The sequence below is a fragment of the Dasypus novemcinctus genome, chromosome 18, assembly GCF_030445035.2.
Source record: "Dasypus novemcinctus isolate mDasNov1 chromosome 18, mDasNov1.1.hap2, whole genome shotgun sequence".
NCBI classification, from domain to species: Eukaryota; Metazoa; Chordata; class Mammalia; order Cingulata; family Dasypodidae; genus Dasypus; species Dasypus novemcinctus.
The window spans coordinates 61,175,190-61,434,110 of NC_080690.1; the positions used below are offsets into that span (position 1 = coordinate 61,175,190).

The 258,921-nt window shown below is 49.3% G+C and overlaps 8 protein-coding genes and 2 long non-coding RNA genes across 18 annotated transcripts; 6 read left to right on the forward strand and 4 right to left on the reverse strand.

Moving 5' to 3' along the window:
- Nucleotides 1-1,717: 1,717 nt before the first annotated feature.
- LOC101439883 (cytochrome P450 2B4-like) lies at nt 1,718-10,241 on the reverse strand. The gene is given in 11 exon segments (XM_058280288.2): nt 1,718-2,064; nt 3,105-3,246; nt 4,514-4,701; nt 5,530-5,671; nt 6,484-6,660; nt 7,771-7,815; nt 7,817-7,888; nt 7,890-7,933; nt 8,916-9,065; nt 9,148-9,310; nt 9,847-10,241. Coding segments are annotated over 11 exon segments (1,422 nt in total). The 5' UTR covers nt 10,021-10,241; the 3' UTR covers nt 1,718-1,939.
- Nucleotides 10,242-11,758: 1,517 nt separating this feature from the next.
- LOC101434321 (cytochrome P450 2B11-like) lies at nt 11,759-23,592 on the reverse strand. The gene is made up of 9 exons (XM_004479912.5): nt 23,377-23,592; nt 21,436-21,598; nt 21,142-21,291; nt 19,412-19,572; nt 17,752-17,928; nt 17,351-17,492; nt 15,638-15,825; nt 15,330-15,471; nt 11,759-12,868 (listed from the first exon to the last, which is right to left on the reverse strand). The coding sequence occupies exons 1-9, from the start codon at nt 23,545-23,547 to the stop codon at nt 12,687-12,689; spliced, it is 1,476 nt and encodes a 491-aa protein (XP_004479969.2). The 5' UTR covers nt 23,548-23,592; the 3' UTR covers nt 11,759-12,686.
- On the forward strand, nt 22,302-129,046 carry LOC105744839 (uncharacterized). 2 transcript variants are annotated; one of them, XR_011646360.1, is made up of 6 exons: nt 22,302-23,206; nt 43,741-43,830; nt 123,240-124,006; nt 125,860-125,926; nt 127,774-128,361; nt 128,893-129,046. It is a non-coding gene; the product is annotated as an uncharacterized lncRNA (long non-coding RNA). The 2 variants fall into 2 exon arrangements; XR_011646359.1 differs by lacking the exons at nt 125,860-125,926; nt 127,774-128,361; nt 128,893-129,046 and having other exon boundaries at nt 22,409-22,961; nt 23,127-23,206; nt 123,240-124,154.
- On the forward strand, nt 65,276-67,995 carry LOC139436875 (uncharacterized). The gene is made up of 2 exons (XR_011646361.1): nt 65,276-65,909; nt 66,280-67,995. It is a non-coding gene; the product is annotated as an uncharacterized lncRNA (long non-coding RNA).
- Nucleotides 129,047-133,658: 4,612 nt separating the features above from the next.
- On the forward strand, nt 133,659-143,477 carry CYP2S1 (cytochrome P450 family 2 subfamily S member 1). The gene is made up of 9 exons (XM_058280289.2): nt 133,659-134,053; nt 135,059-135,224; nt 136,643-136,792; nt 137,064-137,224; nt 137,335-137,514; nt 138,873-139,014; nt 140,164-140,351; nt 141,974-142,115; nt 142,288-143,477. The coding sequence occupies exons 1-9, from the start codon at nt 133,868-133,870 to the stop codon at nt 142,467-142,469; spliced, it is 1,497 nt and encodes a 498-aa protein (XP_058136272.1). The 5' UTR covers nt 133,659-133,867; the 3' UTR covers nt 142,470-143,477.
- A 3,854-nt stretch (nt 143,478-147,331) lies between these two features.
- On the forward strand, nt 147,332-176,657 carry AXL (AXL receptor tyrosine kinase). 3 transcript variants are annotated; one of them, XM_004479907.4, is made up of 20 exons: nt 147,332-147,843; nt 148,788-149,010; nt 149,342-149,442; nt 149,899-150,075; nt 154,035-154,115; nt 154,227-154,342; nt 156,982-157,192; nt 157,506-157,645; nt 158,308-158,458; nt 158,675-158,701; nt 159,766-159,898; nt 160,190-160,281; nt 162,413-162,508; nt 162,641-162,718; nt 164,233-164,325; nt 164,665-164,786; nt 165,407-165,516; nt 172,607-172,766; nt 173,240-173,376; nt 174,956-176,657. In XM_004479907.4, exons 1-20 carry the CDS (start codon nt 147,387-147,389, stop codon nt 175,305-175,307), a joined length of 3,057 nt encoding a protein of 1,018 aa, XP_004479964.2. In that variant the 5' UTR covers nt 147,332-147,386; the 3' UTR covers nt 175,308-176,657. The 3 variants fall into 3 exon arrangements, with proteins under 3 accessions (XP_004479964.2, XP_058136273.1, XP_004479965.1); XM_058280290.1 differs by lacking the exon at nt 148,788-149,010 and having other exon boundaries at nt 147,561-147,843; XM_004479908.4 differs by lacking the exon at nt 158,675-158,701 and having other exon boundaries at nt 147,579-147,843.
- Nucleotides 176,658-177,251: 594 nt separating this feature from the next.
- Nucleotides 177,252-213,622, forward strand: HNRNPUL1 (heterogeneous nuclear ribonucleoprotein U like 1). 3 transcript variants are annotated; one of them, XM_058280292.2, is made up of 15 exons: nt 177,252-177,441; nt 182,529-182,654; nt 184,700-184,853; nt 187,148-187,221; nt 188,724-188,863; nt 190,488-190,587; nt 192,910-193,022; nt 198,506-198,772; nt 200,008-200,130; nt 200,228-200,356; nt 208,443-208,611; nt 209,301-209,633; nt 210,966-211,255; nt 212,412-212,603; nt 212,979-213,622. In XM_058280292.2, exons 1-15 carry the CDS (start codon nt 177,267-177,269, stop codon nt 213,093-213,095), a joined length of 2,502 nt encoding a protein of 833 aa, XP_058136275.1. In that variant the 5' UTR covers nt 177,252-177,266; the 3' UTR covers nt 213,096-213,622. The 3 variants fall into 3 exon arrangements, with proteins under 3 accessions (XP_058136275.1, XP_058136274.1, XP_058136276.1); XM_058280291.2 differs by lacking the exon at nt 177,252-177,441 and adding an exon at nt 178,760-179,351; XM_058280293.2 differs by lacking the exon at nt 177,252-177,441 and adding an exon at nt 178,987-179,245.
- Nucleotides 213,623-216,532: 2,910 nt separating this feature from the next.
- Nucleotides 216,533-226,022, forward strand: CCDC97 (coiled-coil domain containing 97). 3 transcript variants are annotated; one of them, XR_011646362.1, is made up of 5 exons: nt 216,533-216,670; nt 219,901-220,356; nt 221,573-221,851; nt 222,293-223,394; nt 223,944-226,022. XR_011646362.1 is itself a non-coding variant. In XM_004479906.5 (5 exons), the coding sequence occupies exons 1-5, from the start codon at nt 216,628-216,630 to the stop codon at nt 223,887-223,889; spliced, it is 972 nt and encodes a 323-aa protein (XP_004479963.1). In that variant the 5' UTR covers nt 216,533-216,627; the 3' UTR covers nt 223,890-226,022. The 3 variants fall into 3 exon arrangements, 2 of the variants coding, with proteins under 2 accessions (XP_004479963.1, XP_004479962.1); XM_004479906.5 differs by having other exon boundaries at nt 222,293-222,422; nt 223,826-226,022; XM_004479905.4 differs by having other exon boundaries at nt 222,293-222,422.
- Nucleotides 226,023-230,062: 4,040 nt separating this feature from the next.
- Nucleotides 230,063-244,048, reverse strand: TGFB1 (transforming growth factor beta 1). Of its 2 annotated transcripts, XM_071209278.1 has the most exons (8): nt 243,011-243,482; nt 239,523-239,683; nt 238,576-238,693; nt 237,548-237,625; nt 237,254-237,401; nt 233,204-233,286; nt 231,572-231,725; nt 230,063-231,112 (listed from the first exon to the last, which is right to left on the reverse strand). In XM_071209278.1, exons 1-7 carry the CDS (start codon nt 243,363-243,365, stop codon nt 231,589-231,591), a joined length of 1,080 nt encoding a protein of 359 aa, XP_071065379.1. In that variant the 5' UTR covers nt 243,366-243,482; the 3' UTR covers nt 230,063-231,112; nt 231,572-231,588. The 2 variants fall into 2 exon arrangements, with proteins under 2 accessions (XP_071065379.1, XP_004479972.4); XM_004479915.5 differs by lacking the exon at nt 233,204-233,286 and having other exon boundaries at nt 243,011-244,048.
- A 642-nt stretch (nt 244,049-244,690) lies between these two features.
- B9D2 (B9 domain containing 2) lies at nt 244,691-251,835 on the reverse strand. The gene is made up of 4 exons (XM_004479903.5): nt 251,672-251,835; nt 251,105-251,196; nt 248,412-248,537; nt 244,691-245,248 (listed from the first exon to the last, which is right to left on the reverse strand). Exons 2-4 carry the CDS (start codon nt 251,190-251,192, stop codon nt 244,935-244,937), a joined length of 528 nt encoding a protein of 175 aa, XP_004479960.1. The 5' UTR covers nt 251,193-251,196; nt 251,672-251,835; the 3' UTR covers nt 244,691-244,934.
- Nucleotides 251,836-258,921: the final 7,086 nt, after the last annotated feature.

The window sequence follows — 258,921 nt, forward strand, 5'->3', positions numbered from 1 at the left end:
CGCGGGCGATGCTCTCACCCAAACACAGGCGTTTCCCCTGCGGGAGGTGAGGGGAGGGGGTTGGAGAGAGAGGGTCGTTAGGGGGAGCCCTGGGAGAGGACTCCGAGTCCCACCCCGATGCTCCCAGGGCGCGACCTCCTCAGGCCACGGGTTTCCACGGAGGTACTCCTGGTCATATTGTCCTCCCTTCAAAGAACACGAGTCTGTCCTCCTCGCTCTGTCCTGCCTCAGCCTGTGACGTTCAAGCCCCCTTCTCTCTCTTTCGGTCCCTCTCTCCCATTCTCTGTGCAGCGGAGCCACTTGACGAGGCGAAAGCAGTGCCGGAGTCCCCGTCGACGCGCCCTGCTCTGAGGGACCGTGAGGGGGGCGCTGGAGGGAAGCGGGAACCCCCACTCCTGACCCGGGGGCCGCGAGCGCGCCCGGGGCTCCCGAACTTGAAGCCCTGAGCCCCTTCCGCGCGGGCGGCCACCGGGCGCTCCCCACCAGCCGCTCCCCCACAGGGCGCTCCCCCACCAGCCGCTCCCCCACAGGGCGCTCCCCACCAGCCGCTCCCCCCACAGGGCGCTCCCCCACCGGCCGCTCCCCCACAGGGCGCTCCCCCACCGGCCGCTCCCCCACAGGGCGCTCCCCCACCGGCCGCTCCCCCCACAGGGCGCTCCCCCACCGGCCGCTCCCCCACAGGGCGCTCCCCCACCGGCCGCTCCCCCACAGGGCGCTCCCCCACCGGCCGCTCCCCCCACAGGGCGCTCCCCCACCAGCCGCTCCCCCACCAGCCGCCCCCCTGCTAGCCGCCCCCCCCACCAGCCGCTCCCCCACAGGGCGCTCCCCACCAGCCGCTCCCCCACAGGGCGCTCCCCCACCAGCCGCTCCCCCACAGGGCGCTCCCCCACCGGCCGCTCCCCCACAGGGCGCTCCCCCACCAGCCGCTCCCCCCACCAGCCGCCCCCCTGCTAGCCGCCCCCCCCACCCAGCCGCTCCCCCCACAGGGCGCTCCCCACCAGCCGCTCCCCCACAGGGCGCTCCCCCACCAGCCGCTCCCCCACCAGCCGCTCCCCCACCAGCCGCCCCCCTGCTAGCCGCTCCCTCACCAGCCGCTCCCCCCACAGGGCGCTCCCCCCACCAGCCGCTCCCCCACAGGGCGCTCCCCCACCGGCCGCTCCCCCACAGGGCGCTCCCCCACCAGCCGCTCCCCCACCAGCCGCCCCCCTGCTAGCCGCCCCCCCACCAGCCGCTCCCCCACCGGCCGCCCCCCCACCAGCCGCTCCCCCACAGGGCGCTCCCCCACCAGCCGCCCCCCTGCTAGCCGCCCCCCCACCAGCCGCTCCCCCACCGGCCGCCCCCCCACCGGCCGCTCCCCCACAGGGCGCTCCCCCACCGGCCGCTCCCCCACCGGCCGCTCCCCCACAGGGCGCTCCCCCACCGGCCGCCCCCCTGCTAGCCGCCCCCCCCACCAGCCGCTCCCCCACAGGGCGCTCCCCCACCGGCCGCTCCCCCACAGGGCGCTCCCCCACCGGCCGCTCCCCCACAGGTCGCTCCCCCACCGGCCGCTCCCCCACAGGTCGCTCCCCCACCGGCCGCTCCCCCACCAGCCGCCCCCCTGCTAGCCGCCCCCCCACCAGCCGCTCCCCCACAGGGCGCTCCCCACCGGCCGCCCTGAGCTCCCTCGCCCTGCGCCAGGCGCGGCCGCGGGCGCCCAGACATTGGCCTATCCAGCCGCTGACCCTCGCCCCTAGGTTTCTTTTTTTTTTTCTTAAACAAGATTTAATGTACATTTATTCTTACTATGTGGAACATATAAAGATTTTATACAGAATAACTGATATTCATTAAGCCAGAGGAAAAGGAGGAATTTACATCAAGGTTTTTTTCCCTTTTCTTTTTTTTTTTAAACTACATTATCTTAATACACAAAGGTGGACTCTCATCACTGAAAAATCTTTCAAGTTGTAGTTCTTTGGTTGTATTTTTCTCTTTGGTCTGTACTGGGAACCATTTTCCAAATCAACGCATAGGCAACCATTTCCACACCCTGATTCATCAAGCAAACTGCCATTAGCCGCTCTCCTGAAAGAGAGCATGAATTTATACATACAGGAACCTGCACATTATCCTCTTTTTTGGTCTTTTTTGTTTGTTTGGTTTTTTTTTTTTGAGATATGGCCCTAATAAAAACGATATAAAATGAAAATTAAAAATTATTTAAATCTAACATCACTTCGTAGTTACCACACCATGAAAAAGAAACTAAAAATTTTGTAATAAAAGAAAGAAAAAAATTGATATATCCGACTTGTATCTTCCTGCCAGGCAGAATTAACCATTACAAAAGGGTCTCGCCTAGAGGGAGCGCTCAGGACGCACTGACTGTTGCCTTCAACACAGGGTTGAACTGCTGCGGCAAGAGCAAGGGTGATCAGCAAATGTGTCCCTGGGCTGGGCCACAGTTTAGGCTGCACCCTGTTGTAGGATTTAAAACAAGGGACTAACAAAAACTAAGTAAATGTTCCTTCTCTCCCCTTCCTTTCCCTTTCTTTCATTTATTTTCCTACCTACCAATTATCTATCTATCTCTCTCTCTCTCTATCTATCACCTACCTTTGTGTGTGCACACATTTAATTAAAAATTTGGAAAGATACACTCTGAAAAATTAACAGGTCTGTTTTTGTATTGATGAATTGCAGGTGATTTTTTGCTTTCAACTCTCTCTGGTTTGGATAAAACTTAGAAAAATAGAAAAAACAATAAAGTTATTTTTATTTTGAAAGGAAAAAAAAGAAAACACCTTTCCCCATTTCTTGGCACACAGCAGACAATCAGTAATGGATCCTTTACTTATCTGCTGTTTGTGCATGTGTGAGTGCCATTGTTTTTCATCTCCATCACAGACTTAGCCTCCATCTTTCTCCTTCCTCACCCCTCCTCTCTTTCCTTCCCCCTCACAACTTCTTTGTCTCTACAGACATGTTGCTTTCTCTTTCTTTCAGAATTCTCCTATTTTTCAAAAATGTTCACCCAGCTTTAGGGGTGGACAAAGAAAGAAAGTTGCAGGCAGAAGGGAAGGTGAGTCTGGGTCCCTCATGAGGCGGGGAAGGGGGCTGCTCACCCATGGAGAAGGGAATAAAGGCTTCCTGCTTCTTGAAGTTGCCCTCCGCATCCAGGAAGTGGCCAGGGTAGAAGGCGTCTGGTTTCTCAAAGTGGCGCGGGTCGTGGAGGACGGAGTTTATGACAGTGTACACAGTCGTGTCCTAAAAGGGGGTCAAAGCCAAGGGAACCCACAGAGCGTCAGCACGGGCACAGTCACGGGGCGTCCACAGTGGGTGATCAGCTGCACTCAGCATGGGATGCTACGGGGGCGGCTACCATCCTGAAATGCCTGCCCACTCGGTTAAGCATTGCTGCTCCCGTGCCTCCAGGCCCCCACCCACCACCCTGCACCCACTTCCCTGAGACTCTCTGGATTTCTCATGATCCATCAACTAAAAAGTTCCATCTAGCCCAGCAGAGGCCTCCAAGGCCAGCCCTAGGGTCAGAATCAAATTTGATCGGTTGGTGCCCAGGTGGGGGGAATGGATACTGTGCCTATCACCCCTAGGTACATCCATAGTCAGGAACACTCCAGAACATGAAAGAAGAGTGAATTGGAACCATAGATATGGACCTGAAGATATGTCCCCAATGTGCTGTTAAATTAATAAAAAAGGAAAGGCCTCCCCATGCACATACACACACACAGAGACAAATAGAAAAAGTGTGTTGTATGCACATAAAGACAGGTGTGGAAGGAGACATCGCACTATGAACTCAGATGCAAAGTGATGGATAGGGTAGCTCAAGTGGTTGTAGCTCAGGCTAGTGTAGTTCAAGTGGTTGAGCTCAAGTGGTTGAGCGCCTGCTTCCCATGTACAAGGCCCCAGGTTTGATCCCGAGTTCCTCCTAAAAACAAGAAGTGAGTTAAAAAAAAAACAACTGTCATTGGGGAGCTGGTGTAGTTTAGTGGTTGAGCGCCTGCTTCCCACACACAAGGTTCTATTCCTGGTACCTCCTAAAAAAGTGATGGCTATAGTATGAACTGATTTGGGGATATATGTGTATATACGCTGTGTGTGCCCATATGAATGTGAAGAAAGTGTGGAAGGAGGAACATCAAACAGTAAACACTCTCTCGAAGGAGGAAGGAAAGGACAGTGATGAAATAGCTTTAACAAAAGGGGTCTATTGTAAAACAGCTCTTAGTATGTGGTATTTTTCAGTGAAAGAAAACCTGATATCTAATAAAGTTTAAAACTGATTTCCTGTAAGTTTGAAATTATTTCAAATTTAAAAGCTTAAGATAAAAGAAGGCAGAGTAGAAGGGAGAGGATTTGGGTATATTTCCAAAATCTCACTCCCCCTTCACCATAGAAATCTGGAAATAAAAATTCTCATTGTATTCCAATAACAAGACACCTGAACTGTAGGACTATAGGCAGCTGGCACCCTCTGTCCGATATTTTTTGGCTCTGCTTGTCTCACCTTAGGGAGGAGATATCCTCGTAAATGGGTGTCCCTGATGACAGAGTGGGGGATCCCCAGGGGGCTTAGGTCACTGTATCTCTGGATCTCATGGATGACCGCATCTGTATAAGGCATTTCTGCCCTATCTTCAAGTGCTGGAAGGCGAAGTGGGCCGATCACCCTGTCAATTTCATCCTGGACTTTCTCTGAGGATGGACAGGGGCATCAATGAATGATCAGAACAGTGGGCTCAACCAAGGCACCCATGAAATGTCCTGTGGATGAGCTGGGGAGGCTCTTGTGAACTCTTGAAGGTAAAATTGGGTTATTGCTCCTTCTGAATGAAAACAGCATCTTTATGAGGAAGTCTTGTCTGAGATGTCCCCTCTACTTACTAGAAGGGTTCATGTTGGGTAAAGATGGCTGGGTAGAAATTCGTTATTCAACCCTTAAAGTCAATTTTTTTTTTTCCAACTAAGAATGAGTTGTGGCTGCGTCAGATCCTGTTCTCCCACCAACTTGCTGGGTGGTCTCCACTCAGGACCTTAAGTTCCTTACCCATAAAATAAAGCATTTGACTAGAGAGTTTCTTAAAGTCTGATCTGCAGACTTTTTAATTTGTTGTAAACCAGCACTATGCTCCAAATAGTTAAGTTCTTCGTCACCTTCAAAATGAGCTGTCCAGAGCCATGCGCTTTTGTCGACTGCAAACTGCTTTGCAATGGTAATGTCTTGTGATGTAAGCACGTTTTGTAAACTGGAAAGCACCTTGAAATGGTCACCAAAAAAGTACCTCCTAAATCACAAAATGCTTCAATGAACGAAAACTATTTTTATAAACTGTAAAGAGCCTTCTCACCTTCAAAGGGTTTTGCAGTGGCAAAGATTTATTATAACATACAAATCCCTACAGGGGTGGACTTTTACTATTTTTTGGACCAGCCAGGACAGTGCTGTCCATCTCACCCATCACCCAACAACCTTCCACCATGGCCACAGAGACCACTGCCCACTCCACCATAAGCCCAGCTAACCTGAGACATCCGGGTTCTTAAGAAGGAGTAAAAACCCGTAGTAAAGGGTGGTGCTGGAGGTCTCGGTGCCAGCGAAGAGCAATGAGAAGACGGTGTGGACAAGATTCTTCTGGTGGAACACACTCTCAGGAAGGTTGCGCTCCTGTGGGGCGGGGGTGGACAATCCTTAACGTCTCCCTTCGCAAAGATTTCCAGTTCCCGTGTCTTCTTTTCTACCTGCTCCCCCTCAAGTTATTCTATGCCACTTTTTCTTTTTCTTTAATTATCACTCCCCCCCCCCCATTCAAGGTCAACAGAGTGGCCAAAAGGGTGGACTCAGGAGCAAAACTGCCTGGGTTCAAACTCTTTGGGCAAGAAACTTAACCCTTCTGCTTCCATTTCCTCATTTGAGGTTGTTTTGATATTATGGAAAGGCTCGAGAAACATCAGTGACAGTACTGTCATCTTATTAGTACTACTATCCTTCTCTGTCTTTGCTCTTCTGATGGGCCCTTGTGGCTGTCTATCCCGGGGTGATAATATTTGAAAATATTTAATTAGTAGTATGGTACTTGCCAGATCAGTCAGAATAGACATGTGCCTCCGACAAATGAGAATAGACATAGGCCTCCAACCAATCTGAACAGACGTGGGAGTCTGACCAATCAGAATAGACATGGGCTTTCAACCAGTCAGAATGGGAGCAAGAGGGGAAAGCAGTCTCAGACATCCCCTGCTGGACCAGACATGAACTCTTTAGTTGCTATCTCTTAGCAGGTTTTCCTGGGAGAGGGGCTGGAGGCTGAGGGAGAGAGGAGGTGGGTGTGACGAGGCTTGGGCCAGTGGCTCTTTTCCCAGCTCCTAAGGGGAAGGATTTCAATATTTAAGCAAGAAGTATGCCGTCATTGTAACCAAACTAGCTCACTGTCGGTGTCAATCGTTCTCTTTCCCATCTGCCCCCAACCTGGCCCTTGCCTTGTCCATGCGGAGCAGGAAGGAATCAATGAAGTCCTGGGGGGTGCTGGGGTCCAGGGTTTTCCGGTGCCTCTCAATGTTCTCAGTGATCAAATCTTTCAGTTCTTGAACGCGGCTGAACAAACGTGTGTGGGTGCCAGGGAAGTGTTTCAAGATCCCAGAGAAGAACTCAAACACCTAGGGGAAGCAACGAAAGTCCTGGAGCCTGTTCTGCCCTCCCTGGGCCAGTGCTGGGGGTCCGGGGCTTCCACTGTGGGGTGCTGAGGTTGCACACTGTACAACGGAGCAACATCTAAGGGGCCTGTGCTCCCTGTAGCCTTAGGGAATGCGCCTCCCAGCTGAGCGCCCCACACCCTCACGCACACACGCAGGGGTGCTGGCACAGCTGCACCCTGTCCTAATCACACTCCCACATCTGCTGAGGGTCCTCCTGCCTCATCTTCTCACCTAGGAGGGTGTAGGGGGTGAAGTGTGAGCACAGCTGGTGGTGTGTGACCCTTAGGGGTCCAGGGAGGTGTATGTGAGTAACAAAAGTGTGGAGTATTGGGGAAGTGGATGTGGCTCAACTGATAGAGCATCCGCCTACCACACGGGAGGTCCAGGATTCAAACCCAGGGGCCTCCTGGCCCATGTGGTGAGCTGGCCCACGCGCAGTGCTGCCGCTTGCAAGGAGTGCCATGCCGTGCAGGGGTGTCCCCGCATAGGGGAGCCCCACGCGCTAGGAGTGCACCCCGCATTGAGCCACCCCACGCAAATAAAGCGCAGACCGCCCAGGAGTGGCACCGCACACACAGAGAGCTGACACAGCAAGGTGATGCAACAAAAAGAGACACAGATTCCCGGGGGTGCTGAGAATGCAAGCAGACACAGAAGAATACACAGCGAATGGACACAGAGAGCAGATGGGGGGTGGTGGGGTGGGGGGAGAGAAATAAATAAAATAAACCTTAAAAAAAAAAAAAACAAGTGTGAGTGTTTGTGTTCATGGAACCAGGACTTGGAAAGCTGCCCTGGACAGAACTCCTCAGGTCGTGCAGTGGTAAACTGAGATGTTTTTATTTCCCGAGGACGTGGTGCCATTTTCTAATTCCCACAAAGGCCCCACATAAGCTCCCAGCAGTCTTATGGATATTACTGTGCTTGGAAGCAGGGAAGAGATGAAGATAAGCTCCCCTCTTCCACAAACGGAATTCTTGAAGCTTTCTTGCTTCCACGCTCAGGACAGAAGCACCTTCCCAGGGTCAAACCATCCTTATGCCTGACCCACCATGGAAAGCTGGGCCTCACCTGGCAGTAGGAAGTGCTGAGGGTGACGAAGATTTGGTTCAGCAAAATCCAGCAGCCTTAAGAATTCGGGGTCCTGGTAGTGAAAGCGCTCCCCAAAGACGATGGAGCAGATGATGTTTGGCCGTGACCGAGTGAAGGAGGAGACTGGGGTCCAGATACTCCCCTGGGGGTGAGAGGTGTCATGGGGGCCTGGGGGCATGCAGTGTCCCTCGGGGTGACCGACCTGGCTGGGGCCAACTTACCTTGTGTGGTGGCATCTCTGGCTCCCAGCCAGCCCATCTTTCACACAGCCACGGGTGTCCGCTTTGCTTTCTAGGCATCGTTCTCCCCGTGACAGTTGGTCCCCGTCTCGGTCTGACTCCCTCCATGAGGTCGAGGCCTCTTTGCCTTTTTATTTCTTGGTCTTTCCCTTGAAGTGTCTGCTTCTAGAGCTACTTTAGCTGTGTCCTCCATGCTTTCTCCATTTCTTCGCTTCCTGTCTGCTCTGCTTCTCCTTCTTTCTCTGCCTCTCCCCTCAGCCTGTCTCTCTTTGCCTCATTCTTTCTCTCTTTTTCTTTTTTTTAAAGATTTATTTTATTTATTTATTTCTCTCCCCTTCTCCCCCCCCCCCCCCCCCCCCGCCCCAGTTATCTGTTCTCTGTGCCTATTTGCTAGGTCTTCTTCTTTGTCCGTTTCTGTTGTTGTCAGTGGCATGGGAATCTGTGTCTCTTTTTGTTGCGTCATCTTGTTGTGTCAGCTCTCCGTGTGTGCAGCACCAATCCTGGGCAGGCGGAACTTTCTTTCGCGCTGGGCGGCTCTCCTTATGGGGCGCACGCCTTGCGCGTGGGACTCCCCTACGCGGGGTCACCCTGCGTGGCAGGGCACTCCTTGTGCGCATCAGCACTGCACATGGCCAGCTGCACACGGGTCAAGGAGGCCCAGGGTTTGAACCGCGGACCTCCCATGTGGTAGACGGACGCCCTAACCACTGGGCCAAGTCTGCTTCCCACTTTCTCTCTTTTTCTGTCTACCTGTCCGTCTCTCTCTGCATCTCCCTGCTTCTGCCCTTGCGTCTCTCTGTGTCAGTCTCGTTCTCTCTCTCCTTCGTTCTGTCCCCGTCCCCCCAGCCACCTGCCCCAGTCCAGCCCCCTCCCAGGCAGGCTCACCCGGGGATTCCCGCAGCGCCTCCACCAGACAGCGAGCCTCCTCCTTGATCCGCTCCTCTATGCTCCGCTTCCCCATCCCCAGGTCCTTCAGGGTGGCCAGCGAGAATTGCCGGAGGACTTTCCAAGGCCTTCCAGTGGCGAAGGCCACACCTGGGCGGTGGGGGGAGGGGTGGGAGATGCACAGGACGTTCCCCCATGCTCCCCCCGGTGCCCGCCCCTGTCCCCCCCTCACCGGTGCCCTGAAAGATGTGGTCGATCATGGCGATGGACCCGCGGCCTGAGAACGCCTCGCCCTGATCCACCAGGGCCTCCCGCAGCGCCTCGTACCCGCACAGGACGACGGCCGGCTGCCGCCCCAGGTAGATGGTGAACACGTCGCCATACTTCCTCCTCAGCTGTGGAGCCAAGATCCAGGCGTCAGTCTCTAACTCAGGAGAAGAGTCGCCCGCCCTCAGGCCTGGATCACGCCCCTCAGTTCAGGCCCCCCCCCCCACCGCCACCGCCCCACCACCGCTGCGGCCCCATTGGGAAAGAAGGGGACATTGTGCTCCGCAGCCTCCACCCTCCGCCCAGAGCCCTTGACCCACGTCCTCGTCTTGCCCAAGAACTGCTCAACTTTCAATTTCAAAAAATGCAGAGCCCCCCCTCCCCGCCCCACCTCCAAATCCCATCTCTAGTACCTCTTCCCAGGACCCCAACTCAAAGCCTCAGGTCTATGGGAATTTCTCTTTCCATCGACCTTCCCCTCATCTTATCTCCTGGGAATTCCAGAGGCTTTACTAGCAGGCATAGGGCCGTGGAAGAGAACTCCCAAACCGGCATGCAAAGCCCCACCCAAGGCTGGGCCCAGGGCCCCCTGGCCACCACTGGTCCCAGGTTCCCACCCACTCACCTCCTGCCTTTCCATACCCTTTCCCCTGCCCCATCTTACGGTCTGGAAGGATCCAAGAAAGCTCTTGTGGTCTATTTGCAAAATGTTGCCCAGGAACGGCAGAGGCCAGGGCCCAGGAGGGAGGTGGCCCCGGGGGGCAGGGCGGCCCCAGACGCAGAGCAGCAAGAGGCCAGCGAGGGCCAAGAGGAGCAGCAGGGGGGCCGAGAGCATCATGGGCCCCGCTGTCCCCGCTTCCACTCTGCTGCCCTTTTTTAAAGGCAGGTTGCTCTGTGTAGGGTTTTGCTTCTGTGGTTAGTGGGAGAGGCTGCATTGGGAGGCTGTCTACCTTGGCAGAACTCCCAGGAACTTTACAGAAGCTACAGGCTGCCTGTCAAGCTGGCAGATATTGCGGAGGCTAGAAAACTGGTTTCTCCTTGGACGCTGTCTGCCTGGAGAGAGCCTAGTGAGCCGCACGTCTGAAAAGCCTGTACCTCCCTCAGGCAAGGCTTGCCAGACCGGTTGGTAGAAGGTGTGGGGGTGTGTTTGGGTGATACTCAGCCGGTTTTGTCAGAGGGTGCCGTTGCAGCACAAGGATCAAGAGTAGCCGGTGGGCAGATTTGGGGGCACCCGAAGAGAGTGAGATATGGAGAAGGAGACAAGTTCTGATGGGTTAGGTCTAGCTGCATTTTGGGTTGGGGGGAACTGATTTAGCCAATCACTCATTCCTCAGCAATTTTAAGATTTCCTTATTGCTACCCCCTCCCCTTGTTTTTTGTGCTCACTGTCTGCTCTCTGTATCCCTTCGCTGCATGTTCTTCTGTACCTGCTTGTCTTCTCTTTGGGTGGCACTGGGAACTGATCCTGGGACCTTCCAGAGTGGGAGAGAGGTGCTCAACCTTTTGCACCACCTCAGCACCATGGTCTGCTGTGTCTCTTATTGTCTGTCCTCTGTGTCTCTTTTTGTTGCATCATCTTGCTGTGCCACCTCTCTGTGCAGGCCAGCACTCCTGCACAGGTCAGCCTGCTGCGTGGGCCAGCTCTCCACTCAGGCCAGTTCGCCTTCACCAGGAGGCCCCGGGAATCAAACCCTGGGCCTCCCATGTGGTAGATGGGAGCCCAGTTGCTTGAGCCACATCTGCTTCCCACCAGCAAATATTTTGAACACCTGTCATATGTGCCACACACCCCTCCATGTGCTCAGATGAAGAAGACAATGGTTTGCCTCCACGAAGGTGGCACCAGATGAGTGAGAGGTTCTCAGGGGAAGAGCCCAAGGGACCTGATAATAAGTGGGTCCCATTTAAAAGGGTATAGATTTCAGGCCTGGGATGTAGGGCTTTGGGTACTAAAGGGCTTTTAGATTCTCAGGGCATTTAAGGGGAATATCAGAGGGGCAGAGCTCCAGTGTAGAGTCATACAGCTCAGGGGGCATGGGTTGAGAAGGCCCTTTCATAGAAGGATGAAGCAGGTGAGAGAGGGTGAAGGAGGAGGGAGGATCCTGTGGTGTGCAACGTGGATGCACCTCGGAAATCACGCTAAGTGAAAGAAACCAGGCACAAAAGAGCACATATAGTCCCTTAAATGAAACATCTCAAAACAGGGAAACCCATAGAGGCAAAAAGCCAGCTGGTGGTTGTCAGGACCTGGAGCAAGGAGAAATGGGGGGTGACTTAACCAGTATGGGTTGTTACTGTTTTTTTTTAATATATGTTTTTAATAATGTTTCTTTTTAACACCCCGCCCCCTTGTGGTTTGCTTGTTGTCTGTTCTCTGTGTCCTTTTCCTGCTCGCTTCTGTGTTTTCACTTGTCTCCCTTTTTGGTTGCGTCACCTTGCCGAGTCAGCTCTCCGCGACACTTGCGGGCCGGCGGCTCTCCGCAGTGTGTGGGCCAGCCTGCCTTCACAAGGAGGCCCCGGGACATGAACCCAGGGCCTCCCATATGGTAGATGGGAGCCGCAGCCACTTACTTCCCTTTATTATATATTTCAAATTTATTTTTAAAAGACACATAGATTACACAAAATGTTACATTAAAAAAATATAAGGAATTCCCATATGCCCCACCCCCACACACACCCCCTTTTCCCACATCAACAACTTCTTTCATTAGTGTGGTAGGTGTGGAGTTTTATTTGGGGTTGATAAAAATGTTTTGGGACTAGGTAGAGCTAGTGGTTGCACGACACTGTGAATGTGTTAAATGCTTCTGAATTATACACTTTCAAACATTTAATTTTGTTCTGTGAATTTCAACGCATTAAAAAAAAAAGTAAAAAGAAGCTGTGTGAAGAGTTTGGGTTCTAGAGTCAGTCAGAGTGTAAATCCTGCTTCTCCACTCACTAGTAATGAGACCTTGGTAATGAATGCCCCTGCCCGGCCTCTGTTTTACTCATCTGTAAAATGAGCGTGATCGTTGTGCCCACCACACAGGAAGGAGGATTCGAGTGGGAGCATGTATGCAGAGCCCTTTGGCACAGCTCTGGAGCAGAAGGAGTTGAAAAGTGAGGGTTGCGGTTGCTCTGTGCAAGGGGCGACATCACTCAGCATGAATTGTGGCCTGGGAAGCAAAACTGTAGAGAGACCCTGAGCCATATTTCCCCTCTTAGGCCCCAGTTTCTTTATCTACACCAAGGAAGGTGTTGGCCTGTGTTTGAGGTTGTTTCTAAATTCTGGAATTCTATTTCCAAGGGAAACGAAATGACCTCCTAGAATCTAAAAGCTGCGGCATGATGAAAGGAGGTGAGATTGCAGAAAGGAGGTGGCAACCAAGGAGGGGAAAGGATATGGCTTATAGCAGACCTCTCAGAAGCAGGAAGACTTGGAGGAATCAGGGGCCATTCTCTACAGAAGTGGAGACACTGGATGATGCTGGAAGCCTTGGGCCCCTTTCCTTGTCCTTCTCAGTGGGGCACGAAGCGGATCTGGTACACTGGGGGCACTTTGCCCACACCACACTCCCGGGGCGTGAGGTCGATGTCCTCAGGGGCCACAGGGGAGGCCAGAGAGAAGTTCTGGAGGATGGTGGTGAAGAAGAGGAACAATTCGCTGCGGGCAATGCCTTCGCCAAGACAGATGCGCTTCCCTGCAGACAGAGGAGGGAGGATCACCAAGGTGGGTGCGGGGCAGGTGCACCTTTTATACGGAATCCATCACCCTGTCACATCCCAAAGCCCCAACACCTGTATCCATTGCCACAGGTTTGCATGGACTTGGCTTTTAACCGGCAGTTTGCAGTGGGCTTTGAGGGGGTTCCTGAACCCTCCGAAACTGGGTGCAAATCTTTGGGTGGGTGTTCCACGTACATTTCCCAGGAAAGAATTTGTAGTTTCTATTAGTTTCCCAAGGGGGCCAGTGGCCCCCAGAGTGTAAAGAACCACTTCCGCTGGATGTGTGTGGATGTGTTGTGTGTGTGTCTCCCTGTGTAGAGGTGTGAGTTTGCTTCTGATTTAGCACCTAAGGTGCTAATCTGTGGAAGATGGTTCTACCTCATAGGGCTGTGCTGAGGTGAAAGGAGCAAATATTTGTGAAAAGTCTTAGAACAGGGCGAGGGTCCTATAAAGGCCCCTATAGGTGTAGCTTTCTGCTGGTCTCGGGCTTGTGGGCGTGTGTCCCCGGTGCTTTGCGTGTGCGCCTATCTTCTTGTCTTGGCCTGAGAATTCTGGGGAAAAAACCAACTTGTACATAAATCTGTGACTGGGGGTGACGCCCATGGAAACAGGACCCATAGCTTGCAAGGGGCTCTCAGAAGTGGAAGGAACTGCCAGTAGGTTCTAAACCGCAGACCTGGAGAGACGTGAGCACAAAGGGCGTCTGGAAATGAGACAGAGCCCTGCCCTGTGCTTCCGTGGTTCTTAATTTGCCAACTGAAGACCTTCTCAGAGCCATTTCAAGGATGGGTTTTCAGGAATTTCTGAGGCCTTTCAAGTTGGTACCTGCATGGAAGTTTCTGGAAGGGGGTTCACATCTTTTTGACAGATCCTTCGAAAAGTTAGGAGTCTAGAAGTCCTCAGGGCCCGTCTCTAAGGCTGGGTCTTCTTCTGTGACTGGTTCTGTGAACCTGCTCTCCCTGGATCAGCGAACGCCTCGGATGGCCCAGCATGCTCTCCCCATCTTGGAGGCTGTCCATTTGGCCGCCCTCTGGCATCCCTGCTTAGGTCTCTGATCCTCTCTCTCCCCATCTCTCAATTTCAGCTCCCTGTAAAAGGCCTCTTGTCTCATTCACTCTGTTTCTTTTTCTCTACTTATGTCGCTTTTGATCTCTTCTTCTTTCTCTCTTCTCTGTCCTTCTCTCCCATCTCTTCCCTCTTTCCTCCTCCTCCTCTCTCTTTCTACACTCGCCTCTCTCTCTCATTCTGCACCTCCCTGTCTCTTGTCTCACATGCACTGTCCTTTCCTAGCTGTCTCTGTCCGCCCTCACCTCGCCTCGCCCTGCGGTTCTCTGTGCGTGCCTCTTTGCTCTCTTTTCTCACTCTCCATATCCCTCTCTCCCTGGTCTGTCTGTCTCTATTCTTATTTCTCTACTCCTGTTTCTCTCTCAACTTAGGATAGGACTGTTGAGTGGAGAGCTCGGCCTCACCCCACCAGCCCACACGTACCCCAACGCTCACTGAATAGGAAATGAGAGAGGGCCCCTTCGCCCCGGGCGGGGCCAGGGCCCTGGGTCACTGTTGTCTCTGATGAAACTCAAGACTGGGGATTTGCTTCTCAGGGGTCTTCCTTTCTCCCACAGTTGAGGACTCTGGACTTTGGGGTTTTCTCCAGATGGGGCCAAAAAGTGGAGAATGGAGACAGAACCAAGCCAGAGAAGTAAAGCCCCCAGCCCCCGGCAGCCTGAGAGTGAGCCCAAACTCCTCCACCTTCAAAGCCCTGATCTCTTGCACCCCTCCCACTTATCCCCGCTGTGGTCCGCACTCCAAGCTGAAGGACATTCTGTCTCCTCCTCCAGGCTTCAGCCTTGCTGATCCCTCTGCCTAGAAGGCCCTTTCCAGAGGCTGTTTGACACTTGCCCCTGAGGTCTTTCTTGGAAGCCAGTTCCTCACATAAGCCTTTCCTCCCTGTCCCCCCGAGATTAGTCCGTACCTCCCGTTGGGTGCTCCTAAAGTCACCGTCCCTGCACTTTGCACAGTTACGACTAATTATAATAATAGTAACGATCGCCTCTGACGAGCACTTACCTTTTGCCAGACATTTCTAAGCTCTTCGCGGGTATTAATTCACTTAATTAAATAATTAGTTGGTGGCTCTGCTGAATGCCCATCACCCCTGCGGGGCTGTGTCTCTCCGTGACTTGTCTGACACATTCACTTCAGCCCCCACCAGAGCACTGGGCTGCGAGTAGTGCTCCACAGATATTTTTTTAGTAGGAAATACCCTGAGGTTGAGAGAGGTTAAAATACTTGCCCAAGGCCCAGGCGAGAGTTCTAGTGAAGAGCGAATGGGACAACCCGGACAAAGCAACCGGCACATACCAAGTGCTTGGACAAGAGGATGGGTGGATGGGTGTGCCCTCTGGTGCCGGGGAAGGGGCTGTGAGCCCAGCTTACCTATGGAGAAGGGGATGAAAGCTTCATTCTTCTTCAGTGCCCCGTTGGCATCCAGGAAGTGTTCAGGGTGGAAGGCATCCGGTTTTTCAAAGTACCGTGAGTCGTGGAGGGCAGAGCTCAGGATGGGGAACACTTCAGTGCCCTGGGGGAGGGCCACAAGAAAGAGATCAAATGATAGACCCCCACCCCCACTCCCCCCAAACACACACAAACCAAGGGGACCCTACGGCAAAACCAACAGAAGGGGGGCTGGGGCCCAGGAGGACCCGGGACGCGCGCCCAGGGATGTGGGACCTGGCTGATCTCACCTTGGGGATGATGTACCCTCGGAAGTGAGTGTCTTTGGTGACCACGTGGGGCACGCTCATGGGGAGGAGGTCTGCGAATCTCTGAATCTCGTGGATGACTGCGTCCGTGTACGGCATTTTGGCTCGGTCATCGAGGGCTGGAGCGCGATGTGGGCCAATCACCCGCTCGATCTCCTTGTGGACTTTCTCTGCACCGAGAGGAGGACCAGTGAACTCAGTCAGGAGGGGCAGGGCCTTCTGAGGGCCAGTGAACCAGGAAAAGACCTATCGTCAGAGGTCAGACCACCGACGTCCCTCAGAGCAGCTAGGGCAGTGGCAGAGGGGAAACAAGGATTCTCACCCTGGAAATCTAAGGAATGTTCTGGATTCTCTCCCCACGTGCACACACACACGGGCTACAGTTTTGCCTACTATTTCAGATTAAGAACTCCAGGCTATGAACTTTAGATTTAGAGGTAACTCATGTTTGACTTTCCCTTGTGAGTAAAACACTCCCAAGGATTCAAGATTATCTGTAGAATAGCTTCAAATTTTGCCAAAATGTTCCCTCTAAGATGAGGAGGATATAAACTAATATTGCATGTGTGTTTAATGTAAGGCACTGGGCCAGGTTCTCAGGAATATCACAGTGGAATAGGCCAATAGATTAATTCATAAACAACTGGATAAATAAGTGAATACATCAATCAATCAATCAACCAATGGATAAGTAATGAATGGAAAGACTGATGAATGAACAAATCAATGAATGGATTATGTATTCATGTATCAACTGGTAGATGGATCAATGAATGAATATTATTAATAAATGATCCACAGACAAATAAGTTGATGAACACAATGAGATGAATAAATATGTGGCTACATGATAGAGGACTAAATAAATGAATAAATTAGTGAATGAATGGGTAAATAAAAGAACGGATGAATGAATGCTGGATGAGTAAATCCATGAATTCATGAACAAGTAAATGAGTGAATTATTAAATGAATAACTGAAAGAATGGATGGATACATGAACAGATGGATGGAGGAGGAATTGAGAGAATGATTGAAGGATTAAGGAATAAAACCTCCACTGAATGGACCGGGAGAGAGTGTAAACTACAATGTAAACTCTAATCCATGTTGTGTAGCAGTGCTCCAAAATATATTCATCAAATGCAGTGAATGTGCCACACTGATGAAAGAGGTTGTTGATGTGGGAGGAGTGGGGGTATATGGGAACCTCTTATATTTTTAATGTAACATTTTGGGTGATCTATTTATCTTTAAAAAAAAAGATAATACTAAAAAAAGAAAAAAAAAGGAATAAAACCTAATTCATAGGTGGATGGATGAACGAATGAGCCAGTGAATCAACGACAAATTGTGCATTGTATCACTGTTACAAAGAATCAACAGGTGAATCAAAGGGTAGATCCTTGAGTGAATCATACATGAAGTATGTAGTGATTGTAAAAATTGATTAAAAGATGGATCGATCTTTGCACGGTGGGGGAAGACAACGGGATACAGAGCAACAGATTCTTCATTCGTCCATCCAATCAACAGGACTGGCCAAAGCCTGTTGGACGAGTCCAAAGCCTGCAGTGGCGGGGTGTCACACAGGCCTGGACCTCCTCTCTCACCCTCAGAGACCCCTAGCCCACTTCTGCAGCCCGAAAGGCGATCAGACGATCCCTCTCCAGTGGGCTGTCTGGGTCCGCCCACCTGTGACATGGGGGTACTTGAGCATGAGCAGGAAGCCGTAGCGGAGTGTGGTGCTGGTGGTCTCTGTGCCCGCGAAGAAGAGCGAGAGCCCGGTGAGGATGAGGTTGCGGTGGTGGAACTCGCTGCTGGGGTTGGACTTCTCCTGGTGCGCAGGGCCAGGGCCGCGTCAGGCAGGCGGCCGCGGGCCCACCACGTCCCTGCCGCCGCCGCGCGCCCGGCTGGGGCCCCTTTTCTCCCGGGGCTAGGTTTTTGTCCCTTGCCCCGTTTTTCCTCTCCGACCGCGCCTCCCCACGCCCCCGCCTGTCTCCCCCTTTCCTTCTCAGGCTCCCCCCTCCTTTTCCTTCCTCTCCCTCCCGCATCTCCTCCTCCCCTGCCCTCCCTTCCCCTCTCCCAGACCCCACTTTGTCCATGCGGAGCAGGTAGGTGTCGATCACGTCCCGCGGGGCGTTGGGGTCCAGGGTCTGGCGGTGTTCCTCCACCTTTTTGCCGATGAAGACGTTCATTTCCTGCAGCATTTGGTAGATTTGCCGGTGGGTGCCGGGGAAGTACTTCAAGAAGCCTGAGAAGAGCTCGAACACCTGGGGGAGGAGGGGCTTTGAGGTCCCCGCGGGAGGCCGCGGGTCCCTGGGGGCGCAGCGCCCTGAGCGCTCCTGCTCGGGGAGGGGCGGGGCGGGGGGCGGGGGCCCCTCCGCCTGACTCTCTCCATCTCTCCCATCCTGTCTCTTCTCTTTGATCCCGGTTCTTTGCGCCTGGGGTCCGTCTCTGTCTCTTTCTGTCCTTCTCTCTCGTTTTCTCTCTCCTTCGCAACGTCTGTGCACCTGTTCTTTTATCCGCCTGAGCCCCCCACTCTGTGCCTCTGCCTCTCCTCCCATCCCATAGGCTCGTGTGTTCCTCTTGCTGCATCTTCCTCCCTCATCCTGGCTTCTCTCTGTCTCAGTGCCACGACCCTGACTCCGCCCTTTCCTCTACCTCAGTTTCTTGTCGTCTCTCTGTGCCTCCAGCTCACAGGTAGGATCTGCTCCTTCTAGACTTCTCTCCCCTCCTCTCTACATCATTCTTCTGTGTCAGACACGAATGGAATGATACCTATGGGACATGAGCCTGCCCACGACTTGGAATTATTTATTTATTCTGGAGAATTTTCTATTACTTTGGCTGACGATAAATGTAATACCTAGCTTGTTACAAATCATTTTTAGTGTAGAAACATATAGAATAAGATATAAAAAGTCCTCCTTAATCCCTCCTTCTACAAATAACCCTCGTTAGCTGATGGGTGGGTCTCCTCCCAGACTTTTCCCTCTCTGTGGAACAGAACCTTGAAATCACCTGCTGTGCTTGCCAAGAGCACTTGCTCTGACCCAGACTTCCTGGGCCAGAATCCCCATGGGAAGCCCTGGGAATGTGTGCAGAGGGCAGTCCTCTATGTGAATCAGGCATCCGGCCCTGGTTGAAAGCTATGCCTGATGTTATACCATTTGATTTTTTCAATTTAACTTACAGTGGGAGTGTTCCCAGGTGAGCCAATAAAGAGAAACTTTATAATTTTGTTTTTTTTTTTAAAGATGAGCCTAATGATTTATAATCTGGGAGCATTAAAAAAAGAGAGAGAGAAGGAGAAATGGAAAGAATAAAGAAATGTGGATTCTTATGTGTATGTTTCCCTGAGTTTCTTCAGGTGAAGGGCTTTGCCCACTGCAGATTCAGAGGAAGAAGGGGTCAGAAAAGGAGAGACCCCGAAAGTCCACGTCTCTATCTCTCTCTCTCCTTTGTCTCTCAGGCTCTCTCTAGCGCTCCTCTTCTTTTTCTCGCTTTCTATCTTCCCTCTGTCTCCCAAGTCGTCGTCATCGTTGTCTCCTCTCCCTCTGCCTGTTTCTGCCCCCCACAGCCCCCTCTCACCTGGCCTCTTGCCTGTGGCCAGCCTCCCTCTCTGGGGGTCTTAGCCTCCCTGTCTCTCTGTATTGACCCGGCCCTTCTGCCAGCCCTAAGCTGCATTGCTGGGCCCTGAAAGCAGCCCTTTCCTTTCCCCTGCCCTGGATGTTCGCCCCATGTCCAGCTGACCTGGCTGGAGAAGGAGCTGATGAGTGCGAAGGACTGGTAGAATATGTCCAGCAGCCGCAGGAACTCTGGGTCTTTGTAGGCAAAGCGTTCTCCAAAGAGAATGGAGCAGATGATGTTGGCGGTGATGGCGTGGAAGAAGAAGGTGGGGTCCAGGAGAGCTCCTAGGGGGAGGAGGCAAGTCAGGGGACGGCCCAGAGGGCCTGGGAACATGCAGCTGCCGCCCTGCCTCGGGTGGCTGTCCTCCGTCACTCAGGCATGATAAAGAGGACAGTGACACTAACAGCCAACCCTCACTGGCTCTTACTATGTGCCAGGCCCTCTTCTAAGGACTTCACCTATTATTTTATTTAACCCTCACCTCATCCTGTAAGGTGTGGTTCTATTATAATCCCCACATCCAAATGAGCAAACAGAGAGGTGAAGCCATTTGACCAAAGCTACACAGCTACTAATGGCTGGGGCCAGGTCTGAGACTGGGCAGCTGTTGCGCTGGGTGACCTTCACCCTATGACGCCTCCTGGCGCTCAGCTCTGACTCGGTGAACAAGCCAGTCCCAGGGCGGGAGATGGGGCCCGGCAAGTGTTCTGTCGTTCGCTTGTGCAAATCCAAAGGCTCTCCTCTCTCTGTCCCATGTCACTCCAGCCTCACCTCTCCTCTCCACCTCTAGGGCTCTCTAGTCTTCCTGAAACCGTTCCGCATTTCTTTGTCGATGCCAATACCCTCCAGACTCTGCCCAGCCCAGCTGGAGGGAGGACGGGCTGGGCGCCCACGGGCGTCGCATCGATGCGGCCTCTCTCTCCAGGTCTCACCATGCCACCTTCCCTCGTCGCTCAGCAGACCTCTCCCAGGGCCCTGTCTGTCACTCGATTTCTCTGCCTCAGTTTCCCTCTGCCTTTTTTCCCTTTGGCCTCTCTGAGTCTCTTCCACTATCTCTCTGTCTCTGCATTTCTTTCTCTCTCTCTTTGTCTTGGGTCCCAAATTCTCGGTCTGTGTCATGCTGCTTGTTTCCCATCTTTCTGCCTTTGCCTGTCTGCCCGTCCCTCCCCACTGCTCCCTTGATCTCGGCTTCCCCTCTCTGGTCTCTGCCTCTCGCTTACCTTCCTGACCTCTATGTTTATGCTTCACAATCTCTTGAGACCTTCTGCTAAGGGAGATGGCAAAGACCTGGCACAAAGGAGGTGGAGGTGATAACCAAGGACCTGGTCACCTGTTTGTCCAGCTCAACACTCAAGCTCTGGAGAATCCACAGATGACTAACAGCAGACCCTGGTGACCCATCAGCTGTGCCAGGCCTCTTTGCTCACTGTTGAGTCATCTGCATCTCACCCAAGGGAAGCAGAACAGCTTGTTCTTTGCACAATGTCTGCACTTTCGACTGCTGTTCCCTTTTTTCTATATAAATCCCGTTGTTGCCTTTGAGAGAATTAACCCATGCATTGGTTTCCCTCCAGTATAAGAAGGCTGCACGTTAATAGCGAAGTATCTTTCACTGGTTATTCATGGACACTCTTCACCCTGCCCCATCTCCCCGCCTTTGTGTTTCTCACCTACCCCCTCTGTCCAGCTCACTTTCCCTATGTCCCTGTCTCTATCAGGTGGCCTCTGTGTCCCTGTCTTTATCTCTGTGGCTTCTTCTCTACCCACTGTACGTCTCTCTACTGCTCTGCCCTGCACATCTCTGTGCCTCATGGAGTTTCTTTCCTTCCCCTCTCTCTGTCTCTGGGGCTCACCCTGGGATTCCCGCAGCGCCTCCACCAGACACTGAGCCTCCTCCTGGATCCGCTCCTCCACAGTCCGCTTTCCCATCCCGAAGTCCCTCATGGTGGCCAGAGAGAATCTCCGAAGGGCCTTCCAGCGCTCACCATTGGCGAAGACCACCCCTGGGGGGCAGGAAAGGCGGGGGGTGCAGAGGAGGTTGGAAGGGGATTCTGGGTCCCTCTCCACCCCTCTCCTCCCTTCCCAGACTGACTCTCCCCGATTCCGCCCTCCACCCTGCCCACCCACCGTTCCCTTGTGGTCCTCACCATAGCCCTGGAAGACTGGGTCAACGACGGCAATTGGCCCCCGGCCGGAGAAGTCCTCAGCTTGGTCCACCAGGGCCTCCCGTATGGTGTCTGTCCCACACAGCATGACCACAGGCCTTGGCCCCAGGTACACCGTGAATACGGTCCCATATTTCTCTTGCATCTGCCAAGCATGCCCATGCACAGGGTTGCCCATTAGTCATTATGCACCTCTTGACCATACCGATAGTAAAGCCGTTAGACCTTACAGGTTAGTAATTATCCACTGCCCTTTTCCCCAGGCTGCCCTGCCCAGGACCCTAGAGCAAACAGGTTAACCCTTGGCCCAGCCAGGGTCTGATGTGATGGGTTGGTGCCCCAAGCAGTACCGATGGTTAAGTACTTCTCATATCACCCTTCCCTTACCCTTGAGTCTGGCCAGGTCCCCCTGGCCTCTCAACTAAAGACTCAACCTTCTGGTCACCAAGTTTGAACCTGCTATCTGCCTCCTGACCACCTGCCCAGAGATCTACCCTGAGAATCCACTCTGTAGATGTGAAAGAAAGCGATGGGCCTCTAATGGTTATCCTGAAATCTGAAAAATCAGAATATCAGGATAGCCACTTGGGGAACTGAAGCTGAACATATGCGAACTCTGTGGCCTAGCAATTTCCCTCCCGGCACCTATGTTCACCAAAAAGTAAAGGATTGTCATAGAGGCCTTATTAATAAAATGCTCATTGGGAAACAGATGTGGCTCAACCAATTGGACTCCCATCTACCATATAGGAGGTCCAGGGTTCGACGCCCTGGGCCTCCTGGGGAGGGCGAGCTGGCCCATGCAGCAAGCTGGTCCGCACAGAGTGCCAGCCCACGCTGGAATGCCACCCCTGCAGGAGTCACCCCTGCATAGGAATGCTGCCCAGCACAGGAAAGCCACCCTGCGCAGGAGTGCTGGCCAATGCCGAGGGCTGGCGCAGCAAGATGGCGCAACAAGAGACACAGAGAGAAAATAAGAAGACGTAGCAGAACAGGGAGCTGAGGTGGTGCAAGAGAGTAATCGCCTCTCTCCCACTCTGGAAGGTCCCAGGATCGGGTCCCAGAGTCACCTAATGAGAATACAAGCAGACACAGAAGAACACATAGCGAATGGACACAGAGAACAAACAACAGGGGGAATCCACGTAGGGGTATCCTCCGTGTAGGAGCCCCTCGTGTAAGGAGTGCACCCTGTAAGGAGAGCCACCCAGTGCGAAAGAAAGTGCAGCCTGCCCAGGAATGGTGCTGCACACACGGAGAGCTGACACAACAAGATGACACAACAAAAAGAAACACAGACTCCCATGCCGCTGACAACAACAGAAGCGGACAAAGAAGACACAGCAAATAGGCACAGAGAACAGACAACCGGGGTGGGGAGGGAGAAGGGGAGAGAAATGAATTAATAAATAAATCTTAAAAAAAAAAATAGAGAAACAGACGACTTAAGATGAGATCATGCGAGGCAAGCTGCGGCAGCGCCCGTGCCGGCGCGCCTGGGACTGTTGGTAAGTGCTCTCTGCCCTGGTCGGCCAACCGTCCCTTCCCTGCTGCTGCCGGTCCCTTCCTCACCGCCCTGGCACTGGCACAGGCCAGACTTTGCTCTCTGTTGTTGGCAGAGGAGAAATCTATCTGACTGGTTCTTCCTTCTCCTCCTCTTTTTCTCCTGCCAGTGGCAGACAAGCACCGGGGGACTCGGTGGCAACAGAGGGTGGCAAACGAGAGTGGAATTCTGCACCTGGCTTTACCCAAGGTCAGTGCCCACCCATCTCCAGGCAGCAGGCAGGCCTCCTGCCCCCCCCCACTCCCCAACCTCAGCTCCGGCCCCTTCTTCACCAGCCTCCTCAGCCTGGAAAGAGCCCCTCCTTCCAGTCGGGAGTCGGGGCCCAGCCCGCCCGCAGCCCCCACCCGCCAGGGGCACACCTTCAGGAAGGACCTGAGCAGACCTCTTCTGTCCATCTGCAGCAAATTCCCCAGGAAGGGCAGAGGACGGGGCCCCGGCGGGAGGCGGCCCTTGGCCTTGGGGTGGCCCCTGGCCAGGAGGAGCAGGAGGCCCGTGAGAAGAGCTAGGAGGAGCAGCGCGCTGAGCTCCATGGTCCCCACCTGGCGTCTCCCCACACCATGGCCTCGAGCACGGCCTTTTATGCCAGCCCGCCTCACCACGAGTTATGTAACTTCGTCCACTCCCCGCCTTCCCTCTCACCATTGTCCCCAAGGCAGCACTTAAAAGAGATGTGCTAGGGGACCCACACTTCCTGCTCAGGCGGCCAGGTCACCTGTGTCCCTTTACCACCTCCCTATGTGTTGGCAGAGATGCCGAAATCCATGTGACTGCATCTCGTGGGTGTGGCTGAGCGCGGCCTGGTCTGCTGCTCTGGGGCTGTGTTTGTGGGATTACCGTGACTGCTTGCTCGCATCCGTACGTGTTCCTGTGTGGTTTTTGTATACAAAGGGGCTCCGGTGCGAACGTGAAGGTGTTTCTGTGTGTGCGTGTGCTGGTGTGTACGCTGCTGCATGTGCTGCATGAGCTCTGCAGTGGTTGCGTGGGGGGGCGGTGTGTTGGCACCTGCGTGGTGGTGGGTCGGTCCTCCGGGAGAGCCCGGGCGTGCCTGAGTCTGTGTGTGCCGGCTTGCAGCTGTGTGGACGTGTGCACGGGAAGGAGCATGTGTACGTTCCCTTGTGCGGGTCTACAAGGGCTTGTTGGCTTCGTGCTCGTGTGTGTGCGCACCTCCCCGCCCCGGTTTTCGTACCCCCTGCAGATGCTCCGTGGGTCTTTCTCTGGGCCCCCTCCTTCCCTTCCCTCCTGCGGGAGCCTCCGGCAGGGTGAGGGCACGGAGGGAGGGAGTTGAGCGGCCCAGCGGTGTGGGGAGGGGGCCCCGGTCTCTCGCCCGCCTCTGGCTCTGTCTTATCAGAGCAGGACCGTTCCTGTGACCCTCTCTGTCACCCGTGTGTGTCTCCCCATCTGGTGCCTCCGCTTTCCCCCTCTGGACTCTAAACCCCAGGAAGAGCCAGCCCCGCCCGGCCCCCCGCAGGGCCTGGGCACGCTGCTGGCTGAGGGAACACCGTGTCCCAGGCGCCTGCTCCGCCTGGGCGTGCCTCCCGAGCCCCTCCGTTACTCCCTTAAAGGAATGGGGAGCGGCCCCTTCCCCGATGCACCATTAAGCAAACCCTTGCCGGCGCCAAGACACTGACCCAACACCGAGTCACCCCGCACTCCTTTGACCCGGTCGGAGGGCAATGAGCGCGTGACCCTTAAGGGGTGGAGCCTGCCCTCCCTGACCTTGGACAGGGGCCACCGCGGACTTTCCTGACTCCTGCCCTGTGAGCCGGGGCTGAGCTTCGGACCTTCCAGCCTGAGGAATCACGAAGGGGGGAGGCATGAAGCACTGACACGGAGCAACGTACTTCAGCCTCACCCTGGGAGCTAAGTGCTTCTGTTGAGAATGAGGCCCAGGGAGGTTGAGCGTTTTACCCAAGGTCACATAGCAAGTCAGAGCTGCACATCCAATGCAGCAGCCACTTGTCATACGAGGCTATCAAGCCATCAAACTGCAGCTAGAGGGAAAAATGACCTAAATGTTGACTCTCGTTTAATTGTTTTTTACTTTTTATTGTACTAACATATGTACAACTCAAAATTTCCCTTTTGACCACTCTTAATTCAGTGGCACTAATGATATTCACAGCAGTCTGCTGCCGTCACCCCCATCCATTCCTTGAACTTTTTCATCATCTCAAACGGAAACTGCCCATTTGGCCATAACGCCCCATCCCCCGCACCCTGGGAAGCTGTAATTTACTTTCGGTCTCTATGTATTTGCTTACTCCAGGTATTACATATCATTGAGATCATATCACATCTGTCTTTTTGTGCCTGGCTTATTTCACTTACCCTGTTGTCTTCCCAGTTCGTCCACATTGAGGGCATGTGCCAGAATTTCATTCCTTTTATGGCTCCTTTCATTTCATTTTAATTCATAGAGATATAAAAGTTGATAGTTCACTAGTGGAAACCCTTTAAGGATGTTTGGAGCAACTTGAGTATGTGAATCTATTTTTATGACTAAATTTTATGAAATCTATGTTCAAGTATTTCTGAGGAAAATTTAGTGTCCCGACTGAGAGGCATCCTGGATTTCAAAGACCTAGCATGAAGAAAAGAAAAAAAAGATACGATGCGAGGCAGATGCAGAAAAACAAGGAAATCCAGAGGTGGGGAGAGACCAAGAGAGAAACGAGGGGGTATAGAGACTGAGGCAGAGGTGGGGAAGGGGACGGGCAAGAGTCCCGGGAAGGAGAGAACGGGGGGCAAGAGAGCGAGGTGGGACCCAGAGGTGCAGGACGGAGGGGCTGGAGCAGCAGGTGCTCCCACCCTGTCCCTGCAGCCTTGGGGCCCAGGGAGGCCTGAGATCACGCACCTGCTCCTGCCCCCCACACCGCCACCCCACGCTCCCCTGGAAGGCGGCACAAGAGGTGCAGGTGGGCTGGCACCTGTGAAAGTGCTTGTTTTTATACATCAGGTGTGTTTGCATTATTGTTTGTGTTTACTCTGAACAGTTTTCCTGAGTTATAATCGGCATGCAGTCAACTGCCAGTCATCTGTAAAGTGGACAACAGTGTAAGTTTCCACATAAGACACACCCTAGAAACCATTACCACATCAAGACAACACACAGATCCATCACATCTTTCATGCCCTTTAGTAATTCCTCTCTTCCCGCATCCCCAGTCTCCTCCCCGGGAAACCACTGATCTGCTTTTGTCACGAGAGATTGGGTGGCATTTTCTTGGAATTCTACACAAATGTAATCATACAGGATGGACTCTTTCTTTTCCTGCTTTCTGTTACTCAGCATAATTATTATTTTTTAATTATTTATTTATTTTTTTAAATTACATTATGAAAAATATGAGGTCCCATTCAACCCCACCGCCCCCGCCCCCCACTCCCCCCACAGCAACACTCTCTCCCATCATCATGACACATCCATTGCACCTGGTAAGTTCGTCTCTGAGCATCACTGCACCCCATAGTCAATGGTCCACATCATAGCCCACACTCTCTCACGTTCCATCCAGTGGGCCCTGGGGGGATCTATAATGTCCCGTAATTGTCCGTGAAGCACTATCCAGGACAACTCCACGTCCAGAAAACGCCTCCACATCTCATCTCTTCCTCCCGTTCCCCACACCCAGCAGCCACCATGGCTACCGTTCCCACACCCATTCCACATTTTCTCTGTGGATATTGGATTGGTTGTGTCCTTTGCACATCTATGTCAAGTGAGGGCTTAGATTCCATATGGGTACTGGATGCACTCCTCCCGCTTCCAGTTGTAGACACTCTAGGCTCCATGTTGTGGTGGTTGACCTTCTTCAACTCCATGTTAGCTGAGTGGAGTAAGTCCAATAAATCAAAGTGTAGGAGCTGAAGTCTGTTGAGGCTCTGGGCCTGGGTGTCATATTATCAGTCCAGAGATTCAAATCCCCTACATATATCTTAAACCCAGCACCAACTACAATTCCAATAAAGTAGCATGCAAGTCTTGTGAAAAGAGATCCCCTCTGAGTCCAATTCCATCACGCAGAAACACCAGCTCCAAAGAAGGGCCATCTGTCATGGCAGTGAACCCCTTCTGCCATGACCATAGAACCCGTGGGTCTCTTTATCCCTCAAAAGAACCAATACCTGGGGTTGTATCTACCTTATCTGTCTCTTAGACTCTGTTCAGTTGTACATAGGGGTATTCCTTCTGACAACCTCCAGACTCTTTTTTAGAGACTCACAGCCTTATAATCTCAATTCTCCTTTCCATTTCCCCCTTACATTAGGTCAAACAGCTTCCCGAAGTCATGTTATTATATGTAGACAGGTATATTCTGCTGTTCCGCATTGAATCTTTAATTCAAGGTCATTTTCTAGTTGCTTCTTCAGCTGGTATGTGGTAGTGATCCCTCGGTGCCAGGGAGGCTCATCCCCGGGTGTCGTGTCCCACGCTGGGGGGAATGCATCGCATCTACACGCTGAGTTTGGCTGTGAGAGTGGCCACATTTGAGTAACATGAAGGCTGTCAGGAGGAAACCCCCAGGCACAATGCTACTCTAGGCCTTGTTCTTATTGCAGGTGTATAGGCTCAAAAGTGTAACCATTAGTATCAAGAGCCCACTGTTGGGCCCTCCTTCCTTCCTGGTTCTTGCCGTTGCACCTGGAGGATTGCCGCTGCTCTCCCAGGGCCCACAACAGTGACCCCCCGGCCAGGAGCCCAGTACCCCCCCAGCTGTTGTTTTTGTTTCCACTATGAGTATATATAGACATTACCATATACCCTGGGCATATGCCCTGTATAACTCCCTGTCAACCATATATATCCTGTCAATAACATCCCATATCAGTATTCCTCCACTGCCATTGTTGAACCACTCTGTGATCCAAAACTTCCCGTAAAGTGAATCCCAACATAATGTCAGCTTCAGAAGAGTCTTAGATCACCGAAATTCATATATACAATATACAGTATTTCCCCAGATCCACCATAAAACCTTTTCCCTTGCACAGCAATAATCTTTTAACTTATTCATATCATATTTCCTGAAACTGATGTACAGATTCCGAAACTATAGTTTTCAAACAAGGTGACATTTGTGCTTACTATGTGGTCCATACTTTAGGCTGTACAGTTTTCTAAATTTTTTAGTTATCCTATGTTTTGTCTTATGGTTTTCATTATTAGTCTGTCGTCCCCTATATGTTTTTGGTGTAATATTAGCTGTTTTATATTCATCCTCGTGTACTCTCACATAACTCCTCTTTTGCCCCCTTATTTACCTTTGTTCCATCCATTCCACATCCATTTTCCCCTCCCCTTAGGGCCCACAACGCCTGCCAATCTAATGCCCTGGGAGCCGTCCTTTCTCACGAGAGATACAGTTCTCTCTATTCGACGGCATTAGTCTTCCCCAGGATATGGGTCCACCCCACCCAATGGTAGAACCCACCTTGGCAAAATGAGCCTTCAGCTATTCCCTCCGGAGTCCGTCACGCATCAGACCATACCCCCTGAGCGTCCTAACCAGGTAATCCTCCTACTTATACTTTGATATGTTTTACTCAACATTTAGTTCTCAACGAACTTCTGACACTCTCCCATATTCGTATGTTGCCCCTCCCTCCCACCTATTTCTTGGACAATATTACCCCTCTTCCCATCCCCAGCCCCCCTCAAACCCAGAAAACCCCACCTGAAGGTAACCCCTTGCCCCCATTTTGTCCCTTCTTTGTGCTCATACTTACCGCCAGCTCATCACAGATTCCACCCCTGCAGACATTAACTCACATCCTTCCTCCACCCCCCGATTTCCTGTAAGCCACTTTTCCAGCCTCTAGCTCTCTGAGGCAGTTAACTTATTTCATATCATTGAGGTCATATAGTATTTGTCCTTCAATGCCTGGGTTGCTTCACTCAACATAAGATTCTCAAGGTTCATCCATGTTATCACGTGCGATTGTAGTGTATTGGTTCTTACAGCTGAGTAGTATTCCATTGTGTGTATATACCACATTTTATTGATCCACTCATCTGTTGATGGACATTTGGATTGATTCCAACTTTTGGCGATAGTGAACAATGCTGCTATGAACATTGGTGTACATATATAAGTTTGTGTCCTTGTTTTCAGATCTGATGGGTATATACCCAGCAGTGGTATTGCTGGGTCATATGGCAAATCTATGGATAATTTTTTGAGAAACCGCCAAACTGTCCTCCAGAATGGTTGGATCCTTCTGCATTCCCACCAGCAATGGATGAGTGTTCCCCTTTCTTCACATCCTCTCCAGCATTTGTATTCTACTGTTTTTTTCATGGCTGCCAATCTTATGGGAGTAAGTTGGTATCTCATTGTAGTTTTGATTTGCATTTCCCTGATAGCTAGAGATTTGGAGCATTTTTTCATGTGCTTTTTAGCCATTTGTATTTCTTCTTTGGAGAAGTGTCTGTTTAAGTCTTTTTCCCATTTTTTAAATGGGTTGTTTATCTTTTTGTTTTCAAGATATATGAGTTCTTTATATATGCAAGTTATAAGTCTCTTATCAGATATATGGTTGCCAAATATTTTCTCCCATTGTGTGGGTTCCCTTTTTACTTTCTTGACAAACTCCTTTGAGGTGCAGAAGGCTTTAATTTTGAGGTAGTCCCATTTATCTATTTGTTCTTTTGCTGCTCGTGCTTTTGGTGTGATATTCATGAAGCCATTTCCTATTACAAGGTCCTGTAGATGTTTCCCTACACTGCTTTCTAAGGTCTTTATGGTCTTGGCTCTTATATTTAGGTCTTTGATCCATCTATAGCATAATTATTTTGAGCTTCATCGTGTTGTTGCCTGTATCAGAAGCCCATTCCTTTACATTTCTAAGACTGTCCACCTGTTGTGTGGACTTTTGGGTTGTTTCCAGTTTGGCACTATTATTAATAAAGCTGCTATGAATATTTATGTACAAGTCTTTGTGTGGACACACGTTTTCATTTGTCTTGAACAAATACCTGGGAATGGAATGGCTGGGTCATGAGTTAGGTATACGTTTACCTTTACAAGAAACTGCCAAACTTTTTTGAAACAGTTCTACAGTTTTACGTTGTGAAAGTTCCAATTGCTCCTTATCCTCGCCAGTAGTTGGAATGCTCTGTCTTTTTAATTTTAGCCATCCTGATAGGTATATAGTGCTATCTCATTGTGGTTGATTTGCACTTCCATACCTACTAAGTATGCTGAACATCTCTTCACACACTTATTTTCCCTATGTATGTCTTCTTTGGTGAAGGGCCGGTTCAAATCTTTGGTCAAATTTTTTTTTAATTGCATTGTTCATTTTCTTATTATTGAGTTTTGAGAGTTCTTTCTATATACTGGCTACAAGACCTTTGCCATTCATGTGATTTGCAAACATTTTCTTCCAGTCTATTGTTTGTCTTTTTATTTTCTTAACACTGCCTTTAGAAGAGCAAACATCTTTGATTCTGATGTTCAAGATAATGTCTTTAAAATCTTTGCCCAACCCAAGGTCGCAAGAAGTTTTTTATTTTACGCTTTTACAGATGGGTGTATGACCCATTTTGAGTTAACTTTTGTATGAGGTGACAGGTTTGAATCAAAGTTCCTTTTTGGCATATGAATATCCAATTTTTCAAGTACTATTTGTTGAAAACGTTATTCACCACTGAATTGCCCTTGCACCTTTGTAAAAAATCAGTTGAACATATATGTCGGATGATTTCTTTTTTTTTTTTTTAAGATTTATTTATTTATTTATCTCTCCCACCTCCCCACCCCCGGTTGTCTGTTCTCTGTGTCCATTTTTGCTGTGTCTTCTTCTTTGTCTGCTTCTGTTACTGTCAGCGGCACGGGAATCTGTGTTGCTTTTTGTTGCGTCATCTTGATGTGTCAGCTCCTACGCGGGGGACACCCCTGCGTGGCAGGGCACTCCTTGCGTGCATCAGCACTGCGCGTGGGCCAGCTCTGCATCAGCACTGCGCATGGGCCAGCTCCACACGGGTCAAGGAGGCCCGGGGTTTGAACCACGGACCTCCCATGTGGTAGAAGGACGCCCTAACCACTGGGCCAAGTCCGCCGCTGATTTCTTGACTCTCTGTTCTGTTCTTTTAATCCATTTGTTCTTCTTGACCCCAATACCACTTTCATCTTTTCATCTTGATCACTGTAGATTTACAGTAACTCCTGAGATCAGATAGTGTTAGTCCTTCAACTTTGGTCTTTCGATGTTTTAGGGGTTATTTGAGAACTTTTGCACTTCTACATGAATTTTAGAATCAGTTTGTCAATTTCATCCCCCAAAAAAACCCTCCTGAAATTTTGACTAGGAGTGCATTGAATCCATAGAGAAGTGACATCTTACCAATATGCATCTTTTGGCCTAGAAAAATAATATCTCTACATTTATTTAGTCTTTGGTAAACAGAATAAAGACCCCCTAAAAATGTCCACACCCTAATCCCCAAACCCTGTGAATACATTAGGTTATGTGACAGAGGAGAATTAAGATTGCAGATAGAATTAAGTTTGCTGATCAGCACAATTTAAGACAGGGATTTTATCCTAGATTATCAGGATGGGCCTAATATGACTTAAAAGTGGAAGACGCAGGTAGAAGAGAAGCTCAAAGGGAGAGATAACTTGGGAAAAAATGGTCAGAGAGGTAAATGTTGCTGGTTTTGAAGGTAGAGGAAGAGGGCCACATGCCGAGGATCGTAGGCGACTTCTGAAAGCTGGAAAAGGAAAGGAAGCAGCTTCTCCCGTAGTGCCTTCTGAAAGAAATGTAGCCTTGCTAACACTTCGGGTTTAGCCCAGCAAGACCCATGTCAAACGTTAGACCTACAGAAATGTAAGATAACAAATTTGTTTTAAGTCCCAAATTTGTGGAAATGTGTTATGGCAGCAATAGAAAACTAGTACAGGAAAGTGGATGTGGCTCAAATGATTCAACTCCCGCCTACCACATGGGAGGTCTCTAGTTCAGTTCCTGGTGCCTCCTAAAGAAGAAAGCAAGCTGGCACGACGGGCAGGTGCAGCAAGCTGACACAAGGTGACACAACAAGAGACACAAGAAGAAAAACATAATGAGAGACATAACAAAGCATAACAAAGACATAACATAACAATGGCCAGGAAGCAGAGGTTCCTGGTGCCTCCTAAAGAGGACGATCAGGACAGTGAACTGGCATGACCAGCAGATGCAGTGAGCTGATGTGAGAAGATGATACAATAAGAGACACAAAGGAAAAATATAATGAGAGACACAACAAAGTAGGAAACAGAGGTGGCTTAAGTTATTAGGAGCCTCCTTCCCACATCGGAGGTCCTGGATTTCATTCCTGGTGCCTCCTAAATAAACAAAGAAGAACAGACTCAGCAAATGCAAACAATGAGGAGGTGGGGAGAGATAGATAAATAAAATAAATCTGAAAAAAAAAAACTAATACAGTCTTCCTTAATTCTCTCAGCAATGTTGTATAGTATTCAGTGTACAAGCCTTTCACACATTTTGTCAGCTTCATCCCTATTTGAAGATAAAGAAATTTTCTTTTTTTATTTCAATTGCTGATTTTTTATTATTTTTTTTTTATTTATTTCTCTCCCCTTCCACCCCACCCCCCATTGTCTGCTCTTTGTGTCCATCTGCTGTGTGTTCTTCCGTGTTTGCTTACATTCTTGTCAGGCAGCACTGGGAATCTGTGTCTCTTTTTGTAGCGTCATCTTGCTGTGTCAGCTCTCTATACGTGTGGTGCCATTCCTGGGCAGGCTATGCTTTCTTCACGTGGGGCAGCTCTCCTTGCAGGGTGCACTCCTAGCATATGGGGCATGGCGGTACTACGCGTGGGCCAGCTCATCACACGGGTCAGGAGGCCCTGGGTACCAAACCCTGGACCTCCCAGGTGGTAGGCAGACACTCTTATCAGTTGAACCACAACCACTTCCCTCAATTGCTGATTAATTACTGCTAGTTGTTTTAACTTTCCACGTTGCTATGACAGATAGCATACAATAGGTTGGTTTAAATAATGAGAATTAGAGAAGCAGATGTTCCTGAAGCAATTGGGCTCTGGTCTACCATATGGGGAGTCCTGGATTCAGTTCCCGGGGTCTCATGGTGAAGGTGAGGCTGGCCTGCACCACAGAGAGCTGGCCCGCACCATGGAGAGCTGGCCTGCACCACAAACTGATGCAACAAGATGACTCAACAAAAAAGAGGCACAGAGGAAAGACAATGAGAGATACAACAAACCAGGGAGCTGAGGTGGCTCAAGCGATTGAGTGTCTCTCTCCCACGTTGGAGTCCCAGGATTGGTTCCCAGTCACTCCCAAAGAGAAGACAAGAAGAGAAGATAAGCAGACACAGAAGAACGTGCAGCAAATGGAAACAGAGAGTAGACAGTGAGTACAAACAATGAGGATGGGACAAATCTCAAAAAAAAAAAGAGAATTTATTGTCCCTGGTTTCAGGGGATGGAAGGTTTTTTCCTTCCAGAATCTGTAGCATTCTGGCTGGCTGGCTGTCCTTGGGTTCCTTGACTTTCCCATCACACAGTGATTGGACCTCTCCTTTCTCTTCAGGGTCTGTTGACTTCCAGCTTCTCCCTGTGGCTCTGTCTCTATAAGGCCTCCAGTAAGGGAAAGAAGAGCCATCCTAATGAAATTGGGATGCCTGTGAGCACATGGATGAAGCTTAGATAAGCCAGACCCAAAAAGACAAATATCGTTTAGTGTCACTAACATGAACTAAATATGACAAGTAAACTCACAGAGGTAGACTCTAGAGTATAGGTTACTAGGAAATAATATGTGGGTTGAGAATAGAGCTGATGGTCAATGTATGTAGAATTTTTTAAAGATTATTTATTTATTTATTCCCTCCACACCCCATTGTTTTGTGCTTGTTGTCTGCTCTCTGTGTCCATTTGCTGTGTGCTCTCTCGTCTTCTCTTTGGGAGACACTGAGAACCAAACCTGGGACCTTCCATGTGAGAGAGACGTGCTCAATCACTTGGGCCACCTCAGCTCCCTGCTTTGCTGTGTCTCTCACTGCCTTTCCTCTTTGTGTCTCCTTGTTGCATCAGCTCGCTGCATCAACTTGCCATGCCTGCCCATCACGCCAGCTCACTGTTCCACTCATCCTCTTCAGGAGGCACCAGGAACCAAACCTGGACCTCCCATGTGGTAGGCAGGAGCTCAATGGCTTGAGCCACATCTGCTTCCCTGTAGAATGTTTAATAAGATTTATTGTGAAAGTGTGGAAATGAATAGAGTTGATGGAAACACATTACAGTGAGTAGAACTAACACTGCTGAATTCTAAATGAGATTGAGGCTGAAAGGGTAGCCTGTGGGTGCTCAGTGTCTATGTCCTTCACCTCTGCTTTGCTGTGCCAGCCATAGAGTGAGAGGTGATAGTCAGCGAGAGGGGAGGAGAAGGACAAAACTGGTGAGAAGCAGAGGCAGGGGTAGAACCGGTGGAGAAGGGCAGGGAGGCTGGGATCTGGGGACATTAAGACAGACGTGGAGAGGCCTTTCTCTCATGGACTCCTGGGCTTCCTCTGGCTGAGCTGGACAGTTCTCTCCCTCCCTCCCTCTTTATCCGTGACTGTCACTGTGTGGGTGTTTTTCTCTGACCCTCTGATCTCTGTGTCTCTATCTCGTTATCTCCCTCTTTCTCAGGGTCTCTGTCTCTCTAGACTCGGAGCTCCAGAAGCACAGAGACTCAGTCCAGTTGGATGGACGTTCGCCAGGCTCAGGCCTGTGTCCATCGTTGTGTGAGCCGGCACCTGCCCGGCCCCGACAGGGGCCCCCACGTTTACCAAATATGTGAAGGAATATGTCCCTGTTTGCCTGACTCTGTCTGGCTATCGGCCTCTCTCTTTCTTTCTCCTTTAAAATGGGGGGTCGGGAAGTGGATGTGGCTCAAGTGAGTGGGCTCTCATCTACCATATGGGAGATCCCAGGTTCGATACCGGGGGGCCCCCCTGGTGAAGGCGAGCTGCTCCGTGTGGTGAGCTGGCCTGCACAGAAGAGCTGCCCGGCACAGGAGTGCTGGCCCACGCGGAGAGCTGGTGCAGCAAGATGACGCAACAAAGAGAGACGCAGAGGAGAGACAATAAGAGATGTGGCAGACCAGGGAGCTGGGGTGAAGCAAGAGAATAATGGCCTCTCTCCCACTCTGGAAGGTCCCAGGATCAGTTCCTGGAGCCACAAAATGAGAGGACAAGCAGACACAGAAGAACACAAAGCGAATGGACAGAGAGAGCAGACAATGGAGGGAGGGGGTCGAAATAAATAAATTTTTTTTTTATTAAGGAAAAAAGTGGGGAGCCGGCATTCTGGCCAAGCTAAGCAAACCACTTGCCACCACTGAGGTGACCTCAGGCGTGGGCAGCTGAGTCACACCTGGTGCAGAAGAGTTGAGCAAAGGCAATGCTTTATCTGGGCCTAAAATTCAAAGCTGCAAGGCCCGGCCTTATCCCCAAATTCCTTTGACCCATGAGGAGGAAAGCAACATTCCTGATCTCACGAAGAGGTACAAGGGCACTTTCTAACTTTGGAGAGGTGCCACTATGCACTTTCCTGACCTCAGGCCCTGGCGCTGGCTGGGGCAGATCCTGCACAGGGCTTGGACTCTCATTCTGGCCTTTTCATTTCACATAGAGCAACTCACTTAATCCTCACTCTTTGAGGTAGGTATTGTTGTCATCCCCATTTTCATAGATGGGGAGAATGAAGCTCAGAGAGGCTGAGGCCTTGCCTCAGGCCACACAGCAGGCCAGAGGTAGAGTCAGGCTTTAAACCCAGACAGTCTAGTTCCAGAGGCTGCTCTCTTAATGACTTCATTATTCTACCTTTCTGGGAGAGACACTGAGACACAGAGAGAGACAGCAGAGGGTGAGAATCAGAGAGAAAACAGATGGAAAGGGTGAGAGACAGAGGAGGAGAGTAAGTCCTGGGGGAAAGGGTTCTATGGACAAATAAGCGGGAGAGAGTCTGGGTCAAACAAAGGCTTCTTTCCTGTAGGACTTCTCAGGACCTTTAGGTGTTAATGTGCATTGTAAATGCCTCTCCAGGAGGGGAGGGGAGGTGACAGCTGGCCCCCGGTCAGTCTGACTTTTCAAGGACTTGGCACAGCCATCACCACCAAGTGTGCTGAGAAGTGCTGGTGTGACAGATAAAAGCACTAATTGTTAGGGCTAGGCTTGGATTCAAACCCCAGCTTTCTCGTCTGTTTATTTGTCATGCCGGCCTGGGCAAGTGCCTGCTCCTCTTCGATCCTCCATTTTCCACACCTGGAAAGCTTGGGTACCTACTTTATTAGTTTCCCTTAGCTGATGTTAAAAACGACCAGAAACTTAGTGGCTAAAAACAACCCGGGTTTATGAGCTTCACGCTCTGGAGGTCAGAAGTCTGCAGTGAGTTGCACGAGCTCGAATCAAGCTGTCGGCAGAGCCGCGTCCCTTCTGGAGTCTCCGGGAGAATGGGTTTCCTTGCCTTCCCTGGTTCTAGAGACTTCCTGATTCCTTGGCTCACGGCCTCTTCTTCCACCTTCAAAGCCAGCCGGGTAGCGTCTTCTCTCCTCTCTGACCTCCACTTCCGTCCTGCCATCTCCTCTCTGACCCTGACCCTCCCGCTTCCCTCTTACCAGGACCCTTGTGATTAAACTGGACCCACCAGGATAATCTCCCCGTCTCAAAGCTCTTCCTTTACTGGCATCTGCGAGGCCCCTTTGCCACGGAAGGGAACATGCTCACAGGACCTGGGGGTGAGGCTGTGGACATCTTGGGGGGCCATGGTTGTGTCTACCACGCTTGCCCAATGGGGTCGTCGGGAGCGTAGAAATGAGAACCAGCGTGCAAAGGGCTTGCGCAGTTCTCAGGGAGAGACACAGAGACCAGAGGCGCCGAGCGAACCCCACCGAGGCAGAAGAGCCGACGGACCCAGGGGGCAGCTCGTGCCGCAGCCAAGAGAGCGCAGGAGAGCGGGAAAGCCTCCGTGATGGCAGCAGCCAGAATGCAGCAAGCCAGGCATTCCCTAAACATTTATTGAGCGCCTACTGTGTGCCAGACCCTATTCTAAGCTTTGGAGATCCAGAAGTGAACAAAACGGGTTAAAAACCTTGGACCTTGTGGAGCTGGCATTTGACACAAGAGACATTGAAACAAAGATAAACACAGTAACACGGTGACACGGCAAATTCAGGCTTTGCCCCAGTTTGGCCTTCCTGGTTGTTTTCTGCCAGTGTCTGTTTTGTTGGGTCAGTGCCCCTGCTTATTTTGAGTGTCATGCACTTTGGTGCCCTTGGAATGTGACTAAAAGTGCTATTATCAGGGTAGAAATCATGGAGATGGAAATTGAGACAGATACTTGAGGGTGTAAGAAGAACACGGAGGTAAACCGGCGGGTGGAGAGATGGCGGGAGAGATCAAGAGAAACACGGAAGCCCAGAGATTGCAGGACAGAAAGATAGACATGGACACATGGAGAGACAGAAAGAGACAGAGAGGGCGCTGAGGAAGCAAGAGACAGGCCGAGAGAAGGGCGGCTGGGGGTGGGGGGCGTCTGAGCCAGACTAAGGGCTGAGGGGAAAGCAGCAGGAGGGCTCAAAGCTAGACCTGGCCAGGCCTCTCCCTGCCTCTGGCAGCATAAATTACTGCTATTTCCTGCTTTTCCTGTCTGGGCTGGCCTCTCAGCCGGGACTCGTGGCTTCTTCCCAGCGCCTCTCCCTGTCCACCTTGCCCTCTGCGGCTGGGGTCCCCCTGCCGCACCCTGGCCTGCCCCCACGTCTGCTGTGCTTCTCAGGATGCCCACAAACTCCAGCAGCCAAGGAGAGAGGCTTCCTCCAGACTCTGCTGGGAGTCAGCCCTGAGGGGCAAAACTCAGGCCCCCTCCTTGGCCCCCTCCCCTCTCCTCGGATGGAGCTAAGGGAGAGGGCAAGGCAGCCGTGCAGAGAGCCGGGGAGGGCTCTGTTAGAGCAAAGGAGTGCTTGTGATCGATTAGCGATGCCTGCTGTGGGCAAAGAACAAGGAAGCAAACGCACGGAGCACATATTTGCCATCCCAGCTCTAGATGGCTTCCTTCAGCTTGCTCCAGAAGCCTCATTGCTGAAGCAAATACCATGCCATGGGTGGACCTCAGCAATGGGAATTTATTAGCTCCCGGTTGTGAGGCCAGGAGAAGCCCAGATCAAAGCGTCAACAAGGCGAGGCTTTCTTGCCGAAGCCTGATGCTCTGGGGCTGCCTGCGGGTGCTCCTAGGCCCTGGGCTCCCCTGCCACATGGCAAAGCACATGGGATCCTCTCCAGCCTCTCCCTTCTCTTCCAGGGTCTGTGGCCTTTCAGGCTCCAACTGCTTTCTCCGTGGCCTCTTTCTCTCTCTATGACCTTGCCTATAAGAATCTCAGTAGGCCGCCTAAGACCCAACCCGGGCCACTCCTTTTCTGAAATCATCTCATCCAAAGATTTTCTTTGCAAGGGTCCACACCCGCAGGAAGAGATGGAGCCTGAGAACTTGTTTTTCCCGGGTAGAGAGCTGCACACCACCACACAGCTCTTCCGTATTGCAGACCTTCTGTGTTCTTGTGAGTAGCAGCAAAGGAAGCTCCACCCAGAATCCAACCAGGAGAATCTGCTCAACTCCACTCACGACATATTATTTGGGGGCCGGGATAGAGACAACCAGAGCCCCACTCAGGTGTGGGCTCCTGATCCTCTGGAAGTCCCCCAGGCGTCAGCTTCAGCCCAGCCCTTCCCCTCCCTGACACTTCGAGCTGGACCCGAGTTGGCAGAGCCCAAGGACCAGCCACTCATAGCCCAGGGGGAGTGGGCGGCACCCATCTCAGGATGGAGGGTTCCTGCAGCTAATGCAATTCTGGGTTTGAAGTCTGGGAAGGCGAGGGCAGAGGCAGGTGCCCAGGGCAGTGAAACACCCAGTCGGGGCTTTCCTCTTGCCCTCCCTTTCTGGATGTAGCCGAATGCACACAACAGAGCGCTGCGGCCAGAGACACAGCCCTGCCCGGAGGCCAGGCAGGGGTTCACCGACGTTGTGCCCCTGGGCGCGTCCCATGCTGTCACCCAAGATGCCCAGTTCTGGGGGTACCGTATCCCCAAGGTACAGGCGGACTGTGGGCCCCTTTGGCTCAACTGCAGTGGCAAGGCCCTCGGGCAGAGCCGCAAGGCTGGGCCTCTCGGTATTAGGTTCCCGAGGCCTTCCAGAGCCGGATCCCCATCCCACTCCTTCAACCTCAGCCCAAGTAGGGCCAGGGTTCCTGGCTGCCTGCGGGAGCACCATGTGCAGTGTAAAGAGCCAGAACTCTGGAGTGGCTGGGAGTCCCAGCCCCCCACACACACACTTACCAGCTATGCGACCTTGGGCAAGTGACTCAACATCCCCGAGCCTGAGACTCATTTCTACCCAATGGGTGTAAGAGTACCAACACCATGTGGTTGCAATGATCCATTGTGGGTTGATGGTACACAGTAAAGGCTCAGAAAATGTAGCTATTTTGATTATTCTCATAACCAGATGTCTCTTCCTAATACCTGTGCCAGAGTGATCTTGCAAAACTTGTAAGTTCACATCCCTCCTCTGCTCTCAACTCCGCCATGGCTCCCGTCTTCCTCTGAGTAAAAGCCAAGGGGCCCACGAGGCCTGAATGATCTGCCCTCTGGGTCACCCCTCGGAGCTTGTCCCTTACACTCTCATCCTCATTCACGCCAGTCATACTTGAATATTCCTTGAATATTTTAGGGTTCCTCCCTCCTCAGGGCCCTTGCACTGGCTGTTCCCTCTGCCTCAGCTGCTCTCCCCTCCGATATCCTCATGGCTCCCCACTTCCCCTCCTTCAGAACTCGCTCAGAAGTCACCTTCTCAGGGAGGCCTTTCCCAGCCCCCAAATGAAAAACTGGTTGCGTGGTTTATGTAGCATCTGTCTAGTTTGTTTGTGTCAAGTGGGATATCTGTGCCTATTGGGAGCTGGCGGTGGGGGTGGGGGGGTGGAGAGGTAGGGTGTCACCACGCAGGAGAGAGCTGTGATAGCTCTTATCAACCAGGCAAGGCAGGTGGGGCTCAAGCAGACAGTCACCCAGACAGTCACAGACACACGCCCGGTGACTGTCGCCCCGCCCTCACCTAGCTGCCTGCTCCTGGGTTGTCCCCATTCCGCACCGTGGGGGAGACGTTAAGTCTAATGAGAAAGCTCGACCAAAGTCCGAACCCAGAACCTGGGAATCAGCAGCCCCGGATGCTAATCAAGGCTGGAATTCTCAGCTGCAGGGCTGTATAGATTTGTCCCTCTTCTGCACAAAGAGGGGCTTGCAGAGCTGCAGCCCACTGCCCCTGGCCCAGGAGACCGGCCCCCACGGGATCTCTTCCCCTGCTCTCTTGGACCCTGTGTGCCATGTAAGTAACAAAGCGGTCATTGACTGAGAGATTCTCTTGTGCCCTGAGCCTGTGTTCCCCCAACACACTGTGTAGCAACTCACTCCACAGGTTTTAGCATAGTGAGCAGGGTGAATTGGGAGCAAACGCAGGCACAAATATGAAAATACATGTATGTTTTGTAAAAATAATCTTATGTATTCCATTATGAATTCTTTTTTTTTTTTTTCATTTAACCTTCCGTCTCGGACATTGTTCCATTGCAATACATACAGTTCTAACTCATTCTTAGTGGCTGCATAGCGTTCTACGTTTGATATACTAGAGTTTTTCACCTACCCCTGTACCGATAGGCATTTAGATCATTTCCAGTGTTTCACTTTGCTCCAGAATACATTATTCTGCATAGGTCTTGGGCCAGACCTGGGAGCATTTCTGAAGGAGCAATCCCTAGAAGTAAGCTCCTGGGTCACATACATTCGTTTAAGAAGCTACTGCCTGATTTTGCAAGCTGTTATAGAAAGGCAGGTACTCAGAGATGATCCAAAATAGGGGCAGTCCACAGCTATCCCATCTGACCTCTCCGCGTATTTGCAACCTGGCTGATTCTGGGGTCTTTGAAAGCCACGACACCCCAACGTGGTCACTCTGGGGAGATGTCGGCAGTGCTGCAGCCACCGGCGGCCTCGCTTCTCTGACGGCACTGTCCCCTCGCTCCAAGATGATCGCGGTGGCCTGAACTGTTTAGCCCGGCTTGGACATGGCCTTGGTCTTGGTCTGCATTCAGGTGGCAGTAGATCCGTCGTAAAGAGGATCTCTTCAAGATACCACTTCAGGTAGGGTGTGGCCCAGCTGCTCAGGTCAGGTTTCAATCCAGAGCCCTGGAGTCCTCTATAAACAGCGTGAAAGTCAGGCAGAGGAGCCACGGGCTGTGGCCAGAAGCTGTAAGTAAACAGAAACCAGAGAAGCAAGAAGAAGATGCTGCCACGTGCACTGCCAGGTGACGGAAAAGCCAAGGGACCCTGAAGACTTGCCAGCCGGCCAGAAGCCGCCGACCCAGGCTGGAAGCAAGCCTCTCTGCCTCCAGAACCGCGAGCCGATAAATTCCTGTTGTTAAGCCACCCGGGTTGCGTGGTAGCGGTTGCGTGGTAGCTGCGTTAGCAACTGGGAAACTAAAACAATGACAGGCCATCAGGGATGGGCTCAGACCTTCCCCCCCGGATGGACCTTAGTGTATGGGGCTTTGCTTGTGGGACAATGAAAGTTTCTGTTTCGGGGGCTTTATTGAGGAAAATTTAGCTGAAACCACAGTCTTAAAACATCAGCAGCTCAGGCTGTGGCTCAGAAATCATTTCGCTCTTTCATTTCTTAATCCAGATTACTCCAGGTCAATATCTGAAGAAAGAGAGTTCCAGGTAGCGGGAAGAGCCAGTGCAAAGGCCCCAGGGCAGTCGTGTGCCCGGAGTTTCGGGCAGCGGCCAGGTCAGTGTGGCTGACCCAGGTGGAGTGAGGAGTGAGTTCTCAGAGAGGAGGACAGAGAGGTGTCGGGGAGGTCAGGGAGCTTTTACGCTGAGTCGAGATGGAACCCAGGGTAGGGTCTCCTGCGAAGGAGGGTCATGATCTGATTTGGTGAAAAGGAAACCTCAGGCTGTGCACCTGTCTTCCCACAGGCTGACTTCTCTGAGGCAGGTGCAGGCAGGATGGGACCCCAGAGATCATCTCCTCGGTCTCCCTGCCACCACCTGGGCCCCGCAGGAGCAGGGTGCAAAGGATGGCTTCCCACCCACGCTGTCGCCTCGGGGGAGTGGAATGTCTGAGAAGAAGGATCCCGGGCTTTCACTGGCCTTTTGCATAACTCTCTATCCTTGACAAAGGGCAGTTATGCAAAGGGAGCTGGCCCAGTGAGTGAGCCAGGGAGCCTCTTTTGTAACCCTCTTTTGTAACGTCCACTGAAGGGCTCCCTCAGCCGGTGAGTCACAGAGAGGGTTATGCCTGCGGGAATCCAGTAGACGCCTCCTGCCCTGACTTATTTGTTAAAAGTTCCCCTTTCGCTCTCAAAACAAGCCTGAGGCGGACTGAAAATTTTATGGACCCTAGTTTTCATGCACCTTGATTTTACAGCCCAGTAATCACAGAAAATGGATTTGGAAGCTTCGAACGGTGTGTGGTTAATGTCAAATAGTCTGAGTGTTAGAACATGGGCTTTTCAAACCACAAAAACGGCCGGCCTTTGTAAACTGCTTCCTCTGTGCCAGGCAGCGTTGTAAACACTGAACGGCTCTTAATTCATTTAATCCTTCCACTGCTTTCAGAGGTAGGTCCATTTTTCAGATGAGGAATCCAAGGCACCGAGACTGGCGGCTGGTGAGTGGGGAGCCTGGGATTTGCTGTGTCCTGTGTCACCGTGCTGTGCTCCATTCGGTCATAGACTTGTGACAATTTAGAGTTCCACACTATAATCCCAACAGCAGTGATTCGTAAATATTGAGTGTTCGCTGGGCTCTCATTGGGCCAAGAGCCCTTCATGCAGGATCTTATAGAGCCTTTACCACAAGCCTGTGGGGCGGTTATTACAATCCCCACTTCCGGTTTTCTCACTTGTTCTTTCACTCACTTGACAAATGTCACTGAGTGCCTGTTACAGATGCAGTACAATTGCTAATAAAACTGGCGAAAGACCCTGCCCTCAAGGTGCTTACCTGTCGCTGTGTTTGGAAAAGGCTTTGGTATACCAGATGGAGATAAGTGCTGTGGATGAAAATAAAGGGGGGCTGTATAGGAAATGCTGGGGGCAGGGAGGGGTTTTCATTTTAAAATAAAGCAATGAAGGAAGGCCTCTCGGAGAAGGTGATTATTTGAGCAAAGACCTAGAGGAGATGAGCGTGGGCACCATTTGGAGAGACTGGATATAGCAGATTTGGATGTACTGGGGGAAAGCATTCCAAGAGGACCGGACAGCCAGCGCAAAGGGCCTGCGGTGGGAGTGGGCCGGCAAGGGAGCTGGTGTGGCTGAATTTTGAATGAGTAAGAGGGAGAGAGGCCTGTAAGGGGAGCAAGACTCAGGCAAAGGGCCTGTCCCACAGTCGCACGGCCCATAGGCGGCAGACCCTGCGCATTGACAAGTCAGAGCTAAGCCCCTAACCATGGCCTCGTTTTCTCTCCCAACAATTCCCATCTGTCGACCATTCCCTCCGGGGCTACTCCTGAGCTTGGAGGTGACAGGCATTTTCTCCTTGAAGTATCACTTTATGTATCGTAAAACGGAGAGTCCAGGAGGCGAAGGAGCTGGCAGATCCAGAGCTGAAGGCCGGTTTGCCTGAGTTTTAAATCTGGGCTTTTACCTCCTATTGCTCCACAGAGTCCACAGAGCCAGAGAGCCCTTAAGGATGGAAGCCAGGGTTTTAGAATCTTGGAGACAAGCGACGGAATGCAAGAGTCTGGCTGCAAGGTCGGTAAACATTGACATACTTACCAGGCTGGCTGGGAAGGGGCCACCACCCTGGGGCTCTCCCGCAGTGCTCCGGGGCCGCACTGACCCAGCCCAGCACCCCCAAACCTCCCCGTGGTCCAGCAAGTAAAGCGTTAACACTTGGCTCGGCAAGGGGCCTCCCCACCCAGCTCCGCCTTGTATCCTTGTATCCGGTATCTGTTCTGATTGTACTGGTGTTAGACTTTGGTAATCCCACCCCTGGAAGGTGGTGGGAACTGCAGCTCAGAAAGGGACTGTCAAGTTCACCCAACAAGGGTGGAGAGAAAGGCACTAAAGCCAGGGGCCTCTTCTCAGTTCTTGACATTCCTGAGCCTGGGTCTCCTTTGAGGGCAAACACACACCCTGGACAACAAGCCCTTAATCTCCTGAGGAATTCCTGTGGGAGCTGGGAGCTCAGGTCAGACTACAGGCCCCACCCTCCCTGAACAGTACCTGGGGCCAGCTGTCTCCACCCGGTTGTCCTCTGCTGTGCTTGGGCTCTCAACCCATTCCTTCCAAGAGGAGCAAGGACCTGGTCCTGTCCTCTCCAGTCTGGCTGACCTTGCCCATCACACTCCCCTCCAAGTACCAGTTTCCCCTTCCGTGTGGTTGCAGCAGAGGTTGATGATAATCACCAGTATGTCACTTCTCTTCTTCCCAGCACAAAGCTGGACATTTCCCAGCCTCCCTTGCTGTCAGGTGTGGTTGTGCAGCTGAGTTCAGGCCAATGGACTATGAGCAAAGGTAGTGCTTGGCCATCTCAAGGCCTGGTGCGCACACACACACACATATACACATATTTCTGTCTCTTTACCCCAAATGGTATAAACTTTGTGAGTCTAGAAAAGGATGGAGCCATAAGATGGAAGGAGCCTCCATCTCTGTATGAACAAATTAAAATCCACTCACCAACTAGGTACACCTAATTAGACTTAACACAAAGGGAAATAACTTTCATGGAGTTAAGTTGTTAGGATTTGAGGGTCGGTTTGTTATAGTAACTAGTGTTACTTATCCTAACTGAATCAATAGTGTCATGAACTCTGGAATCAGCATCTTGGGAAAATCATATCATTTCTCTGAGTCTGGTTTCTTATCTATGAGATGGGTCACTGATACCCATGGGTATGTTGAGAGAATTAAAATTTCTGGGGCATAAATGTTTGAGCTCAATCCAGACTCACCTTACCCTTCCTTCTTCCTTCCTCTTCTAATATGCTTAGAAGAAAATCTACCAAAAGGAGGTAAATTTCTATGGAGGGAGGTCTCGTAAGAGTCTGGGAATGTAGTGCTCTCTGGATGAGCAGGAGGCTGTGGAGGCAGGGGCATGGCCCAAGTGACCTCTGGGGAACACCATACTTGATGCCCCAGAGGTCAGATTATCTCCCTTCAGTGAATGAGCTTTGAAATAGTCAATCTTCCAAGAGACTGGAAAATAAGCAGTCTTTCCCTGATGGGACATTCCAGGCAGAGGAAATAGCAGGAGCAAAGATTGGCTGGCATGAAAACGGTGGTGCATTTGGAGTCTGGTGAGGATCATGGGTTACATAGAAAAGAAACACCGTGTGGTGAAGATGGGGGGAGAAGGAGCTGGGGTCTGAAGCTGATGCTCTTCAATGCCAGGCTGGAGAGTGGATGTCATCCTAAGGACAATGGGGAAGCCACAGAAGGTTTTAAGCAGGCAGTGACCTGGCCATGTCCATGTTTTAGAAAATTCACTGTGATTGGGTTGATGGATGTTAATATACATGACTCCATCAGGAAGCAGAGACTCCACCCCAACCCTACCAGGGAACTTGGGGAGACAGAGAAGGACCAGGTAGGCGAAATTGGCTCTGTGAACACCTATCTCCCTTTCTCATTAGATATTCAAAGGCCAGGCTGAGAAGGAGGAAGAAGGTGTTGCCAAGGATGCAGGTTGGGCAATCTACTGTCATCATCTGAGCCAAGCAATTCCCCCCCATGCCCCTGGCAGGCTACCGCAGCTCCATGAGAGTCCTAATGCAGCTCACGGGGGCTCTGCATGGGCCCCCCAACTCTGGGAACAAGACAGAGTGTAGATGCATGATGAGTAGCAAGCAGCCTATTCCCAACTAGCCCGCCTAAGACCTGGAAGAACTAACTGGGAGATCCCATGAAATGTAGCTTTTCTTTGTAAGTAGGCAAAGGTTTATGGGGGTAAGAAATCTGGCAGGAGAGTATTGTGTGGGATGTCTTCCATTTGCCCCCCAGATCCCATCTCCAGCCTTTACCCACCCTCTGCCCCTAGAGACTTGGAGCTACCAGATGCCCCTGCCTTCTGTTTTCCAGTTAGGTTTGGTTAATGGTGAACCACAGCTTCAAATTAGAGGAAGGAAGGACAGAGACAAAGGGTGGGGTAATTATTTCCTCAGTTCTCTGTTTCTTCATTCCATGAAGGCCATAGCCCTGGTCAGTGACCTTCTTAATTCACGTCCTAGCTTCCTAGGGATGCTGTGACAAAGTACCGCAGACCATTTGGCTTAAACAACAGAAATTTTTTGTCTTGTGGTACTGGAGGCTGGAAGCCCAAAATCAGGGTGCCAGCAGTGCTTCCTCTGAGGTCTGTGGGATCCGGCAGTGGCTCGCTGGCAATCCCCGATGTTCCTTGGCTTGCCACATAACTCAGTCTCTGCCCCGTCTCATGGCCATTGCACGCTCTTGCTCCCTCTCTCCTTCTAGCTCACTCTCTTGCTCTGTCTCTTATTAAATTCAAATATCCTCCCTTATAAGGACGCTAGTCATATTGGTTTGAAACCCAGCCTAATCCAGTTTGACCTTCTCTTGACTAATAACATCTTGAAATATCCTATTTCCAAATAGGTTCACATTCATGGAACCAGGGCTTATGACACAAAAATATCTTTTTTTTTAACTTCATTTTGTACATTTAAAAATTAAAAATATAAACAATTAAAAACTAAAAAGAAAACACAGTTGAATAAAACATATATTTCTCTGTTAGTTGTACTGGATACATAGAAATTTTTTTTTTTAGATTTATTTATTTATTTATTCCTCCCCCACCCCGCCCCCCGCACCCCGGTTGTCTGTTCTCTGTGTCTATTTGCTGCGTCTTCTTCTTTGTCCGCTTCTGTTGTTGTCAGGGGCACGGGAATCTGTGTTTCTTTTTGTTGCGTCATCTTGCTGCGTCAGTTCTCCGTGTGTTCAGCGCCATTCCTGGGCAGGCTGCACTTTCTTTTGTGCTGGGCGGCTCTCCTTACAGGGCCCACGCCTTGCACGTGGGGCTCCCCTACGCAGGGGACACCCCTGCGTGGCAGGGCACTCCCTGCGTGCATCAGCACTGCGCGCATCAGCACTGAGCGTGGGCCAGCTGCACATGGGTCAAGGAGGCCCGGGGTTTGAACCGCGGACCTCCCATGTGGTAGATAGACGCCCTAACCACTGGGCCAAGTCCGCTTCCCTAGAAATTTTTTAAATCATACAATACGCTGCACAATATATTTGGTTCAAAGTAATGCAATCACAGAGTATTTGTCTTTTTGCGTCTGGCTTGCTTCACTCAACATAATGCCCTCCAGGTTCATCCATGTTGTCATATGCTTCAAGACTTCATTTCTTCTTACAGCTGCATCATATTCCAACGTGTGAATACACCACAGTTTGTTTATCCATTCATCTCTTGATAGACACCTGGGTTGTTTCCAACTTTTGGCAACTGTGAATAATGCTTCTACGAACATCGGTGTGCAGATGTCTGTTTGTGTCACTGCTCTCAGTTCTTCTGGAGTGGTACTGCAAGGTCACGTGGTAAGGCTTTCTTAAGCTTTTTTAGGAACTGCCAAATCATCCTCCACAGTAGCTGTACCATTCTGCATTCCCACCAACAGTGAGTAAGTATTCCTATCTCTCCACATCCTCTCCAACACTTGTAGTTCTGTCTTTTTTATATGGCCATTCTGACGGGTATGAAATGACATCTCATTATAGTTTTGATTTGCATTACCCTAATCATTAGTGATGTTGAGCATTTCGTCATGTCTTCATGTTGTTGTTTTTGGGTTTGTTTTTTTTTTGCCATTTGTATTTCTTCTTCAGACAAATGTCCATTCAAGTCTTTTGCCCATTTTTTAATTGAGTCATTTGTCTTTTTATTGTTGGGTTGTAACATCTCTTTATAGGTCATGGATATTAAACCCTTATTGGATAAAACATATATATTTTTTTAAGATTTATTTTATTTATTTCTCTCCCTCTCCCCCCCCCCCCATTATCTGCTCTTTGTGCCCATTCGCTGTGTGTTCTCCTGTGTCCACTTGCATTCTTTTAAGGCAGCATTGGGAATCTGTGTCTCTTTTTGTTGCATCATCTTGCTGTGTCAGCTCTCTGTGTGTGTGGCGCCACTCCCCGGCAGGCTGCACTTTTTTTTCACGTGGGGTAGCTCTCCTTGTGGGGCTCACTCCTTGCACATGGGACACGCCTATGCTGGGGACACCCCTGCATGGCACGGCACTCCTTGCATGCGGCAGCACTGAGCATTGGCCAGCTCATCACATTGGCCAGGGGGCCCTGGGTATCGAACCCTGGACCTTCCATATGGTAGGTGGACACTCTATCAGTTGAGCCATATCCACTTCCTCAACACATATCTTTTGAGGGACATAATTCAGTCCTCTCTCATTCCCTGCCCTTGTGCTTCTTTTAAACCCTGCTCTCACCTTCGTACTATTAAACTCCCCGCAAATACCTAGCTTGAGTGTGCTGTTTATTTCCCACCAGAACCCAATTGACCCAGACCCGCCTGCAGGCCAGGCCATTACGACAGGACGTCTCCCATCTGACCAAGCTCGGAGATCTAGAAACAAAGCAAACGACACAGAGACGGGGACAAGAGACACGAAGAATGGAGGCAAGACAGGATTCTGATCAAGCCTCGTTTATTGGGGGTAAAACACGGGGATAGAGAGAGAGGGAAGGGAACGTGTACATAGGTGATAGGCTGGTCTTGTGGGTGGCAGACGTCCAAGGAGGGGATTGGCCGACAGTTCACACCGGGTCTGTGGAGTTCCGCGCCTTGCGCATGCATATTGCTGTGGTCACCTGAGTAGTGGTGGGAGGGGGAGAACAAAGAAGCAGGGAGGAGAAGAATAAGGAAATGACAGGGCAGATTTGTGAACTCCGCCATGTTGTGGGAGGCTGTAGATAGGTCTCACAGCGGGTGGCTCCCTACAGGTCCCCCTTTTCTGTTTAATGAGTTATGAATTGAAGAAAGGAACAGCCGGCGATGGCTCATGATAGAGCAGGGCTTATTTTCAGTAGTGGCATGAGGCTGCAAGGTGCTCCCGTGCTGAAAGGGGGGCTGTGCCTGTCTTAGGTCAGGGCTGCACCCGGTAAGTGATTCGTCTTACCCGGCATGTGCTCAATCTTACCCATCATTGGGAATCGTGGTAGCAAAAGGCCACGTCCCTGTCTTAGGTTGACTGATGGGTCAGCCCAGTTGCCCGTCATTGGCTAACCAGTCCAGCGCCTCAGCGACAGATGGCTTGCAATAACAGCAAGCTATAATGGGGAGCCCTCATAGACCGTGTATAACAAGCATGATGTACTGAGATTGATGGGTGTGGTCACATCCACCCTGGTCTTATTTGGCCAAGGTGTGCATTGCTCCTTTGAGCCGCTGGATCTTTGCCAAAGCCGTGCAGTGATATAGATTAAACAGAGAAGGTTAAGCCATGATAAGGGAGGTGGTGACTGTAAGGAGAAAACAGGCAAAGAAATGCTATTAGGGTACAGGATAGCAAATGAGGCAACATAAGAAATTTGCATTTTCAAAGGTTGGTTGCTCGTATTTCGGTCCGGAGAGGTTGGTACTGACGAACAGCGGCAAGATACATCACTTAGGCCGAGATTTGCCTCATCCTTTCTTGGAGAAATTTAAGGAGGCAAGGTGCAAATGCACAGATTAATAGGAGAGTGATTATGGGGCTGAGGAGGGGACCCAGCCATGTTATGAGAGGGGAGATGAGCCAGGCCGATAGGGAGGAGGTTGTTTGGGAGGGCAGTATCCCTTCCCACAATTCTTGCAGTTTCTTAACATTTTGCTCAACAATATCAGATTCATTTATGTAGTAGCAGCATTCCTCCTGAAGGAAAAGGCAGATTCCCCCTTATTCAGCTGTAAGTCAAGGGCCCTGCGGTTTTGAAGGACTACTTGCGCGAGGGATGTTAGTTGCCGCTGCAGAGAGTCAAGAGACTGCGCACTGGATTCTAGGCTAATTTGTCGTTGTTGTTTAAAGTATTGCAAACTGATGAGGCCATGACCAAGAGCACCACCTGCTGTGGCAGCTGCAGCGGCTGAACCTGTGAGGCTAATTTTTTACCAATATAGGGAGGAAGGCGACTCTCTTTGACACAGATGGGGATAGTAAAATTTTTAGTTTGCCTTCTCCATGGTCTGTTAGTTGTGGGGTAATGGCTACTAGGATGCAAGGCCTCATTTTTATAGAATAGAGCATTTTTGGGTTATAGTTAATTTTCCAACCACAAACACATAAGGATCTCTTACACATGCCTGAAGATGAATTTGATTTAAATGCAGATATTGACCATTCTTACTATTATTCCCAATCCATTCTATAGTAGAAGCTATTCCTAGAAAAACTTTCCACAAATTCTTATGTTTATGTATAGATGTAATATTACACCATGGAGAAGGGATCCATTTCCCTTTCTGTTTCCAAATATAATTTTTAGTAAAAATTATTTTTTGTTATCCTTTACTATTTAGACCATGCTAAATAAATCTGTCATTATATTCAATGGGACTCCCCATAGGGGCACTTTCCCACACTATTCCATAGGAATCATTAAAAATGACAGATTCTCTTCCTATATGGCATTCTTGCCATCCTTCTTTATCCCTACTGTCTTTTCGTGGACAATCATAAGTAGGATTTTTAGTCATGATTAAATCGTAAGAGGGAAATGAAGTCACAATAAACTGAGTATTATTATTTTTAAAGATAATTATGGCCCGATTTTTAACATACATACAGGAAGGATGGTTACCAATGCATAAGGGTTGATAATCAAATGGCAACACAAGATTATCGATTCTTTGTTTTTCTTCATAGAGTTTAATTGGCAATCAATCATCAATTGGTCCAGGGAATATATGGGTTTTATTCAGATATATATGAAAGAATGAATCTTTCCAGGTTAACACTCTAAGTAATGGGGGGTTAGGTATATAGGCCTAATAAGTGTAATTACTGGCAGCTTCCTTATTACTTACGATCACCATCATCAGAAGTTGTAGAAGTCTCCATCTCTTCATTCTGGGGTTTAATCCTTTTTGCTGATAACTAAATTCGTTCTCCATTTTCTGAAATGATAAGAGCATAGCCTCACCCCCTTACTATAATCCTGCCCTTTTTTCCATTCATTGCTTAAAATATCTTTCCAGAATATTGGTTGATCTCCATTTCCTGTGTCCACTGTAGATATTTGACATTTTCTAAGTGACATTCCACAGGTGTTAATGAATTATAAACATTAAGAAAATTTAAAGTAAATAAAGCTTTTGCTAATTAATCTTTTGGTGTTATAATACCATCATTTCCCCCTTTTTGCTTTAAAAGCATAGTTTTTAGGGTATGATGGCTGCATTCAACTATGGCTTGACATATAGGATTATAAGGAATATTAGCAACATATTGAATACCATATTTTAAAACGAAAGATTCAAAGGATTTACTAATGTAAGAAGGTCCATTATCAGTTTTAATTTTCAGAGGGCATCTCCTTACAACAAAAGCAGACCAGAGGTGTGAGCGAACATGATGAAACCGTTCCCCACCTTGAGCAGTAGCCCACATAAAATGAGAATAAGTGTCAATACAAACATGAACATATTGTAATTTACCAAAGGATGGAATGTGAGTAACATCCATCTGTCATAACTGATTAGGAGCCAGGCCTCTGGGATTAGTCCCAGCCTGAAAAGGCGCCGTAGTTAAGGGTCCACTGGTGGGACAGGTACAAATAATTTTTGAGCTTGATGTTTTGTTAATTGAGGAAATTTATGTCTAAGTCCCTTAGTATTAATATGAGTTAATGTATGATATTTAATGGCATCCTGCAAACATCCTACTAATAAACCAGCCCTTGCATTATTTGCTGTCATAGGACCAGGCAAAGAGGTATGAGAGCGTATATGAGTAATGTAAATAGGATGCTGTTTTCACCTAATAAGATGTTGCAAGTCAGCGAAAAGTCGAGATAACTTATTAGTAGCAAAGATGTGAGCTGTTTCAATATGCTTGACAGTAAGACATACATATTCAGAGTCAGAGACAGTATTCAAGGGCTCTCAAAACGTTTGTAAAACCTTAATGATGGCTGAAAGCTCTGTGCGTTGAGCAGATGAATAAGGAGTTTGCCAAACCTGTTCTTTTTGAGAAATAACGTATGCTGCTTTTTTTATTACTATTACTATCAGTAAATACTGTACAAGATGGTTGAGCTATGCACATAGCCTTGAAAAGCACTGCAAAAGTTTATTGTTGGGTTTTTTTACAGATAGAGGAATGCAGCTGGCTTGATTTGTCTAAGAAGACACTAAAGAGAGTCTTAGCAAGTTTTAAAACAAAGTGATAGCAATACAGCTGGACTTTAACTTTTTGCAACAAACTAGCAGTGTTTGGGATTGCTGCATACTATGTTGTTACTTTAATCTATGATAAGAGGTTGTTTCTGTGACACATACTCTTCTATTATAATTAAAACCATAAATAACCACCCTGTACTTCTCTTTAATATTATGCTGAAATATTGGTAACTTTATACACTTTTTTTAAAATATTTATTTATTATTATTATTATTTTTTAATTACATTAAAAAAATATATATGAGGTCCCATTCAACCCCACCGCCCCCGCCCCCCACTCCCCCCACAGCAACACTCTCTCCCATCATCGTGATACATCCATTGCACCTGGTAAGTTCATCTCTGAGCATCACTGCACCCCATAGTCAATGGTCCACATCATAGCCCAGACTCTCTCACGTTCCATCCAGTGGGCCCTGGGGGGATCTACAGTGTCCCGTAATTGTCCGTGAAGCACTATCCAGGACAACTCCACGTCCCGAAAACGCCTCCACATCTCATCTCTTCCTCCCGTTCCCCACACCCAGCAGCCCCCATGGCTACCGTTCCCACACCCATTCCACATTTTCTCTGTGGACATTGGATTGGTTGTGTCCATTGCACATCTATGTCAAGTGAGGGCTTAGATTCCACATGGGTACTGGATGCACTCTTCCCGCTTCTAGTTGTAGACACTCTAGGCTCCATGTTGTGGTGGTTGACCTTCTTCAACTCCATGTTAGCTGAGTGGAGTAAGTCCAGTAAGTCAAAGTGTAGGAGCTGAAGTCTGTTGAGGCTCTGGGCCTGGGTGTCATATTATCAGTCCAGAGATTCAAATCCCCTACATATATCTTAAACCCAGCACCAACTACAATTCCAATAAAGTAGTATGCAAGTCTTGTGAAAAGAGATCCCCTCTGAATCCATTTCCATCACGCAGAAACACCAGCTCCAAAGAAGGGCCATCTGTCATGGCAGTGAATCCCTTCTGCCATGACCGTAGAACCTGTGGGTCTCTTTATCCCTCAAAAGAACCAATACCTGGGCTTGTATCTACCTTATCTGTCTCTTAGACTCTGTTCAGTTGTACATAGGGGTATTCCTTCTGACAACCTCCAGACTCTTTTTTAGAGACTCACAGCCTTATAATCTCATTTCTCCTTTCCATTTCCCCCTTACATTAGGTCAAACCGCTTCCCGAAGTCATGTTATTATATGTAGATAGGTATATTCTGCTGTTCCGCATTGAATCTTTAATTCAAGGTCATTTTCTAGTTGCTTCTTCAGCTGGTATGTGATAGTGATCCCTCGGTGCCAGGGAGGCTCATCCCCGGGTGTCGTGTCCCACGCTGGGGGGAATGCATCACATCTACACGCTGAGTTTGGCTGTGAGAGTGGCCACATTTGAGTAACATGAAGGCTGTCAGGAGGAAACCCCCAGGCACAATGCTACTCTAGGCCTTGTTCTTATTGCAGGTGCATAGGCTCAAAAGTGTAGCCATTAGTTTCAAGAGCCCACTGTTGGGCCCTCCTTCCTTCCTGGTTCTTGCCGTTGCACCTGGAGGATTGCCGCTGCTCTCCCAGGGCCCACAACAGTGACCCCCCGGCCAGGAGCCCAGTACCCCCCCAGCTGTTGTTTTTAATTGTTTCCACTATGAGTATATATAGACATTACCATATACCCTAGGCATATGCCCTGTATAACTCCCTGTCAATCATATATATCCTGTCAATAACATCCCATATCAGTATTCCTCCGCTGCCATTGTTGAACCACTCTGTGATCCAAAACTTCCCGTAAAGTGAATCCCAACATAATGTCAGCTTCAGAAGAGTCTTAGATCACCAAAATTCATATATACAATATACAGTATTTCCCCAGATCCACCATAAAACCTTTTCCCTTGCACAGCAATAATCTTTTAACTTATTCATATCATATTTCCTGAAACTGATGTACAGATTCCAAAACTATAGTTTTCAAACAAAGTAACATTTGTGCTTACTATGTGGTCCATACTTTAGGTTGTACAGTTTTCTAAATTTTTTAGTTATCCTATGTTTTGTCTTTTGGTTTTCATTATTAGTCTGTCGTCCCCTATATGTTTTTGGTGTAATATTAGCTGTTTTATATTCATCCTCGTGTACTCTCACATAACTCCTCTTTTGCCCCCTTATTTACCTTTGTTCCATCCATTGTACGTCCATTTTCCCCTCCCCTTAGGGCCCACAACGCCTGCCAATCTAATGCCCTGGGAGCCGTCCTTTCTCACGAGAGATACAGTTCTCTCTATTCGACGGCATTAGTCTTCCCCGGGATATGGGTCCACCCCACCCAATGGTAGAACCCACCTTGGCAAAATGAGCCTTCAGCTATTCCCTCCAGAGTCCTCCCGCATCAGACCATACCCCCTGAGCGTCCTAACCAGGTAACCCTCCTACTTATACTTTGAGACGTTTTACTCAACATTTAGTTCTCAATGAACTTCTGGCACTCTCCCATGTTTGTATGTTGCCCCTCCCTCCCACCTATTTCTTGGACCATATTACCCCTCTTCCCATCCCCAGCCCCCCTCAAACCCAGAAAACCCCACCCGAAGGTAACCCCTTGCCCCCATTTTGTCCCTTCTTTGTGCTCATACTTACCCCCAGCTCATCACAGATTCACCCCCTACAGACATTAACTCACATCCTTCCTCCACCCCCCGATTTCCAGTAAGCCAGTTTTCCAGACTCTAGCTCTCTGAGGCAGTTAACTTATTTCATATCATTGAGGTCATATAGTATTTGTCCTTCAATGCCTGGGTTGCTTCACTCAACATAAGATTCTCAAGGTTCATCCATGTTATCACGTGCGATTGTAGTGTATTGGTTCTTACAGCTGAGTAGTATTCCATTGTGTGTATATACCACATTTTATTGATCCACTCATCTGTTGATGGACTTTTGGATTGATTCCAACTTTTGGCGATGGTGAACAATGCTGCTATGAACATTGGTGTACATATATCAGTTTGTGTCCTTGTTTTCAGATCTGATGGGTATATACCCAGCAGTGGTATTGCTGGGTCATATGGCAAATCTATGGATAATTTTTTGAGAAACCGCCAAACTGTCCTCCAGAATGGTTGGATCCTTCTGCATTCCCACCAGCAATGGATGAGTGTTCCCCTTTCTTCACATCCTCTCCAGCATTTGTATTCTACTGTTTTTTTCATGGCTGCCAATCTTATGGGAGTAAGATGGTATCTCATTGTAGTTTTGATTTGCATTTCCCTGATAGCTAGGGATTTGGAGCATTTTTTCATGTGCTTTTTAGCCATTTGTATTTCTTCTTTGGAGAAGTGTCTGTCTAAATCTTTTTCCCATTTTTTAAATGGGTTGTTTATCTTTTTGTTTTCGAGATATATGAGTTCTTTATATATGCAAGTTATAAGTCTCTTATCAGATATATGGTTGCCAAATATTTTCTCCCATTGTGTGGGTTCCCTTTTTACTTTCTTGACAAACTCCTTTGAGGTGCAGAAGGCTTTAATTTTGAGGTAGTCCCATTTATCTATTTGTTCTTTTGCTGCTCGTGCTTTTGGTGTGATATTCATGAAGCCATTTCCTATTACAAGGTCCTGTAGATGTTTCCCTACACTGCTTTCTAAGGTCTTTATGGTCTTGGCTCTTATATTTAGGTCTTTGATCCATCTTGAGTTGATCTTTGTATAAGGTGTGAGATGGTAATCCTCTTTCATTCTTCTACATATAGCTATCCAGTTCTCCAGGCACCATTTGTTGAATAGGCCATTCTCTCCCAGTTGAGAGGGTTTGGTGGCTTTATCGAATATTATATGGCTATATACATGAGGTTCTATATCTGAACTTTCAATTCGATTCCATTGGTCTGTGTGTCTCTCCTTATGACAGTACCATGCTGTTTTCACTACTGTAGCTTTGTAGTATGTTTTGAAGTCAGGAAGTGTGATTCCTCCTATTTCGTTTTTCTTTTTCAATATGTCTTTGGCTATTCGGGGCCTCTTTTTATTCCAAATAAATTTCATAGTTAGTTTTTCTAGTTCCTTAAAGAAGGCTGTGTTGATTTTTATTGGGATTGCATTGAATGTGTAGATCAGTTTTGGTAGGATAGACATCTTAATAATATTCAGTCTTCCTATCCATGAACAGGGAATATTCTTCCATTTATTTAGGTCTTCTTTGATTTCCTTGAACAATCTTGTATAGTTCTCGATGTATAAGTTTTTTACCTCTTTAGTTAAATTTATTCCTAAGTATTTGATTTTTTTATTTACTATTGTGAATGGTATTTGTTTCTTGGTTTCCTCCTGATCTTGCTCATTATTGGTGTATAGAAATGCTACTGATTTTTGCGCATTGATCTTATAACCTGCGACTTTGCTAAACTCATTTATGAGTTCTAGGAGCTTTGTTGTAGATCTCTCAGGGTTTTCTATATATAGGATCATGTCATCTGCAAATAATGAAATTTTGACTTCTTCCCTTCCAATTTGAATGCCTTTTATATCTGGTTCTTGTCTCAGTGCTCAAGCCAGTACTTCCAAGACAATGTTAAATAGGAGCGGAGACAATGGGCATCCTTGTCTTGTTCCTGATTTTAGAGGGAAGGATTTCAGGATTTCGCCATTGTAAACAATGTTGGCTTTAGGTTTTTCATATATACTCTTTATCATGTTCAAAAAGTTTCCTTGTATTCCGATCTTTTGGAGTGTTTTTATCAGGAAGGGGTGCTGTATTTTGTCAAATGCCTTTTCTGCATCTATAGATATAATCATGTGGTTTTTTTCTCTCAATCTGTTTATATGGTGTATTACATTGATTGATTTTCTTATGTTGAACCATCCTTGCATACCTGGAATAAATCCCACTTGGTCATGGTGTATAATTCGTTTAATGTGTTGTTGAATACGATTAGCAAGTATTTTGTTAAGTATTTTTGCGTCTAGGTTCATTAGAGAAATTGGTCTGTAATTTTCCTTTCTTGTGGTGTCTTTGTTTGGCTTTGGTACTAGGGTAATGTTGGCATCATAGAAGGAATTAGGCAGTGTTCCTTCTGTTTCGATTTTTTGGAATAGTTTCAACAGGATTGGTGTTAGTTCTTTCTGGAATGTTTTGTAGAATTCACCTGTGAAGCCGTCTGGCCCTGGGCTCTTCTTAGTTGGGAGATTTTTAATGACTGATTCTATCTCTTTGCTTGTGATTGGTTTGTTAAGATCATCAATTTCTTCTTTCGTCAGTATGGGCTGCTTATGTATTTCTAGGAATTTGTCCATTTCCTCTAAATTGTCATTTTTGTTGGAATATAGTTTTTCAAAGTATCCTCTTATGATAGTCTTTATTTCTGTGGGGTCAGTGGTGATTTCACCTTTCTCATTTCTTATTTTGTGTATTTGCATCTTTTCTCTTTTTTTCTTTGTTAGTCTCGCTAAAGGTTTGTCAATTTTGTTGATCTTCTCAAAAAACCAGCTCTTGGTCTTGTTTATTTTTTCAAGTGCTTTCTTATTTTCTATTTCATTTAGTTCTGCTCTTATCTTTGTTATTTCCTTCCTTCTTCTTCCTGTTGGGTTGCTTTGTTGTTGTTTTTCTAATTCCTTCAAATGTGCAGTTAATTCTTCAATTTCTGCTCTTTCTTCTTTTTTGATATATGAATTTATGGCTATAAATTTCCCTCTCAGTACCGCTTTTGCTGCATCCCATAAATTTTGGTATGTTGTGTTATCATTATCATTTGTTTCAAGGTAGTCATTGATTTCTTTTGAGATTTCCTCTTTGACCCACTGTTTTTGTAAGAGTGTGCTGTTTAATTTCCAAATTGTCGTGTGAAGTCTGGGTCTCTGTCCCTTGCAAATTTCCAGCTTGACTCCACTGTGGTCAGAGATATTGTTTTGTATGATTTCGATCTTTCTGAATTCACTAAGCCTTTCTTTGTGGCCTAGCATATGGTCAATCTTGGAGAATGTTCCATGTGCGTTTGAGAAAAATGTATATCCTGCTGTGTTTGGGTGTAATGATCTATATAGGTCTATTAGATCCAGCTCTTCTAATATACTGTTCAAATGTTTTGTTTCTTTAGTGATTCTCTTTTGAGATGTTCTGTCCAGAGTTGATAGTGGTGTATTAAAATCCCCCACTATAATTGTAGATGCATCTATTCTTTCACTTAGTTTTTCCAGCGTTTGCCTCACATATTTAGAGGCACCCTTGTTAGGAGCATAAATATTTATGATTGTTCGATCTTCTTGATAAATTGTCCCTTTCACTAAAATATAGTATCCTTCTTTGTCTCTCACAATTGTTTCGCATTTAAAGTCTATTTTGTCTGATATTAATATAGCTACTCCTGCCTTTTTTTGGTTGTTGTTTGCTTGTATGATTGTTTTCCAGCCATTCACTTTCAACCTCCATGAGTCTCTGGGTCTAAGATGTGTCTCTTGTAGGCAGCATATAGATGGGTCGTATTTCCTTATCCAGTGTCCCAGTCTGAATCTTTTGATAGGTGAGTTTAATCCGTTGACATTCAGTGTTATTACGTTTAGAGAGTTATTTATGGTAGCCATATTTTGGTTGGATTTGTGTTTGTTATATTTTGTTTGTATTATTTTATTTTCCCCTTCTATTTTTGTCTTTCTTGTTGCTTTTACACTCTCCTCCATCTCTGACTGTCCTGTTTTTTCCTTTCTTCCTGCAGAACTCCCTTAAGAATTTCTTGAAGGGGAGGTTTCTTGTTGATATACTCTTTCAGTTTCTGTTTATCTGTGAATATTTTGAATTCTCCATCATTTTTGAATGCTAGTTTAGCTGGATAGAGTATTCTTAGTTGGAAATTTTTTTCCTTTAGTACCTTGACTATATCATACCACTGCCTTCTTGCCTCCATCGTTTCAGATGAGAAATCAGCACTTAATCTTATGGAGCTTCCCTTGTATGTGATGGTTTTCTTTTCTCTTGCTGCTTTTAGAATTTTTTCTTTGTCTTGAGCATTGGATAATTTGACAAGTATATGTCTTGGGGTGGGCCTGTTGGGGTTTATGACCAGTGGAGTGCGCTGTGCTTCTTGGATATGTACATCTGTCTCTTTCAGTAGATTTGGGAAGTTTTCATTCATTATTTCCTGCAACACTCCTTCTGACCCCTTTCCCTTCTCTTCTCCTTCTGGAATGCCTATAATACGTATGTTTGAGCGTTTTGCATTATCATTCAGGTCCCTAAGTCCTATCTGGATTTTTTCTACCTTTTTATTGACCACTTCTACTATCTGTTTGATTTCCAATGCACTGTCTTCCACATCACTAATTCTCTGCTCTGCCTCTTCTAGTCTGCTGATATTTGCTGCAAGTGTATTTTTGATTTCTGAATTGTGGTGTTCATTTCCATCATATCTGTTATTTTTTTGCGCATGTCTGCAATTTCCCCTCCAAGTGTTGTCTTCACACTGTTAACCTCTTTCATTACTTCATCAAATTTGTCGGTGATAAATGTTCTGAGATCTTTCATTGCTTGTGCGAAGTCCTGCCCCCCTTCCTGATTTTCAGTTTGTTGATTGGATTCAGCCATGTTTTCCTGATTACTGGTTTGGTTTGTAGATTTTTGTTGCTGTCTTGTCAACATTTTTTCTTGACGGGTTTAATCAGTTCCTTAGCTTCTTTGTCTAGTCTTGGAGATTAATTAGCTGTTGTTTTTGCGTAAGTGTTATATCTTCTCTTTGTCACTTTGTTCTTCTTATTCCAATTTCTTATTGCTAGTTAAGCTCACTTTAAAGGAAAGTATTAGTGCTGGGGAAAGTCAATTGTGTAAGGAAGGAAAAAGTGTGAAGTAGTATTGGTGATATATGTTTACAAAGCAACAATATGAGTTCTGGGAGGATGGAGGTTAGATCATGTAAATTGTGTAGAGTTATAGTAGTAGGAAAGTACCTATAATGAGGTAGACGACTGAATATGGGAGGAATGTGGTACGTACTAAGAGGCTATTGTTTTCGTGAGAGAGGGAAAGAGAAAAGAAAGGTAATAGTTTCAGGGACGAATACCAGATGGAAAACTAAACAAAGGTATTAGAAATTAAGAGTTAGACACTTTGTGGATCAAAGAAAGGGAGATGGAATATAGGAGAGATAGCAGATGGTGGAGGATATCAAGTTGTAGGGGAAAGGGGATAGTGTAGATAGGCTAAATCTATTCACAGAGAAATGAGGCAGTGGAGGGTGAGGAAACCCAGCAAATGTGAGGTATTTCCTGTAGGACTTATTGTATTGTTAAGGTAAAATAGTATAAGAAGAATATTGGGGACAAGAAAGAGTGGATTGAAAAAAAAAAAAAAAAAAAAAAGAACAAAGAACAACAAGAACAACAACAACAAAAAAAAAAAAACAAAAAAAAAACAAAGAACAGAAACCCCGCCGCCAGGCTCGGCTGGGCTCAGCTGGGCTCCGGTCCCCCGCCCGCCGCCCGCCGCCTGCCGCGGCTCGGCTGGGGTCGGCTGGGCTCGGCCCAGCTCGGCTTTCCCGCCCGCCGCCCGGAGCGGCGCAGCGCAACTCAGCTCTCCCGCTCGCGGCGCGGCGCGGCTGGGCTCAGCCGAGCTCAGCCGGGCTCCGCCCCCCCGCCCGCCACGGCTCAGCCGGGCTCGGCCGGACTCGGCTACCCTGGCCGCCGCCTGCCGGGGCTCCCCGCGGTGCTAGCTGCCTCGGCTCCGCCTACCCAAGGAGGGAATCCTCCACACATAGCTGGGATCTCCGTGTATATTTCACAGATGGATCCTCTCTGTTACCTTCCCTCCAAATCGATGTCCAGACACCTCTGGACCAGGAAAAATCCCGAAACAGCCGGTCCCAAAGAGTCTCCGACGCCTCCCAGCCGATTCCCACCAGGAGCTAGTAACCGGGAAGTTCACTCAGCCGCCATCTTGCCCACTTTATACACTTTTAAGCATTCATAGAAACCTTTTATCCATACGACTTTAATTAATAGAGGGCTTAAGAGAAGAAAAAGTTGTTAATTTTATAACACTGTAAAATACCTTTATTTAACTTATAACATATTAAATGAACTTAATTATTTTATTTAATTTTTCCTTTAAGGTAAAAGAACAAATCTCTTATAATTAGTTTGGAATAAAAGGCCACTGTTCAGGATTAGGTTTTGAGAAAGCAGTTTTGAACATTATGTTCCTTTAAAAGAGATAAAAGTTTCCTTCTTGGAACACCGAGGAAACGATAAGCACAAGAAGCAGAAGAAGCTATTTTAATAAGACAGACTTTCTTTGTATACTGACTATTGAGGATAAGAACTTTTACCAAAACAGATTAATGAGGGAAACGGACTTTGGCCCAGTGGTTAGGGTGTCCGTCTACCACATGGGAGGTCCGTGGTTCAAACCCTGGGCCCCCTTGACCCGTGTGGAGCTGGCCCATGCACAGTGCTGATGCATGCAAGGAGTGCTGTGCCACATAGGGGTGTCCCCCGTGTAGGGGAGCCCCACGCGCAAGGAGTGCACCCGTAAGGAGAGCCGCCCAGCGTGAAAGAAAGTGCAGCCTGCCCAGGAATGGCGCCGCCCACACTTCCCGTGCCGCTGACGACAACAGAAGCGGACAAAAAAAACAAGACGCAGCAAAAATACACAGAAAACAGACAACTGGGGGAGGGGAGGGGAATTAAATGAAAAAAAAAACAGATTAATGATGAGAGGCCTTGAGAAAGAATAAAAATTTTTAACTTTGCATCAGCATACTACTTGGTACTAAAGCCTTTGAAATTTTATAGATAGACCCATCAAATCTTATTCAACTTTAAGTATAAAAATTTCTTTTTCACAAACCTTTTGCACTTTTAGTGTTTACTTAGGTTTTGTCGCACACTCTACTCTTTCCAAAAATCAATCATTTTATCTTAGGACAAAAGTATCCCCTGTTTCCTTAATAATAGAAACACTTTCCATATAGCCTACATACAAAGTCATCAAGCAAACCTTTTATAACATAATATCGTGAACACTAAACAAGCTTGTTAAAATAATGAACTTTTCTTTAAATACTTAGTAGCATGCAATATCAGAAACAGTTTCCTAGAAGCAAGTTGGCAGGGGAGGCTGGTTGCTGCCAATCTTTCCTGTTATAAAATTACCTTTTATTATTATATTATTCTTATTATTATTAATTCAGGTTTGTTTAATAATGACCTTTTGGAATTAGCCACTTAAACACTTTAATGTAAACAATGCTTCGTAAGACCTTTTATAATTATTTATAACCATATAGACCATAATTATATCATTTTAAGACAAATTTTATCTTTTACAGAACACATTCCCTTACTTAAAGTTATCACAATACCTTCTACAACTTGCCACATGCAAATTAAGTTTCAAGAGTTTATGAAAATTAGCCATCCTACTTTTAGGACAAAATACGCCTTTTTGCAAAACTTATTAAATTTCAGTTAGCATTTTCACAAACTTTTAACCAAATATTCATTTAAGTTTTGCATCCTTCATATTATCCTGTGAAGAAAGATAAGTTATTCATTTCAATCTAGGCAAGAACAACCTTTTATGAAGACTTATAGGTAATTTTGTTAATCAAGACTTACAATTTTTATTATTGTAGATATCTTATTAACATTTAAACTAATGTATTAATATAATAACCTTAAGTATTAATATAAGCGCTTATTTAATTTTTGGCCATTTGAATAGAGCTCTTTTTAAAAATATCTACTAATTTATATTTACCATCCGGAGGTATCACAATATACACTGACATTGAATGAACAGACAGACAAACACAAAACAATTACAACACATTAACAGAAACATACAATGTATTTGCAATCGACTCACAATTCTTTACTTTCTTGGTATAGCTGCTTTTAAATCCTCTGTTATATAACACATCTTTAGATTGTACCTCTTACGATTTCTTCTGGAATTCATGTCGCCTGTAATATGCAAGTTTGTGCTTGGAAACATTATTAGTTATCAGCAATCAGTTAAAATAACTTGAGCAGCATAAATGTAGTTAAGTTTTTATTTTGCAGTTTAGACAGACCATTAACACATTTTTGGATTATTACTGTAAGACTATACTGAGACTTGAAGTTCTGGGGAAAACTATTGATTTAAAACTGAAAATTCCTTTTTCAACCTTGATAAAAATTTTATACTAATTTTAGTATCTTGGTTAAATAAGCCCAATCAGAATTAGCATGGAAACAAAACAAAACACAAATGCTGCCACATTTTTCTCTCATTCCTGGTTAAATAAGCCCAATCAGAATTAGCATGGAAACAAAACAAAACACAAATGTTGCCACATTTTTCTCTCATTCCAGTGGCTTAACTATATTAGCCTTCACTAGCCCAGAGCTATGTTATGTAGACAGCAGGGAGTTTGAAGAGTTGTGAAAGGAATTGACGTTTGCCGGAAGAAAGCTGATTGCCTCATAAGCTTGTTTTGGTTTCAGGGCCTGTGGCTGGCCCTGCCTCCGGTTTCCCTGATGGGGAGGGAGAGGTTGGCCCTGCATGTCGGCAACGAGGACAGACTCTAGGGGCACTACTAGGCTTTTTGTTAAATACCAGGGGTGGGACAGTCTCAGGCGAAATGGCCGGGATCACCGCACTTAAAACAAGCTCTTTTTTGCTGCAGCTGTAAAACCTCTTTCAAAGCGGCCGCCGTAGCAAGGCCTAGTTGGTAGGCAGGGCTAATTTCAGGACAAAGCCTGATGTAACCAGAGAAGTCCTCCTTCTTTCTATAAGGTCTAACCGTGGCCTGACAAGCCGCATTTGCATTATCAAAGGCAATTTGCTTTACATAGTCTGTTTCTGTGTTGGTATCGCCAAACAGTCTTTCTGCAGCTGTGCACAGTCTGCCTACAAAATTTGAAAAGGGTTACTCTGGCCACTGCTTAATAGGAGGCAGGGCGTTCTTTTGTAGGCAGCCTTTTCCAGGCTCTAAGGGCCGCGGTTTGAATTTGGGAGAAAAGGTTGGGTTAATATCTTGCTTGTTGCACAGTGCTTTCATAATCTCCCGAGCCTGTTACGGAGCAGTGGGCCCATAGGTGGAGGCGGCAGTTTTAAGCTCTTTTAAAGATTTAAAGGGGAAAGTGGAATGTACACGAAGTACCTTCACCTCACCATCTGCCTCATTATCTGCCTCATTGTTTTGCCCCTCGGTGACCGGTTATGCAAAAAGGGGGGCGGGGTTATCACCACAGGGGATGCATGCCTGGGTGGCCTTTGTAAGCAGGCGCAGGTGGGCAGGAAGTCGATAAAAGGGGTGTGGTTAACTGCCTTTCTGCATTTATGATGTTCTAATTCTTTTAGCTGCTGTAACTCCTTTATGAGTTGTAAATGCTCCCTCTGTAAGCGAATTTGCTCTTTTGTTTTCTCTATATTTGCTATGACTCCTTAGTTATCCTGACTTTCAAAATTGCCAGCACCGGTAGGGCGACTGGTCGGTGGCGCGGAGGGGGAGGGAGCATGTGGTGGCGGGTAGTCAATGGCAGTGAATTTCACTGACTCTGACTCAGGGTCAGAATCAAAGGTTTCAGAACTTGAGCTTGCGCCAGCTTTCTTTTTGCGCCTATTTTTATTTTTCCTACCTATTTTGAGTTTGGCCTCATTATTTTGAGATAGGGGTATCTTTTCCTTACTTTCTATCTTAATAGAAACTGAATCTGAATCAATAGGAGGCGGGCTAAGGGTGGTAGAAAGACTGGGTCTGGGGGGAGTCCGGCCCTGTGACAGAATCTCTTCGCCCTTTGTAATTACATTTGCCACGACTGCATCTCTATGGCAGACACAAACTATATCACTGATAAGATTCCAATAGCTGAAGGCAGTTATGGGGATTTTTTCAGGACCAGAAGTTTTATAGAAATCCTGTAGGGCGTCTCCTACTCTCCTCCACCATTGTTCATCTATGCTCCCTTCCTGTGGAAACCAGGGACACACTTCTTTTAGGAAATCAAAGAATTCTAGGAGCTGTTTAACTTTAACCTTTACTCCTCGTGCCTTTAAAGCCTCACGTAGACTTTCTACAAACACTTTATGCTCACTCATTGCTTGTCCTATACTTTCGCCGATCACTTACCGAGATCCTGACCGTGCAGCAGGCTCCTGTGCGGTGTCTCCGTTCACTCACAAAGCTCTGACCGTGGACTGACTCTACACGGTGTCTTCTTGGATTTCTTCTTTTGGGCCCATCAATCGGCGCTCTCTATGTCGTTGCTCGGTTCTGCCCCACGTTGGGTGCCAAAATGACCTGGACCCGCCTGCGGGCCAGGCCATTACGACAGGACGTCTCCCATCTGACCAAGCTCGGAGATCTAGAAACAAAGCAAAAGACACAGAGACGGGGACAAGAGACACGAAGAATGGAGGCAAGACAGGATTCTGATCAAGCCTCGTTTATTGGGGGTAAAACACGGGGATATATAGAGAGGGAAGGGAATGTGTACATAGGTGATAGGCTGGTCTTCTGGGTGGCAGACGTCCAAGGAGGGGACTGGCCGACAGTTCGCACCGGGTCTGTGGAGTTCCGCGCCTTGCGCATGCGTATTGCTGTGGTCACCTGAGTAGTGGCGGGAGGGGGAGAACAAAGAAGCAGGGAGGAGAAGAATAAGGAAATGACAGGGCAGATTTGTGAACTCCGCCATGTTGTGGGAGGCTGTAGATAGGTCTCACAGCGGGTGGCTCCCTACACCCAAAGAGACAAACACTCACCAAGGTTCTATTGCCATTCAATTTCTTCCTTTGTCTTTGGTCCTTCTCCCCTTTGGCCAATAAGGAGACCTGGTGACAGGACTTGAAGGTCGGCCCAACAGTGGCCTGTGGAGACAGAAGACTGTCCACAGTTTGGACTTTTATCCCAAGATCAGTGGAAGGTTTTGAGCAGAGAGCAGAGACACGAGCCTCCGGTCCTGTGCCCTCTCAGCTGATAAGGATATTTTGCCAGTTCTGCTTCAAGGAAGGGGTGGCACAGCAGAAACCAGGGAAAAGAAGAGTTATTTCTTTGCTTTTGACTTTTCAAAATCTAGCCCACAATGGGACCATAATAATTCAGGCAGGAACAAGAGATGTGGGTGAATACAGTCTACTGTACCCATAAATTGATAAAGATTTTCTGGATTCAAGGTGAGGAGAGAAAACGAGGAGCAGGAGAATGTTGCGTAGCCCTGAAAAAAGGAGGGCCTGTTACTCGCCCCACCTGCCCATGTACCATCTTGAACTTGACTGGTTCTGCTTCCAGCAGAATTGCTGGACCCTCCCTGGTCAGGATATGGGGCAGTCTTGGGGGTCTCTGGAGGAGCCCACTGGCAGCTTGGGTCAAGCCTCTTGCTGACGGGGCTATAGTTTGGCCCAGACGATGGAGAGTCTTTAAAACTCAGAGTGGTTTGGAAACTCTGATACAGAAGTACCGTGATTGTTAAGTAAAGTCTATTGACAATCACGAGGCCCCAAAGACGGCCCCTCAGAGCTCATCCGTGCAGTCCTTCGTTTCTTCAACAAATATTGATGTCCATTTCTTCCCCTCGCAGAGCTTGCATTATCACAGGAGATCCAGACAAGAAAAAACAAACCAATATAGGACCACTGTTGTATAAAGAACTGCAAGGACTAGAGAGAGATGGGGCTGCTGGTCCAGCTGGGCAGTCAGGGGGCTCAAATGTCAAGGGGGCGCCATTTGAGCCGAGGCCCGGAAAGCACTGAAGCTGTGAGTCGAAAGCACCTGGAGACTGGCACGAAGGGCCATCCAACAGCAGCCTGTGCAGGCAGAGGCCTGTCCACGGGTGGACTTTTATCCCAAGAGAAACGGAAAGTTTCAGCAGCCGTCAGGGACCTGGTCGAAGCTGCAAAACTTCGGTGAGCGGCTGTGGCTGCAGTGAGGACAGGGAGGGTTCCGGGGGCAAGTGGGAGACAGCACAGGACCCAGGCAAGGGGCCTGTGCCCCGGCAGAGGGGATGCCGGGAAATGGACACTGTCAAGAGGCGCTGAGGAGGGGAAATAGGCAGAACTCGCAGACGGCTGGCTTAGGGGCGGTGAAAAGGAAGGAGGTGTCAAGGATAAAGCAGGGGGAAGCAGACTTGGCCCAGTGGATAGGGCGTCAGTCTAACACATGGGAGGTCCGCAGTTCAAACCCCGGGCCTCCCTGACCCATGTGGAGCTGGCCCATGTGCAGTGCTGATGCGCGCAAGGAGTACCCTCCCACGCAGGGGTGTCCCCCGCATAGGGGAGCCCCACACTCAAGGAATGCGCCCCGTAAGGAGAGCTGCCCAGTGCGAAAGAAAGTGCAGCCTGCCTAAGAATGGCACCACACACACACGCAGAGCTGACACACAAGATGACGCAAAAAAGAAACACAGATTCCTGTGCCGCTGACAACAACAGGAGCGGACAAAGAAGAACACACAGCAAATGGACACAGAGAACAGACAATTGTGGGGGGGGGAAGGGGAGAGAGAAATAAATAAAAATAATAAATCTTTACAAAAAAAAAAAAAAGGATAAAGTGGGGGTGTGGCTGGGACCACGGGACAGATGAGAAATCCCCGAACATGCCCGGGGCTGGGGGTCGCTGGGTCTTGCTGCTGTAACAGGGCAGCTGAGGGCGTCCAGAGCAGGGGCTGCCCCTCTGAAAGGCTGGGATTTGTGGGAGGAACCCCGAGACAGATGGACTCAGAGCCTGAGCAAGTTCTTTTGGAGCTCCTTGAAACTCTGGAGTCTCTTAGATACTCTTAGAATCACAGCAGAGGAAGAAGTGACATGTATAGAGCCCTTCCTGGCCCCGGCGTTGCTCCGAGCAGGTTCCCTCTCTTACCCAGGGCAACCCTCCAGTGGCCTTCTAAGTCAGACGCCTCCTTTCTCCAGACACAGAGACAGAGACTCAGAGAAAGACCATTTCCGGACAAGGTCAGAACGTGGCTGAGACGGATTTGACCCCAAGTCTGCCTGACGCCAAAACCCTTACGCAACGAGATGCCCTGACACTGCTGCTGATATGGCTGCTTTGAACAAAAGCAGACATAGCAGCCACAAGAATGCCTCGTCACAGAGATTGCCGTGCATCAGCAACCCCCATTGCACAGACGAAGAAACCGAGGCTCAGAGAGGCTAAGCCACCTCTCCAAAATCATCCAGCAAATAGGTGGCAGAGGTATGGCTTGAACCCACATCTGTCTGCTTCCAAACCCATCTTGGAACTGTGGAAAGGACTGGCTCACCTACCCTGACATATGGAGATGGATGTTCTGTGGACCAGAGAAGGAAGGTTGTACAAGGCCCCCCAGCAGGCTGTGGCCCAGGAAAGGGCGACAGGGTGGGGGGAGGGGGAGGGTGGAAGGCTTGGATAAGAGTCCTGTGCTTATGGCCATTCCTGTGTACATCTGTCTCACACCCTTCTTGGGAAGGACATAAACTGTGGACAAAGCAGACTTGGACCCTTGACCTTCCAAGAAATTCTGGAACTGTGCTCCAATGTACCCAGCTCCAAATGCTCTACCTGCCCAGGCATATCCTCCATCCGGTGGCTGCTGAAATATCCCAGGTACTTCATTGAGCCTTCTAAAGAGGAAGACTGGTTTTGAGCCTAAGCTTTGTCTAAATGGTCCTGATCAAGCCCCTTCCACTATGTGCCTCAGTTTCCCCAGCTGTAAACTGAAAGCTTATGGGACCCATGCCAAAAAAAAGGAGTAGATCTGAAGTAACAGGTCTAAATTTGAGTTCTGCACCAGCCCCTTACAAGCTGTGTGAAGCTGGACAGATGTCGTGATCTCTCTATGCTTCATTTCCTTATTTACAAAATGGGGAGGATAAGCCTATCAGTCTCACGGGAGTTGCTTTGAAGATTCAGTGAGGAGGGAAACGGACTTTGGCCCAGTGGTTAGGGCGTCCGTCTACCATATGGGAGGTCCGCTGTTCAAACCCCGGGCCTCCTTGACCCGTGTGCAGCTGGCCCATGCGCAGCGCTGATGCGCGCAAGGAGTGCCGTGCCACGCAAGGGTGTCCCCCGCGTGGGGGAGCCCCACGCGCAAGGAGTGCGCCCGTGAGGAGAGCCGCCCAGCGTGAAAAGAAAGAGCAGCCTGCCCAGGAATGGCGCCGCCCACACTTCCCGTGCCGCTGACGACAACAGAAGCGGACAAAGAAACAAGACGCAGCAAAAAGACACCAAGAACAGACAACCAGGGGAGGGGGGGGAAATTAAATAAATAAATAAATAAATCTTTAAAAAAAAAAAAAAAGGTTCAGTGAGGACATGTGTCTACTAAGCCTGGCAGATAAGAGTTGCTCAAAAAAGTTTACCTCTCCCTGCTCCTCTTATACTAAACCAATGCATTTATGGGGGAATCAGAGCTACAGGGGTAGCTGGACAAGGAGGGGATCCCAAGGCTCCAAGGCTGGGCAAGGAACTGTCGTGGTCAAGTCTGACTGGGAGTCCCCGGATCCCAGATCTGAGACGCTCTCTGGTATCTGAACGGGCCAAAACAACAAATGATGAAAGGTCAGTCAATATTCTGAGAAAAGGAAAACTTGGCAATCTAAACCCCACACATTGCCTCAGCCTGAGCCTGGACCCCAGCTCTTGGCCACCTTCCAAGGAGCTACCTGAGCCACTGACCCTCCACTGATCCTAGACACAGCCTGAGCTGTGACAGGCTCCTCGGGGATAAGGACCAGCCACAGCAAAGGCCAGGAGACACGTTGGGTTACAAGGGAAAATGGAAGGAACGGCCCGCCAATTCCACTCTGGGATAAATACCCAAAGGACGAAAGACAGGGACTCAGATGCTTATTCATCACAGCGCTATTCACAAATGCCAAAAGATGGCAGCAACTGAAGTGTCTGTCAGCAGATGAATGGATACATCAAATGAGGTCTCTCAATACCAGGGAATATTATTCAGTCACAAAATGAAGTCCTGATACATGCTACAGCTTAGATGAACCTTGAAAACATTGTGCTGAATGAAACATGCCAAACATGAAAGGACAAATATTGCATACTGCCACTGATATGAAGTATCTAGAATAAACAAATTAATTCGCAGAGACAGAAAGTAGATTACAAGTTACCAGGGACTGTTCGGATAAGAGTCTGGTGGTGACTGAAGCTCACAGGTTCCTCCCATTTTGTGGCTCTTCTCTCTTGCAGATGGAAAGAGAGAGTATGGATGACTTTACCCTGGGAACTAATTACCTCGACCCAGAAGTACACATAATGCTTTTGTTTCCATAATTTTGTGAGAATGAGTCTCATGGTCTCATCTAATACAAGGGGAGCTAGGAAATGCAATATTCACCAGGCTTCTATCTCCCAAAGCAACTCTAATCTGTGGAAAGCAGAGTGTGAATCTTTGGTGGTCAGCTCACTGTCACTGCATACCAGGGCTCTGGTCAGAAGGATTCAATAGTCAGGATTTGTTCATGAATTCAACAAATATGTATTGAGCCCCTAATATGTGGCAGGCACTGTTGTAAATATTTAGAATTCAACCAGGAACCAAAATTCCTGCCCTCAGGGACCTTGCATTTTTGTGGAGGAGAGTGATAATGAACACATAAATGATATTTCTCTTATAGTTGAAAATGACAGCAAATCACTTCAAACCAGTTAAGCAAACAAAAAGAAAATGGGAGGGGAGGTGGGAGAGGGCAATATTATTGGCTCCCATAATTGGGTATTCCTTGCTGCATCTGGCTTCAGGAACGGTTCTAGTAATGTCATCAGTCTCCTTGCTCTCTCTTTTTTTTTTTTTTTTTTAAAGATTTATTTATTTATTTAATTCTTCCCCCCCCCCCCCAGTTGTCTGTTCTCTGTGTCTATTTGCTGCGTCTTGTTTCTTTGTCCCCTTCTGTTGTCGTCAGCAGCACGGGAAGCGTGGGTGGCACCATTCCTGGGCAGGCTGCACTTTCTTTTGCGCTGGGCGGCTCTCCTTACGGGGCTCACTCCTTGCGCATGGGGCTCCCCTACGCGGGGGACACCCCTGCGTGGCACAGCACTCCCTGCGAGCATCAGCACTGCGCATGGGCCAGCTCCACACGGGTCAAGGAGGCCTGGGGTTTGAACCGCGGACCTCCCATGTGGTAGACGGACGCCCTAACCACTAGGCCAAGTCCGTTTCCCCCTTCTTGCTCTCTTTCTCTGTCTTTTGTTTCTGCTCCTTTGTGTTATGGTTTAACTCTGCAACCACTCTTGCCTCTTTTGGTGGGAAATATGGTCATTGACAGTCCCAGGTTTGTTAACTTGGGCAAGTCAACTCAGGGAAGACTGATTAGCTCTGCCTCGGTCATATGCCTATCCTTGGTCCAGTCACTGAGTTTATGACGGTAGCGGCCAGAGTCATTTGTTCAGCCTTGAGAAAAGTGGGAGGGGCAGGACAGTATGATTTAGAGCCCAAATAGGAACTCGTTTTGTAGAAGTGCTACCCAAATCAGGCGGTTACCAGGATAGGGAGGAGGAAACATTTGCCTGATAAGAGTAGACAGCAGACCCCCTTAGTCCACTATAGTCCATGTTTTGAAGACCAGGATCAAGGCATACCCATGTGCTCAAAAAGTCCCCACTCCACATGAAACCACCCAAAAACTCTTTAATTCCTCCTCAACTTCTCCTTTTGAGCTTGTTTTGCAAGCTGATGTAACCTAAGTATGAAGAGAAACCCAGACTGGCACCCCTAGATGACCTCTGAGACCCCAGGCAAATCCAATGCAAGAGGTCAAGCCTGTCTTACCATGTGTGGACAAATCTTTGCCTAGCCAACCAAACTCCTGCCCATCCCCATCCATCTCTCTTAGTCCTCAAGTCAGGGAGATAGATTTGCTTCTTACCTCCTATCTCCTTGCTGGTCAACCTCACAATAAAGCTCTTCTTTTCTCAAAATCCTAATGTCATAGAATTGGCCCGTTTATATCAGGCAGCAAGCCCTTGCTCAATAACAAACACAAAAGTAACTCTTGCACAAAATTCATTTATGGTCTTCCACAAAATAAAGTGCAACCGTGTGCCAACTTCTAATCAACAAACTTCTGAGTGAGGCAGGAAGTATAGATGAAAGTGAGATGTCAAAGTCAGATGTGGTCCTCATCCATAAACTACATTCCACTGACAATTTAAACCACTCCCTATGCACCTGGCTCACCTCTGGATGCCTAAATCTGTGCCTTGAACATTTTCTTTTCTCTTACTATAAGGGCCTGTGCCCCACAAAAGAATTTGGAAAACCCATTTCCCAAGGTGTTTTGTTTTGTTTTGGCTAGGCATGTCCATGAATCAAAGTTTTGATCAATAATACAAAAGGTGATTCCTGCTGCAATCTCCCAAAATAATGATTATTCTTTTTTAATAAAAAGAAAGTAGAACAGAAGTTTTGAACAACCATCAAGAAGCAGAAGAAACTTCTTTCTCAGGGCTCTGGAAAACAGTAACAGGACAAGGTCTGAATCAAGAAAAATGCTTCTTGGCAGCGGACTTGGCCCAGTGGTTAGGGCATCCATCTACCACATGGAAGGTCCGAGGTTCAAACCCCGGGCCTCCTTGACCCATGTGCAGCTGGCCCATGCGCAGTGCTGATGCGCACAAGCCACGCAGGTGTGTCCCCCACATAGGGGAGCCCCATGGGCAAGGAGTGCGCCCCGTAAGGAGAGCCGCCCAGCGCAACAGAAAGTGCAGCTTGCCCACTCAGAGAGCTGACACAACAAGATGATGCAACAAAAAGAAACACAGATTCCTGTGCTGCTTACAACAACAGAAGCGGACAAAGAAACGCAGCAAATAGACACAGAGACCAGACAACTGGGGTGGGGGGAAAGGGAAGAGAAATAAATAAATAAATCTTTTTTTAAAAAAAGAAAAATGCTTCTTAAAAGCAGTAGGTATTGTGATTCTAGCAATGGAAGAAATTATATCATTGATGTGGAGGCAGTGGTCACTGGAGTTGCTGAAGACAGGGAGAGGGGAAAAAGAGGTGTAATATGGGGGCATTTTCAGGACTTGGAATTGTCCTGAATGACATTGCAAAGACAGATATAGGGCAGAATATATAACCTACAGAATGGAGTGAGAGAGTGTGTACACTACAATGTAGACCATAGTCCATGCTGTGTGGCAATGCTCCAAAATGTGTTCATCAATTGCAATGAATATACCATACTAATGAAAGAAGTTGTTAATGTGGGAAAAGTGGGAGGTATGGGGAGTGGAGCATATGAGAATCCCCTATATTTTTTTAATGCAACATTTTATGTAATCTATGTATCTTGTAAAAATAATATATATATATAAATATTTTTTTTAAGCAGTTGGATCATGTGACACCCTAGCTGTCACCTCCTCTATCCCTCATTAGCTCTGCCACTGGTCCCAAGCTCCCAGTCCTGATCCCAGGTCCTGGTTCCAAAGGGATCAAAGTGACCCTTATGCCTGTGCGGGGAAAATGTATATCTGGCCTAATGTCTCTGGTGATGGCCTGAGGGACTTGCTGTCCCAGAATTTGCCCTGCATGTAAGAATAAGCTCAGAAGACTCCCCTGTAGAACATATGGGAAAGCCGAAGGCAAGGTATATCTGATTAAAAGACATGCAGAGCAGTACCTGGGGCCCTTAGAAAATTGTTTCCTAGGGAAGATGGGACATTCATATCTGTTTATCCCAGATAAACAAAAGGAATTCCTAGGGTCACATGTGCATACCCAGGACAAGAAGCATAGCTTAAAGGATTAGGGAGGCCCCTGTGCATTGGCCTGGAGCTATTCTCATGCAACCCATTGTATGGATAAGCCTATAAGGAAAACATGCACACAGGTCAATCTGCAAAGACTGGAAACCATATTTTCTCTTTACTTTTGTTGTTGTTGTTGTTTGTTCCTGACATTCAAAGAAACTTCTTTCATAATACTAGCTGGACACAAACTTAAGAAACAGATGGCTCAGAGTCTAAATTCCAGTGATAACATGCTAAAATATAAATATGCTGAGGTTCAAACAAAAGGTTACAAAGTACACAAAGAAACATGAAACAAAGGCCCAGATAAAGAAGATTAAAGCATTAGAAACCATCAATGAGGAGAATCAGTTCCAAGACAGGACATACCAGACAAAGACTTGTTGTTATGTCACCTTGTTGCATCAGCTCTCTTTGTAGGCCAGATCTCTGCATAGGCCAGCTCACCATGTGGGCCAGCTTGCCCTCACCAGGAGGCCCTGGGAACTGAACCCAGGACCGCCCATATGGTAGACAGGAACCCAATTGCTTGAGCCACATCCGCTTTCCCAAAGACTTTTTTTTATCTGCCCACCCCTTGAGGCTTTTTGTGTACTATCTGCTCTCTGTGTCCATTTGCTGTGCATTCTTCTGTGTCTGTATTTATTTATTTTTATTCCTCCCCCCTGTGGCTTGCTTGCTGTCTGCTCTCTGTGTCTGTTCTCTGCTCACTCTTCTGCATTTTTGCTTGTCTCCCTTTCTGTTGCATCTCCTTGCTGAGTTGGCTCTCCACAGCGCTTGTGGGCCAGCAGCTCTCCGCAGTGTGCCGGCGAGCCTGCCTTCACAAGGAGACTCTGGGTTGCAAACCCAGGGCCTCCCATATGGTAGACGGGAGCCCAGCTGATTGAACCACAGCCACTTCCCCCACCCCAAGACTTTTTAAAGATGGTCCTAAATATGTTTGAAGAGGTATAGAGAAACATGAACAAAGAACCAAAGGAAATCAAGAAAATGATACAGAACAAAGAGAGGATCAATTGAAAGATGGAAATTATTAAAAGGAACCAAACAGAGCTGAAAACCACGGTAACAGAATTTTAAAATTCCCTAGAGGGATTTAACAGTGTATTGGAGCTGGCAAAAGAAAGAACCAGTGAACTTGAAGATAAGACCATTGAAATCGTCTGAGGAGCAAAAAGAGGAAATAATGAAGAAAAGGGAACAGAACCTGTGGGATACCATCAAACAAATCAATATAAGCATTGTGGGAGTCCCGAAAGGAGAAGAAAAGAGAATTTTTAAAGAAATAATGGCTGAAAATTTCCCAAATTTAATAAAAGATATGAATATATACATCCAAGGGACTCAATGAACTCCAAACTGGATAAGCCCAAAAAGACCCACCTCCCATGTTATAATCAAACTGTCAAATGCCTAAGATAAAGAGATAATTCTGAACACCATAAGAGAGAAGCAGCAGGTCATGTACAAGGGAGCTTCAGTAAGATTAAGTGCCAGTTTCTCATGAGAAACCATGGAGGCAAGAAGGCAATGGGAGGACATAGTTAAAGTGCTGAAAGCAAAAAGTTGCCAGCCATGAATTCTGAATCTGCAAAAGTATCTTTCAGAAATGAGGAAGGAATTAAAACAATCCCTGGTAAACAAAAGCACTAGACTTGCCCAACAAGAAATGCTAAAGGGAGTTCTGCAGGTTGAAAGGAAAGAGCACAATAATTAATTGGAGTCTCATGAAGAAATAAAGATCTCCAGTAAAGATAATGGCATGGATAACTTTATATACAAGTACGATTGTATTTTTGATTTGTAACTCCACATTTTTCTTCCTACAGGATCTAAAAAGCAAATGCATAAAAGGTAATGACAAACAAATGGTTTTGGGCTTGTAATATACAAATATGTAATTTGTGGGCGGCGGACTTGGCCCAGTGCTTAGGGCGCCCATCTACCACATGGGAGGTCCTTGACCCATGTGGAGCTGGCCCATGTGCAGTGCTGATGCGCGCAAGGAGTGCCGTGCCACGCAGGGGTGTCCCCCGCATAGGGGAGCCCCACGTGCAAGGAGTGCACCCCATAAGGAGAGCTGCCCAGCGCGGAAGAAAGTGCAGCCTGCCCAGGAATGGCGCCGCACACACAGAGAACTGACACAACAAGATGACGCAACAAAAAGGAAACACAGATTCCCATGCCGCTGAAAACAGAAGCGGACAAAGAAGACGCAGCAAATAGACACAGAGAACAGACAACTGGGGTGGGGGAAGGGGGAAAGGGAGAGAAATAAATAAAATAAATAAATCTTTAAAATATATATATATATATATAAATATGTAATTTGTGATAAGAACTGCCTAAAGGTAAGGAGGACAGAGTATATAGGAACACGGTTTATGTATGCTATTGAAATTGTTGCATTGGTATCAAAGCAAATAAGGTTGTTACAGATTTAGGATATTAAATTTAAGCTCCAAAGTAACCACAATGTGAATGTGATTAATCCCCCTGAATGGTATGCTTGGGAGGGGTTGGGATGGGAAGGTTTATGTTGTGTATATGTTTACATAATTTTTAAAAAAAGAAAGAGGGAAGCAGATGTGGCTCAAGCAGTTGGGCACCATTTACCACATGGGAGGTCCTGGGTTCGGTGCCCAGTGCCTACTAGGTAGGATGTGCAAGACCGCAAGCTGACACGACGGGCTGGTGCAGTAAGCTGATGCAACAAGATGACACGATGAGGTGGCGGACTTGGCCCAGTGGTTAGGGCATCCGTCTACCACATCGGAGGTCCGCGGTTCAAACCCTGGGCCTCCTTGACCCATGTGGAGCTGGCCCATATGCAGTGCTGATGTATGCCAGGAGTGCCATGCCACGCAGGGGTGTCCCCCGCGTAGGGGAGCCCCACGTGCAAGGAGTGCATCCCATAAAGAGAGCGGCCCAGTGTGAAAGAAAGTGCAGCCTGCCCAGGAATGGCGCCGCACACACGGAGAGCTGACACAACAAGATGACGCAGCAAAAAGAAACACAGATTCCCGTGCCGCTGACAACAACAGAAGCGGACAAAGAAGATGCAGCAAATAGACACAGAAAACAGACATCTGGGGTGGGGAAGGGGAGAGAAATAAATAAAATAAATAAATCTTTAAAAAAAAAAAAGATGACATGATGAGATGACATAATGAGGAAAACACACTGAGAGACAAAACAAACAGGGAACAGATGTGGCTTAAGCAATTGGGCACCTCCATCCCACATGGGAGGTCCTGGATTTGGTTCTCAGTGCCTCCTTAAAAAAAAAAAGAAGACAAGCAGACACAGAGAGCACACAATGAATAGACACAGAGAGCAGACAGCAAGTGCAAACAGTGGGGGGGGGGGGGGGAGAAAGAAAGTGAGAGAGAGAGAGAAAGAAAGAAAGAAACTGAAGAGATAATGACAACTAAATGCAATACATGACACAGGGTAGGATCTAAGAATGAAGGAGAAAATCTCAAAAGGATATTGGGACATGAAAAAAATCAGAATATAAAATAGGAGTTATATCAGTGTAAAACTGCTTGAACTTGATAACTACACTTAAAGTGATTACATAAGTCTTTAGGATTACATAAGTGCTTAGGAAAAGTGTTTTGCAGTATTAAGTGGATCAAGGAGTATAATGTATACAATCTACACTCAAGTATTCAGAAAATGGGTTGGTAAATAGATAGATGATAGGGAGAGGGAGAGAATGATATGGCAAATGGGTCAAAAAGTTAAAACTGGTGGATCTGGGTATCTTGGGGTAAGGGTACTGTAGGAGTTTGATATGGTTATGAATTCCAAAAATAGAAATTGGATTACGTTTGTAATCTGGTCTGTACCTGTTGCGTGATTAAGTTATGATTAGGGCTTTCATTGGGCCATGTCATTATGGCATTGAGTCCCCACCCCTTGGTGGATAGGGACTCACAGATAAGGCATGGCAAAGCTCAGAGTTGGGGGTTTTTGATGTTGGGGTTTTGATGTTGGAGTTTGATGCTGAAGCCTAAAGCTGGAGCTCCAGGAAGTGAGCACAGAGGAAAGAGAAGCAAGCCCCAGGAAGAAAGGAAACCTGAACCCAGGAAGAAGAAAGCTCTGGGAAGGGAGGAACCCAGGAAGCCTGAATGTGGGCAGACATTGGCAGCCATCTCGCTCCAACACATGAAAACAGACTTTGGTGAGGGAAGTAACTTATGCTTTATGGCCTGCTATCTGTAAGCTCCTACCCCAAATAAATACCCTCTATAAAAACCAACCAGTTTATGGTATTTTACATCAGCACCCCTTTGGCTGACTAATACAGGTATGTTGGAGTTTTTCTGCATGGAGTTTGTAAATTTTTTTTGTAACTATATTGTGAATTTGAAAATATTTCAAAATAAAAAGTGAAAAAGAGAGGGATGGTGTAAAACATAAGAGGAGTCTTCTTAAAGCCCTGACTGTCCTCTGTTTTCTTTCTTTAGAGACAGTCATGTTAGGACATGATGTCTGCAGCAATGTCAGCCACCTGTGATCATGAGGCAATGAGCCCAAAACCCAACATGAACTACTGAAACAGGAAATCTGGGGAGCGGGCCTGGCAATGTGCATTTCAGCAAGCCCTTCAGTTGGCCCTGACACATGCTGCTGGGAGCCACCGCCCGGTGACTGTTGTCCTGAGCTTCATGGTGGAAGAGCAGGAACGTGTTGTACTTGTTGAGTGATCCCTTCCTGTCCAGGCAATGACTGAGGAAAAGGCTCTCTGGTGTTCAAAGACCTCAGGCCCAGGAAAAACTTGAATTCTGGGCACCCAACTTGGTTTGAGAGGGCTAGCTTTATGATGAGTGGCATGGTTTCTGAAGTCAGGCTGCCTCGGTTTACATCCCAAATTTGTCCCGTGTGACTCTGAACAAGCACCTTCTCCTCTGTCAGTCTCAGTTCCCTCTTGTCTAATATAGAAACTACAAAGGTGTCTACCTCTTGGCATTATTAGGAAAATTTGTGGTGTTGTTATGTATCTAGGACATAATAAGTCCTCAAAATATTAGCTTCATCATCTTAGTATTTTCATATTGATAGGAGCTGCTATTTGTACCAGGCTTTCTACTAAATGCTTTACCTACAACATCAGTGAATCCTCATAAAACTATTGAATTGTTGCAAAGAGCTAGGTTTCATTCAAATACTCATTTTTGTGAGGAAGGAAACTGAGGGGCAGTCTGGTGAAGCCATTGGTCTAAGGTCACGTGGGTCGTAGGTGCTAGAACTGGAATTCTAACTCAGCTCTCATTCGCAGAGCCTCAAATCTTAAATCACTCCTCAAGACAGGTGGATTGCCAAAGCCCCCAGGCTTCTGTGAGGACTGCGCCACCTCGTGGCTAGATGGCTGAGCTGCGATAGGAACGGGAGGAGCAGGGCTGCCAAGTCCATGCGTCCGAGAAAAAAATAACACTCACTTCCAAGCAATGTTTCTCATTTTTCAAACGACTTCCTGTTTGTCACCCTCTCCTGATTTTCACAACCACTTGGGAGAATCCTCATAGGAAAGACAAGGAACAGTGCGGCCCAAAGGCAAATCCAGTCCCGGAGACAAGCGTCTGGAGAGGTACACACCAGGCATTACATTGGGCACCTTACATCATTAACTCTAAATCATCCTAAAAACGCGAAAGTTGATACTATTATTGTCGCCGTGTTAGAAATTAATAAAATGACTCTCTACGATATTAAATGCCCAAGATCTCAGCTAAGAAGTGGCAGAGCAGGATTGAAACTCAGGGCTCATTATCGCCTGTGAGTTCCCTATAAAGGTGAGAGACTGCGCCATCTGGTGGTACTTCGTCTGAGCTGCTTCTGGAATGGAATCGCGGGGGCAAGATAAACATAATGGCAGAATTTACCATGTTCTAAGTGATTGACTTAATTTTTTAACTTCATCCTCGTAACAACCCTCTAAAGCAGGCTATTTATAATCTCCCACTTTTATTTTACTTTTTCTTTGAAAAATGTTTTTATTGTAGAAGATTTCGAACATACACAAAAGTAGCATAATGGTATAATGAACCCATCATTTAGTTTCAACAATAAACTCATGGCCAATATTGTTCCATCCTCTCAATCTCCCCTCCCCCTAAAAAAAATAAGATTATTTTGAAGTAAACCCCAGACATTGTATCAACTGACCTGTAAATATTTTTGGTATGTAGCTTTAAAAGTATCCCCATTTTAGTATTGGGGAAACCAAGGCACGAAGAAGCACGTACTTTTATCAAGGCCGCTTTGCTGATGGGATTCAGAGCCTGGATCAAATCCCAGTAGTCTGGTTCCAGGGCCTCTGCTTTCACCCTTTGTGTTTCTGGAGACAAAATCTAAGTGAATCTTTTTTATTTTTTGTCTTTCTTTTTCCTAAGTGAATCTTAATTGTAGCATCATTCAGACAGTAACACAAATCTGTCATTTCTTTTCAAACGGCCTTTCAAAATGAAAAAATTGGATTACAAACAGTAGAGATTAGCTGAAAGTATTGCACCAATGCTAAATTCATCAATGTTGATAATCATACTGCAGTTATGGAAGAGAATAACCGTATTCTTTGGAAATATGCATGCAAGTATTTAGGGGTAAAGGACCACATAACTTACCCTAAGTCATCCAGAAATAATATTAAAAAGACATATAAAAACAGATATAGAACAAATGATATTGGAAAGAGGCGAGGGAGCCCCTTCAGTGGACAAGGGAGGTAAGGAGGAGAGAGACACAGAGAAAGCTATTATTACTTTGACCCTAGTGCTGATTAGGCTAATATGTCAACTCGGCCAGGTAATTGTGCCCAGTTGTTTGGTCAAGCAAGCACTGGGCTAATTGTAATACAAGGACATATACAGACTTTAGTCACCAATGAGTTGATTGCATAGATGACTGATTGTATCCACAACCAACCAAGGAGATTCCCATCAACAATGAATGACATTTTATCCAATCAGTTGAATGCCTTTAAAGGGGAAGTGATTTCAGCCTTCAGAGAGAGTTTTCCAGCCTGACTTCAGACAGTGGTCATCTCCTGGGAACTCACCAAAGACCTTCATCAGAGCCCCTGGTTTGCAGCCTGCCTGAGGAATTTGGACTTGTACATCCCCATGGCCACATGAGAGAATTTTATAAAATCTTATACTGTTTACAGATATCTCCTGTTGATTCTGTTTCCCAAGAGAACCCTGATTAATACAGGTTGGTACCAGGAGTGGTTGTTGAGTAACAGAATCTTAAACATGGGATTTCTGAAGTGGTTCTGGGAGTTTTGCAATTGGCTCTCTACTCTAATGGGACTCAAGGGTACTAATGATTCCATTTCCAGTAATCAAGAGGCCACTAACCATCCATGGCATGAATTGGCAACGGAGATATGCAAAATATCATCACTGGATTCCCCTATTTCCACACTTATAAGAGTCAAGGATCTGGATGAGAGTGTTTTCAACACCTTAACAGAGTTTTGTGAAATCAAAAGGTACAATGATGTTGGCTGGCTCCTCCTAGATACTTTGAATATAGTTACAAAAGAAAGGGATGAGCTAAAGCTTTCAAATTTGTAATTTAAATGCTGCATGAAGGATGTGAAAGTTTCTATGTGTGCTCTGAAAGAAATTCTTGTTTCATGCAGACACAGACTTGAGGTCTCTGAAAACCAGACTCAGAGTCTCATTGTACAAGTAAAAGAGTTACAAAGGAAACTAAAATCTCAACCCCACAGGGTATCTGCTGTTAAAGTGAAGGCATTGATAGGGAAGGGGTGGAACCCTGAGGATTGGGATGGAGACATATGGGATGATCATAATATCAGTGGGGATAATGGAACCCTAAATTCTTCTGAGACTTTGCCAATTAAACCTGTGATGGCCTACCTGGTGGAAACCCTACAATGTCAACCTTGTATCACACAGCCTCCAACCAGTCCCCAGAAATCCAGACCTCCTTCCAGCCAAACTAAAGCCTGCACTGCCTAGCCTCCACCTTGCCCTGAGGAATCTGCCTTTCAACCCCTGCCTGAAGAGATTAATTGTGTCTCACCAAATAAAAATGCAAAGGTCAGTAGCTTGCAAGATATTTCTAATCTTTCTCCTTACCCACCCCCACCACTTCTCTGCTGTCTGAGACCTATTACTAGATTAAATCACAACACGCTCCCAAAGGCAAAAAACAAAGTGTGACCCATGAAGAAGTATACTATACTCTAAAAGAACTGCATGAGTTTTCTAACTTCTATAGACAGAAATCAAGGCAATATGTGTGGGAATCGATTCTAAGGGTATGGAATAATGTTAGAAAGAATATAAAGTTGGGTCAGGCTGAATTTATTGGTATGAACCCACTAAGCAGAAATTCTAGATTCAGTGCTTTAGCTCAGGGGGTTAGAAAGGGCTCTAACAGTTTGTTCAGGTGACTGACTGAAACATGGACCAAAAGATGGCCTAGAATGTCTGAGGTTGAGATGTCCATTTACCCTGGTATTCAAAAGCTTAGAGAGTGTGGAATGCTAGAATGGATTTACCATTTGAGACCTGCCCACCCACCCCAGGAATGTCCTGAGGACACACCTTTAACCAGGACTGTGAGGAATAAATTTTTGTTTTTGTTGTTGTTGATGATGAAAAAGGGAGGTTTATTATTTTTTTGTTTTTATTCATTTTTTAAAATATTACATTCAAAAAATATGAGGTCCCCATATACCCCCCCACCTCCTTCACCCCACTACTCCCCCCATAGCAACATTCTCCTCCATCAGCATGAGACATTCATTGCATTGAATACATCTCTAGGAATAAATTTCTAAGACTAACTTCATCTTCCCGGAAGAGCTCTGTAGTTGCTCTTCTCTGCAGTCCAGATACCACTGTAGGGACTACTGTAATGGAACTAGAATACTTAAACATTATGTGGATGATCTGGTCTAGGGCCAGGAAAAGTCAAGAATCAGCAGTTAATGGCCAAAGAAAAGGTGGGCATGGTTACTGCACTAAAGGCAGACTTGAAGCAACAATCAAAAGAGTCTGAACTGCATAGAGTTATGGTGTTGGCTAATAGATCACAGGGTACCTAGAAATGAAATAGGTAGGCAGTCTAAATTCCTACTTGATCTGTATAAGCAAAAGAGTTCTAGGCCAAATGAACAAAACTCTAACTTGAATTACAATCATGAGAATCATGGCACCTTAATTCCTAGACTTGAGACAGTTTACATATCAGAGGCCCTTGGGTGAGATGGCCAGGTCCCCTTGGGGAAGGATCCTGTTGCCCTAACAAAAATGTATACTGTTAATCTTCCTCCCAGCTTTCCCCGAGACCTAAGACCTTTTACCAGAGTAACTGTGCATTGGAGAAAAAGGAAATGATCAGCCATTTCAGGGATTATTAGACACTGGCTCAGAATTGACAATTCCAAGAGACCTAAAACATCACTGTGGTCCACCAGTCAGAGTAGGGGCTTATGGAGGTCAGGTGATTGATGGAGTTTTAGCAGGTCCATCTCACAGTGGGTCCAGTGGGCTCCTGGAACCATTCTGGGTTATTTCCTCAGTTCCAGAATGCATAATTTGCATAGACATATGAAGTAACTGGAAGAATCCCCACATTGGATCCCTGACTTGTGGAGTGAGGGCTATTATAGTTGGGAAGACCAAGTGGAAGCCACTAGAACTGCCCCTACCTAGCAAAATAGTAAATCAAGAGCAATACCAGATTCCTGGAGGGATTGCAGATTAGTGCCACCATCAAGGATTTGAAGGATGCGGGGGTGGTGATTCCCACCACATCCCCATTTGACTCTCCTATTTGGCCTGTGCAGAAAACATAGATCTTGGGTGATGACAGGTGGTGACTCCAATTGCAGCTGCTGTCCCAGATGTGGTATTATAGCTTGAGCAAATCAACACATCCCCTGGTACCTGGTATACATCTGTTGATCTGACAAATGCTTTTTTCTCGATTGCCATTAGTAAGGACCACCAGAAACTGTTTGCTTTCAGCTGGCAAGGTCAGCAGTATGCTTTCACTCTCCTGCCTCGGGGGCATATCAACTCTCCAGTCCTATGTCAGAACATTGTCCACAGGGATCTTGATTGTCTTTCCCTCCAATAAGACATGCTCCATTATATTGATGATATCATGTTGATAAGACCTAGTGAGCAAGAAGTAGCAAAGACTCTAGGCTTATTGGTAAGGCATTTGCATGAGAGAGGATGGGAGATAAATCCAACAAAAATACAGGGACTTCCACCTCAGTGAAATTTCTAGGTGTGCAGTGGTGTGGGGCATGTCAAGATATCCCCTCTAAAGTGAAGGATAAGGAAAGCGAACTTGACCCAGTAGTTAGAGCGTCTGTCTATCACATGGGAGGTCCACGGTTCAAACCCCAGGCCTCCTTGACCAGTGTGGAGCTGACCCATGCGCAGTGCTGATGTGCGCAAGGAGTGCCCTGCCACACAGGGGTGTCCCCGCATGGGGGAGCCCCACGCACAAGGAGTGCGCTGCGTCAGGAGAGCTGCCCAGTGTGAAAAAAAGTGCAGCCTGCTCAGGAGTGGTGCCGCACACACGGAGAACTGATGCAGCAAGATGACACAATAAAAAGAGACACAGATTCCTGTGCCACTGACAACAACAGAAGCGGACAAAAAGAACATGCAGCAAAATGGACACAGACAACAATCACCTGGGGGCAGGGGGAAGAGGAGAGAAATAAATAAATAAATAAATAAATAAATAAATAAATAAATAAATAAATAAATAAAATCTTTTAAAAAATAAAAAATAAAAAAAATAAAACATACAAGTGGGAAGCGGACTTGGCCAAGTGAATAGGGCATCTGTCTACCACATGGGAGGTCCACGGTTCAAACCCCCCCAAAAGATAAAAATAAAAATAAAGTGAAGAATAAGCTATTGCATCCGGTCCCTCCTACAACCAAAAATAAAAGGCACAACACTTAGTTGTTCTCTTCGGATTTTGGAGACAACACATTCCTCATTTGGGTGTGCTACTCCAGTCCATTCACCGGGTGACCAGAAAAGCTCCTAGTTTGACTGGAACAAGATGAGGTTCTACAGCAGGTCCAGGCTGCTGTGCAAGCTGCACTTCATGTGGGCCATATGATCCTGCAGATTCAATGGTGCTGAAAGTTTCAATGGCAAACAGAGATGCTCTCTGGAGCCTTTGGCAGGCGCCTATAGGAGAATTACAATGCAGACCCTTAGGATTTTGGAGCACGCACAAGGAGTGCACCCCGTAAGGAGAGCCGCCCAGCATGAAAGAGGGTGCAGCCTGCCCAGGAATGGTGCTGCACACACGGAGAGCTGACGCAGCAGGATGACGCAACAAGGAGAAACACAGATTCCAGTGCCGCTGACAACAACAGAAGCGGACAAAGATGACGCAGCAAATGGACACAGAGAATGGACAACCGGGGTGAGGGGGAAAGGGGAGAGAAATAAATAAATGAATCTTTTTTTAAAAAATCAATTGACATTTACACTACTACACTACCCTGTTCAGCCACAATTCCGTTTATAAACCAGCTATGCCAGTTCTACTCACTATAATGTGTTACCATCAACTCTATCCATTCACACTATCACAGTCAAGTTCATTAAAACTTCTACACACGTTAAGCGTCACTATACCTTCTCAGTCCTCCTCTTAGCTCCTAATAACCTATACTCTAGGTTTTCACTCCATGCAGTTATTCTTCATATTTATTTCATACTATGAGACCATGCAATACTTGTCCTTTTGAGTATGGCTTATTCCACTTAACATTATCTTCAAGGTTCATCCATGTTATCATGTGTCCCAAATTCATTTCTTCTTACAGCAGCATAGTATTCCATCATAAGTATATACCACATTTTGTTTATCCATTCATCAGTTGATGGACACTTGGGTTGTTTCCATCTTTTGGCCATTGTGAATAACACTGCTAGCAATTGTGCATAATGCCCCATTGGTGTGCAAATGTCTGTTCATGTCACATTTCTCAGCTCTTCTGGACATATTCTTAGTAGAGGAATTGCTGGATCATATGGCAGTTCTATATTTAGCTTCCTGAGGAACTGCCAAACTATCTTCCACAGAGGCTGCACCATTTTACATTCCCATCAGAAGAAAAGGAGTATTCCTATTTCTCCACTTCTCTCCAGCACGTATCATTTTCTTTTTTAATATGGTTCTTCTAGGTGGTGTGAGATGATATCGTATTGTCGTTTTGATTTGCATTTTCCTAATGGCTAGTGATATTGACATTTTTTCACGTGCTTTTTGGCCATTTGTATTTCCTCTTTGAAAATGTCTATTTAAAAGTCTTTTGCCCATTTTTTAATTGGATTGCTTGTTCTTTTATTGCTGAGTTGTATGATCTTTCTATATAGAATGGAAATCAAGCTCCTACAGAATATGGGGTTTCCAAATATTTTCTCCTATTGAGTGGGCTTCCTTTTCACCTTCTTGACAAAGTCCTCTGAATCATGAAAGTGTTTAAGTTTGAACAAGTCTCATTTATCCATGTTTTCTTTCATTGCTTGTGCCTCAATGTAAGATTTAAGAATCCACCACTTACCATGAGGCCTTGAAGATGTTTCCCTATATTTTCTTCTAGGAGCTTTATAGTTGTAGATTTTATAGTTAGGTCTTTGATCCATTTTGAGTTAGTTTTTATATAAACTGTGAGATAGCAGTCCTCTTTCTTTCTTTTGGCTATGAATATCCAGTTCTCCCAGGATCATTTGTTGAATAGACTCTTCTGCTCCAGCTGGGTGGGTTTGACAGCTTTATCACAAATCACTTGCCCATAGATGTTTCTGAACCATCAATTCAGTTCCATTGGTCTATGTGACTATCTTTATACCATTGCCATGCTGTAGCTAGGTAATACGTGTGGATTTTTGTTTTGTTTTGTTTTTATGTTAGTTTTTAAGATTTATTTTATTTATTTATTTCTCCCCACCCCTTCATTGTTTGCACTTGCTGTCTGTTATTGTGTGCTCATCTTCCTTTTAGGAGGCACCAGGAACTGAACTCAGGAACTCCAAGGTGGGAGGGAGGCATCTAATCACTTGATCCACCTTCATTCCCTGCTTTTGTTGTGTCTCTCGTTATGTTTTTTTTTCTTCTCGTGTTTCTTGTTGCATCATCGTATTGAGTCAGCTTGCCGTGCCTGCCCATCACATCAGTTTGCTGTCTTGCTTGTCTACTTTAGGAGGCACAGGGAACCTCTGCTCCCTGTGCTGCTATGTTGCTCATTATGTGTCTCTTGTCGTGTCAGCTTGCTGTGTTAACTTGCAGCACCTGCCCATTGCACCAGTTCACTGTCTTTAGGACGCACTGGGAACCAAACCAGGGATCTCCCATGTGGTAGGCAGGAGCTCAATTGCTTGAGCCACATCCATTTCCCAAGGCAATATATATATTTTTAAGATTTCTTTCTCTCCTCTTCCCTGCCCTCCCCAGTTGTCTGCTCTTTGTGTCCATTCGCTGTGTGTTCTTCTGTGTCCACTTATATTCTTGTCAGCAGCACTGGGAATCTGTGTCTCTTTTTGTTGTGTCATCTTGCTGTGTCAGCTCTCTGTGTGTGTGGCACCATTCCTGGGCAGGCTGCACTTTTTTTGTGCTGGATTTATTTTACTTATTTCTCCCCACCCCCTCACTGTTTACACTTGCTATGTCTGTTCATCTTTTTTTTTTTTTTTAAAGATTTATTTTTATTTATTTAATTCCCCTCCCCTCCCCCGGTTGTCTGTTTTCTGTGTCTATTTGCTGCGTCTTGTTTCTTTGTCCGCTTCTGTTGTCGTCAGCGGCCCGGGAAGTGTGGGCGGCGCCATTCCTCGGCAGGCTGCTCCCTCCCTCGCGCTGGGCGACTCTCCTTATGGGTGCACTCCCTGCGCGTGGGGCTCCCCTACGCGGGGGACACCCCTGTGTGGCTCGGCCCTCCTTGCGCGCATCAGCACTGCACGTGGGCCAGCTCCACACGGGTCAAGGAGGCCCGGGGCCCAAACTGCGGACCTCCCATGCGGCAGACGGACGCCCCAACCACTGGGCCAAAGTCCGTTTCCCTCTGTTCATCTTTTTATTTCTTTAGGTGGCACTGGGAACTGAACTAGAACCTCCAATGTGGGAGGGAGGCACCTAATTGCTTAAGCCATCTCAATTCCCTGCTTTGTTGTGTCTCTCGTTATGTTTTTTCTTCTTGTGTCTCTTATTGAGTCATCTTGTTGCATCAGTTTGCCATGTCTGCCCACCGTGTCAGCTCATTGTCTTGCTTATCTTTTTTAGGAGGCATGGGGAACCTTTGTTCCCTGCTTTGTTGTGGCTCTCATTATGTTTGTTTTTTTTTTTCTTCTTGTGTCTCTTGTATTATCTTATTGTGTCCACTTGCAGTCCCTGCCCATCGTGCCAACTTACTGTTTTCTTTAGGAGGCACCGGGAATCAAACCACAGACCTCCCATGTGGTAGACAGGAGTTCAACCACTTGAGCCACATCTACTTCCATAGGAAAAATGTTTTAAAGTCCAGAAGTGAGAGTCTACCAACATTGCTTTTCCATTTTAAGAAGTTTCTGGCTATTTGGGGCCCCTTACCCTTCCAAATAAATTTGATAGTTGTGTTTTCAATTTCTTTTAAAACTTCTGGTGGAATTTTTATTGGGTTGGAGTGCATTGAATTCATATATAAATTTGGGTAGATTGACGTCTTAATGATATTTAGTTTTCCCATCCATGTGCACAGAATGTTCTTCCATTTATTAAGGTCTTTTTAAATTTCTTTTTAGCAATGCATTGTAGTTTTCCAAATACCAGTACTTTACATCCTTGGTTAAGTTTATCATACCACTGTCTTCTCATCTCCATGGTTTCTGAAGAGAAATCTGCACTAAGTCTTACTGGATATCTCTTGTACATAATGGTTTGCTTCTCTCTTGCTGCGCTGAGAATTTTCTCTTTATCTTTCACATTTGACATTCTGAGTAGCATGTGTTTTATAGTAGGTCTATTCAGATTTATTCTGATTGAGGTATGGTGTGCTTTTTGGACATGCAAGTTCATTTCTTTCATGAGAGATGGGAAATTTTCAGCTATTATTTTCTCAAATACTCTTTCTGCCCCCTTTCCCTTCTCTTCTCCTTCTGGAACTCCTATGACACATATGTTGTTGCATTTTGTGTTGTCATTCAATTCTTTAAGCCCCTGCTCAATTTCTTCCATTCTTTTCTCTCTTCTATTTTACTTGCTCTGTCTTGAGTGTCACTTATTCTTTCTTCTGTCATTTCAAGTCTGTTGTTGTATGCCTCTAATGTGATTTTTAGCTCACCTATTGTCTTCCATTTCCATGAGCTCTGTTACTTTTCTGTTCAGGATTTCACATTCTTCTTTGCACTCACTCAATGTCTTCTTGATGTCATTTATCTCTTTAGTCATATTGTCTTTCAACTCATTAATTTGATTTTGAAAATTTGTGCACATCTTGTTAATTAGTTCTCTCAAATCCTGAGTCTTTTCTGAGGCTTTGATATATTCCTTTTCTTGGGCTACGTCTTCTATTTTCTTAGTGTAGCTCGTAATTTCGTGCTGATGTCTAGGCACCTGATTAGGGTGTAGTTTACTCAGAGATTCAATTTCTTTTTCTTTTGTAGGGATTTAGTAGTGGGAGGCTGTGTGCTACCACTGCTTTTTGATTCTTGGCTCAGCCTGGATTGTTAGGATTGTCCCTGCTAGTTGCTCAAAACAGGGCTCAGAACCCAGTAATTGGGAACTCAGACCGGCTTCCTAGGGCCTTAGGGAGGGAAACTAAAAGGCCAGAAAAATCCTCACTTATTTTTAATTTTCTCACATGTGCTTCTTTGGTCTGCCAGAAGATGGCACTCTTTGGCAGCTCTCAGTTTTGTGCCTGGTTGTCACGTATTCATTGCAACACAAATTCAAGTGATAGAGCTTGCTGCCTGGAGGCTGAGAGCCGTGTAATTCAAACTTTCTCAGTGACTTCTCCAGCCTTCTCTGGCAGCCCCCTCCCTTTTCCCAGGTCAGAAATATTTCCACTCCCCTCTGAGTCATCAACAGTTAGTCCCTGTTAGTAGGGGAGGAGATTGGTAGGTTGTATATATTTAGCCCCTTGCTGGCTCCAAGGCAAGCAATGGTGCAACCCCATCCAGCCTGGAAGGGCTCCTGGGACACAGCAGACCAAACCTGTGGATCAGAAGCTGAGTCAGCCTCAGGCTGTGTCCCTCTCTCCCCTTTCCTGGGGTGGTGGATCCCTGAAGCTCCCTTTGTCTGTAGCAGCAGACCCAGAGACCTGAGAATTCTAAAGTGTCTTTAGTGTGGGGGATGCTGCTGGTTTCAGCTCACAGTTCTGCCGTGGCGATTCTCCTCCTTTGCCCCTTTCTCCTCTGGATGGTGTCCAGCCTTCACCTGGTGTCCTAAACCCTGGAAAATATTTTTCTAGGCTGTTTCAGCCTGTCCCCCAGCAATTTTTCTGGAGAAAAGAGTCACATGCCTTTCTAGTCTGCCATTATCCTGGAAGTACTATATATATATATATATTTTTTTTTTTTTAATCTCCCCTTCCCCCCCACCCCGGTTGTCTGTTCTCTGTGTCTATTTGCTGCGTCTTCTTTGTCCGCTTTTGCTGTTGTCAGCAGCACGGGAATCTGTGTTTCTTTTTGTTGCGTCATCTTGTTGTGTCAGCTCTCCGTGTGTGCGGCGCCATTCCTGGGCAGGCTGCACTTTCTTTCGCACTGGGCGGCTCTCCTTACGGGGCACACTCCTTGCGCGTGGGGCTCCCCTATGCGGGGGACACCCCTGTGTGGCACGGCACTCCTTGCGCGCTTCAGCACTGCGCATGGCCAGCTGCACACAGGTCAAGGAGGCCTGGGGTTTGAACCGCGGACCTCCCATGTGGTAGACAGATGCCCTAACCACTGGGCCAAGTCCGCCACCTAAATCTACTATATTGAACAACAGTGGCAATGTTAGGCCTCAGGGCAGGGCCTCTGTGGATAACCAGAGATGACATGAAGAAAACTTCAACAAAGGAGTTAGGTAAACTCACATTTATTGCGTCTGCAGAGGTAAGGAGCCAAGGTCAGTCTAAAGTGACTCAGACCTGACTCCCTGTGCTGCAGGTTTCACTCTTGCTTAAATATCCAAGTTACTACTTAACATTTGCTTTGATTATGCATTAGTTTTAATGCATATGGATGAACACACATAGCTGATTGTATAATTGTGTGATTAGTATATTCAGGAAATCGCGCCTGCATACATTGCATGATCAAGAAAGGGGCGGATAACTCCACTCCTGGGTGGGAATTTTACTAAGTTAATTAAGTAAGTTGAAGTAGGGCAGCAAGCGGCTTCTTCTTCGGCCAACTGGCTGAAGCTGATTTTCATACTTCATTGCTTCAACAGGATGTTCTTGACCACCAAAAGTGGAATTTGGCACCAAGAGAGGGTTGGAAACTCATCACCTTCTAACTTACATATAATTATTTCCTTCATATACTAGCAACAGGAATAGAAACAAATTACTTTCAGGTAATTGGTCATCCTACATCCATCGGGAACAGTGGACATCCTTGCCTTGTTCCCTATCTCCACGGGAAATTTTCCAGTCTTTCACCATTGAGTAAAATGTTAGCTGTGAGTTTTTCATATATGGTGTTTATCAAGTTTATAAAGCTTCCTTCAACTATTATCTTTTGTAGTATTTTTTTTAAAGAAAGGATGCTATATTTTGTCAAATGCCTTTTCTGCATCAATCAATAGGATCATGTGAGTTTTCTTCTTTGATTTATTAATTCAGTGTGTTGTCCTGATTGATTTTCTTGTATTGAACTACCCTTGCATGCCTGGTATAAAACTCACTTCATCATGGCAAATAATTATTTTAAAGTGTTGTCGCGTTCAATTAACAAATATTTTATTGAGAATTTTTGCATCTGTATTCATTAGGGAAATGGGCTTGTAATTTTCTTTTTTCATAATATCTTTTTTTTTTTTTTCTTGAGGTAACCAGTCCAGGGATTAAAACTGGGACCTCATATGGGGGAAGCTGGCATTCAACCACTGAGCCACATCAGCTCCCCTGAGTTAGTTTTTTTCGTTTGTTGGCTTGTTGTTTGGGTTTTGTTTGGTTTTGGTTTTTTAGGAAGCACCAGGGATCAAACTGGAAAACTCCCTTATGGGAAGCAGACACTCAACTGCTTGAGCCACATCCACTCCCTTGTCATAACATCTTTATGTGGTTTTAGTATTAGGGAGATATTGGCCTCATAAAATGAGTTTGGTAGCATTCCTTCTTGTTCAAAAGTTTTGGAAGAATTTGAACAGGATTGGTTTTTAAATCTTCTTTGAATGCTTGGTAGAACTCACCTGTGATACCATCTGGTCCTGTGCTTTTCATATTGAGGAGTTGTTTGATGACTATTTCAATATCTTTCCTTATGATTGGTTTGTTGAGGTCTATTTCTTCTAGGATGAGTGTAGGTTGTTCGTACATTCCTAGGGATTTTTCCATTTCATCTACATTGTCTAGTTTGTTGGCATACAGTTGTTCTAGTATCCTCTTTTTTTTTCTTTATTTTTTTAATGTTACATTAAAAAAATATGAGGTCCCCATATACCCCCCACCCCCCTCACCCCACTCCTCCCCCCATAACAACAGCCTCCTCCATCATCATGAGACATTCATTGCACTTGGTGAATATATCTCTGAGCACCGCTGCACCTCATGGTCAGTGGTCCACACCATAGCCCACACTCTCCCACAGTCCATCCAGTGGGCCATGGGAGGACATACAATGTCTGGTAACTGTCCCTGCAGCACCACCCAGGACAACTCCAACCCCCAAAAATGCCCCCACATCACATCTCTTCCTCCCACTCCCTACCCCCAGCAGCTACCATGGCCACTTTCTCCACACCAATGCCACATTTTCTTCGATTACTAATCACAATAGCTCATGAATAGAATATCAGTAAGTCCACTCTAATCCATACTCTATTCCTCCTTCCTGTGGACCTTAGAATGGTTGTGTCCACTCCACATCTATATCAAGAGGGGGCTTAGATTCCACATGGATGTTGGATGAAATTCTCCTGCTTTCACTGGTAGGCACTACTGGCTCCCTGGTGTGGTGGTTGACCTTCTTCACATCCATGTTAGCTGAGTGGGGTAAGTCCAATAAACCAGAGTGTAGGAGTTGCAAGTCTGTTGAGGCCCAGGGCCTGGCTATCACATAGTCAATCCAGAAATTCAGGTCCCCTGGGTATATATTACACCCCAGCACCAATTACAGTTTCTGTAAAAGTAACAGGAGAGGCTTGTGGACAAAGATCATATCTGAGTCCAGCTCCATCACACAGAAACACAAACTCCAAAGTAGAGCCAACTGACATGGCACTGAAGTCCATCTGCCATGACCATAGAACCTATGGGTCTCTGTATCCCTCAGAAGAACCAATAGCTGGGGTTGTATCTACTTTATCTGTCTCTGGGACTCTGCTGAGGTGTGCATAAGGGCAACCCCTCTGATAACCTCCCGGCTCTTTTCAGAGACTCATAGCCATATAAACTCATTTGTCCTTTCCATTTCCCCCTTTGATTCAGATCAAAAAGCATTTTTAACTCCTGGTATTATATGTAGACTGAGATAGTCTGCTGGTCCGAGTTGACCCTTTTATTCAAGGTCATTTTCTAGTTACATCATCAGCTGGTACTTTCTGGTTACATCATCAGTAATCCTTCAGTGCCAAGGAGGCTCATCCCCGGGAGTCATGTCCCACACTGGGGAGGAAGGCAACACATTTACATGCTAAGTTTGGCTTCAAGACTGGCCACATTTGAGCAACACGGAGTCTCTCAGGAGGTGACTCTTAGGCACCCTGCAGCTCTAGGCCTTGTTCTTTTTTTTTTTTTTTTTTTTAAAGATTTATTTATTTATTTAATTCCCCCCCTCCCCTGGTTGTCTGTTCTTGGTGTCTATTTGCTGCGTCTTGTTTCTTTGTCCGCTTCTGTTGTCGTCAGCGGCACAGGAAGTGTGGGCGGTGCCATTCCTGGGCAGGCTGCTCTTTCTTTTCACGCTGGGCGGCTTTCCTCACAGGCGCACTCCTTGCGCGTGGGGCTCCCCCACGCGGGGGACACCCTTGCGTGGCACGGCACTCCTTGCGCGCATCAGCACTGCGCATGGCCAGCTCCACACGGGTCAAGGAGGTCCGGGGTTTGAACCGCGGACCTCCCATATGGTAGACGGACGCCCTAACCACTGGGCCAAAGTCCGTTTCCCATAGGCCTTGTTCTTATTTCAGGTGCACAGGCTTACAAGCATTGTCATTAGTATCAAGGGCTCATTGTTGGGCCTTCCTTCCTTTTTGGTCTTTGCCATTGCACTTGGGGGATTGTTGCCATTCCTTTAGGGACTGTGATAGAGCTCCCCTGCCTAGAAACTCAGCACTCCCTCAGTTGTTTTCAATTGTAACCACTATGAAAATATCCAAACATTTTTATGTACCCTGGATATAAGCCCATGAGAACTCCCTGCCAACCATGTGTCTCCTGTCAATAACATCCCACACCAGTATTCCTCCTCTGCCATTGTTGAACCTCTCTGTGATCCAAAACTTCTTCAAAAATGAAGCCCAATATATTGCCAGGTTCCATTAATAATAAAATGGAATATAGTGATGAGTTTAAAGGTTAGATATAGAATACATATTAAGATCTCTTTTATTTCTGTGGGATCAATAGTCATATCCCTATTTTCATTTTTTACTTTATTTGCATTTTCTCTCCTTTTTTTTTTTTGTCAGTCTAGCTAAAGATTTGTCAATTTTGTTAATCTTCCTGAAGAACCAAATATTGGTTTTGTTAATTCTCTTTTTTCTTTTTGTTCTCCTTCATCTATGTCTGCTCTGATCTTTGTTATTTCATTCCTTCTGCTTGCGTTAGGAATAGTTTGTTGTTCTTTTTCTAGTTCCTCCAGCTGTGTAGTTAGGTCATTGAATTTAGCTCTTCCTTCTTTTTTTTTTTTTAAGATTTATTTTATTTATTTCTCTCCCCTTCCCTTCCCCCCCATTGTCTGCTCTCTTGTGTCCATTCACTGTGTGTTCTTCTGTGTCTGCTTGCATTCTCAGTGGCACCGGGAGTCTGTGTCTCTTTTTGTTGCATCAACTTGCTGCATCTGCTCTCTGTGTTTGTGGCGCCACTCCTGGGCAGGCTGAGCTTTTTTCATGCAGAGTGGTGCAGGGCACACTCCTTGCACGTGGGGCTTCCTTACCCGGGGGACACCCCTGCATGGCATAGCACTCCTTGTGTGCATCAGTACTGTGCGTGGGCCAGCTCACCACATAGGCCAGGAGGCCCTGGGTTTGAACCTCCTATGTGGTAGGCAGATGCTCTATCAGTTGAGCCACATCTGCTTCCCTCATCTTTTTTTAATGTAAGCATTGAAGGCTATAAATTTCCCTCTCAACACTACATTTGTGGTGTCCCATAAGTTCTGATATGCTGTGTTCTTGTTTTCACTCATCTCAATATATTTATCAATTTCTCTCTCAATTTCTTATTTGACCCACTGATTATTTAAGAGTGTGTTATTTAATTTCCACGTATATGTGAATTTTCCCTTTTTTCCATATATTTATGAAATCAGCCTGTTGTTGATTTCCAGCTTTTTTCTATTATGATCAGAGAAAGTGCTTCATATAATTTCAATCTTGTTTAATTTTTTGAGATCTGCTTTGTGACCCAGCATATAGTCTATTCTGGAGAAAGATGCATGAGACCTTGAGAAGACTTCATAACCTGCTGTGGGGGTACAGCGTTCTGTATATGTCTAATAGGTTTAGACATATATCTTTATCATATTATTCAAGCTCTCTTTATTGATCCTCTGCCCAGATGTTTTATCCAATGATGAGAGTGATGTATTGAAGTTCCAACTATTATCATAGAGGCATCTATTTCTCTCTTCAGTTTTGTCAGTGTTTGCTTCATGTAATTTGGCACATCCTGCTTAGGTGCAAATACATATATGATTATTCTTTCTTCTTGGTAGACTACCCTTTTTATTAATATATAGTGTCTTTCTTTGTTTCTTACAACAGATATTTATTAAAGTCTATTTTAACCAATATTAGTATAGCTACTTCTGCCTTTTTTTCTTTTGTTACTGTGGGAGTGTAAAATTGTTTTCCAATCTTTGACTTGGCATGTGTTTGTGTCCCTGGGTCTAAGGTGAATTTCTGGTAGACAGCATATAGATGGGTCATATTTCCTTATCCATTCTGCCAATCTGTGTCTTTTGATTGGAGGGATTAACCCATTAACATTCAATGTTATAGATTCAAAAATTCTCAACAAAATACTTGCAAACAGAATCCAACAGCAGGGAAGCACATGTGGCTTAGCAGATAAAGCATCTGCCTACCATATAGGAAGTCCAAGTGTTCGATACCCAGGAACACCTGGCTCATGTGGTGAGCTGGCCCACGCACAGTGCTGCTGTGCACAAGGAGTGCTAGTCCATGCAGGGATGCCCTGGCATAAGGGTGCCCCCGCGCAAGGAGTGGCCACTGCACAAGGAGAGCTGCCCCACCTGAAACCACAGACTGCCCAGAAGTGGTGCCACACACACGGAGAGCTCATGCAGCAAGATGATGCAACAAAAAAAAGATAAAGAGACACAGATTCCCAGTGCCACCTGACAAGAATACAAGCGGACACAAAAGAACACATAGCAAATGGACACAGAAAGCAGACAACGGGGATGGGGTGGGGAGGGTGAGAGAAATAAATAAATAAATATCTGGGGAAAAAAAATAATCCAACAGCATATCAAAATACTTATACATCACGACCAAGTGCAATTTATTCCTGTTATGCAAGGCTGGTTCAAAATAAGAAAATCAATCAACAAAATATACCACATTAACAAATTTAAGGGAAAAAAACACATGATAATCTCAAACAATGCAGAAAAGGCATTTGATAAAATACAGCATCCTTTTTTGATTAAAAAAAAACTTCAAAAGATAGGAATAGAAGGAAAATTTCTCAATATTATAAAAGGCATATATGAAAAACACACAGTCAACATCATTCTCAATGGGGAAAGGTTGAAAGCTTTCCCTCTAAGATCTGGAACAAGACAAGGATGACCACTGTCACCATTGTTATTCACTATTGTACCAGAAGTTCTAGCTAAGACAATTACACAAGAAAAAAAAATTAAAGGCATCCAAATGGGAAAAAAGGAAATAAAACTCTTAGTGTTTGTGGATAGCATGATCTTATATTTAGAAAATTCTGAAGTATCCATGACAAAGCTACTTGAGCTAATATATGAGTTCAGCAAAGTGGCAGGATATAAGATCAACACACAAAAATCAATAATGTTTTTATACACTAGTATTGAGCAATCTGAGGAGGAATTCAGGGGAAAATTCCATTTACAATAGCAACAAAAAGACTCAAATACCTAACAATTAATTTATAAGGAAGTACAGGACCTATATATAGAAAACTACAAAACAATGCTAAAAGAAATTTTTTTAAAGATTTATTTTGTTTATTTCTCTTCTCTTCCCCTCCTCCCCCATTGTCTGCTCTCTGTCCATTCACTGTGTGTTCTGTGTCTACTTGCATTCTTGTCATGCGGCACCAGGAAACCATGTTGCTTTTTTTGTTGTTATTGCATCATCTTGCTGCATCAGCTCTCTGTGTGTGTGGCACCACTCCTGGGAGGGCTGTGCTTTTTGTGTGTGAGGCTCCTGTCCTTGCAGAGTGCACTCCTTGCACATGGGGCTCCCCTACGTGGGAGACACCCCCGCATGGCACAGCACTCTTTGCACATGGTTGCACTGCGCATGGGCCAGCTCACCACACAGGTCAGAAGGCCCTGGGTATCAAACCCTGAACCTCCTATATGGTAGGTGGACACTTTATCAGTTGAGCCACAACCACTTCCCATAAAAAGAAATTTTAAAAGATCTAAACAAATGGAAAGACATTCCATGTTCATGGATTGGAAGAGTAAATATTGTGAAGATGTCAGTCTTACCCACACTGTCTTATAGATTCAATGCAATACCAATCAAAATTCCAACAGCCTACTTTACAGAATTAGGAAAGGCAATTACCAATTCATTTGGAAGGGAAAGTGCACCCAAATACCAAAAAGCATTCTAAAAAAGAAGAGAGACATGGGAGGAATTTCACTGCCTGACCTTGAAACATATTGCAAAGCTACAATGGTCAAAACCATGCTACTGGCTTAAAAATAGACACATCCGTCAGTGGAATAGAATTGAGAATCCAGAAATAAACCCTCACCTATACAGTCAACTGGTTTTTGACAAACCTACCAAGTCCATGTTAACAGGACAAAACAGTCTCTTCAAAAAATGGTGCTGGGAAAATTGGCTATCTATAAGCAAAAGAATGAAAGAAGACCCCTATCTTACGCCCATACAAGAATCAACTCAAAATACATCAAAGACCTAAATATAAAAGCCAAGGGGAGAAAATATTTGGAAATCACTTGTCCAGTAAAGGTTTAATATCCAGGATATATAAAGAGATATTATAACCCAACAACAAAAAAACAACCAACCAATTAAAAAATGGACAAAAGACTTGAATAGACATTTGTCCAAAGAAGAAATACAAGTGGCAAAAAAACACATGAAAAAATGCTCAATATCACTAATGATTAGGGAAATGTAAATCAAAACTACAATGAGATACCATTTCTCACACCTATCAGAATGGCCACTATTAAAAAATCAGATAACTGCAAGTGTTGGAGAGGATGTGAAGACATAGGAACATTTATTCATTGTTGGTGGGAATGCAGAATGGTCCAGCCACTGTGGAAGACTGTTGGGCATTTCCTTAAAAAGTTGAATATAAATTTGCCACGTGACCCTACATTACTACTGGGTAGTACCACTACTACCACTAGTGGTAGTAGAAGAACTGAGAGCAGTTCCATGAACAGACATCTGCACACCAATGTTCATAGAGGCATTATGCATGATGGCCAAAAGTTGGAAACAACCCATGTGTCCATCAACGGATGAATGGATAAATAAACTGTGGTGTATTCACACAATGGAATATTATGCAGCTGTAAGAAGAAATGAAGTCATGAAGCGTATGGTAACATGGATGGACCTGGAGGACATTATGCTGAGTGAAGCAAGTCAGACACAAAAGGACAAATATTGTATGACTGCATTACTATGAACAAAATACATGTGTAACGTATGATTAAAGAAAAAATTATATGTATCCAGTACATTCAATTGAGAAATGTATTTTTATTCAACTGTGTTTTCTTTTTACTTTTAATTATTATTTATAATTTAAATTATGTTTATAATTATTGTTTATATTTTCAATTATTAAATGTACAAAATAAAATTTTAAAAAAGAAACAAGTTCAATGACACACGCACAAAAAAGGCAACATTCAATGTTATTACTGTGAAGGCAGTAATGAGGCCATTTTTTCTTTAGGTTTATTTGTAAGTGTCATATTTTATTTTTGTGTATATGCTTTCATCTTTTCTATTTATTTCCAAAGATCAACACACAACTTTTTTACCAGTTCTGCGCAAGTTAACCCTTAGCTTTCCAATCTCTAATCTCATTCTATATTCTAGTTATTAACTCCATAAGTAGACTATTTGAATTTTGATTGGTATTGCATTGCATCTATTATATAAATCAGTTTGGGTAGGACTGACATCTTCATGATATTTAGTCTTCCAAACCATGAACATGGAATTACTTTCCATTTGTTTAGGTCTTTTTAAATTTCTTTTAGCATTGTTTTATAGTGTTCTGCATATAGGTATTGTTAAATACCTTTGGTTAAATAAATTCCTAGGTATTTAAGTTTTTTTGTTGCTATTGTGAATGGAATTTTTTTCATGATTTCCTCCTCAGATTGTTCAGTACTAGTGTACAGAAATCGTACTGATTTTTGCATGTTGATCTTGTATCCTGCCACTTTGCTGAACTTGTTTATTACCTCAAGTAGCTTTGTTGTAGACATTTCAGAATTTTCTAAATATAAGATCATGTCATCTGTGAATAGTGAGAGTTTTACTTTCTCTTTCCTATTTGGACGTCTTTTTTTTCTCTCGCCTAATTGCTCTATCTAGACCTTCTAGTACAATATTGAATAACAGTGGTGACAGTGGGCATCCTTGTCTTGTTCTGGATTTTAGAGGGAAAGCTTTCAGTCTTTACCCATTGAGTATGATGTGGGCTGTGGGTTTATCATACTGAGGAAATTTTCCTCTTATTCCTATCTTTTGAAATATTTTTATCAAGAAAGGATGCTGGATTTTGTCAAATGCCTTTTCTGCATCAATCAAGATAATCATATGGGTTTTTTTCTTACAATTCGTTAATGTGTTAAGTTACATTAATTGATTTCTTATGTTGAACCACCTTTTCATACCCAGAATAAATCCAACTTGGTTGTGGTGGGTGTGTGATGGTTAGGCTTATGTGTCAGCTTGGCCAGGGAATAGTACCCAGTTGTTTGGTCAAGCAAGCACTGGGCTAATTGTATGTAATACAAGGACATTTATGGGCTTTAGTCATCAGTAAGTTTACTGCATAGATGGCTGATTACATCTGCATCAACCAGGGAGATTGCCATCAGCAATGAGAGACGCTTTATCCAATCAGTTGAATGCCTTAAAGGGGGAAGTGATTTCAGCATTCAGAGAGAATTTCCCAGCTCAACTTTGGACAGCCAACATCTCCTGCAAACTCATCAAGAACCTTCATTGGACTTTCATCAGAGTGTCTGGTTTGCAGCCTGCCTGCAGAACCTGGACTTGTGCATCCCCACGGTCATGTGAGAGACTCATAAAATCTCATACTATTGACAGATATCTCCTGTTGAATCTGTTTCCCTAGACAACCCTAACTAGTACCTGGAGTATAATTCTTTCGATATGCTGTTGAATTCTGTTTATAAGTATTTTGTTGAGAATTTTCTCATCTATGGTCATAAGAGAGCTAGGTCTATAATTTTCTTTTTTTGTAGTGTCCTTACCTGGCTTTGGTATTAGGATGATGTTGGCTTCATAAAATGTATCGTGCAATTTTCCCTCCTCTTCAATTTTTTGGAAGAGTCTAAACAAGATTGATGTTAATTCTTCTAGAAATGTTTTGTAGAATTCACCTGTGAAGCCATGCAATCCCGGACTTTTCTTTGTTGGGAAATTTTTGATGACTGACTCAATCTCTTTAAATGTGATTGGTTTATTGACTTCTTGTATTTCTTGTAGCTTCAGTTTAGGTTGTGCATTTCTAAGAATTTGTCCATTTCATCTAGGTTGTCTAGTTTGTTGGCATACAGTTTCTCATAATATCCTCTTATGATCCTTTTTATTTCCGTGGGGTCAGTCGTAACTTCACCTCTTTTGTTTTTCATTGCATTTATTTGCATCTTCTCTCTTTTTTTTTCTTTGTTGGTCTAGCTAGGGCTTGTCAATGTTATTGATCTTTTCCAAGAATCAGCTTTTGGTTTAATTTTTTGTTGTTGTTCACAATTTCATTTCTTTCTGCTCTAGTCTATTATTTCTTTCCTTCTGCTTGCTTTGGCATTGGTTTCCTGTTCTCCAGTTTTTCAGTTAGATCTTTGATTTTAGCTCTTTCTTCTTTTTTTTAAAGATTTATTTTAACTTATTTCTCTTCCCTTCCTCCTCCCTCCCCTGTTGTCTGCTTTCTGTGTCTATTTGCTGTGCATTCTTCTTTGTCTGCTTACATTCTTGTCAGCAGCACTGGGAATCTGTGTCTCTTTTTGTTGCATCAGCTCTCCGTGTGTGCGGCACCACTCCTAGACAGGCTGCACTTTTTCCACATGGGGCGGCTCTCCTTGAGGGGTGCACTCCTTGCACGTGGGGCTCCCCTACATGGGGGACACCCCTGCATGGCAGGGCACTCCTTGCACATATCAGCACTGCGTGTGGGCTAGCTCACCACACAGGTCAGGAGGCCCTGGGTTTGAACCCTGGACCTCCCAGGTGGTAGGCGGGCACTCTATCAGTTGAGCCAAATCTGCTTCCCTCTTTCTTCTTTTTTAATATAGGTGTTCAAGGTTATAAATTTCCCTTTCAAGACTGCCTTCACTGTATCCAATAAGTTTTGATAAGTTGTGTTCTCGTTTTCATTCGTCTCAATATATTTACTAACTTCACTTACAATTTCTTCTCTGGCCCCCTGATTATTTAGGAGTGCGTCATTCCACCTCCACACATTTGCTAATTTACTTTTTCCTGACTATTATTGATTTCCAGTTTCATTCCATTATGATCTGAGAAGGTGCTTTGTATAATTGCAATATTTTTATATTTACTGAGGGCTGCATTGTGCCCTAATATGTGGTCTATCCTGGAGAAACATCCATGGGCACTTGAGAAGAATGTGTAGCCTGCTGAGTTTGGGTGCAGCGTTCTGAATATGCCTGTTAGGTCTAGATCATTTATCAGGTGGTTCAAATTCTTTGTTTCCTTGCTGATCTTCTGTCTAGTTGTTCTATCTAATGATGTGAGTGTGTGTTGAAGTCTCCAATGATTATTGGAGAAATGTCTATTTCTCCCTTCAGTTATGACAGAGTTTGCCTCATGTGTTTTGGGGAGCCCTGGTTAGGTACAAAGATGTTTATGACTGTTATTTCTTTCTGGTGGATTGTCCCTTTTATTAATATATAATGGCCTTCTTTATCTCTTATAACTATTTTGCATTTAAAGTCTGTTTTGTCTGATATTAGTATAGCGATCACTGCTCTTTTCTGGTCACTACTCACATGGAGTATCTTTTCCTAACCTTTCACTCTCAGCCAGTTTATATCCCTGGGTCTTAGGTGAGTGTCTTGTAGACAGCATATGGATGGCTCATGCTTGGGTTTTTGTTTGTTTGTTTGTTAATCAATTCTGTCAGTCTGTATCTTTTGTTTGGGAAGTTTAATCCCTTCACATTCAATGATATTATCGTAAATGCATTCTTTTCTTCCACCATTTCATTCTTTGGTGTTCCTATGTCATAGCATATTTTTTGTCTGTCTTTTTACTCTTTGGGTTATCCTTTCTGCTATTCTTTCTTCTATACTTTCTTTCAAGCCTCTCCCTCCTTTCTTTTTCTTTCAGGCTCTAAGGTTTCCTTTAATATTTCCTACAAAGGTGGATTCTTTTTTATGAACTTTCTTAGTTTCTGTTTGTATGTGAATATTTTAAACTCACATATTTGAAGGACAATTTTGGTGGATAAAGAATTCTAGGGTGGCAGTTTTTCTCTTTCAGTATCCTAATTGTATCACACCACTATCTTCTCACCTCTGTGGTTTTGATAAGAAATCCACACTAAGTCTTACTGGACATCCCTTGTACATGATGGTTTGCTTCTCCCTTGCTGCTCTCAGAATTTTCTCTTTATCTTTGGCATTTGACATTCTGAGCAGTATGTGTCTTGGAGTAGGTCTATTTGAATTTATTCTGATTGGGGTATGGTGTGCTTCTTAGACATGTAAGTTCATTTCTTTCATGAGAATTGGGAAATTTTCAGCTATTAATTCCTCAATCTTTCTGCCCCTTTTCCCTTCTCTTCTCCTTCTGGAACTCCCATGACACATATGTTTTGCATTTTATGTTGTCATTCAACTCTCTGAGTCCCTGCTCAATTTTTTTCATTCTTTTCCCTCTCTGTTATTTGCTCTCTTCAATTTAAGCTGTACCGTTTTTGTTTTTGTTTTTTTATTGATTTTGTAAAAATATTACATTAAAAAAAACAATATGAGATCCCATTCAACCCCACCACCCCCACCCCACCACTCCCCCCCCAGCAACACTCACTCCCATCATCATGATACATCCATTGCATTTGGTAAGTACATCTCTGGGAAGCTGTACTGTTTTTGGTAACACTTATTCTTTCTTCATCATTTCAAGTCTGCTGTCATATGCCTCTACTGTGTTGGGTTTTTTAAAGATTTATTTTAGGGAAGTAGATGTGGCTCAAGCGATTGGGCTCCCACCTACCACATGGGAGGTCCTGGATTCAGTTTCCAGTACCTCCTAGAGAAGACAAGCAGGACAGCGAGCCGATGCAACAGGCAGGCATGGTGAGCTGATGCAACAAGATGATACAACAAGGAGACACAAAGAGGAAAGACAATGAGAGACACAATACAAACAGGGAGCTGAGTTGTCTCCAGTGATTGAGTGCCTCTCTCCCACATGGGAGGTCCCAGGTTCGGTTCCTGCTGCTTCCTAAGGAGAAGATGATGGGAATCAGATGTGGCTTAAGCGATTGGGCTCCGGTCTACCATATGGGAGGTCCAAGTTTCGTTTCCCAGAGCCTCCTGTTAAAGGCAAGCTGGCTCACATGGCAAGCTGGCCCGAACAGAGAGCTGGCCCAAGTGAAGTGCTGGCCTGCCGTGGCAAGCTGGCCCAAGCAGAGAGTTGATGCAGCAAGATGAACAACAAAAAGAGACACAGAGGAGAGACAAAATAAGAAATGCAGCAGATCAGGGAGTTAAGGAGGTACAAGAGATTGAATGCCTCTCTTCCACTCCAGAAGGTTTCATTCCAGGATCTGTTCCCAATGCCACTTAAAGAGAAAACAAGGAGACACAGAAGAAGGCACAGCAAATGGACACAGAGAGCAGACAACGGCGGGGGGGGGGGGGGGGGGTGGAGGAATAAACAAATCTTTTAAAAAATTAAAAATAAAAAAGAGAGAATGAGCTGACACAGAGCACACAGTGAATGGACACAGAGAGTACACAGCAAGTGCAAAAACAACAGGGGGAGGTGAGAAATAAATAAATACAATAGTTTTTTTTTTTTTATTTCTCTCCCCTTCCCCCCCCCCCCCCAGTTGTCTGTTCTCTGTGTCCATTCACTGGGTGTTCTTCTGTGACCACTTCTATCCTTATCAGTGGTACCGGGAATCTGTGTTTCTTTTTGTTGCGTCATTTTGTTGTGTCAGCTCTCTGTGTGTGTGGCGCCATTCTTGGGCAGGCTGCCCTTTCTTTCATACTGGGTGGCTCTCCTTATGGGGGTCACCCCTTTGTGTGTGGGGCTCCCCTGTGCGGGGGACACCCCTGCGTGGCAGGGCACTCCTTGCGTGCATCAGCACTGCGCGTGGGCCAGCTCCACACGGGTCAAGGAGTCCCGGGGTTTGAACCGCGGACCTCCCATATGGTAGGCGAACACCCTATCCATTGGGCCAAGTCCGCTTCCAGATCTTTTTTTTAAGATTTATTTTTATTTATTCCTCCTCTCCCCCTCATTGTTTGCACTTGCTGTCTGCTCTCTGTGTCTGTCTGTTGTGTGCTCATCTTTTTATTTTTACTTTTTAAGATTTATTTTATTTATTTCTCTCCCCTCCTGCCCCATTGTCTGCTCTCTGTGTCCATTTGCTGTGTGTTCTTCTGTGTCCACTTGCATTATCCAGCAGCACTGAGAAATTGTGTCTCTTTTTTGTTGCATCATCTTGCTGCATCAGTTCTGCGTGTGTACCACTCCTGGGCGGGCTGCACTTTTTTCACACAGGGCAGCTCTCTTTATGCATGCCCCTGTGTGGCACAGCACTCCTTGTGCATGGCAGCACTGTGCATGGGCCAGCTTACCACACAGGTCAGGAGACCCTGGGGATCGAACACTGGACCCTCCATACGGTAGATGGACACTCTATCAGTTGAGCCATGTCTGCTTCCCTCATCTTCTTTTTAGGAGGCACTGGGAACCAAACTTGGGACCTCCCATGTGGAAGGGAGGAGGTCAATCACTTGAGCCACTTCTGCTCCCTGCTTGTGTCTCTCGTTGTGTCTCTTCATTGTCCTCTCATTGCATCATCTTGTTGTGTCAGCCTATCATATCAGCTTGCTGTCTTACTCATCTTCTTTAGAAGGTAGCAGGAACCAAACCTGGAACTTCCCATGTGGTAGGAGGGTGCCCAACTGCTTGAGCCACATCTGCTTCTCTCTAATGTGTTTTGTTGTTGTTTTTTAAATATTTATTTTATTTATTTCTGCCCCCTCCCCCTCATTATTTGCACTTGCTGGATCTGCTTGTCTTCCTTGTTTCTTTAGGAGGCACTGGGACTGAACCCAGGATCTCCGATGTGGGAGGGAGATGCCTAATCACTTGAGCCACCTCTGTTCTCTGCTTTTTTGTATCTCTCATTATGTTTTTCTTCTTGTTCTTTTATTGCGTCAGCTTGCCACACCTGTCCATTGCACCAGCTTGCTGTTTTCTTTAGGAGGCACTGGGAACTGAACCAGGGACCTCCCATGTGTTAGACAGGAGCCCAATCTCTTAAGCCACAACCACTTCCCTCTAATGTGTTTTTATCTCACCTGTTATGTCTTTCATTCCCATGAGCTCTGTTACTTTCTATTCAGGTTTTCTAATTCTTCTTTGAGCTCACTCAATGTCTTCTTGATGTCCTTTATCTCTTTAGCCATATTATCTTTCAACTCATTAATTTGATTTTGGAAATTTTTTGTGCATCTCATTGATTAGTTGTCTCAAATCCTGGCTCTCTTCTGGGGCATTAATATATTCCTTTTCTTGGGCCATTTCTTCCATTTTCTTAGTATGACTTGTAAATCTTTTGCTAATGTCTACGTATCTGATTAGGATGGTAAGTTTACTCAGATGCTCAATTTCTCTCTCTTTCATAGGGCTTTAGTATCAGGAGGCTTTAGTATCAGGAGGCTGTGTGTTACTGCTATTCTTTGATTTTTGGTTCAACCCATTCTGGGTCTTTAGGATTGTCCCTGTTAGTTGCTCAAAACTGGGCCCTGGACTCAATAACTTTTTGTTGATTGTTTTCTTTTTTGTTTATTTCTTTTTCTTATTTACTTTAATTTCCTTATGTGCACTTCCTTGGTCTCCCAGTTCGATGCCTGGTTGGGGTGTGTTCACTGCCAGAGGAACCAGGTCAATGAAGTAGAGAATCCCTCCTGGAGGCTAAGAGGCTGGTAATTCAAACTTTCTCAGAGGCATTCTCTGGCCTTTGCTATTAGCCTCCTTCCTTTTCCTGGTAGGAAATAATTCCACTCTCCTCTGCATCCTAAACCACCAGTCCTGGGAGGTAGAGAGGGAGATGGAGAGAGTTCAGATCTCTCTAGTCCTGGCTCTCTTTGGTCCTGTGGTGGCTCCCAAGACGGGGGGAGGGGGGGAACGGGGGACCAGCCTGGAAGGGCTCATGGACACACCTGGTCGAATCTGTGAGCCAAAGCCTGAATCAGCCTTAGACTATGTCCCTCTCTCTCCCATTTCCTGGGGAAGTCAGTCCCTGTGATCCCCTCTGTTTGTAGCTGCTAACCTGAGGCCAGAGAGCTCAAAAGTAACTGCTCTAGGTGGCTCTGAAGTTCAGTGCCATGTCATTTGGCCCTCTTTGGAGTTAGTGTTCCTGAGTGTGATGGAGTTGGACTCAGATATGACCTTTCTACACATGCCTCTTCTGTCACTTTTACTGAACCTGTGGTTGGCGCTGGTGTTGGTGTATACTCAGGAGACCTGAATCTCTGGACTGTCCATGTGACAGCCAGGCCCTGAGCCTCAGCAGACTTGCAACTCCTACCCTCTGGTTTATTGGACTTACCCCAGCCAGCTAACAGGAAGGTGAAGAAAGTCAACTACCACACCAGGGAGCCAAGAGTGCCTACAACTGCAAGCAGGAGAAGTGCATCCATCATCCACGTGGAATCTAAACCCCCTCCCAATATAGAGGTGGAGTGGACATAACCATCCCGGGGTCCACAGGATGGAGGAATAGTGTACGGATTAGAGTGGACTTACTGATATTCTACTATGGAACTATTGTGATTAGTAATGGAAGAAATTGTAGCATCGATGTGGAGAAAGTGGCCATGTAGCTGCTGAGGATAGAGAGAGGAAAGAAGAGATATGATGTGGGGGCATTTTCAGGACTTGGAGTTGTCCTGGGTGGTATTGCAGGGACAGATGCTGGACAATGTATGTCCTGTCATGGCCCACTGGGTGGCCTGGGGGAGGGTGTAAACTACAATGTAAACCATTATCCATGTGGTGCAGCAGTGCTCCAAAATGGATTCACTAAATGCAATGAATGTCCTATGATGATGAAAGAGGTTGTTGATTTGAGAAGAGTGGGGTGAGGGGGGTGAGGGATATGTGGGGACCTCTTATATTTTTCGGATGTAACATTTTTAAAAAATAAGGAGAGAGAAAAAAAGTGAAACATTTACAGGGGAAAAAAAAGTACCTGCTCTGAGGGTGGGGGAAGAGCACTGGCTGCTGCAGCTGCAGCTTCCACTCATGGTCTTTCCATCAAGATTCTTTTAATTTGTCCCTCTCTCTTCTGGGCAGTGTCCATCCTTCCCCTGGTGTCCTAAACCTTAGAACATTTTTTCCAGGCTGTGTCTGCTTGTCCTCTAGCTATTTTTTCTGGGAGAGGAGAGAGTCCTGTGTCTTTCTACTCTGCCACCTTCCTGGAAACTGTTTTATTTTTATTTCTTTTTTATCCTTTAGTTACTCTTACCAATATTCTTCCTTTCTACACTGTCCTCCAACCCTCTCTCACCTGTTTTTTCCTTTCAACCTGCAGAACTCCCTTTAGTATTTCTTGGTGGACAGGACTCTTATTGACAAATTCTCTCAATTTCTGTTTGTGAATATTTTGAACACTCCCTCTTTTTTTTTTTTTTTGCATTTTAACATTTTTATTACTCCTTTTAACATATTTTGTTTTTTGTTTGTAATTTTTCTTCAGTTTTTCCAAACAATTTAATTATCAGTAACTCCAAGTACCTGAAATCTCTACCATATTTATTGTATGAAGAGAAATGTCAGAATAAGATATAGGTAATTACTCCCGCTGTGTGTTAGCTGGTAACTGTTTTTGTTTGTTTGTTTGTTTGTTTGTTTGTTTTTGAGGTACCAGGGCCAAGGATTGAACCCAGGATTGAACAAGGTGCTCAATCACTGAGCCACATCAGGCATCTCTCTCATTTTTTTTAAAGATTTATTTTATTTATTTATTCCCCTGTTGTTTGTGCTCACTGTCTGCTCTCTGTGTCCATTCACTGTGTGCTCTCTGTGTGCTTGTCTCCCCTTTAGGAGACACCAGGAACTGAACCTGGGACCTCCCATGTGGGAGAGGGGTGCTCAATCACTTGTACCACCTCAGCTCTCTGCTTCGTTGTGTTTCTCATCGTCTTTCCTCTTTGTGTCTCCTTGTTGTGTCAGCTCTCTGCACCTGCCCATTGCACTAGCTCACTGTCTTGCTTGTCTTCTCCAGGAGGCACTGGTACTGAGCCTGGGACCTTCCATGTGGTAGGCAAGAGCTCAATCATTTGAGCTATATCTGCTTCCCTTCCCTCATTTTCAAATGACAATTTTGCTGGATACAGAATTCTTGGCTGGCAGTTTTTTTCTTTCAGTACCTTAACTATGTCATACCACTGCCTTCTTGCCTCCATGGTTTCAGATGGAAATCAGCACTTAATCTTATCAAGCTTCCCTTATATATGATGGATCTCTTTTCTCTTGATGCTTTCAGGATTCTGTCTTTGACTTGAGCTTTCAACAATCTAGTAAGTATGTGTCTCTGGGTAGGTCTGCTAGGATTTATTATACTTTTTTTTTTTAGGATTTATTATACTTGAAGCATGCTACACTTCCTGGACATTTGTATCCATGTCCCTCATAAGAGTTGGGAAATTTTCAGCCATTATTTCCTCAAACACTCCTACTGCCCCCTTTCCCTTCTCTTCTCCCTCTGAGATGCCCATAATGCTTATGTTCGTGTATTTCATGTTGTGATTCAATTCTCTGACTCCCTGCTGTATTTTTTTTTTTTTTGGTCTATCTGTTCTACTATGTCTTCTATGTCACTAATTATTTCCTCTGCCTATTTAAATCTGCTGTTATGTGCTTTTAGTGTATTTTTAATTTCTTGCATTTTGTCTTTCATCACTGTAAGATGTTATCTTTTTATGTATGCTTACAATTTCTTCTCTATGTTTCCCCAGTGTCTTTTTTTTTTTTTTTAAAGATTTATTTATTTATTTAATTTCCCCCCCTCCCCTGGTTGTCTGTTCTTGGTGTCTATTTGCTGCGTCTTGTTTCTTTGTCCACTTCTTTTGTCGTCAGCGGCACGGAAAGTGTGGGTGGCGCCATTCCTGGGCAGGCTGCTCTTTCTTTTCACGCTGGGCGGCTTTCCTCACGGGCACACTCCTTGCTTGGGGCTCCCCCACATGGGGGACACCCTTGCGTGGCACGGCACTCTTTGCACGCATCAGCGCTGCGCATGGCCAGCTCCACACGGGTCAAGGAGGCCCGGGGTTTGAACCGCGGACCTCCCATATGGTAGACGGACGCCCTAACCACTGGGCCAAAGTCCGTTTCCCCAGTGTCTTTTTTTAATGACTTTTTTTATTAAAGTTAATAGATCACATAGAATATTACATTAAAAAACCATAAGAGGTTCCCATATAACCCACCCCCCACCCCCACCCCCATCATTTTTGTAAATTGTATTTTTTTGAAGATACACACATCACAAAAAGGTTACATTATAAAAAACATAAGAGGTTCCCATATACCCCCTTCCCCCACCCCACTCCTCCCACACCAACATCCTCCCCCATCATTGTGGCACTCTCATCCCACTGGGCAAACACATTTTGGAGCACTGCTGCACCACTTGAATAGCAGTTTACCCTATAGTTCATACTCTCCTCCAGTACATTCAGAGGGTTATGGCAGAATATATAATGTCTAGCATCTGACCCTGCAATATCATTTAGGACAACTCAAAGTCCCCAAAATGCCCCCTCATCACATCTCTTCTTCCCTCTCCTTGCCCTCAGCAACTACTGTGGCCACTTTCTCCCCATCAATGTTACAATTTCTTCTATTAGTAGTCACAATAGTTTTATAGTAGAATATCAATATAAGTCCACTCTAGTCCATATTTTATTCCTCCATTCTGTGGGCCCTGGGATGGTGATATCCAATGATGAATGCAATTCCTCTGCTTGCAGATGTAGGTATTCTCATTTCCCTGGTGTGGTGGTTGACCATCTTCACCTCCCTGTTAGCTGACCTGTGTAAGTCCAACAAACCAGAAGGAAGGAGTTGCAACTCCGCTGAGGCTCAGGGCCCAGGTGGCACATGGACAGTCCAGAGATTCAGGTCTCTTGAGTATGCTCCAATGCTAGCACCAACCACAGGTTCAATAAAAGTGACAGAAGAGGCATGTGTAGAAAGGTCATATCTGATGGGAAGCGGATTTGGCCCAATGGATAGGGTGTCCACCTACCACATGGGAGGTCTGCAGTTCAAACCCCGGGCCTCCTGACCCGTGTGGAGCTGGCCCATGTGCAGTGCTGATGCGTGCAAAGAGTGCCCTGCCACGCAGGGGTTTCCCCTGTGTAGGGGAGCCCCACGCGCAAGGAGTGCGCCCCATAAGGAGAGCCAACCAGCGCGAAAGAAAGTGCAACCTGCCAAAGAATGGCGCCGCACACAGGAAGACCTAACTCAGCAAGATGACACAACAGAAAGAAACACAGATTCCAGGTGCCGCTGATGACAGAAGCAGTCATAGAAGAACACACAGCGAATGGACACAGAGAGCAGACAACTGGGGGCGGGGGTAAGGGGAGAGAAATAAATAAATAAATAAATAAATCTTAAAAAAAAAAAAGGTCACATCTGAGTCCAGCTCCATCACACTCAGGGACACAAATTCCAAAGTAGAGCCCACCTCACATGGTAGTGAGCTATCTGCCATGACCCTATCCCTGTGGGCCTCTTAGCCCTCAGGAGAACTAGTACCTAGGGCCCCAGGGTCTTTTGATATCCTTTTTCTCTTCCTTCATTTCACTGAGTTAAGGATATTTGTTTGGATGTCCTGTATTAATTGTCTCACATCCTCCTTTTCATTTGTTATTAGACTGGGCCATGACTTCCTGTTTCTTAGTTTTGCTTGTAATTTTTTGCTGATGTCTAGGCATCTGTTTATCTTGATGGACTTATGCACTTGGTTGGTTTCCATTTCTAGTCTAGGGTTTTATTTTTCTTTGGTTTTGTGTTAGGAGTCCTCTCTATCACTTGGTTCCACTTGTTCTATATCCTCCCCACAGTTTATAGAGGAGAAGTGCAGCCTGCCGTTCCCGACTCCACCATCTTGGATCCCCTCATATCATATCTTGCCTCTCTACTTTTACTCTAAGTGCAAGGAAAGTCCAGGCTGTGCCTTTCATATTTTGCTTTAACATCTTATCAGCTAATCGTCCCATCTCATCACTTATATATTTTACCTTTAATAGGAATCAAACATAGTTTTGCCAATTCCTCTGTCACTTTATGACAAGGGTTGTCTTTCCTCCAGTTTTCAATAACACATTTATCATTTCCTTCTAAAGACTTACTGGGGGGTGGGGGGCAGTATACGGGAACCTCTTTTATATATATATATTTTTTTTAATTAAAGATTTATTTATTTATTTCTCTCCCCTTCCCCCCTTCCCCCAGTTGTCTGCTCTCTGTGTCCATTCGCTGTGTGTTCTTCTGTGTCCTCTTGCATTCTTGTCAGCAGCACCAGGAATCTGTGTCTCTTTTTGTTGCATCATCTTGCTGCGTCAGCTCTCCATGTGTGCGGTCCCACTACTGGGCAGGTTGCACAGGGTGCACTCCTTGCGTGTGGGGCTCCCTACGTGGGGGACACCCCTGTATGGCACGACACTCCTTGTGTGCATCAGCAGTGTGTGTGGGCCAGCTCTACATGGGTCAAGGAGGCCCTGGGTTTGAACCTTGGACCTCCCATGTGGTAGGCAGATGCTCTATTCATTGAGCCAAAGCCATGTCCCTCTTACATTTTTTAATGTAAAATTTTTTGTGATCTATGTATCTTTTAAAAAAAGAATTAAAAAAATGTATAAGACTGTCAAAGAAAAAAAAGAAGAAAAAAAAAGACTTACTAGAGTCACCATTAACATCCAAACTTCTACCAATCTTCTGTTCATAACAATATATTCCCTGTGGTGATAGAATCTTTCTCAACAGCTCTATTCACAGTAACCAAAACTTTATCAATTCTTCAAAGTTCTTTCAGGAACTGCCAAATTGTCTTCCGGAGATGCTGAAAGTTAAGTATAGAATTAGCATATACTCCAATTATTATATACTCCAAAAAATGAAAGCAGGTACTCAAACAGATATTTACACACTGATACACATAGTGGCATAATTCACAATATCCAAAAGATGGAAGAAACCCAAGTGTCCATCCATCAATGACTGGATAAAAAAATTTTATATAAACATACAATGGAATATTATTCAGCTGTAAAAAGAAATGAAATTCTGACACATGCAACCACATGGATGTATCTTGAAGACTTCATGTTAATAGAATTAAGCAAGAACAAAAAGGACACATATTGTATGCCCTCACATATGAAATTATTAGAATAACCAAACACACAGAATCTAGAATATAGGTTTCCAGGGCCTGCGGCAGGGATAGGGAATAAGGAGTTAAGGATTAAAATTGTACAGAGTTCCTAACTGGAATGATGGCAATGTTTTCGGTAATGGATGGTGATTGTAGCACAACATTGTAAATGTAATTAACAACACTGAAATATATGTATGTGTGTGTGTATATATATATATACACACATATATATATATGAGTGTGGTTAGATGGGAAAAATATTAGGTCGTATATATGGTAGTACAACAAAAATTTTAAAAATAAGAAAATGTAAATGCTCCATTGATCTGTAAAATAAATGAATTCCAATCAAAATGAAAATCCCATCAGGCTTTGGTCTTTTTGTTGTTGTTGAAAATGTCAAAATTTTTGTATGGAAATGTAAAGGATCAATTGCCAAACCATCTTGAAAAAAAAGAACAAAGTTGAAGGACTCAATTCCTGAAGTCAAGATTTTTTTATATACCTACAGCAAAAGGGAAAGGTACATTGGCACAAGGAGAGAAATATTGATGAATGAAGTAAAATTGAGAATCCACAAATAAGTGATCGATTGAGTTGTTTTAAAAAGATTTATTTATATTTCAAACCCTGCCTTGTTGTCTGTTCTCTGTGTCCATTCACTGTCCTTCTTTTTTTTTAAAGATTTATTTATTTATTTTATTTCTCTCCCCTCCCCCACCCAGTTGTCTCTTCTCTGTGTCTATGTGCCACTTGTTCTTTGTCCGCTTCTGTTGTTGTCAGCGGCATGGGAATCTGTGTTTCTTTTTGTTGTTGTGTCATCTTGTGTCAGCTCTCCGTGTGTGCAGTGCCATTCTTGGGCAGACTGCATTTTCTTTTGCGCTGGGCAGCTCTCCTTGCGGGGCACACTCCTTGCGCGTGGGGCCCCCCTATGCAGGGGACACCCCTGTGTGGCACAGCACTCCTTGCGCACATCAACACTGCACATGGGCCAGCTCCACATGGGTCAGGAGGCCTGGGGTTTGAACCGTGGACCTCCCATGTGGTAGATGGACACCCTAACTACTGAGCCAAGTCCACTTCCCTCACTGTGCCTTCTTCAGTGTCTGCTTGTCTTCTCTTTAGGCAGCTCCAGGAACCCATCCTGGGACCTTCTGGCATGGGAGATAGGTGTTCAATCTCTTGTGCCACCTCAGCTTCCTGGTCTGCTGCATCTCTTATTGTCTCTCCTCTTTGTCTTTTTTTGTTGTGTCACCTTGCTGCACCAGCTCTCTGCTCAGGCCAGCGTGCCGCATGGGCCAGCACTCCTGCGCAGGCCAGCACTCCTGCGCAGGCCAGCACTCCTGCGCAAGCCAGCACTGCGCTTGGGCCAATATTCCGCATGGGCCACCTCTCTGCACAGGCCAGCTGTCTGTGCAGGCCAGCTTGCCTTCATCAGGAGGCCCCAGAAATCAAACCCTGGACCTCCCATATGGTAGATAGGAACCCAATTGCTTGAGCCACATCCACTGCCCTGGTCAATTGATTTTTGACAAAAGTGCCAGGATAATTCAATGGGCAAAATTCAGACTTTTTTTTTACTTTTTTTTTTTAAGATTTCTTTATTTATTTCTCTCCCCTTCTCCCCCCACCCCCACCCCAGTTGTCTGTTCTCTGTGTCTATTTTGCTGCGTCTTCTTTGTCCGCTTCTTTTATTGTCAGCGGCACAGGAATCTGTGTCTCTTTTTAGTTGCATCATCTTGTTGTGTCAGCTCTCTGTGTGTGTGGCACCATTCCTAGGCAGGCTGTACTTTCTTTCACACTGGGCAGCTCTCCTTCTGGGGCGCACTTCTTGCGCGTAGGGCTCCCCTATGCGGGGACACCCCTGCAGAGCAGGGCACTCCTTGCACGTATCAGCACTACGTGTGGGCCAGCTCCACACGGGTCAAGGAGGCCTGGAGTTTGAACCGCAGACCTCCCATGTGGTAGACGGATGCCCTAACCACTGGGCCAAGTCTGCCGCCCAAAGGGCAGACTTTTCAACAATGGTAGAATAATGGGATATCCACACGGAAAGAAAAGGAACCCTGCCTTTTACTTTATATCACATGCAAAAAATAACTTGAAACTTGAAATAGACCTAAAGTACCTAATACTATAAAACTTCCAGAAAAATATTTTCATGATCTTCAGTTAGACAAATTTTTTTTATATAACACAAAAATCACTAACTGTAAAAGAAAAAAAAATGGTAAGCTGGACTTAATCAAATATTACTTCTGCTCATCAAAAGACACCATTAAGAAAATGAAAAAGAGAGGAGCAGATGTAGTTCAAGTAGTTGAGCATCTGCTTCCCATGCACAGGGTCCTGGGTTCAATCCCCAGTACCTCCTAAAAAAAAAAGGAAGAAGCAAGCTGAAGACTGGGGGAAAATATACACATACATATATCTCACAAAAGACACATCTTTCTTTTAACTTTATTTTGTACATTTAGTAACTGAAAATATAAACAATTAAAAACTAAAAAGAGGGAAACGGACTTGGCCCAGTGGTTAGGGCATCCGTCTACCACATGGGAGGTCCCCGGTTCAAACCCCGGGCCTCCTTGACCCGTGTGGAGCTGGCCCATGCGCAGTGCTGATGCACACAAAGAGTGCCATGCCACGCAGGGGTGTCCCCCGCGTAAGGGAGCCCCACGCACAAGGAGTGCGCCCCTCAAGGAGAGCCGCCCAGCGTGAAAGAAAGTGCAGCCTGCCCAGGAATGGCGCCGCCCACACTTCCCGTGCTGCTGACGACAACAGAAGCGGACAAAGAAACAAGATGCAGCAAATAGACACAGAGAACAGACAAGGGGGGGGGATTAAATAAATAAATAAATCTTTAAAAAATAAAATAAAATAAAATGCAGTGCAGAGAGATATTTACAAAAAAAAAACTAAAAAGAAAACACAGTCGAATAAAAACATATATTTCTCAATTAAATGTACTGGATACATATAATTTTTTTAAAAATCATACAATATGTTACACAACATATTTGGTTCATAGTAACACAATCATACAGTATTTGTCCTTTTGTGTCTGGCTTGCTTCACTCAGCATAATGTCTTCCCAGTTCATCCATCTTGTCATATGCTTTACGACTTCATTTCTTCTTACAGGTGCATAATATTCCATTGTGTATACTACAGTTTGTTTTTCCATTCATCCACTGATGGACACCTGGGTTGTTTCCAACTTTTGACAATCATGAATAATGCTGCTATGAACATCTGTATGCAGATGTCTGTTTGTGTCACTGCTCTCAGTTCTTCTGAGTATATATTCAGTAGTGGTATTGCATGGCCATGTGGCAACTCTATATTCAACTTCTTTAGGAACTGCCAAACAGTCCTCCACAGTGGCTGCACCATTCTGCATTCCCACCAACAGTGAATAAGTGTTCTTATCTCTCCACATCCTCTCCAACAATTGTAGTTCTCTGTCTCTTTAATAGTGGCCATTCTGATAGGTGTAAAATGATATCTCATTGTACTTGTGTCTTGAATATATTAAAAAAAAAACAACTCCTACAACTCAATAATGAAAACCAATGATCCCCCCCAAAAAATGGCCAATACGCATAAGAAAAGGTTCTTAATATTATTAGTCATCAGGAAAATACAAATTAAAATCACAATAACACACCACTACATACCCTCTAGAATGGCTAAATTGAAAAAGGTAGACAACACCAAATGATGGCAAGGGTGTAGAACAACCAGAACTCTAATACATTGCTGGTGGGTGTATAAAATGGTACAATTACTTTGAAAAGTTTTTTGTAGAGATTCCATTTGGGACAATAATGGAAAAGTTTTGGTAATGGGTGGTGGTGGTAGCACAACATTGTGAATGTAATTAACAGCACTGAATTATAAATTTAAATGTGGTTAAAAGGGGACATTTTAGGTCGTATATATGTTACTAGAATAATTTTTTTAAACAATCCGTGTAACTGCATAGCACAGTGAACCCTAAGCTAAACCATGAACAACTATAAAAATGTGCTTTCGACTGTAATAAATGTTTCACAGTAATGCTATATGTTAATAATAGTGTGGTATATGGAAATCCTGTATTTTATGCATGATTGTTCAGCAACCCACAACTTCTCTCATATAAAAAATAATAATTTCTTAGACCCTAATGGTCACAACAAATTTAAATTATACTTAATTTCACTTTATTTACATGTATTTGTTGGGCAGAAATAACATGATCGCTAAAAGTTATTTCAACATGAAAATATATTAGGATAAAACTCTGTGGAGGAAATAGAATGAAATGCATATTCAAAGAAAACACAGATAATATAAAGAAGAGGGTGTTTGTATTAGTCAGCCAAAGGGCTGCTATTGCAAAATACCAGAAAATTGGTTGGTTTTTATAAAGGGTGTTTATTTGGGGAAGAAGCTTATAGTTATAGGCCATAAAGCATAAATTACTTCCCTCACTAAAGTCTTTTGCCACATGTGGAACAAGATGGCTGCCGACATCTGCCAGGGTTCAGGCTTCCTGAGTTCCTCTCTTCCCAGGGTTCATTTCTCTCCGGGTTCAGCAACTCTGTTTTCTGCACAAGGCCAGCTGTAGACTATCAGGCGACTGGCTCTGTCTCTGCCCCCCAGGCTTCTGCTGTGCCTAAGGAGCTGTTTCTATTCCTCTGTGTTCTTCCATGTGCGTTCACTTTTCAGGCTCGAACTTAAAACCCCAGCATCAAAACTCCAGCATCAAGACTCCAATCCAACTCCTCTGCTCCGCTTTTATCACCCTTGGTGGGTGGGGACTCAACAGCCTACTGAAGTGGTCCAATCAAAGCCCTAATCATACTTTAATCACACCCAGGTACAGACCAGTTTATAAACATAATCTAATATCTATTTTTGGAATTCATAAACCATATCAAACTGCTACAATGTTTATGTATTTTTTAAATGGCTATTAGTAGATCTCAAGTGTCTAAGCTATTTAGATTCTACTAGATACATTTAGAGTGGTATACTTTTCATTTTTTAAATGTCAATATTTACAGTACACCAAAAAGTGCAATAATTTAAACTTAAGAAAATAGTTTGACATCAGCTTAAAAATCTGAGAGGAGATGTAAAATTTTTCAAAAATGTGTGTGGTACATAAACAAAGAAGACTACTGCCCTGAAGCAATGGCAAAGGAACTCATTCAAAACTGTGGCACTGAATTCAAGGGTCCACAGAGCAGGATTCTCAAAGCCATGTGTTTTTTAAATACTCTTAACTCTGATGATACAAGAGTGATGAAAATGCCTTAGAAAATGCAGGTTAAGGAACCAGCAAGATGGCGGCAGAGTAAGGAGCTCTTAGAGTCAGCTCCTGCTACGGGGCAGTTAGTAAACACCCAGAACTCTCCAGAGCTAGCTGAAGCACCTGTTTGGGGGCTCCAGGAGACCAGAAGAGCACCCTGCAACATCCTTGAAGGAGTAAAAGGAGGAGACTGCCCATCTGCAGAGAAGACTCGTAAGTAGAGCGCTCCACGCCACGGAGGCCAGTGCCCATCCTCCCCTGGAGGCACAAGCCACCTTGGGAGCTGTTCCATGGCTGGAATTGAAAGCTTCACTTCCCCAAAACGGGGGAGGAAGAAACGGTTGAGCACCAACTTCAGCTATTGATGAGGAAACTCAGTGGGCTACAGTATAATCCTGAGAACAGCTAAAGTTTGAGCCTGTCCAAGTCAGAAAGAGGCCAGAAGCCACCATCTTAACTCCACACCTGGCACAAGGGGAAGCGAAGCAGACTGAGAATCCCAGTGCTGGTGGGGACCGGCTTCTTTCCATCCAGGTCAGACTACAGGTCTAGCCTAGGCCCCACTGCCACCTCCAGAAGGGAGGAAGCTGCAGGGATCTGCACCAGCCTCTCCGGGAAATAACCGGCCAAGCCGCAAAGGCCGGTGATTGTTCTACTCTGATGGCACGAGCCACCTCAGGAGCTATTCTGTGGCTGTAATTGGAAGCTCCATTTCCCAGAAACAGGGGAGGAGGAGACAGTTGGCTGCCAATTTCGGCTACTGATTGGTAGACTTGGCTGGCTAAGAGATAACCCTGGGAAAAACTGGGGTATGAACCAGCCCAAGTCAGAAAGAGGCCAGTAGCAGCCATTCTGACTCCGCCCCCAGCCTGAGGGGAAGCTGGGCTGACTGAAACTCTCCGTGTCAGCAGGAACCAGTTTCTTTCAGGTGGATCAGCCTGCAGCCTGCCTAGGCTTCAGCCTCACCTCTGGCAGGGAGGAGCCTGAGGAGTCCTGCACCAGCCCGTACAGGTAACTGCAGGTAACTTTGGCTGGAGTAGACTGAAAATCAGAAGTCTACCAGGGCAACTGTGGTCATCTTGGACCAGCATTGCATAGATTGCTGCCACACCTGCAGCTCCATCCCAGCCCCAGGCAGGGGAGAAAGGGATGTGAAGCTTCATCAGTTTCTCTGGGCAACTACAGTCTAGGCCTGCACTTGGATTATTCCACACAGCTGTGACTCTGTCCCTACCCCTGGAAAAGGAGAAAGTTGGAAGAAGACTCATTGGTCCCTGGTGCAATGAGGGCAGCTTGAGCCTCCACAGCTTACAGCACCAACTACATGTTTGGCTCCTACTGCACAACCAGCAAGGGAGAAAGGGCAGGAAACCCTAAACTAAAGAGAAAAACTGCACCCAGAATAACTCTGGTAAGCCAGATGCCAAGACACCAACAAAAAATTACAACTCACACCAAGAAACAGGAAGCCATGGCCCAGTTAAAGGAACAAGATAAGCCTCCAGATGACATAAAGGAGTTGAGACAACTAATTATAGATGTTCAAACAAATCCCCTTAATAAGTTCAATGAGATGGCTAAAGAGATTAAAGATATTAAGACATTGGATGAGCACAAAGAAGAATTTGAAAGCATACATAGAAAAATAGCAGATCTTATGGGAATGAAAGGTGCAATAAATGCAATTTAAAAACACTGGAATCATATAATAGCAGATTTGAGGAGGCAGAAGAAAGGACTGGTGAGCTTGAAGAAATGGCCTCTGAAAGTGAACATAGAAAAGAACAGATGAAGAAAAGAATGGAAAAAATTGAACAAGGTCTCAGGGAACTAAATGAGAGCAAAAGGCATGCAAACATACATGTCATGGGTGTCCCAGAAGGAGAAGAGAAGGGAAAATGGGCAGAAAGAATATTTGAAGAAATCATGGTAGAAAACTTCCCAACCCTATTGAAGGACATAGACATCCCTGTCCAAGAAGCACAACATACTTACATTCGAAAAAATCCAAATAGACCAACTCCCAACTCCAAGACACATATTCATCAGAATGTCAAAGGCCAAAGACAAGGAGAGAATTCTGATAGCAGCAAGAGAAAAGCAATGCATAACATATAAGGGATACCCAATAAGATTAAGTGCTAACTTCTCACCAGAAACCATGAAGGCAAGAAGACAGTGGTCTGATATATTTAAGATACTACAAGAGAAAAACTTCCAACCAAGAATTTTATATCCAGCAAGACTGCCTTTCAAAAATGAGGGTGAAATTAGAATATTCACAGATAAACAGAAACTGAGAGAATTTCTAAGCAAGAGCCAGATTTTCAGGAAATACTAAATGGTGTGCTAGAGCCTAAAAAGAAAAGACAGGAGAAAGGAGCCTGGAAGAGAGTCTAGAAATGAAGATTATATCAATGAAAGTAATTTAAAGTGTCAAAAGAATGGTGAAAATAAAATATGACAGATAAAACTCAAATAGTCAGGAATAAACTTAACCAATGATGCAAAGCACTTGTATCCAGAAAACTGCAAACCAATGTTAAAACAAGTAAAAAAAGCCCTAAATAACTGGAAAAATATTCCATGCTCATGGATTAGAAGACTAAATATCATCAAGATGTCAATTCTACTTAAATTGATATACAGATTTAATGCAATCCCGATAAAAATTCCACCAGCATGAAAGAAAAAATTGAAAACATGATCACTAAATTTATTTGGAAGGATAAGGAGTCCTGAATAGCCAGAAACATCAAAAAAAGGAAAAGTGAACCCTCATCTCTAGACTTTAAATCATAATACCTACCTATAGTGGTAAAAACAGCATGGTACTGGCCTAAAGACAGACACAATAGACCAATGAAACCAAATTTATGGTTCAGAAACAGACCTTCACAGGTATGGTCAAGTGATTCTTGACTAGCCTGTCAAAGTCACACAGCTCAGGCAGAACAATCCATTCAACAAAAGGTGCTGAAAGAATTGAACATCCATAGCTGAAAAAAGGAAAGAGGACCCCTATCTCACACCTTATCCAAAAATTAACTCAAAATGGATTAAAAAACTGAAAATAAAAGCAAGAACCATAAAACTTCTAGAAGAAGTTGTAGGAAAATATCTTCAAGACCTGGTGGATTCTTAAAGGAGGTAAGAGAAGGGCTGAGGGGACTACTGATGTTTAATGTATGTAGAAGTTTTAATTAGCTTTACTGTAAAGGTATGGAAATATATGGAGTGGATAGTAACACACAGCGAATAACAGCTACTTATAAATGGGGATATGACTGAAAATGGTAATCTAGTTATGTAAATGCCAATTGACAGAATGCTAGAGAGTAATCTAGGAAGTGTATAGCACGGTAAACCAAGAGGTGAATGAGAATTGTGGTTGATGGTACAGATGCAAGAGTGTCCTTTGTTAGCTAGAACAAATGTATATCGCTCCTGCAGGGTGATGGGAATGTGGAGAAGCATGGGAAAAATACAGCTGGAGTGACCTATGGACTGTGGTTAGCAGTAATGATATTCTTGCATCTGTGTGAAAGATGTACTGTGTTGATACTGAGGCAGTATGGAAAATGTGTGCCAAATGTACACTATGGACATGGTAACAATTAGATGATATTATTTTATCTGTAGCAAATGACACACCACATTGTGGTGTGTTGATGGAGCGGAGTTGTTTGGGAATTCTGCATATGTGCATGATTGTTTTATAAGTTTACAACTTCTGTCATAAAAAAATATATTTAAAAAATAATACATAGGGTGGGTTGGGGGAAAAACACACCAAATGAAAGATAAGGTCTATGATTAGTAGTAAGATTTTGCCAGTGTTCTTTCAGTCTGTAACAAGCGTCTCATGACAAGCAAGGTGTTGGTGGAGGGTTGATGTATGGGACCCCTGTATGATGTTGTGCATGTTTGCTTTGTAAGTTCACAACTTTTACTATACACTTAATTGTTTATATATGTTCATATATAAATGATATAAAGATTGGTTAGGGGAAAAATACTTTGTTTAGTAGTAATACTTTGACAATGCTATTTAATTATTAGTTAAAAAGGTGTGAAAAGTGCAAGTTACTGGTGGTAGGGTGAGATGTTATATATGTTTGTTTGATGTTATATATGTTTGTTTTGTAAGTTCACAACTATTATATGCTTATTGTTTACATATGAGTGATATATTTCAATAAATTTTTTTTTTAATGCAGGTTAAAATCGATGTATATCCATCCTGTTATCTCCAAGACTGGCACAAAATTCTTGAGAAAAAAGAAGAAAAGAGAAGAAAAGAAAAGAAAAGAAAGAAAAAATTTAATGTAAAATAAATATTAGCCATGCTTGATTTTTGAAAGGAATTGTAAAATAAAAACCTCGGAGGGGTTCAACATAGCCGCCCCTCCAGGAAGCCCTCCCTGACACCCATCACTGCTGCCCAGGCTAGGCACCTCCTCTGGTCTCCCACAGTCCCTGAGCTTCTCCCATCCTGGTGGGCCCTTCTGTATGGTCTGGGGGTGGGTCTGCCTCCCCATTGGCCTGTGAACTTTCACTGAGTGTCTTCGGCATCGCCCTGCCGGGCCCACGCACAGAGCTGGCATCAACTCCGGATGTGAGCTGCTGAGTCGGGGTTCCCTGGCGGCCTTCGGTGCCTGGCACCGGTGCAGAGGCTTGCTGCGTCCCCACCCTACTCACCTTTCCAGCCACTCCTTGTTCTGGAAGCCAAAGCACGTTGAAATAGAATCCAGAGTTAAATGCACGTGGAATTTACTTTAGATTTGTTGACAAGTGTTCATGAAAGGACACCAAACTTCCCCACAGTAACACGGGGAGCCCTCCCCCGATCCAGGACGAGGCCTTTCCCCTGCTTTCTGAGGGTGGGTCTCACCTTCTAGAAAGATAAAGAATAATGGAACCAGTCGGGGCAAGTCCAGGCAGCTGAAGGAGAACCGCAGGAGTTGCTGGGGACCGATAGCTGAGGGTAAGGAGGAAATGGACCCAACAGTCGCACCCAGTGCTGGGGGGTTGGGGACAGAAAGGGAACTTTTCCTGTTATCTTTGAACATTTTTAATGAGCACATAATTACCTATTACTTGTGTAATAAATGCCTACGAACAATTATACTAAAGTGAAGCTGATAATGGTACTTTGGGGTTGCTGTGAGAATTTGTGCCACGCGCACGGCCTGCCCCCGAGCCGGATGCGCACAGCCACGCTGGAGAAACCCTTCCGCAGGCAAGGGCAGCGCTCCCCGGCGCCCCAGCTGGCCCCCCGGCCTGCCCAGACCCGACGCCGGGTGGGCCCTGCCGGATCAAGAAGCTCTGCGACGCCCGCCGGAGGCTCCTGGGCGGGGGCTCCAGGGTGCCGCCCCCGACCCCCACCCCGGGCCACGGATGTGGGCGCCGTCAACGAGCAGGGCCGGTGACCCGGCCCAGCCCCTGCCGCCAGCGCCGTCCCGCTTCTGCCTCCCGGCGCGGCGTTTCCACGGCTCACTCGGGGTCACTGGCCCTCGACATCAAGCGCAAGGATTTCACGGAGCAGGTGGCGCGCCCTTCGGTGGACAGCGGCCTGCTGTGGTCACCTTCTCCTACTGCTGCGCCTCGGGGCCTGGGGAGGCCGCAGCACCGCCTGCTGGAGGCCTGTGAGATGTGCAACTACACGCCCCCAGCGGCGTGGTCTACACTCGCCTGGGGCTCTTCCCCATCCAGCAACTCCACACAACGTCATCGGGGGCCCTTCTTCGGCTCCTAATTCTTCAACGGGCTCTTGCTGCTGCAGCGGCGGCACGCGTTCTGGTCTTGCCTCATCGGGTGTGCTGCACCTCCATGAAGAAAGTCGGGGCAGGAGTTGGAGCCCCCCGCCCAGTCCCAGGCCTCGGCCCTCCTCCCTGACCTGAGCCCTGGCCCCCTTACTCTTTCCCAGATGGGGAAGGACATCCCCAGTGACGTGGAAGAGCTGGACTCCAAAGAGGAGGAGGCGGGGAGGGGGGGCCCTGAGGGCAGCCTCCACAGAGGACCCCGGGGCCAGGCAGCTGGCCCACCTGCGCATGCCAGTCACATGTGAGGGGCTAACCCCGGAGCCCAGGGGCCCGGATTTGTGGCGCGACCCTTGGGCCAGCCCTGTGGAGACAGGGAAGGCTTCCAACCCCAAGAGGGAGGGCCGATGACCTGTGTCCAATCCCTTCCTCCTGCCCAGCCTGCCTTCTCCCTCTGGGCGACTGGACAGAGCCCCGGGGCAGCACTAGGAAGTTGCAACAGGCCAGAGCCACCGCCAGGAGGCAGCCTGGGGCTCTGGTGAGTTCCAGGCTGCAGGGGCCCAATAAAAATGAATGGAGCCTAAATCTCTCCCCCAAAGCTTACGTCCCTGTCACAGCTCCTTCTCCATCCTGGTGAAGATGGGAAACGTTGGATTCCTCTAGGTTCTTGGCTGCATTGCTTAAATGAATGTAAGAACATGCCAGTTTAGTAAGGCCAGTGTTGGAGAAAAATGGTGTTCACTGGGACACGGAGACTGATCTGACCACAGGCAGAGAATTTATTGAGAAGCTCTCCCAACGGAGGGGGTCTGAAGAACAGACTTCAGCCCACTCCTGGAAGGGGGGATTTGAATTTATACAGAACTTTCCAAGGTGGGGAAATGATAGTTGGTGGGAGGGGGTTGAGGGTGGGAGTGAGGTGCAGGGGCCAATAGGAAGTCCTGGAAGTGAAAATTTCCCCTTGTATGGCCAGAGGGTAGTGGGTTAGGGAGTTCGGTTTTCTTGGAATGCTGGAGGAACAGGTGTTTCTTTGATCTATAGGGAGTAAAGGGTTTCTTCATCTCCCTTTGATATGCAGGTACTGAAGGTTTTCATCTCCTCTGATATGCAGATAGTGAAGGTTTCCATCTCCCTCTGGCATGCAGGTACTGAAGGTCTCCATCTCCCTTTACTCCCTTCTCCACATGGTTTCTCTTTTTAAAAGTGCCCTACCCTTAGACACATAAGCTTATGAGGGAGGGGGGTAGCCTTTCCCCAGTGCATATCAGGGGGAACTGAGCTATAGCTTCTTAATTATTGCAAATGTCTAACATTCAGTAAAAAGAATTTATTGGGAAATGGGGGAAAAGAACAGAGCTTGCTGAGCAATGGGAGAGATTGATGGAAACACACACGGAGATTTGGTGCAGGCTCCTCCAGGCAGAGAGCGCCATCTGGCTTGCATGGTCACCTTTATTAAAGAATTGATTACCCCTCCCATTATTAATCCTAATGGAAGGGGGCCCAGCTATTATTGGCTACCCCATCAATGGTGGGACCAATGGTGGGGACTGTTTGGAATATCCGGAGCCAAGGGGAGGTCCCAGAAAGAGAAACTGGAACCTCAAGGTTACACTCAAGGTCCCAGCCAGGCCTTGCTGCCATGTTGTCCACTGGCCACGTTGTCCGCCAGCCATGCTGTGGCTCATCTTCTCCTCATTTCCCTGGATAAGCTGCCTCACTGGGAGGCCCCGCATGAGCCAGGATTCCACATACCCCACTAACAGCACACTCACTGCCACCCCGGGTTGCAGGGACTGGAGAGGGGTGGACACGTGCCCACCCCTAGGGAGTACAGGCAGCACACAGGCAAGCCAGCCAGCTCCCAAGATGAATCACATCTTCTAACGCTCAGGCAGCCCTTGGAAAGCAAATGGGAAGGTACTAGACTCAGAAGGGTCAAGCTCTTTTCCCAAGAGCACACGAAGGGCAGAGGCCAAGAGGAGGGTAGAAGGAAGGCCTGTGTCCATCTCTGCAGTTCCTGCTCATGTTTAACCAGAGCCCTATCCTCATGGTTTCTGGGGCCTCCCTGGAGACAGTGGAATGGGAGCAGGGGATCAGGTGTGGTGACAGATATTCATTACATTAATAAAAATACTTTAAAAGGGGACAGGCTGTAGAATGAGGGAAAATATTTGCAGGCTAAGGATCTGATGGGAGTCTGGTACCAAGGATGTGTGAAGAATTCTTACAACTCAAAAGAAGAAAACAATTAAAGAATGAGTAGGGGGAAACAGATGTGGCTCAACCAATTGGGCTCCCATCTACCATGTAGGAAGTCCAGGGTTCAATGCCCAGGGCCTCCCGGTGAGGGCAAGCTGGCCCACACAGAGTGCCAGCCCATGCAGAGAGCTGGTGCAGCAAGATGACACAACAAGAGACACAGAGAGAAAATAAGAAGACCTAGCAGAACAGGGAGCTGAGGTGGTGCAAGAGATTTATTGCCTCTCTCCCATTCTGGAAGGTCCCAGGATCAATCGGTCTCTGGAGCCACCTAATGAGAATACAAGCAGAGGCAAAAGAACACACAGCGAATGGACACAGAGAGCAGACAATGGGGGTGGGAGGTGGGGGAAATAAATAAAAAATAAATCTTAAAAAAAAAAAATGAATGAGTACCAGTTCACGCCCATGAGGATGGCTATAATCAAAAGGACAGAAGTGGAGAGGTGGGAGCCCTCGTGCTCTGCTGGCGTGAATGTGCAGTTGCTTAGCTGCTTAGGGCGGCATATGGTGGTTCTTCAGAGAGTTGACGTGGAATTGTCCTGTGGCCCAGCAGTTCCGCTCCTGGGTATGTGCCCAAGGGCACTGGGGACTGGCACTCGAATAGGTCCTTGTACACAGATGTCCATGGCCGGAGGGTGGCGGTGTCTGTGGGCAGATAAGTGTGAAATTGGAATGAAAAAAGATTTTACTAACCGTCTTGATTTGCCTGAGCTTCCATTTTATCCAGGGGATTAAAAAGCAGCAGCAGAGGCTAACTGAACCAGGCTGACATACCGATGATTCTTTGTGGTGCTGATAGAGACCGCGCTGGCCCCGGCCGGAAAGAAGAACTGTAACCAAGAAACCAGCAGTTGGCTGATGGTCACCAGATGGCCACAGTCTTATGCCAGCATCCCGGCTGCTAATTAATGAACTGGGCCTCAAGACACCCCATCCCCACAGTCCACATCCCCCTTCCCATCGTACCTCCCTTTTCCCTCATCCCTCCCCGTTCCCCCACACCTTCCCTTTGTCTCAAGCAGCCACAGAAGCTGCTCCCCCAGCTCAACCTGCTGAGCAGAAACGTCTTTTGGGGCAGCTCCTGCATTAAGGCCACTTTAGCTCAGTAAACATGCTCCGGCTCGACACGCCCTGCTTCAGACTGTTTATTTTCAGCAGAACAAGTGGATGGGCAGGTGGTGGTATATCTGAACGGTGGGGTATTATTTGGACGTGGTGGGAACGGGGTGCTGATCCGTGCGGCAGCGTGGGTGAACTTGTGCTGGGTGGAAGGAGCCAGACTCGGGACGCCCCTCATATGCAACGTCCCGGACAGGTAGGTCCACAGGGAGTGGACGGGGCTGCCAGGGGCAGCGAGGAGCGGGGTGGGGAGTAACTGCTTTCAGGTTCAGTGTTTCGTTTTGGAAATGATGGAAATGTTTTATAGGAGATAGAGGTGATGGTTGCGCAACATTGTAAATAGACTAAAAGTCAATGAATCATTCATTTGAAAATAGTTGATTTTATGTAACATGAATTCCAACTCAATGTGAAAAATGCCCCGGGGGGGTGGGGAGGAGGCAAAACTGGTCCTCTAACCTCCCAACCTCACACTTGGGACTTCACTCTCTTCTCCATCCCATCCCGCCCAAACATTTCCAGTTCCTTTTGGATACAAATCCGTTCAGCTCACCTCCGCGCAGCTCCAGCAACTCCCAAGCATTTCCTAAGTCTCTCGCCCCACCCCTGCTCTACTCCCCCTGCTCCACCAACCAGCTAGGCTACATATTTTGATCCGCCAAGACAGTTCCTGTCCTTATGAGGAATTCCGCAGCCAGCTGTTGAGACCAGTGCACTTTCATCCCAGGTAACGTCCGCGGATTCCTGACCAGGGTGCTGTGCCGGGCCCGGGCACCAGGGGTAAAGACAAGCTCTGGCCCTCCCCTGGGCGTGCGCTGGCCTAGGAGGAGAAACTGCACTAGACGAATAGTCACCGGGATGAGGCCGCCAAGAAGCCTCAGGCTGCAGAGTGGAGTGTGGACCAGGTCAAACCCGGGAGGAGACCGGGCTGGACCAGGGCAGGGCTGGTGGGACGGTGGGGGGGGGGGGGCGCGGGCCGCCAGAGAGAGTAGATCGAAGCCAAATCCTGGAAATGGAGGAGGACAGGCCCAATGTCTCCGGTGTTGGAAAGGAGGAGGCAAGCAGGAGAAAGATGCAGCCTGTTTGTAAGGAGCGAAAACTGGAAACAACCTAGAAATCGGTCCAAAAGGACAGGTACGTGGAGGTATTGCGTCAGAGTCTTGTAGGAGTTAAATGAACCTGAACCACGTGTATGGACGTAAACAAATCTCAAAGACCAAAGGGAAAAAGCACATTGCTGTGCACACCCTGGGTATGAAGTTTCTAAACCTGAAAAAGAATGTTGTGTGTGGATGCACAAATACGTGGTGAAGGGGGAAAAAGAGGAATCTGGGAATCGGAATTGTGAGAGGGTGGGTTCCCTGGGGGAGGGAGAGAGGGGGTGTTGTGATACCTTGGAGGGGACCCAGGGGACTCCTAACTCACCCAGGAATAGTTACTTTCTCTAAATAAACAGATGGTAAACATGTGAAGGTATAATAAAGACATATGTGCATACATAAATTAATCATGATATTTCCCATCAAGTCGTCTCTGTGTTTGAAATAATCATTTTTTAAATAACACTTTAAAACCAGGAGAAAGTGGGGAGGGACCGAACCTGATAAGTGGGTACAGCAGGAGGAGGCAGCAGAGCCTTCAGAGCCCTCCCTGGGGGACAGTGGGAGCAGGGATAAGGCTGGAGCCACAGGAGAGGTGGTGGGCTTTGGAATGGATGGAGGGATGGAGTGGGAGGGTGGGATGGAGGGTGGCATGAAAGAAGGAATCCGGGAGGATGGGATGAGAGGATGGAGGAAGAACACAGGTGGAGGGGTGGGACAGGGAGGGGTGGATGACAGGACGTTGGTAGAAGACTAGAGGAAATAAAGTGGCAGCATTTGGGGCTGGGCTCTGGTTAAAACCCGCCGTTCCTTCCAGGCTGGCGCTCAGCGAACCTGGGGAAGCCCTAGGCCAGAGGCAGCCAGAAGGAAGCCAGACTCATCCTGGACTTCCCCTCTGCCCAGTTCCGAGTACTGGGTGGGGTGACTTCGAAGAAGAGAAGGAGGGAGATTAGGGTGAGCAAGGCTGGAAGGAGAAAGCGGGGAGGATGGCATGAGTCAGAGCCCATGGGCCTCGGAACAGCCCCCTACAGCAAGTAAAGTTCCAGAACCTTAAGGCATGCAGGGTCCCAAACAAAATATACTTCTGTCCACTCAGCCTGCTGGAACCCCCGAGGTGGCAGCCTCCAGAGTGGTCTAAGAAAATCCTTGGAAGGTGGCGAGACTCCGAGTCTCCCCAGCACTCCCCAACCAGAGTGGAGAGAGGGTGCTGGCGGGAAGTGGCTGGTGGGGAGAAGAGGGTGTCAGGCTGCGCAGGTGACCCACCTACGCGGGTGCATCTCCTGGCCTGAGATGAGGCCTCAGCCCGGGAGGAAGGCTAGCACCTGAAGCAGGCTAGGTCAGGGATCAATAGAAGGATCTGGAACCCGGCAAAAAGTCCACGTGGCTGTCACTACCCCCGAGATGGCTGCTGGAAGACCCTCACGAGATTCTCCCATCCAGAATGAGATTTCCTCCAGAGGCCAGGCCAAGGCCCTCATTCCCCAAGGACCTTGCATTGGGCCCTCCAGGGGATTGATGGGTGGGGTAATCAATCAAAGTAACAAACAGCTGGAACTCCTCCTGTGCCATTAGCAAAGGGGCGGAATAATAAATGGTTTAAAAAGCAAATGCAAAGACTTTTGCTCTCTTGCCTTTGGAATTTTCTGCTGGTCTTCTTCACCCCAGCCTAGATCAATAAGCAAGTAAACCTGGGATTTATAATCTCTAATGGGGAATTGTAATCTGTAATTTTTTACCCTTTTTCCCACCTCTCAGCCCTTCCTCTCTACCTGGGACCCATGATCTGTTATTTTCTCGTATTTCTCCTCCCTCCCAACCTTAATAAATTACTGACCTAATCAATGCTGCTTGCTCTTGAAATTCATTTCTTGCAGTTTAGTCAAGAATCTAGACAGAATCCAGTAACAGCACCTACCAGGCATCACTCAGTTACTGTGAAATCTGTCTTGGGGAATGCTGAGTCTTTGTTGTGAGACTAGAGAAATTTGGAATATTGATTGCTTTTTAGATGAATTTTAGAGACTGGTAAATCTTATTCAAAACATGTATTCAAAATATTTTAAAGCAGTTTTGAAATATATTCACATACCATACATTCCATCTTCAATGAAATATTTTTTGAACCATCTGCTGTGTGCCAGGTACGGGTCTAGGCACTGGTGATGCAGCAGTGAATGGAATAGAAGTCCCTGCCTTTGTAAAGAAATAGTTGGGGGGGGGTTGTTAAAAATAAAAAATATAAATTAATATATAAAATACTTTCAGGTGGGTGATACAGGCCATGAAGAAAATATTTCATGTATCAAACAAACACATTCAAAGCTTACAATATGCCAAGTATACAGTAAGTGTTTTAAAATATGAACTCGTTTAATATTTTTATAGTACTTTATTTCATAAATTAAAGCAGGGTCTGTGATGAGAGAGGTTGCTAATTTGGCTTGTGTGGTCTGGGAGAGACTTTGAGCAGGGAACAGAGATTGTGCCAACCTCAAACTCCAGGCCAAGCACTGCAGGCAGAGAGCAAGTGCAAAGGCCCTGGGGCTGGCATGGTGATTTGGGGAACTGAAAAGCCAGTGTGAGCATCATGGACAAGGAGAACTGGCCAAGATGTTGTCAAATTCAGCAGCCAGCCCGTAGATCCCAAAGGGCCTTCCTGCCATGAGCTTGAGTTTTATTACCAGGACACTGGGAAATCTGGTCTTGAAATTTGTAGAAACTTAGGAACTTCTAAAGTTTTTTTATCTGTAGAATCTTAGAATCTGGGTCATCTTAAAACAGACTTTTTCTCAATTGTAGGCCAATGCACTTTCTCTCAAGGACATGGCCAGAGGGCGCCCTGGGAGGCAGGAGGAGGCTAAAGAGAACCTTCATTTCCATCCTCTCTGCCCTTGACATTCCATGGCTGTGGCTTCAAACTGGGGAAGGAAGAGGCAGGGAGGATGGTCAGTTCTTGGTTCCTCCTTTGCCTTGTTCTGGAAGGTTCCTGGAGGCCCCACATCTTAAGTTCTAACCTCTCTGCCCATTCTACTCTTCTCCTCCAATAGCTAGCAGTCGTCTCAAACTCCATATGGCCAAAAGAGAATTCCCCATCCCCCCCTCTCAAAACCTGCTCCATCAGCTTCCCATCCCGTCTGGGCTCTGCACTTTCCTCACCTCTGTAAAAGGCACCACCACCATTCTTCCACTTAACTGTGGACGAAAAAATCTAGTAGAGAGAAATGTTGCGTTTTGGTAGAAAAGTACAGCGCATCCTTCTGGGGTATCAGATTCTGATCCAGATGTTTTCTTAGCACTAGACCCCACCCCCCTACTGCAATTGTCTTTTTAAATAAAGCCTCTCCTGACCCTAGTCTGGATGTGTTTTTCATTAAGAGAAAGTTAACCCTCTCCCTTCAAATCCATTTTGTCAGAAAATCCTGCCAGCTCTCCTTCCAAATACATCCTAAATTCATCCATTTCCCTCGCTCCCCACTGCCACCCACCCTGACCCCAGCCATCCCCCCGTCCTGCCTGGATTTTGCAGTAGCCTCCTCAGCTGGGCTCCCTGCTTCCTCTTTCCCTGCCCTCCCCCTTCCCCTTACTACAACTCCTTCTGAGGCTGGCTGCAGAAAAGATCTTTTTAAATGCAAAACATAAAAGTAATCTTCAGGGTCAGGGAAGGGAGCTCCCAACCGTGGGGGCTAGGAGGGGGCATAAAGGCTTTTAGCCTGGGACCTCGCCGGGGTGGCTTCCTGGGGTGAAGGTGCATTTCTGTGTGCCTGTAGGGATTTTGGTTACAGAGATGGATTCTTTTGTCCAACTTCACCTAATAATACACTGAAGACTTGTGCATTTGCTTGTATGTAAATTTATCTCAGGAAAAGAAGACCTATAAACAAGTATTGAACTCTCTCTAAGGATAGGCATGTTGAGGCAGTGAAATGTCTGCAACTGACTTTGAAACGCACGGAAAAATAAGCAGCTGATGCATGGTCCAATCCCGGCATGGGTTCAAATCTCAGTTCTGCTGCTTGCAGCGGCCTGACCTCGACCTAGAGCGAGTCGGTGCACCTGTTAGTTACTCCGCTTCTGTACCGTCGGGATGAGGTTACAACTCACGTCCCTCCTCCTGGATTGTGGTGAAAATGTAAGACCCTGGAGGGAATGGGCTGAAAGACCACACACGCTCACACGAACGCGCACCCCGCGGACGCTGAGGAGGGGGAGGCAGGAAGGAGCTGGGGGCCGCGGCGCGGGGTCACCGCCAGGCGAGGGGCGGAGCCGCCTGAGTGGGGAGTAGGCCCCGCCAAAGTCTCGGGTTCGCAGGTTCCTCCCGTTTGCCCACGCCCCTGCCAGGGGCCCAAACGCCTGGATCCGCCCCACAGCCCCGCGCAAAACTGGCAGACCTGGGGAACATCCATTTGAGAGTGAATCCTCGACCTCAGGCGGCGGCAGTGGTCTGGGAGAAATTCGGCGGCGGGAGGGAAATTTCTGCCTCCAGGCAGGGAGAGGGGCTAGCTGCCCCACCCAGCTCCGCCCGATTTCTCTGAGGAGGGACCCGCCCCTAAATGGCCCAGTGGCGTGGAGAGCCTGGGAGCTAGGAGGGTCTGATCTGCCGAGATGGAGGCGGCGGGCACCTGGGCGCTGCTGCTCGCGCTGCTGCTGCTCCTGCTGTCGCTGCTGCTGACGCGCGCCCTGTCCTCGCCCCGCGCCCGAGGCCACCTTCCCCCCGGACCCACACCACTGCCGCTGCTGGGGAACCTCCTGCAGCTCCGGCCCGGGGCGCTGTACCCCGGCCTCGTGCGGGTGAGGCCGCCAGGAGACCCGGGTTAGGGGCGGGGGCGGGACCAAGGGAAGGGGGGTCCCCAGGCAGAGCGCCCTCCAGAGAGGCTGGGGCAAGGATCCAGGCCTGAGAAGGGGCTGGGGTCCCAGGGTGAAGGGGCTTTGGGTGCCCTGAGGCGGGCGCGGGAGCAAGGGTCCAGGGCAGAGAAGGGAGCGGTTCTTGGGGAGAGAGGGTCCCAAAGTGGACCAGGGCCAGGAGGGGCAGAGACTCCTGTGCAGGGACCTGGGGAGAGGGTGCCAGCGGTGGCTGGGAGCCAGGGAGGGGAGGGTCCCAGGGCGCAGGGGCCCCCAGAATGCTGGGAAGGCAGCCAGGAGGTGACCTGCTAAAGCAGGAGAGAAGCTGGTGGCCTTGGACTCCTCCCAGGGGAGGGGGGGTACCGGGCGAAGTATCCTGAGGAGGAGGCCAGAGATGGGGGTACAGAGAAGAAAGGGAGAGGGGTCCCAGCCAGAGAAGAAGCTGGAGAGTCACAGGGTCAGAGGAGAGCTGATGGTGGGGTGCCCAGGGTAGAAACACCAGGTGTTCAGGCCGAGAGAATCTGGGGTGGGCTGGAGTCCAGCTGGGAGTTCCTGAGGAGAAACCGAGGAGATCAAGAGAGATCTCAAAATTTGAGGGTTTAGGGAAAAAAGGGGGGGGGGGGAGGGTTGTGGCTAGCTCTCCGGGGTGGGGTGAAGAAGTTTGAGGGAAAAACTTCAGCTGCCCATTTTTGCTGTCATTTGTCGGGGGTGGGGGGTGCTTAGCCCATGGTCAGCGTGTAGGGCTCTGCAGGAGGTAAGGGGTGGGGGCTGGAGGTTGTCTTGGGTGAGGGAGTTGGGGGGATCTCGAGAAGGAGGCCTGGGAGCCTATTGAAAAAAAGGAACTGAACCTCCTAAGGGGCTATTTCTGTGGGGGGCAGGGGTGAAGGCGGGGGAGTTTCTCGCAGAGGGGTGGGCTGTCCCCTCAGCGTGCTCCCGCCCCCCCGCTTGCCCCAGCTGAGTAAGAAGTACGGCCCCGTTTTCACCGTGTACCTGGGGCCCCGGCGACGCGTGGTGGTCCTGGCGGGCCACAGAGCTGTGCGGGAGGCCCTGGGAGGCCACGCCGAGGAGTTCAGCGGCCGTGGGCTGTTGGCGACCCTGGACGGGATCTTTGACGGCCACGGTGAGTCGTGGGGGCAGCTGGGGGCCGGGTCCTCGCTCCAAGCTGGCTGCCACTTGAAGGCGCCAGGCCTCCGCAGGCAGGTGGCTCAGTGTCTCGGGGCCAGTTTCCTGATCCGTGCAATGGAAGGGGCATTGGGGGCTACAGAGGACGGGGTGAGGACGGGGCCTGGCACCATATAAGCGCCTGGTAGTTGCCCGGTGCTGGTGTAATCTGCACCAGGCAAGGCCCCGAGACTCCCAGAGGAAGAGGGGGGCTTTCAAGGCACTGGAACCGACCCGCAAACACGGAATATTAAAGCCGTGCCCTCAAAGCAGAACTGCCACGTCGGGCGCTTCCAGGAACAGAGCGGGGGCTGACCAGCTCCAGTCCTGCTGTCCCGGACTGCCTGGGTCACTGGGGAGGCCGTGACAGTCCAGAGGGGCTGGGGCTGAGACCCGAGGCTCGAAAAAGCATTCGTGGTGCCGTTTCTTACAGACTTCCTAAGGGGGAGGGAATAAAATTGCCGGGTGAGGTGCAGCCTGGAAAGCAGGATGCAGGCACCCGTAGGGCCTGGGGGTGGGAGAACGGGGGTGCTGGGGAAGGCTTTTCAGACCTCAGGTGTGGGTGATGGGGAGGCAAGGGCCATCCTGGCCGAGCGATCAGGGGCAGGGGCATGGAGAGGCCCCGGGCACCTTTGGGGAAGCGAGAGCCGCCCGGTGCGGTTGTAGCGTGATGAGTAACAAGCCGCAGAAGGCCCATGAGTCATGCTTGTCGTTTTCCTGGGAGCAGTAGATTTTAAGCAGGAAAGGACATGGTCACAGAAAGATTCCCTGGTTGCCTGCCGTGAGGAGGGGGCGAAACTGAAGGAGTCTGGGAGCCCTGGGAGAGGTCGGCGTGGGCCAGGGGAGGGGCCGTAGGCAGGGCAGAGGGGTGACTGGGAGAGAGGCTTAGAAAGGCAGGTGGACACGCCCTGGCACTGCCAGGAGGGGTGGGAGAGGCCTCTGGGATGAGGCCTCGGGCTCTAGCCAGGGGACGGGGGATGGTGGGCTGAGATCGGACAGGGAGGGGGAGCAGGTTCAAGGGAGATGCTGAGGTCAGTTGGGGGCCCAGTGGGTGGGGGCCAGGGACACCCCCCCAGGAGGCTCCTAGGGGCCCGCCGGCAGGCATTCTGCAGGCAGGATCGCTGGGCTCAGGGACGGGAAGGGTCTGTCCAGGGCAGGTGTCAAAGCAGGGGTCCGGAGAATCCCAGTTCCCAGCCTCTCGGGTGAAGATTTCCCTCCGGCACAGGCCAGAGGATGGAGGGGCCAGGTGGGCTGTGCAACTTCCAAGCACCTGCCCAGCCCTCAGCCCTTGCTGGGCTGGGTGTGGAGCCGGGGGCGGGGTGTGTGTGCAGGGGGGAGGGTGGGGGGAGCCCCTCCTGCTCACAGCCTCCCGCACAGGGGTTTTCTTCGCCAACGGGGAGCGCTGGAGGCAGCTGAGGAGATTCACGGCGCTGGCTCTGCGGGACCTGGGCATGGGGAAGCGAGAAGGCGAGGAGCTGATCCAGGCCGAGGCCCAGTGCCTGGTGGAGGCGTTCCAGGAGACGGGAGGTCAGTGGGGGCACCACCCTCCCCCGTGCCTGGGGCGCCCCCCACCCTGCCCAGGGAGTGAGAGGGGGGAGACCTTGAACCCTAGGCTGGGCTGGGGGCTCTTCACCTCCACCCTCTGTGTCTGTCTGTCTCTCTCCTTGTCTGTCTGTCTCTCCCTGCCTGTCTCTGGCCGTGTCAGTCCGCACCCTGTATCTGTAGGTTTGCTCCCACCTCAAAGCCCGCTCCCCTCTGCCAGGCTCCATCCCAGCCTCCTTCCCCGCCCCCCCCCCAGGGCGGCCGTTCGACCCCTCCCTGCTGCTGGCCCAGGCCACCTCCAACATCGTCTGCTCCCTGGTCTTCGGCCTCCGCTTCCCCTATGAGGACGAGGAGTTCCAGGCTGTGGTCCGAGCAGCCAGCGGCACCCTGCTGGAGATGAGCTCCCCGTGGGGCCAGGTAAGCAGGAAGGGCCCCTTTGCCCACCTCTGGCAGGTCACCCCCTCCTGCCGACTGTCAGCACCAGGGCCGGGCACCGCCCCAAGACCCTGCCATCCTTTGCCCTGCAGACCTTCGAAATGTTCTCCTGGCTCCTGCAGCCCCTGCCAGGCTCCCAAGCACGGCTCCTGGGCCACCTGGGCGCCCTGGCTGCCTTCGCCGTCCAGCAGGTGCAGCGGCACCGGGGGAGCCTGGACGCCTCGGGCCCCGCACGCGACGTCGTCGACGCCTTCCTGCTGAAGATGGCGCAGGTGGGCAGGTCGGGCGGGGGTCCCGTAGCTGGGGATTTCTGCGTATGTGTATCTGTGTGTATGTGTGTGTATGCAGTGTGTGTCCATCTGTCTCTTTCAGTGCCTTGTTCTCACTGCCTCCCCAGTGCCCACCTGCCCACCTCTGCTGTGTTTGTGTGACTCTTTTATAACTCGCCTTTCTCCTCCCTCCAGTGTCTTGGCCCGTGTTGAGGCCCTGTGCCCAGTTTCCTGCCACCAGCATTTCCCAGGATCACCTAACCCCATCCCCTCTTTCCCCACCCACACAGGATGTTTTATGTGAATTGAAATAATTTAATTATGAAGGTTTCAGGTTATGTTAATTATATTAATATGTTTTCATTAATTACAGGAAAATAATTTATTATATGAGATAATTAGAATTAAAGTGGGAGCGGATGTGGCTCAAGCAATTGAGTACCTGCTTTCCACATGGGAGGTCCCAGGTTCATCCTGATGATGCTCCTAAAACCAAAAAAACAAACAACAGGGAAGCGGACTTGGCCTCATGGATAGGGCGTCTGCCTACCACGTGGGAGGTCCACGGTTCAAACCCCAGGCCTCCTTGACCCGTGTGGAGCTGGCCCATGCGCAGTGCTGATGTGCACAAGGAGTGCCATGCCATGCAGGGGTGTCCCCGCATAGGGGAGCCCCACGTGCAAGGAGTGCGCCCCATAAGGAGAGCCGCCCAGCGTGAAAGAAAGTGCAGCCTGCCCAGGAATGGTGCCACACACACGGAGAGCTGACATAACAAGATGACACAACAAAAAGAAACACAGGTTCCCAGTGCCGCTGATAAGGATAGAAGCAGTCACAGAAGAACATACAGCAAATGGACACAGAGAGCAGACAACTGGAGGGGGGGAAGAAATAATAAAATAAATCTTTAAAAAAAACAAACAACAAGCAAATTAACAAGAAAACCAAAGCAGAGGAGCTGATGTGGCTTAGCAATTGTATGGGTCCCACATACAAGGTCCGGGGTTCAATCCCCAGCCCCAGCACCTCAGAGAAGGAGGTGGCTCCTACAGAAAACAACTAGATTTGAATTGTATAAATTTTGCAAGTAAGGGAGGTATTCAGTGAGTATTTATCCTTTAAATAAATGCCAAGAGAGAACAGTTTTCCTAACCCTGGGGCCCCTATTCTTTTCTTATTCAGTTTTTAAAATAAAACACTTAAGAACTAATACGAGGAGCCCACTTCCCAACCTTCCCAAGCATTGTTTAAACTCCCGGGGAAAGCTCTAACTTGTCATGCTGCACCCCAAGCCTGGGTGCCCTGGGCCTCTACTCCCCACAGCCTGTGTTCCCTGAGCCCCTCTGCCTGGTTTCTCCCAGGAGGAGGAACACCCAGACACAGAATTCACTGAGAAGAATTTGCTGATGACCGTCATTTATCTGCTGTTTGCCGGGACGGTGACGGTCAGTGCCACGGTCCGCTATGCCCTCCTGCTGCTGCTGAAATATCCTCAGGTCCAAGGTAGGGGCCTGTTCTTCACGCGGGGCCCTGGGAATGGAAGTGGGAGCTGGGGTGGGGGTGGGAACGGTGGAGCAAAGGGAACTGCCTGAGCCAGAGCCTGGAGGCGAGAACCTGAATAGCATTCGGGGTGTCTGGAGCAAGAAGTTGGGGATGGGTGGGGGAAGCTGCTGGCGGCAGCATGAGGAGTGGCGAGAGATGAGGCAGGGCACGGCTGACAGGGTTGGTACATACAGGGCTCGTCACCTTGGTGCTAAGTTTTGTGCCTCAGTCCTGAGCCATGGGGAGCCACAGAAACTTTGAGCAGGGGAGTGCAGAGTCAAAATGGGCATTTTGGAAAAACCCCTCTAGCTGCCCTGTGAAAGGGGGGTTGCAAGGGGTGGGAGTAGAAAACAGGAGCCCAGGGAAAAGGGCAGGGTAGGGACTGGGCAGGAGAGGAAAGGACAGGGCAGGACCCGCTGTGCGAGGGAAAGGGGCAGCAGGGAGTGTGGAGAATCACCGGAAAGCAAGGTCTCCGTGTTGAGGCTCTGGGGATTGTGGGGCTGCCCCAAGGTGGAGGGGACAGAAGAGGGGAGCAGCTGGTGTCAGGGAAGACACTGAGGCCAGTTTGGGACAATTCGAGTGGGACGAGCCTAAGGGACACCTGGGGAAGACAGCCAGGAGGCCATGAGAGCTGGATTGAGCCTGTAGATGGGAGAAAAAAGGGTCATCAGAGCAGGGACAGAAACTGACTGCTGCAAGGGGGAGGGGGAAGGTGGGAGGCTGAGAGGCAGGTAGGCAGGCTATCTGGAGCTCAGCCGGCTGTGTTAAACGCTGTGGGGGCTGTGGGTGTGCCGCCACCAAAAGCTAGGATTTGGGGCCTGGTGGAGTGGAGTCCACTGTGACTTCAAACAAGTGACTCTGGCTCTCTGGGCCTCAGTTTCCTCATCTGAGAAATGGGGATAAAGGGCTCCTATGGGAGTGAGGGCAGGATGGATTAAATGTGGGGGACCTGGGCTCAGCCAGGGCTGGGGGGCCTGCCCCTTCCAGCACACGGGCCTCACCCCAAACCCCAGCTGCCCGTGGAGATGGCCAGGGCTGGGGCTTCCAGGAGGACTGCGGGTCCACACCGCGCCCCCACTGACCGCCACCCCTCCTCCTCTTGGCCTGCAGCGCGTGTCCGCGAGGAGCTGACGCGGGAGATGGGGGCCGGCCGGGCACCGGGCCTGGGGGACCGCACTCGCCTCCCCTACACCGACGCGGTCCTGCACGAGGCGCAGCGGCTGCTGGCGCTGGTGCCCATGGGCGTGCCCCGCACGCTCACGCAGACCACCCGCTTCCGGGGGTACACCCTGCCCCAGGTGGGTACACGGGCGGCCCCGGGTTTCTGCCCGCCGCCGCCGATGTGTCTGCTTCTCTCTGGCTTTTCCTGTTCTTGGTCTCTCGCCCCCTCTGCACATCTCTCTCTCCGCGCACCTCTCCTTCCCTTGCTTTCTCTTAATCTCCCTCCCTCTGTTTCTTGCCCGGGCATTTCTCTTGCCCTTTGCACGCGCTCCCCGCCCTTTCATTCAAGGAGCAACTTCACAATGGCACCACCAGGGGGTGATGTCTCCCCAGATTCTTCACTGTGGGCTCAAACCCACAGCAGTGAGAATCCAGCTCTGCCATTTTCTAGCCGGGACCTCGGGCAAATCGCTTCACTCTCTGAACCTCAATTCCCCCCTCTCTAAATTGGAAATGAAAATAATATCAACTGAGGTTTTAAGCAGACAAAGAGATAATGCTTGTAAAGCACCAACTTGGCCCTTGGTCCAGGATGGGGGAAGGAGACGGTTTTGTGAACTTGGCAGCAGCACCCTTTGCTGCTATAACTACTAATGATGAGAAAAATAGCAATAGGTGACAATAATTGAGGCCCTGCCCTGTGCCAGGTATTACTTTACATACATTACATACATGACCTTGTTTAATCTTCAAAGCAACTCTACATCATTATCGTGTCCATTTGAAAGATAAAGAAGCAGAAGGCTAGAAAGATTAAAAAATTTGTCACTCACCCAGCCTGTAAGCGGTGGAAGTAGGATTTGAACCCAGCATCTAGGCTGTAAGCACTGCACAATCTGCCTCTATCATTTTAACAGCAATAAGAGGGCTCTGTCTTTTCCTAGAGATTCCTCACTTTTCCACCTCAGTCCCACGTTAACCAGCGTCCCTAGCGGAGAAGGTTCTCACCCTTCGCTCCCATCTTCCCACTCCTTCACACAGTCCCTGGTCCATGGTAGCCCTGGTCCTGTCTGAAGGGGTTGTCACTCTCCCTAAGCCTGGGCAGGGGCCCTTCCTGGATGGCCTCCCCCCACCCACCCACCCTTGCCACCAGTCCTGAAGACTAGTGGCCAAAAGCTGGAGTCCGAACCAGGCCACTTGGGACAGGCAAGGCTGAATCACAGCAAAACCTCTATGCTGAGGGAAGCGGATGCGGCTCAAGCAGTTGGGTGTCCGCCTACCACGTGGGAGGTCCCGGGTTCGGTTCCTGGTGACTCCTAAAAAGAAGATGAACAGAGAGCAGACAGTGAGTGCAAACAACAAGGGGTGAGGGGAGAAATTAATTAATTAATCTTTAAAAAACAACCCTAAGTTGAAATTTAAGAACCAAGCTCTGCCGTGTCCAGTTATTTTGGGCAAGTTCCTTAACTTCTCTGGGCCTCGGTTTTCCCATCTTCAACACGGGGATAAGACTAACACCTACCTCCTCGGCTTGTTAAAAAGATTCAATAAGTTAATATTTACATGCGTGTGTCTGTGGGTATAAAACGTTCGAGATCATGTATAAAGCGCCTGGCCCCGCCTAAGCCCTCGATAAATGTTGGAGTAGTCGTGACCTTTTGGGAACTGGAGTCCCTGCGCTGCTCCCTGTTCTGCTTGGGGCCCGGAATGGCCTCGGGCGATAAGGGACAGTTGTGTTTTGATTATTTATTCCTTCCAGGGCACAGAGGTTTTCCCACTCCTTGGCTCGGTTCTGCATGACCCTGAGGTCTTTGAGCAGCCAGAGGACTTCACCCCAGGCCGTTTCCTGGACAAGGAAGGACGGTTCAAGAGGCACGAGGCCTTCCTGCCCTTCTCCTTAGGTATTTCCCCAACCCCATCCAGGCCGGCTCTGGGCGTCCGCGCCAGCTGGGGCCACCTTGCCCGTACCTGTGGCTCACCGCATGCCGCCCCACACCCCCTACTGCCACCGTCCCTTCCTCGAGCCTGGTGTGAGGGAAGCTGGCTCAGCCCCCCTCCCTCTGTCCTCTCCAGGGAAGCGCGTCTGCCTCGGGGAGGGCCTGGCTCGAGCAGAGCTCTTCGTGCTCTTCACCGCCATCCTGCAGGCCTTCTCCCTGGACAGCCCCTGCCCGCCCGATGCCCTGCACCTCCAGCCGGCCGTCAGCGGCTTTGCCAACATCCCCCCAGCCTTCCAGCTGCAGGTCCGGTCCCGCTGACTCCACGCACTCGGGTGGACCAGGAGGAGGAGGGAGCCAGGGAAGGTGCTGGCCGCCCCGGGCTGTGCGCGGGCCTCGACAGCGGGCGCAGATGTGGTCGTGTCTCCGGAGCACACGTCTACGCCGTGGGCAGCCATATGCGCGCACCTGAAGCTGTTCGAGAGTCGGACACGCCTGTGTGTCCGTGGGACACCCCACCACGTACCCACACGGCCACTCAACCATGGGACCCGCGGCTGCTCAGCACCCTACGGGCGTAAACCTGGTCCATCTGGAGTCGCAACCATGTGCCTGGGTAGCCCAGTCACCCGCACCCAGTTCCCCTGGACTCAAGCCCACCTGTGGGAGTTGGGCTGCCCGAGACACGGCCACACGTGAACGCAGCCCGCGCCCCTCTTCATGCATACACTGAGCTTCACCTGCAAGATCCTGGCACCGAGAAAGCGCAGCCCACCTGTTTCCTGGCTCATGTCACCACGTGGACACACAAACACCAACCAACCCTGTCCACGGCCCAAACACACGGCCCTCCCAGGCCACCCCACGCTCCAGGACACTCCGGGCACAGGACCAGCCTCACAGCCACCTCCGTCCACACCCCTCCGCAACCACTGAGCAGCACGGCCGGCTGACAACTGACACCACCACAGCCCCCGCCCCGAAAGTTCCCCCCCTCCCCCAGGACACCACTCACAGAAGCACCTCCGCAGCTTCAGCCCTCAAGGGCAGCCCGCTGCAAGCACCGTGACCCCCAAACGCAGACCCGTCCCCAGTGTGCAGTCGTGCTTGCAGGCCTGGGAACCGGGTGAACCTGGACACGAGGGGACCCTCAGGCTAGAGGCACCCCCAACCCCAGCCGGCCCATGTAGCCGTGTTGAAACCTTCTGTCCCCCGACCAGCACACCGCCCCACGGGCCCAGCCCCCAGCCTCCCAAGTGTCGGGGCAGTGGCTCGGTCTGGCCTCCTGTGATTTGAAGGCCCCATGTTGCAATAAAAGTTTGTTTCTGGCCGGCCTGTGGGTTTGTGACCGAGTTCGACTCCACTCCCAGTCCCCTCCCCTGAGGCCGGGCGGGAGCCGAAAAACACGGCCCCCGCCCACCCTGGCCGTTGACATCAGCACCAGATGTGCAGCCGAGTGGGGGGGCCAAGCAGGGGCAGGGCCAGGGCCCCAAAGTGGGAAGAGGGCGTGGGGAGAGGGTCTCCAGCCCCAGAGCGCCCCCATCGGAACCAGAGCCGTGCTGAGGCGGGGGGCTGCCCCCGCGGCCGGAAAAGCCGGCCCAGCCCTGGGAATGGGGCCGAGCCTGGAAGAGCCTGGAGGCTGAGGCTTAGACAGTCTCTCAAGCACCAGCAGCCCCTCGCCTCACACCCCCCTCTGCTTTGTCCGCCACCCTTTCCTTTCCTGCCTCCTCTCATCGAGGAAGCCCTAGGTCTCTTTATTTGTTAATTATTTAGTGTGGCAGTTTTCAAACTCGCCCCAAGGTAAAGAGAGCAGCCCAAAGACCTCCGGTGCCCATCTCCCACCCCCACTCAATAGCCAACAACTTCCTGCTATTTTAGTTTCATCTGTCCCTTTATTTCACCTACCACATTTTTTTTTAGATCATCTTAAAGCAAATCTCACAAAATAATCACTATGACTCTTAACTACTAAGGACATTTTGCCCCAGACATTTTATTAACATTTTTTAAACACCTTCAGCAGAGTTGAAGGATTGTATGGGAAATGTCCTTGTGCCCCCTACCAGATTCTCACCTTTCTCACATTTCTATCCACCTGCCCATCGAGCTCATCTTTTTTAGGCTTTTCAAAAGAAATTGCAGACCTCTACCCCCTTTCCCCAAAATATTCCAGCAATGCATTTGTCATTAGCTGAGGCTGATGAAAAAGTCAAAACTTTGGTTTCGAACACTGATAAATCAGTGTCCATGCCTATCACAACGGACCATCTTGCGATACCAGATACAAACACGCAAATACAAAGCCCGTGTTCTCGGTGGTCTCGTAAATGTATTTACAATGTAAATGTTCAAGCCAGCCTCCAAAGAAAGTCTCACCACACAGCGCCCTCGTTTGAAATGTCATTTAGGGTTTTTTCATCGATTCCCACCCTCTTTTAATGATTGTTTGTTTGGTTTATCTTTTTTCCCTCTCCCATCTTTTTTTTTTTTTAATTGTACCAGGGATTGACCCTGGGACCTCATACATGTGAAGCAAGTGCTCAACCATAGAGCTACACCTGCTCCCTGACCCCATCTTTTTTCAAGTTATTTAAAATTTTTTAAAAGCTGTCATTTGCCATGTGTGTTTTTTTGCATTCTGGCTGGATTTGGCTGATGACATCTTTATGGGATTGTTTAGGATGTCTTTCCATTCTCGGCACCTCCTGTGAACTGGGACTTGTCTAGTGAATGCCGGTCCTTGTTGCAGCACGCTGCCGTAACTGAGGCCCCGCAGTCTGGGATGCTGGAGCTTGGTGCCTCCAGGTCCTGCGCTCTCCACGAGGAAGTTCCCCATCAACATTTCACTTTCTGGCCTTAGAAGAAGGATACTTTAAAAAGAAAAATCAGGAAAGCAGATGTGGCTCAACTGATAGAGCATCTGCCTACCATATAGGAGGTCCAAGGTTCAAACCCAGGGCCTCCTGACCCGTGTGGAACTGGCCCCCGTGCAGTGCTGATGCGCGCAAGGAGTGCCCTGCCACACAGGGGTGTCCCCCGTGTAGGGGAGCCCCACGTGCAAGGAGTGCCGCCCAGCGCGAAAGAAAGTTCAGCCTGCCCAGGATTGGTGCTGCACACACGGAGAGCTGACACAGCAAGATGACGCAACAAAAAGAGGCACAGATTGCCGGTGCTGCCTGACAATAATGTAAGCAGACATAAAATAACACACAGCGAATGGACACAGAGAGCAGACAACTGGGGGGCGGGGGAAGGGGAGAGAAATAAATAAAATAAATCTTTTAAAAAAAGAGAGAAATCAAACCAGTTCTTTGTCCTGCTCAAAGATCTTCCCCACTGCCCCTCCCGCCCTCGTGTGTCCCATCAAGTTGGAAAAAAGGCCCAAATCCTCACCAGGCTGAGACACTGTGCAATTTGACTGGTCTCTGACCTGGCCTCCCTCTCCCCCCGCCACCCCATTCATCTGCTCTAGGCACAGTTCCTGCCTCTGAGCCTTTGTACTGGCTCTTCCCTCTGCCTGGAACACTCTTCCCCACATGGCTCACTTCCTAATTTACTTTAGGTCCCAATCTGACCGTCCTCTCTAAAATGGCACACCCATTCCTCCCACTGCTTTCTATTCTCTACCCCCTGATGACTGTTCATTTGATTGCTGTCTCTCTTCCCCTTAGAAGGTGGACTCCCAGCCCCTGGCCACAGAAGCAGGTGCTCTGCAAGTGTTTGAGTGAATGAGGCCCCAGATTGAGCGGGGGGCCATGGTTAAGTAGGCCAGGGTCAGATCTGAGTTTCAGCAACAGCCCTGTGACTGCAGAATGGGAAAGGACCGGACTCTGGGGGGCAGGTGGGAGGGCATCGGAGGGGAGGTGGGTAGGACTTTGAGGTGGGTGGGGGGGCGCCCCTATCCAGGAGCAGAGAAACGGGTGCATGGCCCCCTCCTGCGCAGACACCCATAGGCAGCACCCAGGGACACAGATGACATGCAGTAGGGCCAACCCCCAGGTGCTGGGTCTGCAGGATCAGGACCCACAATCCCTCCATGGCAAGACAGTGCCGTGGCCTCTGGTGCCTGGTCAGCACGTCCCCCGAGCCCAGCCGGGGCCATCCCTCTCCTGCTGAGGCAGGAGGGATAGTTCTCTGCTTATTCCCTCTCTACAGGTGGACACACGGAGGCGGGGTTCAAGCCAGGTCTGGGGCTCTCATTCCAGGGCACCAGTTCCAGGCAGTCCCTGGCGCCCCATGACGTTCCCACAGCCCCACGGAGCCCTGGGGCCACCTGAGGCCTGGACGCCTGTTGCCGCACAGCAAACCCGGGACGCAATCCCCTGCCTGGGGGCCCCTCTGCTGCATCACACTATCATGGAGGCCCCAGCACTGAGGGGACAGGCACAGGGGGAGCCACGGAGCCCCAGTTCAGTCCCAGAGGGACGGTGAAGACCTCAGACTCAAGGTCCCTCCTCTCCAGGGACCTTGTGGTTTGGGGAACTTGTGGGAAAAGGATAGGGCCCCGGTGGGGGCCAGGGATGCACCAGGGCCCAGCCGAGGGGCTTTATGCAAGCATCAGCATGGCTCCCGTGGGTGCCTGTGTCCCTGAGGGTCTGATCCCTTGCACAGCTGCAGGTGCTTCCGTGCAGCTGCACGCACTCCTGTTTGCCCAGGTCCACGTATCTGTCTTTTCGGTGCCTGCATTTCTGTGCACCTGTGGCTCAGTTTCCCTCTGAATCTGCCTGCCTGGACCGGTGTTTCCAGACCTTCTGCTTGCGTGTGTTTTCCCGTGTCTTTGTCTACAACTCTTGAGTTGTGTCTGTTTTCTTGCACGCCTGGCTGTATGTGTGGGCGCCTCCGCGCGTCCTAGGGGCTGTGGCTCCCGCGTGTCCCCCATTGGTGCCCACCCAGCAGCGTCCCCCCGTTTCGGAGGTTTCCCCGGGAGCCGAGGGCCCGGCCGGGCCTGCCTGCGTGTGTCTGTGGGCTGGCGGCGCGCCCCGGCCTGTCCCGGTCCCTCGGCGTGCCCCTGCCTGTCCCAGCCTCCTCGGTCGAGGTCTGAGCTCTGAGCGTGTGTACGTCCTTGTCCACGGAGCTCCGGGTGCGAGGGGGGAGCGAGGGCCGAGGGGGGCCGGCGCGGGCCGGGGGGCGGGGGCAGTGGTGCTCTGGAGGAATGTTTACCAGACACAGAGAGCGCCCGGAGGACGAGCGCCCGGAGCCCGGCCGCGGCCGCGCAGCCTCCCTGCCTCCCCGCCTGGGATGCACGGGCGCAGCCACCAGGGTCCTTCCCCCGCTCAGGCTCCCTCCAGGGTCCCTTTAAGACTGGGCTGGACCCATCTTCTCCGCGTTAACCCTTCGCCTCCCAGGTGGCCCCTGGGCTTGAGCCTGTGGGCGGAGGCGGGGGTGGGGGTGGGGGGGCTGGGGGCGGGGAAAGGGTTTCCCGAAGTCTGGGACGGAGGGAAGGAGGCTGGAGAGCCGGGAGGGCGGTGCTGCGCCGAGCTGGCCCAGGAGGCCCCCGCCGTGCCCGACGGGCAGTGCCAAATCCGGGGAGCTGCGGCGACGGCTGGGGACGGCCCGGCCCGGCCCCCTCCCCCACAGGGTGCCCGGCAACTTCGGAGGAAAGTTTGGCCTCGGCCGCGCAGCGGCCCGAGGATGGGCAGGGTCCCGCTGGCCTGGAGCTTGGTGCTGTGCTGCTGGGGCTGCGTGGCCCCCAAGGGTGAGAGATGGGGCCGGTTGGGGCAGGGCTCCGGGCGGTGGGGGGCGCGGGGCAGGGGCGGGGGGGTGGTGGCAGGTGTTGGGGAGTGAGCCCTGGGCTGGCTCAGAGAGTTTCCTTGGGGCAAGAGACGTGGGGCTGGAGCAGGAGAGACAGAGACTCGGACACCAACGGAGAGAGATAGAGGGGGAGAAGGGGACACAGTCCAGAGGAACATGGGTAAGCGACAGAAACTGAGGGCCAGAGGCGGGAGGAGGTGGGCACAGAGACAGAGGAAGAGGAGAGAAGCGGGGACAGAGCTAAGGGGAAGCTGAGGGAGGCCGTGGGGGCTGGCTCTGAGTCGGGGGCCTGGGAAGAGGGACTGAGCTGGGGGGCAGCCCTAAGAATCTTCCAGAAAGGACTGGCTCTGGCTCTGTGTTTCTCCATCTCCCCCTCTGCTCTGTCTTTCTCCCTGTTCATCTCTGAGTATCTCCCTCTCCCGCCCTCCATCCCTCCCCCGCCCCGTGTATTTCTCCCCTTTTCCTTTCCCTCTGGGGTGACACTCTCTCTCTCTGTCTCTGTGTCCCCATTGCTGGCTTTCTCTGCTTCTCTCTCGGTCTCTCCTCTCTTTCTCCCTCTTCTGTCCCTTTTCTTCCCCGCCATCCACCCAGCCCGAGCTGTTAAGTCTCCAGAGACCCCAAGGGAGGGCAGGGGCTGGCTCTGCCGGGCATTCCAGGGCGTGGGAGGCTGCCAGACCCCGGCCTACTTCCCAACGGACCCCGGTCCCCTGGGGAGGCTCCCCCCCGAAGCCTCCCCCCTCCAGCCTGCTCTGAGGTCACTCTACAACTATGTGGGCCCGAGGGCCTGGCGGGGTCCTGGTGGCGGGTGGGCAGGCGCAGCGGGGCAGGCGACCAAGGGGGCCCGGAGGGAAGCCGGGCCCTAAAGCCACCTGCCCCGTCCCCCTGCAGGCGCACGGGCCGCGGCGGATCCCTTTGTGGAGAGCCCAGGGAACATCACGGGCACCCGGGGGCTCACAGGCTCCCTTCAGTGCGAGCTGCGGGTTCAGGAGGAGCCCCCCGAGGTGCACTGGCTTCAGGACGGACAGCTCCTGGAGCTGGCCGACAGCACCCAGCTCCAGGTGCCCCTGGGCGAAGACGGGGAGGAAGACTGGAAGGTGGTCAGCCAACTCAGGTGTCCAGTTCCCCCCGACCGGCGGCGACCCCCATGCCCCTCCCGGTTCCCGTCCTCCCCCCACGCCCCTCTCCATCACACAGAGTCCCAGGAGCTGCGGCCGGGCCACCTGGGCCTGAATCCCTGCCTGGCCACTTCCTGGCCGTGTGGCTTTGAGCATGTGACTGGACCTCTGGGTTTCACTTTCCTCTTCTGTAAAATGGGATAATAATAGAAGCTACTCCACGGTTCTTTCCACTTCCCGGTCTGGACCCCTCTTGCCAGTTCTGACCACCCCGTCCGGGGCCCAGCTCTGACCCTGAGCCTTTCTGTCCCCCTCTTGCCCCATCAGAATCTTGGCCCTGCAGCCCTTGGATGTCGGGCGGTACCAGTGTGCCGTGACCCTGGAAGGAGAGACCTTCCTGTCCCAGCCTGGCTACGTGGGGCTGGAGGGTGAGCCTCCAGGGTCCGAGGGGGCTGGAGGATCCAGCTTGGGAAACTGGGGGCCCATAAATTAGGGAGGGCAGGCCTGGGAAGAGTAGATACCTGCAGGGTGGACATGCTGGGGGCGAGACATTCTGGAGATCAGATAAGGGGGTGGGAGGCCTGTGACTTAACAACCTCCCCCCTAGAGCCTTGCTTTCCTCATCCCTAAAATGGGATGTAAAGTCAGATATTCTGGAGAAGAGGCTTGAGAGGCTGAGATGTGCTGGGAGGGTGGAGGGCTGGGGGTGTCAGATATCGGGACTCTGTGTCCTAAGAGATAGACACCTGGGGGGACAGACATCCACGGGACGCGAGTCCTTGGGAGGGGCCTGGTCAGACAGGGACGGTCAAAGACCCCGAGGAGCCCCCCCACACCAGACGCCTGGACGCTCAGAGACCTCAGCCCGCACCGCTGCCCCCCAGGCCTGCCGTACTTCCTGGAGGAGCCTGAGGACAGAGCTGTGACCACCAACACCCCCTTCAACCTGAGCTGCCGGGCCCAGGGCCCCCCGGAGCCCGTGGACCTGCTCTGGCTCTGGGACGCTGCCCCCCTGGCCTGGACCGGGTCCCACGACCCCCAGCACATCCTGCACGTCCCAGGTGAGTCCCGATGGCCTCGAGGTGGGAGCCAGGCGGGCGCCGTGTGCGCGTCCTGCCGGCCCGCTCTGTGCCTGTCTGTCTCTGGCTTCTCCGTGTTCCCGTCTCTCTTTGTCTCTGAGTCTCTCCCTGCGCCCCTGTCCCTCACACCTCCTTATCCCCACCCCTAAGCCTCGCTCTGGCTCTTCGGTCTCTCTTCCGTCAGTCTCCGAGCCCGCCTCTCCATCGCGCTCTCCCTGCCTCCCGGTGTGTCTCTCCATCTGTGTCTCTCTCTCCATCTCTCTCCGTGTCTCTGCCTGGCTCGTCCTCCGCTCACCGCAGCCTACCGCTGAGGAGAACGCTTTGTCTCGGTCTCCCTGAGCTGCTCCGTGGCCCAAGCGTGTGGGCCCTGGTGCCCTTTGTCAGCCCTCCACCCCAACCTGGGCCAGGCATCGGCTGGCCCTCCTCCCGCCCCACCTCCCACCTGCCCTCCTCCGACCCCCAAGGGCCCTGCTGGCCAGGTCAGGGGGAGGGCATCCAGCCCAGGCCCCGCAGGGGGCACAGAGCCCAAAACAGAGAGAGAGAGGGACAAAATGGGAGACAGAGGGAAGGGCAGGACGCAGAGGCAGCCTGAGAAGAGGGAGGCAGGACAGGGACCTCTGAGCGACGGGAGAAGCCCTCCCAGCCTCCGGTGGCCACCCAGACCTTTGGCCCCTAGCCTGGGGTCAAATGGCGGTCAGAGGCAGAGCTGGGGGGCCATGGACAGGGGGTTCCCCCTCTCTGAGGGAAGAGAAAGAGAGGAACACAGATGGGGAGGCTCAGAGGGCAGTGACTGGCGGGGGAGGGGGGCGTGGGCTTCCTGCTCCCTCCACCTGCTGGGGGTGAGGAGGGAACTGGGGCTGCTCGGGGGTCTTCCTGGGTGCAGGGAGGTGCCCAGATTCCCAGCATTCCAGGGCCCATGAGTGTGCAAGGAAGCCGTGAGCTTGTCGGCCCCAGAGGGGTGACTCAGGCCCGTGGCTCGGGTGGCCGAGTAGGGACTGAGTCAGCCTGGCAGGACCCCCCACAGGGGGAAGGGGAAGCCACCCCCAACTCCCTTCTGAGGGAAAAAGGAGAAATGGGGGGCACAGGTGTGAGAGAGTCTGTGTGTTAGAAAGTGTGCGGGAGCAGTCACAGGGGTCTGTGTGTGTGTTAGGAAGTGTGCTGGAGCAGGGAAGGGGGTCTGTGTGTGTGTTAGGAGGTGTGCGGGAGCAGTCACGGGGGTCTGTGTGTGTCTGGGGGGCCTCTGTCCACGTCCCCCGGACTGTGTGTCAAGGCATCTGTCGGCATCAGTCTCTGCATGAGGATGTGCCTCCTTGCGGGCCGAACACGTGTGTGGGGGGAGGTCTACGTACATTTCTGTCAGTTTGTGTCTGTCCCACTGAGCTTGTGGGTCTTTACTGTGTACCTCTGTAAGTTTCTCAGGGGCTGTCCGTGTGTGTGTGTGGCTGAGGACAGGAGTATCAGCCTGTGTCTGTCCCTCTTTGTGTTTGTGCCTTCACAGCTGTGACTCAGTGTGAGTGTGTGCTATGTGGCTCTCTGCTGCTTTGCACACTTCCCTGTGTAGCGGTGACAGTGTCAGCCTGTGGGTGTGCCCCTGCAGGTGTGTGTCCTCCCGGTATGGGTGTCTCTTTCCTTGTGGCATGTCAGGATGTGTCCCCAGATCACTGGTTTGGTGTGTGTCTCCCTGAACATGTGTGTGTGCATATCCACGTGGCAGCGTGGCAGCCTGCATCTCTCAGTGAGCCTGTGTGTGTGCCAGATTCTTGGTGTGTTTCTTACCAGCTGTGTGTACATGTGTGTGTCTGTCCCAGGGGGAACGGGTTGGTGTGTAACTCTGTCATCATGGGCCCTGTCTGTGCAGATGTGAGGGGCAGGGGGTCGTCACAGTAGGGAGGTGACGAGGCCCTTCTTGTCTCCATGGGTGCGTGTGTGCATCGGTCCTAGCTGTGTCTTGGTGCATGAACCTGGGTGCTTACCAGCTGGTGTGTATGTGTGTCTTGCCAACCTATGGGTACACAGCAGTGTCTCCACGGTTGTGTGTCTGCAGCAACCCTGCGTGTCCATGCAAGTGTGTGTTTGTGTATCAGTCTGCATCTCAGCGAAGGTGACCAAAGCACCCTGAGTGTGTCCAGCTGTGTCTTGGTGTGGGTGAATGCTGTGTGTATGTGCCTTGATGTGCTCATGTGTGCTGAGGTTGGCATTAGCCTCCACCGTGTCCTGGTCTGCATCTATTTGTCCACTTCAGCCTCAGTGTATGTGTGTTGCTTGGTGTGTGCATCTCAATATGCAGATATGTTTGTGTGTGTTTGTCAGCATCAGCCTAGGTGTACTATTGTGTTGCTAGGTGTCATGAATATGTGCACGTGCGTGCATGGATTGTGTGCCGGACCGTGTTTGTGTGTCCATGCATTTGTCCCAACATCAGACCATTTGTGTGTGGGAGCACTGAGTGTGCTTGTGACACTGTGTTATGACATCAGTCCTTGTGTATCTGTGTGCAGCTTAGTTGAGAGCCATATTTTCTGTGTCTTTAGGCCAATAACAGCCCCTGTGTGTTTAAGTGTGATTCACTGTGTGTGTATGGGGGGGTGTGGGGTCAAGGAATTTCATCAGTTTGTGAGTCTGTCCCTCTGTCTGACTCAGTGCATGCCCCTCTCTCCCTCCATCCTCCTCATTCCCTTGGAAAAGCGTGGGGGGAGGAGAGGAGGTGGGCAGGACATCTGGAAGGCACATCTGGAGTCCGCCCGCTCCTGGCGTGGGGGGACAGCGCTGGAGGAGAAGTCCCAGACCCCTCCATCCCCTGCCCCATCCCTTCCCCTCGGTGCCTGCTGGAGCTGGGGCAGGCAGACCCTGGGCGGCGCCCCCGGGCTGGCCGGAAGTGCCCGGGGAGGGGGGCGCCCTGGGTGACTCATGCGGGGGCAGGAATGCTGTGGTCGGAACAGGACCTGGCTCCAGAGCCCCCCTCCTGCCAAGGGGGCTGCTCTGGCGGGCAGGGCCAGCTCCGGCGCGGTGACCCTGGCAGCCCTCATGTGCCAGGTGGCTGGACGGGACCCAGGCTCCCTGCCCCCACCCCGGCCTCCGGGGCTGTCCCGTCCCTCCCCGGCGCGGCAGGGGCCGAGCACCTGACCTTGGCTGGGAACAGGCCGCCCGGGCAGCCTGCGGAGGAGCTTCCCTGCCCACCCCCTTCCGGCCTCGCCAGCTTTCCCTCCACTCCACTCCCTCTGCTGACGCAGGGAAGGAAACTTTGTGTCTGCAGGGAGCGCGTCTCCTCTCCCCACTGTGGTGGTGGTGGTGGTGGGAACACAGCAAAGACACACGCACACGCAGAGCCAACACAAGGGGCACACACAGGCATGCCCAACATGCACAAATACACAGCATCCTAGGTACACACCAGGCTGCACACACGCACAGGGAACGGCATTTACCTCTGCACTTAAGACTTGGGAATGTACTCGGTATTCCAGAAACCCCAGGAGGCCAGTGTGGCTGGAAGAGAGGGGACAAGGGGGTAGAAAGGTGGGCAGGAGCGGAGCTGATAAAGGGACAAACACTTGTACAGTCAGGCCACCAACGAGGGCCTGTGAGAGTGTGTGGCTCGCAGGTGTATGGGCTTTGACACCCGCCTGTGTGGGTCAGTGTGTGTTTGTGTTTAGGCATGTGTGTGAGCGCATGTGTGTTTCTGTTTGTGTGTGTCTACTTGTGTATTTCTGTGTGTGTGTGTGTCAATGTGGGAGTGTATGTCTATGTTTCTTTGCGATGGGGCATTGGGGCTGAGGCCTGCCCTGTGTTGGGGGAGGGAGCCCTGCCTCCTGACACGTGGTCCACATTGTCCTCCCCCTTCAAGCGGTCCGGTGGGGGCTGGACTGACCCCGGTCAGGCTGGGTGGGGTGGGAGTGCTCCCCACCTCTGACGCTGGGTCCCTCCTTGGTGGGACTCCCCAGGCCTGAACAAGACGTCCTCCTTCTCCTGCGAAGCACATAACGCCAAGGGAGTCACCACATCCCGCACGGCCACCATCACAGGTGACAGAAGAGGGGGCGGGGGGCTGGGGTCAGAGGGTAGGACAGAGGGCAAGGGGGAAGAGTTTTTGGAAAAGAGCCCCAGGGTCAGTCCCTCCTCTCGTCTGTCCACAGTGCTCCCCCAGCGGCCCCAAGACCTCCACCTTGTTTCCAGCTGGCCCACGGAGCTGGAGGTGGCTTGGACCCCAGGCCTGAGCGGCATCTACCCTCTCACCCACTGTACCCTGCAGGTGAGACCCGAGACTTTGCTCACCTCAGTCTCCATTCTTCTTCCTTCACACCTATAAGCTCCCAGCCCTTCCCAGCCATTCATTTGTTAAGAGGCAGTAGAACCTCGGGGTAAACCAGATGTCCCGAGTTCAGATCCCATCTCTACCACCAGCACTTCTTGTCCACCGGCCCAATAATGATTCCCTGTGCCCTGCTTTGTGCTCAGTCCCATGCTGGGTGATGCAGAGGACCTAGCAGTGACTAGGAGAGCCCCAGCCTTGCTGTCTCAGGGCTTCCACTCTGGCTGGAGTTAGCATTACCAGTACTAAAAATAATTAGAGCTAACAGTTTCCTGCATGTCTCCTCTACACTGGGCACTGTTTGAAGCTTATTCCTGACCTTCACTCACTGAAATCTCATGACAAGTCAGTCAGGTACTTACCACCATCATCCCCATTTCACAGAGGGGGAGCTGAGGCCCGGAGAGGGGAAGTGGCTTGCTCCCACAGGGCCAGGAAGGAGTGAAACTGACATTCAATTCCAGAGGCTGGTCCCCACTTGGTAGACCTCAAATGCCAGGGTCAGGCATCAGCTGCGTCCCCACCCCTGTCCACCAAGTGCCCCCCAGAAAGCAGAAGTGTATCGTCTCTTCCCTCTCCAGGTCTCACTTCCTGCTGTGCACAAGTGGGGCTAAAGGGCTCGGGCGGGAGGGTCACAGCCGTCCCAGGAAAAAGAGAAGTGGGAGCGGGCAGGGGGAGGCTGACCGTCTGCACCCCGCTCCCTCTGTCCTGGCGGAGGTTCCCCTTCCCATCTGTCACTGCGGGTCAGAAAGCAGGGATGAGACAGCCTCCTGCCCCTCTCCCGCTGCCCACCAGGCACCTGCCCACCTCCTCCCGCGGCCTCATGGTATCAACATCTTCCCACGTGGCTGCATGGGACTTCAGGCAAGCTGCTGAACCTCTCTGGGCCTCAGTTTCCTCACTTATAAAATGGGGATGAAGAAAAGAAACCGACCCCTTAGAGAGGTAGTGAGAAGTTAATGAGTTAGTCCGGGAACTCGGATGCTTAGTACATAACTGACACTCAAGAAATGTTGGCTGTTAAGATGGTGATGTACAGACCAGTTTACCTGACTCATGTCATTACACCTCATGCTCTGCCAAGCAGGGACTCTTGGATCCCCATTTTCCAGAGGCAGAGACTAAGACTCAGAGAAAGACATTCACCCTAGGACACCCAGTAAATAAGTGGCCAGGACCTGGCCCCAAGGAACCTGGCTTCAGAGCCCACACCTCTAAGCAGCAAACTCCTTCTGCAAAACACTGTGTGGCAGGGTGGGTGGGGGTCTCTTGGTGACGGTTTGGCCCTGGGTGTCACCACTCCCAAGCCGTGCGGTCTTGGGTTGTGTGGCCTTGGAGCTTTGTGGTTGGCTTGTGGCAGCCTGTGCAGATGTGTACCCTGGCTATGGCCCCCTCTTTCCTGATTGTGCCATTCCTGGTGGCCCAGTGGGTGTGCGAGCCTGTGCCCCTGTGCAAGGGGTGCGGGATTTGACACTTCTTCCCAGGCAACCTCACACGCACACAAAGTAATAATGGTGCACACTCAACTCCTAAGCATCTTCTAAACACTTAACGTGCATCAAGGCAGCCTGTCCAGTGAAGTCGGGGGCCGCTGTTGTTAGCCCATGTTACAGCTGAGGAATGGAGGCACAGAGCAAGGAGACGGTGGATTTGAACCCAGGCTCCAGCACCTGTGCTTCTCAGCACTAAGCTAACTGCCTGTCTCTGGGCTGCTTTGTTTCTGGGACTGATGTCCTTCAGGGGGCATCATTACCACCAGGAGGGCCTAGGCTTTGGAGACAGAATGGGGTTCAGGTCCCAGCTTCATCCATGATGAGCTGATGACCCCAGACCGGTGTTTCCATCTCCCCCAGTCTCAGTGTCCTCATCTGTAATGGGGATAACCACAGTCCCCGCCGTGCAGAACAAGTTCAGTTCTGTAAATGGCTTAGCACAGTGCGCAGAAAATTTTGGTGTGTTTTTCTTTTTATAGTGACATAGCTCACATAATGTGCATGATCTCCAGTGTACACCTAGATTGTGCCACACTTGCCTTCACCCATGTAACCACTCTCCAAATCAAGATACAGAACCTTCTCCAACCCCCTGAAGGCTCCCTCAGGCCCCCAGAAATGACCTCTCTTCTGACTTCTGTTGTTCGGCATTCCTTTTGCGTGGGGCTAAACACGTGGAAATGAGCTGCACAGTGTACCTTCATTCATTATCATTGTCATCATCACACTTCCCCGTCGTCTTTGTTATCACTGATGCTGCCCACTGCCCTGCACTGTCCCAGCTGTCTTTCAGGCACAACGACATTTAATCTTTAAACTACCCTGTACGGCATTTGCTCCTCTGAACCCCCGTTTTCCAGATGAGGAAACTGAGGCTCAGAGAAGGAAAGAGTCTTGCCAGAGGTGGCTTTTGCAAGTGGTGATGGGGCCACATCGTGCGGCATGTGGTTTCCACGCTTCGCAATCCCAGGGACACATACGCACCCTTGCAGAGCTGGGTAGTGGCATTTGGACCACCACAGTTGAGAGCTGCGTGATTGCCTCACGTGATCGTGTGGCTGTCCTTCCCCACTTCCTTCTCCCCAGGCTATGCTGTCGGACGATGAGGTGGCCAGCTGGCTGGGAGACCTAGATCCCCCGGAGGAGCCCCTCACCTTGCAAGCGGCCGTGCCGCCCTACCAGCTTCGGCTGGGCAGCCTCCACCCCCACACCCCTTATCACATCCGGGTGTCGTGCACCAGCAGCCAGGGCCCCTCGCCCTGGACCCACTGGCTTCCCGTGAAGACGCTGGAGGGAGGTAAGACGGGGCTGGGGGTGCGTGGGGGGAGGCCTCCGCTCACTACCCCACTGCACAGTGCCAGCCCCAGCGCCTCCTCTCACCCATTTGGCTCCACGTGGCCTTAGATCTCCTCCTTCCTGCCCAGTTTCTGACCCCTCAGCACTACCCTCTGGCATTGCTCCCTGACCTCTCCCCTGTGCTTCTGCTCAAGGAGGGCCTGCATGAGTTAGCCCACGCACGTGCCCTTTGCACACTGCCCCACTTCCTGGGCATAGGGGAGGTGGACAGGAGGAGGTGGGGGTGCCAGCTTCCCCTATTCCCTGTCCTCCAGTGCCCCTGGGCCCCCCCGAGAACATTAGAGCCGTGCGGAATGGGAGCCAGGCCCTCGTGCGTTGGCAGGAGCCAAGGGCGCCCCTGCAGGGCAAGCTGTTAGGGTACCGGCTGGCGTATCAAGGCCAGGACACCCCTGAGGTGGGTGCTGCTGGCTGGGTTGGGGTAGACTGGTGGGGGGAGGAGGGAGATGGGGAGGAGAAGGTGACAGGGCAGCCATGGACAGTTGTGCAGGTTGGGTAGTAGGTAATTGTGCTCCATTCTGGAGAGGTTCATTCTGGGGAGGTTGAGGGGGTGCGGGAGAGGGTTAGGGAGTAGCTATTTATGAACCATTGCCAAAGCACTTCAGTAGACAAATAGTTACTTTGCCAATTTTATAGCAGATCATTGTACAATGTCTTGAGGAAGGAGTGCCTTTTCCTAATTTGCCCAAAGGTACTGCCCTGGCTAACAGCAACCTTGAGGGTAGAGAGATGTGGGGGGAGAGAATGAGGGATTAGAAGTGGGGGGAGATGAAGGTGAAGAGTTGAGCACTCAGTTTTTATTGCGCAGTACTGTGTGCTCCAGGGATGGAAGACTCAGCTGTGAATGAAACAGATCCAGTTCCCACGCTCACAGAGCAGATATTTTGGGGGGGATGGAGATAGGAAGATGCAGAGAAGAAGGGTAGGAAGGGGTAGGGGGTGGGGACTGGGGCATGAGCAAAGGGTTTGAAGAAAGAGATGGCGAGTCAGGGCAGAGGGTGAAGGCTCAAGAGTCAGGGGCCAGGAGTTCTCCCCTGATGCCACTTCTGGACCTCGTAGGTGCTCATGGACATAGGGCTAAAGCAGGAGGTGACGCTGGAGCTGCGGGGGGAAGGAATGGTGTCCAACCTGACGGTGTGCGTGGCGGCCTACACTGCGGCTGGGGATGGGCCCTGGAGCCAACCCCTGGCCCTGGAGCCCTGGCATCCAGGTAACCCTGCAGCTATGTTGGGTCCCTTCGCCCTACGCACGGGGACTTTGTCTCTCCCAGATACCCCTGGCTCTCTCCCTGCACCTTTAGCCTTACCCCAGCCTCGGCTCTGTTCCCAGCCTGAACCCTCCTGAGCACCTCCCTCACTGCCTCACACGTGTCTCACCAGGCTTTCCCTCTCTGAGAGTGTCTCTCCTCTGTCCTTTCTCCTCACAGGACAACGTCCACCAATCCACCTGCTGGGTAAGGGCCTTCGCACCCTTCTCCCTCCCCTCAGCACCCAGTGAGGACCCCATCACCACACACATACACTTTGCACATCCCTTTTAGGTTTCTCAGACTCACCACCACAAACCACCTCCTTCTTGCATTTGTGTGGTCCTTGATGAAGTTGCCTAGAAGAATTCAGCCCCTTATAGTTACTCACTGAATGGTGGGCAAGTGGGCAGATGGATGGATGGATGGATGGACGGATGGATGGTAGGCGGGGAGATGGACTGCATAAAAGGGTAGGTGACTGTGAATGAATGGATGAATAATAAGTGAATGGAGTTGAACGGATGGATGGAGAATGGATGCACAGAGATTGGACAAATTGATGGAGTATTCCAATCCTCAAATAATTATTCAACAATTCTTAAACATTCCTCCTACACCCACACTACCCACTTAGCACTGTCGCAGCCTACCCTTATAACAACCCACTATCCTTAAATATTCCTCATATGCCTTTCCACATACCCTTTTCACACTCATCCTTCTCTCCTTTCACATTCATCTCATTTTAATTCCTCATTCTTTTCACAAGCCTTCTAAACCCACTGTGCACCCATACTTCTCTCTCCATCAGTTACACATTTTGCACACCCCTTACACATTCACAATACATTCCACACTGCAAGCACAATGCTCAACTTTCAGTCCACACACTTTTCTTTGATTTCCTACAATTCTCCTTACACAGTCATCCCACCCCCCTTAAACATTAGTCCTTCACTCCTCCCAGTCTTCCTCTCTCCCACTCTCTTCACACATTCACATTAAACTCCTTTCCACTTAGCACATGCCACATTCTGTTCCTTATAGACCCACATCCTTCTTGCACACCCTTCCCATTCATACTATATCCACTGTCTGCCATACCCACCCCACCCACATGCATCCATGGACACACCCATACCACACCCCAATTAATCTGTCCACACCTTTTTTCTGTGCCTCCTGACTCCCCCAACATCACCCACCTCGGGTCCCAGGGAGCTAGACCCAGGCCTCAGCCATGACCTGTTCCCCACACCCCCTGACAGTGAGTGAACCCCCAGGCCCTGCCTTCTCATGGCCCTGGTGGTACATACTGCTGGGAGCAGCTGTGGCCGCCGCCTGCGTCCTCATCTTGGCCCTGTTCCTCATCCACCGGCGGAAGAAGGAGACCCGCTTTGGGTGAGCTGGAAGCACGTGAGAAGCTCACATAGACCAGGATGGAGAGGCTGGGGACAGAGAGACCAGCAAGGAGGGTGGTGCAGAAAGAGAGATGATCCGGAATCCGAGTGAGGGCAAGGGCGTGGGCAGGGAATGGAAGGTGGAAGGCGGCTTCCAAGACAGTCCTGGCCAATGCCAGGGGGGAGGTGGGCAGGGCTCGGGGCCTGGGATGGTGCTCTGTCTCACCGCTGGTGGGAGGAGGGACGGCCACACAGCTCTGCCCCACCCTCACCTTCCCCCCCCCTCCCCCAGAGAGGCGTTCGAGCCGATAGTGGAGAGGGGCGAGCTGGTGGTCAGATACCGTGTCCGCAAGTCCTACAGTCGCCGGACCACTGAAGCCACCTGTGAGTGAACCCCATGCCTCCCTGCCTGGGTCGGGGGCCAAAGAGTGTCACGATCTGGGCCTCCCGGGCACCTGGGGACGCATGAACCCAAGGTTTCGGCAGGTTTTGGAATGCTAGAATCTTAGAGCCACGGACCCTCAGGACAAGGGGAGTATGGAAGCACACAGAACTTTAGAAAAATAGGATCTTAGAGACAATAAATCTTAGAAACACCAGATCTCAGCCCCACAGGATCTTAGAACAACGTAATGATGATGATGAGACGGTGACGATGAGGACAACGATGACAACCGGCACTTCCTGTGCGACAGGCACTATTCTAAGCACGTTAACCTCCCAGCATCCTCACAACAGCCCAGTGAGGTGGGCGCTGTTGTCACTTCCACTTCACAGATGAGGAAGCTGTGGCATAAGGTGGTTTAATCAACTCACTCACGGCCACGCAGCTCATAAGTAGGAGAGCTGGGGTTCCAACCCAGGCAGGTGCCCTCTGCAGTCCAGCCGCTTCACTGCCACGCTCTACTGCCCAGTAGAGTTAGAGCATGGTGGAGCAGGAGAATCGACCTTGGCATGGAAAATTATAGCCTCAGTACTATAGACCCTTAGAATCTCGCAAATCATAGAATCTTAGACCTACAGACAGTCTGTTAGAGAGAACTCAGAGGCACCCAATCAAATCTTCTCATTTTTTCAACTGGGCAAGTTGAAGTTAAAAAAAAAGGACGGAGTTAGGTCTCTTTCTAGTACCCAGCGAGAAGGCTGCCAGGGCCCCAGAGGGATGTTTGGAAAGAGCTGGGAAAGACCTTTATTTAAGGGGAGAAGAAAAGGAAAACCAGGACATTGCAGAGGTCGAATGGAATAATATACAAGCAGCAGTTCTCAAAGTGTGATCAGGGTCCCCTTGGGTACCCTAGACCTTTGCAGGGTGTCCACGAGGTCAAAATATTTTCCTAATAATGCTAAGATGTCCTTTTCCCTTTTTGCCTCTCATTCTCTCATGAGCATCAGTGGACCTTCCAGAGGCTCCCTGATGTGAGATGACATCTCAGCACTCTGATGGTTGATGGAATGTGAGTGTGCTCTTGTGTTTTAAACATTTCTCAACATTAAATATCGATACATATATCTCACACAAACAAAAACTATTTGGAGTCCTCAACAATTTTAAGAATGTAGAGAGGTCCAGAGGCCAATACCTTTGAGAACTGTTGCAATACAGCACTGAAAATAAATGCACTGCAATAACACAAAACAATTACATTGCAACTGTTTCTCAGACATAATGTTGAGTAAAAGAAGCCAGACCTAAATGAGAACATACTATGTGATCCCATCTGTATAGCATTCCAAAACAGAGAAAACAGGCGTGTGATTAGAGAAGTCGGGAAAGTAGTTAGCCCGAGGAGAGAAAGTCACATTCTGATCTTGATCTGGGTGCTAGTTATGCAGTTGGATTTGGGCTGTGACAATCCACCGAGCGGCTCGCTTATGACTTGTACATATTATACTTGAATAAAATGTCTCCAATTTTTGAAAAAGTTCAAAATTTAACTGAGGGGATGACTACACAACTCTGCAATGAAAGCGGGAGCCGCTGAGTGTACATTTTGGATGGACTTTACAAGGCATGGGGCCGTATAGCACACTGGGCCATGTGGTGGCAGATGGGCTGTGGCTATTACCACAGTTAGTGGGAACAGTCTGATGACGTTCTTTCATAATCTGTTAACAAATGCTCCACAACAATGGAAGGTATTGGTGGGGGGGTGATGTGTGGGGATTCTCCTCACTCTGCGTGATTGCTTTGTAGGTTCATAACTTCTCTGATAAAATATATATATATTATTTTTTAAAGTTTCCTATTTTTAGCAACTGCTAGAGCAGGGCACTGACAGTCAGGATGCCACTGAAACAAGATCTCAGGCCAGGCTTTTACCTGCTTTGGAGGAAGCTTCAGGGAGTCTAGAGAAGGTGCTAGGGTATGTGTGTGGGGGGGCGGGTGCTCAGGGAAGAAGCTATTTTCAAACTAATGCAGAAATAGTTCAGTATATTAACAGCAAGTATGTCCCTGCTGGGGAGCGTCGCCTCGGCGTCGACCCTGTGGCGTGGCTCTGTCGCCCCACCCATGCAGTGAACAGCCTGGGCATCAGCGAGGAGCTGAAGGAGAAGCTGCGGGATGTGATGGTGGACCGGCATAAGGTGGCTCTCGGGAAGACCCTGGGAGAAGGTGAGTGTCCCCTTCTCACGACACACGTGCAATCCCCGAACCCCGAGGCCTGTCACTTCCTCAGCCCCCACCACTCCACCACAGAGAACGCAGTCCCCACTGCCCCCTAAGGTCTCCCTCTGGTCTCCACAGGAGAGTTTGGCGCTGTGATGGAGGGCCAGCTCAACCAGGATGACTCCGTCCTCAAAGTGGCCGTGAAGACGATGAAGAGTGAGTTGGCATGGCCGTGGGGGGACCCCTCCCCTCACCCCAGCTCTCTTCCCTATGCCCCTAAGCAGGTGGGAGAGCAGAAAAAGTAAAGCAAATTAACCCCAGTGCAGCACCCCAGTGTTTCCAGACGCGACACAGAGCCCAGGCCAGGTACTTCGAGTGCAGGAATTTAATACGGGGATCTTACTGCAAAGGTGCAGGAAGGACTGAAGGAGCATCTGGGGGTAGGGAGGCCATCTAGAAATTAGTAACAGCAGGCAGTCACTTCCACCCAGAGCCAGCAGGTGGTACTGCCAGAGAGCCCAGGGGCCAGGGGCAGCTGGTGGGAGTCTGGAGCACAGAGTCTGGAGCACAGAGTTCAGGGCTACCCTGTGGGAGCTAGGAAGGCAGAGGAGACAGAGCCCTGCCCTGGTGATTCCCAAAGAAAGACAGAAGGCAAAATGCCCTGCCTTCTCCCTTCCCCTGCCTGCCCATCTCCCATCAGTGCCTCCTACTGTCAAACTCTGACAGGAAAACAGCAGGAGAAGGAACCCCCTGGGTTACAAAGACAGACGAGCAGGAGAAGGCTGGGAATGAGGCACACACGGCTTTGTCACTTTCCAGCTGTGTGATCTCAAGCAAGTGACTTTCCTTCTTTGAGCTGCCCTTCCCTCATCTAGAAAAAGGGATCATAATGCCCCTCCCTCCTCGAGCTGTTGTGAGGCACGGCACTTACTGTTGGGGGTGGCGCACAGCGCATGCTATCAATGTGGACTATGAGTATATTGTTTGCATCAGAGAGGGCGGAAGCACATCCACGGCCACACAGCACCGGGCATCTGGAGCCAAGTCCTTTCCACACAGGGAAGGAAGAGCCTCAAAAGTCAGGCTGAGGCTGGAGGGGAGGGAGGCATGACCCGTTCTGGATCCCAGGGGTCAAAAGCTTGGACTACTGCATCACCGCTCACCCATTCATTCATTACTGAGCACCTAGTGTATACCAGGTAATGTTCTAGACCTGGATTTCCTACTCATTCATTCACACATTCAATGTTCAGCACTTTGTATATAGCAGGTAATTTCTAGTCCTGGATTTTGAATCCGAGCTGTGCAGCCTTGGGCAAGTCACTTTGTCTCCATGAGCCACAGTGTCCTGAGTTGTGAAACAGGATAATAATTACCGTATGGATTTCCACAGTTGTTGGAATGTGCTGAGAAGCAGCCTAGCCTGGTGCTAAGCGCGGACCCTGGAGCCAGGCTGCCCTGGGCTTGAATTCTGCTTGATCCACTTCCAAGCTGTATGTGCCCTTGCGCGGTTTCCTTAAGCTTGGTTTCCTCCTCTCTAAAATGGGAAGAAGAGTAGCATCTCAGAAGATTACACGAGTTAATACGCGTAGGGCACTGAGCACAGCCCCTCACTTACTAAGCAAGCCCGCAACCGCGTTTGCTGTAGGTGAGATGCTGATGACGACGGTGAGGAAGAGGTTTCTCTCTTCCCATGCCTCCTCCTTACCCACCCTCCTCTCTCCCCTCAGTTGCCATCTGCACAAGGTCGGAGCTGGAGGACTTCCTGAGGGAAGCCGTCTGCATGAAGGAGTTTGACCACCCCAACGTTATGAGGCTCATTGGTGAGGGAGAGGCAGATTTAGGGGGTCTCCAGGTCCCCTGAAGGCAAGCCCAGAGGGCAGGTCAAACCTCCTGGCTCCTGCTTCCCCCTCCCGCAGGCTCAGCAACTTGGAATATGACCTCTAACCTTTTCCAGAAATAGCTGGTCCCTAGGAGGGCTCCAGAAACATCCCTGGGAAACGCGGAAATGGCTTCTCTGAAGCCTTGGCCTTGCCACCCCACCCCCCAGTTTGGAGGCCAGCTTTGAGGGGGAGGGAGAGCTGGAGCCTGAGTCTGGCTGGGAGGCGGGGCTTGGCTTCCCCTTCTGCCCCAGGAATGACAGGCCTGCTGGGGGGGTTCAGGCGTCTGTTTCCAGGACTCTGAACACGAGGGCTTTCCGGCGCCTGTGGTCATCTTACCTTTCATGAAACACGGAGACCTGCACAGTTTCCTCCTGTACTCCCGACTCGGGGACCAGCCGGTGGTGAGGACCATTTATGTGGCCCCTGGAGCCAGACTGCCCGGGCTTGGGTTCTGCCTGATCCAGGCCCAGATATTACCTGAGCACTGACCACCGCGGTGCCAGGCGCAGCTCAGCCACAGCAAGGACGGGGCGCCTCGGGCCCTGCTCTCCTGAACGCATCTTCCAGCAGAGGGGCCAGGCAGTAGCCAGGGAACCGATAAATAAGCAAGATGACTGAGGTGCTAGGGAGGAAGTCAAGTAAGGTGAATGATAGGTCCTGATGGCCGGAGGACAGGGGACAGGGCAGGCCTGGCCAAGGAGGTGCCCTCAAGGAGCCAGCTGGGACTGAGGGAGGACATCTGGGCAGGAAGCATTCCAGGGCGGGCACAGGCTCTGAAGTGGGAACGAGCATGGCTCGTTTGAGGAGCCCTGGAGTGTATGTCAAGGGCAAGAACAACTGGAGGTCGAGTCAGAGAGGGGGTGGGAGAGGGTAACATAGCGCTAGGGTCTTCAAGGCCCTGGGCGGGGGTCGGATTTAACTCCACAGCAGGCAGAGCGAGGCACACGGGAAGGGAAGGAGGAGGCAAGAGGTGGAGGATCTCCAGGGCTTTGGATCCCCACCCCCTGCCCTGGACCCCCAGTTCCTGCCCACCCAGATGCTGGTGAAGTTCATGGCAGACATTGCCAGCGGCATGGAGTATCTGAGCACCAAGAGATTCATACACCGGGACCTGGCTGCCAGGAATTGCATGTGAGTGCCAAGCTTTCCAGGGACCCCCTCCCCAGCCAGGATGGAGGGGGCACGACAGCCCCCTCCTCAGGGCAGGCCAGAGCTCAGGACTGGGATATTAGGCCTGCAAGCGGGTCAGAGAAGGCTTCCTGGAGGAGGTGGTCCCCAAACTGAAATCTCGTAGCAGTATTAGGATGTGGAGAGAAAAGAGGTGAGAGCAGGCTCAATGGCAAGCACGAGGTGAGCAAAGGGGAAGAGGAGGGATGGAGCCTTGGGACCGATGGGGGTGGTGACAGGCGAGCTGTCTCTGCTCCCCCATGCTGAGTTTTTCTTGCCCATCCTACCCTTTCCAATGGTCAAGCAGGAAATAAGCGAAACAAAACAAGGGATAAGTTGGGGCTGGGGGCGGGGGAAGTACTGTAGAATATTAGTCTCATTACAGTGTTGGACTTCAAGAAATTGGAGATGGGGAATCAGAGAATCTTCTACAAGACACAAATGGAAATGGAAAATTTCCCTCCCTTTCCTCTTCTCTTTCTTTCTCTCTCGTCCCTTAAATCATTTGAAAGTAAGTTGCTTCAGCCCTAAATCTTTAGTAGGCAACTCCTAAGAATATGGGCTTTCTCCCAAATAACCACAGTTCTATTATTACACCTAAGAATATGAACAATAACTTCATAATATAACCTAATATCCAGTCCCTATTCAAGCTCTACCTATTGTCCCCCAAAATATCTTTCACAGCTACTTTTTTTTTCCTGAATGGGATCTAATCGAAGTTCCCACATTGTATTTGGTTGTTATGCCCCTTTGGTCTCTTTTCATCCACAATAGGCACCACCCCCACCTTTTTATATTCTTATGACATATTCTTTTGGAAGAGGCTAGGCCAATTGTCTTACAGCATGTCCCAAATTCAAGATGGGTCTGTTTCCTTATGGTAGCATTTGCCTTGTTCCTCTGTCCCCAGTATTTTCTGTAAACTGGAAAGTATGCCTAAAAGCTTATAGATTCAGTCAAAATGGAATTCCTTTATTACTGAAACTTGAGCAGACAAGCTCCCAATTGTCACTACGACACCAGGAATCGGGATGGACAATCGACTCTTTTATGCACCTTTATAGCTTTTTGCTATGTTGTTCAAATATTGAAATACTTCCTTACCACTTGGCAACTGGCCACAACCCCAAGCCTCCCATGCGCTCCACTGCCAACACCCCAGATGTTTCGTGTTTCCCCCAGAACCTCTGGACCTTTCCTTGACCCAGCAATTAAGGGTTCACTCCTGGCACATCATTGCCCTACCTCACCACACTGGTAAAGAGCTGCCAGTACTTAGGGGAACAGAATCCCTGCAACTCAGAGGCAAGAATCAGGGGATCATCTATGTATATAAACCTCAAAACAAGCAAAAGTAATCCGTGCTGTTAGGAATGGACATGGCATTGCCCTTGGAGGGTACTTACCAGAAGGGTGCTTTAGAGGGGCTTCCGGAGAGCTGGTAATAGGGTTATTTTTCTTCTTTTTTTAGTATCTGAAGAAGTTGAGATATATTTTATATACATTGAAATACACAAATCTTAAGTGTGCAGCTCAATGAATTTTTACACATGGCTAGACCCATGGAACCACCACTATATCAAAGAAGGAACAGTTTTAGTCCCCTGCAGGCTGCCTTTTGTCCCTTCTTAGCCACTACCTGCAACCTGACTTCTGACATGTGTTCTTTTTTTTAAAAATTTATTGAAGTATGTCACTCATACATAAACATACATAAACAATTAGTGTATAGTAATAGTTGTGAACTTACAAAACAAACACATATAATATCATACAGGACTCTCACACCTCACTCTCCCACAAATACCTTGCATTTTTGTGAAACATTTTTAACTAATGATTAAAGAGTATAGTCAAAATATTACTATTAACCGAAGTATTTTTCCTGCAACCCACCCTATTATTATTATTTTTATATCATTTATATATGAACATACATAAACAATCAGTGTACAGTAAAAGTTGTGAACTTACAAAGCAAACATGCATAACATCATACAGGGGTCCTGTATATCAACCCTCGACCAACACCTTGCATTGTCGTGAGACATTTGTTAAAAATTATTATTATCTTTATATCATTTATATATGAACATACATAAACAATTAAGTGTATAGTAAAAGTTATGAACTTAGAAAGTTCAAACTTACAAACATCATACAGGGGTCCCACACTTCAGCCCTCCACCAACATCTTGCATTGCTGTGAGACGTTTATTAAAAATTATGAAAGAATATTGTCAAAATCTTACTAATTCTAGTCCTTATCTTACATTTGGTGTGTTTTTCCCCCAAACCACCCTATTACCACCAAGTCTTGAAGATATTTTCCTACATTTTCTTCTAGAAGCTTTATGGTTCTTGCTTTTATATTTAGGTTTTTGATCCATTTTGAGTTAATTTTTGCATAAGGCGTGAGGTAGGGGTCCTCTTTCCTTCTTTTGGCTATGGATATCCAGTTCTCTCAACACCATTTTTTGAATGGACTGTACTGCCCGAGCTGGGTGCGTTTGACAGGCTAGTCAAAAATCACTTTTTTTTTTCTTTTTCTTTTATTGAGTTTCAAAAATTACTTGACCATAGATGTGAGGGTCTGTATCTGAACTATCAATTCAATTACATTGGTCTATGTGTCTGTCTTTATGCCAGTGCCATGTTGTTTTTACCATTGTAGCTAGGTAATACAATTTAAAGTCCGGAAATGAGAGTCCTCCAACTTTACTTTTCCTTTTTAAGATGTTTCTGGCTATTCAGGATCCCTTACCCTTCAAAATAAATTTGATAATCATGTTTTTCATTTATTTTTTAAATGCTCATGGAATTTTTATCGGATTGCATTGAATCTGTATATCAAGTTGAGTGGAATTGACATCTTAATGATATTTAGTCTTCCGATTTGTGAGCATAGAATGTTCTTCCAATTATTTAGGTCTTTTTAAAATTTCTTTTAACAATGAGTTGTAGTTTTCTGAATATAAGTGCTTTAGGTTTGGTAAGTTTATTGGTTAAATTTATTTGGTTAAGTTTATTCCTGAACGTTAGGGTTTTATCTGTCATATTTTATTTTCACCACTCTTTTGACACTTTTAGTTACTTTTAGTGAAATAATCTTCATTTCTAGACTCTTCCAAGTCTCTCTCTCTTGTCTTTTCTTCAGACTGTAGCACACCCTTTAGTATTTCCTGCAAAGCTGGTGTGTGGTTTTATTTTTTTTTTTAAGATTTATTTGTTTCTCTCCCCTTCCCCCCATTGTCTGCTCTCTGTGTCCCTTCATTGTTTGTTCTTCTGTGCCCGCATGCATTATCCGGCGGCATTGGGAAACTGGGTCTCTTTTTTGTTGCGTCATCTTGCTGTGTCAGCTCTCCCTGTGTGTGGCACCACTCCTGGGCAGGCTGCGCTTTTTCACGTGGGGTAGCTTTCCTTACAGGGTGCACTCTTGCGCATGAGGGACCCCTAAGCAGGGGGACCCCTGCATGGCACAGCACTCCTTGCACACATCAGCACTGCGTGTGGGCCAGCTCACCACGTGGGTCAGGAGGCCCTAGGGATCGAACCCTGGACCCTCCATATGGTAGATGGACGCTCTATTTGTTGAGCTACGTCCGTTTCCCCGGTCTTTGGTGAGCTATGTCCGTTTCCCCGGTCTTTGGTTTTAAACTCTGTTTCTGTTTGTCTGAATATTCTAAACTCACCCTCATTTTTTTTTAAGATTTATCTTTTATTTATTTCTCTCCCCTTCCCCCTGTTGTGTGCTCTCTGTGTCCATTCACTGTGTGTTCTTCTGTGTCCACTTGCACTCTTGTCATGAGGCACCGGGAAACTGTGTCACTTTTTTTGTTGAGTAATCTTGCTGTGTCACCTCTCTGTGTGTGCTGCGCCACTCCTGGGTGGGCTGCGCTTTTTTTCGTGTGGGGCAGCTCTCCTTGAGGGACACACTCCTTGCACGTGGGGCACCCCTACACAGGCGACACTCCTGCGTGGCATGGCATTCCTTACATGCAACAGCACTGTGCGTGGGCCAGCTCACCACATGGGTCAGGAGGCCCTGGGGATCAAACCCTGGACCCTCCACATGGTAGACAGATGCTCTATCAGTTGAGCCACAACCCCTTCCCTCGCACTTAATCTTATTGGGTATCCCTTATATGCTATGTATTGCTTTTCTCTTGCTGCTCTCAGAATTCTCTTTGTCTTTGGCATTTGACATTCTGATGAGCACGTATCTTGGAGTTGGTCTATTCAGATTTATTCAGATGGGAGTATGTTGTGCTTCTTGGACATCAATAGGGTTGAGAAATTTTCTGTTATCTCTTCAAATATTCCTTCTGCCCCTTTTCCCTTCTCTTCTCCTTCTGGGACACCCATGACACATATGTTTGTACATCTCTTGCTGTCGTTTAATTCCTTGAGAACTTGTTGAATTTTTTCCATTCTTTCTTCATCTGTTCTTTCGTATGTTTGCTTTCAGAGGCCATTTCTTCAAGCTTACCAATCCTTTCTTCTGCCTCCTCAAATCTGCTATTATATGACTCCAGTGTATTTTTAATTTCACTTATTGCACCTTTCATTCCCATAAGATCTGCTATTTTTCTATGTATGATTTCAAATTCTTTGTGCTCATCCAATGTCTTCTTAATAGCCTTTTTAAAAAATCCATAATCTTTAGCCATTTCATTGAATTTATTAAGGAGATTTGTTTAAACATCTATGATTAGTTGTCTCAACTCCTTTATGTCATCTGGAAGCTTAAATTGTTCCTTTAACTGGGCCATATCTTCATGTTTTTTGGTGTGGATTGTAATTTTTTGTTGGTGTCTTGGCATCTGGTTTACTAGAGTATTTATTCTGGGTGCAGTTTCTCTCTTTAGTTTAGGGCTTTCTTTCCCTTTCTCCCTTGCTGGTGTTGTGTAGTAGGAGCCAAGGATGTAGTCAGTGCTGTAAGCTGTGGAGGCTCAAGCTACCCTCATTGCCCGAGGGACCCACAAAGCTTCTCCCGACTTTCTCCTTTGCCAGGGGTTGGGACAGAGCCACAGCCAGGTGTAATAATCCAAGTCATGCAGGCCTAGACCATAGTTGCTCAGAGGGACTGATGAAGTTTCATGCCCTTTTCTCCCCTGCCTGGGGTGGGGATGGAGCTGCAGGTATGGGCAGCAAACTATGCTGTGTGGGTTCAAAATAACTGCAGTTGCCCCCGTAGACTTTTGACTATTCAGTCTATGCCAGCCAAGTGTACCTACAGTTACTGTGAGAGGCTGGTGCAGGGTCCACCAGCTTCCTCCCTGCTAGAGGTAGGACTAAAGCCTAGGCTAGGGCTGCAGGCTGATCTGGGTGAAAGAAACCAGTCCCTACCGTCACTGTGATTTTCAGTCAGCCTGGCTTCCCCTCATGCTGGGGGCAGAATTAAAATGGTGGCTACCGGCCTTTTCCCAACTTGGACAGGTTCAAACTTTAGCTGTTTTCAGGATTATACTTTAGCCTGCTGAATTTATTAATCAGTAGCTGAAGTTGGTGCCTGAGCATCTCTTCCTTCCCATTTTTGGGAAGTGGAGCTTCTAGTTCCAGCCACAGAATAGCCCCCAAGGTGGCTTGTGCTGCCAGTGGAGGATGGGCACCAGCCATGTGGCATGGCGTACTCTACTTACAAATCTTTCCTGCAGGATGGGCAGTCTCCTCCTTCCATTCTTTGGAAGGATGTTGCAGGATGCTCTTCTGGTCTCCTGGAGCCCCCAAACAGGTGCTTTAGATGATTCTGAGTGATTACTAACTTCCCTGTAGCACAAGCTGACTCTAGGAGCTCCTTACTCTGCCGCCATCTTGCTGGTTGTTCCAACATGTGATCTTAAATGCCACCTAAACTGATATTTATATATATACCTCTGTGTCTGGCATCTTTCACTCTACATGCAAGTGTACAGTTCAGTAATATTAATTACATTCACAATATTGTGCTGCTACAGCCACCACCCATTACCCAAACTTTTTCAACATCCCAACAGGAACTCTGCATCCATTAAGCGCTAACTCTCCATTCCCCTCACCCCCTGGGCCCTGATAAGCTGTAATTACTACCTGTCTCTACACATTTATTTATTTTACATATTTCATATGAGCAAGATCAACAATATTTGTCTTTTTGTATCCGGCTTACTTCACTCAACCTGATGTCTTCGAGGTTCATCCATGATATAGCACTTACTAGTACTTTATTCCTTTTTATGGCTGAATAATATTATATTGCATGGATATAACACATTTTGCTTATCTATTCATCTCTTGAAAGACACTGGGTTGCTTCCACCTTTTGGGTCTTGGTTCTTGGGGATATTGCTGCTCTGTATATTGGTGTACAAATATCTGTTCAAGTCCCTCCTTTCAGTTCTTTTGGGTAAATACCGAGAATTGGGATGTCTTGGTCAGATGACAATTCTATGTTCAACTTTCTGAGGAACCGCCAAACTGATTTCCACAGTGGCTCCACCATTTTACGATCCCACCAACAATGCATAAGCATTCCTATTTCTCTGTATCCTCACCAACACTTGTTATTTTAAAATGATGTTTTTGAGATTAGCCCACATAGCTATGGGGATCAGTAGTTTGTTCTTTTTCTTTGCTGCATAGTATTCCATTGTATGCATGCCCCACAGCATTATTCCTTAATCTGGGCACTGGTTACATTGGTGTGTGTGTGAGAAATCAGTGAGTTCTACATTTGTGATTCGCATGTCTGTATGTATAGTATACTTCAAGGAAATGTTCTATTTTGTTTTGCTTTAAATCAGGGATTCAAACCTAGGAAGGATCTTAGAATCTGGCAAAAAGTCAAAGCTGGGAGAGACCTTAGAAGCCCTTGGTCCCACCTTCATTTTACGGAGGGAGCAAGAAGCCAAACAGTTCCCTTCTGGACTGGGGAGAGGGTGTGAGGTGATGGAATCGCACCTTCAAGCAGATCATCCAGGGCTGTAGGCCAAGGAGGGTTTGAGAATGAGGGCAGACTTCCTGGTGGAAGCGGCCGATGCCCTGACCCTGTTCCCGTCCCCACTCTGGGCAGGCTGAATGAGAACATGTCCGTGTGCGTGGCGGACTTTGGGCTCTCCAAGAAGATCTACAATGGGGACTACTACCGCCAGGGACGCATCGCCAAGATGCCAGTCAAGTGGATTGCCATCGAGAGCCTGGCTGACCGAGTCTACACCAGCAAGAGCGACGTGGTGCGTGTGCCCAAAGCAGGAGGCCATGGTCGGTTCATGGTGCCCTGGGCAGCTGTGGGCACAGGGGTTCAAGGAACATGGGTGCTCTCCTGTGCAGTGGCCTGCCCCCGTGACCTAGGCTTGGAGCATGGCGGCCATCTGTGAACGGCGTGTGCCCACTGGGGTTATGCATGGGCCCACGTGTGCCTGGTGGCAGGGTCACCTGTGGGACATGTGGACAAGCTAGGTCAGGAGAAGCATTGGTAAGCATGAATGCATGTGTACAGCTGGGGTGGAGAGGTGACACGAGGCCACGTGTCCATGACGTATGTAAATGCACACAAGTGGGAGCACATTTATGTACACACATGCGTGTCAGTACCTGTGCCTGAGTGTTTCTAGGAATAACTATGAAGTACCACAGAGATGGCTGTGCTGGGGAGCATCTTTGTGCAGGAGAGGCCCTCCAATTTCCTCCCCTCTGTCCCCCACAGTGGTCTTTTGGGGTGACGATGTGGGAGATTGCCACACGGGGCCAAACCCCATACCCAGGAGTGGAGAACAGCGAGATTTACGACTATCTGCGCCAGGGGAACCGCCTGAAGCAGCCTATGGATTGCCTGGATGGACTGTGAGACCCCTCAGGACCCCCTCCCTTCCCAATCCCAGAAGTCGCTTTGATCTCCTAAGCACACCATACAGTCCCAACATATCCACCTTCTAAAACCTTCCTGGAATCCCTCAGACTGTTGAGTAACCCACATGCCCCCTGGCCAGTGCTCTCAGGACCTCTGCTAGCCAACGGTGGGTATGCCCATTAGCAAGTGGCACCTTCTCCTCCATTGCCTGGGTGTGCGGAATGGAGGCTGGGTCAGCCCCCTCAGCCAGGTGTCCCTCACCTGGCGGCCCTGCCTCTGAGACTCCCACTCCAGAGACTTCTAATCCCTCCATGCCTCCTGTGAACCCCGCACTTCCCCAGATGCACCTAAACGTACTTCAGCTCTTTCTCCGACCTTCTCCAGACTCTCAGGCCTCATCTGAGATGTTCCCAGGATTCTCTGGGGCAGTGTTTATCAACCTTTGCCATAGTGCAGCACATGGAGAAGAGCACAGCCTTTAACCATCCCTTTGGGGTAAACAGGAGGTTGCTTCAGTCAGGAGGGGCAGCCTAGGGTTCCAGTCTCCCCAGATCTTCCTTAGGTATTTCAAGAACTAAAGAGTATAAGTATTTCAGCTAATGCTTCCGCAGCACTTACTAGAAGGCAACGTTTTAGGTACCTTATATGTGTCAAGTCACCGTAGCCATAAGAGATAGGCAGGTTCCATTATGGTTCCCAGTTTGCAGAGGGGGAAACCAAGGCCCACAGAGAGGTTGAATCACTTGCCAAAGGTTGCACAGATGGTGTACTAGTTATCCTGACCACCCCCCCCCCCAAAAAAAAAAAACCAACACTGAGTAGCTGAACACAAGCACCTATTATGTCACACAGTTTCTGAAGGTGAGGAGTCTGGGAAGAGCTTAGCAGGGTGATTCTGGCTCAGGGTCTGTAATGATGTTAGGGTCCTTTTGTCAGCCGGGCCACCAGTCATCTGAAGGCTGGGTCTGAAGGATCTGCTTTCAAGGTAGCTCACTCAGGAGGCCCCAGTTCCTCACCATATGGATCATTCTACAGCATTGCTTGTGGGTTCTCATGACACGGTGGCTGGGTCCCCCCAGAATGAGCCAGCAGGAATCCAGAAGTGCTTTCTATGGCCTAGTCTCAGAAGTTTCACACATCATCACTTTCACCTTACTGTTTAGAAGCATGTCACTAAGTTCTGCCTAGCCTCAAAGGGAGAGGAATTAGGCTACATCTTTTGAAGGGAGGACTGTGGAAGAATCTGTGAGTAGATTTTAAGCCATCACCACTTGCAAGTGGCAGAGCCAGACTTGGAGGCCCAAGTCTGTTCTGGGAAACCACCCTCCCGGGGAAGCTCTGTTCTAACAAGCCCTTGTTACAATACCACTCCACACTCAGAGCCCAAGACCCTCCCCAGCTCCTGAGTCTCCCAGGAACCCCCTCAGAAGCTCTTGGGAATTCCCAATTCCCATAGCGCTGCCAAACTGCTGAGATTCCCTCCAGCCCCCTCCACCAAAGTGCCCCCAGATTCACAGAATGCTCCCCTTCCAAGCCCCTGTTCAGCTCCCACTTCTCACCCTGTTGCCCCAGGTATGCGCTGATGACCCACTGCTGGGAGCTAAACCCCCGGGACCGGCCAAGTTTTGCAGAGCTGCGGGAGGACTTGGAGAACACGCTGAAGGCCCTGCCCCCAGCCCAGGGGCCCAATGAAATCCTCTATGTCAACATGGATGAGGGTGGGGGTCATCCTGAGCTCCTTGGAGCTGCCGGAGGAGCTGAGCCCCCCACCCAGCCTGATCCTAAGGACGCCTGCAGCTGCCTCACCGCCGCCGAGGTCCATCCTGCCGGACGTTATGTCCTCTGCCCTTCCACAGCTCCTGGCCCCACCCTGCCTCCCAACAGGGGTTCCCCAGCAACCCCAGGGCAGGAGGATGGAGCCTGAATCAACCTTCCACCTGGGACTCCCTCTCAGGACCCAAGCTAGGCACTGCCACTGGGGGAACCCTCCCCCACTACTTTCCCACCCAAGCCCTCTTTTCCCACCCACCCCACCTCCACATCCCAAACAGACCATACCCCTTCTCTGGGTCTTAGTATCCCCATCATAAAAAGAAGGGGTTGGACTGTAGTCCCTAAGGGTCCTGAGATTCTAGATATAATATTCTGAGATTCTAGATTCTAAGGTCTAAAGAATCTAGAGTAAAAGGTTCTAGGTTTCAAAGATGCTATGAGTCTTTCATTCTAAGGTCCTGGAATTCCAAGGACTCCAATCATAACGTTCTAAGATTCTAGATATGGAGGAACTAAAGCTCTGAAATTCTACAAATCTAGATTTCCTGATTCTAAGATATTATTCTTGATAAGGCCCCAAGATTTTAGCTTTTAAAGCTCTAAGATTCCAGTTCTAGGATCTAAGGCTTTGTAATACTTTAGGTGATAAGTCTTCAAAATTTTATATTCTGAAGTTCTAGGATTCTAAAGACAGTCAATTCTAGGTTCTAAGACTTTATGACCCTAGATTCTCCTGTTTTAAGAACCTGGATCTGAAGAATCTAGGATTCTAGAATCTGAATTTCAAAAACTCTAAGAGTCTCAACTTGGAGGTTCTAAGGTCTAATGTTCTGAGATGTGATGTTCTAAGACTCTACAAACCTAGATTCTCTAAGATTCTAAAGCATATGCTCTGAGATTCTGGATTATTAAACTCTAAGATTCTAATGTTGATCTGTTCTATGGTCCCAGGCACTCTAGATTCTATTGGTCCAGATAATGGATCCTAAGCATCTAAAGTTCTAAGACTCTCACAGCTGTAAATTTCTAAGATTCTAGACACCAAAGTTCTAATCATTTCTAATGTTGGTCACCTCTATGAAATATGCTACATTCTGTCTTTCTAGGATTTTAGTTCTTAAGGATCCAAGAATCCACATTTCTAAAATCTTAAGATTCTACGCACTATAGTTCTAAGACTCAAATGTTCTAGGTTTCAAAGATTCTAAAGGTCCACAGGTCTAGGATATTAGTATGATTCCAAGGTTCAAACCGAATAGTATTCTTCTGTGTGCACCCCTTTCCCTTCTTAGCCTCCTCTGCTTGCCCCTACCCTCAATTGGGGGCATGCTGCCTTCAAGCCTTTGCAATGCATTAGGGGTGCCTCCTTTGCCCCAGGAGACAATCTTCCCCCCTCTTGGGCCATGCTGCCCTCCTGAGCCAGTCCCTCATGCCCCATGTACAGAGTGTGGATTCTGGTGCCTCCAGAGGGGCTCAGGTCATATAAAACTTTGTAATCACACTTCTGTCTCCTCTTGTCTCTAATTGGCTGGGGTATGGCCCCTCTCCCTGTCAATTCAATTTCCCTATCAGTAAAACAAATAGTGGGGTAGGGACTCAGAGTTGTCACCTCACTAAAAAGCTGCTAAGAGGGTAGAAACGAAAATACATACACGTAGACAAAAGACACACAAGCCAAGAACATAGACTCTCAGAAACCCCCCGTTAGGAACAGATAGATATGCCCAGGGTCACCCAGAGACCCCAAAAGAATAGACAACTAGATCAGCAGACATCCTGAGGCTTGCCTGGTCACAAATACAGAGACTCTGAAGAGATACACAAGTTACGCAGATACAGATATATTTGCAAACATATCCACAGGCGGATATCAGGAATAAGAAGAAACTTAGAGTAACACAGAGTAAGACAGACTTTGAAAGATGAAAGCGACACAAGTACGCAGAGATATATAAAGTACAACAGGTACTCACAGACCCAAACGTACAAACTCACATAGTGACACAAACACAGAACACTTGGTGATAATTGCAGGCCACAAAAGGTCTTGCCAAAACACACTGTCTTGCTGGCATCACCGGCACCCGTTCCTGGGTGTGTCCCGTAGCCGATGGAAGAACCCTTGGCAGCGCCCGGACGCCCCCCGGTGGCGACTTCTGACGATCGGGAACAGTTCAATCCGGGCCACAAACTTTTAGACCAAATCCTTGTGGGAAGCTGGGAGGAGAGAGGAAGTCGAACGTGGGCGAGGGGCGGGGTGTCTGGACTGGAACCTCCGGGCCCACGTGAGTGTCTGCCCCTCTTCTGAGTGGGTGCTGTGTCTAGGTTCCTGGAAGCTTGTAGTGTAATTGTCCTGTATGTCTTTACCGTTTGATGCCGCCTATCTGTGCGGACCTTAGCGGGCACATAAACGATGCAGTCTGATGAACTGGTGTACGTCCTGAATTGGTGTATTATCCTCAGAATTTATGCATCTGGGCTGGGTCACATCAATTTATAGATCTGCGTGTGTGTGCTTTCTTCTAAGTTGAGGCTGTGTGCTGCTTTTGTGGCCTTAAGGTGTGGCTCAGTGGACAGAGAGAGGTTGTATTGTGTACGTCGATTGTGTATCTTACTGGAGCTTTGTGTCTTTTGAGTTAGAGGCGACAGGTGGTGCAGCGCCCCAGCTGCGGAGTAGTCTTTGTCAAACTCTGTGGCGTTTGCATTTTTTAATGTGAAGCTTAACTACGTATCCGTATGTTTGAGTTTGTCAGTATAGCTGCCAAACAGATTTGAGGTAAAAAAGCAAAAACAAGCAGTTTTGGGATTCTTTCGGAGGGGGGAGGGAGGTAATCTGCAGAGCGCCCGTTCCACTTAAGGTACCAACCATAGAGAAAACGGCCGCGAAGCTAGGATGGAGGAAAGAGGCGCCCTGGGAGATGTACTATCAAAGGGGAGGGGGTACAGTTTCCTTTACCACTTTTCTCCAGGTGCTGGTTTAGCCTCTGTTTTAGAATCCAGGACTCTCCAGAGTCAAATGCTGTTTTTCGTAAAGGAAAGTGAGTTTCTTTCCAGGTTAAGAACAATTTATCTATTCTCTATTTCATATTCCTCCCTGTACAGCGAAACTTTTGAGGCCGGCCTCTGAAAAAGGGCCAATCTGGTTAGCTTTTCCAAAAGCGATCCAGCTATAGTGTAGCTTTACGAAATAAAACAGTAACTGCGATTGGTGGGCAGATTGTTTTGAAACCGCCCTAACGGCAAGGGCGGGCCCTTCGTTAATAAATCTCCTTCCGGTTTCTTAAAGCAACGGGGGGCGGGGCTTCTGCCGATCTTCTGTTTGATTGGTTCTAGTGGTTTTACCCGCTTGGCCACCTCAAGGGGCGGGAGATCTAGACCAATCAGGATGTGTGTTACAGAGACATTAGGTTAATGAAAGAACTGCGCAGGAAAGGCTTTGGAGGGTGGGGCGCTCGTTCTGAGATCGTATTGCCCACTGGTCCAAGTCTTTACTCCCTTTCCCTCATTTGATCCTAAGGTAGCGGGCGCGCGGGCGCTACCCAATCACCGCGCGCTCCGCCTTCCGCCTTTTCCCGCCCTCCGCCCCGGCCGCTACATCTACGTAGACCAACGCTTCCTCCCCGGTAGCTCCTAGATCTTCTCATTGCCGTTCTTTTGAAAGCCGCGGTCTGATTGGCTGGGTTTCCGGGCCCGCGCCCGTTGTCCCGTGCGGTGGCCAATTGGCACCAGTGTTGCATCGTACGGCGCCACGGAAGAGGGGGGAGGTGGCGGCGGCGGCCATTTTGAGCCGCCGCCGCCATTGGAGTGGCCCCCCCTTTTCCCCCTTCGCCTCCTGACAGGAAAGGTTTAAGGGGGACAGAGCCCTGGGAGGCCGGGCCGGGCTCGGGGGCCGCCCCGGGGGCCCGGGCCATGGATGTGCGCCGTCTGAAGGTGAACGAACTTCGCGAGGAGCTGCAGCGCCGCGGCCTGGACACTCGCGGCCTCAAGGCCGAGCTCGCTGAGCGGCTACAGGCGGCGCTGGAGGCCGAGGAGCCCGACGACGAGCGGGAGCTCGAGGCCGACGACGAACCCGGGCACAACAACGAGGAGGTCGAGACCGAGGGGGGCTCCGAGCTGGAGGGGACCGCGCAGCCACCGCCGCCCGGGCTGCAGCCGCACCCGGAGCCTGGCGGCTACTCGGGCCCGGACGGACATTGTGAGAGTGCGCGGGGCGAGGGCCGGGGCCGAGGAGTCCGGGCCGAGAAAAGGGCTTAGGGACGCGGGAGTCCGGTCCCTGAGGCTGGAGAGATGATCTGAGGGTCGGGGGATCCTCCTACCCGCCGCTGAAAAGGATGTGGGGACAAGGGTCTCGGGATGTCGGAGGGTGGATCTTGGCTTTCAGGGCAAGGGAGATCCTGGGAGTGGGGGGCTCCCGGTTTCGGAAATGAGGAGGATCGGGGGTGCCAGGGCCCGGAGACCGGAAATCGCGGGAAGTCAAAAGACTAAGGTTCTCCATGTGAGGTCTCGTTAGTGATGGCCCCAGAGTTTGGAGCTGTGCTGGCCCAGCGTGTGGGACTGGAGATTGGGAGTCGTGTTTCCAAGGTTAGAGAAGGAATAACCAGCTTTCCAGTACTAGGAGAGTTTGAGGATAGAAGAGTTTGCAGCTACATGGGGTGCTGGGATAGGTTGGAGAGATGGAGGGTCAAATGGACTGTGTGTGGGCTGGGGCGCATTTAGGGAGTGTGGGAGACCTGCATCTCTCGAGGCTGATTGGCCTGGAAGTCTCAGATTCGGGGCTAGAAGGCCAGCCTGGAGGCAGGAGCAACTTAGGCATTCGGTACTGAGAGGGGGACCTTTAGGTTGGCTGCTAAGGGAGGTATAGAGAACCTTGGGTTCCAGAGGCTGGTGGGGAAGGGATGGTGTACCCCTGAACAAGGGACTTGAGGGCCTGGAGCTGGGACAGTGAGGACAGACGAGGTCCCAGACTATAGCTAAATAGCTTCAGGTTAATGATTAGGCAACCCAGGTAATTGGGGGTAGGGAGAGATAACAGGTAGTTGGAGTTTGAAGTCAATGGAGTATCTGGGGACAGAGGATCCCTGTGTCCAGCACAGGAGAATGTCGCTGGCCTAGCAAATGTGTGTGAATGGGGGAGAAGGGAAATGTATAGGATGTGGAAGGGGAAGGAAAACGTGATTACTTGCCTGGGGAATCTCCTGGTGGAGTGGGGGGCAGTGTTTTCTGGGGCTGAGCACCTGTCTGACGGGCACCTGGGTCCCTTGAAGCAATTGTTTGTGTGCCCAAGGAGTGGGGGACCTCTGGGTATAGCAGGGAACCTTAGCATCAGCCAGGAGGTATGACTTGGAATGTGAGGGACTAGGGTGGGCCTGGGGTTATTTAAGAAAAGGAGACCCTGTTGTGGGCGGGAGTGAATCTGGAGTTAGAAAAGGGTGGATTTTTAGCAGGAGTGGGGATGGAAGATTGTCAAGGCCCAGAAATAAGTGGAAGGATTTCTAGTGTTCATAGTTTGTGGTTTCTCTGAAAAGAGGGCACCCTGGGGCTTGGGGCTAAGGTCTCAGTCTAGATACTCAGACAGGCGGGTTTCAGATCTGGTTCCCTGATTTGGGCAAATCCTTCAGCTCTGAGAGGTCTGTAAAATAGAGATGATAGTAGTCCCTTGTCAGAGTTGTTACCAATGAGATCGTATATGTCGGGGCTTAGCACTGGTATTAGCAAGGGGTATGTTTTAGAGAGAAAGAGAACTCCAGAGTAGAAGCTTTTCAAAGTGAGACTGCCTCTGAGCACAAGAAAGATGGAAGAGGGGTGCAAGGCTTTGTGGGGAGAAGAGCACTGTGTTTACGGCCTGGAAAAAGCAGAATGGTTTGAAAGGGCCCCCTGCGTTTTAATTAAGATGTTCAATTTCTTCCTTTCTCCCCTGCCCCCACAACAAAATCTTCTGAACTCCACTCTTGCCCCCCACCCAGTCCTTCCTTAAGCCTGGTAAACAGACCTGTAGCAAACCACGTGACTTGCAGCTTTCCTCCCTTTGGGCTGCACCTAGTTTTGCCCAGATGTGTCTGTCCTCTGAGAAGGAACATAGTTGGTTAGCGGGTGGCAGAATAGTCTCTCCTTCCCTGCGGTTCTGCCTCAGTACTCCCGGCACAGCCACTAGCAGGGCCCTGGAGGCACCAAACAGAGATTCTGCCCCTGGGGTAGAGAGCCTGGGCCCTGCCCTGCTGAGGTTTCTGATGTTCTCTCTGGGTTTGTCTGCAAGGTTCTCCTCCTTATGGGAAGTTTCTGGTTTGGTACTCTGGTTTAGTCCCATCTCTGGGCTTTTACATGTGTTATGTCAACCCAGGAGTTGTCTTTTCCGTTCTATCACTGAGTTATTGCCTAGTGTCTTTTTAGCCAGTGCCACCTGTCACTTTTTAGGTCCCTGGCATAACACCTGACACTTCCCCTTTGTAGTCCTTATCACAACCACAAAATTTGGGAGGGGGTATGTGGTATGTCTCTCTCACTAAACTGAAGCCTTCAGTGGGGCAGGGGTCCAGCTCACTTTATTCCTTCAGCCATATCCTGGGGTCTGTATAATACACATTCCAGGAATCGTTCATATTTTTGTTACTTCTACTCTTCATTTGAACTCTTCCTGAACTCCCCAACTCCTTGCCAGAACCTTCCAGCCTAACTCCAGATAGTTCAGGATTATCCCTCTTGTGTCTGAAGGCCATTATTGTCACAGTCCCTGTTTTCATCATAGGTCCTTTCCGTCCTCCCCCAGTTTCTCGTATCAGTTGAGTATGGTTACCCTTATGTTTGGCAGCTATTGCAGAGTAGAAGAGGTTCTTAAAAAGGACTGGCTATACAGGTAAGAATAGTGAAGGGGGCTGGGCAGAGTGGGTTTGTGTTCAGAAAGAACACAAGGTTGTCCTCTAAAGGCATTTTCGTAAGTATTACATGATGTTAGAGAATAGGTAAGGCTGGTGGTTTTTAAACTGCTCCATAGAGTCCTGGATGTGTGTAGCATTGCCTCCTACCCCAGAAGAGAAACTTCAAAGGGAAAGGTCAAGCTGGAGCCCTTTTCTAACCCTTGCATATCCTCACTTCAAACAGAGTAGTTCTGCTTCAGCTGTTTTTTTTATATTGGGGATCTGTAGAACCCAGTCACAGATAGCATCAGCAACCTTTTGAGGGGCAAGGGAACAGGTTCTCAAGCAGTTTGGACCACTGGCTTTCCAGATAGATTTCTATCTGAAGGTGTTGTCAGACACTGACCTCTGGCAAGCTGACTCTCTCCAGTAGGAATGGTGTTGTGTGGCGTTAAAAAAAGCCACATTAGTCCCAGAGTCCTCTAAAAGCACCTTTCTAACTGGCTGTTTTTTATTTTAAGATGCCATGGACAATATTATCAGGCAGAACCAATTTTATGAGACCCAGGTCATCAAGCAAGAGAACGAGTCAAGCTACGAGAGGAGACCACTGGAAATGGAGCCCCAGCAGCAGGCCTATCGCCCCGGTAGGAAAGAGCATGAGGGTTCATCTCTTATGGAGGGATACAGGATCTACATGGGACTCTTGCCCTCTACCCCAAAACCTGTCTTCCCAGAGAGCCTTTGCATATTCCTTTTGGCCAATTCATCTAAACTTTGTTACTCCAGCAAGGTTCTTTTTATTTTTGGGTTTTGTTTTCGTTTGTTTGTTTATTTGTTTGTTTGTTTTTGGAAAAATGCGCCCAAGTGGAGTCTTCCAGTTATCTATTTTCAGATGCTATTCTCAACACTCTGGAGTAGTTTAGGCCTCGAGGCCAATACTTGAGTCTCATTTAGAATCTTAGAATGTAGAAGCTAGAAGGGACCTTCTGAATCTACTCTAGAATTTCCCACACCATGTTCTGAAGAATATTGTGCCAGGAGACATTATTAAATGCTCCACAGAAAAGGCTTCTTTAGTCAGATGAATCTGGAAAATGTGAAAATGCAGCACATGCTATACCACCTCTTGGTGATTTGCTGTATTCATTAGAGCATTAAATGCTCTGAGAAGTCCGTCATTAGAAGAAAATATCCTGTATCGTTTTGTTTTAACCTAAAGTTTCCCACACATTTAAATACCTCTTTGCAGAACAGTGTTCCAAGTTTGGGAATGCAGGTGTAATCCAGCTCTCTTCTCGCCTCCCCATTTTACAGATGGGGTAGGGAGTTTGTCTAATGGCAGAGCTGGGACCAGAGCTCAAGACACTGGTCAGTGGCTTTTGTTAATAAGCAGCCTTCTGCATTATTTGTGTTTTACTGTTGGGAAAGCTGGGTTCTCCTTTTGAATAATGATGGAGTCAGGACTGACTCCCAGTCTCGTGGGCCTTTCACTTTTGTGGCCCCAGTATCTTTTCTAGTGAACCTAGTTGATTCTAATTCTATGCTGTTTGATCCACAAAGTGAAATCCCCAGACATTTCTTGTGGGTGGCTCAGGACAATAATAAATGTAGGTTAAACTGCAGATTTGTGTCAGGCACTTTGAGACCTATGGGATCATTTGGTCCGAGAGTATTTTCTGTGCCATTATCAACAGATATTTGTCAGGGGCCTCTTGTGAGCCCAGCCCTATGCTGGAAACCATGGCAGGTCTCTTAAAGATAGGGGAGCACAATCTTTGCCCTGGAGAAGTAGGAGCCTTGTCTGAGACATTTGGTCTGCATGCCAAGCCAGTGAGTGATCCAAGGTGGTCTTTGATTGAATGCAGAAACGAGTAGATGGGTGATCCACAGCATTGTGGAAAGGCACTTTAGGAGAAACGAGGCTAGGCGGAAATCCATGAGTTACCTTGGTTGGGCACAGATTCTTGGAGCCTGCCTGAGAGTGGGACTTGCCACAGCATGTTATCCCATTCTGACCTCTATTTGTGGTGTGACCTAATGAGGTCATTACACCTCTGGGGTGGCTTAATTGCAAACTTTTCTTTCTGGGGTGATTCTGAGCTTCGTGGTAGATTGATTAAAGTCAATGGGGATGGAGTGAAGTGAGCTGCTTCTTTGCCATACTGATTGTAAGAATTGAGATGGGAGAGTCTTTGGGAGGAAAAATTAGAAAATCTAGGATTGTGGCATCTTAGAGCTCAAAAGGATCTTAGAAGGCTTCTAGAGCTCTTTCCCACTAAGTCCAGGCCAAGGTGGCTGCTAGCCTTCATGGGGCCTTGATGCAAATCAGCCAGAGGCAGCCATCTCACTTTCATAGGCCCCATTAGAACTTGTCTTCGTTTGGTGCCGCAGTCCCACCCACCACATAATGAAGCCAGAGAGTCTTCTGACTGACATCTGTCCTCCGACTATCAGGGCTGATGTGCCTGACTGGGTATCCCTGGCTACTCTTTCCCCAGCCTTATTTTCCAGTACAGCTTTCTTGGCTTGGTCAACAGGCTTCCATTGAGCCCAGGTTTGTGACCAGTACACTGTGCCCAGCCCACTGTAGTTAGGATCCTGCCAACATCTCCTGAAGTAAAGGGGACCGGGAAGATGATATCTGAGGAGTTTCCGAGTGTCTTGACCATCTCCATTTGTCCTGAGGTAGAAGTGAAGACAGAGATGAAGCAGGAAGCACCCACCAGCTTCATTTCCCCTGATGCATCTCAACCCAGGCCAGACAGACAGCAATTCCAGAGTCGCAAGAGGCCTTATGAAGAAAACCGGGGACGGGGGTACTTTGAGCACCGAGAGGACAGGAGGTAGTGTGTGTGTGTGTCTGTGTGTCTGTGTGTCTGTGTGTGTCTGTGTGTCTGTGTGTGTCTGTGTGTCTGTGTGTCTGTGTGTGTCCGTCCGGGGACGGAGGTACTTGTGTGTGTGTGTGTGTCCGGGGACGGAGGTACGTGTGTGTGTGTGTGTGTGTGTGCAGCTTGTTCCACTCAATCTCTGTCCATAGCCCATGCCTACTGGGGTCCTTTGTGGTCCAGTCTTTCCTGTAATTATTGCCAGATTCAACTTTCCTAAACTTTTTTTTTTTTTTTTTTAAAGATTTATTTATTTATTTAACTCCCCCCCTCCCCTGGTTGGCTGTTCTCGGTGTCTATTTGCTGCGTCTTGTTTCTTTGTCCGCTTCTGTTGTCGTCAGCGGCACGGGAAGTGTGGGCGGCGCCATTCCTCGGCAGGCTGCACTTTCTTTTCACGCTGGGCGGCTTTTCCTCACGGGCGCACTCCTTGCGCGTGGGGCTCCCCCACGCGGGGGACACCCTTGCGTGGCACGGCACTCCTTGCGCGCATCAGCACCGCGCATGGCCAGCTCCACACGGGTCAAGGAGGCCCGGGGTTTGAACCGCGGACCTCCCATATGGTAGACGGACGCCCTAACCACTGGGCCAAAGTCCGTTTCCCCTTTCCTAAACTTTTGATCCCTTCCTCACTTCCTCTGTTCCCATTACCTACAGGATAAAGTTCAAACACCTTCATCTTTCCCTTAGGAGATGCCAGCCTGCCGTATTAGTCACCCCACTGCCTCTGCCACCCTGTGTAGTGTCCTGTTAACGGCTGGTTGGTATCCCTCAAATGAAAAATAAGTCTGTTTCCCCACCCTACTCCCAAGCACGCCCTCTCCCTCCATCCATCCACTCATTCATTCAGTTAGCACTCACAGTATTTTCACAAGGCACCAAACCTTGGGCTGGATATGGGGTACAGAGATGACTTAGACAGTGGGTGTTACCCTCCATTGTTTCTGATAACAAGGGCTAAGACACACGGCATAACACAAGTAACCTGTGGTATGAGTAGCCAAGTTGCGTGTGAGTGTCAGGAGCTCCCAGGAGGGAGTGGCCTCTGCTCTGGTCATTTCCCTTTTCCTTTTCCTGATGAACCCTACTCGTTTCCCCCAGGCCCAATCCAACCCCTCCCTCTTTCTCTCCTATGTGAAATCTTTTCCAATCATGGAAACTAAGAATGGCCCCTTGTCTGGGCTACTTATCTGACACATTTTTATTCCCTGCCTGGTTTAAGATAGGGCTTATGTCTCACAGGCTGTGACTAAAGTTAGGACATGGAACCCACCTCACATGGGTTTCTCCCACTGCTTTTCACAGAGCAGAAGCCTAGGAGCTACTTGCCAATGGAGAGCAGAGAAGGAAGAACACTGAGTCAGTACCGGCAGGGAAGGCTACCTGAGATAGATTTATCATATGATGATCCTCCTTTGTGCCAGGCTCTGTGCTCGCTCTGGGCTGGCAGGTCCAGAAGGGCACTCCTTTAGAGGAAGCCCACCTTCTAGGGGGAAGGCCAGCAACTGGGTTGGCACAGTACCTGACCTGTGCACACAGTAGACTGGGACCATCCAGACTGTCCCAGATGTGGCCTTCACCACTGGGCAGGACCCCAGGTATTAGACCCCTATCCTTCTGTTCCTCTCCTTTATTCCTTAAGCCAGCAGCGGTATTTTAGCCTAGCCCCTTTTTCAGTGTTTGGGTAGGAAGATGAATCTCAATTTGTAATTGAGGACACTTTTGAATAAAAGACTAAAAAAAAAAATGGGTCATTTCAGTTCTTTTAGATGCAGAACCTTAAAATGCCTGGTATATGGACATTTTAATTACCAGGGTTTATCGTGAGAGAGTGTGGTTAGATTATCTAGGACTCTTGCATATTCATCCCTTCCTGTCCCTGCACCCTTTGGGATAATACAGCCTCCCATCGGTAAGAAAGTTTAGTGTGGAGACAATTCTTAGGATTCAGAGGGCATAGATCAGATCTTGGGGGGTGGGAGAGGAATCCTTTTTTGAAAAAGCTCCCTAAGTAATTCTGTTGCCACCTCTTCAGCAGAGCATGCCCTCTCACTCCTGTCCCCATCCTAGGACTTAATAGGGCTTTCATGAAAATGCAAGTGTGTAGGGTTCCAGGGTTCTTTAGCTAACCTCTATGGGAGGAAATTACCAGGAAGCAGTCTGGAAGTTCCTTGTAAATTCCAGCAGGACCTTCATTTCCCTTCTTTGATCATCCAGATATTCTCCATGTGACTTAGCATCTCTTTCCAATACAGGGGCCGCTCTCCTCAGCCTCCTGCTGAAGAGGATGAAGATGACTTTGATGACACCCTTGTTGCCATTGACACATGTGAGTCCTGGGACTGTTCCTCTGATTCTGCCTTCCAGTCAGAATAGGGAAATCGTGCCTTGACTTTCCTATAGCTGGGGTCATTGCTGATGTGCGGAGCAGCATAGTTCTGGAGCAAAGGCTTCGGTTTGGAGACTAAAGACCGATGCCCAGCTCTACCATGGGCAAGTTATTCTACTTCTCTGAGAGAGAGGAATAATCTTACCCAATACTTCAGAGGGTTTTCAGTGAGTCTCCCAAGAAAATGGTTGCAAGAGCAGTTTGGAAAACCCTGACTAGCCCTTTGCATACGTGGGCCGGGGACGGGGGGGGGAGGGCTGTCATTTAATCAGGAAAGGAAGGTGAGTGCTCCTAGGGAAACAACTCTTTGATGACCAGTTCCCCAGTTTCCATCAGCTGCTCACATTCCTAGAAACCAATGCTATGCTGCTTTCTCCTCTGAGGCAGTAAATTGACCTGCTCTGCTCTGTCTTCCAGTTCAGTTTTCTTTCCCTTGGATCAGTGGCTTTCACCTTGACTGAGCATCTTAAACACTTAGGGAAATGATTGTAGAGGTCCTATCTGCATCTTCTCCCCCCTCCCCCCTCCCGTCAGATCACCAAAATCAGAAGCACAGCCAGCTATGTGCTTGATAGAACAGATTAGCAGAAATTCATTCATCTCTTTCTTCATGTAGCTCATGTTTATAGAAAAATGGCTTTCTACTGTAGAAGAGAGGAAGGCATCTCGTGCACAGTCCTTTCCCTCACAAGGTCTCATAGACAAGATCTGCCCAGAGTAAAGCTAAACGTTTCTCAAAGTATGGGGTGGCAGAGGTTTGGGAGGTAACATCTGATCAAATGCCAAATGTACAGTCCATGTGGTGATTAGAGAAAGCCAGATGATCAGGAAGGGCTTTTTTTGGAGGTGTGGCTAGATCCTTGAAGGGTGAGAAGAACGTATTCTTAGTAGGAGAGTCATAGGCCAACAAGATGTAGATACCTGGAGTACACCTGGGCAGTAGCAGCTGGGGTAGTATGTATCAGGGTCAGCTACTTATACAGCTGTTGGAACAGGAGTCTTGGAACAGGAGTCTGGCTTCACTCCCAGACTAATAGAGTTAGCATTCGATATGGTTAGTGTATGGTAATGGCAATCAGCCTTTTTTTGTATTCTAAAATCCCTTGAAACTGGTGAGGATGTGGACCCTCTCCCTGACAACTATTCATACCCATCGAATGTATTTGTGTACAATTTCTAGGGATTCCCCTGAAACCCAATCTTGGACCCTAGTCAGGTGAAGAATTCTTCTTTCTGTGTGGAATGACTTGATTTGGTGAAAGCCAATTTGCCCTAGCTCCAAGCCTTTCTACTCAAATTTTGAATGGTTTGGGGAAATGGCTGGTGTCTTGTGAAACTGCCCCCACAATGTGCCAGCTCGTGTTCTTGGGGAACTACTCTTTGCCCTTACCTGTCTTGGGATTTTTCAAACACCAGTCAACCTCAGGCTTTTTCTTCCACAGACAACTGTGATCTCCACTTCAAAGTTGCCCGAGACCGGAGTAGTGGCTACCCACTCACAATTGAGGGCTTTGCTTATCTGTGGTCAGGAGCTCGTGCCAGCTATGGGGTCAAAAGAGGCCGTGTATGCTTTGAGATGAAGGTGAGTAGGAGCAACAAAGGGGATCGGGATGGAAAACTGGGCCATTTGTTGGAATAGCCTTGTCACCAGCTACCTCAGTTGGAGCCATAGCTGCAAAAAAAAGTAGGTTTGTGCATAGATTTTGTGTCCAAACAAAAAGTATAATCAACTCAAAAGAACTATATTGCTGTTAAATACTGTATCAGAAAAGCAGACCAACCTGTCAAGCACATTTTTTCTTGGTGACATTTGGCCCAGGTTTGGCCAACCAGTATAGAGGTGATGTGTTTGATATAAGACTGGGAATAGGAGTTGCTTGGAAAAAAGTGAACTGTAAAGAGTAGATTCAGGCATCACCAATTAAAGGGAGACCAGAGTGAGAGCAAGGCAATGAAAGGTCATCCTGTTTACTTAGACTGTCCGCTGCCATCCCCTTTCCACATTTCCATGGCAAGTTATGTTCCTAAAAATAATACATATTCATGTTTAATAAAAGTTCATGTGGCACATAAGAGTATACGTTAAAAAAGCAAAAGTTATTTTAATTACTTTCCAGTCCTCTACTCCCCAGAGGTAACTTAGATATTGACAATTTCTTGTGTATCTTCTGTATATCCAAACTTATTTGCATTGGCTGATATTTTTAGAGCACTTATACAAATAGGATACTGTGGAAGACTCTTTACATTATCTTCATTAATCTTCACAATACTATGTGAAATAGGTACTGCTGTTCCTGTTTTCCAGAGGTAGAAACTGAGATAGTTTATTGTGTTTTATCAACTAAGACCTCATAAGTTGCACGTTATTTTATGCATCACTCAGAAACACACTGCCAATTAAAGTGACACAAGGCTTTCCCGTCATATCAATTTTAAGATGTTTCTTGATTTCAGAGATGTGAAAAATGTACGTCTTAAAATCAGTGGTAGCTTGCTAAAGGCCACAAAGCAGTATAGTCAGATGTAGTTATTAGGCAGCATAGAGGTTGAGTTAGAAGGCTTTTTTCTTTTTCTATTTCTTTTTATTTAACACTATATCTTGGACATAGTCCATTTGAGTACATTAGCTCAGCCTTACTCTTTTTAACTGCTGTACCATATTTTCTTTGCATGGATGTACTATAACCCCAACAAATGTCTTTTTAATGAATGTTTCTGATTTTTAAAAAATAAACACAATGCTGCACCAGATATTCTTGTGTGTGTGTGTGTGTGTGTGTAAGCATGCATATATGTGTATACAATAGCAAGAAATCTGTAGGATAAACTAGAAGTAGAATTGCTGGGTTATAGAGCCATGTGCTTTTGAAATTTTGATGGAAACTTAGATTGCTCTCAAAAGACATTGCACCTGTTTATCCTACCAAATATTGTAAGAGTCCCTATTTACCCTGCAGCAAGCCTTAAAATTAGAAAATAATTGTATTTTTAAATACTCGTGTCAGGGGCCCCTGCACTCTAGAGCCTCTCAGAGGTCCTAGTTTCAGTGCAACAGACCTTTAAAAGCAGCTTGAACACTTATGGCCTCTTCCCCAGTAGCTCAGCATTGCTACTTTTGAATGCCTGCCATGCTTCCCTCTTCTACTGCCTCAAAACCCACCAACTACTGGGGAATCTTGAGCTCTCTTACCGTCTGTCCCCAGATCAACGAGGAAATCTCTGTGAAGCACCTTCCATCTACAGAGCCTGACCCCCACGTGGTCCGCATCGGCTGGTCTCTAGACTCCTGCAGCACACAGCTAGGTAAGGGGAAGTCAGCTAAGTGTCCAGAGAATAAAGTAATTGCCCTTATCCTTGCCTTCTCAGGGATCTACATGGAACAGAGCCTACTTGGAGAGCAGGCACAAGGATCAGGTGTATGCCACTGCATGTCTTGAGATATACTTGATTCAATTGATAGGACCGTGGTTATTTAATCTTTCTAGGAAGAATTGATTCTAACCCTTTATCTGTTAGGGAGAAGGGCCAAAGCACTCTTTAGAAAATTATTCCCTTTCTGAGAAAAGTTGTCTCATGCCTTCAAACCATGCTCAAAATAAGTTCCACAAGCCCCATTAAGGTCTGTCTGAGATTCTCTGTCCAGAGCATAACCCAGGGCAGAAGGGTAAGCAGAGACCCGTGGGAGTGCCGGGTCCTGCTTTGGTGGAGGTAGATTTATCAGAAAGCTTCCAAAGTTTTGAATTATCTTAGAACCCCAGACCTCAGTGGTCCCTGACCCTGGGTAACTGATTTCAATGGCCAACGTTGAGGCCGTCTACCTTGATTATATAGTAAACATTCTGATTATGAAAATAACATGTGCTGCTTGTAAAAATTCAGGCCACATAGGGAAAAATTAAAATCCCTCTATATTCATTAGCCAAAGAGGGTGCTGATGCAAAGTACCAGAAATCGGCTTTTTAAAGGGTATATATTTGGAGTAAAAGCTTACCGTTACAAGGCCCTAAAGAGTCCAGCTTAAGATTACTTTTCTCACCAAAATCTCTTGCCACGCATTGAAGCAAGACGGTGGGTGATATCTGCGAGGGTTCAGCCTTCCCTCTCTCAAGGCTCCATGGGCCCAACCGGCTTCTGATCTCAGCTGTAGGCTGGGGGACTCGTTTCTTTCCATGCCTTCTTAGCTGCTCAGGTCTCTGGTCTCTTCAGCTGCAGACTACCAGGCGAATGACTCATCTCTTTCCAGGGCCCCAGGATCAAGTTCTTTCCTCTGCTGTGTCTGTGGAGCTCTCTATTCCCATGTATCTTCTGTGTTCCCCGTCAGTGAGTGTCCATTTAAATAGCCCCCCAAAGGGGCGGGGATGTAACTGAGTTACCCTAATGAAGTGGTCGAATCAAAGCCCTAGTCTTAACTTAATGAAGTAAATGTAAAACTTTGAACAGACCGGTTTACAAACATACACTGTATTTCTTTTTTGGAATTCATAATATCGAGTTGCCACGCCCTTTTAAACCTGCAGCCCAGAGATAACTAATATTAACATTTTCATCCATAGTCTTCTGTTTTTTTGTGTTTTCTCAAACTGGGTCATGCCTGTAGTGTTATTTCCTTCTTAATATATTGTGGGGGGAGTGGATGTATTTCAAGTGGTTGAGCGCCTGTTCCCATGTACAAGGTCCTGGGTTCGATCCCCAGTTCCTTCTAAAGACAAAACCAAGCAAACAGGAAATCTAGCTCTCATTGAGGGGGTGGGGGGGGTGTAGCTTAGTAGTTGAGCATCTGCTTCCCATGTATGAGGTCCTAGGTTCAATCCCCAGTACCTCCTAAAAAGGCAAAAAAATCTGTCATGGGGATTGTATAGTTCATGAATACATTTCAATAAAACTAATTATATATACATATATATATTAGGGCATATTTTTTGTGAATACATTCACCTTTTTAATTACTACCTTGTTTTCCATTTTTTATCCATTTGTATTATTTAGTTTAACAAGTTTCCTTTTGCATATCATTTAAGTTGATTGCAGTTTTTTAATATAAAACACTTGAGCCACCATCTTTGTGTGTAATTGTCTGACTCAATACTAATTCTTAAAAGTCGAATTATTAGGTCTAAAGGGGTGTACAGTTTGTCGGCCCCTGCTTTTTTGGCAGGGTGCTCCTTGGGTTCCTGACCAAGGAACTGTATAACCCAGGGGTCAGTCCTCATGGTCTCCAGAAGCAAAACCCAGCCCCTTTATTGGTTACCACAAAAAAGTCCACTGGCAGTTGATGACATGAATAGACGTGACCGACTATTAGGTGTTACAGGAATATGCATCCTAGCATAAAACCATCTTTTGTCCCAGCTCCGCTCTTTGTGTTTTTTTTGTTTTTGTTTTTAAGTAGATTGTCCCTTTCTGTGTAGAACAATACTCAGACTTAACACCTAAGCCTGGGGAGTTCTGCTTAACACAGGGTTTCCTTTCAGTGGAACCTTCTACCCCTCCAAAAAAAGGTATCTAGTTATTAAATCTAGCCAAAAAAAGGACTTTTTTTTTTTTTTACACTTTAAAATATGTGGTAGCCAGAGGCCATGGAGAACATTGTAGATTTAACCTGCCTTTGCCTATTTCTTCTGTCAGGAGAAGAGCCTTTCTCCTATGGCTATGGAGGCACTGGGAAGAAGTCCACCAATAGCCGCTTTGAAAACTATGGAGACAAGTTTGCAGAGAATGATGTGATTGGCTGCTTTGTGGTGAGTGTTGGCAGCCTGTGGGAGTTGGCAAAACCAGGTGTTGGTCCTGTCAGGGGTGGCCTGCAGACTTTGTCTTTTTTCTTTTCTTTTCTTTCAGAATACCCTCTCCTCTCTCTTCCCCAGATCTATCTACTCTTGCCATACCTCTTTGTCTCTCTTGACAGGCAAGAGTATTTGCTTAGTCATTTTTGTGCAAAATTCTCCCACTCTACACACTCTGGTCATCTGTGCAAAGCTGTCAGGTGGCATCCTGAAGAGATTTGGGCACATCAGGTATGCACAGCCTGCTTGGATTTCTGGATACCAGAGTTAGTTTTTCTAAACAAACCCAGGAATTTCTTTTCTTTCTCAGCCTGAGAATAGCATATCTGTCTGCTCTTGAAGATAGTGGTAGTGGCTTCTGCCCCACCTTGGTGTCATTTCATCCCAAAATGTCACCCTCCTTCTCATGTTGGTTTCTTGAGGCTTCCTCAAGAGTACAACCTTTGGGGAGGGTAGTGGGGGCAGGTACAGCACAGAACAAGATAGAGGGCACCTGAACTGCTGCTAAATTTCCCATCCCAGAGAGCCGCAACAACACTGTGCTGTGGAATATGGCTGTTGGCTCTGGGGCCAGACTCCCTGGATCCAGTCCTGCTCCTCCACTCATGGCAACTTACTCTCCCTGTATTTCCATCTCAACTTGTGAAACGGGGATCATCTTTGCGCCTACCTCAGGGCTTTGTATCAAGACATTAAGTTAATCCATTAAAAGCATTTAGAAAATTCCTGGCATGTAGCGAGTGTTGAGTTTATATTAGTACTTCTATCATTAGGAGTTATGAGGGATGTTTGGAGGGAGTGCTACCCAGACAGATGATTCTTCTTGGTCTTGTTCTCTTTCTTCTCATTTTAATATATACGTCCTCCTTTTTCTTTTTCTTTTTTTTTTTTTAAGTTTACTTTGAAATAGTTTCAAACTTAGAGAAGACTTGAAAGAATAGAAAATAAGAATTCTCATAGACTTTTATCCAAATTCTAATATATATCACATTTGCTTATTGTTATCTGTGTATATGTGTGTGCATATACAATTTCTTTTTCACCCATTTGAGAGATTGCATACATTTTGTCCCTTTATTCTTTTATTTTTAAAAAATACTTTCCTTTTTCCTTTAACCTTTCCTCCCCCCTCCTCATTGTTTGCACCTGTCTGTTCGTTGTGTTCTTATTTTTGGGGTTTTTTTTAGCAGGCATGGGAACCGAATCTAGGACCTCTTGTGGCAGGGAGGCACAATCACTTGAGCCACCTCCGCTCCCTGCTTATTGTGTCTCTCATTGTGTTTCCTCATTGCATCTCTTCATTGCATTAGCTCACCGTGCCAGCCCGTCATGCCAGCTCTGTCTTGTTCATCCTCTTTAGGAGGCACCAGAAACTGAACCTGGGACACACACACACACACACACACACACACACATTTGGTAGGCGGGTGCCCAACTGCTTGAGACACCCCGCCGCCGCCCCCCCCCCCCCGCTTCCCCTTTTATTCTTTAATACTTCAATGTGTATTTTTTAAGAACAAAGCTATTTTGTTAACCACACTCCTTTTATCAAATTTAACATGGATGTAATAATATTATCTAGTTCACAGTCGACATTTAAATTTCATCAGTTGTCCGAACAATATTTCCTAGAGTAATTTTTGTTTCTGGTTCATTCTCCTTTAATCTGGAAGAATTTCTAACCCTTTCTTTGTCTTTCATGACCTCATCTTTTTTAATAGCATGTTTGCTTTTAAAAACAAAACAGAACTATGCTCATACTCTATCAACTGCCCCAACCTTGTGTTTTTTTCCATTTTGCAATAGATCTTGGCCAACTATCCACACAAATATTATAGCGGTAACACTCATTTAAAAATGATATTTTAGTAGTTAATAAATTATGGCTTCAAAAAGTACCAAGAAATATTAAAAAGATCCGACCTCCTTCCATTTTTCACACACACAGCCTCCTCCAAACATGAATCCCACTGTACTTGTTTCTTAGGTGTCCTTACATGGCTTCTTTTATCTAAATACAAGGAAAAAGGTTTTTGAAAATGATTTTTTTCTTTTACACAAAAAATAGCATAGTATATGTGTTCTTCTGTATCTTTTTTGCTTGCTATATATCAGATTGTTTTTGTATTACTTTAGAGAGTTTCTTCTTTTATATAATTTGTAGTCATGGTGTGGATGTACTGTAATTTTTATATAGGAACCAGTGCCCCATTAGTAGACATTGGTTAGTTTCTGGCATTTTTATTTAGTGGCTTTATAGTATTCTGATGAAGGCATCAGTGTACCCTAATTTAATTTAACAACCTGCTGGGGGACCTGAAAGTTGTGTGCTGGAGTGGACAATGCTGCCTTGACAGCTAGTCTTTCTGCCACTTGCCAGAATACCATGGGGATCTTTTTTGTGTCCCCATACATGGATCGCCTGTACAATTTAGCCACTCCCACTCCCCCACTGAAGCACATTTAACAGTGCTGAATGAGCATTTTGCACGTATAACTTTGTGTTCTTAAAGGACTTTCACTAGTAATTATTCCTAGAAGTATAACTTCAGAGTCAAAGGTGTACTTAAATTGTACTTAAATTTTTAAGTGGGTGTTGTGTTATTTTGTTCATTTGTTTGTTTTGAGATGCCAGGGCTGGGAATTGAACTCAGGACCTTGTACTTGGGAAGCAGGTGCTCAACCACTTGAGCTATATCCGCTCCCCTGTACTTTAAAATTTTGAAAGCTATTGCTAACACTGCACTCCAAAGAGGTTGCCACAATTTAACATTCATCACACTGTGTGACAGTGTTTTCCAGACTGTCAAAGCATGAGGTTCTGTGGGTGTGTGGTGGAATGGAGCTTCAGGCCTTGACTATTACTGCTTCAGTCAGTTCGTCTCTACTTCTGTTTTCAAGATTCTCTGTGCAACTTCTTTTTTTCAAAGGATGCTATAACTTTTAAAAGGCTGAGGGTGAAGTTTGGGGGAGGGGTGAAATCAGTGGCCAGAGTCAGGAACCAGACAGGAAGACGTTTATATCACTTGGTCAGATCTCGAGTTCTCACAGTCTCAAAACAAAAAGGACAAAGCAACTTACTGGACAGAACAGTATCACCCATTTCAGTATAATATAAGAGGTGTAACACTTGCAGTCTAGGAGAGCATTCCAGGTTGTATAAGAGATGAGGCTACAAAAATGGGTGAGGGCCACATCGTGATGTGCTCTGAATAATGCCAGGCTAAAGAGGTTAGATCTTATGTAGGCCCCACAGAAGCATAGGAGTGTTTTAGCAGGAATGGCATGACCACGCGCACTTGGTTATTTGAAGGTGACGGTTTATTTACAATATGCTAAGTTCCTGCTGTGAAGATTGTGGCTCTAAGGAAGTTCAAGTAGTGGGAACCTCTTGTTTAGGTGGGAGGACTTACTGGGGACTGTGGCACAGAGACTGGGTGAGGATTTGGTCTGACAAATGTTGCGTGTCTGCTGTGTATGGTCTGGGCCCCCGTGTATGCTTAGAGATGGACTGGTGCAGAGCTGTGCCCTGTGAACACTGAGGAGGATGGTGAGGAAGCTCCGAGAAAGAGGGTGCTTTCTCCGCTTGAGGGGCGAGTCCCAGGGTGTTCTTCCAATTTCAGATGTCACATCTTGTACCTTTATGTTAGAAACTGGACCTCCTACTTTGTTTCAGCCTGCTCTCCGATCCCAAGTTTGAGTCTCCCTTAATCATATACCTCTTCTCTGCAGCCAGATTGCTCTTTCTGAAACACAGTTTTGTCCAGGCAACTCTATTCAAAAAGAAATCAGGCTCTACTCTGTCAGCAGCATGAGGTTCAAACTTCTGAGGTGACTTAGAGAGCCCTCCACAGGCTAGGGACAGGGACCATGTTTCTTCCCCACTACTTCATCCCCAGCCTCTAACTCCAGTGACTGGCATCTGGCAAATAGGAGCTTCATTCATTTAGTGCTTACTGCAGATTAAATGTACCAACCCACTTCATCCTTAGAACACACCCCTATGAGTGTAGCATGTTCCCATCACTACCACCCTCCCATTTTCAGGAAGTACCCTATTGAAACCATACATGGGAAGCAGGCACTCAACCACTTGAGCTACATCCACTCCCCCATACCCCCCTTATTGATAAGAAAACTGAAGATAAAATAATTTACCCAAGGCCTCATAGCTAGTAAGTGATAAAAGTTTAAGCAGGGTTTTAACCACTAAACTTCAGCTGCCTGTTAGGAACTCAATGAATAGTTGTCAAGAAAGTGGATATAAGCCAGGCACTACAGCTGTACCTGAAAGTACTTCCCTCTCATCGTTCACATTTCATCTGTTCTAACCCTGTGTTCTCACACATAGCACCCCTCTTTATATAAAACATTCTCTTCCCACCCCAAACTCAGCTATTTCTCCTTATTGTTTAGGATTTAGCGTAAACTCTCAAGCTTTTTTTTTTTTTTCAATATTTATTTTTTTTATTTATTTCTCCCCACTCCTCCATTTCACTTGCTGTGTCTATTCCTTGTGTGCTCATATTCCTTTTAGGAGGCCCCAGGAACTGAACCCAGGATCTCTCATATGCGAGAGAAGCACCTAAACACTTTGAGCCACTTCTGCTCCCTGCTTTTTTGTGTCTCTCATTATGTTTTCCTCCATGTGTCTCTTGTTGCATCAGCTTGCCGTGCCGGCCTATCGTGTCACCTCACTGTCTTGCTCATCTTCTTTAAGAGGCACTAGGAACTGAACCCAGGACCTCCCGTGTAGTAGACAGGAGCTCAGTTGCTTGAGCCACATCTCCTTCCCTAAGCTCTCATTGTTTAGGATTTAGTTTAAACCAGAGAAGGACAGTCTTTATTTATAACTCAGAAAAACACCTATACAGGAATGAGCAAGTGTCTCTGCTAAGTTATGATAAGGACTGTCCTATGGTTTCTCTCTGGTCCTTGAGCTCTGTCAGGCCCAAATCACCACAGCAGATGGGTGCCCCAGGACAAGTGGGAACCCAGGGAACATGTGTTGAGTAAATGAATGTATTTGTAGAGCTGCACTCGAGATTTAAAAAGGCCCTGCAGTGCCATCCCTTTCATCTGTTATCCTCACAGGCAGCCCTTGTTGGTTTTGATGACAGAGCAGGATTGCGTTTTTCTTCATCATTGTCTCAGGCTGGGCACAAGACGCAGATGTTGGGAGCTTCCTGAAATTACTTCATATCTTCTCTTCCCAAGCTACTAGCTTGCAGGGTTTGGGGCAAGAAGGGCTTTGAGCTGATATGTCTCTGAGCTGTTCCCTAGTACTGCCTACCTTATCTGCATGTTGAGGGGAGTGGAGGAGGTACACTTAACGTCAGGAAAATTGGCTGTATTTTCACTTCCTGCATCTACTTCTTGTGGCTCCCAGGACGTTAAGCTAAGCACTGGCAATTATTGTCTGTTTTGGAATTTTTCCCTAGGACTTTGAATGTGGGAATGACGTGGAGCTTTCCTTTACCAAGAATGGGAAGTGGATGGGCATTGCCTTCCGAATCCAGAAGGAAGCCTTAGGGGGTCAGGCCCTCTACCCTCATGTCCTGGTGAAGAATTGTGCAGTGGAATTCAACTTTGGGCAGAGGGCAGAGCCCTACTGTTCTGTCCTCCCAGGCTTCACCTTCATCCAGCACCTTCCCCTTAATGAGCGCATCCGGGGCACCATCGGACCAAAGAGCAAGTCAGAGTGTGAGGTGAGTGAAGCTGTAAGACTAATTGGTGGCTTGGTGGCTGTCCCTCTAGAGAAACAAGGTAGTTGAGTGTGGTGAAAGAAGTACAGACTCGCTGTATATGTAACCTCAGGGCTAATTGCTTCTTCTGACTCCTAACAGTTTGAAGTCAGACTTGAAAATCTCCTCTGAGTGTGAGGTGAGGTGAGGGAGGTTGGTGTGGCTTAGCCAGAGAGGGTGGGGATAAAGTAAGATGTCTAAACCTTAAAAAGCTTCCAAAAGGAAGTAACCACACCACACTGCTCCTTCAGTGAGGGCCAGAATATGGGAAGCCTTTCTTCACACCCAAAAAGGACATGTTGGCACTTCCTGGTGAGTGTCCTCTGCCACCGAGTGTTTTTAAAAGAGGTTCGGTAATTCCAACTTTCTACCCAACCCCCCTCTAGAATTAGAGGGCCGGCTAAGAATGAAAAAGAGAATTGGCCTTTGGGATGTTTGGCTCTAGGAACTGTTTTTCTGATACAGAAATAATTTGATTTATTCTAGAGAATTAAGAAATAGGAAAATTTTAAAATCTCCCATAATTCTGCATCTGCAGATAAATTTACTTTCAACGTTTGAAGTTTATCCTATTCTTTTTCCTAAGCTTGGTGTTTATGTGTTTTATACACACTTATTTTCGTTGAGGTCTTAGTTGCCAGCATTTTGATATCCTGCTTTTTCACTAAACCTTGTATGAGTTTTATACCACAGTGTGAAAACCTCTTTTTGAACATCATTTTTAATGGGCCTCACAAAATCTAATCATTCCTGTGATATTGGGCATTTAAGTTACATCTAGTGTTTGCGGTTCAAAGTGTACTGATAAGATGCTTGTCCTGCGTGCATCTCTGTTCCCATCTCAGAATCCAGAAAAGTTTTAAACTTCTTGTTCCCCACCCATGGAGTGGGCGAGTGCCAGTGCACAGCCTTCCTGGGCCTTCCCCTATCTGCCTGAGGCCACTTAATCCTGCCTGAATGAAAAATTAAATGCTAATGATGCCATGCTTGTTTGAGAGCTCACCCCGTGCCAGGCCCTAATCTAAACCTGACCAGCCTTATCTCTTTGAATCCTGACAGCAACACTCTGAAGGAGATGCTGTTCTCACTTCCATTTTCCAGAAGCATCCATGAGGTTCATGGTCATCCCCATGGTCACCAGTGAGTTAAGATGGTGCCATGCTGGGACACAGCACCCCTTCCCCATCCTGTTCTTCTAGATTCTGATGATGGTAGGCCTGCCTGCTGCTGGCAAGACCACATGGGCCATCAAACATGCAGCCTCCAACCCCTCCAAGAAGTACAACATCCTGGGCACCAATGCCATCATGGATAAGATGCGGGTAAGGACAACCTTTCATCTCTTAGCTACCTCCCAGCATCCCTTGACGGCTGCTCTGCAACCAGGACCACCCATTGCTCACCACCTTACGCCCACAGGTGATGGGCCTACGCCGGCAACGGAACTATGCTGGCCGCTGGGATGTCCTGATCCAGCAGGCCACACAGTGCCTCAACCGCCTCATCCAGATTGCTGCCCGCAAGAAACGCAACTATATCCTAGATCAGGTACTTAATTGGTGATCATCATGTTCTCAGGAGAGGGAAGGGGTCCTAATAGGTACCTGGGAATTCCCCTCTGGTCCTTTTCTTTTTCCCCATAAATGCTCTTGGACTGCAGTGCTGGTCATAGGGGTCAGCTATTAATGAGGGTACAACAGCCCTTAGCCTGAATGAAGTCAGAACAGAACTCAAATAACTACTCCAGGGGCCGCAGGAAGGAATGCCAGTGTTGTCCAGGACTTCCTGGGGACAAGCTCACTCAAGACTTTACATAGTCCTCCACTCTGGCAGAGATTACCTAGACACTATGCTTCTTCAGTCACTGCCCCTCTGCTTTCCCAGTCTACCCATCATCCAAGAACTTATGATTTCTCTACTTGCACACTGAGATAACCTTGTGTGAGTGATGAGAACCACCTCCTCATCCTTTCCTCTGCTTCTCCCACCCCAAACCTCCTTATATGGAGCTCAGATTCAGCAGTGCTAGTGAGCTCTCCCTATATGTAAAGTCTAATTGTTTCACCAGAAGCTTCCAGAAATTTCATGGGGTCTACGCTCAACGGCATTTCTGACCTTCGCAATGGTATTAAGATGGAAGTTGTTTTATTTTCACACTTGGTTTTGTTTTGTTTTGTTTTTTAAGATTTATTTTTCTCTCCCTTTCCCTGCCCCCCCTCCTCAGTTGTCTGCTCTCTGTGTCCGCTTGTATTCTTGTCAGCGGCACTGGGAATCTGTCTCTCTTTTTGGTGCATCATCTTGCTGCGTCACACTTGGTTTTTGAGAAGCTATTCTCTAATGCTAAATTCTTGCCCTATACTAATATTAGACTCTTTCACTGAACTTGGGTTTTCCTGACATGCTAGACTCCTAATAAAACCATTTTTTCCTCGTGGGGGTGACCATTGTATGGGTGGGATCTGGCCCCTGTTATCCAAGCCTACCTTAGACTCATTGCCCATCATCAAGGTGAGAGCCATTTTGCAAAATAGGAAGAGCATGAATTTCGGAGTCCTGAGCTTGAATCCCAGCTCCTCTTCCTACCTGTGTGCCTGTGGGCAGTTGACCTTACCCTCTGAACCTCAGTCTCCTGGTCTATAAATTGGGGATCATAATGGTACCCCCATACCTAACACAGGGCCTGGCACATATTAGCTGGTATTGTTAACTTCTCTACAGGATATACATGTCCCAGCTTCCCATTGTGTGTATTTAGGACTGGTAAGTACATATCTACATCATGTATTTTCTGCTTGCATTTCAGTTAAAAAGCAGGAGTTCTTAACATTGGTAGATCTGGGAACCTTTGAAACTGAACATAGAATTTTGTATGCATGCACATTTCTTTTTTCCTTTTTCCCAAACTAGGCAGTTTTGAGTTGGGATAGGAAGAGAGTCTATGACTTTCAGCATTCTCAAAGGGACGTTTGACCCAAAAAAGGTTAATTCCTATCTCTGAGTTAATGAGTTCCATACATTTACCGCTGTGTGATGTCATACTTGACATTTGTTCTGAAATGGACTTTCTCAAGTGGCAAAGAGTATTTCCTTATTTTCTGTATTTTGGAATATGTAAACAAGCCTCTCTGTCCCTCAGCTTTGCCATTTGTACTTTCTTAGGAGTGTGTGAGTGCGTGAGTAAGCTGAGTAGCAATACCCACACTGCCCCCCTTGTGCAGCATGAACTGAAGTACCTTTCATACATTTAGCCCGGACACTAAGATTATCATGAGTTCAGAGGGGTCTTGCTGAGGGCATAGTTGGTAGTGATGGTTGACTTGTCCAAGAGGTAATTACGGGGCTCTGAACATCCCCAGGGAACCAGCTTGCCTTCACACAGGGGTGAGCATCTTATACAAAACAGTTGAGCATGGGATAGTTAGAAAGCCTTCCACAGTTAATCCCCCATTCAATGTCATCAACAGTGTATACAGCTGGCCTTTTCCCTCTTTGAGGACCTCTTTATATTTTTTTAACTCCTGGCTTTTTTTTTTTTTTTTTAAAGAAGGTACCAGGGGTTGGACCCAGGACCTCCTACGTGTGGGAAGCAGGCACTCAACTAACTGAGCTACATCCGCTCGCCATTTTGTTCTTTTCCCTTTGTCAGAACGTTTTGAAATTTTAGTCTGATTTGTTTAGTTGTATTCATTGTCCTAAAAGGTAGTGGTGGCATGGTTTTTTGTTTGTTTTTGTTCTTTGTTTTTAAGATATATTTTATTTATTTCTCCCTGCCCCTTCATTGTTTGCATTTGCTGTGTCCGTTTGTTGTGTGCTGGTGTTTTCTTTCTAGGAGGCACGGGGAATTGAACCCAGGGACCTCCCATGTGGGAGGAAGGCGCCTAATCACCGGAGTCCCCTCCGCTCCCTGCTTTCTTGCATCTCCCATTGTGTTTTCACACTGTCTCTTGGTTGCATCATCTCACTGCGTCGTCATGTTGCGCCAGCCCATCATGTCAACTCAACATCTTGCTGACATTTTCCTCAGGAGGCACTGGGAACCGAGCCCAGACCTCCCGTGTGTAAGGTGGGAGCTCAGTTGCCCAAGTCACATCTGCTTCCTGGAGGCGGTGGTGTTTTAACACCCTGAGAATATCTTTTTTGGATGTTCCGGTGACTATTCCTGCCTATCTTTGTCTCATTTTGCTGGTAAAGTGCCTGCAGTCCCTAGGTCTTGGCCAAGCCCTTTACCTTCTCTCGTGTTTCTGGAGCAGTTAGGTCACCCTGTATCAGGCTCTTCTGGGTCTTACGTAGGTTGTCCTTGGAAATGCCCATCCTTAAGAAGGAAGGAAAACATGCCAGCAAAAGCCAGACGGCTATGCAAGCCAGGATTCTCCCTTTCTTTGACTGGGACTCACAGCCACTACCCCAAATACTTATCTTAAGCACAGGCAGGATCTTGTTGTGTTAGGGCTTTGGCTTAAACTCCATGACATGAGCAGCCTCTTCAGCTCATGTGAGCAGTACAGTTGTAGAACTTCAGAAGAGAAAAAGACAAAAAGGAGGACCACCAAAGGGGAAACCGTCCAAAGTCACACAGCCAGTTTACTCGTAGAACATGGATATGCTGACTCCCTGGATGGCCACAGCCCAGAGTGGTTGGGACTGTTGAGGTTTGGGTAAGCTTTTTGGAGCTGGGGTGTCTGAACCAGGATGTGAAGGATGATAAAGAGTTGAGATTCTCTCTGCCTGGAGGAGCCCGCATCAGATCTCAGTGCATATTTCTGTCCTCTCCCATGTCTCAGGAAGCTCTGTTCTTTTACCCATTTCTCAATACTTGTTACTGGTCTAACTGGGGGAGAAAAAAGGTTGAGGCTTGGGGACCCATATTCAGATTATCAGAGGAGTGATAGTGGCTAAAATTGCTTGGCTGGTAAAGGGCTGGAGAGAAAGGAGAACAGGGGAGTAGAAGGCCATACTGTTTGAGGCAGCTCTGTGAGGTTCTCCCTTATAGGTGGAAACCCTCTGCAGTGGGACTTGCCTATCCTTTCCCTAGACTGCCTGGGGGCTTCAAGGTTGGTTACGGAGCAGGAGGTGGCCCTCTGTGAGGGAGTAAAATGGTGCTCCTGCAGGGTTCTGAGAGGGCCCACCAGGGCCATGTTGCCAGAGTTGAAGGCTATGGTTCAGCTTCCCTTCAGCAGGTGATAACGGCCCCACGCCAGGCCAGGCACCTTGGTCAAAGGCAGGACTGGGCGTGACAAGATCACCAACCTGGTCTCAGCCTCCAGAATGTGCAGTTCTAGTCCTGTTTCTTATCCCTCTTGGCAGATGCCACAACTTTGCCTGCAGCAGAAACCCAGGGATAGAGCAGAAGCCCTAAGTAAACCACCTCTTGTTGGCAGGCATTGGAGAAGAGGGTGTTTCTTTCTTCTGCCCCTACCATCCCTGAAGCCTCAGCTCATTCCATTCTTGACACTCCAGTTCTCTTCTACATATGCAGTTCCACTGGGGTTCACCTCACTTTGAGCCTAGAGCAAACTCCCCATCAGCCATAAATATGCTCCTCTGGGATTCAACCAGTTTCTCAGACTGCCAGCCTGACCCTGTTGATCAGGGACAAGTAAGTGGGCAGGAGACAGTGGGGCTCCTAGGGAACTTAGGCTATTAGCAGAATTCTTCTCCTGTGCCTGCGGTGTTGCTTCTTCACGTCCCCAGACTGTCACAGATCAGGAGTACCCATGCAGCATCTCTTAAGAAACACAGGTCCTGTCCCATGGCCCAAGTTGCTGGGGACTGAGGCTTGTTGGAGGGCCAGGGAATGCAGGCAGCCCCCAACCTACTCTTCAAGTCAGCATCTTCAAATAGGGTGGGAATGGGATAAGTAGAACTTTGGCAGGGGAATCCCCTACAGCTGGAAAGGCTGACCTAGCTGTTGTGCTATAGTGCCAGTCTCCTAGCAACAGCCACCAGCAGCCCCCAGTGACCATAGCAGTGCCGTGCTGGCCCTGGAGCTCTGACCTCACTGTTTGCTGTGGCAACAGCTGCTGATAGTTAACTCCCTTTCCTCCAGAAAAGCCACATATTTGCATTTCTGCTGGCATATTTTAGATGCTCTTCTTTGCTTCCCCAAGCTAAAGAAGTAAGAGGGGAGGGTATAGTCGGGAAAACCCTCACCAGGAGAGTTCTGGTACCTCAGTTCCAAAGCATCTGAAGATCCATGTCTCTTAAGTTTTGCCACTTCCCAAGATAAAAGACCAGCAATTTATGAATCCAGGTACACTCTGCCCTCGTTCCTCATGTCAGACTAGCTCTCTTGGCAGTGTTATTTCTCTCCTCCTCAAGACATTGACAGGGCAGATCTGTAATATCTAAAACCACCAGAAAGTGTTTCTCCTTGGGGTTCAGAGACGTAAAAATAGGTCATTTCGGATGGGCAAGCAAACACTGAAGTGATTTGTTATCAAAATGATCTAGTACTTATTTGCTCTGGTTTTCATGCCAGAAGAAAACCTGATTCTTGAACTGGAGGAATCCAAATTCTGTATTCCTATGGCCTGGTTCCACCTTTCTCTTTGCTTTCAGGAATGGAATCAGAAAAGCAGTGGGAGCAAGGGCCTTAACTTTTCCTGTCACTTCATGTGCCTTTTTTTTTTTTTTTTTTTTTTTTTTCAATAATTTATTATTATTATTTTTAAAAGATTTATTTATTTCTCTCCCTTCCCCTTCACCCGGTTGTCTGTTCTCTGTGTCTATTTGCTGCATCGTCTTCTTTGTCCGCTTCTGTTGTTGTCAGCGTCATGTGCCTTTTTAAACCACTTGTGGCCCAAGGCTTCATGGGCATATGCTTGAGGCCCCAATAATTGTATATTTATGCCTGCCACACACCCTTTTGCTTCCCCTTAGTGGGACTGGGGCACTTTCCCTGGAGAATATGGAAGGCCATCTTTGCCTGGTGTCTGCATTCGAGCCAGAGGTCTGGTTGATTTAGAGAACAGGTCTCCCAGCAGGCCTGCAATGGGTTCTCTGGCCTCTGGTTGACCCACAACCCAGCTTCCTGTTCTTTATGTTCCAGAAGGGGAGCTTCTTTACCTTGTCTTTTTCTCATTCTTGATTTTCTACTAGGAAGCCTATCCTGAGAACAATGGCTGTATTTCAGATCCACTCTCTGTATGTTGAGTTCCTTTACCTGCCGTCTCCTGTCACCTACCAGAGATTTTCACATCCGTAAATGTTCACCACCCTCTTCCATGGCTCAGGTGGAGAAATTTGAGGCTCAGACTCATCAGGAGGCTTGTCCACAGTCTCACAAAGAGGGAAGGAAGGGCATAGCTGGGATTTCAACCAGACCTCCTTCCCCAAAGCCTGTGTTCTTCCCATCTCACTGCCCCTGTCTTACTATTGGGGAGACCACTAAAGCTTCACCTTTCTTTGGTCTGGCTGCTTCGAGTCAGCATTACAGTAAAGATGTCTGCAGTACCCCACCCACGGACAAGCCTATCACTGCCGCTCACATTTGTTGAGTGTTGGCTTTGAGCCAGGCCCAGGCTAAGCCAAGGCGTTTTACTCACATGAACTCATTGAGTCTTCACAGTGACCGGATGACGTTTGTCCTGTTTTCCCCGTTCAGGGCTTGAGAATCAAAAAATATGCAGTAAATTGGTTTTGCAGAAGAGTAGGCTGAGGCTCTGTGGGGAAATGACTGGCCCAGGGCTACACAGGTGTTGGGTAGCCAAGCAGGTCAGAGCCAAGGGTCTGCTGAGCCATTGCACTGTACTGCCTGCCACCAGCCAAGGTGGCTCCCTGCACCCACATAGCTCCCCCACTGCGTTGGTAGTTGCTGTTGTGGTCATCTTCCTGCCCAATCCTTGACAGCTCCAAGAGGGAGGCTTTTTATCCTGTTTTACAGATGAAGCAACTGTAAAGATTGGTGCAGAGTAAGTTAGTGGCCAGACCAGGAATTGATCTTTTCATCCTGCCGGGCTGCCTCTTCAGCGTATAGCTTTTTTTTTCTTTCTCATTTGTACATGTCCCTTTACAGATTGACTTAGGTTCTCTGTTAGAGCCACTGAACAGTTGTTTAAATATAGATATTCTGCATCACCTCAGTTCTCTTCAGTTCTTGAGTTAAAATAGGGAGAGATCCTAGTATGGGTGCCTGGGTCTCTCCAGAGATCTGATTCAGGAAGTCTTGAGCAGGGTTTGGGCTGCTATCTTTCTCTGGAGTGTCCATGTGATTCAGGTGCCAAGACTGAGTCTTGGGGTCTGAAAGATCTGGGCTCTCATCCAGAGGGCTTAGCAACATAGGATGGCTTCAGTACTGGAAGGCCTTCTTACTGTACCAGTCACCTGTGTCTTGGAGCACTGCTTTGGGCCAGCATCTGTCCATCACTTAGAGGAAGAGAAAATTAGTAGCAAAACTGCACTTGGAAAAAAGCACAGAGTATTTATTGCCTTTCCAAGCTCCCTGGTGGTTACAAGCTTGTGGCTGAGGCCAGTGTTTCAGGGAAGAACTGAATGAAAGAACCACAGCACTGATGAAAATAGTCTGTACAACTGTCAAAGGGGAACTGTTAATTACAGTACTTTATTCTATATGTACTATGCAGCCATTAAAAAGAATGCTGGCACAGAAGATATCTAAGAAACATTTAGTGAAAAAAGGCTGCAGAAGAGTTTGAATATTATGATTTCATTCATGTTAAAAATCACGTAGCTATTTCTAAAAGTATACACAAGAAATTCAATACAGGTTCTCTCTGAGAAGTAGTACTAGTGTGGGAGGTGGATGAGGGAATTCTTGCTCTAAGCTTCTGTACTCTGAGTTTATTACCATGAGCATGTATTCTTTTTAGAATTGGGGAAGTGGGGGGGTTGTAAAACACAAAGTCATGAACCAATAAGATTAAAAACCAACGCCTAGGGAAGTGGTTGTGGCTCAAGTGATAGAGCTTCCACCTACCATATGGGAAGACCTGGGTTTGATCCCTGAGGCCTCCTGGTGAAAAAGAAGAGAAAGCGTGCCCACGTAGCAAGCCAGTTCCCGTGTGGTGACCCAGTGCCTGCACAAGTGCCTGTGCAGTTGAACCAGTGCCCTGTGGAAGTGAGTCACACATCAAGATGATGATGCATCAGAAGAGAAACAAGGGGAGAGTCAAGGTGAAGTGCAGCAGAAACCAGGAACTGAGGTGGCTCAATTGACAGGGAACCTCTCCCCGTCAGAGGTCTCCAGGATTGAATCCCAGTGAACCCTAGAGGAGAGAAAATGAGAAGAGAAGACAACCCAGACAGCAAAAACAGCAGGGTGGGAGGAAGGGAAGGGGGAAAATAAATCTTTTTTTTTTTTTTTTTTGGCTTTTATAATGGATAAAAGTTTTATAATGGGATTACAGTTTCAAGGCATGAATAAATCTTTAATTAAAAAAAAAAAGCAAGGCCTAGCCATTAGGAAGCCCTTATCCTATGCCTGATGGCAACCGCTTTTCCCACATGAGTTTCATTTCTGAGTTTAGACTTGAATCTTAGAAGTAAAGAAGAGCAGTTTCCTGAGTTTTTCTGCTAGAAGGAGAACCAATGTCCTTTTCATTCCTAGCCTACCTAGCACCCCTCAGGAAAAATGTGTAATTTATCATCTCTTGCCTCTTCTGTTACCTCCCCCTAGACAAATGTCTACGGGTCAGCCCAGAGACGAAAAATGAGACCATTTGAAGGCTTCCAGCGGAAAGCTATTGTAATTTGTCCCACCGATGAGGACCTAAAAGACCGAACAATAAAGCGAACCGACGAGGAAGGGAAGGATGTCCCAGATCATGCGGTGTTAGAAATGAAAGGTAGGATACAGGTGATTCCCACAGAGACATCAGAGCAGAGTCTTCAAGAGAAAGGGCTCCTCACAAAGATTTCCCCTCCCTCCCTCCTTAATCATTCTTCCTTTGATCATGTTTTTGCTTCTTTGCTTCTGTCCTTTCCTTGTTTACCCCAGTTGTGACTGGAAATGTTACGCATCTCTCTCTCTCATGGCAGGGTTTTCAGATGTATGGGGCTGGGGCAGCATGAGGGAAAGGATGTTGGGGCAAAAGATGAGGGAAAGGGAGCAGATGTAGCTCAGTGGTTGAGCACCTTTTCCCCATGTACAAGGTTCTGGGTTTAATCCCCAGTACCTCCTTAAAAAGGGAGAGAGAAACCCCCTTATAGTCATCCTGCCTTGAACCCACTGGGTGGGCTGGCTTGGTAAAAATAGGGACAGTGATTCCACCTGCCTGACCCTCTCCCCAGTGGTGATGCTAGAGGGAGAAAAACACTGATTTGGTGGGACTTAGCCTCTTTAGGAAAGGGAAGAAAAAGTTTCTGTTGGCTCCTGACATTTGGCTGAGGTATTAGACAATATTTCACCTCTTTCTCACTCTCTACTTTAGCTCCCTCTTCTTTCTTTTTCTCAGACCAGGGTCTGGAGGTAAAAGGGACCAGGCCTCAGAAGGTACTGACCCCTTCTTGTGCTCTCTGGGTCCCTCTCTTCTAGCCAACTTCACATTGCCAGACGTTGGGGACTTCCTGGATGAGGTTCTGTTCATTGAACTGCAGCGGGAGGAAGCAGACAAGCTGGTGAGGCAGTACAATGAGGAAGGCCGCAAGGCTGGGCCACCCCCTGAAAAGCGCTTTGACAACCGAGGTGGTGGAGGCTTTAGGGGCCGTGGAGGTGGTGGTGGTTTCCAGCGCTATGACAACCGAGGGCCCCCTGGGGGCAACCGAGGAGGCTTTCAGAACCGAGGAGGAGGAGGAGGAGGAGGAGGAGGAGGAGGAGGAGGAGGAGGAGGTGGAGGAGGAGGCGGCGGCGGAGGCAACTACCGAGGAGGTGAGGCATCCCACACAGCCTGCTCCCTGCTCCCTGTTCCCAGGTCAGACTGGGGCTTTGGGGTTGCTTCTTAGTCAGTAAATGAAGTTTACTGAGCACCAGCTGAACGCTGTGATAGAGAACTGACATGAGTCAGACTCAGGGACTCAGGGAAACTCCCATTATCCCAGTCTCCCTGGGTGGTGCTCCTGAAGCCCTTTGCCTATTTACATGTCACAGCATTCTGTCACTTTGCCATCACTTTAATCATTTGTTTTCAGTATAATCACAATGTTTTGAATTCATCACCACAAAAACTTTTAGAACAATTTCATGACTCCAAAAAGAAAACTCCACACCCCTTAGCAGTCTTTCCCAGCCCCATATAATTACTAATCTAATTTCATCTTTATAAATTGATTTATAATTACATTTTTTATAAGTGGAATCATACAATATGTAGTACTTTGTATTTAGTTTCTTTCACTCAGCATGATGTGTTTTCTTGTCTGATATTAACATTTTGTAGTATTAACATATTCATTCATAATATATTCAGTTTCAAAGAAAAACAGACTTATATTTGCAATTTTACCCAGCTTTTTAATCACTAAGCTCTGCTTTCTCTGAAGTAAAGTATTTGTTCGCTAATTTAATAAGCTTGTCCTGAGCCCTGCTCTGGGTTAGTCTTGTACTATATATTATAGTTCTTGGGACATAGTCATGACCCAGGCAGACACATTACCCCGTTATGACAGTCCAAAAGGATTTGAGACTTAATGGGAAAGCCCAGGGATGCTGTGAGCTCAGGTGATACCTGATCCACCCTCGATGGTGGGGGGAAGGGAGTAAGGGCAGTAGGGCTCAGAAAAGGCCTCCTGAGGTACTGATATCTACACTCAGTTCCAAAGACCCTGTAGAAGTTGCCAGAGCAAGGGGGAAAGGTTCCAGGCTGGAGAAGCACACATGATCAGGAGAGGCTAGCCCATTTGGCCAAGCCAGAAGAGGACTGGATCTGACTTGTTCATGGTCATCCCCAGTGTTTAGCATCCCTCTTCCTTAGCATCTCGTGCTAGTTTGTTCAACAGCTGTTGGAAATGGTGGGAGCAGAGTAGAAACCAAGACAACTCTGGTCCCTGCTTTACCAGACATAGTCCAGTGGGGGAGACAAGCCTTTCTGCAGACAATGATGACCCAGAGTTATCAGGGCCAGGACCAGGGAGCCCACCCAAAGACCTAGAAAGCTGAACGCCTGGCTGTGCTGAGGACACAGCAGTCACTGAGGCAGCCGCATTTCCTGAGGGTGGCAAGTTGAGAAGGATAGGGCCTCTCATCTGGATTTCTCCAATGCAGGTTTCAACCGGAGTGGCGGGGGTGGCTACAGCCAGAACCGCTGGGGTAACAACAGCCGAGATAACAACAACTCCCACAATCGAGGCAGCTACAGCCGGACCCCCCAGCAGCAGCCACCACCACAGCAGCCACCACCACCACAACCACCACCACAGCAGCCACCGCCACCACCCAGCTACAGCCCTGCTCGGAATCCCCCAGGAACCAGCAGCTACAACAAGAATAGCAACATCCCTGGCTCAAGCGCCAGTACCAGCACCCCCACTATCAGCAGCTATAGCCCTCCACAGGTGAGGAGGTGGGAAGGTGTTTTTGTGTGCCTGCTCACATCCATGTGCATTACTCCAAGCATTTGAGAGGAGCTGGGATCAGAAAAAGGTACCAGCCACTCCATACTTCCCCTCCATCCCTGCCCATCTCTCTCTCTGGCAGTGCTCTTGACTGGGATGGCTCCTAGACAGTCACAGATCCCTCCAAACTCAGATCAGGACTTTGCCAGAACCTGCCTCTTCTCCTGCCACCCTCGGGAATGCACCAGAAGCCTTATTCCCTGCCAGCTAGTACATTTCTCAGTCTTGAGGATGTGAAAACCAAGGTCAAGGAGAGGGAGGGGTCTGCCCAAGGGCCCTCAGGCTAGGTAATAAATAGACGCCAGAGGAGGACTTGCCCTTGGCCCTCCCTGAGCAGTACTCTCTTAAGCAGACTTGGGTTTGGTTGAAGTTCTTGGAAAGTCTGACCTGTCCCTGGTATACCCAGGCAATCTTCATTTATCAAACAGCCATTTCCTGCACACCTTTTGCAGGCTGGGCCTGGGAGCAGCTGCGGGTTATAGAGGTGGATGGCTCTCAGTCCCGTTCTGACTTAAAGACTAGGAATCAGGCTCTAATTCCAACCCCACTCTCAAAACGTCCTGGCTTTGTGACCTTGAACAAACAATTTTACCTCTCAGGCCTTTTCTTCCCCATCTAAAGGACTAAAGTTAGTAGAACTCATTTCCAAGGTTTGTTGTGAGTGCTGGGCGCCCTGTAGCCTAGTGGCTGCAAGCACAGTCTCTGGACCTAGACAGCCTGAGCATCAAGTCCTGGCTCTGCCACTCTGTAGCTGTGTGACCTTGACCTGGTGATTTTACCTCCCTGAGCTTTGTTTCTTCCTCTATCAATTGGGGTTAATAGAGTCCCCACAGATAAGCTCTGGACTAAGTAAAAGGTTTGTATGCACAAACTTATTAAAGATGCAAAGGGAGTAGTTATGTTGTGGTTCTTGTTTTATAGAAAAATTAACTAGGATTTAAATAGATACCATGTGCTTGTCCCCAAGGGCTTGCCCTCCATCCCTGCCTTCTCCTGCCAAGTGACTAAGCTGGGCCAACTGCTTATGAAGGCCCTTCCTCTGTCCCAGCTTTGAAATGGCTATTTCATGGAGCCTTGTTTTTTCCCCCCTTTCCAGCCGAGTTACAGCCAGCCACCCTACAACCAAGGGGCTTACAGCCAGGGCTACACAGCCCCACCACCTCCACCTCCGCCACCACCTGCCTACAACTATGGGAGCTACGGCGGCTACAACCCGGCCCCCTATACCCCACCACCACCCCCTACCGCACAGACCTACCCTCAGCCCAGCTATAACCAGTATCAGCAGGTAAGTGTAAGACTGGAGGCTGATGGGCGAAGAGATTTTCAGGAGCCCCACTGGGGTGTGTTCTCGAAAGAGATGGGCGGCCTGCTGGCCTGGCCGCAAGGTTAGCACCCAGCTGGCACAGCCAGTCCTTTTGGTGAGCTGGTGGCTACGATACAGAAAGCAAAGGCATCATATCTGGCCTAGCTGGGCCTCCAGGCTGCTTCAGCACAGTGGCCAGTGTCCACACAGCTTTGTTGGTGCCTGGGCTGCTGCTGTACCTGTCATCTGTGGTCACTGTACCCTGAGGTGGGGTGGGGGATGGGAGGAGGTAGGGTGGGTCTGGCTAAGGGAACCCCTGCGACTGAGTCTGACCTCCCTTTGGGTTTCTCTCCCCAGTATGCCCAGCAGTGGAACCAGTACTATCAGAACCAGGGCCAGTGGCCACCGTACTACGGCAACTACGACTACGGGAGCTACTCCGGAAGCACACAGGGCGGCACGAGCACACAGTAGCCGAGGCACCCCAGAGGCCCGGGAAGCTCCCGCTGGCTTCCTCCACCAGCGCCCACCTCGGCCCCCTCTTCTACCCCACCGGGTCCTGTGGTGCTGGGGGACGGGGTCATCCCAGGGCTGCCCCCTGCCCAGCTTCCCTCCAGCCCTCTGCCTCCCCTCCAAGGGGCTGCTTCTCCCCACACGGGCCAGGCATTTCTCTCTGGATTCATACAGACAACAGTGACCTTTTATTTTCTGTTCGTTCCCCCCACCTCCTACTTTCTCTTCCCTTTCCTCCCTTCTTCCTTTTTGACTAAAGACTTCCTCCCTCTCCCTTGGTCACATGGCGAGGCTACACTGACTGAGGGGAAGGACCCTTTCCTGTCCATTCATCCCCACCCTACTCCAGCCCCTCAGCTTCCTAGCCCCTCATGCAGTTTGTTGTAAATTCTTCCAGGAGCTGTTTTACTGTCTTCTTTTCAGGATTAAAAAAAAAAAAAAATCAAAAACTTAAAAAAAAAAAGAGTTTAAAAAGCAAAATATGGAGGGCGGAAGCAGTGACAGGTTTTTTTGTGGGTTTTTATTTTTTGGTAATTATGCTTTTTTTTTTTTTTTTTTTTTTTTTTTTTTTTTTTTTTTAAATTTTTAGAATTTGACAGTTTTTACTGTGGGTCAGCTGATGATATTTCATCAAGGTAACGATTTCTTTGCTGAGTTCAGGTGACCAAGGAAGATCCACACCCTCGAAACAGAACAACACACACACATGCAAAAACAAAATCACCTTTAACCTAACTTTTTATACGATGTCTCAGTTCCCCAAAACTTTGCACACAAGCTTCTGTGTTGAGTTGAATTGTAACTGCTTTTTGTATTTGGAGAGAGTGTGACTATTGAACTTGAAACCTTTTATTCCAGGTGTCTTGGTAGTTTCTGGTGGGTTTAGCGGGTGAGAGGGAAGGTGAGGGTGGTTAGGGGGATCCTTCCTTTCAGAAAATGATGTTTCTTCCACTGTCTCCTCCCAGAAGTCTCCCAGGTCCTACACCTCAAACTTTTTCTTACCATGTTCCTCTGATTATTTTTACTTCCTGTTGGCCAATGTTTTAACAGAATCTTAACAAACTGCACTTATTAAGAAAAATGTTTGCCCTGTTTTGTTTTCTTTCAATAAATGAGGTGGCATCTCCTGGCAGGAAGGAAGCAGGGTTGAAACGCTGAGGTGTCACTGCAGCTGGCCTTTACTTGGGATGGGGGCCATTTCAAGGGGATATTATTTACTCACTCATTAAACACTGGGGGCTTTGTTCCTGATGCCATTTTTGGTGCTGAAGTTGTGCTCCCTTTATCCTCCTGGAGCCCCTGGTTTAAAATCCACTAGTTCATTTTTAAAGTGGTTCTCTGGTTCCTCATCCCATGGTTGATTCATATTCCCAAGTGCCTTGAGGCATCTCAGAGTAGAAGGCCCAGGGAGAGAGGGGCAGATGGATGGAGACAGGGCTGACTTGTTGAGGGTCATCACTAGGCACTGACTGACCACCGCAGGCCTGGTCTGCGTCTGCGCACTGCACTCTGTTCCTACCTGATCCTCTGTGGTCCAGGCTAATGGTGATTCTAGGGAGCTTCATTTATTCAGCCAGTATATGTTGGTCACCTCTGTGCCTTGCCCATTCTGGAAGGTGCTGGGGGCATGGCATGACCAAGGCATTTCCTCACCCTCATGGGGCTCCCAGTTCCCAGACAAGATGGTGACAGCACTGAGCGGTCAGAGCTGTGGGGGAAGGGAGATTTGGGGTTGAAAGATTATAGAGTGAGCCAGGGCAAGACTTGTCTCTGATTGCATCCCCATGGTTCACCATCCTGCCTCCTTAGCACCTCAGAATTAGTGCATTCCCTGAGCACCTGCTGTATACCTCACCCTCTGCAAGGACCATGCTGGGGCACAGATGGCCAGGTCAGCCTAATCCCTTCATAGATTCTAAGAGCTCTGTGAAGGAGATACAGGCTACAAACAAGCAAGTTCAAGAACTAGCTTCGAAGTCAGGGGTGTGGCATGTGGGTATTAGAAGTGGCCAAGCATGGTGGCCACAGGCTAAACAACCCTAGAGGGCCTGTTACCCTTGCTCATGGAGCCAGCGGGGTGTGCTTCAAATGTGTGTAAACTGCCGGTCCTGTGGGTTCATGTGTGGGGCAACAGTACCCTCTGCTGGCCTCTTCTAGTAACATGTCTAACTAGCCCCTTCCCATCCCGGTGAAGCAAACCAGGACCTCCTTCACTTACAGATCCCAGGATGGTGGAAGCACGATGAGTTCTGTGCTGCTCTCAGCCACAGTCTGGATTACTGCACTGAGCTCTTCATAGGTCTCATGCCCACTTTCCCTCAGGATAAGGAGCTTGAGCTATTTAACTCAGCTTGAGGCACCGCATGGCCTGGCCCCTGGCCAGACTTTGCTGGCTTCAGTTCTTGCTGCTCTCCCTTTGAACTTCAGAGCACTGGTTCTTTCATTCTGGTGAAGGGGTCACTAATCCCTTTTGGAATCTACAGAAGCCATGAAACTCTACCTTGGAAAATGCACATGTATGTAGGATTTTGCATAAATATTCATGAAGTTCTCAAATCCTCTGCAGCATTATGGTCTTCAGGTTGGAATACCTGACCATACATGAGCTCCCAGAACTATCCAGGCCTGCCATCCTCTCTATACCTAGCACAACCTGCAGCCTTAGACCCTTCCCTACCTCTAGTTCTCTTACCCTAAATTCTACTCATCCTTCAGGTTTCAGCTACATGTCCTATCCTTACAGAAAGACCTCCCTGATCCTCCCCAGGTTGGAGTTGGCACCTCCGTTGAAGTTCCCTTAGCCCCGAGTCCATCCCAGCCTCGGCCATTCAGGGTAGTCACTGGTGATGTCTCCTGTCTACCCTATTTGTAACAGGTGCCCAAAGTTGTGTCCCTGCCCATCCCATAGGGTAAAGAGGGACCACGGTTTCCTCCTTCCACATCTGCAGATGCTCTCCATGTCACCCTGAGTCCTGGAACTAAGTGGGACGTTCTACCTCTAATTTCATCATTCATCCCATGCCAGTCAGATTGGGTGTGAAGACAAAAGTAGGATTACAAGATGTGAAGGAATGAAGGGAAATGACTGGGATCTAAACCAGAGCACAGATCCTGAGAGTGCAGCAGCTCCAGGTGGTGGGGGCCACCATTCAAACCATCCACACCAAAATCACGCATGCTAGGCTACTCTCCGACGCCTGTGCTGGGTGCTGGAGTTACAGCAGTGAACAAGACGAACAACGGTCCAGGGCCTTCCTGATATTCCAATTATGTAGCAGTTCAGAAAGGAGAAGTTGAAGCCTCAGGGACTCCGGCACCCCTTTTCTACGCACGCGCAGGGTAGGGCCGCCTCAGGTCCGGAACTTTGGTGCCACGGCACGGCGGAACACCCGGCAAAGGAAATGTGCTCCGGCGGAAGTAGCTGCTGAGGGCGTGGGGTGGAGGTCGGCGTGCGGAACCTGCCCCGGCGGTTGACAATTCGGAGAGAAGCAGGATGGAGGCCGTGGTGACCGCGGCGGCGAGGGAACCCGATGAGGGTGAGGCCGCGGCTGCGTTGTCACTGGGAAATGATTCCCCGGGAACGCCAAGGAGGACTCTTTATAAGGCGACACCTGCCCTCAACCTTACCTGCCCCTTTACCACTATGTCCCGGGTAACCCCTCTCTTGTCTTCAGGCTAACTTCTTTCCTCTTCCTGCCCCGAAATTAATCTCCCACTTCCAGGCCAACCCTTTCCATGTCCGAGGCTAACCCTTCTTCTCAAGTGGCCTCCTTTTTTATGCTAAATCGAGGCTTCCCTTGCCTCAGGCTAACCCTTCCACTGTTGCAGGCTAACCCCTCTCCTCGCCAAGCCCACAGTCCTATCTGCCCCGTCCCCCAGCGTCCTTGCCCTATTTCCATGCTCCCCCAGCGCCCACTTCTCTCCCTTGCATATTCACACGTTGTTTCTCCTTATGTCTTCCTATGTGTTTAAAATGCTTATGTTAGCCCATCTTAAAATTCAATCCTTAAGAAAAAACTCCCATTTTTTGCTTCAGAGTAATCCAGTGTGGGGCGAGGTGTTAATGGGAGGTTGGCTATGAATCCGTAATTGCTGAAGCTGGATAATGGCTATATGGAGGGGTGAGAATGTCATTGTACCATCTACCTTTGTGTATGTTTGAAATTTTCCATGAAAAAAAAAAAACTTTTAGCCTAAAATAAATTCTATCCCTTGACACCGTGCTGCCTTCCAGCCACCATCTATCTCTCTGAAGAGTCACTACACTTCTAGTCTCGATTTCCTCGCCTCCTGCCCATTGCAACTTGCCTTTTACCTTTAGAAACTGCTCTGATTAGTGTCTCCAATGAGTTCCCATCGTGCAGTTAAATCCAGTCACCCCTATTAAGTTTTCTTCTTACTGGACTGCTTGGAGAATTCAATGCTGTTGACCCCTCCCCTTATCTTATAAATTTCCCCTTACTAACTGTGACATCACTCCTCATTGCCCTTCTGGTCTCTTGGGCTGCTCCTTCTCAGCCTCTGTATTAGTTTCCTGTGACTGCTGAAGCAAACTACTACAAACTGGGTGACTTAAAATAACAGCAAATTATTCTCTCACAGTTTTGGAGACCAGAAGTATGAAATCAGTATCACTGAGCCAAAATCAAGGTGTTGGCAGGGCTGCGCTCCCTCAGGAGGCTCTGGGAGAAAATCTGTCCCTGGCCTCTTCCAGTTTCCGATGGCTGCCACCATTCCTTGCCTTGTAGCTGCGTCACTCCAATCTCTGCCTGTGTCTTCACACTGCTGTCTCCTCTGTGTGTCAAGTTGCCCTCATCCTCTCTCTTATGAGAACATTTGTGATTGTGTTTAGGGCCCACCTGGATAATCCAGGATAATCTCCCCATTTTAAGACCCTTAACCTAAATCACATCTGGAAAGAGTCTCTTTTTCCTGTATAAGGTAGTATTCATGGGTTCCAAGGAATAGGGCGTGGATATCTTTTGGGGGGCCATTTTTAGCCTGCCATACCTTCCTCCAGTCCAGTCACTGCTTTCTCATACACACACACACACACACACACTTTTTAGCCTGCCATACCTTCCTCCAATCCAGTCACTGCTTTCTCATACACACACACACACACACACACACACACACCTCTCATTTCCTTCACCCAGACAGGCCAGCCCTTCTCTCCTGAACAAGAAACTCATGTACTGGCTGTCTCTTAGGTGCCTCCCTTTGGATGTCCTTTGGGCCCATCACACCATCACGTCCCAAACCTGCTTCTTATCCATGTTCCTGTCTTGGGGACAGTCAGACGGTTTCCCAGACCAGAGCTCTGAGCCTCATCCTGGATGCCTCCCTCCCCTCCCAGCACTTCAGCCCCATGGCTTGTCCCCACGGGCTCCAGAACATCTTTGTAACCCCCACCACTCTCCCACCCCTTCCTCCACAGCCCCTGGCTGGAGCTGGACTCCAGCTCAGTCCTCTCCTGCCTCAATGATTAAAACCCTCCTGGGAAGGAGATGTGGCTCAAGCGATTGCGCTCCCATCTACCACATGGGAGGTCTGTGGTTAGGTTCTTGGTGCCTGCTAAAGAAGACAGCAAACTGGTGCAATGGGCAGGCTCAGCAAGCTGACACAACAAGGTGACTCAACAAGAGACACAAGGAAAAACATAATGAGAGACACAACAAAAGCAGGGAATGGAGGTGACTTAAGCAATTAGGCGGCTTCCTCCCACATAGGAGGTCCTGGGTTCATTTCCCAGTGCCTGCTAAAGAAAGAAAGTGGATAGACACAGCAAGTGTAAACAATGAGGGGGTGGGGAGAATTTTTTTTTTAATCTTTAAAAAAAAAACCCTCCCTGGAATCCACAGGTTTCACCTATGACCATCACCTCTTCTCTCCTCCCTGTCCCAGCCAAGTGCCCCACAGGACTTGTCTACACTTTGCTGTCTTCACGTATTTCCCACTTGCTGTAGCCTTGCTCCACTTCCCACCACTTCAGGAAGCAGCTCTCACCAAGGTTTGCCCAGTACTCATTTTCGCTGTTATCATTGCTTATATTCTCTTTGACTTACTTGCCTCCCCCATCTGACTGGGTGCTCCCTGAGGGCAGGAGCCAGACTGGATTCATCCTGTGGGTCCTCAGCGTGGCTCAGCTCAGGGCCTCGTATAGAGGCGGCGTCACTGGAGAGTGGCTGGATGAATGTGTGAATGAGTCCAAGCATGAAGGCATATATTCATGACTTTGTGAATAAGTAAAAAGGCAAAAACGTGAATGAGGTGATGAGGAGACCATCTGCCTCACTTCGCATTGCTGGTCCCTCTGCCTGGAACATTCTCCCTGGAAATCTCTTGGCTCAGTCCCTTACCACCTTCAGTCTTAGTCTCTACTCAAATGCCACTTTTTTGGCAAGACCTTCTCTGACTGTCCCACTTAATATTGCAGCTTTCCCCACCCAACTCCACCTACCCCCACTGCCACTCTTCTATTTTATGATATGGCTCTTGGAACCAACTAACACAAAATATATATTTTCAGAAATTACGTTGTTAATTGTCTGTGTCCCACAGTAAAACGTCAACTCGTTGCTGGCAGAGGAATTGACCCCACACCCTGTTTTGTTCACTGTGCCCAGAATGTAGTTCATGCTCAGTAAATGTGAAACGAGTGAGTGACTGGGCCTCTGGTCCCCTTCCACCCAGTCCCCTGGCGCAGTCCCTTTCCCTTCCTCACTCCCATCCCTGGACTAGCAAATCTCCCCTCTTCCCACAGGTCACACAGAGCCCAGTCCTGGGCACTGGGGGGAGCTAAGTTGGACCCCAGTCCCATCCAGGCCCCAGGACCAGGTAGAAGCAGCAGAGGGAACACCAGGGGCCCTGGGTGACAGCCCCCCTAGGACCGAGGAGGCAGCGGTGAGTGCCATGTTGCGTGCTGTGGCCACCAGCCGCCTGCCTGTGTGCAGCCAGCAGCAGGGGGAGCCCGACCTGACAGAGCCGGAGAAGGTGGCCATCCTGCGCCAGCTGTACCACGAAAAGCCACTGGTGTTCCTGGAGCGCTTCCGCACAGGCCTCCGCGAGGAGCACCTGGCCTGCTTCGGCCACCTGCGGGGCGACCACCGCGCAGACTTCTACTGTGCTGAGGTGGCCCGGCAGGGCACCGCCCGGCCCCGCGCCCTGCGTACCCGCCTGCGTAACCGGCGCTACGCTGCCCTGCGTGAGCTCATCCAAGGTGTGGGGCAGAGGTGGGGAGGGAGGGGAGACTGAGACAGAGGCCGTGAGAAACAGGCATGCAAAAGCAGAAATCCAGAGACAGATTTTAGGAGATGTGTTTGGGACAGAGTGGAGACACAGGGAGAGACCGAAACAGAGATGGGAAATGAGGGATAGAGTGAAGTAGAGACAAACGGGAGGGAAAGGCACCGTCAGTGGGCAGGGGTCAGAATCCAGTCGAAGACAGAAAGGCGTGTCTGATACACAGTGCTGTGATAACTGGTTATGCGTGAGGACAGGTAGATCCCTGCCTCGCATTATACACAGAGGCAGTGAAAAAAACCAGGGGGCTCTTCGGTGACACAAAAGCCCCTTGAGCAAGACACAGCATGTGGATGCCACAGAAGGAAACCTTTTCATCCATGGTATGATTAAAAGCATCTTTGGGACCAAGACACCAAAACCAAAATTAACAGAGCAAATGAAGCAGAGGCAGAGTTAGAACTCCGGTAAGGGAGAAGGCACACAGGTGGATACAAGACAGGTGAGACACAGGACAGGTGGGGTCAGGTGAAGGGGGTGGTGAGTGAGGGAATGAGGTTGGATTAGGTGACAGATGTGGGGAAAGTAAGAAGGAGAGAGAGGGATGGAAAGGGAGAGGGAAGGAAGCAGACCTGGGGGGGAGGTGACGGTCTGAGTCAGGGAGGAGGGAAGGAAAGAGTTCAGTGGAAGATGCCAGAAACAGAGAGATGGGGATGGGAAGAAGGTAGAATGGAGGGCAGAGTCAGGGGACAGAGAAGAACAGTGACCCACAGTGTTGAGGGCCCGGGGACCCTCAGGGCCCCTTCCAGTGTCCTTGGCTCGGAAGGCGGGACTCGGGGCAGTGGGCGCTGTGGTCCCATTCCTGCAGGCACAGGCAGCCAGGGCAGCTGTGAAGGACTGGGTTTTGGGGTTGGAAAGCCAGGCCTACCCCAAGGACCCTCTCTAAGGAGAGATGAGATCTGGATGTACCCATTCCCCCATGACGGCACAGCCTCAGGATCTGTGCACTTTCCCACACACCTGATTGTGCACTTGAGTGCACACGTCTTCCTATGAGCGTGATCACATACACTTGCTTGCCCTCAGCGGCCCAAGACCGGGGACCCATATCTGCTCGGGCAGATCCCCCACCCTGAGCCCTCTCCTGGCCCGCATGTCCCTGAGTCCTGTGCTCCCCGTCTCCCCTCCTGCAGGGGGCGAGTACTTCAGCGACGAGCAGATGCGGTTCCGGGCACCGCTGCTCTATGAGCAGTACATTGGGCAGTACCTAACCCAGGAGGAGCTCAGCGCCCGCGCCCCGACCCCTCAGCTCCCCAAACCTGGCAGCCCCAGCTCCCCTGCCTGCCCGCTCTCCGACCTGCTGCTCCAGTCCTACCAGGAGCGGGAGCTGCAGCAGCGGCTGCTCCAGCAGCAGGAGGAAGAAGAGGCCTGCTTGGAGGAGGAGGAAGACGAGGAGGACAGCGACGACGAAGGTGAGCGCCAGTAGCAGGAAGGCCCCGCATTTGGACACCCCCCAATAGGCCTGTCTGTCCCTCTTTTGTGACAACAGGCTGAGCCCCAACCTGCAAGAGCAGATGCGTGGCCCTCCCCTGCCTCCTCCAGCCCTGTGTGTCCTGTCCCTTCTTTGTCCCCACCCTCAAACTGCCACCTCTAAGGTGCCAATGACCCCTGACTTCTGGGCTCTTGCATGTATTGTTCCCTCTGCCCAAGACAGCTTCCCTCTGTCACCCTCACTGCCCTTCACCCTCCAGATCTGACCCTGGTGTGTGGGCTCATGCTCTCTGTAGCACCATGTCATGTGCTCCATGTGTGGCCCAGGAAGGCAGCACGGGGCTGTCAGGAGCAGGTCCATGTGAACGTGTGTTCCCAAGTGCACTCCTCACACCCCACTCGGTGGTGTCGTCCCCCCGCAGACAAGGGGCCCGGCCAAGACTCAGAGGCCTGGGTCCCCGACTCAGAAGAGAGGCTGATTCTGCGCGAAGAGTTCACCAGCCGGATGCACCAGCGCTTCCTGGATGGCAAGGACGGGGACTTCGACTACAGGTGCGCCCGGGCCCCTCCCCCCCCAAGGCCCATGCACGTCCACAGATGGCTTCTCTTCATGGTGCCAGAAGGCCCCAAAATAATCCTGGGACGTGGGCCCTGGGCCTGCACATCATCCGGCTCCACAGGAGGCGGCTGGGTGACCTTGCGGCTCGGTGCCCTCATCTGTAGGAAGAGGAATGAGCAGTGCTGACCCCCAAGTCAGTGTTGATACAATATTGGGGTACTTCCATTCTGCATGGTAAGGTGCCACCACCCAAGCCCCCCCAAGTGTTTCCCAGGCACCCTAAATTCTTCCCTAAGATCCTGGTTGCTTACGCTGCGGGATGAGCACCTGCACAAAGGGGCCCGTGGTCAGTGCCGCTGCACTCCTGCTGCTTGTGTCTCTCCAGTATTAGCCCTGGGGAGGGAGACACCTGGACCACCTGCTTTGGAAAAGGATTTTGCCATCAGGAGAAGCAAGTATCAGAGCCAAAGGCAGATGGCTTTGCAAACGGAGGCAGCCTCTTGCGGGGGTCCCGGCAGGTCTGGCAGCAGAGGCCCTGCTTCAGCTTCAGCCCCAGCAGCTTAGGAGCTGCGTAGTCACAAACACGCTTCTCTGCTTGGACCCTCGGGAGCTCAGAGTAAAACAAGAGTTGTGACCCCCACTGCCCAGCTGCCCGGCTCACAGAGATGTGCCGGCCCAAACGGGTCACTCCCACTCTGGAAGCAGATCTGGCCAGTCCACGTCAAGCTTGGCCTCGCAGAGCCTCGGTCCCACATGCAAGGGGGTTGGCAAAGGGCTTGGGACACAGAACAAAACTCACCAAAGGGTTCCCTGCCTTGAAAGGGTCCCAGTCTCCTGAGGAAGACGGCGTTATCTGGCATCTGGTGGTGATGGGGCCAGGAAGAAAACGACAGCCGGGTCGGGGCAAGAGTGGCGAGGTGGTCAGAGAAGGCATCTCTGAGGCGGAGACTTGCATGAAGTGAGGGGTAGGCCACATAGATTCCTGCAGGAAGCGTTCCTGGGAGGGGGACAGCAGGTGCTGGAGGCCAAGACAGCCCAGGCCGGGGAGGCACCGGGCTGAGGGGTGAGGGCTAGATCTCCTCGGGCAGCGGGCGTGGAGCTGAGCAGCGCCTCCCTCGCTGGCAGAAGGGGTCACTGTGCACAGGTGGGGTTCCCCACCGCGGCATGGTTCACCTTTCGGGCCAGGTCGTCCTTGCCGTCGGGGTGTCCTGCGCTCTCCAGGCCCACGGCAGCATCCCTGGCCTCTGCCCGCTCGACGCCAGTGGTTACAGTCAGAGGGTGAGAGCCACCAGGGCACTGCGGGCCCACGTGTGTCACAGCTCCCAGCTTGTAAAGAAGAAGTCGAAATCCAGATGTGTATCTCTGATTTGTAAAATGTTGCCTTTCTCTTTTTAAGCCCGAAGAGGCTAACCACCTGCTCCGAGGGTCAGCAGCTGCCAGCACACGGCCTCTGGCCTTAGGGTCCCCACACCCTTGACCTGGCCCAGCCCCCTGACGGCCCCCTTCCCCTGCAGCACAGTGGACGACAACCCCGACTTCGACAACCTGGACATCGTGGCGCGGGACGAGGAGGAGCGCTACTTCGATGAGGAGGAGCCTGAGGACGCACCTAGCCCGGACCTGGATGGGGACTGAAGCACCCTGCCCATCCCACCACCCTGACCCTGCTTCCACAGGGAGCGAACCGCAGGCCGGCTCAGCGACTCTCGCCCAGGGGACACCAGGCAGCCCCCGCTGCCACCAGCCTCGCTGGCTCTGGTTCTCATCTCAGACGCCCCCACCTGTTTCTGGGGTTCCCTACCTCTCCCCTCCCCCTGCCCCTCTCTGACCCCTGTCCCCTGCCTCTGTCTTGCTGTTTCTTTGTCTCTGCCATTTCCTCTCTCTGGGTCTCTTGTTTCCTCTGTTCTCCTCCCTCTCTTTGTATCTCCCTGCCCCTCTCTTCCACTCTGCCTTTCTCTGTGCCTTGGGCTTGGCCCCACCACAGGGTCCATCATGAGGGGCTTCCCCTTGGCCCAGGCCAGAGGGGCCCTTCGTGGCCAGAGGGGCCCTTCGTGGCCAGGCTGAGCCCAGTGCCTGAGTAAGGGCTAGGGGCTACGCGGGCCTCCCCCTCGGCCTCCACCTCTCCATGTCCCTGTCCTACTCCCGGCACCTCCTCACCCCTGTAGGTTCCCATCCTCTCCCTGGGGTGGTTCTTTCAGGCAGTCCGTTTCTGTCCCTGTCTGCCTCTGTCCCGTCTCTGTGCCTCCCTATCTCTCAACCTTTATCTCTCTGGGTTCCCACCCCCCACCCCACCGTGGCCTCTCGCCCTGGCTTCACCCCCTACCCCCAGGCTGATTGCTAAGCGATGCAGCTCACGTGGGCAGGGGACCTGGGTGGCTGCCAGCGCCCACCTCTCCCTTGGGACACAGGCTCGGGAGGGGTGGGCAAGGCTAGCTTGGGGGTGGAGAGGGGTACGGGAGGGGCTCTCCTCTCAGTCCCACCAGCCCCCTCTGCCCAGCCACAGTTTTCCCTTCCTTCACTTCCTCTGCCTCCTTCTGTTTATACTCCCCAAATCCACACAGGCTGTTATCATGGGTCCTGAGTCATCCCCCACACATGGCCTGCCCCAGCGTCCCTGCCCCCAGCCAGCCACAGGGCCTGCCCCGCCGAGCCCCCCACCGCCTGGGCTAATGGGAGCCAGATGGCTGCCTGGTGACTCAGCTGCCAGCCGCCGGCCTGTGAGAACCAGGCGTCCCGCCGTCCCAAGCTCCCACGCTGGGCTCATGCTCCCCCAGGAGGCACACACAGAGACGGGAGGCACTGGGGATCCCGAGGCCAGAGAGGTGGGGCCTGGGGACCCCTCCCGTGAGAGGGAATGGCACCCACGCTGGCCAAGCCTGAAGGACCCTCCATGCTGCCTCCCTCCGCACGCAGCCCAGAGGGCAGGGGAGCCCCTGGGACCTCCTGGGATCCCGGCTCCTGACCCTGGGGCCTCACGCCAGTGTGAGGGCTGAGCCTGCGGGTCAGGCAGAATCAGAGCCAGACACAGAAAGAGCAGAGGGACACTGGGTGGGGAGACCATTAAATAATTGTAGCTACTGTGACAGAGCTGTGACATCCTATGCCAGGCCCCTGCAAGGAAGCACACCTCGTTGCCCCCTTTCACAGATGGGTAAAGGGAGGCCCGGGAGGGACACATTTCTTGCTCAAGTTCACATGGCCATCAGAGGTAAATCTGCAACGGGCTCCCAGGGCCACCCAGAGCTGGACAGGGAGCAAGACAAGGGCAGACGGGCACCGTCAGATGCCGTGGACTCTAAGGGCAGCCGAGGCCCTGGGCCCTCAGCACCCTGTGCTGTGGCCGCCAGCGGGGCTGCTGTCCCATTGCCTGGAGGAAGCGGCAGCAGGTCTGGGGCAACCTGGCCCGCGAGACCCTCGGCGTCACCGCACTTGGAAAGACGGAAGAGCCGGAGCCATGAGCGATGTATTTCTCTCAGGTGCTTGGTCTGTGCCGTCCGTGTGTCGGAGCTCTTCGCCTACTTGAGGTGTCAGCCCTTGGTGACAGGCACATTTTTGGCCAATTTATCATTTGATCATTAAATTTGTTTGTGATATATTTTGCCATACGGAAGTATGTCATAGCAAAAAGAAAGAGACCCAGCAATTGAGTCAGAATTAGGGTTAGTCAGATGGAGATGTGAGCCTCTAGCTGAGACAGAGGTGGAGCCCATCACAGGGACGGGATTAGATGAGGAGACAGGAGAGGTGGAGGCGGGAAAGGGGGTGAGCCTCGCCCCCGGCGCACAGCCTCAGAGCAGCTGAGCCTGAAGGGGCTGAACCCACGGCCCCGCGCTCGGGGATGGGGTGGGCGGAGAGGCTGAGTCAGGGCGGGAGGGCCCAGCCAGAGACCCTTCCTGGGCATCCGGCCCCCACCCCCGTGTCTCCCCGCTGCCCTGGCGCCGCCTCAGCCCCTCCCCAGTGTCTGACACCTCTGTGCCTCTTGCCAAAGCTAAAACCAACTCCCTCTTTCCTTGCCTCCTCACTGCCTCTGCCACACTGCCTGCCCCTTGCTAGCCTTTCTCACGGCTTGGCCCTGGCTTAGTCCCAGTCGTTCTTTTCAAATCCCCTCTCTGGGCCCTTGTCTCTTCCTCTTTCCTGTGCCTCTGTCCCGCCTCTCCCTCTAACCTTGTCGCGCTCTCCCATAGCCTCTGAGCTCGTCAAGTCCCTGTCCTGTTTCCCTCCTGCTCCTGCTCCTGCTCTCTGGTTTGCCCTCATTTTTTCCTTCCCCCTCCCTGCTCGCTCTCCCCATCAGCGCCCAGCCGCCCAGCCCTCCCCCCTCTCCTCTCTCCCAGACCCTGGAGGCCCTGCGGGGACATTCAGGCCAAAGCTTCACTAGCAGCCCAAAATGGAGGTGGGTGGCCACCTCACCCCCACCCAGGAAGGGCACAGGACAGGGGCGGCTGGGCTGCAGGCCGCCCTGGCCAGAGGGAGAGTCTGCGCTGTTGGCCCTTCACCCCCGCCCCCAGCACCCAGAGGCTGCGGCCACCCCCGGGCTGGGGCCAAGTAAACACAGCCGCCGGCCGGCAGCCCGGGATATTTATACCGAGGGCTGGGCACGGGGCCAGTGCCCACCGCAGCCCCTGCCCTGCCCTGCCCGCTGCAGCCTGCCCCAAGCCAGCGTGGCACCAGCCAGCGAGGGGACGCGCCACAGATTCCGCCACCACACGGCGGAGGCCAGCGGCGCATCCAAGACACGACACTCCCCTGAAACACCAGCGCGGAGTGCAGACCTGCCCTCGCAGTTGCTTGTGGACACACCCACCTGTGGTGAGGACTAGAGGCCCTCATGGTGACAGCAGGGACCCACCCCGCTCCTCACACTTGCTGAAGCCCCCAGCCCACGTGTGGGCTCACAGAATGCAGACCCCACAGCGGCTGATGTAGCTGCTGAGATGGACACACTCACACAGGCACACACACAGCTAAGTACAGCCCTCTCACAGACACACAAACAGAACAACAGCATGTGTGGTAGAGAAACCATGGACAATCCATGAGACACACACATTAACCCAGAACTCAGACACAAACATCGGGAACTGTTAGAACTCATGTGAGAAACAAAATACACAACACCTCCTAGAAACTCATCTTTCTCACAGGCCCAACGACGTACACAGAAAAAACTCCCACACTTCAAGTCAAACCTCCTCTATGAATGCACAGATTCACACCCAGAAGAGAACAGTTGAAGAGAAAAAATTCCGACACACACCAGCACGCATCCACACAGACTCGCTGCGGCAAACAGCGCCAGGACACAACCCACAGAGTGCATCAGCTTGTACAGCAGAAACAAATCACAGGTGCACATGCCAGACATGCGGCTGTCACATAAACCCATGGAGTCAAACACGTGCCAGCACTGCACTCACACTGAAAACACCCACCCACACCAAACGGTGCACAGGCACCAGGCCGTGTGTTTGACAGAAGTGCAAAATGCCCACCCCATATAGCTTGCAAACTCACGCACATCGAGAGCTTTTGAACACACTCAAGTTCACATTAGAGACATACTGGCACGCTGGATGCCAGAGACTTAGGGGAAGGGGTTCTGTCTCACACACGCACAGGCCCATCTGGGGGAGGGGGCAGGAAGGCCCGAGCTGGCCTGCCCCGGCCCGCTTCCTGCTCTGTAGGGGCCGGATGGGAAGCTGGGGCTCCAGCCGGAACCCAGGCCCCCCACCCATGACTTCCCTCCACCTCCCAGGCTGCCTGCAGGGGCGGGGGTGGGGCTGGGGAGGGCAGCAGGGTGTCAGAAGAAACCCCTGCCCTGCGGCCAGGGGCTGACTGGTCCTGCCTGAGCCTGGCCACAGTGGGGACCCCAGGGGGGCCAAGCGGGGCCACGTGGGCCCCCAACAAGCAGGCGGCCGGGGGGGAAGGTGCTGAGCCGGCAAGTTTTCCTCCCCAGCCGCACCCGCCCTGCTCACTGCCAGCTCGCCCCGCACCCCCGGGGGCAGGTGGGCGGGCCGTGTCACGAAGGCGCCCTGTGCGGCTCTGGGGAAGGCTGCGGGTGTGTGGCCTGCTGGCTGCCACCGCTGCGACTTGCCCTTAGGCCGAGGCATGAGCTGGGCGTGTGAGGGCCGGTCTGTGACCCGGGGGTGTGTCTGGAAGTATGGAAGCGGCTCTGTCTGGGACCCTGGGTGGGACAGCGTGTCTGGGTGTGGCGGGGTGGGCTGCAGTCCGCAAGGCCGTGTGGGACTCCCGGGCTTGAGAGTGTGGGGGCGTGAGATGTCGGAGTGGGGGGGGGGGGGCGGCATGACGTGTCCAGGCTCCGTGAGTGTGCAGTTTGCGGCCGTGACCCCGTGGAGGATGTTTGTGTAACTGCTGGTGGGTCCCTGCCGGCGTCTCCGTGGGTTTCATTTCCTGACGGGCTCTGATGCCGTCGGGTGTGTCTGTGTGTGCACCGTCTCTGAATCTGCGTGGGGGCATGTGCGGGTTGTGGCCCTGGCCCCCAGAAGGTATCTGTGACTCTGTTTTGCCACATCACGTGTCCAGGCGGCTCCAAGGCTGGCTGTGTTTGTGTGCTGGTGACAGCTTCTGTCTGCATCTGTGAACGTGCGGCTGCGATGCAGCCAAGCAGCCAAGCCACACACCTCGGCTCCTGCAGGAGTCTCGTGGACCCAGGGCCCCTGCGGCTCCGAGAGGTGAACATGTTTGTGCGGTCGTGGGGCACTGTCCACCCTGGAACCTCTGCATGCGCGTCCGTGCGTGTGTGTGCATGGTGCGTCGCGCTGCGTCCTCAGGGGCTGCAGCGACTACACTCGAGGTCGCTGTGGCCCTGCATGTGTCCTGTCTGCCTCAGGGCCAGGCCTCAGTGGCATGCACAGCATGTCCCTGCATAGTGAGCTGCCCCAACTCCATGGTCCCAGACCTGGCGCAGAAGGAGCCACCCCATTTCCACCCTGGGCTGAGCTGGGAGGCTCCCAGGGCCCCTCGCCCAGACCCAGTGCCACCCACACCCCTCCAGCTGGCCGGCGAGGGGCCACGTGCACTCACGCTGCCCTGGGGAAGGCAGGGGAGAGAAGAAGGGGAAGTGAAACCTGGAGAAGGAGGGGAAACCAAGAGGGAGAAGAAAGAGGAAGTAGGAGAGAGCTCACAAGCAAGGCCAGAGCGGGGGAGAGAAAACCCCCCTGCTGCCTCCTCACTGTCTCCCTCGCCCCTGTCAGTCTACCCTCAACCACTGGCCAGAGGGGCCCTCCGAGCACCTCAGCCAAATCACACCCGCCCCTGCTCAGAACCTACCAGGCTTCTCAGGGAATTCTCCCTGGAAAGTTCTTACAGGCTCCCCATGCCCTGAGAGGCAGTAACAGTGCAGAGGTTACACATGCAGACCCTGAACTCCGACCATCTGGGCCTGAATCCCAGCTCTGCCACTTACTAGCTGTGTGAGCATCACCAAGTCACTTAACCTTTCTGGGCCCCAGTAACCTCACCTGTGAAGCGGGGATGGAATGGTCTCTAAAGCAGGGGTGGGCTAGCTTTTTCTATAAAGGGCCAGATAGTATATATTTTAGGTTTCGTGGTTCATGAAGTCTCTGCCCCAACTATTCAACTCTGAAGTTGTAGCACAAAAACAGCCACAGGCAACTTGTAAATGAACTAGCGGTCCAATAAAACTTTATTCACCGAAACAGGCTGGAACTGGCCGGCAGGCTGTAGTTTGCCAACCCCTGCTCTCTGGGGGTGTGGGGCAGATGAGGGGAGCTAGTAGAGACCACACACCTGGGGCACGCGAGGTACAGATCTGACTCAGCTCCCACGCCACGCTGTCACTCACTCTCTTCCAACCACACAGGCCTCTCCTCGAGGTCTGGCACACCCCAAGTTCGTCTGCACTTCCAGGGCTCTGCTTCTGTCACCCGGCCACCAGGACTCCCTCCCCTAATCCTCCCCAAGGCTTTCTCAGTAACTGAGTGGCTGAGCTCTGAGTCGCTGAGCTCTGAGATCGCCCCTGCACCCTCAGGCCATCTCTTTCCCAATGCCCAGTGCCCAGCTTTGTTGTCCTCACGTCTCTCGTACAAGGACAGCAGTGCCTGGTGGGCAGGAACAGTTTTTGTCCTGTTCCTTCACCTCCCTGGACTTCAGCTCCTTCACCTCTAAATCGGTGCTGGAGTTCCCGGCTGGCAGAGGCTGTTTCCGTGATTAAAAGCAGTCATCCACGCGAGGCACTTAGAACAGTGCCGGAAGTAATGCCCAGCTCGCATTCCCTGCACCCAGAGGAGCCCTGGGAGCCTAATACTTACTCAGTGAGCGTCCCTGTGGTGAGGGGCCAATGAATGGTGGCCAGAGAGACGGTATGAGACAGGGAGACAGAAGGCGCCCCCGGCCCGGCCCCCCAAATGACACAGAGACCCTCCAGTCCTCTCTCCACCTTTAATGGGCCTCCAGGTGGGCTGGGGCACGGGGGTCCTTAAATACAGCCCCGGGGCGGGGCGGGGCGGGGCGGGGCCGGGCCTGCCGGGCGGGGCGGGGCGGAGCCTCAGCTGCACTTGCAGGAGCGCACGATCATGTTGGACAGCTGCTCCACCTTGGGCTTGCGGCCCACGTAGTACACGATGGGCAGCGGCTCCAGCGCCTGCGGCACGCAGCACGGCGCCGCCGACGCGCCCGGGTTGTGCTGGTTGTACAGGGCCAGGACCTGCGGGCGGGGCGGCCGGGTCAGGGGCGCCCCGTCTCCCCGCATCTCCCAGCCACGCCCCCTCCTCCGCCTCTCTCCCCATCTGCCTATTTCTCCCTCCCTCTCTCACTCTCCACCCCATCGCTGTCCTCCACTTCTTTCTCCCACCTTTCTGGGTTTGCTTCTTTTCTCACTCCCTCGTCTCTTCTCTTTTCAGCTCTTGACTCTCTCTCTCCATCTCTCTCTACCACTTTCCCCTTCCTCCTCTCCCCTTCCCTCAATTACTCTTGGTCTCTGTCTCCCCCCCCCATCTCTCTCCCTCGGTCTCTGTGTCTCTAACGCTACTCAATCTCTAGCTCTGCCTCTAACCCCACCTCTTTACCTTCCCCCCATCTTTCTGTCTCCACTTCCCTCCTCCGGCCAACTCATCTCTCTGCTCCGCTCCCCATGGCACACCCCGCCATGTGGCGGGGAGCCTACCTTGCTGTACTGCGTGTCTAGGCTCCAGATATAGGGACAGGGCCCGAGGCAGAAGTTGGCGTGGTAGCCCTTGGGCTCATGGATCCACTTCCAGCCCAGGTCCTTGCGGAAGTCGATGTACAGCTGCCGCACGCAGCAGTTCTTCTCCATGGAGCTGCGGGTGAGGAGGAGCACGGGTTGGGAGGGGAGAGACAGGCTGTGGCCCCTCCTCCCCGGTGTGCGAGCATGCCTGTGTGTGTGTGACCCCCTCCAACTCGTCTCCTCTTGGTCTGCCTTACAACCAGTACAATCACGGCTGACCCTCGTTGAGCTCTTCCTCTAGTGGAGCACTGTGCTAAGAGCACCAGAAACATAATCCCATGCAATGCTCAAAACAAACCCGGAAGAAGCCTACTGCCCCTCCGCAGGGGAGGGCTAAATAAATGATGACACGGCCTCAGGCTGGAACACTCTGCACCATAAAAAAGTAATGTGGCTCAATGTGTACTGATGCTTTCTTTTGTGCAGCAAATGTTTATTGAGCTACTACTGTATGCCAGGCTCTGTTCTACTGGAGACCCAGGACTGAATGAAGCAGACAGAAATCCCTGCCCTCCTGGGCCACGTGCTGTAGATCATGACCCCGTCTCACTCAGGGCAAATACCCAAGTCTGATCTCCTCTCTAGCCCCACCTCGCTCCACTCCAGCCGCAGTAGCCTCCTAGCTGTTCCTCCAACACAGGGCCTTTGCACTTGCTGTTCCCGCTTCATTTAAACCTCTGCTCAAATGTCCTTCACCACAATGGAAGAAATTCTATCACTGATATGGAGACAGTGGCCACGGGAGTCGCTGAGGGCAGGAAGAGGGAGGAAGAGGTGTGATATGGGAGCATTTTCAGAACTTGGAGTTGTCCTGAATGATACTGCAGGGACAGATGCAGGACATTATATATCCTGCCATAACCCACTGAGTGGACTGGAGGAGAGTGTGAACTACAATGTAAACTATAATCCATGCAGTGTAGCAGTGCTCCAAAATGTATTCATCAAATACAATGAATGTGCCACAATGATGAAAGAGGTTGTTGATGTAGGAGGAGTGGGGGTGGGGTGGGGAGTGGGATATATATAGAAACCTCTAATTTTTTTTACTATAACGTTTTGTGTGATCTACGTATCTTTAAAAAAAAAAGACAATAAAAATAAGTAATTTTTTAAAAAGTCCTTCACTCAGGGAGGCTTCACTTCTAGGACTGTGCCTGGCATATAGTAGATGCTCAATAAATATCAGTTACACAAACGAATGCCACCTCCTCAGAGAGACCTTCCCGGACCATCCTGTCTAAAATGTCAATCCTACGGCTTTTAACTCTATTCAGTGCAATAATGACATTGCAGTCAGGTAAAAAAAAATATTAAAATATTCATATTTGAAGTGTGCAAAATCTTGATAATGAAGCCAGATGAGAGTTCAGGACACTATCTTTGCAGCTTTTATATACACCTGGAATTTTCCGTAATAAAAAACATTTTTAGTCAAAAGAGGAAACAAATGGTTTCCCCCAACATTACTTTCTGTCCCTTTCCTCTGATTTATTTTTGTTTTTAGAACCCAGAGCCACCTGCTATTTTATTAGAGACTGGTCTGTTTACCTCTCCAGGGTCTGTTGTCCTCTGAGGGCAGGGATTTCTGTCTGTTTTGTCCTCGAATGTATCCCCAGGGCCTACGACAGTGCCTGCCACACAGTAGATGTCTCAAATGTTGGATGTGCAAATGGATTAACAGAGTAAGTTTTTAAAAGTGAGTTGCAGACTAGTGGTGTATGCGACTCAGCCATTTGGGCAAAATAAAAGAGCATATGGATATGTGTACGTGTGTCACACAGAGGCCATTTCCAGAAGGAGATGACAGAAATGTGCCCAAAAGTGCCTGCCTCTTCAGAAAAGGCTGGATGTCAGAAGTGGGGGGTTTCTGAGCACCCTTTCAAGGTTTGGTCCAGGTTGAGGATTGAATCATGCCCCCCACAAAGACATGTTCAAGTCCCAATCCCCAGTCCTCTGGCCATGACCCATTTGTAAATAGAACCTTGGATGAAGTTATTATTAGGTAGGGTTTAGGCTCATTTGTGAACAGGATCTTCAAAAATCCTATTTGGATAAGGCCACATTGAATCAGGGTGGGCCTTAATCCATATGACTGGAATTTTTATAATGCAGGGGAAATTTAGATGTGGGAAGTCAGAGAAAGCCACAAGAGGAGCCCAAGGAACAGATGGCCATGTGACAGAGGCAGAAAGCCAAGCCAAGGAACCCCGAAGACGGCAGCCAGCCAGCACCAGAACGCTCCGAGCTTGGGGAGAAAGCACGGCCTGTCGAGACCTTGATTTGGGACTTCCAGCCTCCAAAACTGTGAGACAGTCAGTCCCTGCTGCAAGAGCCAACAGTCCATGCGCATGGACTTACCTACACAAAAGGTGATGGAGGAATAATGAATCGATTAATTTCAAAGCACTATGAGGCATTTGAAAGATGAGAAAACTGAGAATCCGAGAAGGCGGTGGGGACACTGCTTGCTCACACTAAGTGTGTAAGGGATGGAGCTGCAGGCCTACTTCCCAGCTGGCCCTGAAGCCCCAGAGCCTCTGGCTCCATCCGCCCAGTTCACCTGTGCCAGCTCAAGAAGAGGGGGAAGGGACAATGCCGCTAGGTCTCCGGTGCAAGACAGGGCCTCCCCAAGAGCCAGGGGGCCCTGAGGAGAAGTCAGGAAACTGAGATCCCCGTGAGTTCAGTCTGCTCCCTCCTCAGTCTGGCTGGGCCTCAGTTTCCCCATCTGTCCAAGGTGAAGTGATATTTGGATGAAATAAGATGTTAATGTGAGAGCCAAGGAGGCTTCAGGGGGGGTCCTGAGCCCCTGAAACCTGGTGTGCATATGTATATATATGTGCACAGATTTCTGGGGAAAGGTTCCTGGCTTTTGACTTCTCAAAAGGTCCTGGACTCACAACAGGGCAAGAGCCCCATCCAGCTCTGAGGTCCTAAGGTTTGACAGTCTGTGGCCCCTGGATCAGCAGCACCAGCAGCACCTGGGAACTTGTGAGGCCCGTACCCCAGGCCCGCTGAATGAGAAATGGGAGTGGGGGGGCGGTGGGCAGCAGTCCATGTTTAATGAGCTTCCAGGTGGTCCTGGTGCATGCTCCAGGCTGAGGCCACTCGAACTCATTTGTTCAGTACTCCCTGGGGCCCCAGGGCACACATGGTCCTCGCCTTGCAAAGCTCCTCTGCCGTCCCGTCTATCAAGACCCAATATGAGGGAAATGGATTTGGCTCAATGGATAGAGCATCCCCCTACCACATGGGAGGTCCAGGATTCAAAACCCCAGGCCTCCTGACCCGTGTGGTGAGCTGGCCCATGCACAGTGCTGATGCGTGCAAGGAGTGCCGTGCCACGCAGGGGTGTCTCCCGCGTAGGGGAGCCCCATGCACAAGGAGTGCACCCTGTAAGGAGAGCCGCCCAGCGCGAAGAAAGCGCAGCCTGCCCAGGAGTGGCGCCGCACACATGGAGAGCTGACACAACAAAAAGAAACACAGATTCCCGGTGCCACTGACAAGAACATAAGCAGACACAGGAAGAACACACAGCGAATAGACACAGAGAGCAGACGACAGGGGGGAGGGGGTAGAAGGGGAGAGAAATAAATTAAAAAAAAAAAAAAGATCCAATAGGAGGGAGCGGATGGAGCTCAAGTGGTGGTTGAGCACCTGCTTCCCCTGTACGAGGTCCTGGGTTTGGTCCCCAGTACCTCCTAAAAACAAACGAAAAAATCAGCTGTCATTGGGGAGCAGGTGTAGCTCAAGTGGTCGAGCACCTGCTTCCTATTTCGAGGTCCTGGGTTCAATTCCCGGTACCTCCTAAAGAAAAAAAAAAAAAAGACCCAACAGGGCCTGAGAAGTAAAGGAGTGGAAATTTACTTGGGGCCCCACATCCACCTTGCACATTGGGGAAGGGGGTCAGGGGGTCTTCCCGGTGGAGGTGGTCTTTGAGCTGACTAAGGTACGCATTTTATTATGGCATTTCAAACAAAAGCAAATGTAGCAAATATTACATTGAACCCTCATGTCACCACCACCCCGCTTCAACCATTATCAACCCACAGCCAGTTTCCTGTACCTCCACCCCTACCCACTTCCTCTCTCCCACAGGCTGATTTTGAAGCACATCCCATCCATCACATCATTTCACCCATTAGTATTTCAGTATGTATTTCTAAGAAAGTTAGGATTCTTTTAAAACATAACCACAGTACCATGTAAAAAGTTTGATAATTCCTATCATCAAATACCCAGTTGGGGTTGACATTTCCTGCATTGTCCCACAAACATCTTTTTTTGTTTTTAAGTCTGTTTGAATCAAGATCCAAATAAGGTCTAAACATTGCAATTGGTTGATTTGGCTCTTAAGATCCTTTTAAAAATTTACAGACCCATCTCTCTCTTTCTCTATTTATCCCCTCTGCATTGTATTTGCTGAGGAAATTGGGTTAAGTTTCCCACAGTTTGGATTTTATTGACTGCATCCCTGTGATGTTGCTTAACATGTTTCTCTATCCCCATATTCCAGGAAAATTGTATCTAGAGTCTTTATCAGATTCAGTCTCTACTTTCTGGAGCTTTCTGGAGGCAGCCAGGCAGGCTGTCCCTGTAACCTCAGAGCTGCTGCAGTCAAGGCCTCACTCTGACTGTTCATTGGGGCTACTGGACCGAGGAAGAGAAGGGTCCAGGGGCAAAGAAGCCTGGGGAAGGGCTGACTCTAGGGCAGGGAGAATAGCACATAACAAAGCCCAGAGGCACCCCCAGAGCTTTTAAGCAGGGGAGGGACAAGGTCAGAATCTCATTCCAAATTCCCAACATCCCAACCTTCTTGGATCACAACACTCCAACCTCTCTAGATTCTAACACTCCAATAGTGATTCCCAACTTTCTAGGGTTCCCATGTTCCAGCTCTCAAGAATCTTGGCATTCGTGAATTCCAATATTTCAATACTGCATCTTCCAACATTCCACAATTCTGAGTCCATCACTCAAGGGTTCCAACTTGCCACTTTCTAAGATCCACTTTCCAAGATTCTTTGGCAAGACCGCTGAGTCCCAGCATTCTAGGATACCAACATTCCAGCCTTCTCTGATTCCAGTGTTTGTGGATCCTAATATTTGAATACAGGGTTCCACCATTCTGAGCTCAGTATTCAAAGACTCCAATCTGGCAACATTTGGGGAACCCAATTTGCCAACATCATAGGAATCCAGCATAGGCAATCTTCCAATTCTTATTTCCCGAATTCTAGCATCCAGAATCCCAGCTTCCTTTGAGTTCAACATTCCCAGATTTCAATGATTAACACTGAATTCAAACTTTCTGGAACCCCAACATTCTAGAACTCCGACCTTCCAACAATATGGGACTCCAACATGGCAGCCCTCCAGCACTGAATTCCAACGTTCTCGATGTTGAGCATTCTAACAGCATGGACCGCAGCAAGAAAGCAACCCGATTCCCGCAGCCTGAGACTCGCACCTGTCCCCTGAGCCCCCCAGGCTGGAGGAGACAGCGCCAGCCAGGTACCCAACCCATAGCAAGCAGGGGGTCAGCAGCCAGCAGTCACGGCGCCAGCCCGAAAGGCCTCCATCGAAGGCTGCAAAGCTCACCTGAAGCAGTAGTTGGTGTCCAGGGCACGGCGGTGCCGGGAGGTCTGCAGGTGCTGGGCCCTGTCCAGGGGGGTGGCCATGAGGAGCAGGAAGGGCCGGTTCATGCCGTGGATGGTGGCCAGGTCACCCCGGCGGGTGGAAGTGATCCCTGCTTGGGTGAAGAGGAGAATGGGCAAAGAGATACCCACACGCTCAGGGGGAAGCGTCGGTGGAGGCAGCGGGTTGGGGTGGGGGGAGATACACGCGCGCGCTCAGAGGGATGGACCAAGGCCCAGGCTGGGGGGCAGGCCTCACCGTTGATGTCCACTTTGAACGTGTTGTCTTTGTTGTCACAAGAGCAGTGGGCGCTGAGGCGAAAGCCTTCCGTTTCCCCTGTGGGAGTGGGGAGAGGAAGCCATGAGGGGCGCTCACCCCTGGAGGAAGGAAGGAAGGAAGGGGGCAAGCCACGGGGCACCCTCTGCCTGCAATGCTCTTGCCCCATTTAGCTCCACTCCTGGCTCCTTCTCCTCCTTCAGGTTCAGCTCAAACGTCACCTCCTCAGAGAAGTCTTCCTGGACCACATGCCCCTCACCCGGCACACCGCCACTCGTGGTCCTACCCTCTGTGACATTCGGGTTTGGCTATTTATTTCCCTGATTGGTATCAGCAAAAAGCAGGATGTGGGGGGAGGGCAGGGGCCCCTGCTTTTCTTGCTTCCCAGAGTCGCAAAAGCAAATGTTCACTGAGGGCACACTGGGTGCCAGGCCCCGTGCTAAATGTTCTGCATGTGTCATCTCCTCTAATTCTCACCCCAAATCCCCATCTCACAAACAAGGAAACTGAGGCAACACAGAGAGGAAGGGACCTCCCCAAGGTCACAGGTGGAAAAAGGTAGGGCTGGGACGCTGGTGCAGCGTAGGCCCTACCCACGTGCACAAAAGGTGAGGGGCAGGTGGTTCTTGGACAAACGAGCAGGTCATGTTCCTGAGCCTCTACTCGGTGATGGGCGCTGTGATGGGAACTCGGGGCTCAGAGCTGACCAGAACAGGCCTGCGGCCAGCTGCCCACAATGCTCCTCCCAGCCCTGCCCACTCGGGGGCATCATCACTGCCTGTGGCAGGCCTGCTCCCGCCCTCCTCAGGGCAAGGAGGGTGCTGCCTGGGTGTCCCCAGGATTAACAGTGCACGATCAGTTAATCACCCAGGGTGAGCAGCCGGGAGGAGGATCAGGTCTCTGCTCTTGGGCACCCACCACTAGCCAGGGGAACATGGTCCCAGGCCTGGGTCCTCAATGTCCCCGGGATCCCGCAGGAAAGAGGGGTGGGGCCGCCGAGCAGTCCTCACCTCCTTGGCTCAGCCAACGACGCACGACCGCGGTGACGTCGAAGGACAACCACTCGGTCGTGTCACTGGGGTGCAGCAGCCGGTTGCTGAGGTAGCGCCAGGAATCGTTGCTGTATTTCTGGGGATGGTGAGTGGGGGGAGAGAGACAGTGAATGGGGGGACTCCACTGGTCCATCGCATTCCTGGAACTTAGCATTTAATGAATGTTCTGCAAACCCAAGAGGTTGGCCTGCCACACACCTGATGTCCTGACTCCTAAACTACCATGTGGAATGATCTCCTGGGAATATGTGACACTCTTGGACTAAGAGTACAAAGCAGATTCTCTAGATTCCAGGAAGTTAAGATTAGACAGAGTTTTCTTGTTGTAAGAGTCTAACCTCTACCACCCTGCAAGTCTAACGTTCAATAGGACATGGGTTCTAGGTCATCGAACCTTCCAGAGATTCTAACCCTTCAGAGACTCTAGTTCTTCCAGAGGCTCCAATCCTTCTGGAGATTCCACCTACAGCAGCGCTGGCCAACTGAACTTTCTATGACAGTGGAAACGTTCCGTATCTGCAGTGTCCAAAATAGCCACTCTCCACATGGGACTCCTGAGCACTTGAAATATGGCCAGTGAGACTGAGAATTGAACTGTTAATTTCAATAACCTTAATGAACTTAAATAGCTATATGTGACTAGTGGCTGCTACAATGGACTTAGCAGTTATGGAAACTCCAGCCCTTCAAGAGACTCCAACATCCTACATTCTTAAAAATCCAACTTCTAAGATTCCATTTTCAAAATCTAGGATGCTGAGAAACAGGTTCAAGAAGCCCTGTGATTCTGCAGTCAGCCGCCCACAGTTCCACGGGAAGAATGCCTCAGCGTCTGTGGACGTGGACGTGGGGGCCACCAGCCTTCCACTGGCCCACCAGCCCACCTTTCCGGCCCGTGCACGCACCTCGTACAGCTCCACATGTTGTTCCTCTTTCAACTTGAGCCTCAGTAGGCGCAGCTCTGCCTGGGAGAGCAACACGGGCTCGGGCACTGCCTCCCGCAGCTCCGACGTGTTGAAGAGCATATAAATGCTGTGCTGGCTAGGCGTGATCTTCTCATAGACCTCTAGAGGGGAGGAGCAGAGAGAGCGAGCGTCGGGGGCTGGCAGGGGAGGGAGAGCTGGCACACCTCAGGTCTAAAGGCGCAGGTTCCAGTGTCTGACTCCGGCACCTTGGGCGCCGGGACTCCCCCCGCGTCTCAGTTTACCCTTCTGTAAAATGCTGTCCTACCCTTCTGTCCCCTGAAGCAGCATCCGTCAAGGCCCACCCAGCAGAAGGCTGTACCAAGGGGGCTGCCCTGCCTCCTCGCCTCCTCAGCACTCAGAGCCTCAAATGCAAGGTGACTTGCAGAGTTGGAGTCAAGGCCATGGGCTTTGGGGCCAGTGCCTCTGCTGCCTTCCAGCCATGTGACCTTGGGCAAGTCACATCCCATTCCTGAGCCTCAGTTTCCCGTTATTCTTCAGGGAACAGCAATAACACGGAGCTCCCAGCCTTCCAATCTGGGCTCTCTTTTTTTTTTTTTTTTTTTATATGTAGTCTGTCTAATGATGAAATTAAACATCTTTTTTTTTTTTTTTTTTTTAAAGATTTTATTTATTTATTTAATTTCCCCCCCCTCCCCTGGTTGTCTGTTCTTGGTGTCTATTTGCTGCGTCTTGTTTCTTTGTCCGCTTCTGTTGTCGTCAGCGGCACGGGAAGTGTGGGCGGCGCCATTCCTGGGCAGGCTGCTCTTTCTTTTCACGCTGGGCGGCTTTCCTCACAGGCGCACTCCTTGCGCGTGGGGCTCCCCCACGCGGGGGACACCCTTGCGTGGCACGGCACTCCTTGCGCGCATCAGCACTGCGCATGGCCAGCTCCACACGGGTCAAGGAGGCCCGGGGCTTGAACCGCGGACCTCCCATATGGTAGACGGACGCCCTAACCACTGGGCCAAAGTCCGTTTCCCATGGGCTCTCTTACCTGAAGCAAATTCCTCTCTCTGATCTCCAGAGCCTCACCTGCAAGGTGAAGACTAAATCCCAGAGGTATAGTGAGGTACGTGAGCTGGTGCAAGTGAGGCAAGTGGCACAGAGGACTGCCCGCAATGGTGACCCCGTAATGGGTGTCAAAGAGCTCTCACTCTTTGCCATACGCTATTCAAAGCCCTTTCCAGAGACTAAAACATTTAAACCTCACAACAGCCCTATAAGGATGACTACTGCTATGTCCATTTTATAGATGGGGAAACTAAGGCACAAGGCCACATAGCTAGGAAGCTGCAGTGGGGATTCAAACTCAGGCAGTTGCGTTCCAGCGACTGTCCTCCCTTCCAGCGACTCCCTTCCAGCGACTGTTCTCATCATTATCATCAGTCCAGCACAACCATTATTTCTTGTTTTCTCCCTTCACTCTCTGCTGGTTAGAGAAGGTGAAGTTCATGACAGATATCTAGGGAGAAATGGCTGGGGGAGAACAGTCCAGGGAAGGTTTGGGGTGGGGGCAGAGGGCAGGCGGTCATCTTCAGGATCAACTGGGCGGCAAATGCTGGGAGTCTGCTACAGTGGGGGGTGGGGACGGTGGAGACAAGATCTGATGAGAAATGGGCAAAGGAACCCCTGCCTGTGGCCCCCTTCCCCCACTCCTCCCACCCCTGCGCCACACCAGTAAATCCAATTTCTGGACTAGTGGTTACTCAGCAAGCCCCAAGGGAAGGGGAAAGCCAGGGCTGGGGAAGACAGATAGGGAGGAGGAGAGGAAGGAGGGGGCAGGCAGGGTGGGAGGGCGCGCCACAGGGGGAGGGAGATGGAGGGACTCAGAGGGGGCGGGCGGGGTGGGGGATTCGGGAAAGAGAGACTGGGAGATGCGGACGCGGACAGGGCGCGAGGGGAAGAAAGAGGGGTCTTACACATACAGGGAGAAAAGCCGGGTGGGAAGCGGGGAGAGTCGGAAGGACAGGCTGAGATGGGGAGCCGCACGCGGGAAGAGAGACCGTGGGGCCGCGCAGAGATGGAGGCAGGCTGGGGGTGGGGGGAGACGAGAGACCGAGGTACGGGAGGTGTCGTTGCTAAAGAAACCTCGGGGGTGAGGCCGAGGTGAGGGGTGGGATGCGTTAGGAGGCTGGACCCGCAACCAGGGCGCACGAAACCTCTCGGGGACAGACATGTTCTCGCTCTACGCCCCGACGCCGGGATCCCCGCAGGGGCGCCGACGGGGCGGGCCCAGCGGCCGCCCGGCCCCCAGGTGGGGTGGGGAGGAAGGGCGCGAGGCAGGCAACGCCGCTGCGAGGGCGGGGACCTGACCTGCCCCGTCTCGCCCCGAGGCTCCGCGCGCTCCCCGCCCCCGTCAGCCCGGCCACGGGAAGGAAGAGGGAGGGAGAGCGGCCGAGGCGGCCGGACGCTGGGGTTTCCCCAGCCTCCGCGAGGGGAACTGGGCCTTTGGGGTCCTGACTCCCAGGCTTGAGCTCTGCGGGGTCCTCCTTCCCCCTCCCGGAAGCGCAGGCTCCTCCCCCCCGCGCGTGGCGCCCACGTGGGGCCACCTGGTGCGGATCATCTCGGTTTTCTCACCCCGGACTTAGAGTCACCCCCACTCACCCTTCCCCCACTGTCTCGGGAGGTCCTCCCCGTGTGGCCCCTCCGCACCCCATCCGGATCTACCCTTCCCAAAAAGACTCCCCTCTCCGTGAACCCTCCCCATGACCCCGTGTTCTAGGGTTCCCGGAGGGGCGCTTCTTCCTCTGATCTTCCCCCCGGACTGCTCACGTCGCTCTGCGGAACACCCAGGACACCGCCCGGGACCCCTCCGGGGTCTCCGCTTCTCTCCCGCCAGTCTCCCCCTCCCAAGCCCCCTGCGGCCCATCTCCCCGAACTGATCACTGCCCCGTTTCTCAGGAGCTTGCCGGCGCGTTCCCGCGCCCTCTGGAAGCGGCCCACCCCACTTCCTCGGCACCTCGGGAGCGCGTTTCACCACGCTTTTGGGACCTTCCTGAACCTTCCTGGACCTTCCCGTCTCACGACCCCCAAGTGCGGCGTCAGAGTTCCCCATTCCCTCTCCTTTCCCAAAAGCTGGGGTCTTCGCCTCTCCCAAACCGGGCTCCCCTCTCCACCCACCCCCCCGCCTTCTAGCCCGCCCCCCGCCTCAGGCTTCTCGCCTCCCTCTAGGGGACTCTGCCCACGACCCCGCGTGTTCCTGTCGCCCCTGCAAGCGGTCTGCTTCGCTCACAATCTCCTCTCCAAGACCTAAACCTGGGCGGAGGGAGCGCTCGGTCCCATGCTCTTCGGGACCCCCCCCCCCCCCAGTGTCCCCGGGGGTCCTATGCCGCCAGCCGGTTTCCTCCGGCATAATTTCCTGCCCGGGACCCCGGCACTCCGGCGCCCCCTGGGCGCCCCCTCCCGGCCCCCGGCCCCTCGGAGCTCACTTTTGTTGTTTTCCACCATCAGCACGCGGGTGACCTCCTTGGCGTAGTAGTCCGCCTCGGGCTCGGGCTCGGGCTGGGCGCTCTCGCCCGCCACCCGGTCGCGGGTGCTGTTGTAGAGGGCGAGCACGGCCTCGGGCAGCGGCCCGGGCGGCACCTCCCCCTGGCTCGGGGGGCTGGCGAGCCGCAGCTTGGACAGGATCTGGCCGCGGATGGCCTCGATGCGCTTCCGCTTCACCAGCTCCATGTCGATGGTCTTGCAGGTGGACAGCCCCGCGGCCGGCCGGCCGGGCGTCAGCACCAGCAGCCTCAGGAGCGGCAGCAGCAGCGGCAGCAGCCGCAGCCCGGAGGGCGGCATGGGGAGGCGGCGCCCCCCGGCACGGCCGAGCGCGCGAGCCGGGCTTGGTGGGGGGAGGCCCCGCCCCTGCAGGGGCTGGGGGTCTCCCGGGGAACGGTAGGAGGGTCTGCGGGGAAAGTCGAGGCCCTCAGGGAGAAGCGTGCCGGGATGGAGAGGGTGGGCTCTGACGGGGGGTGTCTCGGTATCCCACGGGAAAAAACCGAGATTGGCGAGAGGTGGTGGCGGAGGGTGGGTGGTCTTGAGTAGGGGAGCTGCGGCAGGTCCGAGGGAGATCCTGTCTCCTGGAGGAGGAAGGGTCCTCGGCTGCGCGGGCGCTCAGGAGAGAGGCTGGGCGGCCAGGGAGCGGGCGCAGGGGGCGCGCCGGAGGTCCGGGGTAGTACCGTCCTCGCGGGAGGCCCGGCTTGCGGCTCTCGGGGGCTGGTCCGGAGTGGGAGCGCCTGGGGAATGCCGTGGAGGGCAGGGAGGGAACAAGCGTCCGAGGCGAGGGTGGGGGTTTGGGGTCCCCAAGTCCTGCTTCCTTGCGGGCCAGCGCCGGGCCAAGCGGTCCCCGCGCCTCCGGCTCTCAGCGGCAACGGAAAAGTCTCAAAACTTTTTTCCTCGTCTCCCAACCAGCCCGTCCCTCCTCCCGCTCCTCCTCCCCCTCCTCCCCGCGGCGGCGGCGGGGGCGGCGGCGGCGGCTTGTCTCAGACTCTGGGGCCTCGGGCTGCTCCTCGGCAGCTCCTTCCTCCCGCTCCCGGCCGAGGCCGGCCCCCGCGGGCGGCTCCGAGCCGGGGGGGTGCCCCGGAGGGGGCGTCCCCCCTCGGGGGCCTCGCTGTCTGGTGGATCCGCGGCGGGAGGAAGGAGGGGGCCGATCCCGGGCGCGAGGGGCAGCGGAGGCAGCGGCGGGGACCCGCTGGGGCGGCAGGGGGTTTTGAAGCCGCCCCGGCCCCACCCAGGAAGCGCGCGGGGCGGGGGCGGCCCCCAGGGGAGGGGGGCCGGGCCACAGTCCTCGTCCTCAGCTCGTGTGGGCGGGCTCTGAGGGGGGTCCCTCTGGCCCTGGGGGGAGGGGGCGGGCACCCCGGCTCCGCCCAATGAACTGGGTGCTGCCTCCTGGCGGCGAGCGCTAGCTACCGAAGCGTGCGACCGGGGCGGTGCAGGGTCACGGAGAGAATGAGGACCTGGCAGGGGCGCTCGGCCAGAAGATGGGGGCACATGGGAGAGGGGAGCAGAAGAGGGGCATCAAGCGTGGGCAGGGGGTCAGAGGTTGAGGCAGAAGACGGGGGCCTGAGGAGGAAGGGTGTCAGCGGGGAGCCGGCGAGGAAGGCTTCCTCAGATGAAGGCAGTGAGACCGGAAGAATCGCTCTCCTTTACTGAGCCCCTCCCAGGTGCCTCTCACCACTCACTGCACCCGTTTTACAGAGAGGGAAACTGGGGCCGGGGGTACAATCACTGCAAAGACAGCAGGAGGGCCCGCCTTGGCTAGAATCCAGTCCAGCAAACTCCAGAGTTCAGTCGCTTGACCACGGTGGCCTTCCCTTCTCATTGGGTGTCAGGGGACACCGATGGGAGCCGGCTGCGGAAGCAGGGTCCTCAGCACTCCACGCCATAGCGGTCGAAGTGGCGCAGCAGCAGGCCGAGCTCGAGGTGCACGGTGCCGCCGGCGGCCGTGTGCAGGCGGTAGCGGTCAGCCCCGCTGTAGATGGAGTCCCCGTGCAGCAGCTGGGGCCCGCCACCCACGAAGGCCCGTGCCAGCTGCTCCCGCCAGCTGCCCAGGGGCCGCCACGTGGGACAGTCCAGCTGGTGGGTGCCCGGGCTGCTGGGCACGTGGCAAAAGCTGTAGCCAGCGAGCTGGCAGCGGCCAAAGCTGTCCTGGGACCACACCTGGAGATGGAGCCGGGGCCAGCCTGCAGGACAGGAGGGGGGACGAAAAGGGGGCATGGGTGCGGTCCAGCCTGGGAGAGTCACGGTCCAGCCTCCTGTTCCTGGATCCCCACTGGAGACCCCAGGCTCAGTCCTCTCCTCCTGGGTTTCTGCCCCAGCCTCCCACCTGGGCTTCTACCTCGTGATTCACCCCTAGACAGCAGCCAAAGGAATCGTTCTAAATCTACGTTCCTCCCCTGCTCAAAACCCTTCCATGGCTCCCCAGTGCCCTCAGCATAAACTCCAACCTCCTTAACCATTCAAGGCCCTTCGGGTCTGACCTCTGCTGGCTTGCTTCTCTTGTGGCCTCCTCCTCCAGGTCCCCATCTCCAGGCAGTCTCTGTGTTCCCCAAGTCCCCAGGTCAGAGCCTTGGGCCTTGTCCTGGATGTCTCCCTTCTCCCCTCCCTGGGGCCCTAACCTCTTCTCCCTGGACTTGGGGCCTTCTTTCTCGCCCCCTCCAATCCACCTTCCGCCTGGCAGCCACAGACATCGTTCTCCTCCTTCCACAGGTTTCCCGGTGTCCTCAGAATACAATTTGGCAATTCAGCCTGGTAGTCAAAGCCCTTAGAAATCCAGTCCCGGGAAACGGACTTTGGCCCAGTGGTTAGGGCGTCCGTCTACCATATGGGAGGTCCGTGGTTCAAACCCCGGGCCTCCTTGACCCGTGTGGAGCTGGCCATGCGCAGTGCTGATGCACGCAAGGAGTGCCGCCCCATGCAGGGGTGTCCCCCGCGTGGGGAGCCCCACGCGCAAGGAGTGCGCCCGTGAGGAGAGCCGCCCAGCGTGAAAAGAAAGTGCAGCCTGCCCAGGAATGGCGCCGCCCACACTTCTCGTGCCGCTGACGACAACAGAAGCGGACAAAGAAACAAGACGCAGCAAATGGACACCAAGAACAGACAACCAGGGGAGGGGGGGGAATTAAATAAATAAATAAATCTTTAAAAAAAAAAAAAAAGAAAAAAAAAGAAATCCAGTCCCATGTCACCCTCCACTCTGACCCCTACTGCGAACCAGACCCTGCTCTAAGAGCGGGGCAGACAGACCTGAGTGAGGCAGACACACATTCCTACCCCTGAGAAGCTGGCTGTTCTAGACAATGAACAGAGTAAATAAGTAAATTATAGGGTTTGCAGATGGTGATAACTGTTCTGGAGGGAAAAAAACAGAAAGGGGTGGGGTAGGGGAGGGGAGGGGTGGAGATGCAGGTTTAGAAAGGGGGTGGGCAAGAAAGGCCTCACTGAGAAGGTGACATTTGAGCAAAGGCTTGAAGGAGGAAAGGGGGTGGGCCATGTGGCCATGTAGGAAGAGTGCTTCCAGGGAGGGAAGAGGGGTGCAAAGGCCCTGAGGCGGGAGCATGCCTGGTGTGACTAGCGTGGAGGGGGTGAATGTGACAGAGCCACGTGTGCAGGGCCTTGTGCGCATGGCGGAAGTGAGGAGGGGGACCGTGGGAGGGTTCTCCGCAGGGACGGCCACCAAGACCCTCTGGTTCCATGTTGGGGGGGGCACAGTGAAGAGGCTGCTGCATTAATCCAGGTGGGAGATGAAGACGGACAGAGCCGGGTACTGGGAGGGAAGAGGGTGAGAAGCTGTGGGATTTAGGGTGTATTTCAAAGGTCAAGCTGATCAGATTTCCTGGTGGACAGAATGTAAGGCTGAGAAAAGCGAGGAGGCAAGGGTGCTGCCCACACTGGGGGACAGTTGCCTGTCTTACGCCCTCAACCCGTCGCCCACATGGCAGCCAGAGGATCTTTTTAAAAGCAACACCTGGGAAGCAGATTTGGCCCAATGGACAGGGCGTCTGCCTACCACATGGGAGGTCCGTGGTTCAAACCCAGGGCCTCCTTGACCCGTGTGGAGCTGGTCCACGTGCAGTGCTGATGCGCGCAAGGAGTGCCCTGCCACGCAAGGGTGTCCTCCGTGTAGGGGAGCCCCACATGTAAGGAATGTGCCCTGTAAGGAGAGCCACCCAGCACGAAAAAAGTGCAGCCTGCCCAGAAGTGGCACTGCACACACAGAGAGCTGATGAAGCAAGATGACGCAACAAAAAGAGATTCCCGGTGCTGCTGACAAGAATACAAGCGGACACAGAACAACACACAGCAAATGGACACAAGGAGCAGAAAACTGGGGTGGGGGGGGCAGGGAAGGGGAGAGAAATAAATTTAAAAAATAATTAAAAGCGGCACCTGACTACTCCATCACCTGCTCTGGCTCCCCAGTGCCTTCAGGAGATGGCGACAGCTCCCACATCTGGCCTTCCAGACCCTGTCTGGCCTCCCCTCTGCCACCTCACTCCCCGGCATCTGCCACATGCCCCTGGCTTGCTCTCTCCCCTTTGAGCTTTCCCCATGCAGCTCCCTCTGCCTAGAACTCTCTTCAATCCCTTTGCCTTATTAGCTCCTCCTGGCTCTTCACAGCACAGATTAAATGTCTTCTCCTCCGGGAAGCCCTCCCTGATCTCCCCAGCAGGGTCAGGCACCTCTCCTGGTCTCCTACAGTCTCCTGTGCTCTGCACCCCCGGCCCTGCCCACTCTGAATTGGCGTGATCTGCTCTGTGTCTGGCTCCCACACTGGATACTGAGTCCTGTGAGGGCAGGGCCGGGGCTGCTGTCACCACCGACGCCTGTCTGCAGTCACCCAGCACAGGCCAGGGCACAGGGCTCAGCAAATATTTATATTGTTGAAATAAATGACACACCTGGGATCTGTTCCTTTGCAATAGCCTGAATTCTGACAAGCCCGCTCCCCTGCGTGCTCACCTCCTCTGAGCAGCCTCTGCTGTCAAGCAGAGGAGCCCTCCCTGAGGAGCCGCCACCAGCCCCCGCGCCTGTCTGTCCATCTGTCTCTTCTGCATAAACCCCCCTCCCAGCTTCCCCCTTGTTGGAGACACTCTTCATCTGTCTCTGCACTCGGAATCCCCCACCCTCCCTCCATGGCCCCCGCTGCTCCATCTCCCCCTCCATCCCCTGGCCTCCGCCCAGCCCCGCACACTTAGGATCTCCTGGCGGCCAGCTGCGGACGCTTCACCTCGGCCTCTCCAGGGCCAGGCTTGGCTGGGAAAGTGACCCAAAAGATACGCCAAGCAGGGACAGGCCGTGGTGTTCCCGCCCCCTCAGCTGGGCCTGGGGCCCAGGCCTGGAACCCACCTTGGAGGCCTTTGGTGGCAAAGTGCAGGTCAATGGGGTGGGACCAGTAGGCCATGTCTCCCACCTGCGGGGTGTCCACCTGCGTCTGGCCCTCCCGTACGCCGGACAGGAGCTTCCACGCTGCCCCTGCAGGGATAGCCAGGACACTGAGACAGGCCAGGGACGGGCGGGGGCAGCCACCCAGGAGGTGACGAAGTCGCTGTGGCTGTTGGACTCTCATTTCTCCCTGGCATTCGGGGGACAGGAGTTACAAAGTGTGCACTGCAGTCCAGTGGTTGGGTGCGGGTCCTGGCACTACTGCTTCCTGCCTGTGCAACCTTGGGCAAGGGATCGTTGTCGGTCTCAGTTTCCTCATCTATAAGATGGGTGTAATAACAACGCATTCCTTACAGTTCCGTGAGAAGATTAAATGAGTTACTGTAGACAAAGCACTTAGAACAGCACCTGGGACATAGTGAGTGCTGGGCGTTTGATATGCTGTCGCTATTCCCACCCTAGTGCAAGGACCAAGTTAGGGCCAAGGGCACCTTCCATGGGCGCAGTGGAAGAAGAGCGATCCTATTAATAGCAAAAGTATAGTGAGTGCTTACTACATGCCAGATGCTGTGTGAAGCGTCTTAGGTAATGGATTCATTTAATCCACTCTATAGGACTCTTAATCCCCACCCACCCAACCCCACCCTCCAGCTCTCAGACTCTCCACGATGGCCCAGAGGCCCCTCCCTGACCTCACCTCCCATCGCTCTCCCAGCTCCCTCCCACTGCAGCCTAACCAGTCCCATTTCTGTTCCCCATTGTGCCAAGCTCATTCCCACCACAGGGCCTTTGCACTGGTTGTTCCCGCTGCCTAGAAAATGCCACTCCTGGATTCCTCTATGGCTGGCTTTTTCATCCTTCAGGTCTCAGCTCGAGTATCACTTCCAACAGAGAGGCTGTCCTTGACCCTTCTAGCTAAAAACTTGTCCCTATCACGTCATCCCATTTCTTTTCTTCCTAGCACTGACCACTATCTGTAATCACTGCACTCATTTCATTATCTGCTAATTTATTTTCTGTCTCCCCTAGTGTGAGCCCCAGGAGATCAGGACCTTGTATACTGCTGTAGTCCCAGGACCTCAAACCCAGCACACAGAAGGTGCTCAATAAGTGTTTGTTGGGCAAATAAACAACATCCTAGGACGTGAGCGCTAATATAATCCCCTTTTATAGGTAAAGAAACAAGCTCTGAGAAGGAAAATTACTTGGCCATTCATTCCACAAACATTTATTAAGTGCCTACTGTGTGCACCTGGTACTGTTCTCCATGCTAGGGGTACGGCAGTGACCACAGTAGACCAACACCCCACAGTAAACTCAGCTCTCTGCCTGTGGAGCCCAAGCCTTTTATCTGACCACCCCTGAGCCCTCTACTGGCCTACCCCCACCCCCCAACCATTCCCTTAATCACAAAACCAGGTTAGGCATAGCTCCCGTCAAGGCAGGGTGAGCAAGGCCTCAGGCCAGGAGTCAGGTTCTTCACATGTGAGATCCCCAAGACCCGGATGGAGGATGAATACCACTCCCACTTTAAGAAGAGGAAACCGAGACTCTGAGAAGGGACAGCACCTGCCCAGGGTCAGAGAGCAGGTGAGTGGTGGGGCCCAAACTGGACACCAAACTAGCCCCATTTCTGCACAAAGCTGTCTCCAGAGACTGCCTCTTATCCACGCAGCCGGAGGATCCCAATTTTCCAGGGAATCTCAACTACTACCTCCCCACCCCCCACCCCCGTGAAACCACAGAAGACCCAGGGCCTGCAGGGATGGTAATGGCCATGGCCATTCTCGTTTCAGTCATTTACCTCTGCCAGGGAACAGACCCGGGCCTTATAAACACCCCGTGAGCCAGGCCACACCGCCGGCCAGGCCCTGTTCTAAGTGCTGCGGATATTCATTTAGTCCTCACAAGTCCTTGAGGGCCACATTGTTATTATTCCTGTCGTACAGAAAAGGAAACTGAGGCAAAGAGAAGTGCCCAAGGTCACAGCAGCTGCAGTTTTTGCACCCAGTCTGTGTTCTTAAACTTTTAGCTGCTATTTGTCTTATTTTCAGGCAAGGAAACTGAGGGTAGGAGAGGGAAAGCCCAAAGGCCCTCAATCAACAGGTAGGGGATTAGGATTTGAACCCAGAACCCAGATAATGTCTCAGATGGGAAGGTGTGACAATTGGGAGCTCCGGGGTCCCTGATGGGTCTGTGTGGATGGACCTGGTTGACTGCCAGAATGGGGTCGGTACCGTTACAGAGAATAATACCAAAAAGTCGGCTCTCTTCTGAAAATCTGGGATGGGAACATCCACTTTACAGTAAGAACTCAATAAATTGAGACTGTTAATCAAAGAATTCTTACTAAGATGAGGGAGAGTCTCAGAGCACCCCTAAGACAGTGAGTGGAGCCCACACGGGATTTGGGACTGTGTAGTGTTTTGAGGATTGGAAGTAGAGGGGTGTAGCATACAGTCCCATAGGCTTAGAGGTTGTGTCTTCAGAGGATGGGTGCCAGAGCCCTGCGCTGTGGGACAAGAAGGCAGCCTGGGACTCTGTGGATGGAGAGTCGGGGCTGGGCACTCAGAGGCTGAGGGCGGATGAAGAGGAGCATCAGGAGGTCAGGAAGGAGCGCCGAGCCTCTTGGAGCAAATGAACCAGGCCTGGAATACCTGTATGGACGCCCCACTTGCAGAACAGGCTACTTTCCGAGAAGCCGGTGGCCCCCTTGATCTGCCCGATCACGTGCACCTCAGCCATGGCCCTGGGGAGGGAAAAATAGAATCGCAGCCCTGCGAGGTAAGTGTGTCATCTCCACCTGACAGCGAGGAAACTGAGGTCCGACAAGTACGCGGCAGTATCAAGATTCCAGGCTGGGCTCGTCAAACCCCTGAGGGTATGTGCGTTAACCCCGAGCCTAACTGCCACCCCAAGGAGAGCTCCTGAAAAACCCGCGGGCCGGGCGGAGCACCGGGCGTCTAGCCTCGCCTTGCTACAAAATACACTCCTCCGCCTGTGTACGCGGAAAGCACCGCCCGACGGGCTGAGGGCCCCGCCCATGACGGGAGAAGCTCCGCCCCTTGCGTGGATCGGCTCCAAGTTACATGAGGCGCATGCGTTCTGAGTGCACGGACGCCTTAGCCCCACCTCTCGGTGCTGCGCATGCGTTACTCCGACTTCGGTGCACCTAACGGTTAGAAGTGAAAGCAGCAGCGGGGCTTGTAGTTCTTGGGCCTAACCTGTTTCTCTCTCCGCGAGCGCTGACTTTCCAGTCCTGCTTTCCGCCTCTCCCAGGTCCTTCCGGCAGTGAGAGAGCTGAGGCGCTGCCCCCTCCGCGCCCGCGCCCGCCTCCGGGTTCCCGCGCTGTTGCTGGGCAACCGCAACCTCCTCCCTTGGCCTTGCTCCCACCCTGCGAGCCGCTAATTGGTGCTAGCCTCTTTCAGGGGCGGGGCGAGGCTGTGATGGACGTTTTCTCCACCTCCTTCGTTCCGGTTCGCGAAGACAGCGCCTCTGTTCTGGGCCCGGGGGTCAGCCATTTGGGGAGTGGATGAGCAGCTGCCATATTGAGTGTGGCTGAGGAAGTTAGAGCACTGTTTTCCCTAGATAGTCTCTTAAAATTAGCAAATCCATCGGTGCTCCCTAAAACTTTTATTCCGTCCATGACCACAAATGAATGACTTAAGACAAGGCCAAAAGGAAATTCCTTCCAGGTCATTTTGTGCACCCCTCTGCCTCATACCTGGAAAAGTCCGTCCCGGTTCAAAGCAACTCCACAAGTTAAGGAGGTGGATTCCCTTCTGATTGCGGAGTTCCCCCAGGCCCCTTAGGAACCGATAAGTTCAACTTCCTTCTCAGAAATACTCAGTTCTTCACCCGTATTGCTGATTCCGAGCAAGGCCGGTTGAGGAGATGAAAAATGAGGAACCGAGGCCCCCTTTATCTGGAGAAAAAACCTCATTTTTGAAGATTGGATTGTGCCAGTAGCTTCTCCTGTGACCCTGCCTGGGTATAGGTCTCAGTTATCTCAGTAATGCATGCATGGGAAGTAGACCAGAGTCAGGGGTATTCACACACTCTGAATTTCTCCGCAGTGCCTTTCCCACCCTAAGTTCAGCTGAATCAGGACTCCAGCAGAACTGATTCCCTATTTTTAGCAAAACAGGAACCTCAAAAGTTAGAGCCACCAACACAAAATTATGGGGCAATGTATTAGTCTGCCAAAGGGATGCTGAAGCAAAAAAACAGAAATTGGTTAGTTTTTTTTTTTTTAAGATGTGTTTATTTATTTCTCTCTTCCCGCCCTCAGTTGTCTGTTCTCTGTGTCTATTTTGCTGCATGTTCTTCTTTGTCCGTTTCTGTTGTTGTCAGCGGCACGGGAATCTGTGTTTCTTTTTTTGTTGGTGGTGCGTCATCTTGTGTCAGCTCTCCGTGTGTGCGGCGCCATTCCAGGGCAGGCTGCACTTTCTTTCACGCTGGGCGGCTGTCTTTACGGGGCGCACTCCTTGTGTGTGGGGCTCCCCTACACTGGGGACACCCCTGTGTGGCAGGGCACTCCTTGCACGCATCAGCACTGCACGTGGGCCAGCTCCACATGGGTCAAGGAGGCCTGGGGTTTGAAACTCAGATCTCCCATGTGGTAGACGGACGCCCTAACCACTGGGCCAAGTCCACTTCCCTGGTTGGTTTTTATAAACGTTATTTATTTGGGGTAGGAGCTTACAGATAAAAGGCCATAAGCATAAATTCCTTCCCTCACCAAAGTCTGTTTTCACATGTTGGAGCAAGATGGCTGCTGACATCTGCGAGGATTCAGTCTTCCTGGGTTCCTCCCTTCCAGGATCTTGCTTCTCTCTGGGTTTAGGATTTTTCTCTTTCCAGGGCTTGCTTCTTCCTGGGCTCAGGGTTCCTCACTTCTTGGGGCTTGCGTCTCTTTCCTCTGTGAGTTTACTTCCTGGGGCTCCAGCTTAAGGCTTCAGCATCAAATTCCAACATCAAAACTCCAATATCTAAAGCCCTTAACTCTGTCTTTTGCCATGCCTTTTATCTGTGAGTCTCCACCCACCAAGGGGTGGAGACTCAAAGCCCTAATGATGTGACCCAATCAAAGCCCTAATCATAATTTAATCATGCCCAGGTCCAGACCAGATTACAAACATAATCCAGTATCTATTTTTGGAATTCATAACCATATCAAACTGCTATACTCCACCTTCTGAATTCCAAAAAGACATTTCAGTATTAGAAAAAACTGTAAATCAGTAACAATGCAAGTACTAAATCATATCACAATCAATTTAAAGAAATACATTTTGTCTTAGGGCAAAGTCCTGTCTGCCATAGACCTCTGCAACTTACAAAACAATTTATCTGTTTCCAATACACAAATGGACAGACAAAGGATATACATTTTCATTACAATAAGGAGAAATTGGGAGGGAAACATGAGTCACAGGTCCTCTACAGTTCAGTAAACCTGCAGGGCATCCTCTATTCGATTTCAAAGTCTAAGAGTCATTCTTAAGATGATGGTTTCTTCTCCTTGGTGCCTTATGGGAACCCACCCTTTCCACATGCTTGCCCAATGGCCATTTTCTTGGTTCCACCCTCATCAAGCATCTGGGTGTCAACCAAGCTCCAGACCTCACCCTCCAAGAATGTTGGGGTGATTGCCACACCTTACCCAATCTTTGGGTTAAAGTCTTAACCCCTCTAGTACAGTGATGGGATGACAACATTCTCCCTAACCTTTGGCATACAGGCTCAACCCTGTCAGAGCAACGAGTTGACCACCTGTCCTTCCCTAACCTTTGGGGGACAGGTCCACCCCTCTCAGACCTGTGGGGTGCCGATCTTAACCACCATAATCCTTGGGGAATGTGCTCCACCCTCTCTGTACCCTGGGGCGGCAAAACTCTCCCAGAACATCGGGTAGGAACATCCACCCTCTTCAACTGCTGGGGCAAACTCACCCTCTCTGTACACATGGGTGGGGTTCCTCTCTTGGCCCAAGGTGATGTTTTAATTCCAGATCTCAGCTTCCATGGTTTTCCTCCTAAAACTGTTTCTTCTTCAGTCTCTCCTTTCCATGTCCCTTTTAGTCCAAACTGGCAGTGGTTTTGTTCAACAGCTCTCTCAAAAACCTTGTTGGTTTAGCATGCAAGAAGCAGGGGTCCAAGCAGTCAGAAAGTAAGACTTTCCACAAGACTTTCCGAGATAACTGCATCTTCAATACTGATTTACACAGTTCCAAGTTTAGTTAAGAACTCCAGTGGGGCACTTTGATCTGGGAGTTTGATTTCCAGAGGCTTGGAATTTCCGGGATCAGTTTCTGTTTTCTTGTGCCTGACAGTTCAGTCCTCAGTATATTTCTGTCATCTAGCATTTTGCTATAAGCAGCAAGTAGAAGCCAAGCTGCATTCTCTGGGTTTACTTTGGAAATTTCTTCAGCTAAATGCCCAGGCTCACCATTTTCAAATTCTGCCTTCCATAAAACACCAGGAGTTAATCTTGCTAAGTTCTCTGCAACTTTAAAACACAGATCGCCTTTCCTCCAACTTCCAATAATAATTTCATCATTTACTTCTAAGGCATCATAAAAAGTCTCTTTAGCTTCCATATTGCTATCAATAGTATCTTCAAAGCAATCTAGGCCTTTTCTATCAAACATCTCATAATTCCTCAAAAAAGTACCCCTTACCTATTTATAAAAGCATTCCAGCATTTCAGTAATTGCAAAAGCACTTTCCCACTGCTCGGTACCAAATTCTGTATTAGTCAGCCAAAAGGGTGCTGATGCAAAATACCAGAAATTGATTGGTTTGTATAAAGGGTATTTATTTGGGGGTAGGAGCCTACAGATACCAGGTCATAAAGCATAAGTTACTTCCTTCACCAAAGTATTTTCATGTGTTGGAGCAAGATGGCTGCTGACATCTGCAAGGGTTCAGGCTTCCTGGGTTCTTCCCTTCCAGGGTCTTGCTTCTCTCTGGGTTCAGGATTCTTCTCTTTCCAGGGCTTGCTTCTTCCTGGGCTCAGTGTTCCTCTCTTCCTGGGGCTGGTTTCTCTTTCCTCTGTGAGCTTACTTCCTGGGGCTCCAGCTTCAGTCTTCAGCATCAAACTCCAACATCAAAAACCCTCAAGTCTGTCCTTTGCCATTCCTTTTATCTATGAGTCATAACTTAATCATGTCCAGGTACAGACCAGATTACAAACATAATCCAGTATCTATTTTTGGAATTCATAACCATATCAAACTGCTATAGGCAACCAACCTTTCACTATAACGTTTATTTACATGTAAAATAAATTCAATAGGATACTATGTCATTGATAGATACATTTAAAAGCTTCCTTTCAGGGGAGTGGGTGTAGGTCAGTGGTTGAACATGTGCTTCACGTGTATGAGGTCCCTGGTTCAATCCCCAGTACCTCCTAAGAAAATAAAAGCTACCAATTATTGAGCGCTTCCTCTCTGTCAGCTCCTGAACTGATCATTTTGCATGCATTACCTCGTTTAATCCTCAGGGACATCCCAGGGGTAGGTAATATTATCAGCCCCATGTGAAATGAAGAAATTAGGGCAAAATCATTTGCCTTAAGTAAAGTGGGCGTAGTTCTTTCTAACTCTGCCCTAAACCTTATGTTTGTAACCTCTGTGTTGTCCTGCCTATCTTGGGTACACGTCCTGCATCGAAGGAGGTTGGAGGTTGTGTCTGGGGGTCACCCTGGACTCCATCACTTTCTCCATCCAATGGACCATCAAGTCCTGTCAATGCTCTTTCTTAAGTATTTTTTCCAGTTGGTTTCTTCCCCACTGGTTAAGATTAGTAACTAAGAAAATGGACTTCCCAGGTTACCTGGTTGGATTTAAGTTGTGGCTCTGCCCCTTTTGTGGGACTTTTATCCCCTCTGTATCTCCATTAGCCCATGTGTAACCTGTGTTACACGTGGAGTTATCAGGAGGGTTTAATGAGGCAATATATGAAGCTGTTTTCAAATATGTCCACAGATCCTTCAACACGCCTCCCTTCACTAGGTAGGGCCCAAGTCCACTTGCCGTGACTTGCTTCTAACCAACAGAATATGACAAAAGCATGGTTTGTGGACTCTGAAGACTAGGTCATAAAAGGAATTGAGGCCTCCTTCTTGTTTCCTCTCTTGGATTGCTCACTCTGAGAGAAGTCAATCACTGTATTGTGAGGACAATGGAGACAGCATCGAAGAGACACAAATGGGGAAGAACCGAAGCCTCCTGCAAACAACCAGCACTGTGTGAGTGACCCATCTTGATAGTGGATCTGCCAGCCCTTGCCAAGTCTTCAGCTGGCCATAGCCCTGGCCAACATCTCGACTGCAGCTTTGTGAGAGACCCTGAGCTGTGCTGTCAGATTCCTGCCCTACAGAAACTGTGTCAGAAAACACATGTGTGCTATTTTGAGCCAACAAATTATTGGGGTAATGCAGCAATAGATAACTAATACAAAAATATGCAATGAATTTAGAACTGTGCTTGGTACATAAAAAAAAAGTTCTATAAATGTGTCTCTGCTATTACTGATGATTTTTTGTTGTTTTTACTGAAATGGCATATTTTACATATTGCTTTGTACCTTGTTTTTTCCTCAGTGATAAATCTTGAAAACTTATGTATGTCAGCATGTAAAGAAATAACTCACTCTTTTTCAAAACTAGCTTTTTTGAAGCATAATGTATGTATAGAAAAGTGCACAAATCATAAATAAACAGCTTGATTAATTTTCATTAACTGAACATACCTGGTAACCAGAACTCAGCTCAAGAAAAGAACACGACCAGCCCCTCAGATGTCCCCTCGCATCTCTTCCAGGATGCCCCCAAGGGTAATCACTAACTGGATTTTTTTTTTCAGATTTATTTTTTAAATTTATTTCTCCCTTTCCACACCCCCACCCGTATGCCCCCACCCCCTGTTGTTTTGCACTCACAGTCTGCTCTCTGTGTCTGTTGTGTGCTCATCTTCTTTTTAGGAGGCACCAGAAACTGAACCTGGGACTTCCCATGTGGCAGGGGAGCACCCAACTGCTCAAGCCATGTCCACTTCCCTAACTGGACTTCTAACAATGGGTTTTTGCACTTTATATAAATGAAAACACACTGTGTGTATTCTTTTGTGACTCCTGTTTTGTGCTCAACAATTCGTTTGGGAAATTCATCTATGCTGTTGCCTGTAGCTGTAGCTCTGTCATTTTCATTGCTGTAAATGTAAATTGCAGTATCTTCATTGTACGAAGATACCATAAGTATCCAGCCTACCGTTGATGGAAATTTCTCTTTTGGTGGGCATAGTCCACATCTGTTGGAGTGGACTTTCTGGATCATTGGCTATGTTCAGCTATAGTAAAATCTGCCAGTTTTACAAGTGGTTGATCTGATTTGCACTCCCAGTCTGAGTGTTGCCCCTCCTCCACCAACACTGGGTTTTGTCTCTCTTTTTCTCTTTTTTTAAAAAACATAATCATTTTTTATTGTCTTTTTTTTTTTAAATCTCTTTTTCTTCTGAGCCCTCTGATGGGTGTGTATTGACATGGCATTGTGGCTTGCTGATGACTAGTTGAGCACCTCTCTTATATGTTCATCGTTCCTTTGGATTTCCTCTTTTGTGAACTGTCCGAGTCTTTCGCCCATTTCTCTGCTAGGTTGTCTGTCTTTTCCTTATTGATTTGTAAGATTTATATATACAAACAAATACACACATTCTATATTCACAAATCATTCTTTTTAATAGCATATTCCTCCTAAAAACAAGAGAATTCTCCTATATAACCAAAGTACCAATATTACATTCAACACATTACCAATTTAACATTGACACAAAACTACCATCTAACCTATAGTTTATATTCAAACTTCCCCAACCGTCCCAATATTGTCCTTTATCACTATCCCCTCTCCATTAAGGATCACACTTTGTATTTCGTGGCCATGACTCTTTGGTCTCCTTTAATCTAGAACAGTCCTGCCAGTTTTTTGTTTTTGTTTTTTATATTTTTCACTTTTTGTTTTTTCATGACATGGACATGTTTTGAAGAGTGCAGGCCAGCCACTTTATAGAGTGTCCTCAGTTTGGCTTTGTCTCATGTTTTCTTGTGATTAGATTCAGGTTCTGCATTTTTGGCAAGAAAACCACAGAAATGATGCTGGGTCCTCTCGGTGCCTCATATCGGGAGGCCTTGAGGTCTGTTTGTCCGGTGCTGGTGCTATGACCTTCTATTGCTTGGTTAAGGTAGCGCTTGTAAGTTTCCCCCTCTATCATTTTTTTTCCCCTTTGTAATAAATAATCTGTGGGAAGACCCTAGAGACTAATAAATACCCTGGGCCTCATCAAACTTTCACTCAACAGTTTAAACCTTAACTGATGATCCTTGCTGGAACCCAATGTCCAACAGTCTAAGACCATCACAAACCTTAAGAGCCCTGGGGCTCCTGCCACCTGTGAAGGAGGTAGGGTGGG

Bases quoted from the DNA above. Each gene is read 5' to 3' on its own strand.
- CCDC97 (XM_004479905.4), top strand. From the start codon at position 216,628: ATGGAGGCCGTGGTGACCGCGGCGGCGAGGGAACCCGATGAGG. The intron at 216,671-219,900 runs GTGAGGCCGCGG...CTCTTCCCACAG, and splicing joins GGCGAGGGAACCCGATGAGG to GTCACACAGAGCCCAGTCCT. The intron at 220,357-221,572 runs GTGTGGGGCAGA...CCCCTCCTGCAG, and splicing joins CCTGCGTGAGCTCATCCAAG to GGGGCGAGTACTTCAGCGAC.
- CYP2S1 (XM_058280289.2), top strand. From the start codon at position 133,868: ATGGAGGCGGCGGGCACCTGGGCGCTGCTGCTCGCGCTGCTGCTGCTC. The intron at 136,793-137,063 runs GTCAGTGGGGGC...CCCCCCCCCCAG, and splicing joins GGCGTTCCAGGAGACGGGAG to GGCGGCCGTTCGACCCCTCC. The intron at 137,515-138,872 runs GTGGGCAGGTCG...GGTTTCTCCCAG, and splicing joins TCCTGCTGAAGATGGCGCAG to GAGGAGGAACACCCAGACAC.
- TGFB1 (XM_004479915.5), bottom strand. From the start codon at position 243,365: ATGCCGCCCTCCGGGCTGCGGCTGCTGCCGCTGCTGCTGCCGCTCCTG. The intron at 239,684-243,010 runs GTGAGCTCCGAG...CCTCCCCTCTAG, and splicing joins GATGGTGGAAAACAACAAAA to AGGTCTATGAGAAGATCACG. The intron at 237,626-238,575 runs GTGAGGACTGCT...CCACTCCCACAG, and splicing joins TCGTTGGCTGAGCCAAGGAG to GGGAAACGGAAGGCTTTCGC.
- AXL (XM_004479907.4), top strand. From the start codon at position 147,387: ATGCACGGGCGCAGCCACCAGGGTCCTTCCCCCGCTCAGGCTCCCTCC. The intron at 147,844-148,787 runs GTGAGAGATGGG...GTCCCCCTGCAG, and splicing joins GGGCTGCGTGGCCCCCAAGG to GCGCACGGGCCGCGGCGGAT. The intron at 150,076-154,034 runs GTGAGTCCCGAT...GGGACTCCCCAG, and splicing joins GCACATCCTGCACGTCCCAG to GCCTGAACAAGACGTCCTCC.
- HNRNPUL1 (XM_058280291.2), top strand. From the start codon at position 179,066: ATGGATGTGCGCCGTCTGAAGGTGAACGAACTTCGCGAGGAGCTGCAG. The intron at 190,588-192,909 runs GTAAGGGGAAGT...TTCTTCTGTCAG, and splicing joins CTCCTGCAGCACACAGCTAG to GAGAAGAGCCTTTCTCCTAT. The intron at 209,634-210,965 runs GTGAGGCATCCC...TCTCCAATGCAG, and splicing joins CGGAGGCAACTACCGAGGAG to GTTTCAACCGGAGTGGCGGG.
- LOC101434321 (XM_004479912.5), bottom strand. From the start codon at position 23,547: ATGGAGCTCAGCGCGCTGCTCCTCCTAGCTCTTCTCACGGGCCTCCTG. The intron at 17,493-17,751 runs GTGGGGTCTGGG...CCTGCGCACCAG, and splicing joins ACCTGCTCCGCATGGACAAA to GAGAAGTCCAACCCCAGCAG. The intron at 12,869-15,329 runs GTAAGCTGGGCT...CTCTGTCTGCAG, and splicing joins TTTCATCCCCTTCTCCATAG to GGAAGCGCATCTGTCTTGGC.
- B9D2 (XM_004479903.5), bottom strand. From the start codon at position 251,192: ATGGCTGAGGTGCACGTGATCGGGCAGATCAAGGGGGCCACCGGCTTC. The intron at 248,538-251,104 runs GTATTCCAGGCC...CTATCCCTGCAG, and splicing joins CAAGTGGGGCGTCCATACAG to GGGCAGCGTGGAAGCTCCTG. The intron at 245,249-248,411 runs GTGGGTTCCAGG...CCTGTCCTGCAG, and splicing joins TGCCACCAAAGGCCTCCAAG to GCTGGCCCCGGCTCCATCTC.